Source organism: Camellia sinensis, chromosome 11 (assembly GCF_055761805.1).
Source record: "Camellia sinensis isolate YWXY chromosome 11, ASM5576180v1, whole genome shotgun sequence".
In the NCBI taxonomy this organism is placed as follows: Eukaryota; Viridiplantae; Streptophyta; class Magnoliopsida; order Ericales; family Theaceae; genus Camellia; species Camellia sinensis.
Genome location: NC_138971.1, coordinates 136,633,559 through 136,921,916, shown reverse-complemented (window position 1 = coordinate 136,921,916; position 288,358 = coordinate 136,633,559). Strand labels below are relative to the sequence as shown.

The following is a 288,358-nucleotide window of genomic DNA, read 5'->3' as shown; positions in this document are numbered from 1 at the left end:
TTTTTATAGACATATAGTATTCAACGAAAGGGACTCATGAAGAACTCCCATGAACCTAACAATACCCTCTAATCCGTGGACGGGAGAAAAGCCAACTCCAATATGAAAATTATTCAGTGTGTTTAGTTTCAGTTTTCTGTATTCAGTTTTTTAAAAGCTGAATTTTTTATTTTTTGTGTTTTTTTTTTTTGTTTTGAGTGAATATTTTTAAAATTTTAAATATTTTTTTAAAAAACTTAAAATATTTGTGAAAAAATATTTTAAAAAATTAATAAATATACAAAAAATAAAAAATATACTGAATTTTTCTATTTTTTTATTTTTGATATTTAGTGAATTTTTTAATAATTTTTCTTACGAAAATTATAGGGTATGTTTGGTTTGTGTTTGAAAGATGTGTTTTAGAAATAAAAGTACGAAAAGTTGTTTGGTTTGGTTTTTTTCAAAAGATGTTTTGGAAAATTATTTTGAGAGAGAGTTTTGGAAAAAGTGATTGATTTGATGTGTGTGAGAGAGAGATTTGTTTGGAAAACTTGTTTGGTTTATAAGTTTTGACAAATTTTTTTGGAAAAATTTGTTTGGTTTGATTATTTTTAAAAACTTATTTGTAGAGAAAATTTCCCAAAAATTTTTCAGAAATACAAACCAAACGAACCCATACTTTTTAAGTGTGTATATATTAGGTATGTTTAAAAATTAAAAAAATTACTTAAAATATTTAAAAAATTCAATAAAAATACAAAAATATAAAAAATAAGAAAATAAAATTTTCTAAAAAATATTTTTAAAAAATTTAAAATAAACATGGTGATTGGGACCAATACCAATTCAGCACAAGGGTTGAAATTTGTACGAATCAAACCAACTTTACCTAATCTAACTTATTTCCCCATAGTGTCGACATCCCTCGCCATAAAGGAGAAATCGAACGATTTTGGACGGTTGTCAATGATGACTCAATCATTACATTATTAATAAATTTTTAAAAAATATATAATTGTCAAAAGTTTTAAGGGACATGTTACATAAATACATTTTTTTGATTTTTTAATTAGAGAAAAAAAATATATATTTGAAATAATTTTTTAATTTTTTACGAAAAGATTGTAGTAAAATCAAAATGACTATTCTACCCGTGTTGATTTTTTAACTTTTGAATAGTTGAATTCAAATGATTTTGCCCTATAAACTCCCCCTCTCAAGCTTCTCTCAAATAATATGACTCTTTTTTAACTTTTTTAATTTTTTTTTGACTTTTGTAAGTTATTCCAAACCAAGAATGTTTTCTCTTAAGTACTTGCATTCTAATTAATTAATAAATATGATTATATTTTAATAAATTTTATTATTTTAAATATTTGATTTATCAAATCTTAATTTTTATATTTAAGATATTTTATGGACAATATCATTATAAATATTTTTTAAATCTTTACCAACTCGGTAATGTAAATATTCATATTAAATAAATTTGACAATGTGAATGTTAACGTTGACAGTGTGATGTGAATGTTCACATTAGAGAACATTCATACTATCAATGTGAACATTAATACGTGCTTCACCCTATTATTATTAAGGGTATTTTGTTAATTATGTCACCCATTGAAGTTATTAGAATATAAAAAAATTATTTAAACTAACTGAAATATAAGTAAGGGAAGAAAAATTTATAAATTAATATCCCACATTTTAACTTAATTAAATAAAATCTCAATTTATTGTTTAATCTGAAACCTTTAAAACATCTTGACCCGCTATTGAAGATAGTGATCATGCAACAAGCCCCTTTTGCCTCATCACACTAAAATTTTAGGTAGCTCTGTCACTTTTCTATTGGAAAGTTACATGTTAGTGTTTTTCCAGCTTACATGGAGCAAATTGCTAGCAAGAGTATTTCTAAGAGCATCTTTTAAAAGTTTGTTATAGTTATAATTTGACATATGACAACGTTAAAATATTAAAATTTGATAATATTGTTTATTGATACAAATGCTATGTTGACACATTTAGAGAATTGGGTGTTTCGTTTCGTTGAAAGTCTGATATTCAAACTGTTACATCAAAACTCTCTTTTAGATGTACATTTGTTATTTTATTATTAGGAATTTGGTCAAAAAGGCTATCAACAGTTTTTCAAAGAAAAAAAGAACCAATTCAATAATTTTTAATGTATAAAGACTTTCAAAATAGATCTTCATTCCATCGGCACACATATACCATGCGCCTGTAATTTTAGATCCGATTTTTCCCTTGACCTTTTTTTTTTAAGTTTTTCATAATTATAATTACATCCCTAAATTTTTTTAAAATGATGCTAATCTCTCGTATGATTTATTTACACACCACATATTCTCTAATTTTACACATCGCATATTCCCTCATTTTTTCGTCTACATTACTAGCATTATTGGAAAATGTTGAGCTAGTCAACTTATTTATAATAAAAAAAATAATTTACAAAGGTAGTCCCTGCATTTTAGTTTTTATATTATTTTAATCTTTATAATTTTAATTAGTTCGATTTTAACCTTGAATTTATAGCCTTGTCTCAATTTGGTCTAATTGGTTACAATTCTTAGCATTTTTTTTTATAAAAAAATATGTACATAAGTGTCGTGTGTCATATTTTTAAGAACAAAATTATAAACTTACCCAACTCACTTAGTTAATCTCAACCAGTTTAATAATAATTTTTCTTAAAAAACATTAATGATATTATTAATTGGGCCAAATTGATACAAAATCTAAAATTAATAGTCAAAATCGAGTCAATTAAAAGTATATGAATCAAAATAACACAATAAGTAAAATGTAAGAACTACTGGTATAATTTGTCTCAAAAAAAAAAAAAAAAAAAGAAGAGCATTTTCATGGTTTAGAAGTTTTATAAACATTTTATAGAAAATTTCATTATCCACTCTTTAGGTTTATAACAAGTGCATTAACCTCTCCAAAGTTTCTAAAATGATAATAACACTTCGAAAAATTAAAGAGATTTTCCACCGAAGTTTGTCTCATAATTTGGAGCTTCTATTTTATTTTAAGGATAAATTATAAATGTACCTTTTGAGATTTGTTTAAAATATAGATTACTCCTTGTGATTTAAAATTTTTTAAATACCCCATTGTTATAATTTTTTATTTAACAAAATTAACTAAAAGAATGAAATTCATAATTATTATCATATACGATAATAAAATTACCTAAATTATTAATTGAAATATATTTCTAGAATCATTAAAAATTGTTAATTGACTTCATGATTTAGTAATAAAATGAGTGATTTGTTATGAAATTAGAAATCTCAGGGGGTGAAATGTAATTATAAAATCACAAGAAATGATTCGTATTTTAATTAAATCTTAAGAGATTTTTTGTAATTTACCCTTATTCTAAAATAAAATTTATTTATTATAATTTTATCCCCTAAAATTTTAGAATCTGAATTGCTCAACCCACCAATTCTCTTCCCCCCTCCCCCGGCACCCCGGCACCCAGGATGAAATTAGGAGAAGATTATGGGTTGTCATAACCTTTTGTTTCTGTAAAAAAATTTATTTGCCATTTTTCAAAATATATATTTTATTTTATAAATAAAATGATTTTTTATTATAAAAGGCATATATCCCATTATTTTCTCAACTTGTATTCTCTTTTTATTTTCTATCAAAAAAATTTATTTATCTTATTAGATATTGTTTCTATGGTATTTAAATTTTTTTATGGAGCAGTTACCAATAAGTCTCATACACAAAGTTTAAAATCTATTTAATTCCAAAACAAAATACTTGCACCAATTAGTTCTACATATTTTTAATTGTTACCAAAAACTTTTTTTTTATAACTTTAAAAATGTTGCTACATCCAATGACTTCTGTCAGACTCACCGAAGACTCGCTGGAATATTCAACATCACCAGGAAGTCGCTAAAGCATCACCTGAAGTTCGCCGGAGTGTTTTGAGTATCGCCGAAGTGTTCTGAACATCACTGGATAATGTCAAGAATATCATCGGAGACTCACTAGAATATTCAGAATATTGCCCAAAAAAAAAGAATAAATGAAGAAATTATAGTTAAAAAACATAACAACAACAAACAACAGTGGAAAAAAATATATGTTATTTTTCAATTTTTATAGGGTTTAAGCAAATAATCAATAATATTGATCAAATTGAAAAGCAAGTTTTGAAACTGTAAAATGTTATAGTTTCAAAGTATTATTCTATTAAGCTGAAAAACATGTTATGAAATTATAAAATTTTACAATTCTAAACAATGTTATGAAACTACAAAATTTTACAATTTTAAAGCATGATTCATTTCAACACCGAAAAAGCTGAAACTGTAAAATTTTACAGTTTTCACGGCCTATAACTAAAACTTAAAAATAACTTATTCAGAATTTGAAATTTTTCTCAATTAAAATAGAAAAATAGACGTGTGTAACAGAGAAAAGATAGAAACATTGAGAAATCGAAGGAAAGAACAGATATAAAAAGAATATTGTACTCCGACGACTATTTTTTATTTAGATTTAGTCAGATCTCATGTAGATCTACATCAGATTTGAGTAGATCTACTCATCTTCTTCACCGTCGGTGAGGATGAAGTAACGAGTTGATGTCGGTGGTTGGTGGTTGCCGGTGAACCCTAATCAATGGTGGTCATCGATCATTGGTGACACTATATTAGCAAGAGAAAGAGAATAAGAAATGTGTAATCACCGGTCGTCGGACATGACAAAAAAAAAAGAAGAGGAAAACGCAAAAAAAAAAAGAGAGAGAAATGTGTAGGACTTTTGGGTCCACTCAAAAAATTGTTGGATTAAATAGTGTACACATATTTCAAACAGGACCTACGGGTAATTTTTTCTTTTTTTATTTGTTTATATATAATTTACATATTGTATTGTACATATATATGTGTTTCAACTCCTCCGATAATGAAATCTTAATTCCCCCCTTATCACCACCCATTCCTTAAATCCTTTTCTCTTACCAAACTCTTCCCTATCATCTCCTTTTTCGTAATACTTGCCACCATTTTTCCCAATTGCAACCCAATTCGCCTTGCCTCCACTATCAATAACCCTTCATCTTCTTGAAGAGCACCATTCACTCCGTCTCATACCCTGCAACCCCACTCTTGTCTTCCACCAATTACAAAAATCGTACTTGCCACCACCTCCCACCACCTTTAAAACCCTAATCGCTCCCTTCAAAATTTGAGACACATGAAACATATATAAGAAGAAAAAAAAAAACAAAAACAAAAAGAAGAAGAGAGGAGAAAAGTGAGAGAAAATAAAAGAGTGAATATAGAGAAAATGTGAGAAGTTAAGGATGGTGATAAATTTGTAATGGAATAATAGTAGAGAGTCATACATTTTATTAGGGGTGGGCGCAGGTCGGTTGCAACCACGGAACCTCTAATCCGCCATCCGTCCGCCAGATTGGCGGATTAGAGAAAATCAATCCGCATCCGTCTGCTAATCCGGCGGATGTGGATTGAGCGGTTTGGCGGTTTGGCGGATGGATGCGAATCGGATTGGCGATTTAAAATTTTATAAATTTTTAACATAATTCAACTTGTATACTTCCTCAAAAAAATAAAAAATTAAAGTATTACAGTCAATAACTTAAAAAAGTATTACAATCACTCTATGCCTCATCCAAAGAAAGAAAATTTGAAACTTTAGAATATCACAATCACTACATGCCTCATCCACATATTACAATCACAGTATGACTCATCCACAAAAAGTATTACAATCTGTGGTTCTTAAAATATAAAAACGATTCAAACTACCAAAACCATGAACAGAGTAGTAGTAGAGATTGTATGTCCTGTATTATTATATCTATATGTGTTTTTGAAAACAAAAACCAACCAGCATATATCATATTTTCTATTTATTATTTTTAGAGTTAGATTTAAAAACAAAAAAATATAGATAAATAATACGTTTATTTTTTTCAATTCAAAAAATATATTCAAGTTGAAAACTTTTTTTCAACGGAATATTTAAACTCTTTTTCAATTGAAAACATAAACAAAATATATAAACAAATTGAAAACACAAAATCTTATAAATTACTAGGGGTGTTCGCGGTTTGGCGGTTCGGTTGCGGCCAAAGGAATCTCAAATCCGCCATCCGTTCGTCAAATTGGAAGACTGGAGAAAATCAATCCGCAACCGTGCGCTCGTCATTACACATCCGTCCAAAATGCGACAGATCGGTTCAGTTCGGTCGGTTTTGGTGGAATGATATATCCACTGCTCACCCCTACATTTTATGTTTATAAATTCATTTATAATGATGTGGCACGAGAATTGAGCTCACTATCATTAGGTATGTAATAAATCAAAAAATGATACATATGTAGGCACTTTTTGAGGGTCTCAAATATTTTTCATTTGTGATATCGGCACCGTTACGTAACTCGAAAATCAAATGACTCGATGGCTCGAAATCCCAAAACGACGTCGTTTTAGGGTATTTTTTGATTCTCTTACCGGTAAGATAATATTTTCGAGCCATTCGAGCTCTACACATTCGAGCTCTCACGCCTTTTCTTTGTGATATTGAAGGTTTTATTAAAAAATAAAATATAAATATAAATAGGTGTAGTGAGATAAAATAGTGTTGTAAATAAAAGCTTCCCTTATAGGATTAATGAAAAATATTAATCACTTTGTTTGATTTTGATTGCTTTTTTAAAAATTAAATTTTTTATTTTTTGTATTTTTAGTTTTTTTTAATATGTTAAATTAAATTTTTATTTTCTAAATGCACATAACTTAGATACACATAAAAAGTAAAATATTTGTGAAAAAATATTTTAAAAATTCAATAAATATACAATAATATGAAAATATATTGAATTTTTATATATTTTTTGTATTTGATAAATTTTGTAAAGATTTTTTTCATAAATATTATATTTTTTAAATATATCTAAATTAGGTGTATCTAATTTTTTTTTAAAAAAATCTTCAAATATTAAATTTTTTGACTAAAAAAATAAAAAATAAAAAATTAATTTTTTTAAAAGGACAACTCAATTTTTTAAAATCAAACAAGATTTTTTGTGTGTTTTTTTTTTTTTTTTTTTTTTGGTTACAAGAAAATCCTCCCTACCCTTCCGTAGGTCCAAAGCAGCGCCCCTTGTAGAGATCACCAGGATGTCCTGTTAGCCGTTCTGAGCGAGGAGACTATAACCTGGGAACTTGCCCCGACCTCCCAAGACGAGTTTCGCTTAAGTCAGGACTCGCAGAGTAGGGGAGCATTGAACCCACATGACCTCCCAAGACAAGCTCCGTTTAAGTCAGGACTCACACAGCGGGGGAGTATTGAACCCACACCAAGTGCTGATTAGACGACTTGAGGTCCAACCTCCTAACCAACTGTGCTTCACCCAAAAGATTAGTCCAGAAGAAAGGGAATTAAACCTGTGACTTTAGGACTTAAACCCCAAATTTTAACCACAATCTCACTCATCCCTGAGTTATTTTTTGTGTTTTTATATAAAGATAATATACTATTAATTTTATCCAAGCGTTTAGCCGACAGTTTTAACAGAGAATGTCTTTGTCATTTCATAAACTTTATTTGGAATTATTATTATTATTATTATTGGTAATTTTCGTAACAACAATGCAGAGTTATAATTTTTGTGGTCACAATGGCTTAAAACTGTCAAAACGACGTCGTTTTTTGTGCAAACCATGCCAAAACAATTTTGAACCATTATAACCACAAAAATTGTGACCCTCAAACATTTTCCTTTTCGTAAGGCAGTAGCTTCTTTCCCATGTCAAATCCAACTTATTGTTGAATTTTTGTGGTCTCACTACAAAACACAATATTAATGGCTAGTTTGGCATGTACTAAATAAGTCAAAAAGTCACTATGTTATTTAAGTCACATCATCTTATTTAAATCACATCATCTTATTTAAATCACACCACCTCTGTAACATATCACATCAAACCCAACCCAAACCCACCAATATGTCAAAAAGTACACTTTTTTAGGACATCCCAAACCAACCCTAATAATTTGAATATTTTAATATGTAACATTCGTTAAAATTTTTATTAATGTAAAAAATTATGTTAATTGAATTTTGACAATTATTTGAGTAAATTAAATATGTATCAATTGTAAGTAAAATTTTAAAAATAAATTATTAACACAAATGTGTTATGATCAAGTAATTATTAATATCTAATTAACATAATTTTTTATAAAAATAAAATACTTAATAAATTTTACATATTAAATAATTTAAATTATCAAAATAAGCTCAAAATGAGTCGGACTAAACTGTTTAATTAAAATACCAACTAGAAACATCCAGTCCCTTTTTTTAAATCTCAAAGGATGTGATAATTAAGAAGAAAAAACGAAGAATCAAATTTACACTCTGTTTAACTGCAGGGAATTGGTGAGGGAAAAAAAATGGCGAAAATTAAAAAACTTTTTACTGGTTTAGATGGAAAAATAAGATAAGAAATGATAAGAGATGGTAGGAAATAAATTCCCACTAAACCGATGTTTTGTTTCACATTAAAAATTGTGAAATTTGGTGAGAAAAAAGGTCAAGTTTAAAAAAACTTGTTTAAAATATCAAAATTATTCTTATGACAAAAATATAACTTATTAATATAGAAGGTTATTTTAGTAAAATGAAATAAAACACTTATCTACTCTATCTAAACAAGATAGGTAAGAAATTACAATCTCTCTTCTTTTATTCATCAAAATATAATTACTATTTTCATTTTTAATTTTTCTTTTCTCATCTCCTCTCACTATTCAAACGGAACATTAATTATTTGGGGGGGGGTATTAGGCTCATTTTTGCAACATATTAAAAAAGTCAATTTTTTTGGTTTTTAGAGCTTTTTCACCCAAAACAAGCTAACTTTTTATCAAAAAAGTCACCAAAAAAATAAAAAGTCAAAAAGTTAACTTTTTACCACCTTCCGAAGACACTCCTTAATAAGGCTTTGTTTGGTTATCTAAGTGAGGCCTAAAAAAGCACAAAAGATAAAATAGATTAAATAAATTAATAAGACAAAATATTATATTCAAACTATAGTTATTTTAATTTTTTTCCCATAAAATTAAAAAAATTTAAAAAAATTGTCAAACAAACTTTTTAACTCGAAACTAAAAAAAAGTTTCAATTCCAAAAAATCAATTAATTTTTAATTTTTAATTTTTAATTTTTATTTTTTATTATCAAACGGAGGCTAACACTGGATCACAAGGAATAGATATGTCAATTAAAAAAATAAAATAATTAGTATGCTTGGTTTCAGTTTTTTAAATTTAATTTTTTGAAAATTGAGTTTTTTATTTTTCATATATTTTTTGTTTTTAGTGCATATTTTTTAAATTTTAAGCAATTTTTTTATTTTTATTTTTTGGATTCACCTTATTTAGATATATCTAAAGAGTAAAATATTTGTGAAAAAATATTTTAAAAAATTAATAAATACACAAAACTAAGAAAAATATATTGAATTTTTATATTTTTGGTATTTAGTAGATTTTTTAAATATTTTTTTTATAAAGATTATATTTCTTAAATGTATTTATGTTAGATATATTTAAAAATTAAAAAATTATTTAAAATATTAAAAAAATTAAATAAAAATAAAAATACAAAAAATAAAAAATAAAAAAAAAATTTAAAAAAAATCTGAAAATTAAAACATGGTCTAACTTGTCTTATATTGAGATCAAAACTGGACCCGTCTAGTCTAACTTATGGGTCGATTTTTGAGCCGCGATTCGATAGTTTAGATCGTTTAATTTGTAAAACTCGTCGAATACTATATCCATGTAAAAAATCACGTTGATCAAATGTCGATAGCTATTTGATCGGATCAGATTTGTATTAAAAAAATAAACGATGAAAAATAAATTATTGACAAAATTCTGATCCAATCAAATACCTATCGATATCCAATAAATTTGATTTTTTATAGAGATAATACTCGATGAGTTTTACACATTAAACAATTCAAATTATCAAAATAAAACCTAAAAATAAACTCATGAGTTGAACTTGGAGGAATCCAATCTTAGAAATATTTTGAAAAATTAGTAAAACATTAATTTTTTAATTTTTGTAATTTATTTTATATTTTTATAAATAAAAATATAAAAAATAATATGACTCAAAATAGATAAAAAAAAGTTAAAAACTAACTCTTCACCTCCGGAAGCTGAGCCCAATAAATAATAAAGTACAGCCACAATGTATATAAACAATTCTAGAGAGAGAGAGAGAGAGAGAGAGAGAGAGAAAATGTCGACACAATATCACTCATCCTCTTTGCAAAACGTCATCACCTGTTTCGAGTTTCAACGATCTAACCCACCGATGCCACTCCAAAGTTATCAAATATGTCGACATTTTCCCTCCCTTTCTCTCTCTTCATCAGCTCGAATCAAACCCCTTTCTTTGGCGTATTTCTTTGGGCATTCTACGATCACCATCGTCATCCCCAATCGACCCATCTCATCGTGTCGCTCTCGCTCTCGCCCAAACCAACCGAGTCTATACACCACTATATAGAGATTCGTGTTGCGTTCTCTCTCAAATTGATTAACCCCGCAAAACCCAAAATCTTGTTTTCTTTTTAATTCCTCAACCATGTTATTGATTGAGGTTTGCTTTTCGATACCCACTACGTCATTCATCACCATCTCTTCTTTCTATATATATATATATAGATATGTGTGTTGTGTTTTGTGATTAACGAGTTTTGTCTTGTTTAGGATATCTTGCCTTTCCTGGGTCTCGGCGAAATTGGTGAGAAGGCTCTGATTTTCTCAGGTAAGACGAAATTTTCCCACTTTTTTTGAATTTCCCAGAAAATTTGAGGAGAATCTGAAGTCAATTTGTGTTTGAATTAGGGAGGAATGTTGTTCTCTGAATTCGATTTTTTTGTTTAATCTAGTAAAGATCACATGAGCTCTCATTTTAAAATGAGGTTTGCGAGTAATTTCAAACATTTCTTTTTAGCCAAATTGGTTAGAGAGAGAGTTTTACATTCATATCGATTTAATGTTATTGGCTGTTTAAGGAAATTTAGGCTTTACCCTCTGCATGTATTTTCTTTTGCCGATTACGTTTTCTCGGTAACCAACAAGGGGATTTGGAAACTAACTTCCAATTGTATTTAGGGTTTATTCCACAAGAAAGTTTGTCACTTTCCTAGAAAACGTCCATTTTCTTTTCCTACATTTTCTCAGCACACATGCAGAGCAGTAATCACCAAAATTTTCATGGGTTCTAAAACTTGGGATTGTCTTGTTTTGTGGGGGCCCAAAAAAGACTCCTTTTTGCAGAATCTCTCCCAATCCATGTCCAACTCCGGTTGCCGCGGTGGCGATGGCGGCACTGCCGCCTTAGAAACCTGCCGGGACGAGTCCGTTGCTTTTGTCCTCAAAATGGTGGCGATCGCCGCCATCCTCACTGCCGGCGTCGGCGGCGTCACCATACCCTTGGTGGGCAAGAACCGCCGCTTTCTCCGCACTGACTCCAACATTTTTTTCGCTGCGAAAGCCTTCGCCGCTGGTGTAATTCTCGCCACCGGCTTCGTCCACATGTTACCGGACGCCACAGCAGCGCTCACTGACTCGTGCCTCCCCATATACCCCTGGTTGAAGTTCCCGTTCTCCGGGTTCTTTGCTATGATGTCTGCACTGGCGACTTTGCTGGTGGACTTTGTCGGAACCCAGTACTACGAGCGGAAACAGGAGAAGCAGAAAGCAGGTCAACTTGCCCGGGTTGACTCGGTCGACTCAGCGGCCCAGGCCGAGTCGGGGATTGTGGATGTGGAGAGGAATGGGAAGGTGTTTGGAGAAGAGGAAGGCGGTGGTATTCACATTGTGGGGATACATGCGCACGCAGCGCACCATAGACACAACCATCCACATGGGCAGGATGCGTGTGAAGGGAATGTGAGGGAGCATTCGCACGACTCACACGTGCACTCACACTCGCACGGGTTTGGAGATGGGGACGAGGAGGGCGGTGCGAGGCATGTTGTTGTTTCGCAGGTAATTTTACATTTGCTCTCTGAATTGTCAACACTTTATAATATTACTATAGTATATGCTTGGTGGAGATGTGGCATTTTGGTCTAATAATTTTGCATTCAATCTATTATGTGTCAATACTAATATACTATATGCTTGATGGAGTCTTTTTCACTAAATTAATACGAATTTTGAGTAGGAAGGACAAACTTGCTTAGTGGGTATCACATTAGTTTAATCACTTTGACCAAAGTTGATATTGCCCCTTCACTAAGTTTGTATTAACTAGGTGCCAAACAAAGACGGGCCATTTTCGTGCCTTGATAGCGAAAAGTAGCAATTTCATAAAAATATTCAGCTTAGTTTATTTGCATCTATATTTGGACTTTTCTTAGTTTAGACTTGCAAAATGTTGTTTATTAGTTTCAAATGAAGTGAATAGAATTACGACTCTTTCTTTCGATTCTTGGAAGTGTCATGCAGAGAACTATAGTTATTTTGCCAAGACACACCACAACCAATTAACGTTCAGAATTGTCAATTTGAGCTAAGTTTTTGGCTACATTTACCCTTGAAGTATAAGAATAGATAGCCAGAGAGGCATGTGGTTGTAGATGGTATCCGGAATTTTGTTGCCTGCTCCAAGCTAGGATTCAAACCTCGCCTAGTGAGTTGCCTATAAGTAGGCTTTAGGTAATATACGTGTAGAGTTAAATGCAATTGATAGGGACACTCTTCATGTTGATTCAACAAATTTTGGTGCTTGGTTTTGCAGTTTTGACTATTGTGATTCAAAAATGCCTATGCACTCAAAATACTTCACAGAAATTTACACAAGTTCCACAAACAATTTTGTTCATGACCGTGTAACTTTTGTGAAAAATTGTGTGCAGGTAGAATTACCCCTTGTGATTTATCCTATGACATGACATTTTTAAGTGTCAACTTTACGATAGGCATTGCAAGGCTTTTGCTGACATTGACTTGCATTTAGTTACTTGCTTCCCATCGCTTGTTATGGTTGGTTTGGTTGGAGTGTAATCGACGCATTTTTCAAGATTTGTGTCGCTCACTTCTTTGGTTGGAAAGTAGGCTTCTTATGGTGTTGCATAGTTGGGTTACTAGGTCGGTAGATCCTGATGTTTTGACTTTTGTATATCTTGTGGAGGATTTGATTAGTTAGCTTTTGCGGCCAGCGTGGGCTGCTGTTTTCCTTGTATTTTTTGTGTTGCCTTAATGCTTTTTTAATAAAGTTTGCTTATCTGTCAAAAAAAAAAAAATGTTCTGAGTTCATCGAAACAATGACTTGTATGTATATATAGACCCTACAATTTGCATTGTAAGGGACTGGATTTTTTTATTCAGTACCTTCGAGTGGAAATTGGTTTGAATTTTATCTTAGATGGATGAGTTCCACTCTCAATGGCTGGTTAAAAGAAATGCCCGAAAAAATAAATGACAAGAAATAGTAGTAGTTAGATGCTCGGTTGACGATCACTTGACATTTGTCAAACGGGACTTGGTCCAATGCAAATAAACTCAATTCATCTTTCTTGCTTTCTTTATTTGGGGCATCCGGTATTGGTGGTTCATAAACTCACTTGACATCTGTTTTATTGTATTCAACGTTGTTTTGTGATTTGTCTTCGACACAGTTATAGTGCTGGTGTGTTTTCTAAGTATTGATCTTCATTGCTGCTCAACCAATGTTCATTTGAATTTTTCCACACATCTAGGATCAATTTTTTGTGGAGTCAATTGAAAACCTGGCTTTTATAAACTTGTGTTGAGCATTGTCCTCTTCTTTTTTGCAGGTTCTTGAACTTGGGATTGTATCACATTCAATCATTATCGGGCTTTCACTCGGAGTTTCACAAAGCCCTTGTACCATAAGACCCCTGATAGCAGCACTATCATTCCATCAGTTCTTTGAAGGATTTGCGCTCGGAGGATGCATATCCCAAGCACAGTTTCGGACCCTCCATACAACACTAATGGCCTGTTTCTTTGCCTTCACAACCCCGATGGGGATTGCGATTGGAACCGGGATTTCATCATTTTATAACCCTGATAGCCCCCGAGCTCTGATCATTGAAGGCACATTGGATTCCATATCTGCCGGAATTCTAGTCTACATGGCTTTGGTGGACTTAATTGCAGCTGATTTCTTGAGCAAGAGGATGAGCTGCAATGTGAGGCTGCAAGTCGTATCATATTTTGCACTCTTCCTTGGGGCTGGATTGATGTCTTTACTTGCAATCTGGGCTTGATTGTATTATTAATTTCATGCACTTATTTTTATTTATTTATTTCCATCTTTTAGGAGCAAAAAATTATAGGAAATGACAATTTTTATTTTTATTTTATATTTTGGTTTTTAGTGAGGGCTAGGTGGGGGAGGGTGTTGTAGAGGAATACAATGTTGAAGTTGTAGTTTCTCATAGAAAAATTTTCATTTAAGTTTAGAGTAGCTTCCTTTTTTAATAATTTCGTTACCCACAAGGACATGTCTGAAGTTGAGGGTTGACCCTCCAATGATATCAAATGCAATTTTTTTTTTTTATCATTTATCATTATTTTACCTTTTGAAAAATATCGATTTTTTTAGCTGAATTTTCTTGATAGATTGCAATTTTGGTTCTTGGAAAATTGTTCTTGTATTATGTAGTTTTTGTTTGGGATGTGGGTTGATTTTTTAGATATTTTAATCTGAGATTAAAAAGTTGTTTGAGATGAGTTTTTTGGTTTTTCAATTTTTTGAGCTGAATTTTCTTGTTAGATTGCAATTTTGGTTCTTGAAAAATTAATTTTGTATATATAGCCTTCGTTTGAGATGTGAGTTGGTTTTTTGGATATTTTAATTTGGGATTAAAAAGTTGTTTGAGATTTTTTTGATTTTTTTTGACTTTTATAAGAGAAGAAAATAAAATAATTACGATTTAAATGTGATATTTTATTTTATTAAGTTAAAAAGTTTGTTTTATATTTTTATGGCTAAAATAATTGTAATCCAACTCAAAGTTTCATGCCAAACGAACTCATAAATACTGGGATATGGGAATATTGCTGTGCTTACTGGCCCTTTAAACGGCCACGCTCTGGCTGAGGCCTTGGCTATTTGTCTTGCTGTCTTTTTGTGCAAACCAAAATGCTTTCCATGGTTTGAGTAACCATTTCATGATGGTTTTGTGCAGTCATGCACAATCAACAACCTTGCATTTGTATAATATTTATACAATCTAGTATACTCTAGTATACTAGCTATGTTTGAATCAGAAGATTAATAGTGAATGCATTAATAATTTCATTAAATTAGTGTAATATTTACTATCAATTAGATTAGTAAGATAAATTATCCCTTTATTCATTGTTTGATTTGTATTGAATTAGTAAGTAAAAGAGTTTTTTTATTTTATTTCCTAACTCAGAATATATAATCTTAACCCTACTCCGTTACTAATAATATTAGATTAATAATTCTGAAACAAAATTTTAAAATAAACACAGGATTATTAGGCTTACGAATTAATAATTTCAATCTCATACTCTAATCTTGCTAACCAAATATGCCCTAACTACATAAAATAAGAATTACGGGTATAATTTACTCTTGCAAAGTTTAGAGGACCGATGTGTGTGCATAAAAAAATTTAACTTGGTTTTGGTACATGATTTGTCGAATTGAAGATAATTTTTTATATAAAATATTGTAAAAATAATATTTCATAAAAATAAATATACAAATAAGCTTAACAAGTCCTTTTTTTTTTTATACTATTATTCTTTTTTAAAATTTTAAATTGAACACATCACAATATGAATTAAATAAAAGGTAATACTATCATATGCAAGTTATGTTATTTATGAATTTAGGGTCATTTTGGGAACAATGATAAAAAGTCAATTTTTTAACTTTTTAATTTTTTTAGCCAAAAAAATCAACTGTTTTACCCAAAACTACCTAGTTTTTTGTCAAAAAAGTTACCAAAAAAGTTAAAAAGTCAACTTTTTACTAACTTTTCAAAACACCACTTAATTATCACAAATGACATAACTCAATATTATATAAGTGATAATTAAAAAAAATTTGAGTTATAATCAAATACCATATAAAATGTAATAAAGAATTTTTGAATTATAATTAATATTATAATAAATTATAATTAATAACATACTGTAATAAATTATAATTAAAGACACAAAAATTATAACTAGAATTGTGTAAAAAAATTTATTTGTTATATGGTCAAGTCCACTCGAGTGAATAAATTGCTCAAACACTCCCCAAGTAAATCAATCAAATCTTGAAAAGTAGTGGCCCTAGAGGCAATTCTGTTGCATATGTTGTCTCTATCATATCATGATCATGACACATATGTAGCTCCAACTATGCACAAGAGTGGCTCACAAATTGCATATGTACAAAATTTGTGCTCAATTGTGTGGCCAACCAATATCATCGAATGATGTGATGAAATGAAATGACATGGTCTGTGATTTATTTACTTATTTTGAGTGGTGCAAAATTAGTCAATGTGTTTAATTACTTACCGACAAAATAAAAAATAAAAAAATCAAGGAGTTTTTGATTTATTCATAGCTTGGCTTAGCTTTCTCACACTAATGGGCTCCATTGGTAAACAAACGTTTAATAGCACTAATGAATGATAAATCATTTTTAAAAGTAATGAAAAATAATATCATCAAGAAAAAAAAAGTGCTCAATTGCAAATTTAAAAATAATATTATAGTGATGGTAATAACAGTGATGTTAAGGTGAGGTGGTGGCTGGTAAGATAGTAGTAGTGACAGTAGGATAGTGGTTATGATAACAATAGTAACAAATCCAGGATGGGTGGCATTGTGGTTAAGGCTTGAGATTTAAGCTCTAAGGTTATAGGTTCAATTCCCTCCTCATTGCGCCAATCTCCCGGGCGAAGCACAGTTGGTTAGGAGGTTGGACATCAAATTGTCTAATTAGCACTTGGTGTGGGTTCAATGTGGAAGTTGGACCTCAAATTGTCTAATTAGCACTTGGTGTGGGTTCAATGTTTCCCCGCTGTGTGAGTCCTAACTTAAGTAGAGCTTGTCTTGGGAGGTCAGGGCAAATTCCCAGATTATAGTCTCCTCGCTCGGAACGGCTAACAGAACACCCTGTTGATCTCTGTAAGGGGCGCTGTCTTGGACCTACGGGAGGGTATGGAGGATTTTCCTGTAACCAAAAAAAAAAAAAAAAAAACAATAACATTTTAAAACTTTCATTGAAATGTATCATAACTGAATTATTTTAAAGCATTAATAATTATTATTATTGTTTTATCAAATCATGCCAAATTAAACTTTATGTGCTAAACCAATCTATGTCAAAATCTTATCTAATATTGTCCCCCCAAATAAAATTCTAAGTCCGCCACCAGTATTAAGTAGGATTGTGGAGGAACTCTACTGTTAGCATGTTAATATTTGGGAGTTGGCGGCCTGACACTTAGTGACACCTTGCACCTATGTCAGGCCTGGACCACAGCATGAGAGAGGCATGTCAAGACAATAAGGTGGGCAATCAGTTGTGTCATTCAGCGGCGGCATTTAGGGGTGCAACTTGGGTGGGCTCAATTGGAGCAACCTGAACTTAGCCCGAATTCTTTTAGGGCTTGAACAAGATATTTTCAAATTTGGTACGAGTTTGGACAAAAATTCAAAAGTTCAAATTAAATTTGGGCGGGCTTAGGCAAAGACGTCAAATAATCCAAGCAACCCAAAACCTGAATTATACATATATAGATATATAAAAATATTAAATATATATAAATTATTAGCCATTACATGATATTAAAATAATTTAAATTATTAAATCATATTGAATATATATTATATATAAATAACATAAAATCTTAGTCTGCGTTTGGTAGAGTTTTCTAAATATGATTTGAAAATAGAGTTGTATTTTGAGTTTGTGAGTTTTGAAATTATGATTTGAGTGTGAAAAATTTGTTTAGTGAATGAGTTTTGAATTGAGTGAGAAATTTTTGATATGACATATGATATTTGATACAAAAACTTACAACTCATAACTAAACACACAACTCAAAATTCTATTCAAAACTCATAAAGAAATTTAAAAATTTTCATTTTTTTTATTTAAAATATAAAAAATAAAAGGTGGCAAAAAAAAAAATGCACTATTTTGGTCAACCGCCCGGATGTCAGGGAGGACGACTGGTTAGTCCAATTTTTTCCACATTGGACACAGTTTTCAAAAGTGAGTGTGAAATTAATTTTTAAAAACCATAAACAAACATCACGTGTAAACCAAAGGGTGGAACTAAAGTTCCAAAGCTCTACCAAACAAAGCCTTACTTTTTTTTTTACTCATAAATTGTAAAGACTACTATAGCAGCATCTCTTACATTATATAAATTATTTGTTTTGATAGTATTAATGATTTTCTATTAAATATATATATATATAGTCAAATTTTAATAGTTTAATAATGTAAAAAAAAATTGAAATTCATTTACAATTCAGGCAATTTGGGTTTAATTGGGGTCGGGCTTGGACAGGCAATCTCGCGTTACAATTCAGGTTTGGGTGGGCCTAGACAAGTCTTAGCATAACTTGGGCTGGGCTTGGACAACCTTCCAATCTGACCGAACCCACCGGAGTTGCACCTCTAGTGGCATTCGACCTTTGGCCAAAGTATGGACAACATGGCACGTGCGAGGCATTAATATGACCTTAATGCTAATCTGCAGCATACTTGGGGGTTTCAAACTTGACTTGGCTAGATAGCAAGGCGTAGTGCACAACTTGGCTGGGTAGCAAGGCGGTTAGACTTAACTAAGGCCAACAGATGGTACTTCAGGCTCTGTTTGGCTAGTGTCTTGAGAAATTCAAAATTGTTTAAGCCAAGACAAAAGCTTCCTAAGATATATGTACAGTTATGGATGGTTATGCATAGAATCAGACATACTGGCAAAGAACAAGGAATGTTAAAATAAAAGAGCAGTTGGTGACAGTTATTTCTGTAGGCCTGTTTCATATCTGTCTTAATCCCTTGGCAGTTGAAAGTGTCAACTACCATGACAGATGGCATGTGTCCCTTATATTTTGTAGCCTGTATGAACTTCAAATGTTCTGATTATAGCCTATATATAGGTATAGCCATGCAAACTCGAAATCATCAAATGTTTGAGAGTTTAATATTTGACTTTCCTTTGTAAATTGTTGATGCAATAATAAAGGTTGGATTTTTCCGTAATTGCTATGTTGCTTAATTCGTATGTTTGACGAAATTTAACTTGTGTGTGTGAGTTGCATATATTAGCTGAGACTAAATGTTGAGATTTAGTGTCAGAAATTTTTATAAATTAAAAATTAGCCATATATTACTAGATATATGGCGTGTGTGTGTGTGTTGGATTTTTTTTTTTTTTTTTGGGTGTGTGTGTGTGTCTATAGTAAACTTCTTTTATATTTTAGTTAATTTTTTTTTTTTAAAACTTATTAGATGCACCTAATTTATATTCATATAAAAATTATTAGTTTTTACTAAATTATAAAAAAAAATTAATTGAACACAAAAAAAGGTATGAACATATACTCTCTCTTTTATTTTTTTATTTTTTTATGTTATTTATTTTATTTTTTTATCTTTAGTAAATTTATTCAGATTTCTTCATAAATGCTTATTTTTAGGAGCATCTAAAAAGAATTTTTTGATGAATATATAAAAAAATAAACAGTCCAGCTACGTAGCTCAAAAAATTAGAGGCTCGAGCGGTCTGAAATCCCAAAATGACGTCATTTTTTTTTTCTTCTTTTCTTCTTCCTTTTCATAACTCGCAGAAAAAGAAGAAAGAAGAGAAGAGGAGAGGAGGAGGAGGAGGAGAGAGAGAGAGCAAAGAAAAACAAAGGGTGGTAAAAATTTATTTAAAAAAAAAAAGAAAAGAAAAAAAAGAGAAAAGAAAAATGGAAGGGTTGATGGGAAAAGGTGTGGGGACTAAAAGAGCTGTCATTGTGCCCTCTGGCTGCTCAAGCATTTGATGCATTTTGGCGCGATACTAGCAAGAGAAAGATGCTCCCGTGCAAATTTCTCTTAAAATTCCTCTTCATTGCTCCCAAACATCATTTATTTTTTAACCAACTAGGTTAGTTGGTTACCATGGCTATTATAACGACGTCCTGAAGATGGAATTAAATTAGTAGACAAACACTTAGTGCTTTGCCAGGGTGAGAGAGCTAATTCTGTCATATGTGTTAATTTAATTATTGATAACTGATTTCACCGATAAAAAAAAAATTCATTTGAGAAAATTTGTTGTAATGACTAGAATTGAGGGGTTTGTTTTACTTTATACATGGATGCAAATTGGCATAAATAAAAAGGCATTGAGGGACTTCAATGGTACAACCCAAAAGTCTTACAAGGTTCTTGTGTTGTCTTACAAGGTTCTTGTGTTCAATTCCACCGATCAAATTTACCTTATTGAAAAAGTCATCGGCCCATTGTCGTGAATCAAATATACCTCAATGCTACGTTATATTTTGGAGCTATTATATATATTCTGCCATTAGTGATAGTGATATATGGTATTCTTGCGATCTTTTGTCATCTTATGTTATCCGTGTTGCTTTATCATCAAGGATCACCTCAACTCTTTGAAGTTTTGAATTGTTATATGCATTTCTACTAAATTGGTTTATAAAATAAAATTATTTATATATGAGTTTAGGTGTAATTGATAATATATTAATGTTTGTCTTGTTTATTTTCTTTGCAGATTGGTTTTGATGATGTTCGGAAGTATACTTGCAAATGAAGATCAACTGTTGAATTTTTTTCCCTAAACTGATGCTTAGTTGTAGTTGCAAATCAAGATTGAGTGTTGATTTTTTTTTTTTTTTTTTGGACTCCACGCTAATTTATTTTGGGATTTGCTTTGATGGTTTTTTTGTGATACTAATGGATTATTATTAAAGTTGTTTGATGGTTATATTTTGATTTATAATATAAATTGTTTAGTGATTTTTTTTGTGGAGTGATGTATAATAGTTAGTGGATTTCTTAGTACAATTAAAAGGCTATTGAGATATGAGCAGGGATATTTGTAAAATAATAATTTAAATTGAATATAAAATATAGGACAAGTTTAGTAACGAATTTATTTCGTCATTTGTACTTGTTATTATGACAAAGTGATTATTCGTCACTAATAAACTTTTTTTGTGACAAAATTTACTGCAGTTTATATATGAAAGTTTCTATTTATTTTGTTGTTTGGTGACTAAAAATTTCGTCACGTATATATATATATATTTGTGACGAAATATATTTCGTCATCCATGTATGACTTTTGAAGACGAAAAATTTCGTCACCTTTACATCTTATTGTGACGAAATTATTTCCTCATCAATGATCAACATGCGTGACAAATTTATTCGTCAACTAAAGTTATAAATATGGTACTGAATAACTATTTGGTGACGAAAATGATAATTTTTGGCGACAAAATGTTGTTTTATTGGTGACAAAAAATTATGACTTTTGAAGATGAAAAATTTCGTCATCTTTACATCTTATTGTGACGAAATTATTTCCTCATCAATAATCAACATGTGTGACAAATTTATTCGTCAACTAAAGTTATAAATATGGTACTAAATAACTATTTGGTGACGAAAATGAAATTTTTGGCGACAAAATGTTGTTTTATTGGTGACAAAAAATTTCGTCGCTAAAGTAATTTCATTGGTGACGAAATTATTTTTTTGTCATGTTGATTTTTAGTGACAAACATTCAATGACGAAACCGGTGACGAAAATATTTCCTTACAAATATTTATAATGACAAAATTAGCTCTTTAAAGACAAAAAAAATTCGTCATTTAAAATCCAACTTGGTATAGTTAATCATATAATGCTACATGGGTATACATATAACAACACTACTCACTGAATCAGCTCAGCAACCATCAATTCATTTATTCTTATTTCCCCCAAGCCCTAGATCCATCTATGGCTATGGATTCTCTACTTAATCTCAATACACTTATCCAATGCATTTTTCGCCATAGGATCTCAAAACATAGTAATATTGAGAAATAATCTAGTATGGTTAGATTGCAATGAGATAAAAGAGATTTGGAATGAAAAGATCTTGTACCCTCAGGTATAGAAGAAAATAATTTTAAATATCTGGACATTGCATAGTCGATTTTTGACCTCCGATAAATATATCCCTAGAAGTAAAAATACATGGGTATCATATGTTTCCCAATATATATATTGGGAATAATCTGTGCTTGAAGGCACTATCAATAATTTTTTTTTGTATCACGTGCTACAAAACTCAATGGTAATAAATCAATTTAAAATGGTAATATCACTCCGATTTAAAACTTTACATATAAGAAACTGAAATTGTTTCTACACATTGAATTAACGAAAATATTTAAAAATTTCAAATAGCAAATTTCAAAATTAAAGTCAAAAAAATGAATTATATATTTGAATGTAGCATAAGCAAAGAATCTAGAAATATTTGCTAAACTTAAAGTCCAAATAGCAAATTTTAGATTTTTATCCGTGTCAAAATGATACATCTATACACTATAGCAAATCAGAATGGGATAACGTTCAATAAAAGAATGTTATTGAATTAGTATCATAACTGGTAACCCTTTCGCTTTATCAGGTTTCAATGACTTAAAATAAAGATAAGTTTTCGAAAATCAGTATATGAAAATTGATTTTAGAAACCCATTTCAATAATTGTGCTGGTTCATTTATCATTTTAATATTTTTGGAATCAAAACTATTTAGAAACACATTTAAATCTAACCTATTTAAAAAAATCATTACATAAAGATGGGTTTTTAAAATCTAAACCATTTCAAAAAATCATTACATGAAATGCATGGCTTTTTCTCACCTCATACCCTACACCACCTTTGCCTCAAACCAATCAATTGACCTGCCTACTAAAAAACAGAAAAAGAAAAAGGGATTAGTTGGTTTGTATGCTTTCTAGGTGATTGATAACATTTTGTATACTCCAAATCAATCACCAAGAATTTGCCCACAACATTTAAGAGGACACTTCAACAACATTAAGGGTTGAAAGTGAAACCACCTTCTTCTTCACTTATGAGGTACCATCATGCATAATCATCCAATTAAAAGTATAAAGCAGGTTTAAACTACTTCAGTTTATGCCATCACTCATTACTCTAGGATGACTAACTAATAACATAGATGGTCTACTGAATTAATTTAGTTCCAAAACCAAATATTTGAAGAAAAAAAGAAACAGCCAATTGGCTTAAAACTGGCTTTTGTTATTCTAGACCTCTTCACTATTTTTCTTTTACAAATTCTTTCTAGACCTTATTGAGTCAATCTCAGCATTGTTTATAGAGTCTTACAAAATAATTGGCAAAGCTCAAAGTATTATTATTATTATTATTATTATTATTATTATTATTATTATTATTATTTCTTACACAGCTTACGATCCTCACTATGAAAGTAAAATAAAAAAATGAGAGGAGAAAAAGAAGAAGAAAGAAAGAAAGAAAGAAAGAATAAAAGAAAGAAAAGAAGAAGGAAATAATAGGCTTAGCTCTTGTACAAAATAACAGATGATTTTCACCCAATGAAACTAAAATATATTGAGTTAAGAGTCACAGGGGTAAAGGAAAGGAAAAAAAAGAATTGACTATAACCCATCCAATCAAAATTTTATTTTATTATAATCATATTTGTTTGCACTAACTATTTGAAAATGAATATACAATTGTGCCTATAGTGTCTAAATTTTAAAATGAAAATTTTAATTGATTATAAGCACTGGTAGAGTTATAGGGAGTGGAAAAAGAAATAGGCAAAGTTATTCTATTGAATCAACCTAATCTAAATTTCTTTTCCACCCCCAAAATCACCTATATCAAGAAGAAAAATTCCAATAAAAAGAAACTCAATAAATAAACTTCTAGTTGCCCAAACAAAGATATAAAATTGTGAAGAAAAAAAAAAGGGCCCACTTGTTTAATGGGCCGTTGTGCCATTGCTCTTTATTTCTTGAAACATTCACTAATAGACCCACACAATACTTTCATTCATTGTATAACCTGAATTTTTCAAGTCTAAAACATATTGTTTTTGAAAAACAATAAAATCAAACATATAGACATTCTAAACAAAGCTAATTTTTAAAATTATAGTAAAAATTATCACAATGATTATCATCAAAATTGTATGAAATTTAAAAATTAAAATAGAAGACCCAAATTATTACCATAAAAAAAAAAATCAAGTATTTGCTCTTCCTGGTTCTGAACCTAGCTAATAATCCAGAAGATAGCCAACATATAAATGAAGCCTAACTAATAAAAATTTAAGATTCTTAATTTCCACAATATGTAAAATGAAGCCAAGGATATTTTTTTTTTTTATCAGCAAAACAAAAACTTTATTGATAAAAAAGGCATAATACATGCAAAATTACATCAACAAAGCATGGAAGTGCATAAAGCATCATAGCTAACCTTAATAATCCCAACTAGGTTGGCACCGCAAAGGAAGCACAATCATATGATAGCACTTGACCCAAGATTGGTGAGAAACCAATCAAAAACACCCAACGAAGAACAGAACAACTATACAATCACAACAACAAAAAAGCTTCATCAGTCAGCAATAGCAGGAGATCAGTGAGGCCTATGCAGGCATCAATAGTGCATCACACAATCATCAAACCAATTAGCACAACATCAGCACAATCATCAAACCAATCAGTATAACATCAGCATTACAGCATGAAAGCACACATGAAAAACAAACCAGTAACTCTGCTGCCATGGACTCTATTCAAATCAACAACCATTGCTAAACAACAAACAACCCTCCATTCAGTGACCCTGTTATCAAGCAACAAACACCAACTAGTCAAAAACAGAAAGCTAACCTAAGCAGAGCATCTGTTTTAGGTCCTAGAAGTGAGTCACTCCATTTATAGACCGATGAACTAGTACAAACTCTTATGGGAAAGCAGAGTACTAACAACAAACAATACACCTAACCAAGCAGCTGTTGTAGACCACCAGACTTGATCTAGATCAGTTAACCTCTATTTTTGATACAATATTTCACCTGTTGCAAGTTAAAAACCAAGTCATTTATAGATAACTCCACCTGAATTGGCAAGGCTTTAAGCCACATAGCTACTCTAACCTTCACTATTTCACACAGATCTTCCAAATTTGGTTGAGAGCCATTAAAAACACAATCATTTCTATGCTTTTATGTAGACCAGAGAATAGCCAAAGGTAAAACCATCCAAATTTTCTTCTCCAGTTTCTTCATTCTACAGCCAGACCACCAGTGCAACAGTCCATTCACTGAACCTGGTAATACCCACTGCAAACCCCACCATCGTACAATGTTAGACCAAAGCAACCAAACAAAATGACAGTGAAGTAGAATGTGGTCCACAGTTTCAACCTTATTATGACTGAACACACAATCCAGATTTGCACTCCCTGCTAGTATTCCAATTCTATAGAGGAAACTAGAAGTTTTGATCTTAACAAGCCAAGCTAGCTACCCAAAGAATTGCACTTTGGAAGGAGAAAAATTGTTCCAAATTGAGGCAGCCATTGGTACTACAGGTACTAGCAATGATTCACTTTAATTGTAGATTGAGGAAACAGTAAAAAGAGCAGATGGTTTTGTACCCCACTTGAGCTCATCAGTTCCGGTATTACACAGTATTGGTGTAGTGCTCAGCAGATTGAAAAGTTTATTAGCTTCTTCCTCCTCCCAGACCGGCAAAAGTCTTCGAAAGCCCATGTTCTAGCCACCATCCTCTGCCCTTCTTTCAAAGAAGGCACTAACCACACCATTTTTATCATTAGATAAGGAAAAGAGCCTTGGGAATTCATCCATTAGGCATACATTACCCACCCACTTGTCCCTCCAGAATTGAACTTTCCTCCCATTCCCCAGAACTATCTGAGAATTATTGATATAAAAGTTATGCAGCTTTGGATTTGACAAAACGACTTGAATTATATCAGACCAGATCTTGGATCCTCTACCTATTAGTTTTGGAATCCATCTTCTATCCATTGGCACATACTTTGCATTCCAAAGGGACTGATTCTCAACTCCAAATCTCCACCACCATTTTAGGAAGAGACATTGATTAAAACTTTGAATCCTCCTCAATTCTTATTCTTAGTAACCACCTCCTACCAAACCATATGTACCTTTTTTCTGCGGTCGGAGCCAGCCCAAAGGAAAGCTGATTGCATTCTCTCAATTTCATTTGCCACTCCAACAGGGATTCTAAATAGTGAAAGATAATAGATGGGCTAATTAGACATTACAAATTTGATTAGAGTTAAGCGCCTAGAAAAAGATAGTAACCTTCTCTTCCATGTGGACAATTTCTATTTGAGCTTATCGAGAACAGGTTTCCAAGTACTCCTCCTGTTGGGGTTAGCCCCCAAAAGAAGCCCCAAGTATTTGAAAGGCAACTTTTGATAGAGACAATTTAAACAAGAAGCAAACTCCTACAACAATCCCTCATCTACCCCAACCCCGCAGATGATGCTCTTATGATAATTAATTTTTAGGCCTAATGAAATCTCAAAGCATCTTAAAATTCTTTTAATGTTGCTCACCTCCACCCTATCTGCATTACAGAACAAAATCATATCATCCGCAAATTGCAAGTGTGTGACTCTTAATCTATTAGAACCCACCTCTACCCCTTGAATTAGGCCCAACTCTTTAGCTCTGCTTAGCAAAATATTGAGTCCCTCTGCTACAATGTTGAATAAGAATGGTGACAACAGATCTCCTTGTCTAAAGCCTCTTTGTGGACAAAACTCAGATGTTTGTGACCCATCCACCAAAACAGAGATCTTAGCAGAGAAAATACAAGATTTCATCCATCTTACCCATCTAGCTCCAAAACCAAACTTTGATAGCATATCAAATAAAAACTCCCAATTGATAAAGTCATAGGCCTTTTCAAAGTCCAATTTAAGCACCAAGCCTTTTCTGTTAGATCTTTTCCACCCATCCACTATTTCATTGGCTATCAGAATGCCATCTAGTATATTCTTTCCCCCCAAAAAAACTGACTGAACCTCACCAATAATCTTAGGCATCGCCTGTTTCATTTTGTTAGCTAGCACCTTAGCTTAAATTTTATACAAGGAGCCAATCAAACTGATGGGCCTATATTCATTCAAGCAAGAAGGGCTTAAAACTTTTGGATTCAGAGCTATAAAAGAACTATTTAACCCACCAACAAGCCTTGTATTCTAATGGAAATATCTCATAAACTGTAACATATCAACCCTCATAATTTTCCAACATTTCTTGAAAAATGACATGTTAAAACCATCAGGCCCAGGGGCCTTATTACCATCACAGCACTTGACAACAAACTTAATTTCCTGCTCTGTAAATTCTACCTCCAATTGTGCCACAACTTGAGCTCTACCTATGTTCTTGAAAGGGCCAAACAGTTTGGGTCTAGCTTTCCAATCTTCATAAAATAGCCTCATAAAATAAGCCTTTTACTGCATCCCTAATTTCCAAAGGCTCCTCAATCATTAACCCATTCACTGCAATTGAACACAGAGAATTCCTACTATTTCTGCTACATGCCATAATGTGAAAGAACCTTGTATTTTTATTCCTTTTAGATGCCCAATTCACTCGAGATTTTTGTAGCCAAATCCAATAGATAAGCAACAAATTATTGACAAATCTATCAATGGACGGCAGACCAATTACCTAATCAACCACTGTAGCAAACAAAGCCACAACAACTTTTTATGAGCTAATCAAACACTCCTTCAAGTCAAGGCATATGTACCTGAAACAAAAGGAAGAATAGAAAGATAGCCAACATGTAAATGAAGCCTAACTAATAAAAATTTAAGATTCTTTATTTTCACAACATGTAAAATGAAGCCAAGTTGAACAATAGATAAGCAACAAATTATTGACAAATCCATTAATGGAAGGTAGACCAATTAACTAATCAACTATTGCAGCAAACAAAGCCACAACAACTTTTTATGAGCTAATCAAACACTCCTCCAAGCAAAGGCATATGTACCTGAAACAAAAGGAAGAATAGAAAATATAAGTAATCTCCATTATCCATTATCCAAAATCAACCCCCAAAAAATTGCCCATTATTTGTTATTAAAAATAAGATCCAACTCCCATTGTTTAATTCACCAATTTGAATATACATGTTTTATAGAGGGGCCAATTTGAGAGAGAATAGACAAATGCATACTCTTTAGTAGCCAAATAAGTGTGACATTTCAATTTACAAATGTGAGTGCCAAAAAGCATGAAAAATCATTTCTATGAACATATGAAGAAGCAAACCAAGCTAAAGGTAGAAAAAGCGCAATCACTGTTTCAATCTTCCATACTGAGCGACAACTTTTGAACATAAAAGATCCATTCAAAGAAAAAGACCTATTGTTGGAAAATTTGTTTTTTATAGGCTTATTTTAGGCCAACTTTGAGCCCAAAATAGAGAGGGTCCCACACGTCTTTTGAGGTGGGTCCAAAGACGTAACCTGTTTCTTGCCGTATGGCAAGTCACATGGTGAAGACGGTTCGTCAAAACCATTTATGAGTGAATGGGAACTTGACGTCGTTTTCGGGTTCGTGGAATAAGAAATTAAAGAAAGTAAAATGTGAGTTTCCTTGAAATGGTTATCCCACATTGGAAACTTAAGAGAACTTATGTGTGTATATAAGTTCTAGGTGCCAACACTTGGGTTGGGCTCCAAGGGGCACCCTAAGTTTGTAAAAGGAAGGAGTTATAGACAAAGTGAACCTTAGCCCAAACCACCACACATACACGCCGCCGCCGGATGCGGGCATGGGTCGGGTCGATTCTAACATTAATTTTTTGGGAAAAATTTATTTGTATTTTTTCAAAATTCTTGGAGGAAATTATTTGAATTTCAAAATGAAATTTAATTCGAATTTGAAATCATTTTTTTTTGTCCAATAATTGTGCCTCTTTTCAGATCCGAATTCCACAAACAAATTAATCAGTTCAAAAGTTTTTCAATCTGTTGAATTTTGGACAGATTCATAACTGCCCAGACAGATTCAAAATCTGGACAATTTTATAACTGCAGCAGCTGCTGATCTGTCCAGTTTTCAAACAGAATTTGTTCAAGGGTTTTGCACCTGTTCAAGTTCAAAAACATACCTGTTCGGACAACCTTTGTATGTCTATAAATACCAGCCATTTCAGCAGTCTTTGGCATCCGAAAAATAGATTGGAAAAAAAAAAATCATTTTCTTGCTATCTAATTTTTGTTCTGTTGCATATATTCTTCATATAATTTTAGGAAAAAATGTAGAGAGTATAGAACCTAGGTTCTAGTTTGCTGTACAAATTGTTTAGAGTGCTATTACAATTTGTGAAAATCATTGTATCCTGGGAGATAGGCGCCTTTTATTCGTAAACACCGTAGCGGGGCGAATTTGTCTTAAGGACAGAGTATCACACACTCGACTTGATCTGTTTGTGCTTTTACATTTTAGTAAAATAAATTATGTAAGTAATTTATTTTTATGTGTTTGATTTATTTCAAGTTATTTATTTTACACAGAAGATTGTTCCAACAATCTTAAGATAGATTCAAATTATTTTGTTTACAAAATTTTTTGTTTCCTTTCTTCTTTTCTTCTTCTTACAAAGATTATTTTCTGTGGTTTTACAAATAATATTTTGGTTAGAAAAAAAAAGTAGTAATATACTATTTAACAGATAGTAATAGCATACTGGTGTCATTAACAATTCATAATATTTATTTGTGAAGTTTGTCAGAAATTAATTTTGGTTTTCAGAAATAATTTCTGAGTATTCATTAATTAAAATTTTGTTTTCAGTATTTTAATTTTTGAAGTGTCATAGAAATATTTTTCTGTGTGGAATTAATTTGTTTAAATAAAATTTTGTTTTATTTTCAAATTAATTGGAAATAAAAGTTACAATTCTTGTTTCTTTTATTTTTACAAAATTTAATTCTGTGGTTTTGGTTTAAATTTTCTGTGTAATATAAAATTTTAATTATAATTTTGTTTTATAATTTAGAATTCATGGCTACTGAAACTGGTCAAACTAATGCTCAAACAAGTACTAGTATGGTGGTTGCAATTACGCCTACCCCACCTCCTGTTGTGACTGTGCCAGTCAATCGCGGTGAGAAGCCAGAGAAGTTCTCAAGATCTGATTTTAAAAGATGACAGCAGAAAATGCTGTTTTATCTTACTACTCTCAACATGGCATGTTTTCTCCGTGAGGATGCTCCTATTCTGAAAGAGAATGAAACCAACTGGCAAATGATTGCTGCAGTCGATACCTGGAAACATGCTGATTTCCTTTGTCGGAACTACATCTTAAACGGACTTGACAACACATTATATAACGTCTACAGCCCTATCAAGACAGCAAATGAACTTTGGGAGTTTTTGGAGAAAAAATACAAAACAGAAGATGCTGGCTCAAAGAAATTTGTGGTTGGCAAATTCTTGGATTTTGTGATAGTTGATTCTAAGAATGTGATCAGCCAAGTTCAAGATCTCCAACTCATTCCGCATGACATTCACGCAAAAGGCATGTCTCTCAGTGAATTCTTCAAAGTTGCAGCCTTAATTGAGAAATTACCACAAGGCTGGAAGGAATTGAAGAACTACCTCAAACACAAGCACAAACAAATGACTTTAGAATAATTGATTGTGCGTTTGAGGATTGAGGATGACAACCGCAAATCAGAAAAGTGAGCTGCTAAGCATCCAATAGAGTCAAAGGCAAATATGGTGGAACATGCTCCAAAAGCAAAGAAACGAAAGTTTTCTGGAGAAAGTTCCTCACAAGGCTCTAAATGAGGGGAAACTAAGAAGTACAAGTTTAATTGCAAATGTTACATCTATGACAAAGAGGGACATCGGGCCAAAGATTGCCGTAGCAAGCGCAAAGGCAAAGGAAGAACAAGTAAGAAGCTTGCTCAAGCCCATATGACCGAAGTGGACAATATTTCTAATGGTGTAGATGACATAAATCTTTCTGCAGTTGTTTCCGAGGTAAACCTTGTTAGAAATCCTAAAGAATGGTGGGTGGACACTGGTGCTACTCACCACATTTGTGTTGACAAAAAAATGTTCACATCTTATTCTGTAGTGGACAACGGTGAACAACTTTTTATGGGTAACTCCTCAACTTCTAAAGTTGAAGGACAAGGAAAGATTATTCTGAAGATGACATCTGGAAAGGAACTTACTCTCAACAATGTGCTGCGTGTACCAGACATTCACAAGAACCTTGTTTCTGGATCTTTGTTGAGTAAAAATGGGTTTAGGCAAAATTTTGAAAGTGACAAGTTTGTACTTACCAAAAACGGGATGTATGTAGGAAAAGGTTACATGTCTAATGTCCTTTTCAAAATAAATGTAATGACTGTTGTACCCTCTATTATTAATAAAGATACATCTTCTTTTTACCTGCTTGAGTCTTCAAATTTATGACGTGGTAGACTTGGACATGTTAATTATGGATCTTTGCGTAGATTAATTAATATAGAATGTTTACCTAAATTTGACATTGATTTAAATCATAAATGTGAAATTTGTGTTGAGGCAAAATTAACTAAAACTCCTTTCCATTCAATTGAAAGAAGCACGGAACCATTTTAATTAATTCATAGTGACATTTGTGATTTTAAATCAATTCAAACTAGAGGTGGGAAAAAATATTTTATCACTTTCATAGATGACTATACTAGATATAGTTATGTTTATTTAATTCAAACTAAGGATGAAGCTTTGGAAACTTTCATTCAATATAAGAATGAAGTTGAAAATCAACTTGGTAAGAAAATTAAGAAATTTAGGAGTGATAGAGGTGGTGAATTTGAATCACTTTTTGGTGAATTTTGTAAAGAACATGGAATAATTCATCAAACCACCGCTCCTTACTCACCTCAGCAAAATGGAATTGCTGAAAGGAAAAATAGGACTTTAAAAGAAATGATGAATGCCATGTTAATAAGTTCTGGATCACCTCAGAACTTGTGGGAGGAAGCAATACTTTCTGCTAATTATATTTTAAATAAAGTACCCCGAAAGAAAGTGAATCAAACACCTTATGAAATGTGGCATGAGAGAGTACCATCCTACAAATACTTAAAAGTGTAGGGGTGTTTGGCTAAAGTGGCTATTCCTGGTCCTAAAAATACTAAGATAGGTCCTAAAATTGTTGGTTGCATTTTTATTGGTTATGCCATGAATAGTAGTGCATATCGATTTTTGATTTATAAGTCAGAGCATTCCGAAATGCATGTAAATACTATTATTGAATCTCGAAATGTGTCATTTTTTGAACATGTATTTCCAAATAAGACTGGACATGAGACTAATAATAATAAAAGATCTTATGATGCTATAACTAGTCATGGTCAAGAACAAGAGCAAGAGATAGATTAAAATGAGGAAGAGGAACCTAGCGTAGTAAACGTGCTAGAACCTCAAAATCTTTTGGTCCAGATTTCGTAACTTTTTTGTTAGAAAATGAGCCTTTAACTTTTAAAGAGGCTATGTTCAGTGCTAAAGCTTCTTTATGGAAAGAGGCTGTAAACAATGAAGTTAAATCCGTCCTGCAAAATCACACTTGGGAATTGGTGGATTTACCACAAGGGTGTAAACCTCTTGGATATAAGTGGATTTTTAAAAGAAAAATGAAGCGGATGAATCAATTGACAAATACAAGGAAAGACTTGTGGTCAAAGGTTTTAGAAAAAAAGAAAGTTTTGATTACTTTGACACATACTCACCAATTACTAAAATAACATCCATTAGAATGCTAATTGCTATTGCATCGTTGTACAATCTAGAAATTCATCAAATGGTTGTAAAAACCACTTTCTTAAATGGTGAGTTAGATGAAGAAATTTACATGGAACAATCAGAAGGATTTTCTGTTCCAGGAAAAGAAAAGAAAGTGTATAAATTGGTTAAATCATTATAGGGTTTAAAACAAACGCTAAAGCAATGGGATGAAAAATTTGACAAAGTAATGATGTCAAATGGATTCAAAATTAATGAATGTGACAAATGTGTTTATATTAAAAACACAAACAACGGTTATGTTATAGTATGTCTTTTTGTGGATGATATGCTCATCATAGGTAGTGATAATGATATGATTAAAACTACCAAGAAAATGTTGAATAAACATTTTGACATGAAGGACATGGGGATTGCTGATGTAATACTTAGTATGAAAATTATCAAAACATTAGAAGGTTATGCTTTGTCACAATCTCATTACATTGAGACAATACTTGACAAATTCAACAAAGATGATGATCATCTTGCTAGAGCATCTGTGGATGTTAATTTGTTTCCTTCTAAGAATGTACGGGAAAGTTTTTCTCAATTAGAGTATGCTCAAATTATTGGAAGCTTAATGTACTTGATGAACTGCACTCGCCCGGATATAGCTTATGCAGTAAGTAAATTAAGTAGATATACAAGTAATCCAAGAGCAAAACACTGGAAAGAAATTATAAGGGTTCTAAGATATCTCTGATTTACTTGTAACCTTGGGCTAAATTATACTAGATATCCAGCAGTACTTGAAGGGAACTATGATGCAAACTGGATATCAGATACTAGAGACTCGAAATCCACCAATGGGTATGTTTTTACTCTTGGTGGGGCGGCTGTATCGTGGAAATCTTCCAAACAGACTTGCATTGCTAGGTCTACTATGGAATCAGAATTTATAGCTTTAGATAAAGTTGGAGAAGAAGCAGAGTGGCTTCCCCACTTCCTTGAAGATATTCCATGGTGGCCAAAACCGGTGCTTGCTATATGTATACATTGTGAGAGTCAATCAGCAATTGGTAGAACACAGAGTCATATATATAACGGTCAGTCACGATACATTCGTCGACGACATAACACTGTGAGACAACTACTCTCTAATGGAATTATTTCCATTGAATATGTGAAATCTAAAGACAACATAGCGGATCTACTAACCAAAGGGTTAGCAAGAGAGTTAGTTGAGAATTCATTGAGGGGAATGAGACTTAAGCCTATTAAATAAGAGTTACCACAACGGCAATCCAACCTAGTTGACTAGAGATCCCAAGATCTGGGTTCAAAGGGACAACTGAGTTGTGTATGACTCATAAGGATCACCGGGGAGTTAAACTCCTACCCATTTCTATGATGAAATAGTGGTGTCTGCAGCGTTTTAGGTTAAGTAATATTTTTAATGATTCTTATATCTAGGTATACCTAGTGGAGTATAGCAGGATACTCTTTATAAGAATCACCTATATGAGTGTGACCTGGACCGGTTCTATGAGATTTGTGAAGGGCTACAAGTCTTTAGAGTACTCATGAAAGACCAGACTGTTCAGGGCCAAAATGAACACAATAGTGAGAACTAAACTATGTCTGGTAATATACTGTATCAGTTCTATTGTCTTGGTTTACACAAATGGCTGAACACTTCAAGACATCATGTTCATTGGTTAGCTAGTAAATCCGATAGTGTCTGACAAGGGAAGGTTCAAAGTCAAAAGCTACCTATCCTTTACAAAATATTCTCAATATCTATACTCTCTGTCATTAGATCATGTTGTTACATTTTTTCTCCGTCAAATTCCATTCATGTGGGGGATTGTTGGAAAATTGGTTTTTTATAGGCTTATTTTGGGCCAACTTTGAGCCCAAAATAGAGAGGGTCCCGCACGTCTTTTGAGGTGGGTCCAAAGAGGTGATGTGTTCCTTGCCGCATGGCAAGTCACACGGTGAAGACAGTTCACCAAAACCATTTGTGAGTGAATGGGAACTTGACGTTGTTTTCAGGTTTGTGAAATAGAAAATTGAAGAAAGTAAAATATGGGTTTCCTTGAAATGGTTATCCCAGATTGGAAACTTAAGATAACTTATGTGTGTATATAAGTTCTAGGTGACAACATTTGGGTTGGGCCCCAAAGAGCACCCCAAGTTTGTAGAAGGAAGGAGTTAAGGATAAAATGAACCTTAGCCCAAACCACCACACACACGCGCGCGTTGCCGCCGTCCGTCCGGCCGAGCCATGCCTGGCGCGGGTGTGGGTTGTGGGTCAGGTCAGTTCTAACATTAATTTTTTGAACAAAATTTATTTGAATTTTTTGAAAATTTTGGAGGAAATTGTTTGAATTTCAAAATGAAATTTAATTCAAATTTGAAATCATTTTTTTTTTGTCCAATAATTGTGCCACTTTTCGAATTCGAATTCCACAAACAGATTAATCAGTCCAAACAGTTTTTCAATATATTGAATTTCAGACAGATTCATAACTGCACAGACAGATTCAAAATCTGGACAATTTTATAACTACAGTAGTTGCAGATCTGTCCAGTTTTCAAACTGAATTTGTTCAAGGGTTTTGCACATGTTCAAGTTCAAAAACATACTTGTTCGGACAGTCTTTGTATGCCTATAAATACAACCATTTCAGCAATCTTTGGCATCCGAAAAATAGACTGGAAAAAAAAAAAAATCATTTTCTTGCTATCCAATTTTTGCTCTGTTGCATATATTCTTCATATAATTTTAGGAAAAAATTTAGAGAGTATAGAACCCAAGTTCTAGTTTGCCGTACAAATTATTTGGAGTGCTATTACAGTTTGTGAAGATCATCGTATCTTAGGAGATAGACGCCTTTTATTCGTAAACACCGTAGCGGAGCGAATCTGTCTTAAGAACAGAGTGTCACACACTCGACTTGATCTTTTTGTACTTTTACATTTCAGTAAAATAAATTTTGTAAATAATTTATTTTTATGTGTTTGATTTATTTCAAGTTATTTATTTTATACAGAAGATTGTTCCAACACCTATCTCATCTTAGAGCAGGAAAACAAATAGAAGTCACCCATTCATAGAAACTTATTTCATTGAAAAAGACTTATGTCGTCTCATAGTAACCTATTTCATATTCATATAAATGAAATGAAAACCATAAGGAAACACAAACAATTATGCTTAACTTCTCTGCACTCCTCTTTCAGTTATCCATAAAGAAATTGAAGGGAACAAAATTCAATCAACACTACATAAACAAACCTGCTATAAGAAATAAGTATAGTAACTTAGAAATAACAATATTAAATTTAAAATTTTTTTGTAAACTGAAAACTGATTGAACAATTTAATTCCCAATGGAAGCCAAGCATCCTATTAAAGAATTAGGATACCTTTAATGGGTTAACATGGTGCAGCTGCAAAAAGAATAAATAAATAAATAAAACAATCAAATAGCTCAAACTATTCAAATCCACCCATAAGCAAAATATGAAACCAATCTTTTGAATTCATTTAATTTGCTCATGGAAAACATCCAACCAATTTATATAAATGAAATCAAAACCATAAAGAAACACAAACAATTATGTCCAACTTCTCTGTACTCCTCTTTTAGTTATCCATAAAGAAATTGAAGGGGGGGGGGGGAAATTCAATTAACACTACATAAACAAACCTACTTAAGTTTGAAACGTAGCTATTAGATTGCAGCAAAGCCATTTTAATCCTCGTTCATACCTACAGTCTTAAGGCTAATGAATTACCCATAAAAATAAAAAGGCATTTTAGAAGTTCTTTTAGTTTTATCATAATTTTATACATGCATTGTTTCCCCTCCAAAATTCCAAGTCCCTTTCACACAATTCCATCCAGCCTTCCACCATTGATCAAAATATATTAAGGTTTCTAGAACAGGCTTTGTTTTTAGGAAAAAATCGTGGAATATTTCAACAACAACAAAGGTCAATGCAACAAAAAGGCTATCTGCTAAATTTAGATGCACAAAGACCCTTACCAGTAAAAGCATTTTTTGAAAGAAACTGTTCTACCACATCTTCATTCTGGGCAACTGTTAAACTATTCCACCAGAAGGTAAAAGCAAGTCAAAATAAACATTAGTTGTTTTAACCAAGGGAAGGAGGCAGAAGAAAAGAATATAAAAGAAAAAGAAAAAAAATAAAAGAACAGCCAACCTTTTGAATCCATTTAATTTTCTCATGGGAAGCAGCCAACTCATAGCAAAATAGGTTTAATAGTTAGCAATCAAACAGAGAGAGAAGGGGAGAGGCAAAACAAACAGACACAACCCAAGAAATTCCAAACAAACCCCAAGAATTCCACGACTAAACCTATTTTTCATAAACTATAAACTACCTCAAGATGCATTATGGTCGAAAATGAATTAAAATCAATCAAATTTTTTTGTTTTTTGTTTTTTTTTCCTCAAAGAGTAAGGAGTGAATTCACAGGAAGAAAAAAAATTCCTGGATGAAGACATGAAACTCAAATAAAACTCCAATTTATTAGGGCCTGTTTGGTAACCATTTCGTTTTCAGTTTATATTTACAAAATTTAAACAACTATCATAAAAATTTGTTTGATAATTTTTTTGGTTTATAAATGGTTGTCTCAGTTTATAAATTTGAGGAAAAAACATAAACTCAAAAAATGAGTTTACGTTTTCAATTTTTAATTTTTTTTTTCAATTAAATTTTTTTTTTCAAAAAAATTATTTTCAATTATTTTGTTTTCAAACAATTTTTTTTCAATTAATTTTTTTCCCAATTAAATTTTTTTTAATTATTTTTTTAATTAATTTTTTTTTCAAATAAATTTTTTTCAATTAATTTTTTTTCAAATATTTTTTTTCCAAATTAAATTTTTTCAATTAATTTTTTTTCTTTTTTTTTCAAATATTTTTTTTCCAATTAATTTTTTTTTCAATTATTATTTTTATTTTTTTTTCAATTATAATGTGTGTGATCCCATTGTCATAAATAATAAAAATAAATATAAATATTTTAGGCCTAAACAAACATATTTTTTATTTTATGTTTTTAATTTTTTTTTTAAACATTTTATTCAAACCAAACACGTTTGTAATTTATGTTTTTCTAAAAATAAACAAAAACCAGTTTATAAAATTTTTGTAAACATAAATAAAAAACGTAAACGTTACCAAACGCTATCTTAGTAACCCAAATAAACTCCAAATTCAAAAAATTTATTAACGATAGAAAAAGTTGTTTATAGAAACAGAGCATTGGTTTCCCAAGGAAACACCAGCTTTGTCAGAACTTCAACTAAACCCTCAATTTTGGCAATAGCCCCACCCAAAAACATCATAGTAAAACAATCCAATTCCAACCCCAAAATAGAACATTTCACATCACCAACACTTGAACATTCCCCCCCCAAAAAAAAAAAAAAAATGAATTTGAACAAAGAAAATCAGACACATACAAATAAAATATACCTGGAAGAAATAAATAAAATATGCTTGAAAGAAGTCGGCAAACTTCATACTCAATTACCCAATTACTCTTCTTTTTTTACTCAATTACTTAATTACTTCAATTCCTCAATTACTCTTCATACTCTTCATTCTTTTTCTTTTCTTTTCTTTTCTTTTTTTTTTGTGTGCAGAAAACGTGAACATAACTATTCCAGAAAGTAGAGCTAAAAAGAAATAGAGATAGAGAGAAAGGGAGAGAAAGAGAAATCAAATTACTTGGTGGTCATGTTGATTGAACGGTGGTGGTGACTTCCAGCCGTACAGTGACGATGTGATTGTGGCTGGAATACATAGGTAGGCTTTAGAAAGGGATAAAGGGAAATAGAAATAGAGAGTAAGGGAGAGAAAGAGAAATCAAATTACCTGGTTAACAGGGGTTAGCGGTAGCGAATTGGTTAAGTTCGAAGGGAGTCGAGTTCGAGAGCAGCATCGAAACGGTCTACACAAAAATTTTCCTAACAATATTAAAACTAATGACCCATAATAATAGTATGGAGAATGGAAACAATATGGATTCGATAATATTAAAACAAAGAGCTGAAGAACTGACCCACAAAACAGTCGAGAGAGAGAGAGAGAGAGAGAGAAAATATAGGATTATACAGGTTTTTTTTGCAATCGGAGGAGTATCGGATCATAGGTGATCGACGTGAAGGATGAAGAAGGGGAAATGTAAGAACAGTGGCTTAAAATCGCCATCGTTTGCTAATGTCGTGTCTTAAAGGAGTATCGAGTGATCATTGAGACTCTATCTACTAATGCTAGCACCGTCGTTCACTCCGCCGGTGCTTTCGTTGCCGCTTCTATTTCTTCTGCTTTCGCCGATGATCGCAGATATTAGGTTTTTTTGATTTTGAAGAGAGAATGTGAGAGAGAAAGTGTACGTGTAGAGAAGGAGTTGAAGAGATGTGTTTGGGCAGACATATGAGAGAAAGAGCAAAGAGTATTTGGGTAGGAAACAAACTGATCTCAACCGTTAGATATTGATTAGGAATCATCTTAGCCATTCAAATGAAATGTATATTTGATACATTTTGACATAGTTTCAAAAACTGTTCTGTCTTATTTTATATATATATATATATCAGTTTATATTTGATTCACAATTAATACGATCAATTCTAAAAGAAAATCCATATTCCCAACCGTATAAGTCATTGAGGATACGGGGTGGTTCTTTTGGGGACATAAGGACCAATTTATTAAATTTGTTGGTCAAAAGTCCATGTACAAAGATTTCACAGAGTTAGTTCCATAAATAGCACCTATCTATCCAAATTTTTATTTATCTGTGCAAATTATATTTTTAACCTATTTCTCCAAATTGAATCTATATGTCTAGTATTTTTTACTATCTATGTTACTATTTTAATCTATCTGTGCAAATTATATTTTTAACCAATGCAAATTATATTCTGACTTATTTGTCCAAATTGAATCTATATATGTAGTATTTTTTGGCTATTTGTGTTATTATTTTTTCCTTATCTGTCTAAATTGAATCTATCAATCCAAATTTGAAGGAGATAGAGATAAAGAGAGGGAGAGAGATGGCAAGTGAAGGGAATAAGAGAGAGATGGGTTCTGGTTTTGTGAGGGAGAGAGAGAGAGAGAGAGAGATATGGGTTTTGAAGGTAACAAGATGAGTGACAGCACGAGCCAAAGCTTTATACCAACTGGTGTAGCTTCTTCAGCACAGTTGTAGACGCGCCTGTGGGCCTCACTACAGTTCGGACTCAATTTGTGTCACGGTCCTTAATCTGAACCAAAGAGTCCAAATCCGGCAAATCGTTTTGAGAAAACAGATTTTTAGAAAAGAAGTGCCAAACATGAATTGCTTTGCCAGATACAGAGTCGCCACCCAAATATTTTTTATGGGGGAATTTAGGAAACCCTGACTCGGTGCCAAAGGCCACATGTCCGTCATCACCAAAGTTGCCTCGGCTCGGGAGCTTGGGTACGATTGGGGAAAGTCAGCTATGAGCACCCCCTCTCGCCCGATCCGAAGATCGGCCTCTACTAACCATGATATCCGCTTTTGAAAACGTTATGTGTTCTTATTTCGGTTATTAGCCTAGAATTACTATGTTGTGCGCACAGCAAACAAGTATAGACCAAATCCCCTAAATTGGAGCAAAACATTTCATGCTTGTTTTGAAGATGGTTTGCTACTGGCAAGTAGGCTAAAATGCAGGTTTTGCCACCCTTGAGTGGGCTTTTAGAAAAGATAGTTTTGCCACTATCTAGTGGGCTTAAAACTCACAATTTTAATGCATTTTTCCAATTTAGGTAATTCAACCTCTATCCACAGGCATTCAAGCAATTATATCACATAAGCAGCTAGCCTCATGGTAATCATGCTGTTATGGCAACACTTACATGCATGCGGTATGCTAAAGCATAAATGCTTACCGAGTACTCCGAGCCAAAACAAAAACTAATTAGTAATCATATGCATGATCCTAGTTCATGTTAAGATGGCTAATGCAACACATGCAAAATGCAACTAAGATAGGCTCGACTAATCTACAATGACATGTGAAATGCTACAACTAGCACGTATTCAATTTGGAATTGAAATACAAATGCAGTTAGAATGATGCGCCGAGCCCGGTGCATGCAAGACAAATGTATGAATGCACGCATGCATAGCATAAGGTATGCTAATTTAAATATGCCCTAGTCTACCATCATAAGCGGGTAAATAAAAATGAAGAAAGATGTGGGGTTGGAAGACATACACACACTCACGCACACTTATTACACAATTGCCCTCGCTCGGAGGGTCCAAATAAATATTACAGTCCGAATAAATAACACTAAATTAATTATTACAGAATTTCTAATTAATTAACAAATTAAACATAGAATTAAAGTGGCCACAGCCCCTGCCTCGAAATGCGTGGATGATGCATGCTTGACTCGCCTTGCTTGGAAACCCGTGCCATGCCATTATTGCCTTTGTTTACACTGCTCTGCTCCTCTGAAAATTACGCAACTCCCGAGGTGCACTCTCTGGACACTGGGTAGCATCACCGACCAAATGAGATCACCACCGGCCATGTCCGGATGGTTATCGGCCATTTATAAGTCCATCGGCAAATAATGAATGGCCGGTCGGCAGTATAGGTGGCCGGCTGGCCAAATATTCCTACAGAACCTGTTTTTGACAGCAACAGAGGGGAGACAGTGCATGGCAAGGAAATTCAGAGCAATGTATGCATGGCCACTCTCCCTATCATGCAATGGACTCAAGGGAGCATGGCCCTCGACCCTCGGGCCATCAATTGTGCACTTTTGATGCAAGATGGCCTAAGAGGCCAAGTTAGCAACTTTGATGTAAATGCATGCAACAAACAAATGAGTGCCAATACCCTATCATATTGAGATCAAGGACATCGGCGACCGAGGATTGAGACGTGTTACGTCACCTTGAGTACGAACACTCCTCAATCTTCGTGCTTGGTTTGACACCCCAAACCAAGCAATGTAATGCATGTATACAAACATGGCTCAAGTGTACAAAAGACTAAGTTACAAAACATGCCAAATGCAATGTAAGCTACTTTGCAAGTGTGCAATATGCCAAGCATGCAATGCTATAATACAACCTAGTTAGGCAACTAGGCAAAGTGGTAAACATGCAACAATGCATTGACTACAAGGATGCAACAAACATGCAATGTAATGAGTATACTACAAGATACAAATGCACGAACTTACACTAGGATGGAGGAACCTCAGCCGCCTCCCCAAAACAGTGGCCAAAGTGCACTAAAATGATGATGCCAATCATGCAAAAGAAGCATGCAAAGTAATGAGCCTAAGACTAAGGCATGAAAGGCAGCTTTCAAGGGCACTCACAAGATGACAAACATGGATGCTAGGCTAACATATTAAGCTCTGAAAATGTATAGAGGAAGATGCCAAATCAACCATGTCATGCAAACAAGGCATGCAACAATGATCCAAACTTGAAGCCAACCAAGAAGGGTCGAACCATGGCCATGTTAATCAAACCCCGATGGATCAAAATGACCTAAAACAGTCCTAGAGGACACTAAAACGGGGCTGGAACATGCATAGATCATGGTCAAAACACGCCAAGGAATGAGTCCAAAACATGGGCATTCAAGGCCAAAAATGGGAGCATTGCTCAACACCCCCCCATGCAAACACGACATAAATTTTTCAATACAAAACAGAGTTTTAGCATGCAAAAAGGGCCCTCAAAACCCACTGATATGGCAGCCTAATGTCTAAACACATAGGCATGCACAATGACCATTTTCCAAGGCACAAAAGAACAACCTTTCAAGGCAAGAAAGTGATGATGAATGTGGGCATACAAGCATGGATTAGGGACTGAAATGACATATGAAATGACTCCAAATCATTGAAACAACCCAACTAAAGTATGCTAGTGACTCATACACCCAAGGCTCACAAGCCAAAATACAAAGAGGCTACACCAAACATGGAAAATACGACCAAACCAGCACCCAACATACCTTAATCATGATAAATTATGACCAAAAGCTTCACAAAGCCAAGCAAGAATATGCAAGCACGGTGGTCTAATGGCTAGATGCATTTCTAGGCAAAATGGGAGAATACAAAGCGAGTGTATTAAGCATGTAAGGGACCACAAATCCGACCAAAAACAGAGTTAAGATATGCCCAAATAACACCCAAAAATCTCTGAAATAGGGCCAAATACAACCAAGCATACATGCTACCCTTATGAGCCAAAACATGAGCAAAATGAGAGACCAAGGGAGAGGGGTGTCCCTCCCCTATGAAAGACCTCAAAACCCCTTCTTCACCACTGAAAATCCACTGGATTTCAGTGGTGAGAAGGCCAAGACTCAAGAGTAACCAAAGCTTAGGAAAGAAAGCACCAAAAGGGCCAAACAAGGCCTAAGAGGGGGAGGTCGACCCCAAACCACAAATGGACCTTAATGAAAGATCTCAAGCATGCAAATACAAGACTTTTTCATGTTATACACAAAGCTTAAATCAGCATGCAAGGCAGGTCAAAAACTAATGCAAGATTGGAGAAAATAAAGCAAAAGTCTTACCCTTGAAGAACACTTCAAGAACAGCTGGTCTAGCCGCTCTCTTCTGACCAAAATCAGTCCAAAACTTCAAAAACAAACCCTCAAAGCCCCTCAAGGTCGAAGCAAGGTGTAATGGTGTGTGTCTTAGTGCAAAACTAAGGTCAAAACACACCTTCTAGGCCTCCAAACACACACTAAGTATGAGAGAGAGGGAAATATAGAGAGAGAGAGAGATTATATGACAGATGTATGTAACAAGCCCGCGGGGGACCTCGCTACAGCTCGGACTCGACTTTTGTGTAGTCACGGTTCCTAATCTGAACCAAAGAGTCCAAATCCGGCAAATCGTTTTGAGAAACAGATTTTTTGAAAAAGTAGTGCCAAACATGGACTGCTTTGCCAGATACAGAGTCGCCACCTAAATATTTTATTTTGGGAAATTTAGGAAACCCTGACTCGGTGCCGAAAGGCCACGTGTCCGTCATCACCAAAGTTGCCTCGGCTCGGGAACTTGGGTACGATTGGGGAAGGTCACTTCGTGAGCACCCCCGCTCGCCCGGTCATAGACCGGCCTCTACTAACCATGATATCAATTTTTGAAAACATTGTGAGTTCTTATTCCGATTATTAGCCTAGGTTACTATGTGATGCGCGCAGCATACAAATATAGACCGAGTCGCCTGAATTGGAACGAAACATTTCATGCTTGCTTTTGAAAATGGTTTGCTATCCGCAGGTAGGCTTTAAAACATTTGATGATTTATTCCAATTCAGATAACCCAACCTTCACCCACAGGCATTCAGGCAGATATATCAGATAAGCACATAGCCTCATGGTAAGCATGCTATCATGGCATTCACTCACACGCATGCAAGGATGCTAAAGCATAAAGCTTACCGAGTACTCCAAGCCAAAACAAAAACTGTATTAGAAATCATGCATGATCCTAAGTATACAGAAATGCCGAATGCAACACATGCAAAATGCAACTATAGCAGGCTCGGCTATTCTAAGATGGTAAATGAAATATTACAACTATCATGTATTCAACTTTGAATTTGAAAGTACAATGCAGTTAGTATGATGCGCCGAGCCCGGTGCATGCAATACAGATGAATGAATGCAAACATGCTGTCATACTGTATGCTAATTTAAACATGCCCTAATCTAACCATCATAAGCGGATAAATAAAAGGGAGAAAGACGTGGGGTTGGAAGACATACAACACACTCACGCACACTTATTACAGTTGTGCCCTCACTCGGAGGGTCCGAATAAATATACAGTCCAAATATTACAGTCCCCAAATAAAAGAATATTACAGTCCAAAAATATTACAAAGTTCTAATTAATTAAAGAATTAACTAAGAAAACAAGTAAAACTGGTATGCAAGCCAGGGACTGCCTTGCTTCTAGTGGATGATGCATGTCCGGATTGTCTTGCGCGGAAATCCACCGGAATGCCCCAATTAGCCTCTGTTTACACCTGTTTCTTGAAATGCGTGCCAAGCCCCAAAAAGTTGCTGATTCTCGATTTTGTTGCAACAGAGAGCAGGAAAGGGGCATAGCAATGTATTTGCACAGATATATGCATGTCTCGACCCTCGTGCCACCAATCACGTATACCGAGGCATGATGGCCGAGGAGTCGAAATGCACAACTCAATATAAGATGAATGCACATGAAACTACAGCTAAAACCTAACCCCATCATGGATAATCCGGAGTGTCGGTGACTGGGGATTTGAGACACATTCCGTCACTTGGAGTACGAAATGTACCTCGTTTCCCGTGCCCGGGATAACTCCTATTCCGGACACGATGCAATATGCATGATATGCATGAAATGCAACTAAGATGCAATCCTAACATACACAATGCTATGAAAATGAGATGCCTCGAAATGCGTGCACACGGGCACGCAAATCGAGAAAATGGCATGTCTCGAAATGCGTGCACGCGGGCACGCAAATCGAGAAAAATGATATGTCTCGAAATACGTGCACGCGGGCACGCAAACCGAGGCGATGATATGTGTCTCAAAATGCGTGCACACGGGCACGCAAACCGAGGCGATGATATGTGTCTCAAAATGTGTGCACAAGGGCACGCAAACCGAGGCGATGATATGTGTCTCGAAATGCGTACACACGGGCACGCAAACCGAGGCGATGACGGAATGCAATGTAATGACATGAAAACATGATATGGGCTTATACCAACATGAGTGAGCCTCAGCCACACTCACATAGGATGCCGGTGGATAAAAACAGGGTGCCTCGAAATGCGTGCACACGGGCACGCAAACCGAGGCAATGATGGAATGCTGTGAAATGACATGGAAATGACAAGTGGGCTTATACCAACAGGAGTGAGCCTCAGCCACACTCACATCGGATGCAGGCGGATAAAAATGAGGTGCCTCGAAATGCGTGCACACGGGCACGTAAACCGAGGCGATGACAGAATATGATGAAATGACATGGAAATGACAAATGGGCTTATACCAACATGAGAGAGCCTCAGCCACACTCACATCGGATGCCGACAGATAAAAATGAGGTGCCTCGAAATGCGTGCACACGGGCACGCAAACCGAGGCGATGACAGAATGATATGAAAATGACATGGAAATGACAAATGGGCTTATACCAACATGAGAGAGCCTCAGCCACACTCACATCGGATGCCGACAGATAAAAATGAGGTGCCTCGAAATGCGTGCACACGGGCACGCAAACCGAGGCAATGCTAAAATGGGATGAAATATGGCAAAAATGATATGCAAGCATACTAATGGAATTTCAGCACTAAAATATGGGAGAAAACAGTCCCGAAATGAAGCGAAATGACATGAAATGCAAGGAAACGTCCCGAAATGCAACATTAGGCATCGGAAATGGCCTATAGCCATGCCAAACATGCACAATATGGACATGCAATGCAAAGACAGAAGCTAGACAGTCCCAAAAGATGCACTTTTACAGTTATAAACAAGGCCAAACAGCAAGCATAGGTGAAGGAAAAAATAGCATGCAAGAATAGGGGCCAAAAGAGGGGTAATGAAGCAAGTGGTATAAGCTAAACCCAAACTGAAAAATTTCCTTCTACAACACTGAAGATGGACCAAAAATATGAACATTTACAGTATATGGCAGACCTCAAATCAGTATACAAACATGCTAAAAATGTGATGCAAAACAAGGCTCAAAAGGTGCTATAACATGAAGTATATAAAATAATCACCAAACAGAAAAAAAGTGTGAATGAAACATGAAGTATAGGCCAAAACAAGGCCACTTTCAGTTCGGACCAAGGTCCAAAAACAGAAGCAAAGAGGGCTACTAATTTATGCAAAAATGGGGCCAAATAGGGGATATAACTACAAGTGACACATGGAAACACCAAACCATGTTGAGCCCTTCTCCAATGTTGAAGAGGGGCTCAAAATAAGCCTTATATCAGTTTATAACATGCTCAAAAACAGATTTCTCATGGGCCAAAGATAGCATGCAAAACTATGACATACAAGATGATCAATGAAGCAAGTGTATTATGGAGGGCTCAAACAGGATTGAGCCCTTAATTAGAAGTGAAGATGAGCTCAAAATATGGCCTTTTTCAGTTAGGGCCGGAGCTTGAAACCAAAAAGAAGTGGGGCTTAGAAATAGATCAAGAAAAAGGTTCAAAAGGGTAAAATTGTTACTTACCCTTGAAGATTCAAGCTTTTGTTGCTTCTTGGATGGATTTGCAGCTTCTTTAGCCTTCAAGAATCCCTCCTTGTTGCTGGAAATGAGATGGTGGTGGTAGAGCTTGGTGGTGTAGAAGGAATGATGGTTAGGGAGTTAGGGTTTTTTGAAGAATTGAGATGGAAGAAGATGGAGTTGGCTATGGAGCTTTGAAGGAGAGTTTTTCTAACCCTTACAAAGAAGGCCACCAGCTGGTTATAAGGGTTCAAAATGGGGTGTAAAGGTGGGGGAGAAGGAGGGCAAAACTCCCCCACAAAATATCCCCCGGATACAGAAAATATCTGGAGGACATTGCCCCACAGCTGTAAAGTGCACAGTGCAAAGAACACGGCCGGCCCATTACTTTTACTGGAGGTGGCCGGCCGGCCACACCCCCTAGCCGGCCGGCTAGGGGTCAAAAGGGTCAAGGTGATTTTCTGGCCGGCCAGCTATTGGAGAGGTACCCCTATATGTGTACAACACAACCATGTAGTTGAAATTCCAAGAAAGTGGGCCCAAGGGGTTCAACAATGGCTCAGAAAGAGGGGGTCAAAAGGGTCAAGTTGACTTACTGGCCGGCCATGAACTTTTAGGGGCCTCTCAGGTGTGTACATCACAGATATGTGGTTCAAAGTTCAAGAAAAATGGTCCAAGGGGTTCAACATTAGCCCGGAAGAAAGGGGTCAAAAGGGTCAGGTGACCTTAATGGCCGGCCATGAACTTTTAGGGGCCTCCCAAGTGTGTAGATCACAGATATGTGGTTGAAAGTTGGCAACACTAGCTCCAAGGTATTCAACATTAGCCCGGAAGTGCGAAAAACGGGCGCCGGGAGGCTCCGGAAGAGAAATAACTGGTTGCTGCAACAATTGCTGGCCTCCCACCCTTCAGTGACTTTCCCTGTGATAAAACAGAGGTACCTGCCAAAAATGAACGAAAACCGTTGCAAAACGAATGTTCCAGGGCCAAAACACGTAGTTCGGGGTCCCGAAAATGGGCTGTTAAGCACCGAAAATGGTATTCGACCTCGAAGTGGGTTTCTCAGCCCCAGTGTCCCTCAAAAGGGATGAAATAAGATGTATGCCAAAAATCAGAGCAATAGGAGATGGTTAAGCGGTCCCGAACCGAGGCACACGGCCTGACGGCTCCGAAAACCGGGAACCGGACTCCGAAATGGGCAAAATGGCCTACGGCCACCAAATGTAGCCTACGGACATTTGAGAGACGGTCTACAGGACCTCTCCCTTCCCTCGGGAAAAGAAACAGAGAAAACTGAGTCTGGCTCGCAAACCGAGACAAGGCACAGAAAAGGGTTCGGAAGTCCGGAGGCAGGGCTCACGGCCGCGACTCTGAAACTTCTGAACGAGCACATTATGCAACATCACCTAGCGCTCAATCGGTGACGTCTGAGTCTTAAGGTCGGTCAAAAATGGGGTGTCTACAGTTGCCCCTCTTTGACAGAACTCAGAAGTCACAAGTGACGGGAGTGAATGTCAAAGCAAAGAGACGACCCATTTTTGACAAGGTCGAAGACTTAGACAAACATATTGGATAAACAGAGATGCGCCCGCAGGCAGGGGGCGAAATGCAAATGATATGCAAGAAGCCGAAGGTAACCCAATGATCATGCAAATGCAGCAAGCTGTAATGAAGCAAGTATTCGCAAATAGATGCAACAGTTTTAAGCAAGAATGCAAAGCAACAACTACATTTCATGCAGTTAAGAATTGCGGAGGATTATTCAATCCCCGCCACGTCTCACACGAAGGAAATACGATACCTGCGCGATTCGTCTGGTCGCACCAGTCTCAATTGAACCATACATACAATATCGTGCCTGCAAAAGAGAGAAATTGCAACAAGCACAATATGCTAACAACATGGATTCAATGTGATTTCGAAAATTCGACACACGCAGTGTCGGTGAGTGAATGCATCGCAATGCAAAAGTAGAACATGCGTGACAACGCATTTTTAAACATAGAAGTATGATTAACATCAAGAAACGTGCATGTTAATGCAGGTATGTTCATGAAAATGCAAGATGATGTAACACGAGCAGGAATCAGGGCGCTCGTTTGTCATGAAACAACGAGTACGGAAAAACGTGTTTCGGCGAAGGTAACTCAATTGCGGCCTCCGATCCGCTTCTTTGAAATGTTACCACTCATTCAAAAAGGATACACTTTGATTTCGATGAATGAAGATAAGACACATGTCAGAATTTGAAACCGAAGTCCCGACGGAGCAATTTCGCGACCGGAAGTGTACTTTTCTTGAACTTTTTCAGGTCCCGGGAACTCCGATCTTCCTCAAAATTTGCAGAGAGCTAGGTGAGCATGTGAGGATGATGGCCGGCCGTTTATCTTCCCAAGGGGAGGTGGCCAACCGGTTTCCACAAAAGTAGATGGCTGGCCGGCCATTTTTGCAAAAAGCAGATGGCTGGCCAGCTAGAAATAGGGGCCGGCCGGCCATGCCCTTTTTCCGGGGGCATTTTGGTCTTTTTCTCTCCTTTTGCATGCCTTTTCACCTAAGGCTTGAGGCCTATAAATGGCAGCCGAACCTTACTTCATTTCTTGCCTCTTTCAACACTTTTCTCTCCAGATTTGAGTTTCACGCGCGTTTTCCAACGCCCCGCGCAAATTGTCTTCGTAAAAACACTCAGTTTTAAGCACTTTGGAGCGATTAAATTCCGGCTTCGGAGCTTCTTTTTGCATTTTCACCACTTGAGGTAAGTTTGTTTTAATATTTGGAATATTTTCTCGGGAGTTGACTTTTGTTGACTTTTTATTTCCCGAGAGTTGACTTTTGTTGACTTTTTCCAATTTTTGCTCATTTTTGCTCATTTTTGCTCCCCTTTTGCAGATTCTTGAAAATGGCGGGTACTTCTTCCCATGGTGGAGGTTTTCCGGGTGCCGGAGATGATTCCGATCCCATGACTCTACCTCCGAGGACTGGCCCTTTTATTCCCGAGAGGTACCGTCCGGCAGCGCACGTCCTCCCGCGCACTGTTTTCCGTCACTTCACCAGTTTTGACGAGCGGGCACCCGTGGATCTGCTTCTCAGAGAGCCGGAGCAGCATCTCTCTCACGAGGCCCGAGAGGTATTTACCTTATCTTCTGTATTTTACATTTCGCCCCTTTGCCATGCTTTGAACACGCAGTTTAGCTTATGACATAGTACTTTGCTTACATTTTGAACATGTAGTTTCAACATTTGAATTTCTGAACACTCGGCTCATTGATTAATTGCGAACACATAGCCCACATTAGAGCACACGGCTCAAACACTGATTTGTCGAACACACAGCCCGAATTCGAAAGTGAACACACAGCCCACACTTTAACTGAAAGTTGAACACGCAGCCCAAATCTCAAATTCTCTGAACACGCAGCCCAGATAGATAGTGAACACGCAGCCCACAAATTAACTGAAAGTTGAACACGCAGCTCAAATTTCAAACTCTCTGAACACGCAGCCCAGGTAGATAGTGAACACGCAGCCCACAAATTAACTGAAAGTTGAACACGCAGCTCAAATTTCAAATTTTCTGAACACGCAGCCCAGGTAGATAGTGAACACGCAGCCCACAAATTAACTGAAAGTTGAACACGCAGCTCAAATTTCAAATTCTCTGAACACGCAGCCCAGGTAGATAGTGAACACGCAGCCCACAAATTAACTGAAAGTTGAACACGCAGCTCAAATTTCAAATTCTCTGAACACGCAGCCCAGGTAGATAATGAACACGCAGCCCACAAATTAACTGAAAGTTGAACACACAGCCCAAATCTCAAATTCTCTGAACACGCAGCCCAGGTAGATAGTGAACACGCAGCCCACAAATTAACTGAAAGTTGAACACGCAGCCCAAATCTCAAATTCTCTGAACACGCAGCCCAGGTAGATAGTGAACACGCAGCCCACAAATTAACTGAAAGTTGAACTCGCAGCTCAAATCTCAAATTCTCTGAACACGCAGCCCAGGTAGATAGTGAACACGCAGCCCACAAATTAACTGAAAGTTGAACACGCAGCTCAAATTTCAAATTCTCTGAACACGCAGCCCAGGTAGATAGTGAACACGCAGCCCACAAATTAACTGAAAGTTGAACACGCAGCTCAAATTTCAAATTCTCTGAACACGCAGCCCAGGTAGATAGTGAACACGCAGCCCACAAATTAACTGAAAGTTGAACACGCAGCCCAAATCTCAAATTCTCTGAACACGCAGCCCAGGTAGATAGTGAACACGCAGCCCACAAATTAACTGAAAGTTGAACACGCAGCTCAAATTTCAAATTCTCTGAACACGCAGCCCAGGTAGATAGTGAACACGCAGCCCACAAATTAACTGAAAGTTGAACACGCAGCCCAAATCTCAAATTCTCTGAACACGCAGCCCAGGTAGATAGTGAACACGCAGCCCACAAATTAACTGAAAGTTGAACACGCAGCTCAAATTTCAAATTCTCTGAACACGCAGCCCAGGTAGATAGTGAACACGCAGCCCACAAATTAACTGAAAGTTGAACACGCAGCTCAAATCTCAAATTTTCTGAACACGCAGCCCAGGTAGATTTTGCAAGTAGCTTATTTCACTTCATCGGCACACAGCCCAAACTTCATTCCATTGGCACACAGCCCTTTTTCATTTCATTGGCACACAGCCCATTTCATTTCATTATTGACACATGTATTCATTCTGAATGCAGGGTAGTTCCCGCAGTGTACGGGGGTATGGTTCCACTGCCGCGAGGGATTGGTACGCTGAGCTCCCGGAGGGCGTCAGAGACTTGGTAGATTTGGCGGGGTTCGGCCCCTTCTGTGTCGGGTTGTCACGTTGTCCTGCCAGGAGGACGCTGATGGCAGCCTTGGTAGAGAGATGGTGGGACACCACCAATTCTTTCCATTTCTCTGCTACCAGGGACATGACCATGACCCCTTTTGATTTCGCTGTATTGACCGGCCTTGACGTCGGAGGTTGGTCCATCCCCTACGACGAGGACATGGGCGAGTGGGAGGCCGCCTGGATGTATTTATTGGGGGCTCACCCACCTGTTGACAGGGTCTCTGGGAGAGTCCGATACACTTGGTTCTCTTCCCATTTTCGGCGGGCGGAGATGGTGCCCGAGACTCCCGAGGAGACAGAGCAGTATGCTCGTGGCTTCCTGATGTTCCTCTTCGGGACTACCCTGTTCGCCGACAGAGGGAACACCATTGGGCTATACCTGCTGAGCGCTCTGGTTGACCTATCACAGGTCAGTAGATATGATTGGGGTGGCGCTGGCCTGGCTACCCTTTACTTTTACATGAGCACGACCTCCCGCGGGCGGGGCGACTTACTTGGCGGCTACTGGAGAGCCTGGGAGGTACTTTCTGTCCCCTTGATTTACATTTCTGTTCTCATCACTTGTACATCGCATACACAGCGCACTTTTACAGTCTGTATTTTGCTCTCAGCATTTCGTACTTACATTCTGCACTGCTTCTCTCAGCTATGGGTTTATGTATACTTCCCATCATTAGCCCCAGAGCTGGAGGTGGTAGGGATTCCCGTGACTCCATATTCATTGATATTTGAGGGCCCGCACCGGCCGAGGCCTCGAGAGACCCTCCTTCGCCTGCGACAGTATTTCGACACGGTGCGACATTCAGAGGTATCTCAGAACTTTCAGTTCTTTTCATTTTCATCTTTGATTTGCACTGTATATTCTTGATTTCTGATTGGTTTATGCATTCATCTTTGGCAGATTACATGGCAGCCTTGGGCGCCCCTGGGTGATGATCTCCGACTTCAGTATACTGGAGCATCAGGTATCTCCCAGTACAGGGTCCTGCTTGAAGGGCCGGTTGGCAGGGCATGGTTCCTGGGGGAGCGCTTTCTGCGCCAGGTATGGGGGTATCTTTCTCAGGATATTCCCTCAGCACCCCCAGCTAGTATGCGGACCGCTGACAGACTCTCTTACTCAGAGGTAGTCGGCGCCATGCTGGGTACTGAAGCCTTACTATATACTGAGGAGGGGGACTACGCCACCTACCGTCACATATATTTGATGCCCCCATTGACGGAAGCTCATATCCCGATGATGAGGCCTGCCGGTATGTCATCCTCGGGTCAGGCTCAGGCTCGAGCTACAGACATCCCTTCTTCTAGCAGGGCTGGCGCATCTAGAGGTGGGAGTAGACCGTTTCCTCCGACTCCGTCGATTCATCCTCATGTCGGATGGCCAGATATGCCTACTGAGTTGATGGCGTGGCAGTATGGGGCTAGCTCTCCGACTCTGATTCCACTAGAGCCTCCGATGTCCAGTGATCAATACGCCATTGATCCGGACTCACCGCCGGTATGCTCCACTTTTCATTCATCATTCAGATGTTTAGACACTCTTCTGTTCACTGATGATTACGAGCTCATTTTTGCAGCCATCGCGAGGATACATGGAGGAGGTGGTTGGACTGGTGGCCACACTCGAGGGCATGGTCCTGCGTAGGGAGGCACAGTTGTCTGTCGCGGGCATCCAGGTACCCTTCAGTTTTCTGGCATTTATCATACTTCTGATGACATGCTGATTTCTACTGCATCGATAGACTATTTGTGTAGAGCACATCTGACACACACCCCTCTTGTACACTGTACTTACATACACTCACTTCATGTAGCCTCTGCTTGTATCTGCATCTGATGTATATATTTGGACTGATGTATTTGAATTGAATTCTTTGTTTTCAGATGCCTTCCTGGTCCGGTCAGCCGCAGGCCAGGCCACCTGGGCCTCCTTGGGGAGCTGGGCCATCTGAGCCTTTTCAGGGGGCGGGGTCATCTCGGCCTTCCCGAGGAGCCGGGCCATCTAGGCCTTTTCGAGGAGCTCAAGGAGGGCCTGTCCGCAGACGCAGGGCTCACGTTGTGGAGGTGGAGCCTGATGAGGAGGAGGAGGAGGCTACCAACCGTCAGTTCGAGACATCTGTTGAGGAGGGAGGCTCCGGTTTTGGCTCGGGGAACAGAGGCGAGGCTGAGGAGGATCCTGAGGATGACGGCTCCGACTCAGATGATGGTGTGGAGGTCGTCCCGCAAAAGAGGACGAGGCGTGCTTCTCGTTCCCGCTCCCGAGGACTTTGATGTTGTTATTTCCTGCTTTTATTTTTCTTTTTGCTAGTAGTTTGTAGCACTTTGCACATTGTTAGGCAGTTTTATTTTTTGTAAAACGTGTACCTTTGTATGTTGTAAAGCATGATGAAATGAAATAGCTTTTGAAAAGGTGTTTGTATTTTTAACATCGTATCGCATCAATTTATTTTGCACAAAAATAAAATTGAATGGAAATGCGCATTGTGTAATCACCCAGTCAGGTAGTGAACCGACGCAACAAACTAAGCAACTCAACTTACTAAGATATAACAGAATCTTTAGCAAGTTTACAACTCGATAAGCAAAATGCAATAACATAAATAAACAAGACTTTAACAAAAATTGCTTAAACAGAGAGCAATGACTCAAAAACACAAAACACGTCCGCTCGACAAACAACTCGATAAGCAAAACGACAACTCGATAAACAAAACTCAACAAAAACAAAGTGTACTTCTGACGATCTGGGCATCGGAACGCATCCGAAACGGAGGGAGATGAAGGCCTTTGACTCCCCCGTTGCATGGAAATGCTGGAAACTTTCCTCAAAGGGGAAAACAGGGTCAGGGAGATACACTACAGCATTGCCAGCCATCCCTGGGAGCCGGCCGGCCATTTTTGGTGGAGAGAGACAGCTGGCCGGCCATTTCTGAAAAAGTAAATGGCTGGCCAGCCAGAAAAAGTAGCTGGCCGGCTATTCAGTCCTGCAGCCACCAGATTTTTGACACGTGTCCCCGTGAATAGTGTTTTTCCTTCTATAAAAGCCTCAACTTCGGGAACATTCATTTCATCTTAGTTTTAGGCAAAGATGGAGGCGTTTCTCGCGGAAAATATCATATCTTGGATCTCTTCTCTAGATGGCTCGGAAAAGCTGAATTTCCGGGGTTTCGGCTTGAATGCACTATTCACGCTGAGCCGTACTCCGCTACATCTTCCTTTTCTCCATGCCGCGGCAAGATTTTGGAATCCAGTGACGCATGTTTTTAGCTTTGGCGGCCAAGAGATGTGTCCCACTTTCGAAGATTTTCAGGTTTTGATGGAATCTGAATGCTTTGAAGTGATCTTGCCCCAGCTCCGTTTTGGCCATGCTCAGGCTTTAGGGCGGATGTGTGGGCTCACGGCGCATGACGCTCGATCCCTGATCTGTAGTGGGGAACTGGACATCCTCGGCTTGATCCATCGTTTTTCCGACGCTGGCGATCGCAGCAACCATTATTGGCAGAGTTTCCGGCAACACGCCCTCTGCTTATGTTTGTTGTCTTACTTTCTGCTTTCCTCGGGCTTGGGCGGGGCTAGCATTCGCCTGATTGAAGTCGCCCAAGTTTTGAGAGAAGGAAAGAGCTGTATTGCCATGACCTTGGCCGAGACATTGATGGGTTTAGATTCTGTCTATCGCCGAGAGGCGACTAGGTTCGCCGGGAGTCCACTGCTGCTGCAGGTAATGTTTCCCACCCGACCTCACATATATATATTTGCTCACATCACTCGGCCCTCAGGCTCGGTTTTTCTCACAAAACCCTTGTCTTACTTTTCTCTCATCGTACATCTCTCTATTCTTTATTCTCTCATTTTCCATCCCTCCCCTAGGTATGGTTAATGGATAAGTTGCAGGTTGTGGACTCTTGCCCCGCTTATTCAGCTCGAGGCTACTTCTTTCGGCAGCGCCTAGTCAATGCTCTTGACGAAAGGTGGTGGTTCGATTGGATGTGCAATTTGTCCGCAGACGGCATTGCTTGGCGTTGTCCTTGGCTCAACCTCCCGGCAATGAGCTACAGTATGTCTCGGCTGATCGGGATCCAACTGATTGGTCTAACCCATTGTGTATTCTATTTTCCGTTCCGGTTCCTGCGTCAGTTTGGCCATGATCAGACCTGTCCACCGGAGGGGATTGAGTACCCAGCCGCTTTCCCGATCCGGGGCGCACAGCTCGCCCGATATGCCACGGCATGGAGGACTAGAGAGCTCCTGGCCCCTGCTTCCACTTTCAGTTGTACTTTGTCCGATGAGTGCGTGGATTGGCTCAATGAGGAGGCACAGGTTGGGCCCAGCATGGCATCAGATGCTCCATCCAGCTCCGGGAGGGGACACAGAGATACTTGATTCAACTATGCCTCGAATTTATTGCCTATTTAGCATTTTCAAGTTTTCTTTATGAATGTACTAAAATAAGCAACCTCGATTGTAATGCAAGAGCAGGAGAACTCTATTTTGAAATCAATGAAATTGAAAGTTATGGTACTGAAAATTTTCCACTTTTGGTCCAAAAATGGTCTTAGTCGTAAAAAGATTGATTTGAACAAAGTCAACTTTTATTAAAACTTTTCAAAACTATTTTCGATGTGGATCAGAATTGGACACGTCGGAGATCTGTCACTGAGATGCACAACCCCAGATCCCTGTAACTGGAAAGTTGCCCCTAGTCTGAAGAACAATGCGGCACTTCATAGCAACGGAAAGTTGCCCCTAGTCTGAGTAACCTTGTACCGTCGCGGCAACGGAAAGTTGCCCCTAGTCTGAACAGCACTGTGCCGGAGATTGCGGTAAACGCTGATGGATAAAGATGACTGAGATGATCAAAATGGACAGAGTTGATCGGGGAAAAGTTTATGGCTGAACTTCGATGTGAAGTTGCCTACGTATCCCAAAGATGGGAATCAAGCCTTACGTAGTTCAGGCTAAGGTTCGCTCGAGTATTTTCACTCTCCTTTTGCGCTCTAACTTTTGCCAAGGCCGCCCTTTGCGGGTTTTCAACCTTGCGAGCTCAGTTTTTATATTTTCTAATTTTTTGTGCTCTGAATTTTGCCTAGGTCGCCCTTTGCGGGTTTTCGGCCTAGCGAGCCTCTCAAGGATAGTATTTCTTCAACTTGTCCATATTGATCGGTTGTGAGAACTCCAAGCCATCTAGATCCATCAGAACCACAGCCCCACCTGACCAGATAGCTTTGATGATGTAAGGACCAGTCCAATTGGGTTTGAACTTGCCCCTTGGGTCGTGGATGGGAGCTCGGTTGTCTTTGAGCACCAAATCTCCTTCTTTCAGATTCCTGGACTTAACTTTCTTGTTGAAAGCCCGGGCAATTCTGCGTTGATAGCCTTGGATGTGGTACAGTGCTTTCAGTCTTCTTTCATCAAAGAGCATGAGTTCTTCGAATCTGCTTTGCTGCCAATCTGCTTCGGCTATTTGGCATTCAGCCAATACTCGTAACGACGGAACCTCAATCTCAATGGGTAGAACAGCCTCCATTCCATAGACTAATGAATATGGAGTTGCTCCAGTAGAAGTTCTGATTGAAGTCCTATAGCCCCACAGAGCAAATGGCAGCTTGTCTGGCCAATCTCGATAGGTTTCCACCATCTTCTGTAGTATATGCTTGATATTCTTGTTGGCGGCTTCAACCGCTCCGTTGGTCTGCGGCCTGTATGTAGATGACTTATGAAAAGTCACATTGTATTTCTCCAACAAGTCTATCACTTCTTTCTTGAAGTGGGAACCATTATCTGAAATTATCTCGTTTGGCACCCCGTAGCGACAGATGATATTGTTCCTGATGAACTTTGCGACGTGCGACGCCTTCAACACCGCGTATGATTGGGCCTCGACCCACTTTGTGAAATAATCTATCGCTACCAGGATAAACTCATGCCCGTTTGACCCCTTTGGGGTAACAGCTCCGATCACATCAATTCCCCAGACTGAAAAAGGCCATGGTGAAGTCATGTTGTACAGTTTTGACGGCGGGATGTTCATGCGGTTTGCATGGATTTGACACTTGTGGCATCGCCGAACAAAGCTAATACAATCCTCCTCCATAGTTGACCAGTAGTAGCCCTGTCTGAGGATCTTTCTGGCCAACATCACTCCATTCATGTGTGCACCGCACTCCCCCCCATGGATGGCTTCCATCAGGCGTTTTGATTCTTCAGCTTCTACATAGAGCTTATGCATTCCCAGATGACCCCTTTTGTACAAATTTCCCCCGCAGATAACGAATTGAGCAGCCATTCTTCTGACAGCCCTCTTATCTTTGGCATTTGCCCCTAGTGGATATGCCTCCTTCTCCAAGAAGTTCCAGATGTCGTAGTACCAGGGGTTGCCGTCTTGAACCTCATCTATGGCAGAAATCGACTCGTATGCCGGCACGAACTTCTGATCAATAATGACTGGACGCATCCGGACTCCGGACGGGATGTCTATCATAGAAGATAGAGTTGCTAGTGAATCTGCAAACCTGTTGTTCTCTCTTACGAGGTGGGTGAATTTTAGCTTTTCAAAATGAGGAATTAGCAAATCTAAGGTTTGGTGGTAGATTATCATCATTTCCTCTTTGACTTTCCAATCTCCTTTTGCTTGAGACACAACGAGGTTCGAGTCCCCAATGACGTCCACTCGTCTTGCCCCTAGTTCCAGGGCTGCTTCTAGGCCAGCAATACATGCTTCATACTCTGCTTCATTGTTGGAAACCTTGAACCGGAGCTTGAATGCTAAAGGGATACGGGAATCGTCAGGCGCTATCAGCAACACCCCTATCCCATACCCATACTGGTTTGACGCTCCATCAAAGTACATCGTCCAAGTTTCATCTTCGACGTGCAGAATAGCTTCATCTGGGAATAGATACTCAATCGCTTCATCCCCCTCAACCGGATGGTCGGCAAGGAACTCCGCTACCGCTCTGCCTTTTACTGACTTGCGCGTTATATACTTCAAATCAAATTCGGAGAGCAACAGCAGCCATCGAGCTAGCCTACCCGTAAGTGCTGGTTTCTCGAAGAGATATTTGATGGGATCCAAACGCGAAACCAACATTACTGAGTGGGCTAACAGGTAGTGCCGCAGCTTCCTGGTTGCCCATACCAAGGCCAAACAAGCCTTCTCCAGCGGTGTATAGCGGGTTTCGTAATCCAGCATCTTTTTGCTCAGATAGTAGATGGCTCTTTCCACTTTGTCTTCTGACTCCTGCGCGAGCATGCAGCCCATGGTGGTCTCAGTTACCGAAAGGTACAGTATCAACGGTCTCCCCGGCTCTGGTGGTGACAACACGGGTGGGTTCTGTAGATACTCTTTGATCTGCTCAAAAGCTGCTTGACATCGGCCGTCCCATTGGAATTTCTTTCCTTTCTTCAGGAGACCAAAAAGTGGTTCACAAGTCAAGGTTAATTTAGAAATAAACCGTCTTATGAATTGCACTTTACCCAGAAAGCCTCGCACCTCCTTTTCAGTCCTTGGTGGTGGCATTTCTAAGATGGCCTTGATTTTGGAAGGGTCGACCTCGATGCCCCTTTGTGTGATCAGAAACCCTAGCATCTTCCCTGCTGTAACACCAAACGTGCATTTCTGGGGATTCAGTCGCAGTCGAAACTCTTTGATCCTTTGAAAGAATTTTTGTAAGGCGGTGTAGTGGCCCTCTCTATCTTTGGACTTGACAATCATGTCGTCCACATACACCTCGACCTCTTTATGGATCATATCATGCAATATTGTAGTTGCTGCCCGTTGATACGTAGCTCCAGCATTTTTCAACCCGAATGGCATCACTCTATAACAATATGTCCCCCACGGGGTAGTGAACGCAGTCTTCTCCCGGTCTTCGGGTGCCATCACTATCTGGTTATAGCCTGAGAAACCATCCATAAACGAAAGCAAGGCATGTCCTGCCGTGAAATCCACCAATTCATCAATGTGTGGCAAGGGAAAGTCATCCTTCGGACTGGCCCTGTTCAAATCTCTGAAGTCTACACAGACCCGAATTCTGCCGTCCTTCTTTGGCACCGGAACTATGTTGGCCAACCAAGTTGGATATTCAGATACCAGCAGGAACCCTGCGTCAATTTGCTTGGTGACCTCTTCCTTAATTTTGAGGGCCCAGTCCGGGGGAATCCTTCTGAGTTTCTGTTTGACAGGGCGGGCCTCTGGATCAAGAGGGATCCGGTGCTGTACAATCTCAGGATCGATTCCAGGCATGTCTTCATAGGACCACGCGAAAACATCTTTGAAATCTTTTAATAAAGCGACTAAGCGCTCGCGCTCCTCTGAAGACAACCTGGACCCGATCTGGACCAGCCGCGGGTCCTTCTCAGTACCAACATTCACAGTAGTGATTTCATCCATTAAAGGTTTAACAAATCTCTCCTGCTCTTGATCAATTAATCGTTGTAAAACTGGGGGAATTTCTCCTTCGCTGTTTTCATCAAAATTTTGAAAATCCTGATTTAAGCAATAAATCAAAGGCACAGAAAAATACTCGGAAACCACATCCACATCATTCTCATTAAATACTTCCAAGCCGTCAGATTCCTCTGTTACAACAGACTCAAAAGAAAATGAAAAAGACGACCTAGACAGGACTGTGGTATCCGGGTTATCACCCCCAGGAATACCGGACTCAGACTCAGTCGAGCTGGAATCTGATTCCGACGCAGAAGATTCGGCAGAATCAGATTCCGGCTCACTACCTGACCCGGAACTACTAGATAAAAAGCCTTCTTCATATTGCCAGATGAGAGAAGGTGCGATAGATGCATCCAAGATCGGCGCTGGAAAGCCCGCAGCTATTTCATCTCCAATCACAGAAACCGAAGAGTTATCCCCCAAGCACTCTTGGCCGATCGGAGGATCTGATAGTAGACTCGCCAGTGCTACCCCCATTTCCAGCTCTGTACTCTCAGGATCCACTGCTTCACATTGCTCAACCTCAGTTGGTGGGTCTGTCTGCACTTCGGCAACATCATCCCCAGATAATTTGTATGTCGAAGAAGATTTCAAAACCAGGCACGCGCTCCCCCTCCGCGTTTAGCCATGGCTCCGGGAAGCCGCAGAATGGAAAATCTTCCCCCTCCCGGATGAAACGTCCGTTTAGGGTACCCCAGATGGGCCTGTGCATTAAATCAAATGGCTTCCCGGCCTTCTTTGCTCTGGCCCTTCCGGCCATTTCTTTTCCTTTCCTCACCCAATCCTCCTTGGTGGGCAGATAACCCAGTCCAAAGGTGTGGGGGTTGTGTGGCACTTCGGCCAATACTGAGACGCCCTTCCGGCCACTTCTCCCTAATCCCATTCCAGGGGTATGCTTTAGCTTGTTCATGAGGTATATAGATTGAGCACTAACATACATGCCCTCATTCACAGCCATGACATTCTGCACCACTTGAGCCTCGGCCAAAGTGAACCCCGATAAAAATACATCCTCCGTGCCGTGCTCAATCTCCAAGACAGGTGTAGACACCTCCGGCGGCGGATGGATTGATGAATTCCCAAAAACGATCGCTACCCCTTTCCCGTGAGGGTACTTTAGCATTTGATGTAGAGTGGAAGAGACTGCTTTGACCTGGTGCAACCACGGTCGCCCCAAAAGTAGGTTAAAGGTTGCGGGAACGTCCAAGATATGAAATTCAATGTTGTGTTGTCCTAGACCAACCTTGGTTTGAATTTTAACAGTCCCCATCACCTCTCTACTGGTATTATCGTATGCTCTGATCACTTGGGTGGTTGGGACGAAATCTACGGGCTTCAACCCGATTGCATATGCCGTTCTGGTCGGGCAGACATTAATCGCAGACCCGGTATCAACAAGTACCACCGGTATCCACTTATCTCTACATTCAACAGAGATATAGAGAGGTTTGTTATGACTTGTGCCCTCAGGCGGTAGCTCCTTGTCCGAAAAGGTTAATGCCGGGGAACCTCCTCCCGGAAAAACCAGCCCAACCAGCTGTTCAGGCATGGTGTCTATGGAGAGTTTGGACTTGTCCATGGCAGATAGGACAGCTTCTCTGTGTACTCGTGATGCCATTAGCAGTCCCCAGATGGAGATGTCTGCTTGTATCTTCTTTAATTGTTTCAGCACAGCTTCATCCTCAATCTGCTTCTCCTTCTGTCTCTCCGCTTCTCTGTCCTTCCCGGATGCCTCGGGTTGGTCCAGATGTGGGGGCTTGAAGTACCGCCCACTTCTTGTCATATGGTCAACCTCATCGAGGTACCAAGTATCATCCGGCTGGCCATTTCCCCAGTCTTCATCAGTGTGGGCAAGACACAAGTCGTCATCTTCCCACCACATTCCGCTGGCAGCCAACAGACACCTGTCTGGCTCCGGTCCACTCGCACTCTCAGTGCTCTCTGTCCATATGCTCGCAGCATTGTCTGTCTTTGTGCACACAACACTTTCGGTCCCCTCAGGGCCTTTAGCTTTTCTGATTCTCTCAGCCTCCTCAAACTTTTCTTGTTCTAGCTACGTCAGTACAGTCGTTTGCTCAACAGTTCCTACATCCGTAATGCCCATGTCCTGAGCAGAATTCTCTACACCGGCGCTCTCCGGCGATACAACTTGATTTTCGGCCGTTCCGGCCACAACTGATATTTCTGCCCCTGCCGGGCTCTGTTCTGATTGGGCTTCCCCCACTGCATCCGGTTGATCTTCGAGCCATCCCGTGGCCTCCTCTGATTCCTCATAATCATACCAATTAATTGACGCCTCCCCCAGTTCCTGGTCATCAAGAAGTTGCAGGTTGGCAAAGTCCTCCCCTGCAGCTGTCAGCTCATCTGCCCATAGCCCAGATCTATCCCCCCGGATCATGCATAGCTCTCCTGTCTCTGGCAATTCTACACTTAGCCCAATTCGGCTCGTTGATAGGATGTGCTTGCTTGGATCATAGGATCCCCCGACAAAATTCTGTCCAGTTTCAGATTCAACAATCTCATTTCCTCCCAAAATCTGCCCTGCCCCGTCTTCGCCGGTCACCACCATCGGTTCTGGTTGGGTTTTGGAGATGTCTACCATGCACAAGAAATCAGTGCAATCGGGGAGGCGCACCTCCGGCTTGGTTAGGTGGGTGGGCGTAATAAAGATGCTAGGATCGTAAGATGCGACCCCAGTCTGGATAAAGTTAATTCTTTTGGGAGGAGGAGCTTGGTTATGTGATGGGAGAGGGTTGGTTGTGACATTGGGTTGATCAGGAGGTGCGATCACTTGTTTGTCAATAAGATCTTGGATCTCATGACGCAATCTGTAACAGCGGTCAGTGTCATGACCGTGTTGTTGGTGGTATGCACAGTATTTTGATGGGTCGTAAGAGGAGGGGAGTGGATTCGGTAATGGCTTTGGTTCTAGGGGTTTCAAATGATTCTTTCTGATCAGTATTCCTAGAACTTTGGTCAGAGGCATATATAGTGGGGTAAAGGTTCTTTGGCCTCGTGGTTGGAATCGGTTGTTGGCTTGTGTGTTGCTTCCGGACGCGCCGGAAAAGGGTGTGGCAGTCATAGGTCTTGGAGGGGGAGGGGGAGTGGTGGTGACCATACCAACTTCCGAGGCTCTCGTATTTGCAGCGCCGCTCGGGCCTGCATTGTTATTGCGATTGAAGGTCCTCCTCGGTTGTTCTCTGTCCTGGTCAAACAGACCTTGCCTCATAGCATCTTCTATTTGCACCCCCATATCATGTAAATCTGCGAAAGTAGGAAAGGGGACTACAATCATTCTCTGCATTAATTTCGGGTGGAGATTGCGCACAATCATCTGAATTTGATCTTTGTCAGTAGGCCTTAAAGTCATCGTTGACGCCTTTGCCCTCCATCGGATCACAAAGTCCGAGAAAGATTCCTTGGGCTCTTGTCTCGTCGTCTCAAGATCACGGGTCGTGATCTCGATCTGAGTGTTGTATGAATATTGTGTGACAAAGGCCTCAGCCATCTCATCCCAATTCTTCTTCACTTCATTTGGTAATCTTGCGTACCAATGGGAGGCCACACCTGACAGGGTTCGGGCGAATAGTGAGAGCTTCTGTGGTCGTGTAAGGCCCATTGGCCGCAAGACATCTGCAAACAATCGGATATGGACCATGGGGTCGCCAGTCCCGTCAAAACGGTCGATTTGTGGCATTTTGAACCTATCGGGGAGTGTTACGGCCTCCTCGGTATATCCATCCCCGATATCCGGCATAGCCTTGGCCCCTTGGGATTTCTTAAAGAGTTTCTCCAATTTGCTCAATTTCAGAGCCGTATGATCAACCTCGACCTCGGATGGAGAGTCCGGGTGATTGGATGTATGGACCTTGGACAGTTGTGGTGGAAGCGGGGGCGGAGCCGGCCCCGTTGGAAGACTCGTGTCCTCTTGTAAAATTTGGACAGTTGGTACAGTATTCTGGGTATACGGAGGAATATTCTGAACAACAGGTGCCTGCTCAGGTATTGGGGCTCCTGCCGGAGGAGGGATTGTTTGTGAAGGAGACGCCGTATTCTGTTGTTGCAGTCTGGCGATCAGCTCAGCCTGCTGGGCCATGACTGTGGCCTGCTGTTTGGAGAATTCCGCTTGACGGGCGGCATCATCGTGCATTTGCTTCATACTCTCCTGCATCTGGCGCATCAAAGCCTCCATCCCTGATGTATTCGGTTGATCCATCTGTCTAACCGGTATGTTTATTTCTACAGCAGTAATTGAGACCTCAGTCCTGTAGTCCTCTGATAAAGTAACCCACTGTTCTGACAATCTCTGTTCTGACGTACTGCGCCTTTTCGGCTTCCTTCTGGTAACAGGGGGTAGAGAACGGAACACTGGCTGTCCGTCGATTAGATCCTCAGATCGGTGGAGTCGACGACCTCGTGTCCAAGGTGCTTGGGGAATGCCTGTTGGGTTGGAAGCAATCGTGCTAAAACTGACCTAGCAAAAGATAAATAAAGCGAAAAGGAAATAAATAAACAGATAAACGGACAGCATAACAGCTTAAAATAAAATGCAAGACACACAGTCGGGCATAATCAACACACAGTCAATAAGGTGAAATACACATTGGCCTCGAACACTGATTATTATCCCTGTATCATTGTTCCCTGAAACAGAATCTGATATCCGCAGATAATTTAATCCTCAAATACTGGCTGATGCCCGCAGGCTTGATACCCGTAATACAAAACTGATGCCCGCAGGCCTGATGTTGACAATACTGAACTGATGCCCGCAGGCCTGATACTGTCAATACTGAACCGTAGCCCGCAGGCTTGATACTCAAACTCATATACTGATCTGATGCCCGCAGGCCTGATATTGACAATTCTGAACTGAAGCCCGCAGGCTTGATGCCCAAACTCATATACTGATACATGCATTCCTGTAGAGACGCACTCTAAAGCACATAACAGATAAGTGAGAGCCAAAACACCCCTATGTTGGGGTAGGGTTTCCCTGTCCTAATTTGGAATGGTCACTATGGATCCGAATATGCACTAGGTCGAATGGTCAAAGAGGGTGCCCCGGTAAAGACCGGGGTTTGTGTTCCCATACTGGCAGAGCCCACAACCGGTCAGCCTTATGGTCATGCCTTGACAAGACAAGCCTCCGACAAACCGTTCAGGAATAGCAGATGGCAAACACGGTGTCCTAGGCGCACCAATGCAAATGCAATGCAAAGAAACACACAAAACTATAACAAGCCCGCGGGGGACCTCGCTACAGCTCGGACTCGACTTTTGTGTAGTCACGGTTCCTAATCTGAACCAAAGAGTCCAAATCCGGCAAATCGTTTTGAGAAACAGATTTTTTGAAAAAGAAGTGCCAAACATGGACTGCTTTGCCAGATACAGAGTCGCCACCTAAATATTTTATTTTGGGAAATTTAGGAAACCCTGACTCGGTGCCGAAAGGCCACGTGTCCGTCATCACCAAAGTTGCCTCGGCTCGGGAACTTGGGTACTGTACGGGGAGCATATATTCCGGCGTGCCCGTATTCCTTTCTTCCGAGTTCCGTCGATATCCGATCACCTGCGAGTCAATAGGGGTGAGCTACCCGGCGGTGTGTGGCCGGAAAAACCCTCCGACGATCAAGTTAGCACACACCTTAGAAGGAATATAGAGAAGGGGGAGAGTGTTTGAGTGTAAGAATTTCTTACAGAGATGTTCGTGTGTCGCGTATGGGGGGCGCAGACATGCTTATATACCTTCTGTGCCCCATATCCACTCCCTGTCATCTCCTGACACGTGGCTCTGCTATCCCATCTGTCAGCATAAACCATGCCGTTCATCACCTGCTCTCAACTGCCTGCCAGCATAGCTGGAGCTCGGCAGTCGAGCTGCCCTACCTCGGTCATACCATGCATCATACCTTAAGCACCTGACCGGATAACAGAATGAAGGACCGGGCTAGGCGGCATCTCGGCAAAGCTTAGCCCGGGCTCCTCCTTTGGTCGGTCTTCTCGCCGGTCAGTCAACTACCTCGGCTGACCGCGCCTTTCCGAGCGCCTGCCTCTCGGTCTGTCTGGTCTCGACAATCCTCGGACCGAGCATCCCGGTCTGACCGGTCACTTCCTGGCCGAGCATCTTCTGCACGGTTCGGGGCAGCACACAGTCCAAACTCTGCCCGGCCCAAGTTCTGGTAGCCCATCTCCGGGTGAACAGTCGATCATCTCGGCCCAATGCTCTGCTGGGCCCTCAACCTGTTCGGTTTATACCTCGGCCCAACGCCGGAGCATAAATCACCCTCTCAGGTACGATTGGGGAAGGTCACTTCGTGAGCACCCCCGCTCGCCCGGTCATAGACCGGCCTCTACTAACCATGATATCAATTTTTGAAAACATTGTGAGTTCTTATTCCGGTTATTAGCCTAGGTTACTATGTGATGCGCGCAGCATACAAATATAGACCGAGTCGCCTGAATTGGAACGAAACATTTCATGCTTGCTTTTGAAAATGGTTTGCTATCCGCAGGTAGGCTTTAAAACATTTGATGATTTATTCCAATTCAGATAACCCAACCTTCACCCACAGGCATTCAGGCAGATATATCAGATAAGCACATAGCCTCATGGTAAGCATGCTATCATGGCATTCACTCACACGCATGCAAGGATGCTAAAGCATAAAGCTTACCGAGTACTCCAAGCCAAAACAAAAACTGTATTAGAAATCATGCATGATCCTAAGTATACAGAAATGCCGAATGCAACACATGCAAAATGCAACTATAGCAGGCTCGGCTATTCTAAGATGGTATATGAAATATTACAACTATCATGTATTCAACTTTGAATTTGAAAGTACAATGCAGTTAGTATGATGCGCCGAGCCCGGTGCATGCAATACAGATGAATGAATGCAAACATGCTGTCATACTGTATGCTAATTTAAACATGCCCTAATCTAACCATCATAAGCGGATAAATAAAAGGGAGAAAGACGTGGGGTTGGAAGACATACAACACACTCACGCACACTTATTACAGTTGTGCCCTCACTCGGAGGGTCCGAATAAATATACAGTCCAAATATTACAGTCCCCAAATAAAAGAATATTACAGTCCAAAAATATTACAAAGTTCTAATTAATAAAAGAATTAACTAAGAAAACAAGTAAAACTGGCATGCAAGCCAGGGACTGCCTTGCTTCTAGTGGATGATGCATGTCCGGATTGTCTTGCGCGGAAATCCACCGGAATGCCCCAATTAGCCTCTGTTTACACCTGTTTCTTGAAATGCGTGCCAAGCCCCAAAAAGTTGCTGATTCTCGATTTTGCTGCAACAGAGAGCAGGAAAGGGGCATAGCAATGTATTTGCACAGATATATGCATGTCTCGACCCTCGTGCCACCAATCACGTATACCGAGGCATGATGGCCGAGGAGTCGAAATGCACAACTCAATATAAGATGAATGCACATGAAACTACAGCTAAAACCTAACCCCATCATGGATAATCCGGAGTGTCGGTGACTGGGGATTTGAAACACATTCCGTCACTTGGAGTACGAAATGTACCTCGTTTCCCGTGCCCGGGCTAACTCCTATTCCGGACACGATGCAATATGCATGATATGCATGAAATGCAACTAAGATGCAATCCTAACATACACAATGCTATGAAAATGAGATGTCTCGAAATGTGTGCACGCGGGCACGTAAACCGAGAAAAATGATATGTCTCGAAATACGTGCACGCGGGCACGCAAACCGAGGCGATGATATGTGTCTCAAAATGCGTGCACGCGGGCACGCAAACCGAGGCGATGATATGTGTCTCGAAATGCGTGCACACGGGCACGCAAACCGAGGCGATGATATGTGTCTCGAAATGCGTGCACACGGGCACGCAAACCGAGGCGATGACGGAATGCAATGTAATGACATGAAAACATGATATGGGCTTATACCAACATGAGTGAGCCTCAGCCACACTCACATAGGATGCCGGTGGATAAAAACAGGGTGCCTCGAAATGCGTGCACACGGGCACGCAAACTGAGGCAATGATGGAATGCTGTGAAATGACATGGAAATGACAAGTGGGCTTATACCAACAGGAGTGAGCCTCAGCCACACTCACATCGGATGCCGGCGGATAAAAATGAGGTGCCTCGAAATGCGTGCACACGGGCACGTAAACCGAGGCAATGACAGAATATGATGAAATGACATGGAAATGACAAATGGGCTTATACCAACATGAGAGAGCCTCAGCCACACTCACATCGGATGCCGACAGATAAAAATGAGGTGCCTCGAAATACGTGCACACGGCACGCAAACCGAGGCGATGACAGAATGATATGAAAATGACATGGAAATGACAAATGGGCTTATACCAACATGAGAGAGCCTCAGCCACACTCACATCGGATGCCGACAGATAAAAATGAGGTGCCTCGAAATGCGTGCACACGGGCACGCAAACCGAGGCAATGCTAAAATGGGATGAAATATGGAAAAAATGATATGCAAGCATACTAATGGAATTTCAGCACTAAAATATGGGAGAAAACAGTCCCGAAATGAAGCGAAATGACATGAAATGCAAGGAAACGTCCCGAAATGCAACATTAGGCATCGGAAATGGCCTATAGCCATGCCAAACATGCACAATATGGACATGCAATGCAAAGACAGAAGCTAGACAGTCCCAAAAGATGCACTTTTACAGTTATAAACAAGGCCAAACAGCAAGCATAGGTGAAGGAAAAAATAGCATGCAAGAATAGGGGCCAAAAGAGGGGTAATGAAGCAAGTGGTATAAGCTAAACCCAAACTGAAAAATTTCCTTCTACAACACTGAAGATGGACCAAAAATATGAACATTTACAGTATATGGCAGACCTCAAATCAGTATACAAACATGCTAAAAATGTGATGCAAAACAAGGCTCAAAAGGTGCTATAACATGAAGTATATAAAATAATCACCAAACAGAAAAAAAGTGTGAATGAAACATGACGTATAGGCCAAAACAAGGCCACTTTCAGTTCGGACCAAGGTCCAAAAACAGAAGCAAAGAGGGCTACTAATTTATGCAAAAATGGGGCCAAATAGGGGATATAACTACAAGTGACACATGGAAACACCAAACCATGTTGAGCCCTTCTCCAATGTTGAAGAGGGGCTCAAAATAAGCCTTATATCAGTTTATAACATGCTCAAAAACAGATTTCTCATGGGCCAAAGATAGCATGCAAAACTATGACATACAAGATGATCAATGAAGCAAGTGTATTATGGAGGGCTCAAACAGGATTGAGCCCTTAATTAGAAGTGAAGATGAGCTCAAAATATGGCCTTTTTCAGTTAGGGCCGGAGCTTGAAACCAAAAAGAAGTGGGGCTTAGAAATAGATCAAGAAAAAGGTTCAAAAGGGTAAAATTGTTACTTACCCTTGAAGATTCAAGCTTTTGTTGCTTCTTGGATGGATTTGCAGCTTCTTTAGCCTTCAAGAATCCCTCCTTGTTGCTGGAAATGAGATGGTGGTGGTAGAGCTTGGTGGTGTAGAAGGAATGATGGTTAGGGAGTTAGGGTTTTTTGAAGAATTGAGATGGAAGAAGATGGAGTTGGCTATGGAGCTTTGAAGGAGAGTTTTTCTAACCCTTACAAAGAAGGCCACCAGCTGGTTATAAGGGTTCAAAATGGGGTGTAAAGGTGGGGGAGAAGGAGGGCAAAACTCCCCCACAAAATATCCCCCGGATACAGAAAATATCTGGGGGACATTGCCCCACAGCTGTAAAGTGCACAGTGCAAAGAACACGGCCGGCCCATTACTTTTACTGGAGGTGGCCGGCTGGCCACACCCCCTAGCCGGCCGGCTAGGGGTCAAAAGGGTCAAGGTGATTTTCTGGCCGGCCAGCTATTGGAGAGGTACCCCTATATGTGTACAACACAACCATGTAGTTGAAATTCCAAGAAAGTGGGCCCAAGGGGTTCAACAATGGCTCGGAAAGAGGGGGTCAAAAGGGTCAAGTTGACTTACTGGCCGGCCATGAACTTTTAGGGGCCTCTCAGGTGTGTACATCACAGATATGTGGTTCAAAGTTCAAGAAAAAGGGTCCAAGGGGTTCAACATTAGCCCGGAAGAAAGGGGTCAAAAGGGTCAGGTGACCTTAATGGCCGGCCATGAACTTTTAGGGGCCTCCCAAGTGTGTAGATCACAGATATGTGGTTGAAAGTTGGCAACACTAGCTCCAAGGTATTCAATATTAGCCCGGAAGTGCGAAAAACGGGCGCCGGGAGGCTCCGGAAGAGAAATAACTGGTTGCTGCAACAATTGCTGGCCTCCCACCCTTCAGTGACTTTCCCTGTGATAAAACAGAGGTACCTGCCAAAAAGGAACGAAAACCGTTGCAAAACGAATGTTCCAGGGCCAAAACACGCAGTTCGGGGTCCCGAAAATGGGCTGTTAAGCACCAAAAATGGTATTCGACCTCGAAGTGGGTTTCTCAGCCCCCAGTGTCCCTCAAAAGGGATGAAATAAGATGTATGCCAAAAATCAGAGCAATAGGAGATGGTTAAGCGGTCCCGAACCGAGGCACACGGCCTGACGGCTCCGAAAACCGGGAACCGGACTCCGAAATGGGCAAAATGGCCTACGGCCACCAAATGTAGCCTACGGACATTTGAGAGACGGTCTACGGGACCTCTCCCTTCCCTCGGGAAAAGAAACAGAGAAAACCGAGTCTGGCTCGCAAACCGAGACAAGGCACAGAAAAGGGTTCGGAAGTCCGGAGGCAGGGCTCACGGCCGCGACTCTGAAACTTCTGAACGAGCACATTATGCAACATCACCTAGTGCTCAATCGGTGACGTCTGAGTCTTAAGGTCGGTCAAAAATGGGGTGTCTACAATGTATATATGTATAATCTCTGGTTTTTTGTTCAAAATCTCTAACCCTCTATAATGGAAGAAGAGAGGTGCTTATATAGGCAAAAGAAATGGTTCTAAGCTTCTCAAAGAAGCTAAGTAAAAAGGGGGCAAAGGGGGCAAGGAGGTCAAGGCTTCTTGAGGAAGCTAAGATAGCTGGCCAAGCTTCTTGAGGAAGCTTTGACAAAGGGTCAAGCTTCCTCAAGAAGCTTTGACCAAAAGGGGGCAAAAGGGGCAAAACAGCCACATGTTAGCCCCGGGGTAGGTTTGGTGTATTCCAGCTGGCACAGCTGGCATGCACCATGCCTGAAGAAGGCAAAAAGGGGTTACCGGCCAAAAAAGGAGGTTGCCGGCCAAACAGATAGCCGGCCAGCCATATGGAGTGTCGACCGGCCATTGGTATTAAGAAACCATGGCTGGTGTCAGCAATTAATGGCCTGTGATGCAAAGGGAGGGCCGATGGGGTGTGGGGATGGTCAACAAGCCATTCCCTACCCCTCAAAGCAAAAACACAAGTATTTGGTGCGAAACCAAATGCAAGACGAACAAGTTGAGAGATCCTGAGGCAAGGCGCGCAACCAAGGTCTCCGGGAACTCAAAACGAACACGAACATGGATGATCACCGAGTGTCCCCACTAGTGATGTCCAAGTCTTGAGGACGGTCAAAAATGGGGTGTCTACAACAGTGATGACCATGAACCTATGCTCCAAGTGCTGTAGAGACCTCCTAATCACAGAAGAGCAAGCTGCCTCGGCCAAAGCTGCCATAGACCAGTTGGTTAATGTGTTTTGTGTGAAGGCGTCCTTCAACTCTTCCAGACCGTCGTCGTCTTTGGCGACTCTGGTGATAACGATCAGAGAGAATAATCGAGTAAAGCTATTTTTGTGAGATTGTCGACTTTGGCTTCGTCGTCAATGGAAGAACAAGTATGTGATGAGAAATGCGTGGATCTATATGGCCTACGATTGTCCTTATGAACCCAAACAAAAATAGCATGGATCAATTTTTACTTGGATAATGCAAAATTAAAGGTTGGGAATTGGGAAAGAATTCATTTTCTAGACTGATATGTGGTGTAATAATAGCAGGCTTAGTGAGGAGTTTCCAAGACTATTGAGTCTATTAGAAGATAATGAGGGTTCTTTGTTGCAGTACAACCAAAGTAGAGGGAGTTCAGGGTGTGGAGGCCGAATTGAATTAATGAGGAAAGGCCAAGCCATCCAGTTAACATCAGGCCGAAGACAATTCGGCCCTGACCAGGGGCTCATGAAGTTGAGTATACGAATTAGTCATATAAGGAGCCGAACGGGAGCCAACACTTAACTGGAAGGTCGACTAAGTAATTATATCCATGGTCAAGAGTGGGCCCAACCCTTGGGCCTAGACATAATATAAAAAGGGAGGAATGTCAGTCAAGATGAGGTATGTGAAAACAAAAAAGATAACTTGAACTAGAAGTAAATTTGAGAGGATACTAACTTGTCCGTTGCAGTACTAATTCCGGCACCCCCGACCGAAGTGTTCATCCCTTTTTCAAGTAGCAATCAGAGGATCAAGAGCGTCTAACTGGATACAAGAGTATTTCCAAACCACTTTACCACAATTGGCACCGTTTGTGGGAATATTCAAGTGCATCCATGGCCAGCGTGACAGATGATCTTTCGATAATTGCTAACAATGTTACACCAAGAGATAACATTACTCCAAGAAACATGCTTGGACCAGAGAATATCACCGCACGAAGGGCCCTGAACTTCGACCCAATAGCTCAAACCTCACCCTCAACTTTCGTGCAGGAGACTGTGTAGACAATCATGGATCAAGCAAAACGAAACAAGCAGCGTCTGGAAGATATGATGGCTAAGAACGAGCACTTATGTAAGGAATTGGCCTTATAGTTAGCCAAATCCCAACAGGCCGCACGTCATGACTGAGGTTGATCCCTAGAAAAGAAGAAGGATGATCGATGATGTCGACTACGAAAACATGATAGTGGCAGTGATTCTGACTCGCCATCTCAGGAACCCAGAAAGAAAGGGCGAGTTGGTGTATCGAGCTCATCCAGAGGAAGTCCGTATGTACGGCACATGCGAGGAAAATGAAGCAATGGTTCGGATGAAGAGGACAGGTGCGACCCTTTCGTACAACGCATTGCAAGAGTTGTGCTACCTAAAAAGTTCAAAGCACTAACATTCACCCTGTATGACAGATAATCAGATCCCACAAATCATATTCATTACTACAAACAAGCAATGACGTTGCATGCTGATGATAAAGCCCTCATGTGTCGAATGTTTCCAAGTAGCCTGGGACCGTTGGCAGTCAAATGGTACTATAAACTGGAGCCAGCGTCAATAAGAAGCTTTCATCAGCTCCAAAATTCCTTCAGGGCAAGATTCATCACCAACGAAGTTCAGCCAAAGCAAGCCGACTCTTTCTAGGCGATGTAGATTAAACCAGAAGAGACCCTCTGTGAGTATTCGGTGCACTATTAGGAATGTTTCAACTTGGTGGATGATGCCTGTAATGATTCCATATCCATTACCGCATTTAACATGGGGTTACATCCCGATAGTCCTCTCCGCAGTTCGTTGACTAGACGGCCTCCCAAAACAGTCTGGGCACTAATGAAGAAGATTAAGGAGTACTGTAACGTGGAAGATGATGTGCTACGGGTCAAGGCCGGACAGAAAGTCACTATGGGGAGGTGGTTTGGAAATACTCTTTTGATCTACTGGGACGCTCGAAATCCTCAGCTGAAGACCTGAACGACCTAAAAAGAAACAAACACTCCGGTCGGAGGTGCCGGAATTAGCACTTCGATGGTTAAGTCAGTGTATACTCTCTTAGTTACTTGTATTTTAAGTTAAGCGTACTAATTCTCACATACCTCTTTCTGGATGATGCTTTTCTATTTATATCTTTTCTTTCTTGGGCTCGAGACTGGGCCCACTTCAATTCGCCGTATAACTATTTACTCGGCTCCTTTTGTTGCAAACCGCTTCTCACTCGACCCCTTACTCAATCAGCTATTTGGCCGAATAGGTCAGGATATAAATGTGCAAGACGGGGCCGAATGCGATGTATATATTTTAACTCTCTGGGTCCACTTATTCGGCCTCTTCACGACTCCTAATATTTGGCCCCCATAATTGCCCCCCAAGCACTCCATTAATGATAGTTAGCTAGAGTGTTTGGTTTCGAACTCAAAAAGTCAGAGCCGAAATTCGGCGGCTAACCTCATTCCAACGCGGATGTCAGAGCACATGCCTCTCGGTTATCATTTTAACTTCCCGCCTTTTCGTACGCTTCCATTTATTGTGATTTAAAATCTTGTTGTCTTTTCGAACACACATTTTTGGATGCTTAAAGTTTTTGGACTGCCTTCCGACTTACCTCTGCAACTTCCATTCATCCTTCATTGCTCTCTCTGTCTCTTGTAAGTTCTCTTCCTCTCTGCTTTGAATCTCTTTTCCTAGTTTGCCTTTAGTTTAGTACGCTCCTATAGGCTGACCGAAATGGCAAAATATCTGAAAGACCTCCTCTCTGCGGATTGAATCTCTAGCTTTCGATGCCATTTTTCTATCCCTGATGACGTCCATTTGTCGCTTGTGACAGACGGCACCCTCGATATGGAGAGGGATGATGAAAGCACAATCGTCTTCCCTCTCTTATCAATTACAAAGGGCGGAATCCGTTTCCCGCTTCATCCAATTCTTAGGGCTGTCCTTCACCATTGGGGTCTAATCCCTTCCTAACCCAATGTTAACTTTTTTAGATTCGTAATGGGGATTATAGAGCTAAACCAGCGCCTTAGGATTAACCTCGGCATACTTGCTATTCGGCATTGTTACGCCTTGGCCAAGTCTTTTAGTCGGCATGGACGTTATTTCCTTAGGGCTAAGGACACCGACCATTAACTAGTGACTATGCTTTCCAACTCTGGCAAGCGAGGCGATGATGTTATGGTCGTTGTTCGAGGTAACTGGGAATTCGGCAAAGGCGAGGATCGCCTTGATCCTATTCCTAGATGGAGGGGCAAGCCAGGTGGCCGTATATCTTTTTGCATTTATTTTTCTTATATTTATAAAGTTTCATTTTTGTGATCCCATAGTTTTGCTTGTGCAAAAAACGATTTGAAGAAAGTCTTGACTTCAACCGACGAAGCCGTTCTTTCAGAAATTAAAGTCGCGCTTAAATATTTCGGCCGTCCGAGTCTTCAGAAGCAAGGAAGGGTGACCCACATTCTCCTTCTGTACGAGCCGACATATACGACATTTTCGGCGGCAGAAAACATCCCAATTCCGAGGGGTGAAGAATTTCTTACGGCTCTTATTTTGACTGACTTCAAAAACTTGCTGCAAGTTGGTTTCGAGGGGTCCGATTCGAAGCAGGTGGAAATAGCTGAGGTAGACGAAGCCGAAGCCAAAGTAGACGATGATTTGAAGTTGGCCTTTGAGGAAGCCGGCCTCAATTTAGACAACCCTCCGTCCACTTCGGGCTTCCGTTTGACGACATTTTTACCGGTTTAGAAGACTTTCCCGGCGCATACCCCGAAAAGATGGCTGGGTTAAACCTCACACAACTCGCCAAAAAGAAAAACATGGAAAGAATAGCCGTGCGGCGAAGAGCGGACGCCATTCGATCTGAAGTGCCACCTGCAGCCAAAGCTTAGCCCTCCCAGCCTGTTATCGAGGAGGAAACGACTCAAACCCGAAGTGCCGACTCCGAGGTGGTTGTGTAGGCCGATCAAGAGGCTGAGCAAAGGGCAGAGAAGCGTCCTGCTGAGGTCGAGGCTGGCTTAGAAGAAAACTGTGCTGACAAACGGCCACGTTTAGAGGAGTCAGATGTGATTCTGCCTTTTGTCATTCAGTCAAAGATAAAAAAACACGTCGATCTCCTCTAACACGTCCATTATTAAAGACCCAGCCGTCGCGTTGAGCATGGCTACATCCGTCTCATAACCGGCTGACAAGGCAGTTTTCCGGGCAGAGCCAAATTGCTGGCGATTGCATTAGCCGCTCAATTAGCTCTTCTGGTATATACCTTGACCTTGACTTTCCTTTTTATGTAAATATTGTGTTGGTTTTAATTTCCTATTTTGTAGACGGTCGGGAGAATAGTCGAGATAGGCCATCACCAACATGACGCCGTCGAACGATTTGGCCGTTTACAATCGAAAGTAGAGGGCCAGCGGAGCAGGGCCGATTTCGAAACGGCGAGGGCGAATATGGAAGGCGCGAGGGCTGAGGCCGAGATGGAGAGGGCGAGAAATGTGAACCAGCTAAGATTGGCCGCTGAGAAGAGGGCAGACGCGAGCGAAGATACGCTCAAGTTAGCCCAAGAGGCGATTGCCAGTCTAGAGGCTGAATTGAAAGAATCGAAGAAGGCAAAGGAAACAGCCGCCTTCGAGGCTTCCAAGGCGTACGAGGCCGGACAAAGCGTTGCTCTAGCAAATTATGTAGAAGAAGTCCCCAAATTTGAAAATCGGGGATTCAAACACGGCTGGCTCAAAGCCCTTGCTGCTGCTGATGTGACATTGTCTATGTCGATTCCATACGAGCAAGTGGATGTTAAGCCGCTGGAGTCTGACTTCGAGGATTGATTTGGGCGACACTTTAGTTGTTTTTGCTTAAGGATTTGGAATTTTTCATTTAGTAGTTTTTATTTACGTGTAAAATGACTACAGTTTTTAGGTTTTTGCTAGGCGTTTTTATGCAAACTTGTAGCTTTTTGTTTCATAGTTTTCACATGTAAAATGGCTACAGACTGCCCAGTTTAGTAATGAAAATCTCCTTTATACTTTGCTATTATTTGTGCTTAATTTTTTTATTGATGAATGGTATTGTTTTTTGCTACTTTGGATAAAAACATTCATGTACACTTGCCGATTAGATAACTAGGCAATTTAACAGTTTATCGTCGTCGAATAGCCGATCAGATTAATAAATCTGTCCATACCCCAACCAATGTATGAACTCCAAAAAGCTGAATATTATTAGTTCATGGAGTGGCTGCGGCACAGATCGATCGTCATCGGGCTTAGATATTTGGCCGATTAGATTAATAAATCTGCCCTTGCCCCAGCCAATGCATGAACTCCAAAGGCCGAACATTATTAGTTCATGGAGTGGCTGCGGTATAGATCGATCGGCATCAAGCTTAGATATTTGGCCGATTAGATTAATAAATTTGCCCTTGCCGCAGCCAATGCATGAACTCCAAAGGTCGAATACTATTAGTTCATGGAGTGGCTGCGGCACAGATCGATCGGCATCAAGCTTAGATATTTGGCCGATTAGATTAATACATCTGTCCTTGCCCCAGCCAATTCATGAACTCCAAAGGCCGAATATTATTAGTTTATGGAGTGACTGCGGCACAGATCAATCGGCATCAAGCTTAGATATTTGGCCGATTAGATTAATAAATCTACCATTGCCCCAGCCAATTTATGAACTCCAAAAGCCAAATATTATTAGTTCATGGAGTGGCTGCGGCATAGATCGATCAGCATCAAGCTTAGATATTTGGCCGATTATGTTAATAAATCTTCCCTTGCCCCAGCCAATGTATGAACTCCAAAGGCCGAATATTATTAGTTCATGGACTAGTTGCGGCGCACGTCGATCGGCATCGGGCTTTTGGAGTCTAGCGTTAATGAAATCGCCTCGGGGGCGCTACATGTATTAGAAATAAATGGGGTGGGCTCTTTACGCCAGTGATTCCACTTATTGTGTTCATACTCAATTTAAACCAATTTGTTGCGTAAGGTTAGATAAGTGCGAATGTCAAATAGACTGTTCTTCAACAGCAGAGGAGAAGGGCGAACATTGGCTGAGCTTGACACTGAAATGAATCGTAGCAGTGAGCCCACGCGTATGGGAGGTAGGACGTCCAAGGAACGGGAAAAATGTTGGCCCCCAAGTCGTCGAAGCAGATCACCTCGAAAAGAAAAACAGCAATGGGGAAGCCCCCCGTGACCGCGACCGAGAAATGAGGCTGACGCGACGTCGCGACCATTGAGTTTTACGATTTTTGTGGGAAATAAACCGATGACAGAGGCGGATTCTATTGTCAATGACCCAGGTGTAGCAGTCAAGTTCGCTCGACAGATTTTTCCGCCGAAAGTCCAACGGTCGATGGTTGGTCGACAGGATTTCGAAGTATTTCGAGAGGGCATCCACGGAGCAGTGAGAGGGCTGTACACCACCTATGAAGTCGGCATACCTCTGCGCGCCGCGCGAAGGGAGATAGAGAAGAAGGACAAAAGGATTCGAAACTTGGAGGCTTGTGCGGAGAAGGCCGAGCGCGAGCTAAGGAAGGTCCAAACTGTCGAGTCGCGTGCAGCCGGACAATCTAACCCGATCGTTGATGAAAAAGTGACCCAACGGCTGTTAAGCCATGCGATTGCCGATTGAGATACGGCAAGTACGTTCGCACTAGAGAATGCGAAAGGCTTGGCCTATGAACGAGGCTTCCACGACGGCAGGAAAGTCGGGATTGAGAAGACCAAGGAGAAACTCGCAGATGAGGTATGCCGATGCGAGAATCGGGGCTTTAGGCATGGGTGCATTAAGGCTCTCCAAGCCTCGGAGGCACTCCAAGGAGCAGGAGTTGAATTGGCGTCGCCGTTATATCGACGTCAACACTTTCCTTTTGGTGCTTTCGAAATTGAGAAGAGCGATGATGAGGGCGATGCCAAATAGAATTGAATATATATTGTAAACGCTCCAACACAGATTGGGCGTTAGCTATGTATCTATTGGCTAATTTAATAAAATATTTTATTTTAAATATTTGTGTTTCATTTTGAATGTTTACATGCTTAATTAGGCATCTCATTTCGAATGTTTGCATGTTTTAATTTGTTTATGCAGTTGGGCTGGCCCAACTTAATTAAGCATTCCATTTTGAATGTTTGTATGCTTTAATGTGTAAACGGTTTTTGCCGGCTCAACATAACGAAGCATTCTACTTTGAATATTTGTATGCTTTAACTTTCGTCGTGAAGGGCGCTCCGAATTCGGAGTCTTATTCGGCCCAAACGTGTCATGTACCAATGGGGCTTCGAATTCAGAGGCTTTTTGTCAGCCAATCGTGATATCTACAAAGGGCACTCCGAATCCGGAGTCTTATTCGGCCTATAAGTGTCATGCACGAATGGGGCTCCGAATACGGAGGCTTAATCAACCCAAAGGTGTCGCACTTATGGGGCTCCGAATCTGGAGACGGCCAGTCGTGATATCCACGAAGGGTGCTCTGAATCCGGAGGCTTAATCGGCCCAAAGGTGTCATGCACTGATGGGGCTCCGAATCTGAAGACTTGGCCAATCATGATATCCACAAAGGGCGCTCTGAATTCGGAGGCTTATTCGGCCCAAAGGTGTCATGCACCAATGGGGCTCCGAATCCGGAGACTTGACTTGGCCAATCGTGATATCCACAAAGGGCGCTCCGAATTCGAAGGCTTATTCGGCCCACAGGTGTCATGCACCAATAAGGCTCCGAATTCGGAGACTTGACTTGGCCAATCGTAATATCCACGAAAGGCATTCCGAATTCGGAGGCTTATTCAGCCCAAAGGTGTCATGCACCAATGGGGCTCCAAATCCGGAGACTTGGCCAATCGCGATATCCACGAAGGGCGCTCCGAATTCAGAGGTTTATTCAGCCCAAAGGTGTCATGCACCAATGGGGCTCCGAATCCAGAGACTTAACTTGGCCAATCGTGATATCCACGAAGGGTGCTCCGAATCGGGAGGTTTAACTTGGCCAATCGTGATGTCCACGAAGGGCGCTCCGAATTCGGAGGATTATTCGGCCCAAAGGTGTCATGTACCAATGGGGCTCCGAATCCGGAGACTTGGCCAATCGTGATATCCACGAAGGGCGCTTTGAATTCGGAGACTTATTCAGTCCAAAGGTGTCATGCACCAATGGGGCTCCGAATCCGAAAACTTGACTTGGCCAATCGTGATATCCACGAAACACGCTCCGAATTCAGAGGCTTATTCGGCCCAAAGGTGTCATGCACCAATGGGGGTTCGAATTCGAAGACTTGACTTGGCCAATCGTGATATCCATGAAGGGCGCTCCGAATCCAGAGGCTTTTGAACTAAATTGCGCGATGAAGAAATGGAAAACTTTACATTGCAAAAGTGAAATATGTACACAGTGAACCATTCAAAACTAGTATCATTCCCCACAGGTTGGGTTTAATGATAGAATTTACGCAAGTGTGTTGAATTCCAAGGTCGTGGCAAACTCCTTCCAGACATGTCTTTAAGCCGATATGCCCCTACTCCCACGATCGAATTGACCTGATAGGGGCCGTCCCAGTTAGGACCCAATTTTCCATCAGCCGGTTTCCTGGCAGCTGGAAGTACTTTCTTCAGGACCAACTCTCCTGGTGTGTAGCGGCGCAGCTGAACACGTTGATTATACGACTTAGCAAGCTGCTGCTGATGCTGTGCCATGGATGCAAGGGCACGGTCTCTTTGTTCTTCAATCAGAATCAAATCCAAGGCCAACATCATGTCATTTTGACCTATATCAAAAACTTTCGATTTCAAGGTTGGGAGGCCGACCTCCAGGGGTATGATTGCCTGGGTTCCAAAGCATAAAGCAAACGACATTTCCCCAGTGGATCGCCTCAGCATAGTTCGATGAGCCCACAACACACTCGGCAATTCTTCGACCTATTTTCCTTTAGCTTTCTCCAGCCTCTTCTTGATGCCATCCAAGATGGATTTGTTAGAGGCTTCATCTTGACCATTGCTTAGTGGGTAAGTCGGCGTGGAAAAGTAAGGCCGGATACCATACTTGCTGCATAGCTCTTGGTAGACGCCACAATCAAACTGGGTGCCGCTATCTGAGATAAGTGCTCTTGGGATGCCGATTCGTGTTATGATATTTCTCCAGACAAAGCGCTTAACATCAGCATCTCGAAATGTGCGTTAATACGTCCGTTTTGACCCATTTTATGAAGTAATCTGTCGTGACAATCAAGTATCGCTTGTTCCCCGGGGCCCTCGGCAATGGTTCGATGATATCAAGTCCCCATTGGGCGAACGGCCAGGGACTGGTGATAGAGCTTAACTCTTCAGCAGGCAGATGGGTTAAGGGGGAGAACTTCTGGCATTGTTCACATTTTTTCACATAACATTTCGGCATCTACTTTCATTGTCGGCCAATAATACCCCTGTGTTACAGCTCGATGAGCCAAAGAGCACCCGCCAGAATGCGCGCCACAACTGTCTTCATGTATTTCAGTCAGAAGCTCTCCGACTTTGTCTGGATGCACGCATTCCAGGTACGGACCAGAAAGGGATTTTTTTATAAAGCTTTCCTTGCGATTCCAAGTAGTATCGCAAGGCTTTGTTTCGTAGCTTGTGCGCTTCTTTCTTGTCCACTGGGAGTTGTTCGGAAGACAAGAATGTAGCATTGGGGTCTATCCAACTCAGTCCTGACTCTATGACATTGACCTAGACTTCTTCCGAAGGGCCAATGCTTGGCTCCAGGATGAAACCTACTTCGATGGTCCGTTTAATCTCTGAATTAATGGCGGAGGCTAGGCAAGCCAGGGCATCTGCATGTATGTTCTGATCTCGTGTTATTTGATTCAATTCATGATGGTCAAATTTTTCCAGCAAGGAGTTAGCTGTTTTCATGTAAGCCGCCATACGGTCATTTTTGGCTGCGTACTCCCCCTTTAGCTGATTGATCACCAGTTTTGAATCACAAAATACAAGCAAACGCCGAGCACCCAGAAGATGTGCATCCCGCAAACCGGTTAAAAGGGCTTCGTATTCGGCCTCGTTATTTGATGCTTTGAAGTCAAGTTTGATGGCCTGCTCAATTATTACGCCGTCGGGAGCCATGATAACTACTCTGGCTCCACTGCCCCGTTGATTGGATGATCCATCACAGTACAGCTGCCAAATGTTCCCAACATAAATTCTCCAGTTCGATTAGGTCAAATTTCATTAGACTTGAACTCGGCAAAACTCTCAGTGAATTCAGCCACAAAATCGGCAAACACCTGTCCCTTGATTGAGGTTCAAGGTAGAAACTGAATATCGTACTGGCCGAGTTCAAGAGCCATTTTGAAACGCGCCCTGATGCTTCTGCGCTACAGAGTATCGACCGGAGGGGGAGGTCCGTTAGTACCCCGATGGTATGTCCCTGAAAGTAATGCATCAGCTTTCTCACTGCCATGACAAAGGCCAGAATGAGTTTTTCCAACGGAAGGTAGTGTGTTTCGGCGTCAACCATTGCCTTGCTCACATAATACACTGGTCGCTGCTCCCCCAGCTCTTCCTTTATCAGTACGGCGCTGATGGCCCGGTCGAAAACTGCCAGATACAAAATGAGCGGGTCATCTGCCGAAGGTGTTGTCAAGAGTGGAACTAATCGGAGATAGGTCTTGAGGCCGTTGAAAGCAGCTTCGCACTTGGTGGACCATTCAAAAGCCTTGCCCTGCCATAGTGTATGAAAGAATTGTTGGCAGCGATTTGTGGACCGATTGATGAACCTGTTGAGTGCGGCGACCATCCCCATCAATTTTTGAACCTCTTTCACTGAACGAGGGGAGACGACCTTCAAGATTGCTGTGGTTTACCTCGGGTTGGCTTCAATTCCTCAGTGGTTGACAATGTAACCCAAGAATTTGCCAGAGCCGATCCCAAACGCACATTTGGAAGCGTTTAGTTTCATTTTGTAGTTGCGTAAAATGCCGAATGTCTCTTCCAGATCAGCTAGATGAGTTTGCTTTTCTTTGGACTTGACCACCATATCGTCAATGTACACTTCCATAGTGTGGCTGAGTTGCTCCTTGAATATGACAGTGACCAATCTTTGATAAGTTACCCCTGAATTCTTCAGCCCAAAAGGCATAACCTTATAGCAATAGGTTCCTCTAGGGGTGAGGAATGCATTTTTGTCTTGGTCCTCCGGATGCATGGCAATTTGATGGTAGCCTCTGTAAGCATCGAGGAAGCTCATGCGCTGATGGCGTGCCATCGCATCTATAAGTTGGTCTATTCTGGAGAGGGGAAAATAATCCTTGGGGCAGGCTTTGTTTAGGTCCGTGAAATCAATGCACACTCGCCAAGTCTCATTTTTCTTCTTCACAACCACAGTATTAGAGAGCCATGTAGGGTAGGTCACTTCCCTGATTGCCCCGGCGTCAAACAACCGGTCAACCTCTTCAACAACGGCGGCAGTGTGCTCTGCGGTTGTCCGCTAGCTTTTCTGAATGATCAGCTTGCATTTAGGGTCAACATTTAAATGGTGCTACGAAGCAGACGGATCTACACCCGGCATCTCATATGGAGTCCACGCAAATACATCAAGGTTGCCGAGCAGGAAGGAAATTAGCTGTTGTCTGTCAGCTTGATTCAGGGAAGCGCCGACCATGAAGAACCTGTCTGGGTTTCCGTCGATTTCAACTCGATCTAGGGCTTCCGTGGATTTTTCACTTGGGAGCCACCCAACATTGTCGAGGCTCTCCCAATCCATCACCTCAATAGAGTTCACTTGCAACTTCTTTGGCGTCTTTCCAGCAAGGAGATAACATCCTTGTGCCGATTTTTGAGAACCACAGATTTGCTCAAAGTCGCGTTCTGTCGGGAAGCGTAGCGGCTGATGATAAGTGCTTGGAACGGCCTGCATAGTATGCAACCAAGTTCGCTCCATGATGAGATTATACGGCGATGGCAGCTTGATGACCAAGAATTCCACATCCACTATTCGGGAGCCCGCTCGAACGGGTAGTGTGATTTTCCCCAACGGGTATTCTGGATTGGCGTTGAAGTCGAATAGTGGATAAGAAGCCGGAGAAAGATCTGATTTAGAGAAGCCGAGTTTGGTGAATGTCTTGTAATACATAACTTTCGATGTGCTTCCTGGGTCAATGAGTACACGCTCAACGGTGAATCAGTTTACGTGTAACTAGATTACCAAGGAATCGATGTGGGGAAGTGTCACTCCAGCCAAATCTGAATCATCAAAAGCAATGCTCGCAACTTCATGGGGCCGTTTCGCCGGTGTGAGGTGATTTTGAGGGTCAGGATTCGACTGAATCGTATGCACCGCGGATAACATTGGCAGGCTATATATCATGTGGATCACACCGAGTGGAGGTGAATCCTATCTTAAGGCTATTACTTTTGTTGAGTTGCCTTTTCGGATGTACTATTGTAGCCGACTATGTTGTACCAATTCCTCTAGGTGATCCTTCAATGCATAACAACTCTCAGTATCATGGCCATGATCCTTGTGATACTCGCACCGCCTATCCCGTCTTCGCGTGTTGAGAGGTCCCATCATTTTCGACGGCCATTTGAAGAACGGAAGGTGTTGGATTTTGGACATAACCGCGCTGATCGGCTCTGACATGAGCCAAGTACACAATGTGTTCCATGTCTCTATGCTCCGAGAATACTTACCAGATCCATCTCATATCATAGATTACCACCAAATTATGTTGGATGATAAGCTAAGCTATGAAGAGAAACCACTTCGAATTTTGGATCGACAAGTGAAGCAGTTACGCAATCGAGAAATTCCAATGGTAAAACTGAAGTGGCAAGAACATTACGGGACCGAGGCAACTTGGGAAAAAGAAGAGGAAATGCAACATCAATATCCGCATCTGTTTCCGTTTTGAGGTAAAGCAAGTTTGAGGGACCAAACTTATTTAAAGGGGGGAGAGTATAATAACCCGACCCTCGTATGTGATTGTGTGATATATTTTAGTCTATTATTCTGAGCCTTCAAATACTTAATGTGAAATTTCAGGAGAAATTAAATTTAAGTACACAGATATTATGAATTTAACATGTATCTGTTGGGCAATGAGAGTATTTGTCACACCTAGAATGGGTAAATCAGAAATTGAGAGTCTTAGAGACTTGGTAATCTGAAACAGACTTCACATTTGGAAACGACATAATTTTTAGGTAATAATAAGCATATTTGCAGAAATTTGATTTGGGAATGACTAAACGATTGGATTTTGTCTTATTCATCCTTTATAATATATATATGAGCTCTTGGGCCATTTGATGAAAAAAGCCTTTTAAATTAAAATAGCTTCTAAGGAAAAAGACTAAGGGAGAGAAGAATTAAGAGAGTGGAGCATCAAGAAGGTTAGAGATTTGCAAATTGAAGTGTAAGGTATGTAGATGTCTATTTTGTTCTCATAATCATGTTACTTAAGGGTTGAGATTGTGGTGCTATGTGTGTGTAGGGAGGAGATTGGCAAGATAACCATATGTGTGAATGTTTGATTGAATTTGAGGTAGCTACAAGAAGCTACACTCCTTCCTCCAATTCTTTTGCTTGAATTCAATTATATGACATGGTTTTGTGCATATATGTTTATGTTAGAACCTCATGAGAGTGCATGTATTTATGAATTTATGTTTGTGAGTTATGAACTTAAGAGTAATGATCTAACTTATACTCACTTGAAGCATGTATTTTGATCTTTAATCACATGAATTTGGGACTTTAGACTATCAATTTATAGTTGAATTTTGAGGCTCTAAACATACCTGTAAAAGGATGGAATTTTGAGGAAATTTTCGGACAGAATCGCCGCATGTGCGGGGGTCAAGGCCGCACGTGCGGGAACCCCAGCCGCACGTGCGGGAAAAATGGCAAATTTTGGTGTTCAACATTGCTTTAAAGGCACGTGCGGGGCGTCACTGCTGCACGTGCAGGAGACTTTGCTGCACGTGCGGGGATCCTAGCCGCACGTGCAGCCCAGGCCGGGAAACACGAGGTGCTCTGTTTTGCGTGTTGGCTCCTCTAACGTTGTTGAAACCTGCAATTGATGTTGTTATGATGTTCGTTAATTTAGTTGAAGTAAAATGAATCAAGAAGTGATTTAACAAGAAAGAGGAGAACTAATTTATGTGTTGTGCATGTGTAGGAGACGCTTCAAAAGGATCAAGTGCCCCGCCGCAACACAGTGAGTAATAGTACTAGATGTACCTGAATCACGCTAAGCGTTACTGTTATTAACGTTGTCTTTAACATATATGCTACTTGGAAAGAGATGTAAAGTTATGAAGTTGAGAAACATTGTGAAGTTATAAAATTTAGAGAATGTGAAACTGTGGAAACACCGAAAAAAACTTGTGAAATGTGAACCTATGAGGCCGAGAGCCAACTTGTGAAATATGAAATTAAGGGGCCGAGGGCCAAATTGTGAAACTATGATTCTAAGTTATGGAATTATGAAGCCAAGGGCTAATTGTGAGCATGTGAACCCCTTAGGCCAAGGGCCAATCGATGAGATTGTGAACCGATAAAGTTGTTCGGTAAATGTGTACAGATTCAGACTCGCTACATGATTTCTGCATTACTTACGCTTTTATATGTGTTACAATGTTAATGATGTATTGAAGCATTTTAATACTATTATTCACTGATCTTGGCTCACTCTATGTTATGTCTGTTTCTGTAGGTAACCAAACTGGAGGTCGGTCCTAGCCCTGTCACTGTCACACTTTTGTCAGCCTAAGCATAGCCAGACCTTTAATTGAAGCCGTTCATTTTTGTGGTGTTTCGTTGAACTATGGTGTATACTCTTGTTTTGGCTTAGGAGGAAATGTATATAATGTTTTGTTCTGCGCCCAATCTTGGGGCTAGTTTTGTATATGTATATATATATATATATATATCTAGTTCTCTTGTGTATCCCTCATATCTACTAATTTTATGCGGTATCTGTGATCCTAGCATGAAAGTAATCGCTCAATGGGTGTCATACTTTTTTTTATGTTATCTTTTGATGATAATGCTTCCGTTCAGGCCCTTATGTTATATATATATCAAGTTAAGTGTCTATTTCTGCATAAGGAAAATTTGACCTTTTAGGGGCAGGGTTGAGGCGTGACAGTGGTATCAGAGCACGAGTTGCTATCTCACACACGAATCCATTGAGCCTTAGGATGTCTAGAAAAGACTTAGGCATCATGCATGACATCCTAAAATGTATGAAAGATCGATGGCAACGTTTAGTGTACTTTACTAATGTTAACAATTTGAATTATGTTATTGGATATACTTGAATGTTATGAAGGTTATGGTGAGAACAAGGACAGAAGATCTGGAAGATGCTACTGCAGCGCGGTTGGACCGAATGGAAATGATGATGATGGAAATGACGGAAACTTTAAGGCAACAACAACAACAACCGCAACCGCCATCGCCACCGCCACCGGTACCCCCACCAGTAGTGCAGGATTTTCATGCTGAGGACCGAACTATTACACTCACAAAGGAGTTGAAGAAGATAAAGCCCCCGTCATTCAAGGGAGAGATAGAACCAATGAAAGCTGAGGCGTGGGTGTTGGGAATCAAAAAGTTATTTGAAGTCTTTCCTTGCACCGAAGCCCAAAAGGTGCAATTGGCTGCCTTCACTCTTGAGGATGAGGCGCGGAGATAGTGGATGTTCACAAGGACCATACACCCAGGATTAACATGGGGTAGATTTCTAGAGTTGTTCTATGACAAATATTTTCCCCAAAGCGTGCGGGATAAGAAGGTGACAGAATTTGAAACTCTTAGACAAGGAAGTAAGACCGTGGCAGAATATGAAGCTCAATTTGCAGAATTGGCTCGGTTTGCGCCTCATATGGTAGATACGGATTATAAGAAAGCACGAAAATTTGAAGGGGGATTACGGGTGCTATCCTAGACCGGGTCAATATGTTAAAGCTACCTACTTATGTCGATGTGCTAGAAAGGGCCGTTATAGCAGAAGGAAATCTTGCTGCTCAGAAACGGACTTCCGAGTGGAAAGGGAAGAGGCAAAACAATCAATGGTCAAGGGGATTAGTTACTCCACCAAATAAGAAGCTCAATTCAGGGAACTCCAGCACCACCACCCCTGCTCAAAACTCCAGCCCTGTGTGTCCAGACTGTGGAAGGCAGCATCTTGGACTTGCCACTGGAAGACTAGAGCTTGTTTTAAGTGTGGTAAAATGGGTCATTTGGTAAGGGATTGTCCATAGTGGACTCAACAAAAGGGTACTAGGACTACCACTAGTTCCGCGAGATCTATACCAACCCCCAACGCAAAGGTAGCTGCTAAACCTACTAACAATAAAGACACTACAAGGCAAGGTAGAGTGTTTGCATTGGTTCCAGGAGATGTACAGAATGCGGCAACAGTGGTGTCAGGTACATTTATTGTTCATGGTCATTCTGCTCATGTATTGTTTGATTCTGGCTCCACCCACTCTTTTATGTCAAAACTATTCACTCCTAATTTAGATAAAACTGAAGAAAACTTGTCTTATATGTTATGTGTGTCTTCCCCTTTGGGAGACTCTATGATCTGTACTTCTGTATACTTAGCTTGTGAACTTCAACTTGGGGATATTCGGGTGTATGCTAATTTGCTACCTCTCGACATGACCTACTTTGATGTTATTCTGGGAATGGATTGGCTGAGTGATTATAGTGCGACTATAAACTACTTGACTAAACAAATCAATTTCCACCTTCCAAGACATCCAGAGTCTATTGTTCAGGGACAGGAAGTGACTTCGCCACCTTATTTGATTTCTGCAGTCAAGGCTTGTAAACTACTTCAGAAAGGGTGTCAGGGGTATTTCTGCAGTATTTTGGAGGGACAAGTGATGAATGGGGATATTGATATGATTCCAGTTGTTCGTGAATTCCGGATGTCTTTCCCGAAGAATTGCCAGGGCAACTGACAGAACGCGAAATTGAGTTTATAATTGATGTGGCGCCGGGAACTCAACCTATTTCCACGACTCCATATAGGATGTTGCCAGCTGAAATGAAAGAATTAAAGATTCAATTACAAGATTTACTCGATAAGGGATTCATCTGTCCGATTGTATCTCCTTGGGGTGCACCGGTTTTATTTGTGAAAAAGAAGGATGGCACACTTCGGCTATGCATTGATTATAGGGAACTTAATAAGGTAACAATCAAAAACAAGTACCCCTTATCACGAATTGACGATTTATTTGACCAGTTACAAGGGGCACAAGTTTTCTCAAAAATTGATCTACGGTCTGGGTACCATCAAGTGAAGATTAAAGCTGATGATGTGGAGAAGACATCTTTTCGCACTCAGTACGGTCATTACGAATTTCTAGTTATGCCCTTTGGAGTTACTAATGCACCGGTGGCATTTATGGATCTAATAAATCGTGTCTTTAAGCCGTTCCGGGATGAGTTTGTGGTGGTCTTTATCGACGATATTCTTATTTACTCAAAAAGTGTAGAAGCTCATGAGGATCATCTCCGCCTAATCCTTCAAACACTCCGGGAGAAAAAATTGTATGCAAAGTTTAAGAAATGTGAATTCTGGCTACAGGAGGTGGCATTTCTGGGGCATGTAGTAACAAAGAAAGGAGTCTCCGTTGATCCGCATAAAATTGAGGCGATTGTGAATTGGCCAACTCCTACCAATGTAACCGAGGTGCGTAGTTTCATGGGATTAGTCGGGTATTACAGGAGGTTTGTTCAAAATTTCTCCAAGATTGCCGTGCCGCTTACACAATTGACTCGAAAGGGAGTTGTATTTGAATGGTCAGAAGAGCGGGAATCTGCTTTCCAAGAATTGAAAACAAAGTTGACTACAGCACCAGTTCTGGCCTTACCATCCGGTACCGAAGGGTTTATCATTTACAGTGATGCTTCGCACAAAGGGCTTGGTTGTGTACTTATGCAAAATGGACGAGTTATCGCTTATGCCTCTCGACAATTGAAACCCCACGAGAAGAATTATCCCACACACGACCTTGAGCTAGCGGCAGTGGTTTTTGCTTTGAAGATATGGCGGCACTATCTCTATGGCACGACCTGCGAAGTCTACACTGATCACAAAAGTCTCAAGTACCTCTTTACCCAGAAGGAATTGAATATGGGGCACCGGCGATGGATAGAGTTGATTAAAGATTATGACTTACAGATCCATTACCATCCTGGAAAAGCCAACACAGTTGTGGATGCACTTAGTCGGAAGAATATGGGAGATTTGGCAAACCTATTGACGGGGGAAAAAGAGTTGAGGGTTGAATTAGATAAAATGAATGTGGACTTTGTGGTACGTGGATAGGAGGCAGTACTAGCAGCAGCAATGGCTCAACCAACGTTACTGGAAGAGATCAGGTTACATCAAATAGAGGATGACACTCTAAGAAAGATATGTGATAAATTAGAGACAAAACCAAGACCGGGGTTCAACTTTATGGATACGGTGCTTAAGTTTCAAAACTGAATATGTGTCCCCAATGTGTTGGAGCTTAGATGAAAGTTGATGGAAGAAGCGCATGCCTTGAGATTTTCAATACATCTGGGAAGTACTAAGATGTACCGGGATTTGAAGCAAAATTTTTGGTGGCCAAGTATGAACAAAAGAGATTGTGGAATTCGTTTCTAAGTGTTTGCAATGTCAGCAAGTAAAAGCAGAACATCAAAGACCAGTAGGCTTACTACAACCCCTTCCAATTCCGGAATGGAAGTGGAAACACCTGACCATGGATTTTATTGTGGGGTTACCACGAACTCCTCGAGGCATGAATTCGATATGGGTCATTGTAGACCGGCTAACAAAGTCTGCTCACTTTTTGCCAGTGAAAACTCAATATAATGCAGATAAGCTTACAGTGATTTATGTAAACGAAATTGTAAGGCTTCACGGCGTTCCGGTTTCAATTGTGTCAGATAGGGATCCCAAATTTGTTTCGAGATTTTGGCAAAGTCTGCAGGAAGCTATGGGTACGGAACTTAAGTTCAGCACAGCTTTTCATCCTCAGACTGATGGTCAATCTGAGAGAACGATACAGACTCTAGAAGATATGCTCCGAATGTGTGTGCTAGATTTTCAAGAAAGCTGGGAAACACATCTACCATTGATAGAGTTTGCATACAACAATAGTTACCATTCGAGTATTGAGATGGCACCTTATGAAGCCCTATATGGAAGACCGTGTCATTCCCCCGTATGTTGGGCTGAAGTTGGGGATAGAGCATTACTAGGACCCGAAATTGTACAATTGACAACCGAAAAGGTTAAACTTATCCGGGAAAGATTGAAAACAGCTCAAAGCAGACAAAAGAGTTATGCGGATAACCGACGAAGGAATTTGGAATTTGAAGTGGATAGTTATGTGTTCGTGAAAGTCACCCCATTGAAAGGACATCCGAGATTTGGGAAAAATGGTAAGTTAACACTTCGGTATGTTGGTCCCTTCCAAATTCTGGAAAGAGTGGGCCCGGTAGCTTACCGCGTGGCCCTTCCACCGAACATGAGCCAAGTACACAATGTGTTCCATGTCTCTATGCTCCGAGAATACTTACCAGATCCATCTCATATCATAGATTACCACCAAATTGTGTTGGATGATAAGCTAAGCTATGAAGAGAAACCACTTCGAATTTTGGATCGACAAGTGAAGCAGTTACGCAATCGAGAAATTCCAATGGTAAAAGTGGAGTGGCAAGAACATTACGGGACCGAGGCAACTTGGGAAAAAGAAGAGGAAATGCAATATCAATATCCGCATCTGTTTCCGTTTTGAGGTAAAGCAAGTTTGAGGGACCAAACTTATTTAAGGGGGGGAGAGTGTAATAACCCGACCCTCGTATGTGATTGTGTGATATATTTTAGTCTATTATTCTGAGCCTTCAAATACTTAATGTGAAATTTCAGGAGAAATTAAATTTAAGTACACAGATGTTATGAATTTAACATGTATCTGTTGGGCAATGAGAGTATTTGTCACACCTAGAATGGGTAAATCAGAAATTGAGAGTCTCAGAGACTTGGTAATCTGAAACAGACTTCATATTTGGAAACGGCATAATTTTTAAGTAATAATAAGCATATTTGCAGAAATTTGATTTGGGAATGATTAAACGATTGGATTTTGTCTTATTCCTCCTTAATAATATATATATATGAGCTCTTGGGCCATTTGATCAAAAAAGCCTTTTAAATTAAAATAGCTTCTACGGAAAAAGACTAAGGGAGAGAAGAATTGAGAGAGTGGAGCATCAAGAAGGTTAGAGATTTGCAAATTGAAGTGTAAGGTATGTAGATGTCTATTTTGTTCTCATAATCATGTTACTTAAGGGTTGAGATTGTGGTGCTATGTGTGTGTAGGGAGGAGATTGGCAAGATAACCATATGTGTGAATGTTTGATTGAATTTGAGGTAGCTACAAGAAGCTACACTCCTTCCTCCAATTCTTTTGCTTGAATTCAATTATATGACATGGTTTTGTGCATATATGTTTATGTTAGAACCTCATGAGAGTGCATGTATTTATGAGTTTATGTTTGTGAGTTATGAACTTAAGAGTAATGATCTAACTTATACTCACTTGAAGCATGTATTTTGATCTTTAATCACATGAATTTGGGACTTTAGACTATCAATTTATAGTTGAATTTTGAGGCTCTAAACATACCTGTAAAAGGACGGAATTTTGAGGAAATTTTCAGACTTTTTGTGCAGAATCGCCGCATGTGCGGGGGTCAAGGCCGCACGTGTGGGAACCCCAGCCGCACGTGCGGGAGTCATGGTCGCACGTGCGGGAAAAATGGCAAATTTTGGTGTTCAACACTGCTAAAAAGGCACGTGTCGGGCATCACTGCCGCAAGTGCGGGAGACTTTGTCGCACGTGCGGGGATCCTAGTCGCACGTGCGGCCCAGGCCGGGAAACACGGGTTGCTCTGTTTTGCGTGTTGGCTCCTCTAACGTTGTTGAAACCTGCAATTGATGTTGTTATGATGTTCGTTAATTTAGTCGAAGTAAAATGAATCAAGAAGTGATTTAACAAGAAAGAGGAGAACTAATTTATGTGTTGTGCATGTGTAGGACACGCTTCAAGAGGATCAAGTGCCCCGCCGTAACACAGTGAGTAATAGTACTAGATGCAACTGAATCACGCTAAGTGTTACTGTTATTAACGTTGTCTTTAACATATATGCTACTTGGAAAGAGGTGTAAAGTTATGAAGTTGAGAAACATTGTGAAGTTATAAAATTCAGACAATGTGAAACTATGGAAACACCGAAAAAACTTGTGAAATGTGAACCTATGAGGCCAAGAGCCAACTTGTGAAATATGAAATTAAGGGACCGAGGGCCAAATTGTGAAACTATGATTCTAAGTGAGAGGGAGATTTATGATCTGGAATTGGGCCGAGGTAACGGCCGAGCAGGTCGAGAGCCTAATGGTGCATGGGGCCGAGATGACCGGCGATCCACCCGGAGATGGGCTGCCAAAGCTTGGGCCGGGCAGGAGTTAGGCCAAGTATGTACCGCCCTAGATCGTAAAGAAGCTGCCTGGCAAGGAAGTGCTCAGTTGAACCGAGCTGCTTGATCAGGGGATGGAGGAAGCCAGTCAAGCTAAGTGATCGGTGCCCGGAAAGGCGTGGTCAGCCGAGGTAATCGTTTGATCGGCAGGAAGGCCAACCACAGGAAGTGCCCCGGGCTCGGCTTTGTCGAGATGCCGCATAGCCCGGTCTTCCTTAGACTTAGCCAGTAAAGTGCTTGGGTATGAAGCACAGCAAGGCCGAGGATGGAGCAGCTCGGCTGCCGAGCTCCAGCTGAGAAGGTAGGCAGTTGAGATTAGGTGATGTTCAGTAAGGTTTACGCTGACAGGTAGGATAGCGGAGCCACGTGTTAGGAGATGACTGGGAGTGGATATGGGGCGCAGAGGGTATATAAGCATGTCTGCGCCCCCCATACGCGACAGAGGAACACTTTGTAAGAAAACTCCTACACTCTAACACTGCTCTCTCTCTCTCTATCCTAAGGTGTGTGCTAACTTGATCGTCGAAGGGTTTTTCCGGCCACACACCACCGGGCAGCTCACCGTTATTTGCTTGCAGGTGATCGGACATAAACGGAGCTTGAAAGAAAGGAGTACGGGCTTGCCGAAATATTTGCTCCCCGTACACTAAGTTATGGAATTATGAAGCCAAGGGCTAGTTGTGAACATGTGAACCCCTTAGGCCAAGGGCCAATCGATGAGATTGTGAACCGATAAAGTTGTTCGGTAAATGTGTACAGATTCAAACTCGCTACATGATTTCCGCATTACTTACGCTTTTAGATGTGTTACAATGTTAATGATGTATCGATGCCTTTTAATACTATTATTCACTGAGCTTGGCTCACTCTATGTTATGTCTGTTTCTGTAGGTAACCAAACTGGAGGTCGGTCCTAGCCCTGTCACTGTCACACTTTTGTTAGCCTAAGCATAGCCAGACCTTTAATTGAAGCCGTTCATTTTTGTGGTGTTTCGTTAAACTATGGCGTATACTCTTGTTTTGGCTTAGGAGGAAATGTATATGATGTTTTGTTTTGCGCCCAATCTTGGGGCTGGTATTGTATATGTATATATATATATATATATATTGTCACGACCCAAACCCACCCCAATGGATTTAGTACCGTAACCGGCCAGTAATCCAAGATTACCGAAGGCCTGCTTGACAGTAATACAATAAAACAGAGTACAGGGGCATGGCGGAAACCAAAACAGTAAATAAACAATATCCAATGAGCTGTGGCAGTTTGTATGCCAAAAAGACTTTTCATACACATATACATGAACAGTACAGAACAGTATGTACATATTAACAATCATTCAGTTCAGGGACCTAATCCTTATCAAACAGTACAGTAACAGTCTATACAGTTTACAAAACAGTTACAGAGACAGACGGGGGAAATTAAAGCACCCCTAAGCCATAACTTGACAGGCTCGGAACCTCGCGGTGAGGCACAGTGGTTGGCTTGACAAAACTAGAGCTTACCCCGACGTTTCTAACCACGGTCTGGTGCCTGTACACCTACATATATATATGAGCAGTGAGCTAAAGCCTAGTGAATAACATAATGCATAAAGAGGTTAAGAATTAATGTCCTTACAGTAATGAAAATAGTTCGTTAATTCAGTATATCAGTCATTCAGTCATATGTGGTACATCCATTAGCATAACAGTACAGTAAACAATAGGTCTTAAAAGTCTGAACAGTAAATGATGGCCATCAATCAGTAACAGTAGTGGTTCCAACAAGGGAACCGACAGAGATCTCTGTAACAGTAACAGTAAACAGTAGTTGCTAAGGATGCCATAGTACAGTTCAGAATATAGGACATACATTTATTCAATTAACAGTATCAGTTCAGAAAGCGGTACAGTTCAATTATTCAGAAGATAATCATTTTGAACATATCTTTACACAGTTGTTACTCACAGAGTTCCAGGCTATAGTTAAGCTAGAGCGCGTCCCCAATCGCCAACCCTACACAGTTACAGATTGAACACACACTAAGCTACATAGTTGGGAAAATAATAACTTAATCCCTAATTTGTCTCGGTGTGGTTCTACATCTATATCCTCATTAAGATGCCTTAAACTAGGCCTAATAATGCCTTGGATGAGATGAGGATGCAAAGATGCACTTCAAAAATATTTTCAAAATTTTTAGAAAATAGGGGTCACGCTCGAGCCTAGGTTACTCTGCTCGAGCGGACATGCAGACAAAGGTTTCCGCTCGAGCGTAGACTTACCCGCTCAAGCGTTCTGCAAAATAGTAAAAAGTGCTGGATAGGTGAAAATCACGCTCGATTGAGCGCTCGACACCCACTCGAGCATGAGACACAATGTCCCACTCGAGCGTCAATTATTCCGCTCGAGCGGACATCAAAACAGTGCAAAGTACTGGGAGCACGAATTTCACGCTCGAGCGCCAATCACCCCGCTCGAGCGTGAGTTCAAAATCTGGAATTTCCAAATTTGAACTTCCAAGCTCAACCCAAGTTCAAATGCATTAAAACCAATTCCTTTAGGCCCTTTTCCCTGGAAAACATTTGAAAACACATAGAATAACATGATTTAAAGCTTAATTGTAAAATCAAAGCCCCGAAGGAAGATCAATTCAACTCAATTTGAAACCAATTTCCATGAACATAACTTCAATGCAACATGCATGAATTTAAACCACTTTCAAGCTTTAAACACTTGCTCTAACGAGTCAATATCTTCAAAGACAAGATGAAATCATGGTTTATAATCAAAAGATGAACATGCATGTGGGGAATGATGAACTTACAACCTCAAAACTCTTCAATACAAACATGCATGCATGGAATGAGCTATAATCCAACATGTTAGAACTAAATCAAGACTTGGCTCCTCAATTAGACATGAACCATGCAAGAATCAACTTAAACACAACAATGAGAGGTTGAATTTCCTTACCTAAGTCTTCAATCACAGGACTAGAAGCTTAAGTAGACAATTGTCCTTCAATTCTTCAAGTTCTCTAAACCAACTCTCAAGAACACTCACTTCTCTCCCTCTCTCCCTCTCTCCCTCTTGGTCGGCAATAACAAGGGAAATGGCTGATGAAATGTTTTGATTACATGTATAATAAGGCTCAAGTATGTTGGCTAAGTGGCCCACTCAATGGTGGCAAAATGGTAATTAAGTCAACTCATGCAATTTGGCTTAACTTAACCTAATTTAATCATACCAAATCATATTTTAACTGAATATGCCATAAAATCACATTAATTCTAAGGATCACAAATCATCAATCAATTTCAGATTCGGCCGCCGATAAGGCCTTCAATTCGCAATTTAAACACAAAGACATGAACAACTAATCAAACAATCAACAGATAAACATACAATTAAACAGATATACTTAATCAATTCAGTTCCATATTTCAGTCAATCAGTTCAGTACTTCAATCAATTCAGTTACCAATCATAATCAGTCTTAGTTTAGCAGTAATCAGTGGTTAATCGGTAAACAGTGACGAGGGTTGTTACAGTCTCCCCTCCTTAAAAAACGTTTAGTCCTCTAAACTCGAGTTACCTTCGTTTTGGAAGAAAACAGGATTCAGTGGAAACAGTTCAAGATATCTTTTAGCCATGTCATCTTCCCTCTCCCAAGTGGCATACACACCACCATGGTTTTGCCAGTCAACTTTTACTAACGGGATCTCTTTGTTTCTCAACTTTTTGATCCATCTGTTTACAATCTGAATAGGCCATTCCTCGTAAGTGTAGTTATCACTCAGCACTACACAAGTAGGCTCTATCACATGGAAAGGATCCCGGAGGTAGTCCCTCAACATAGAAATGTGGAAGACGTTGTGCATATGCTCCGTTTCAGGAGGAAGCGCAACTTGATACGCCACCGGATTGATTTTCTCAATAATCTCATATGGTCCGACGTACCTCGGCGCTAACTTGCCTTTGACTCCAAAACGAGTCTGGCCTTTCATCGGTGTCACTTTCACAAATACGTGATCACCCACTTCATATTCTCTATCACGTCTTCTGACATCAGCATAACTTTTTTGTCTGCTCTGTGCGGTTTTCAGTCTCTGTTGTATCAGTTTCACTTTCTTAGTCGTTTCGTATACAATCTTGGGCCCAAGCAAAGGCCCATCTCCAACTTCTGCCCAGCAAATCGGAGATCTACATTTTTTGCCATACAATGCCTCGAAAGGCGCCATAACAATACTTGAATGATAACTGTTGTTGTAGGCGAATTCAGCCAATGGCAAATGACTTTCCTAGTTTCCCTAAAAATCAAGGACACACATTCTCAATAAATCCTCCAGAGTCTGGATGGTCCGTTCTGACTAGCCATCTGTCTGAGGATGATAGGCACTACTCAGTCTCAATTCAGTACCCAATGCAGTCTGTAGGCTTTGCCAAAATCTCGATATAAACTTCGAATCCCTATCAGAAACAATGGACACAGGCACTCCATGCAGTCTAACAATTTCATCAATATAGAGTATAGCCAATTTGTCTGCATTATAAATTGTCTTAACAAGTAAGAAGTGAGCAGATTTAGTCAGTCTATCAACAATAACCCAAATTGAGTCCATACCTTTACTGGAGCGAGGCAATCCCACAATAAAATCCATGGTGATATGTTCTCATTTCCACTCCGGTATGGGTAAAGGCTGCAATAAGCCTGCAGGTCGTTGATGTTCGGCTTTAACTTGTTGGCAATGAAGACATTTTGCCACAAAATCAGCAATCTCTTTCTTTATTCCCGACCACCAGAAATTCAGTTTAAGATCTTGATACATTTTCGTATTCCCTAGATGGATAAAAAATTGTGAATTGTGGCCCTCTTGCAGAACTCTTCTTTTCAATTCAGAATCATTTGGTATACACAGTCTTTCTTGAAATTTCAGTACATTACTTTCAAATTTGAAACCCGGTCTTGTTTAGTTTCCCTTTCTTCGATGATCTTCTTCAAGAAGTCATCCGATTGTTGTTTCTCTTTAATTTCTTCAATTAGTGCCGGTTGAGCAGAAATAGCAGCTATTGTTCCATCTTGTTCTCGCAAAACAATTTCAATTTCAGATTTTTCAAGGTCACAAAGCAATTCTTTCTGCCCGGTGAGCAAACAGGCTAAATTTCCAATCGATTTCCGGCTCAGTGCATCGGCAACGGTGTTGGCTTTTCCCGGATGGTACAAAATCTGTCGGTCATAGTCTTTAATCAGTTCTAGCCATCTCCGCTGTCTCATGTTCAGTTCTTTCTGTGTGAAGAAATATTTCAAACTCTTGTGGTCGGTATATACTTCACATGTCGCCCCATACAGATAGTGACGCCAGATTTTCAGTGCAAATACTATTGCAGCAAGTTCTAGATCATGGGTCGGGTAGTTCTTTTCGTGCGGTTTCAGTTGTCAGGAAGCATAAGCAATAACTCTCCCATTCTGCATTAAAACACACCCCAAACCCTTATGAGAAGCATCACTAAATACAGTATAACCATCCGTACCTGAAGGTAGGGTAAGAACCGGTGCAGTCACAAGTCGAGTTTTCAATTCTTGGAATGTTGATTCCCTTTGGTCAGTCCAGTTAAATGATATCCCCTTCTGAGTTAACTGAGTCAACGGTAAGGAAATTTTGGAAAAATCTTTGACAAATCTTCTGTAATACTCGGCTAGTCCCAAAAAGCTTTGGACTTCTGTCACATTTGTTGGTCTAGGCCAGTTTACTACAGCTTCAATTTTCTGTGGATCAACAGAAATTCCATCTTTGCTAACAACATGCCCCAAAAACATAACATGATCAAGCCAAAATTCACATTTAGACAGTTTAGCATAAAGTTTCTGTTCTCTGAGGGTCTGTAGGGCAAGTCTCAGATGATGTTCATGTTCTTCTATACTTTTGGAGTAAATCAGTATGTCATCAATGAATACTACAATAAAGTCATCAAGGTATGGTTTAAAGATTCTGTTCATGAGGTCCATAAATACAGCAGGTGCATTGGTAACTCCGAAAGGCATAACTAAAAATTCGTAATGTCCATATCTCGTTCGAAAAGCAGTTTTGTCAATGTCTTCTAGTTTAACTTTCAACTGATGGTATCCTGATCTGAGGTCGATCTTAGAGAACACTTGAGCACCCTGTAACTGATCAAATAATTCATCAATACATGGCAATGGGTATTTATTTTTCACAGTTACCTTGTTCAGTTCACGGTAGTCAATACACAGTCTCAGTGAGCCGTCTTTCTTCTTCACAAATAAAACAGGAGTGCCTCATGGTGAAGTGCTAGGCCTGATGAACTTCTTATCTAGCAGTTCTTGTAGTTGCACTTTCAATTCTTTCAGTTCAGTTGGAGCCATTCGGTAAGGAGCTTTAGATACTGGCTGCGTTCCCAGAATCACATCAACGGTAAATTCAATCTCCCTGTCAATCAAATCCCCTGGCAGATTATCTGGAAAAACATCTGGGAATTCTCTGACTATAGGAATACTGTTCACATTAGCATTATCATCAGTAGATACAGTCAATACAGAACACAGATGTCCCTTACACCCCTTTCTAATCAATTTAACAGCTTTCACAGATGAAATCAAATACGGAGGAGGTACTACTCCAACCCCATTAAACACAAATTCAGGTAAACCCGGTGGGCAGAAAACTACTTGTTTCGTTACACAGTCTATGGTAGCATGGTATTTCGTTAACCAATCCATTCCCAATATTACATCAAAATGATCAATGTTCAGGGGCAGTAAGTCAATAAACAAATGTGCATCTCCAACAATAATTTCACAAGTAGGGTACATATATGCACAGGTCATAGATCCCCCAATGGGTAATGATACAGCTAACAGATAATTCATGGGTTCTAATGGTCTATTCAATTTTTGCGAAAAAGCATGCGACACATATGAATGTGTAGACCCCGAATCAATCAGTACATAAGCATTTTGAGTACAAATAGAGAGAATACCTGACACAACGGTCTCGGTATTCTGCACGTCTCCCGGTACTAGGGCGAAAACTCAGCCCTGCCTTATAGGCTCTTTCCCGGTAGCTTTAGGGTTCGGTTTTGGTGCAATAGTTGATGCTGCCACGCTTGGTGCAGCTTTACTATTGGCTTGTGGAGTAGAGGGCCAGTCTTTAACCATGTGGCCCACCTTGCCACACCTATAATAGGCTCCAAATATATTGTAACAGACCCTTTTGTACTTCTTGCCACACTCAGAACAGGGTGGTATGAAACCACTCCCTTGGTTGGGGCTAGTTGTTTACCCCGTATTCTGTTTCTTGTTCAATAGGTTATGCTTCCTTTCTTGAATTTAAAACCCTACCTTTTACCACGCCATTCAGACATTGGTGTTTTAGTTTTCAGTGCTTCGATGTTCGATTCAGCCATCAAGGCTCGGTCAAGAACATTTACATAATTCGGTAATTTCAGAACATTTATTCTGTCGAGTATTGCAACATTAAGGCCGCCTTCAAACTTTCTGGCCTTCTTGTAGTCAGTGTCCACCATGTGTGGTGCATAACGGGCAAGTTCAGTAAATTTTGTCTCATATTCAGCAACGGACATTGTGCCCTGTCTCAGCTGTTCGAATTCAGTTACTTTCCTGTCCCTGACACACGGAGGGAAATACTTTTCAAAGAAGGCTCCTTTGAATTGAGCCCAAGTCATAACAGTATTGTCATCACGGATAAGCATCCACCACCTTCTAGCTTCTTCTTGTAGAGTAAAGGTGGCCAATAGCACTTTATGTGCTTCGGAGCACGGAAAAACCTCAAACAATTTTTCTGTCTCGAGAACCCATGCTTCAGCTTTTAACGGTTCAAGGTCTCCTTCGAAGGATGGCGGTTTCATTTTGCTGAACTTATGGATGAGAGCAATTATGTCCCCATCATTAACATTCACATTCTGCTCCGGCTGTACCGGAGGAGGAGGTGGGGGCTGTTGATTCTGTTGTTGATCTAATCTTTCAGTTATTAGTTCCATCATTCTTTCCAGTCTTGCCATTCTTGCCTCAGAGGATGAGGATTCAGATTCATTTGCAGTTCTTGTATTATCCATTTCACTATAAGCAGTTAAAGCAAATTTAAACATAAGCAGTTGTATACTTAAACAGTTTATCACATTAGCACATATTCAGTCATGTCATAGCCACACACACTTTTCATGCTCATGTAATGCCCTAATCGCTTTTCTAGGACATCCTATAGCTCATTTGGACACGTGTGTGTGGTATAACTCGTGGTAAGTATCGCTCTGATACCACTCTATCACGACCCAAACCCGCCCCTATGGGTTTAGCACCGTAACCGGCCAGTAATCCAAGATTACCGAAGGCCTGCTTGACAGTAATACAGTAAAACAGAGTACAGGGGCATGGCGGAAGCCAAAACAGTAAATAAACAATGTCCAATGAGCTGTGACAGTCTGTATGCCAAAATGACTTTTCATACACATATACATGAACAGTACAGAACAATATGTACATATTAACAATCATTCAGTTCAGGGACCTAATCCCTATCAAACAGTACAGTAACAGTCTATACAGTTTACAAAACAGTTACAGAGATAGACGGGGGAAATTAAAGCACCCCTAAGCCATAACTTGACAAGCTCGGAACCTCGCGGTGAGGCACAGTAGTTGGCTTGACAAAACTGGAGCTTACCCTAACGCTTTTAACCACGGTCTGGTGCCTGTACGCCTACATATATATATGAGCAGTGAGCTAAAGCCCAGTGAATAACATAATGCGTAAAGAGGTTAAGAATGAATGCCCTTACAGTAATGAAAATAGTTTGCTAATTCAGTATATCAGTCATTCAGTCATATGTGGTACATCCATTAGCATAACAGTACAGTAAACAGTAGATCTTAAAAGACCGAACAGTAAATGATGGCCATCAATCAGTAACAGTAGTGGTTCCAACAAGGGAACCGACAGAGATCTCTGTAACAGTAACAGTAAACAGTAGTTGCTAAGGATGTCACAGTACAGTTCAGAATATAGGACATACATTCATTCAATTAACAGTATCAGTTCAGAAAGCGATACAGTTCAATTGTTCAGAAGATAATCATTTTGAACATATCTTTACACAGTTGTTACTCACAGAGTTTTGGGCTACAGTTAAGCTAGAGCGCGTCCCCAATCGCCAACCCTACACAGTTACAGATTGAACACACACTAAGTTACACAATTGGGAAAATAATAACTTAATCCCTAATTTGCCTCGGTGTGGTTCTACATCTATATCCTCATTAAGATGCCTTAAACTAGGCCTAATAATGCCTTGGATGAGATGAGGATGCAAAGATGCACTTTAAAAGCATTTTCAGAATTTTCAAAAAAACAGGGGTCATGCTCGAGCGTAGGTTACTCCGCTCGAGCGGACATGCAGACAAAGGTTTCCGCTAGAGCGTAGACTTATCCGCTCGAGCGTTCTGCAAAACAGTCAAAAGTGCTGGATAGGTGAAAATCGCGCTCGATTGGGCACTCGACACTCGCTCGAGCATGAGACACAATGTCCCGCTCGAGCGTCAATTATTTCGCTCGAGCGGACATCAAAACAGTGCAAAGTACTGGGAGCACGAATTTCACGCTCGAGCGCCAGTCACCCCGCTCGAGCGTGAGTTCAAAATCTGGAATTTTCAGATTTGAACTTCCAAGCTCAACCCAAGTTCAAATGCATTAAAACCAATTCCTATGGGCCCTTTTCCTTGGAAAACATTTGAAAACACATAGAATAACATGATTCAAAACTCAATTGTAAAACCAAAGCCCCGAAGGAAGATCAATTCAACTCAATTTGAAACCAATTTCCATGAACATAACTTCAATGCAACATGCATGAATTTAAACCACTTTCAAGCTTTAAACACTTGCTCTAACGAGTCAATATCTTCAAAGACAAGATGAAATCATGGTTTATGATCAAAAGATGAACATGCATGTGGGGAATGATGAACTTACAACCTCAAAATTCTTCAATACAAACATGCATGCATGGAATGAGCTATAATCCAACATGTTAGAACTAAATCAAGACTTGGCTCCTCAATTAGACATGAACCATGCAAGAATCAACTTAAACACAACAATGAGAGGTTGAATTTCCTTACCTAAGTCTTCAATCACAAGACTAGAAGCTTAAGTAGACAATTGTCCTTCAATTCTTCAAGTTTTCTAAACCAACTCTCAAGAACACTCACTTCTCTCCCTCTCTCCCTCTTGGTCGGCAATAATAAGGGAAATGGCTGATGAAATGTTTTGATTACATGTATAACAAGGCTCAAGTATGTTGGCTAAGTGGCCCACTCAATGGTGGCAAAATGGTAATTAAGTCAACTCATGCAATTTGGCTTAACTTAACCTAATTTAATCATACCAAATCACATTTTAACTGAATATGCCATAAAATCACATTAATTCTAAGGATCACAAATCATCAATCAATTTCAGATTCGGCCGCCGATAAGGCCTTCAATTCGCAATTTAAACACAAAGGCATGAACAGATAATCAAACAGTCAACAGATAGACATACAATTAAACAGATATACTTAATTAATTCAGTTCCAGATTTCAGTCAATCAGTTCAGTACATCAATCAATTCAGTTACCAATCATAATCAGTCTCAGTTTAGCTATCAGTGGTTAATCGGTAAACAGTGACGAGGGTTGTTACATATATCTAGTTCTCTTGTATATCCCTCATATCTACTAATTTTATGTGGTATCTGTGATCCTGGCATGAAAGTAATCGCTCAATAGGTGTCATACTTTTCTTTATGTTATCTTTTGATGATAATGCTTTTTATATACATATATATATATATATATATATATATATATATATGAGGTTAAGTGTCTATTTCTGCATAGGTCATGCCTGACCTTTTAGCGGCAAAGTTGGGGCGTGATATGACAACTCCGTATATTTCTTGTCGGCGCGCCTTGTGTGCCTGCTATCGACTTGCAGTTGTTCATTTGCTAGGTGGGAGCATTGGTCGCTTGATCGGCGAGAATCCCTCTCTTGTCTCGTTTAGCCCGGTGTCGTGGTTCAGGGTTCTGAGGTGGTACAGAATTTAACGACTGAGCAATTTCAGAAAGAGCCGTCTTGTTGGCCATGTTTCCAGCTTTAACCCACAGGGCGTCATCTTTCACTTTGCAGTATTCCTCAACTTTCTTCATCAACAACTAGACTGTTTTGGAGGGCCGTCTGGTCAAAGAGCTGCGGAGGGCACTATCGAGATGTAACCCCATCTTGAAGGTGGTAATGGCCATGGAGTCATTGCAAGCATCATCTACCAGATTAAAACACTCCCAATACCGCGCCGAATACGCACGAAGGGTTTCCCCCAGTTGAATCTGCATTGCCCAGAGGGAATCGGCTTACTTTGGCTGGACCTCATTAGTGATAAACCTTGCCCTGAAGGATTTTTGGAGTTGGTGGAAGCTCTTGATCGAAGTCGACTCCAGTTTATAATACCACCTGACAGCTAGTGGTCCCAAACTGCTCAAAAATATTCTGCACATGAGAGCCTCGTCGTCTGCATGCAACGTCATGGCTTGCTTGTAATGGCGGATGTGATTAGTGGGGTCTAATTTACCATCGTACAAGGTGAATGGCGGTGCTTTGAATTTCTTAGGTAGCACTGCCCTTGCAATCTGTCGTACAAAGGGATCGTGCTAGTCTTCTTCGTCTGAACTGTTTCTTCTTCGCTTATGCTTTGTACGTGGACTCTCTTCAGAGGAACTGGTAGTTTTGGGTCGTCTCTTCTTCTTGGGCTCCAGGGATAATGAGTCGGAGTCGCTATCAGTGTCTGGTTGTCGGGCTCAAGGTCGTCGGCCACCTGCCCTTAGAGGTTGCATTGCCTCATGTGCTGAAGTCGAGCGTGAGGCGAAGTTCAAGGCGCGTCTTACGGCGATAGTCTCCGGTCTAAGTATGTTTATTGGAGTGAGGTCGTCTCTCTGTGTGGTTTTGTCAGTGACTATCGGAGGGTCTTCCGTTACACCCGCCATGGATGTATTTGAGTATTTCCACAAATGGCGCCAATTGTGGGGAGGTGGTTTGGAAATACTCTTTTGATCCACTGGGACACTCGAGATCCTCAGCTAAAGACCTGGACAACCTGAAAAGAAACAAACACTCCAGTCGGGGGTGCCGAAATTAGCACTCCAATGGTTAAGTCAGTGTATACTCTCTTGGTTACTTGTATTTTAAGGTAAGCGTACTAATTCTCACATATCTCTTTCTGGCTCATGCTTTTCTATTTATATCTTTTCTTTCTTGGGCCTCGAGACTGGGCCCACTTTCAATTCGCCGTATAACTATTTACTCGGCCCCTTTTGTTATAAACCGCTTCTCACTCGGCCCCTTACTCAACCGGCTATTTGGCCGAATAGGTCAGGATATAAATGTGCAAGACGGGGCCGAATGCGATGTATATATTTTGACTCTCCGGGTCCACTTATTCGGCCTCTTTACGACTCCTAATATTCGGCCCCCATAGTCACTAAATCGGCTTTGTCTGGCCTGGTTCAGCCAATCAGCGCCATGCCACCAAGGAGCCTTGAACCTAGGACTTGGGTTAAACGAGACAACTGACCTAACTCTTGCTAATCAAGCGGGCAGTGTTTGCACCGTTTTGATGAATAGTATCAAGTGGATAGCAGGCACACCAGACATTTGGACAAGAAATATACGGAATTGGCGGAGCCGATCCATAAGATCCTACCCAAAATTCAGCATCTTTTATTCTTTAAGTGGTTGCCCAAGATGATGGGGCCCCTTGACACTAGCAGAAAGGATAGGCGGTGCGAATATCACAAGGACCATGGCCACTACATTGACAGCTGTTATGCACTGAAGGACCGCCTGGAAGAATTAGTACAAGACGGCTGGCTAGCGCAACATGTCCGAAAGAACAATCCACTGAACACAGTAGCTTTACAGCCTGATTCACCTCCACTCGATGTAATTCACATGATATACAACCTACCGTCGTCAGCCCAAGTAAATACAATTCAGTTACAACCTAGCCTATCCAAGCCGATCACACTAACCAAACGACCCCATGAAACTGGCAAGATCAGCTTTGACGACACTGACCTAGATGGACTAACTGTCCCTTATGTTGATCCCATCGTCATCGAGTTACGCGTGAACCGATTCACAGTCGAGCATGTTCTCATCAATCAGGGAAGCACCTCAGAAATAATGTATTATAAGATGTTCGTTAAACTCGGCTTCACTGATTCGGATCTATTACCAGCCGATTACCCATTGTTTGGCTTCAACGCCAACCCTGAGTATCCCTTGGACAGGATCATACTACCAGTACAGGTGGGTACCAAATCAGTCAATGTGGAATTTCTGGTTGTCAAACTTCCGTCACCATACAATCTCATCATGGGAAGGACCTGGTTGCATGCTATGCAAGCTGTGCCAAGCACCTACCATCAACTACTCCACTTTCCAACTAAATATGGCATTGAGAAAATTTGAAGCTCTTAAAAATTGGCACATGCATGCTATCTTATTGTTGTTGCAAAAAGGCCAAAGGAACTAGAAGTGAACTCGATTGAAGTACTAGATCGAGAGAGTCTTGAGGACATTGGGAAAATCCCCAGTGAGAAGGCAACTGAAGACCTTAATCAGATTGAAATCAATGGGGGCCCTGACAAATTCTTCATGATTGGCACTTCTTTGAACGAAGTTAACAGACGTTAGTTGGTTTCCTTCTCACTCGGCAATCTCGATGTGTTTGCATGGACACCATACTGTAGACACCCTATTTTTTACCGCCCTTATGACTTGGGCACCACTGATTGATCACTCGATGATAAAAGTTATACTGTTTAAACGTTCAATTTCTTTAGCAATGAGAGCTCTAAATCCCAACCTTATACCCTATTTTTGGGCCAAAACTTTTTGGACCAAAATTATTTTAGACCTCAAAGCCCTCTTTTTCAAAATATTTTTCCCATAAGTGGAAATAAATGAAAGGGAGGTGAAATCTTTGAAAAAATCTTTAAGACATCTTATTTCAAGGTATAGAGTTAAAGAAAATAAGAGGCGAGGGAAGAAACTAGTTAAGGAAACAGTTAGGCATCAATCCGTTAGGACAAAAACTGAGAAATCTTCACTAAAATAGGCATATCTCTTTTCACACTTAGAATCTAGATGTAAGGCTGCCACCATTGGAAATTAGATTTCTAGGGCTTCAATTTGGACTCAAGAATGGCCTAAAATGGAGTCTGGATGAAGAAGATATGCCCATTTGAAGTCGGGTACAAAAACAGATTTTTGTGGCCGGCCACTGGTGTAACTTTTGCCCCTTTTGAGTGTTTTCCAGCCACCAGTGATGGCCGGCCGACCATTGGTGTCAAAAAGCAGATTTTTTTGCAGATATTTTCCTCTAGCTATTTCCACATTGCACCATCTGTTTGTATATAGATATTTTCGACCTGAGGCTCATTTTTTCTATATATACTTGACCTTCTCTATTGGTTTTAAGGTTGGAAAATTTTTAGGAGCAAAAATGTCCTCTCTCTATAATTTTCTCTCTCTACAATTCTCTCTCTCTCTTACAACTTGCATAGCCTTTGCTCAAATACTCTAAACCAAACCTAAAGAGCTTGTTGTTGAAGTGATTTGAGCTTGAATTTGAGCTCTTAAAATACTTGAGAGTGTAAAATTGGTGGTTTATGACTTAAGGGTTCATTTCTCTCCAAGAGGTATACCTTCTCTTGCTTTTGCATTATCTCTACACCATTTGTTTTCCATCTTCTCCCAATATTTTTAGGCTGAAGCTTGGGTTTTAAGGCCATTAAAGGTTGAGGGGTGGTTCACTTACCTTTGCACCTTGTTTTGGAGGCCTTTGCCCTTGTGTTTCACACCCTTGAATCATCTTTTTCTGAGGTTTTAAATACTGATTTTTAGAGCTTTTTCAATGGCCAAAATCATGTTTTTAAGTCTAAATTTGGAGAGGTTAGCCTCCTCTCCTTGTGTCTTGCTTACTAGCCTAGTTTGTGCCATGTTTTAGCATATTAATCTAGCTATTGTTAGCTCAATTTCAGCATGTTTTAGGACTTATTTTAGACTATTTTAGCACTGTTTTAGGTTATTGGTTGCATTTGAGCTTTGTTTTGTATGCTTATAGTGTGATAGTCCTCAGGAGTTTGGTGTTCTAGGCCTTAGACACCATCTTGTTTGAGTTGATAGCATTTATTTATGCTTTTCTCACTCATTTTCAGCACTTAATCATCTCTGCAACCTCCCTCCTTTCTTGGCTTTTGTTTTTCTATGAAAGTGGTTCAAACAACTTGTTTATTTAAAGCATGAGATTGAGGTGTCATGCTTAATGGTTTAATCCCTTAGGGGGTTCATTACCAACAGTACGATGCCTTTTTCATGCCTAGAACAACTTTTGGCTTGAGCCCTCTTTCCATTAGAGGACTTAAACTCACCTTTTGGACTTAATGAATTACAGGGTAGATGGTAATTTAAAATGGAGTAACTAAAATTGAGGTTATAAATGATGCAAGATAATAACTTTTTTGTGTTCAATCGGACATTAATTGAACACATGGAAGCTTGAAGCATTTCATACTCACTAGTGATGAAATGATTCAAGTCACCAAGGTCAACTACTTCCCTTGATCTTTCATGAAAGTGAGGGGGTTAGAGTCTCATTTTGTTGCGTTCATTGAACTTGCACACTTTGGTTCATAAGCCATCAGCAATGAAATTACTTGAGTTGGTGGTTTGTGGCTTAAGCTCACTACTCCTTTGATTTGTTCATGAAAATGAGGGGTGAGTGGTGCAAACAAACCCTTGAAATACCCTGTGCATGCTCTGTTTGCTCTTTGTTACAACAAGATAAACTGGGCAGCAGTGGCCAGCAAGCCACTTTCCATGGCCGGCAGGCCACCTTTGATGGCTGGCAGGTCTCATCATTGGCCGGCCGGCCACTGATGCAAAATTTAGCAATGTGTTTCTGAGGCAAAGCAGAGTTATTATGGAAGTGGGCAACAATGTTAGTGTTCTATTGTGCAACAGATGCTCTTCGGAAGCAAAACAGTGGCTTTTCAGGTGAAAACCGAGCCTGTGCATGAGCATTCCTCAAGTGCCGAGCATGTTTTTAGTTTAAATTGTTGTAATTAATTAGTTTTAGCTAGTTAATTTTGTAAGATTTTGTAATTAATTAGTTAGTTAACTAGTTATTCAATTTCATGTAGTAATCATTAGTTAACTAAAATGGTTAGTCGATTCATTTGTTATAATGATTAGCTAAATAGTTTAGCTAAATTTCATTTGTTTTGTAATAATTAGCTTAATTAGCTTAGCTCTAATTAGTTAGTTAGTTAGCTTAGTTCATTCGGACTGTCCTTCTTGAGAGCGCAACGTAATAATGTGTATGTCTTCCAACCCCACGTCTTTCTCTCTTTTATTTACTAGCTTATAATGGTTAGTTTAGGAACATCATGTATTATTTAGCATTCTCCCTATTTGCATCCATTTGTATTGCATGCACTAAGGCTCCATCATTCTAACTGCATTGTTAGTTCAGTACATTCTTTGAATACGTGCTTAGACCGCATGTTATCAAATTGATTCATATGCCATATCAGTAGCCGAGCCTATTAGTTACATTTTTGCATGCGTTGCATTAGTCATATTGCATAGTTAGAAATCATGCATTTTTCTAACTCATATTTATTTTGACTTGGAGTACTAGGTGAGCCTTTACCTGCTTTAGCATAATTGCATGAGTGTTGATGTTGCCATGTTTAGCAAGCTTACCATGAGGCTAAGTGCTTAAGTGATAAATTGCTTGAATGCCTGTCGATGAAGGTTTGTTATTTGAATTGGAATAATTTGAGTAATGTTTATATGCGATCACTTTTTCAAGTGGTTACATATTCGAAACAATTTTGCAAACAAACATGACTCGAAATGTTCCAATTTTTGCAATTTAGTCTGTACTTGTGTGTGTGCGCATCACATAGTAATGCTAGCCTAATAAACCGGAATAAGAGCATATGATGTAAATAAAATTCATATCATGATTAGTAGAGGCCGATCTTTGATCGGGCGACCGGGGGTGCTCAAATGTATTCATGACCTTCCCCTCTCGTATCTAAGTGCCTGAGCTGAGACAATCTTGGTGATGACGAACACGCGACCTTTGGCACGAGTCATGGGTTTTCTCAATTTCCCCAAAATAAAAAATATTAGGTGGCAACTTTGTATCTGGCAAAGCAGTCTATTTTTTTGGCAATTTGATTCAAAATCGATTTTCCAAAAGATTTGCCAGATTTGGACTATTTGGTGTTTATCAATTTCACATTACACTTATGAGATTAGATTCAAAACCGCGAGAGTCTGAACTGTAGGGCTTATTTCGAACTTTTGAAAGAGGGCGTGAAAAAATCAGGCTACACATACAAAATGCCAGGGGTGGATCCAAACGTGGCCTAGCATCGTTTAAACGTCGATCCAAAATTCAAACCAATCATTCAGAAAAGTCGGCGGTCAGCCGCGAAGCATGCATCGGCCGTTGTTGATGAAGTTAACAGGTTGCTTGATGTCGGGGCAATTCATGAAGTAACTTATCCCATATGGCTGTCCAATACCGTGGTTGTAAGGAAGAAGAATGGATCCTAGCGAGTCTGTGTGGATTTCACAGATTTGAACAGGGCTTGTCCTAAGGATTGTTTTCCTCTTCTCAGAATCGACCAACTTGTAAACGCAATGGCACATCATCAACATATGAGCTTCTTGGATGCCTACAGGGGTTATCACCAAATTGCCACGCATCCGAAGGATCAGAAAAAGACCGTATTCCTTACCCCAAGAGGAACCTATTACTACAAGGCCATGCCCTTTGGGCTGAAGAATGCAATGGCAATCTATCAGAGGTTGGTTACCACTATGTTTAAGGAACAACTCAGCCGCACCTTGGAAGTATACATCGATGACATGGTGGTGAATTCCAAGGAAAAGCATGCCCATCTAGCGGATTTATCAAATACCTTCGGCGTCCTCCGAAAGTACAAAATGAAACTGAATGCCTCGAAATGTGCATTCGGCATTAGATCCGACAAGTTTCACAACTATATTGTCAACCATCACGGAATAGAGGCCAACCCCCAAGTGCGAGGCCGCACTGGATGACTTGAAAATTTATCTCCTTTCAGCACCACTCTTGGCAACCCCATCACCAGGCGATCCGCTCATCTTGTATCTAGCGATATCCGACCGGGCGGTCAGCGCCGTGTTACTAAAGGAAGAACTTGGGAAGCAACAACCAATTTTGTGACAACTCTCACTACTGTTTACTGATAACACCACTGATTATTGCTAAACTGAGACTGATCATGATAAGTAATTGAATTGATTGTAATTCTGAGTGAATTGATTGAGTGTGTTAGTTTAAATGCATGTCTATCTGTTTGACTGTTAAATGATCTGTTCATGTTTTATGCTTTAAACTGTAAATTGAAGGCCTTAACAGCGGCCGAACTAGAAATTGATTAGTGTTTTGTGCTAATTAGAATTTATGTGATTTTATGGCATGTTTAATTAAAATGTGATTTGGTATGAGTAAATTAGATTAATTATTGATAAATTACATTAGTTGGCTTATTTACTCTTTTGCCATTAAGTGGCCATTTCCTACAACTGACTTGGACTCAATTATTGCATTACAAACACCATCTCACCCTTTTCCATCTAGAGCTAGCCGACTAGAGAGAGAGAGATAGGAGATAGAGTGATTTCATCTTGTTTTGGCTTGGAGATTAAGAGATTTGAAGGCAAATTGCATAGTTGACACTTGAAATACAAGGTTTAAGGTAGAGAATTCAACCTCTCATTGATGTATTTATGTATTGTCTTGCATGGCTCATGGGAGTTTAGTGATCTAAGTCAAGTTTTGGTCTAAAAATGTTGAATTGAAACTTAATCCATGCATGCATGTACATGCTCTAGCATTTTGAGGTTGTTTTCAAGAGAGATTGTTACATGCATGTTCATATCTTGAGTACAGTTCATGAATTCATCATGTTCTTGAGGAAATTGACACTTTTGAACAAGTATTTAAAGCTTTAAAGTTGTTTAAATTCTTGCATGTTGCATACACTTCATGTTCTTGAAGTTTTGTTTGAAAATGGGTTTAATTGACTCACCTTTGGGTCTTGATTTTACAAATTGAGATTTGAATCATGTTATACTATGAATTTACAAGTGTTTTCCAGAAAATTGGCCCAAAAGGATCGAATTTGATGCATTAAAGTTGAGTTTTGAGCTTGAGGTTCAAATCTAGAAATTCCAGATTTTGGACTCATGCTCGAGCAAGGAACTCCACGCTCAAGCGTACGCCTTGTGTTCATGCAGTCCGCTCGAGCGAAGAAAGTGGCGCTCGAGCGTGAAACGCGTGTATCCAGTACTTTGCATGTGTTTACAATCCGCTCGTGCGAGAGAGTTCACGCTCGAGCGAGGACTTGTGTCTCACGCTCGAGCGAGGGTCAAGCGCCCGTCGAGCGTGATTTTTGTGCATCCAGTATTTTTACTGTAGCTTACAGTCCGCTCAAGCGACGAAAGTCACGCTCGAGCGGAGATCCTTTGTCTGCATGTCCGCTTGAGTGCAGAAAGCCACGCTCGAGCGAGACCCCTGTTTTCTGAAAATTCTGAAAAGTGTTTTAAAGTACATCTTTGCATCCTCATTCCATCCTAAACACTTTTAGGCCTAGTTTAAGGCATTTTAGTGAGGATATTGATGTAGAACCACACTGAGGCAAATTAGGGATTAAGTTATTATTTTTCCAACTGTGTAGCTTAGTGTGTGTTCATTCTGCATCTGTAGAGTTGGCATCCAAGGATGCTCTAGCTGCTTATAGCCCAGTACTCTGTGAGTAACAATGTTGTAAAGATATGTTCAATTAAGATTATTTTCTGAACAAATGATTGTACTGCTTTATGAAATGACACTGTTTACTGAATGAATGTTTGTCCTATTTGTGAACTGTATTCGTGGCATCCATAGCAATTTACTGTTACTGCTACTGTTACAGAGATCTCTGTCGGTTCACATGTTTGGGACCACTACTGTTTACTGATATGATGGCCATCATTGACTGCTCGGTCTGTTAAGACCTACTGTACTTTTTGCTATTGGATGTACCACATATGACTATTATGGTTTCTGAATGACTGTTATGGCTTGAATTATGAGCCATAAACTGAATGACTGATATACTGATAAATGACCGTTTTCAATACCGAAAGGACATTCATTCTTAACCTCTTTGCGCATATGTTATTCACTGGGCTTTAGCTTACTGTTTATATATATATGTAGGTGTTCAGGCACCGGACCGGAGTTAGGAGCGTCAGATTAGCTCTTGTTTTGTCAAGCCAACCATCGTGCCTCACATTGAGGTTCCAAGTGCTGCCAAGCTAAGGCTGCTTTAGGGTGTTTTAGATTCCCCATTTTCTGTCTCTGTTTTGTATCGACTGTATAGACTGTTATTGTACTGTTATGGTAGGGACTTGGTCCCTAACCTGAATGATTGTATATGATATATGTATATACTGTTTTTGTTCTGAATGTGAATATGTTATGAAAAGTCTTTTTGCATACAGACTGTCACAACTCATTGGACATCTTTTAATTACTGTTTTGGCTTCCACCAGCCCCTGTACTCTGTATTTCTGTTTTACTGTTCAGCAGGCCTTTGGTAATCTCGGATTATTGGCCGATTACGGTGCTAAACCCATAGGGGCGGGTTTAGGTCGTGACAAAGTGGTATCAAAGTGATACTAAACCACGAGTTATACCGCACACATGTGTCCAAATGAGCTATAGGATGTCCTAGAAAAGTGAATAGGGCATTGCATGAGCATTGATAAATGTGTGTGGCCATGACATGAATATACGTGCTAATGTGTTAATATGTTAAGTATGCAACTGTCTATGTTTATAATTGTCATAATTGCCTATAGTGAAATGGATAACGCAAGAACTGCTAATGAATCTGAATCATCCAAAGCCAGAATGGCAAGGCTCGAAAGAACAGTTGAAATGTTGACTGCGGCCTTAAGGCTACAACAACAGAACCAACAGCCCACACCTCCTCCAGTACAGCTGGAACAAAATGTGAATGATGACATCATTGCTCTGACACAGAAGTTCAGTAAGATGAAACTGCCATCATTTCAGGGAGGCCTTGAACCATTGAAGACCAAAGCGTGGGTGCTAGAAACTGAAAAGTTATTTGAAGTGTTTCCGTGTTCTGAGGCACACAAGGTGCTATTGGCCACTTTTACTTTACAAGAAAAGGCCAGAATGTGGTGAATGCTGGTCTGCGACACCAATACTGTCATGAATTGGGCTCAGTTTAAGGGAGCCTTCATTGAGAAATACTTCCCACAGTGTGTCAGAGACTGCAAGGTAACCGAGTTTGAACAGTTGAGACAAGGCACCATGTCGGTAGCAGAGTATGAATCTAAATTCACTGAACTCGCCAAATATGCACCGCACATGGTTGACATCGATTACAAAAAGGCCAGGAAGTTTGAAGGCGGCCTTAATGTGGAAATACTTGACAGAATTAATGTTTTGAAACTGCTTAAGAATGTGGATGTTCTTAACCGAGCAATAATGGCTGAATCGAACATCGAAGCATTGAAATAGACTGAAACACCAACGTCTGAATGGCGTGGTAAGAGACGAGGTTTTAAATTTAAGAAAGGCCGGAACAGTTCGTTGAACAAAAAGCAGAATACAGGGTCAACAACCAGTTCTAGTCAAGGAAACTGTTCTATACCGCCCTGCTCTGAATGTGGTAAGAATCATAAGGGGGTTTGTTATAAACTTTCAGGTGCTTGTTACAGGTGTGGCAAGGTGGGCCACATGGTCAAAGATTGCCCTTCCACTCCTCAGGGCAATAGTAAAGCTGCACCAAGTGCCGCAGCATCAACTGCTCCACCGAAACCCAACCCCAAGGCTACTGGAAAAGAGCCAATGAGGCAAGGTCGAGTGTTCGCACTCGTACCGGGAGATGTACAGAATACCGAGACCGTTGTGTCAGGTCTACTCTCAATTTGTGCTCAAAATGCATATGTTTTGATTGATTTGGGGTCTACACATTCATATGTATCGCATGCTTTTTCGCGAAAATTGAATAGACCATTGGAACCCATGAACTATCTATTAGCTATATCTTCACCTGGTGGGGGATTCATGACTTGGGCTTATATGTACCATGCATGTGAAATTATTGTTGAGGATGTTCATCTGTATATTGATTTACTGCCATTGAATATAGATCATTTTGATGTGATATTGGGAATGGACTGGTTAACGAAATATCATGCTACCATGGACTGTGTAACGAAACAAGTTGTTTTCCGTCCACCCGGACTGCCTAAATTTGTGTTTAACGAAGTTGGAGTAGTACCTCCCCCATACCTGATTTCATCCATGAAAGCTTTTAAATTGATTAGAAAAGTGGGTAAAGGGTATCTATGTTCTGTATTGACTGTACCTACTGATGATAAAACTAATGTGGACAATATTCCTATAGTCAGAGAATTCCCAGATGTTTTCCCAGATGATCTGCCAGGGGATTTGATTGATAGGGAGATTGAGTTTACCATTGATGTGATTCCGGGTACACAGCCAGTTTCTAAAGCTCCGTACAGAATGGCACCTACCGAATTGAAAGAGTTGAAAGTTCAGCTGCAAGAACTGTTAGATAAAAAGTTTATCAGGCCCAGTACTTCACCGTGGGGCGCACCAGTTTTATTTGTAAAGAAGAAAGACGGCTCACTGAGAGTCTGCATTGACTACCATGAACTGAACGAGGTAACAGTGAAAAATAAATATCCATTGCCTCGCATTGATGATTTATTTGACCAGCTGCAGGGTGCCCAAGTGTTCTCCAAAATTGACCTTAGATCTGGATACTACCAGTTGAAAGTCAAGACAGGGGACATCAAAAAGACTGCCTTTCGAACGAGGTATGGACATTACAAATTTCTTATTATGCCTTTCAGAGTTACCAATGCACCTGCTGCATTCATGGACCTTATCAACAGAATTTTCAAACCATACCTTGATGACTTTATTGTTGTATTCATAGATGACATTTTGATTTATTCCAAAAGCACGGAAGAACATGAACGTCATTTGAACGTTGCCCTACAGACCCTAAGAGAACAGAAACTTTATGTAAAACTAACTAAATGTGAATTTTGGCTAGACAGTGTGATGTTTTGGGACATGTGATCAGTAAGGATGGTATTACAGTTGACTCACAGAAAATTGAAGCAGTAGTGAGTTGGCCTAGACCGACAAATGTCATCGAAGTCTAAAGTTTTCTAGGCTTAGCCGGGTATTACAGAAGGTTTGTCAAAGATTTCTCCAAAATTGCCCTACCCTGACACAGTTGAGTCAGAAGGGGATATCATTTGACTGGACCGATCAGAGGGAATCATCTTTTCAAGAGTTAAAAACTCGACTAGTGACTGCACCGATTCTCACCTTACCCTTAGGTACGAATGGTTATACTGTATTTAGTGATGCTTCTCATAAGGGTTTGGGGTGTGTTTTAATGCAAAATGGGAAAGTGATTGCGTATGCTTCCCAACAATTGAGACCACATGAAAAGAACTACCCGACCCATGATTTAGAACTTGCTGCAGTAGTGTTTGCACTGAAAATTTGGCGTCACTACCTTTATGGGGCAACATGTGAGGTGCATACAGACTACAAGAGTTTGAAATACTTCTTCACACAGAAAGAACTGAACATGAGGTAGGGGAGATGGTTAGAACTGATAAAAGATTATGACCTGCAAATTTTGTACCATCCAGAAAAAGCTAACATCATTGTTGATGCACTGAGTCAGAAGTCGATTGGAAATTTGGCCTATTTACTCACCGGGCAGAAAGAATTGCTATGTGACCTTGAAAGACTTGAAATTGAGATTGTTTTGCGTGAATAAGGTGGAACAATAGCCGCTATTTCTGCTCAACCGGCACTGATTGAAGAGATTAAAGAGAAACGACAACAAGATGACTTCTTGAGGAAGATCATCGAAGAACGGGAATCTAAACCGAGGCCAGATTTCAAATTTGAGAATAATGTGTTGAAATTTCAGGGAAGATTGTGTGTACCAAGTGATTCTGAACTGAAAAGAAGAATTCTGCAAGAAGGCTACAATTCAAAACTGTCTATTCATCCAGGAAACACGAAAATGTACCAAGATTTGAAACTGAATTTCTGGTGACCGGGAATGAAGAAAGAAATTACTGATTTTGTGTCGAAATGTCTTCATTGCCAACAAGTCAAAGCCAAACATCAACGACCCGTAGGTTTACTGCAACCCTTATCGATACCGAAGTGGAAATGGGAACATATCACTATGGATTTCATTGTTGGTTTACCTCGCTCCAGTAAAGGTATGGATTCAATTTGGGTTATTGTTGATAGACTGACTAAATCTGCTCATTTCTTACCTGTCAAAATAATTTATAATGCGAACAAATTGGCTATACTCTATATTGATGAGATTGTTAGATTGCATGGAGTGCTTGTGTCCATTGTTTCTGATAGGGACTCGAAGTTTGCATCGAGATTTTGGAAAAGTTTGCAGACAGCATTGGGTACTGAACTGAAACTGAGTAGTGCATACCATCCTCAAACAGATGGTCAGTCAGAAAGAACCATCCAGACTCTGGAGGATTTACTGAGAATGTGTGTTCTTAATTTCCAAGGAAATTGGGAAAGCCATTTACCGTTGGCTGAATTCGCCAATAACAATAGTTTTCATTCAAGCATTGGTATGGCGCCTTTCGAGGCTTTGTATCGCAGAAAATGTCGATCTCCGATCTGCTGGACAGAAGTTGGAGATAGGCCTTTGCTTGGACCCGATATTGTACAAGAAACTATCGAGAAAGTGAAACTGATCCAACAGAGACTGAAAACCGCACAAAGCCAATAGAAAAGTTATGTGGATGTTCGAAGGCGAGACAGAGAGTATGAAGTAGGTGATCATGTTTTTGTAAAAGTGACACCGATGAAGGGCCAGACTCATTTTGGAGTTAAAGACAAGTTAGCGCCGAGATATGTCGGACCGCATGAGATTATTGAAAAGATTACTCCGGTGGCGTATCAAGTAACGCTTCCTCCGAAAATGGAGCATATGCATAACGTGTTCCACATTTCAATGTTGAGGGAATACCTTCGGGATCCCTTCCATGTGATTGAACCTACCCGTGTAGTGCTAAGTGATGACTACACCTATAAAGAACGGCCTATTCAGATTGTAAACCGACGGATCAAGAAGTTAAGAAACAAAGAAATTCCGTTAGTGAAAGTTGACTGGCAAAACCACGGTGGCGTGTATGCCACTTGGGAGAGGGAAGATGATATGATGAAGAGATATCCTGAATTGTTCCCACTGAATCTTGTTTTCTTCTAAAATGAAGATAATTCGAGTTTGGAGGACCAAACTCTTTATAAGAAAGGGAGACTGTGACAACCCTCACTACTGTTTACTGATAACACCACTGATTACTGCTAAACTAAGACTGATCATGATAAGTAATTGAATTGATTGAAATTCTGAGCGAATTGATTGAGTGTGTTAGTTTAAATGCATGTCTATCTGTTTGACTGTTAAATGATCTGTTCATGTTTTATGTTTTAAACTGTAAATTGAAGGCCTTATCGGCGGCTGAACCAGAAATTGATTAGTGTTTCGTGCTAATTAGAATTTATGTGATTTTATGGCATGTTTAATTGAAATGTGATTTTGTATGAGTAAATTAGATTAATTATTGATAAATTACATTAGTTGGCTTATTTACCCTTTTGCCATTAAGTGGCCATTTCCTACAACTTTGACTTGGACTCAATTGTTGCATTACAAACACCATCTCACCCTTTTCCATCTAGAGCTAGCCGACTAGAGAGAGAAAGATAGGAGATAGAGTGATTTCATCTTGTTTTGCCTTGGAGATTAAGAGATTTGAAGGCAAATTGCATAGTTGACACTTGAAATACAAGGTTTAAGGTAGAGAATTCAACCTCTCATTGATGTATTTATGTATTGTCTTGCATGGTGCATGGGAGTTTAGTGATCTAAGTCAAGTTTTGGTCTAAAAATGTTGAATTGAAGCTTAATCCATGCATGCATGTACATGCTCTAGCATTTTTAGGTTGTTTTCAAGAGAGATTGTTACATGCATGTTCATATCTTGAGTATAGTTCATGAATTCATCATGTTCTTGAGGAAATTGACACTTTTGAACAAGTATTTAAAGCTTTAAAGTTGTTTAAATTCTTGCATGTTGCATACACTTCATGTTCTTGAAGTTTTGTTTGAAAATGGGTTTAATTGACTCACCTTTGGGTCTTGATTTTACAAATTGAGCTTTGAATCATGTTATACTATGAATTTACAAGTGTTTTCCAGAAAATTGGCCTAAAAGGATCGAATTTGATGCATTAAAGTTGAGTTTTGAGCTTGAGGTTCAAATCTGGAAATTCCAGATTTTGGACTCATGCTCGAGCGAGGAACTCCACACTCAAGCGTACGCCTTGTGTTCATGTAGTCCGCTCGAGCGAAGAAAGTGGCGCTCGAGCGTGAAACGCGTGTATCCAGTACTTTGCATGTGTTTACAGTCCGCTCGAGCGAGAGAGTTCACGCTCGAGCGAGGACTTGTGTCTCACGCTCGAGCGAGGGTCAAGCGCCCGTCGAGCGTGATTTTTGTGCATCCAGTATTTTTACTGTAGCTTACAGTCCGCTCGAGCGACGGAAGTCACGCTCGAGCGGAGATCCTTTGTCTGCATGTCCGCTTGAGTGCAGAAAGCCACGCTCGAGCGAGACCCCTGTTTTCTTAAAATTCTGCAAAGTGTTTTAAAGTACATCTTTGCATCCTCATTCCATCCTAAGCACTTTTAGGCCTAGTTTAAGGCATTTTAGTGAGGATATTGATGTAGAACCACACCGAGGCAAATTAGGGATTAAGTTATTATTTTTCCAACTGTGTAGCTTAGTGTGTGTTCATTCTGCATCTGTAGAGTTGGCATCCGAGGATGCTCTAGCTGCTTATAGCCCAGTACTCTGTGAGTAACAATGTTGTAAAGATATGTTCAATTAAGATTATTTTCTAAACAAATGACTGTACTGCTTTATGAAATGACACTGTTTACTGAATGAATGTTTGTCCTATTTGTGAACTGTATTCGTGGCATCCATACCAATTTACTATTACTGCTACTGTTACAGAGATCTCTGTCGGTTCCCATGTTTGGGACCACTACTGTTTACTGATATGATGGCCATCATTGACTGCTCGGTCTGTTAAGACCTACTGTACTGTTTTGCTATTGGATGTACCACACATGACTATTATAGTTTCTGAATGACTGTTATGGCATGAATTATGAGCCACAAACTGAATGACTGATATACTGATAAATGACTGTTTTCAATACCGAAAGGACATTCATTCTTAACCTCTTTATGCATATGTTATTCACTGGGCTTTAGCTTACTGTTTATATATATATGTAGGTGTTCAGGCACCGGACCGGAGTTAAGAGCGTCGGATTAGCTCTTGTTTTGTCAAGTCAACCATCGTGCCTCACCTTGAGGTTCCAAGTGCTGCCAAGCTAAGGCTGCTTCGGGGTGTTTTAGATTCCCCCTTTTCTGTCTCTATTTTGTATCGACTATATAGACTGTTATTGTACTGTTATGGTAGGGACTTGGTCCCTAACCTGAATGATATTATATGATATATGTATATACTGTTTTTGTTCTGAATGTGAATATGTTATGAAAAGTCTTTTTGTATATAGACTGTCACAGCTCATTGGACATCTTTTAATTACTATTTTGGCTTCCGCTAGCCCCTGTACTCTGTATTACTATTTTACTGTTCAGTAGACCTTCGGTAATCTCGGATTACTGGCCAGTTACGGTGCTAAACCCATAGGGGTGGGTTTTGATCGTGACAAATTTACTATGTAAGAAAGGCAATGGTTGACGCCGAAACGTGTTACTTACCACTGGAAAAGCTCATCCTTGCTCTCGTAGTGGCTGCAAGAAAGTTGATACATTATTTTCAGGCTCATACCATAAGGGTATTAGCGGATTATCCTCTCCGATCAACGCTCCGTTGCGTGGAAGCATTGGGGTGAGTCTCTAAATAGGCTTTGGAACTCGGCCAGTATAATATCCAGTTCTTGCCCAGAACGGCCACTAAGGAGCAGGTGCTCACCGACTTTGTAACCGAGTTCACGAGATGCCATGCCAACTTCAAGTCCGATCAAACCCACCTCTAACCTAAACCTGACTGGCGAATATATGTTGGAGACATTTGGAAAATGTATTATGACAGATCATCCAATCAACGTGGCAGCGAGGCAGGCATAGTAATCATGAATAATCGAGCAGGTAGTCAAACTGGGTTTCGATGCATCAAATAACAAGGCCGAATACGAAGCATTGCTAACTGCCCTTCGTAACACACTTCATCTTGGTGCACGACGGTTACATGTTTTCTATGACTCAAAGTTAGTCATCAACCAGTTGAAAGGAGAATATGCGGCTAAAAATGACCGCATGGCAGCCTACATGAAAATGGCAAATTCCTTGCTCACATAATTCAACCCCCAAGAATTGAATCAGATAACCCGGGATCAAAACACGCATGCGGATGCCCTTGTTTGCCTAGCTTCCGCCATTAGCTCAGAAGTCAAACGAAAAATCAAAGTAGGGTTCATCCCAGAGCCGAGCATCACCTCTTCTGAACCAGTTTGGATTAACGTCATTGAGCTAAGACCGTGTTGGATAGACCCTATCGCTGCATTTATTTCCTCAGAATAGCTCCTAACAGATAAGAAAAAAGTGCACAAATTACGGAATAAAGCCCTGTGATATTATCTGGACCCGCAAGGAAAGCTTTACAAAAAGTCTCTCTTTGGCCCATATCTGGAATCTGTTCATCCAGACAAGGTTGAGAAATTCTTGGCCAAAATACATGAGGGCAGTTGCGGTGCCCACTCTGGAGAATGCTCATTGGCCCACCGAGCCATAACACAGGGGTATTATTGGCCGACCATGCGTGTTGATGTCGAGAACTATGTAAAGAAATGCGAACAATGCCAAAAGTTTTCCCCATTAACTCGTCTGCCTGCTGAAGAATTAAATTCCATTACTAGTCCTTGGCCGTTCACTCAATGGGGACTTGACATCCTCAGACCAGTACCGCAAGCTCCGGGAAACAAACGATTCCGGATCGTCGACTATTTCACAAAGTGGGTTGAAGCAGAGGAATTAACCCATATTCGAGATGTCGATGTTAAACATTTTGTATGGAAAAACATTATAACTCGATTCGACATACCGAGAGCATTTGTATCCGATAACAGCGCCCAATTCTATTATGGCGTCTATCGAGAATTATGCAATACATATGACTTTTCTTCGCCGGTGTACCCGTAAAGCAACGACCAGGCTGAGGCTTCCCACAAAGTGATCCTGAATGGCATCAAGAAATGATTGGAGAAGGCCAAAGGTAAATGGGTTGAAGAGTTGCCCTGCGTATTGTGTGCTCATCGCACCACTCCGAGGCGATTTACTGGAGAAACGCTGCTTTGTGTTTTGGGACACAAGCTATTATCCCTCTTGAAATCGGCTTGCCCACATTAAAATCCAAGGTTTTTGACATAGGGCGTAATGACATGATGTTGGCCTTACATCTGACTTTGATTGAAGAGCGCTGAGATCGTACTCTTACATGCATGGCGCAATATCAGCAACAACTCGCCAAGTCGTATAACCAGTGCGTGCAGTTGCGTTGTTATACAACTGGAGAGCTGGTCCTCAAGAAAGTGCTTCCTGCTACTAAGAATTTGGTAGATGGCAAATTGGGCCCCAACTGGGACGGTTTTTACTAGATTAATTCGATTACTAGAACAGGGGCGTATCGGCTTTCAGACATGGCTGGTAGAAGTTTACTACGCCCCTGGAATTTAACCCACTTGCATAAATTTTATCATTGAGCCAACTTGTACGATATGCCAGTTCATTTTTTATTTTTCTTGTTATACTAACATATACGCATCTACATATTTCGCAATGCAATATGCCTTTTTCATCGTTGTCTCGTCAAAAATGGTTAAATAACAAATAAGACTCTGAATTCGGAGTGCCCTTCGTGCATGTTCACATTTGGGCCAAATAAGCCTTTGAATTCAAAGCATCCTTCATGGATATCACGATTGGCCATAAATAAGCCCCCAAAATTCGGAGCGCCCTCCATGCATGTTCACGTTTGGGCCGAATAAGCCTCCAAATTCGGAGCGTCCTTCGTGCATGTTCACGTGTAGGCTAAATAAGACTCCGAATTCTGAGCGTCTTTCGTGCATGTTCACGTTTGGACTGGATAAGCCTCCGAATTCGGAACGCTCTTCGTGGATATTATGATTGGCCATAAATAAGCCTCGGGATTCGGAGCGCCCTTCGTGCATTTTCACGTTTGGGATGCATAAGCCTCCAAATTTGGAGCACCCTTCGTGCATGTTCACGTTTGGGTCGAATAACCCTCCGAATTTCGAGCGCCCTTCGTGCATGTTCACGTTTATGCCGAATAAGCCTCCAAATTAGGAGGGCCCTTCGTGGATATCACGATTGGCCATAAATAAGCCTCCGAATTCTGATCGCCCTTCATGCATTTTCACGTTTGGGCTGAATAAACCTCCGAATTTGGAGCACCCTTTATGCATGTTCACGTTTGGGCCGAATAAGCCTTCGAATTCGGAGCGCCCTTCGTGTATGTTCACGTTTGGGTCGAACAAGCCTCTGAATTCGAAGTGCCCTTCGTGGATATCATGATTGGCTATAAATAAGACTTCGGATTCGGAGCACCAGTTAAAACGGTTTTTTAAATAAGTACATTGCCTAAACAGAGTAGTCAATTCACGAGAGCTAATAAACACACAGTTCAAAAGATACAAGCTAAGGGCAATAGAATAGCATTGGAACACAAAAATGCACTGATTGATAAGATGCAAGAACAATGAATATTTATTCAACTAATGTGACTTCCTCTTACCAGTACATGAGTCCTACTAGAATGTAAAGTATAATATTTAGGCTTTCTCCGATTCGGCGCCTTCCTCTTCGTCATCCGTCTTCTCAGCATCAAAAGCCTCGAAGGAAAACTTGTACCCTTTGTATAATGGAGACGCCGAGTCGACGCTTGCGGCTTGTAAAGCCCTAACCCATCCGTACTTGAATTTGCGGTTCTCGCATCGACAAACGTCTTCTTCTAATTTTTCTTTAATCTTTTCAATGCTGATTTTTCGGCTGTCAAAAAAGCCTTCTTTATAGGCCAGAGTTCTTATAGCCTCTTTGGCGAACATGTTTGTCATTTCCCTATTAGCCATAGCATGATCCAATAGGCGCTGGTTGACTCTGTCCGTGACAATCGGGTTTATGGCACATGCCGACTGTGTCTCAGCTGCCTTGGCCTATTTTTAGCTCACTCCCTGCCTTCTCTGCGCGGTGCTCCAAATCCCGAATGTGCCCGTCCCTCTGCTCGAGCTCTCTTTTCACTGCGTGTAGGCGCATGCCGACTTCATATGCACTGTAAAGTCCTCGGATCACCCCATGTATACCTTCCCTGAAAACCTCGTAATTACCCTAGCCGACAAGTGACTGTTGCACCTCTGGCGGGAATATTTGCTACGTGAATTCCATCGCCACGTTAGGATCATGAACTATTGAGTCCATTTCGGTCATTGGTTTGTTCCCAATAAAGACCAAAACGCTTAGTGAACCTGCTCAGCTCACTTTGCGCAGCGGCCTGCCCACTCACGGTCTTTGAGCCACCTGGTTGCTGCGCCCCATTTCTAAGGGACTTCGCTACTTCACCTCTTCTAGGGAACCTACTTTGACGTCTGGACGACCAACGTCTCTCTCTCCTCTCTGCTGTCACGTTTCTTGTTCTTTGAGCTTTGCCCCAATAACGTAATGCATTTTAGCGTCCAGCTCCGCTAAACTCCTTCCTTCTCCTTTACTGTTAAAACATAATCTCTGAGATATCTATGGCACCGCTCACGACCACTGCCCACACTCAAGTTTCTGCTCGTTCTCAAATTATCGACTGCCCCTTTCATCGTTTGTGCCAAATCTGTTCCATGACACCTGGGACCTCTTAAATACTAGGTACCTCATTCATTAATTACAGATGCACCATTTCTGATGCGCCCCGTAGCTAACCCCGCGTTTGTAGTTGGCTCTGGAACGACATGTCCAAATGAGGTAAGGGCAAATATATGAATCTATTCGGCATATTATGTTATAGCCGAATCACAATACACTGCCCCACTTGGCCAAGCGAGCTTAGCATTGGGCTATATATTTTATTCGGCTCTGGAACGACATGTCCAAATGGGGCAAGGGTAGATATATGAACCTATTCGACAGATTATGTTATAGCCAAACCACGATACTCTGCCCCACTTGGCCAGATGAGCTTAGCATTGGGCCATATATTTTATTTATCTCTAGAACAACATGTCCAAATGGGGCAAGGGCAGATATATGAATCTATTCGGCAAACTATGTTATAGCCGAATCACGAGACACTGCCCCACCTGGCCAGACAAGCTTAGCATTGGGCCATATATTTTATTCGACTATGGAATGACATGTCCAAATGGGGCAAAGGTAGATTTAGTGCCGAATTACGCTGCATTGTCCTACTTAGCCACTAATTTAAATTAGCAAATAATGAACATAGACAAAAAGACGATTTTCTTTAATAAATTGAATACGAACAACCGTCACTTTATACATGAAAACTGCCCTACGAATGACCTCTAAACAAAATGAGCAAAAACCTACAAAAACTACATACAGAAGATACCTAACAAGAAGCAAAATTACACTAACACAATTTATTCTTCAAGATCAAACTCCAATGGCTAAACCTCCAGCTACTCATATGGAATCGGTTGCTCCAATGTCACATTAGCGGCCGCCAGGGCTTTAAGCCAACTGTGTTTGAAGCCTCGGTTCTCAAACTTCAATACCTTCTCTACGTATTTCTCCATGGTCGCGTTCTCTCCGGCATCGAACTCCTTGGAAATCTCTAAGTTAGCGAGTTCCTTCGCCTTTTTCGATTCTTCCAAATCGGCCTCTAGCTTTGCGATTGCCTCTTTGGCCAACTTAAGCGCATCATCACTCATATTTGCCCTTTCCGATTGGCGCATCTGGCCTTTTGTTCTTCAGCGTTGGCCCTCGCTCGCTCCTTTTTTGCCTTTTTAGCCTCAGACTCAGCTCTAAGTAGGAATGGCAACGAGGAGGGGTGGGACCGGGATCACTCTCCCGGTCCCCGTCTCTGTCTCCGATCCCTGACAGGGAACCCACAATCCTCCCCGCCCCCGCCCCCTAACGGGGATCGGGGATCCCCGACCCCGAAAAATCACCGTACAAAAACAACATCCACAACAAACAACCACAACCCTAACAGATCAACAACCACAACATTACAACAAAAAAAAAATGGACAGATCTGATACACACACACACACACATGTATACATACATGTCAACATATACAACAAATGAACCAAAAAAAAAATGGATACTGATACACACTCACACACACACATACATGTATACATACACACAGATCTGTGTGTATCGCGCACAGATCCATGTCGATCGACTCAGATTTACGCCGAAACATGGCTAAAACTGTGGTGTTACGGCGAGAGAGAAACGAGAGAGGAGGTGCTACGGCGATGCTGCGATGAAGGATGGTATAGGAAGTGTTACGATGGAGGACGGGGGGAGGCGAGTAGCCGTCGTGTGTGAGAGATAGAGAGGGAGGCAAAACTCTAAGTTCTAACTAGCAGCTACGATGAGAGAGGAGGATCTGTGAGGTACAAGTGATGGTGAGGGAGGATCAGCGGTGAAGGAGGATCGGCGCCATCGTTGTGTGAAAGAGAGAGAGCAAGTCGAAACCCTAGACAGAGAGAGAGAGAGAGAGAGAGAGAGAGAAGAGACGGCTTGTGTTGTGTTTGTGTTGAGTGTGTGTGAGTGTTCAAACAAAACCCTACACACACACACACATATGTTATATATAAGCAGGGGCAAAAGAGTAATTTCATGTCGGGGGGCAGCCGGGCCAGGGATCGGGGCCGGGGCCGGGGCCGGGCCGGGTCCGGGGCTGAAACATGTATCTCCGTCCCTGGCCCGAATATCATCGGGGATTTAATTTTTAATACCATCCCCAGCTCGTCGAGCGTATTTTTCAAGGAATAATCGCTTAATTTGGGGTCGGGGTATCGGGTCCCCGTCGGGACGAGTTCCGATTGCCATCTCTAGCTCTAAGAGACGCCACTGCCAACTTAGCTAGCGCCTTTTTAGCTTTCCCCTTTTCGATTTCAATCTCGACATTAAGTACACCGATTTGCTCAACAGCGTCATAGTGACGGCGGTAGATTTTTGCGATTCTATCCTCCGCTTGAAACAAAACATGGGCAAGTTAGTCGGTATACAAAAGAAACTGGAAGTATAAAGTTGGCCAATTACATACCAATATCGCCGACTACACAGCTAATGTTATTGAAACCAGGTCGGTTCTGCACGAAACGTAGCCTTGTCCATCGGTAATGAAATCGATGAAGCCACACTTAGGGCCATGAAGGGATCTTTCATAGCCGACGCATCGGCAGAAATCAACCCATTCTTCATTCTAGGTTGGATGATAAAGGGCGCCATCAAGTCTTGGAACTCTTCTATCCAAGGCCATTTGTCGGTCAGCTCTTCGAAAGACTCGGCCTCTACCTCGGCGGGGCGTTCTCCCCCCTTTGTTCAGTGCCTAAATTGCCCGATTGTTGTTCAATGATTGAGTCAGCCACAACAGTTTCTCGCTCCACTTCCTCAACAGGAACAGATGGTGGGGGTACTAATCTAGTGGTTTCGACCTTCCTTCGGGCTGCCAGCTTTTCGGTATTTTTCCTTCTAGCCATCTGTGCGAGCAATTCTCCAGCCATGTTCTCAGGATCTATGCCGAGTAGGTCTCCTAGATCGGTGAAAATGTCATCTTCTAAAGATGTTTCAATTCGGCCTAAGGTGGATGGGAGGTCGAAGTCGACTTCTTCAAATGCCAAATTAAGAGTTGCGTCAACTTCTTCCCCTAAGCGACCCTCAGACCCGTCCGAGTTCGACTAGCTCGGTTGCTCATCAACCTGATCGCCGACTTCACCGTCTGGGTCTGAATCTGAACCCTCAAGGCCGATGTCCCTAAGGCTCTTGAAATTTGGGAAGATGAGTGCCGTAAGATGCTGTTCACCCTTTGGAATTGGGATATGATCAGCAGCCAAAAAAGTCGAATATGTTGGGTCGTATCGCAGTAACACGTGGGTGGCCCGCCCTTGCTTTTGAAGGTTTGGACGGCTAAAGAATTTGAGTGCATTTTTTACTTGCTCAAGCACAGCGTTGTCGGCCGAAGTGAGTGTTTTCTTCAGATCGTTACCTACACAAATGAAAAAATAAGTACTTGGAATCGAAGCTGAATAAACATACAAGAAATGAGCAAATGAAAGAAAAATAGGTCTATACGGCCACCTAGTTTGCCTTTTTGTCTAGGCACAGGGTCCAGGAGATCTTCGCCTTTGCCTTCACATTCGCCGAATTTCCAGTTGCCTTGGACAAGGACCATGACGTCGTCAACACGCTTACCAGAGCTGGCAAGCATAGTCACCAAATGGTGATTAGTGTCCTTGGCCCTGAGAAAGTAGTGTCCCTGCCAACCAAAAGATTTCACCAAGGCATAGTGCTGAATAGCAAGGATTCCTAGGTTAATCCCAAGTTGGCGATTTAATTCTATTATGTCCATTATAATTTGGTAAAAATTATAATTACGGAAACATGGTCCGCAGAAAAGAGAGCTTTCAAGTGTTTCATCATTCAAATCAGAATAGAAAATGTGCTAACTAAAAACAAACAAGAAAATGGGAGCTGGAATGAGGAAGAAATACAAAAAGGAAAAGAACTTACAAGTCAGAGAGAGAAGGACAGTGGGGAGCAGGCAGAAATCGCAGAGGTCATGAAGAAGGAATGATACTGTGAGACAACCAAAAAGCCTTGCATAGTCAAAAAATATTCGAAAGGATAGCGCGGTTTCATATCGCATTAAATGAGCAACGCGTACGAAGGGGCGAGAAGTTATAATGATTTCTAAATCATGTTCATTCTGACGCTTTAGTATTGGAAGAAATGCGAGCGCCATATTTTTTACTTTCGACATGCAAAACCAAACCATCCGATTAAACTAATGAGGAAAGGCCAAGCCATCCGGTTGACATTAGGCCGAAGACAATTCAGCCCTGACCAGGGGCTCGTGAAGTCAAGTATCCGAATTGGCCATATAAGGAGCCGAACGGGAGCCAACACTGAACTGGAAGGCCGACTAAGTAATTATGTCCAAGGTTAAGAGTGGGCCCGACCCTTGGGCCTAGATGTAATATAAAAAGGAAGGAATGTCAACCAAGAGGAGGTATGTGAAAACAAAAAAGATAACTTAAACTAGAAGTAAATTTGAGAGGATACTGACTTGTCCGTCGAAGTGCTAATTCCGACACCCTGGATTGTTCATCCCTTTTTCAGGTAGCAATCAGAGGATCAAGAGCGTCTAACTGGATACAAGAGTATTTCCAAACCACTTTACCACACAGAGGAATGAAATTTGGTTTTTAGAAGAAGGCTGAGAGCTTGGGAGGAGGAAAATATTAATAGACTGTATGAGTGGTTAAATGTAGTACCTATAATCAGAGGGCAAATGGAAGATTGTTTGAGGTGGGAATTAGATTCAATAGGGCAGTTTTCAGTGGCATCAGTATGGAGGTGGTTTCAAGTAGCGAAGGGGCTGAATCCGTGTATTATTAAATGGCTATGGAAGAACGTGACACCTCCTAAAATTCAGTTCTTTAGTTAGTTAGCTTGGAGGGGAAGAGCGAAAACCTCAAATTTTTTGCATAGAATTGCGGTGTTGGATGATGATGCTAGCACACTGTGTGTCTTTTGCAGAGAGGAAACTAATATAGAGAGTTTGATCTGGAATTCTGAGGTAGTGGGATATGTGTTTGGTGATTCCTGGTTCTATTGAAGCCTTGCTACAATGGTGGGCAAGTGTTACTTTTAAGAAGGAATTGAGTATTTGGAAGATTGTGCCATTATTATTACTGTGGTCAATTTGGAAATTGAGGAATGATATTATGTTCAATGGAGATCATCCGACTTGGAGGACATTGTGAAAAGAAGGATAGCTTTTTCGGCTAAGAGTAGTCTAGTAGGATTGTATTACTCAATGCATGACTTTGTTTTCAATCTTAAACATGTCAGATTTTGTTTGGGAGGGAGTGGCTAGGTGCATGGTTTCTTGAATTAGTTTTGTCTGTTTTTTTTAACTATTTGGTTTGGTTGGTCACTAATTTGGTGGTGTGTTAACATATGATTGTGCTTACTTTGTGGTGTCAACATAGTTGAGATTGTAAAGTTTAGCTATGATGCTATTTGCGTTCACTTTCTTCATCAATAAAATTTCCTTTTATCGATAAAAAAAATCACGTGGATCTATGACATTATAAGTCCGTAAAATGAATTTATGGATTAAGACCCCAATTCTTTGTTATAAAACACTTTTTTTATATGCTGATGACTTAAAAACATTAATGGCCACATCACTTGATTTTTAATACAATTAATATTTATTATTAGTCTCCTGAAACTATTAATTTAAAACCTTTTTTCAAGTGATTTTCACTACAGGAAAAATGAGTTTTGGCGACGTTTATTTAACGGCGTTTTATTAAACGTCACAGTTTATAATATTTAACGACGTTTCTTAAACGTCGCTGTTTTAAAAAATCAAAACGGCACCGTTTCAAGTGTTTAAAAGCGCCTTCGAATGTCCCCTCTCTCTCCCTTAAATGGCAACCCTCTGAAGCCTTAATCTCTTTCAGTCTCCCGTTCGCTCTCTCTCTTTCTCTAAACCCTCTCAATGGATCGATTCATCTCTCGCTGATTCATCTCAGAATGATACAATATCAGTGATTCATCTTGGCGATTTCGATTTTGATTTTGATTTCGAAGTTCTCTCTCGATTTTGATTTCGAAATTTAATGTTTCGGTGATTCTCTCTCTCAATTTCAAAGTCTATTCAAATCTCGTCTCTCTCAACCCTCTCTAAACCGTTATCATTCTCACAGATTCATCTTTGAGATTCAGAGCGATTTCGATTTCGAAGCTCCACTGCCACCACCATCTGCACCGGCTTGATTTCTCTGATTTCAATTTCATCTGAATCTCTGATTTCGATTTTGATTTTGATTTTGAAGCTCCACTGCCACCACTATCTGCATCGCCACTGCCACCGCCACCACCACCACCATTTGCACTAGCAAGGTATCGATTTCTTGAAACTGGCTTCTCTTCAACACAACAGCACATCATGACTTTTAATTCCTGGTTTTAAATTTTTGTCTTCGGGAAATCACATCTTTATCTGTTGGTCAATCTTCAATTGTTGATTAAATTTCTGAACTTATTAAGAGACCTAAGCTTGAGGCAGGTATCTGTTATGACCCAGAAGATTTCTGAATCCACCGTGATCAGACATACTCTGTCCTTTGTAGTTGCTGAAATCTTATCCATGATTCAGATTTACGCGATTGATTCGAATGAGATGATGGACTTGATCTCCAATCAAAAGATTTAGATCTACATGACCTGAAGAATGAAATCCAGATTTAGATATTCTCCACTACAAATTCCCCTTTTAACTCATTTTACCTCTTGGCTGAAGAATGAAATCCAATTTTGACAAACTAGGAAACCGTATGCACATGGTTGTTACAATGTTAAACATCCTATGGTTACTTATTTAGCTTTCTTTTAACACAATAGAGGTTCCTTTCATTTAAAAAAATAATAAGAAGAATCGTGATGATATTTGATTAGGCGGAATATGGTTACCATGATTTTTAAGCAGATTCTTCAAATTATTAAACAATTTGGCAATTAATACTTATGTTTGAACTTGTTATTTTCTCTGACATAATGTACCAATTTTTCACCAATTTAACTTGTTACTCTGGAGTCTTAGGGGTCACAGAAGTATTTAATCAATAAAAGAGTTCCACTGTTATTTCCTACATTAAATTTTCTTACATTCTTACATGTTTGAAGCACATTCCTCATGATTTTTTTATATTTTCTTCATCTATGACTCTGATATTTTTTCCTCTTACTTGTGAGTTTAGCTGCTGGAAGTACTTTGGAGAAAGCTACAGACTCCACTGGCATTGCCAATAGTGCTTCTTCAGGCCTTACTGGCAACTTTTGAATGGAAAATAGTGTGTGAACTGAGATAAATTTGCATATTACGCAAAAGTGCTTAAGTATTAATTCCTTTTCCTATGTCAAAACCTCTTAGGTAGCCGTTGAAGTGGAGCGAGAAGAAGGTGAATGTGGCACGGCCATAGAAACATTTACTGACTATGTGAGTTTTATGTCTCTTTTAGAATGTCTTAATAGATCTACCTTGGGTTTTAGTTTCGGCCTTGATTATTGGTTTGAACTGATGGAAACTATTGCAGATGACTTTTAATTCTTTTAATTTTTCCTTTTCTAATTTGAGTCCAGCGCGCTCCCGAACTTTTTATTGGCCCTTCCCATCCTGATCCTATTTGATTCAATGAATCTTTATGTAGGAATTGATTGTATCCTATCATTAGTGCACTTGTCAAAGTGAATTTTGTAGTTTGGTATCTTCTTTGTCAATCGTAGTTCCCATTAACTATTTTTTATTTTATTTAACATCCTATTGATTTGTAAAGAACTTCAATTTATGGGAACCCTCTACAAACCCCTTCTTTTTTCGTAATTTTTCTTTTATTGAAAAGGTTTTCTGCACTTTGTATTTGGTTGTGATGCAAGCATAGTATACATTTTTATGTTACTGCAGATGATGGGCCAGGATCACTCCATGAAGGCTGTCACAAAAAAGAACCTCTATGGATTGTCTTTGAAGTTTCAGGAACTATTGGTCTGTCATCTTATCTGAAATCTTTGTATTCAGATGTCACTTTTCAAGGCATGACAAGACAATGCTCATTGGAGCAGACCCGTCTCACACTGGTGACAGATGTATTCAAGTGACCATTTACCATTGTTTTTTTGATGGTACTCGACAGCGGCATCTCATGTCAGGTTTGGGAAAGTACATTTATATAATAATTACACCAGAAACTAGGGCATTTATGCTGTATGTGCCAGTGTAGAATCATAGGTAAAGATGCTTTTAGCTACTGCTTTCTTCATCATATGCCTCATCTTTCTTCTTTTTTGTTGGTTTGAATTTTAAGGTGTTAAAAGATATTATACATGGTTGGCCACTTCTTATGAACATGTTTATGGTTTTTTGGCTTCAGATATATTCACAATGCAATATATATAAAGCAGGACAGAAGAAGGTGGCTTTCAAATATCTAACATATAAGGTAATTTGTTTTATCTTGACATTCTACCAGTGATATCTGAAACTTCATAAGAAGACATTAGTGACTTCAAGAAATTGTTTCTTTAATGGCACAAGTTTCTTTATGTTGCTTCAAGAAACAGTTCGAATGCATGCTTTGGATAGTAAAATTTCATCCCATGATAGGGAACTCCTCACTTTAGGCAGGGAATTTCACTTCTCTTGTTGTATTGGTTGATTCTTAATAATTGGTAAAAAAGAATCGACCAATACAACAAGAGAAGTGAAAGACTTGAAAAGAGTTTGAAAAAATTGATCAAACATACAAAATTGAAGGAAACCAATTTAGGCAAGCTTTTATAATTTAAAAAAAAAAATCAGTAGAAACTAAGGCATTGTGCAACCAAAATATTCCATGACATGTTATATTTCATTAAGGTGATGTGGAATTCTATCAGTGTGATTGATGCATTTGAATATTTATACAATATTTCTATAATTTTTGTTATATGAGACATCTTCTTTATCCGCAGTGCAGCCACCTGAATCAACTTATGATCTTATCATCAAAGATGACCTAGAAAGTTCACAAGCGTTGTCATGCTTGCAGATTGAGACATTAGTTTATGCTTGTCAGGTTGTTTTTACAACTGGACTTTGGATACTAATTTTGTACATCATCATTTATGATATAATGTAGTGGTTTCCATGACAGAGACATGTCCAGCACCTTCCAAATGGTGCTAGGGCAGTTTTTTTATCGGAGATGGAGCTGGTGTGGGCAAAGGACAAACAATTGCAGGGTTGATCTTCGAGAACTGGCACCATGGGAGGAGGAAAGCATTGTAAGATTTTGGGTTGATGTAATCTTCTCATGCATACACATCTGACCATGGTCACATTCTTGATTTAATTGCACCAGTGTTTTAACGTTAATATAATGCTATGTTGGGGGTTTTGTTGATACTTGAATTTTTGGCACATGATGTAGTAACGGCTGGATTGGGGGTTTTGTTGAGTGAAGAAAAAAAATTGAGAGAAAATAAATCTCTCATCACTTGTTGAATGATTAAAGAGATGTGAGAACAATTGAGAAAATGATGAGAAAGAGCAATATTTTAAAATTTAGGTTTTATTGGAACCAAAATTGCTCTTTATAAATTTTTTTACAATTATTCTAATACAAAATAAGTAAAATTTTATGACATGTGTCCTTTTTATTTATTTATTTATATGTTGATAATTAGTGCACTATGCCAAAGTTAGGTGTGACCCAATTTTTCCTATCATGAGCACACACTAATGTATACTAATTATGCCTTATTTTTATTTTTATTTTTATGTTGATAAATCACAATCATTTATTTTCTTTTTTCAAACTCATTTATATGTTATTTTTCACTTCACTATCCAAATGGGACCTAAATGGTGTATTGGTAATTTTGTTATACTAGATAATGAATAATTTTTTGTTTTTTGTTTTTTTTTTTGGTGGATTTGCATTATATAAACCCAGTAGCAATGATTTGGTTTTAAATACTTGTCAGAAACAAAGGAATACATTACTTAACATGGACTAAAGTTTTATCATAGTTTTGTGCTGAATTTTCATGTTTTTTCTTTTTCTAGTTGCTTCAAAGTTATTGTACTCAAAGATTTTGAATTTTGAATTAGGTTATGATGCTACTAGTGCAAAACCATTTTAGGTGGTATTTGATCTCATTTTACTGCTAACCATTGGTTTTTTTAGTTTTGGTTCAAATGAGTCACTTTTAAAAGTTGTGATTGGCTATATGAATGCATTTTTTATGTTTTTACTGTATGTGTTCAGCATCTGAGAATGCTTTCAAAGGAATTCTGACCAGTCTTCCCAAGGCAGGAGGTGGTGAGTTTGGAAAGTTCTATAGCCTACCAGCACTGAATGATCCAAGGATTGGTAATTTTCTTACTATCTTTTTAAGGTTTTGATCAATATAATTTTTTTTTGGTTCCTTTGCTGATATTCACTGCATGAATAAATATAAGTTGCTCATAAAAGGAAAAAAAATTGAAAAAGGGGAAAAGAAAGAAAGAAAGAATAAGTAAATTACCTTTTATTTTAAAGTCAGTTCCCAACTTGCCATGTTGCATAAGATTTTATTTTTATTTGAAATAATTTCTTCTTTCCCTGTTTCATTGTAGTTTTATGTATAATTTTGAGCCATTATTGATATTGTTTTCGGATTCCCAACTAAAATTGATTATATTTATATAATAAGTCATAAGATTTATATAGAGCAATGAAATCTTTAATTAAATATACTTTTTAAGACACTTTCTCACAGTTTCTGAAACTTGAAATGTGTGTTAACGTTAATATGATGCTATGTTGCCTTTTAATCATGTCAAAGTCAAGCTTTTCCTTCATCATCTTCCTTCTTCCAAGTTTTTGAAATCCACCCATTGCCATTCACAATCCTGAAAGGAACACACTTGAGCCTTTTGTTTTCATCTGATGCTTTTTAGTTTTTTGGCTATGGTCTCCCTTATACTTGTATGTTCTAATAAAATAATGTAATGTAAGGATTCTGTCAGCCCATTTAACTGCTTAGACCAACTTCTAATTTTTCATGGGTAGGTTTAATCTACTTCACCTTGCTAAGGTTTTTGAGGGGTTCTTTGTGGTTTTATGTGTTCTGATCGCCTTATCACAGGTTATGCATCTTGATGCTGAGAAAGAAATGATGTCTCAATGTGTTGCCTTGCTTGGGAAATTCATTGCTATTCGTGAGCCAAATATTCGATATCTTGGTTTGGTAAGTTACGGGAACACAACAGTTCTTATCTCATTGATGCAACTTATGTTCAAAGCATGCCAAGTTGTAGTATGCAAATGTCAGAATTTGGAAGGTTTGATCTGGTTGTTTTCATCTGGTTGCATGATTTATGGATTGATCTGATGCAGGAGACCCAGATGTTGATGGTCTCAGATGTTCAGGACATTATTAAAAGGCATCAATCACAGATCATCACCTCCTTGAAGGATCCAGATATCAGGTTAGTTTAAGTGCTTTGTAGTTTTTTGGAGATACTTTTTGCTTCTTTACCACGAGGCACAATGATTGGTTACATGGCAAGCAAAAGCAACATTATGCCTATGTTATCTGCATGAACCTGTTGAGAAATTTATTGCTTATCTTAGATGTGTAAAATCAGCTTGACTTGTATCGTAGATACTAAGCCGATTATATCTTTTCCTGGCATTCTAGATTGCACTCTACAGCTCCAACAATCTACAATGCTCACATAAGCAAACAATGATGCATTAATCGGGCTGCTTTTCATTACTGATTATTAATGATATTTGAGCTTGTAGACTTAAGTGTTACCCAGTTGGACTCCCAATCTTTATGTCAGGGGCGCAAGTCCCCTTGATCCTACGTATATAAAAATATATATATATATATATAGTCATTATTCTAAATTCATTCGTAGTGCTAGTATGCTTGTTTATGTACCTATAATTTACTGACAATGATTTAACCCTCATAGTATTCAGAGACGTGCTCTTGATCTGCTCTATGGCATGTGTGATGTTTCAAATGCAAAGGACATAGTTGAAGAATTATTGCAGGTACCATATTGTTGTTCACAAGCAGTTAACTGTCTTTGATTTCAATTGACATTTACTTAAAATATATATACGCAAATGATCTAAAAAAGTTCCTAACCAAAACACAACAAACATGTCACTGACAATTTTTTTAGAAAGAATGGTGTTTGCCGAATTGGAGAGCATCATCAATTTTTTTTTTTTTTTATTGTCAATTAAAGGTCTAGATTTGTTCATCATAGACCTGTTCAACATTGGCCTAGATTTTTGGTTGGATTCAAATTTGAATTTGTATGTGATGGCAAATCTCAATTTGATAAGGTTATACACATTCTAAAGAAAAAATATGTTAAAGACCCTTCAGAAGTCTTGCCTAATTTGATGAGTGCGAGTTAGATCAAATGGCCTCTAAATTTGTTTATGCTACGAGAGCATTAATTTTACATGATTCTCATATGTGTCTGTATTGTCTTTGGGTATGCCCGTTTCTTTATATGTATTTAGTATTTCTTGGTATGTGATAAAATCTTCTTGTTAGTGCTTCGTCAAGTTTTAAGTATTGTTTATAAGTATTGGGTACAAATTCTTTAATTTGTGTTTATTTTGGTGAATTCTGATTGCAGTTTATGTTCTGATGCAGGCATGTAGACCAGTGAAGGCTACAACTTTAATGCTAAGACATGATTTTTGGATGTATATTAGTTTGTGGTTAATGTTAAAACATGATTTTTGGATATGTTAATTTTGTGGGTAATGGTGATTAGATATTAATTGAATGAGAAAGTGAATTAATGCTTCATTACAGCTATTTGAATGAGAGTTATTGTTTTATATTAGTGCTATTACAGGTATTTTTTTAGTTCAATCAAATAAAATTAGTAGAATTTCAAAAAAAAAAAAGGGATATGACGGCGTTTCTACAAACGCCTCTTAAACCCTACTCACTAACGGTCATATTTTAAAAAAAAAGATATGACGACGTTTTTCCAAAACGTCGCTAAATATCGTCAGTGACGTCAGCTTGTGTGTAGTAGGACATTTGGCGGCGTTTTAAAAACGCCGCCTATACCAATATCACGACGTTTTTAAAATGCCACAAAGTTATAGCGACGGCCGCGTCCTCGGCATTTGGAGCTAAGCGTCGCAAAAGGAATTGGCGGCGTTTTTGGCACTTATAGCGGCATTTTTTAAACGCCACTAAAAGTCTGTTTTCCAGCAGTGTATAGAAGGTTGAGTCCAACATTTGAGACCAACCTATATCCTCAATGATACTATTCATGAACCCAAGGGTTTGATTTAGTGGATGGAGAAAATAATTAAAGGGCTTACCACCTAAGTTCGAACTCTATGAAGATCAAATATCTCATATCTTGGGATCATGGAGGTTTACTGACGGTTACCTTCAAAATCTTAAGATTAATCAAGATGAACATAAATTGGACCGGACATCCGAATATCAAAATAACAATAATAACATACTATTCATGGTCCCTGATATTGGAGGGGCAAATGAAAAGCATGTGATATGTAGGCTACATGATGAACCCCACTCAATGCTCTCCCACACCACCACATATATAATATATATTTATTTATTAATCGGATCATTAATTGGATCCGAATGAACTGTGGTATGAGAGGGGGTGTATTTTTTGCAGATAGAATTTTGTCACACTATGGTCTCTGAGTAGTAGCATTCTACACCTTTATTGTTGTCTTTTTAGTGCTCGCACGCTTGGATGTGAAGTGAAGTCACTTGATGGCTTTCTAGCCTCTCCTTCCTCGCACTCTTTATACAGATTTAATATTTTGGAAATATCATGTGTAATCATTATTTTTTTGTTATGTAGTATTTATAATCAATAATGTTGTAAAAAGTTTTACAAATGAGATACTATTATTTCACTTTTGTTAAGTAATTGAGAGACTATTAATAACAAGTAACTATTCATGGGAGCTGTTAAGATGTGCACCTCAATAAGATGTGCACATCATATACACATCTATTTTAAACCATCAGATTTTTATAAATTAATCTCAGCCACCGATTAATTTAATTAGGAATATTCACAACATGTTCAACCGGTGACCTTTTTTCAAATTTCTTCAGTTTTTTTTCCCCCAAAGCCCCTGTTTTTGAGACAGCATGCAGACGTTCTTCTTCGACCTCGAAGACCATCCCTCGAAGACCATCCCTGCGAAGAAGACCTACCCTCGACTTCGCCTGAAGGTATGTCTCTCTCTCTCTCTCTTTGCAACTTTTTTCTCTCCCCCTTTCTCCATATTCATTCTATGAAACCCTAGACCACAATCCCTTTCTTTGAACTGCCCCTTTCACGTTTGTGAACTGATTGGGTTGGTTTATAAAAATAGGACAATACCTAGACCGCAATCCCTGGGTTGGTCTATGAAAACCTAGACCGCAATCCCTTTCTCACATTTTATATTTTCATGATTCATTATCAGTGTTCTGTTGCTCTTTCTCGTATTTCTATTTCTTAGAATACTACATTGCAGCTTCCATCTTTTTTCATTTTCTCATAGGTAATGTGGAAGATTTTAACATTATATGTGCCTTTATCTAACTATATTAATATAGATAGACAATTTATCATACTTGAAGAGAAAACATACAGAGAATTTTTCTGTTGTGGTGTGGGAATTGGGCACATGAGTTAAAAAAACTAATTTTGTAATGATTTCATTACTTGGTTCTTATGGGTACTTAGGCTATTGTGGAGTGGTTTTTAACATTGTCTAATGTCTATCAAAAGTATCATAATACCAGATCTGTTCTGTTTATCACAACCAAACCACTTGTATAGATAAACTCATAAAGCTAATAATTTTTTTAACCGAACTATAAACTAACTAATCAAATGTAAAAAAAATAAGAAAATATTGAGTTAACAATATTTTCTTTTAAATACAAAAAAAAATTGGACAAATTTTAACCCGCCAGAAGAAATTTAGAGTTGGAGACTTATTTTACTTGCTCTTTTATCTATTGGGTTGAAGAAGAAACTCCTGCAAGTGGTTATCTCCTTTATACCTCCATTTTTGTTCTTTTAGATTGACACACAATCCATGCATGGTTCCAATCACTTCAAACAAATGATCAACTTCTTTGAATTGGTTTTAAACTTCTTGTTCTATTTGTTTTTTAAACTTCTTTTCTCCATCTCCACTATATGATCTAGTATGAAGACAGTCGTAGACATTTAATTTAGAGTTTTTTTTTTTTTAAAAAAACTTTCTTAACAACATTGATACCCTCATTTATTATTTATCCAAAAAAAAAAAAAAAATTTTTGATACCCTTGTTTAATATCAAATTTTTCCTCTAGAAACCAAGCGGTAGAGTTTCTTAGGGAGGTAGTTTCAACATTATCACAGGGTACAAATCGTAAGGCATCATCAAGTTTCGACGGCAATTTCGAAATAATGTCACTTTTTTGGGTCTTTTGATTCAAAATGGATGAATATAAATTTGACAAATAATTATGTATAGATGTTGTGAGTAAATTTTTTATTTGTATATCATTACTCTTTAAATAAACATGAATCTAGCAACCTCATCAAAGTCAAACAGTAAAACAAATTCTCAAACATTTGAAAATTAAGGAATGCATATTTATCTTCATTTGGCAAAGTTTTAGACTCTGCCGTAATAACCTCAAGGATTTCAATAGCATTAATTAAGGCATGACCTTTTGTAGGGTGAAAGGTTATTGTCAAAGTTCTCCCATTAACAGCAACAGTCTTGTTCAGTACAAGAGCACTGTAAAGATCCCCGCTCATGTTGACAATGTCAATATCTTGAAAAGCAATATCACCATTTATTAGGATGTCAAATACCCTTTGACCTATACCAGTGACAGAAGTATCAATCTCTGCAAAATGCAACCAAATGGAGTAGTTCCTATTGGGATCCACATCCATTGTATACGCTAAATCTGCTTGTGTGTGGAATCCTATGAAAGAACTTGTAGATTTTGGTGCACTATGTGCTTGTGTGTGGAATCCTATGAAAGAACTAGTACTTGAACCTCATATTTATATTACGGTCTCATTTGGCAACTTAGTGTTTTTCTCTATTTTAAACTATACAGAAACAAAGAAGGGTAGAAGTTAAAAAACAAAAAAGTACATGTACATATATATTGATGCCTCGTATATTTCTATGCCCTAAATTCATATTCATATACATAAACAATAAAAATATTTTAAAATTTTGCCCACCATGTAGGCATCCTATTTTTTTTTAAAATCATTATGTCCTATGTCCACTGTCGTCTCTACTTCGTTGTAGAAGATACTGATCCTATATCATCTTTTCACTCATAAAACTAGTTTATATTACCAAGAACAAGGCTGTCCATGAAAATGAAAGATTTAGAAGAGCTTTCATGGAACTTTCAGGGTGAACACTATGGAGCAATCTCCCAAGTTAATGGAGACAACTTTATTTGTTTTTTTTTTTATTCATAGCAATAGTGGTAGTGACAACACATACTCATCACTTCTGCTACTATGTCCTACATACTAAAAATTTCTTCAAATGTCACTGTTTTCATGATATATTATAATACTAGTGAAAGCAACTATCTTTAAATACTTTGGTAAAGATCCAATGAAGGTACCTGTATAAGATAGTGAGGGGTGGTGGGCTGGCTTCTTTGTCAATTGGCATGAGTGCATTCAATATAAGAATTGTATGTTGCAATCCGAAGCACTAAAATAGACATTAGGTTAACAAATGTGTTACATGAACTCTTTTACTTCTTTCCATTTATACTTGTGTTCACTAAATATGACAAGATTAAGGGTGCAAAAACTCAATTAAATTCACTAATTTTATATAATATTTGAAGAAGAAGACAATTACATTAGCAAGTAAACACATTTCGTCTCAAACGAATAGAGATACAAATTGATGTATATTCCTAAATAATTGACAATATTTTATCAAAAAATATTATGCAATATGCAATATATATGGGTGTTTAAGAGGTGTCCCACACTCTTATTGAACTTTTGAATCTAAAATCTAGATTTAGGAATATGTGGTTACCGAGTTATCAAAAAGATGATCCACTAGTCCATCCAATCAAATAATATATATATATATATTTTGTTTCTTTCTAGATCTTTTATTTTTTATCTTTTAAGTGGTTAATCAGTTGGTGTTGGTACATTTGTTTAACTGTTTATGTAATGGTTATTGATTCTTTGAACAAAAGTAGTACAGTTTCATCTCTATTATTGGTTATGCAGTTTGTTAATGTGAAAAGATGTGCAAAATAATATTTTTCATACATAGATCCTTCCTTTTTCGCCCCATAATCATAAATCTCCTTAAGTATTGTCTTCTTTACTGACTCTGTTTCGATGTTCTGTTGTTGTTTGTCACAGGTCCTCAATTTCTACATCTTAACGTAGAAGTGAAGCTATACCTCCTCCCTCCCTCCCTCCGTAGCAGTTGCATTGGCAGGTGTGCTTTTTAATTTATTTACTTTTAATTAATAGCAAGGCACTGCCAGGTGTGCTTTTTATTTATTTGTTTATTTTAATTGATAATAGGATACTTGCAAGTGTGCATTATTTAGTTATTTTCTTTCAATAAATAACAGGGCACTAGCGGGTGTGCTTATTTATTTGTTTGATTTTAATTTAAAGTAGGGCACTGGCAGGTGTGCTTTTTTGTTAATTTGTTTTATTTTAATTGATAGTAGAGTACTTGCAGGTGTTTTTTTATTATTTCCGTTCAATTGATAGCAAAGCATTAGTGGGTGTGGTTATTTGTTCATTTTCTTTTAAGAATTGATAATTTATAGCAGAGCACTGGTGGGTGTGCTTTTTTCTATTTTCTTTTAACAATTGACAATTGAAAGCAGAGCACTGGCAGGTGTGCTTTTTCTATTTTCTTTTAACAATTGATAATTGAAAGCAGAGCACTGGCGGGTGTGCTTTTTTCTATTTCCTTTTAACAATTGATAATTGAAAGCAGAGCACTGGCGGGTGTGCTTTTTTCTATTTTCTTTTAACAATTGATAATTGAAAGCAGAGCACTGGCAGGTGTGCTTATTTGTTCATTTTGTTTTAATAATTGATAATTGAAAGCAGAGCACTGGCTGGTGTGTTTTTGAATTTATTTCCTTTGAATTGATAGCAAAACATTGGTGGGTGTGCTTATTTATTTGTTTGCTTTTAATTTATAGCAGGGTACTGATGGATGTGCTTTTTTATTTATTTGTTTCATTTTAATTGATAATAGAGTACTTGAAGGTGTGTTTTCTTATTATTTGCGTTGAATTGATAGTAAAGCACTGGTGGATGTGCTTATTTGTTCGTTTTCTTTTAAGAATTGATAATTGAAAGCAGAGCACTGGCGGGTGTGGTTTTTTATGTTTTAATTTATAGTAGGGTACTTGCTAGTGTATTTTTGTATTTATTTGCTTTGAATTGATAGCAGGGCACTGGCAAGTGTGCTTATTTATTTGTTTGATTTTAATTTATAGGAGGGCACTGGCGGGTGTGTTTTTTTGTTGATTTGTTTGATTTTAATTTATATAATGGCATTTACGAGTGTACTTTTTTATTATTTGCATTTAACTGATGCCAAATTTGCACATCTGTTGTCTACGTACACATCTGTTGTCTACGTGCACATTTGTTGTCTATACGATTTGTTATGTAGATATGACGGATGAACCTGAAAGTAGTAGGCAGAAAGAGGTCAACAGTAAAATTGACAATCAAGTTGCTCCGGATGGCAAGGATGATGTTGTCGATGGGAAAGAAGAAGGGTTAGCTTCCCAAACCTATGATGGTTTACGAATGCTTACTGAGGCTGATGTTTTGCAAATGAAATTCAATTCAGAGGAGGATGCTTATTCTTTCTACAATGCATACGCTAGGGTCATCGGTTTTAGCGTACGAAGAAGTAGGAAACGAATTTGTGGAGACAACAAATTTGTAGAGAGTAGGAAATGGGTTTGTTCAAGGGAAGGTGTAAGAGAGAAGAAATACTTACAGCGTGTGGAACGAGTGAGAACTCCCAGGGCAGAAACTAGACTTTTTTGTAGTGCCACATTTCGTGTGCGTTATGACAAGACAATTAAAAAATATGTTGTGACCCACTTTGTAGGGGAACACAACCATCCCTTGGTAGCACCACACTGCGTCCCTTTTTTGTGGTCACATAGGTTTGTAACAAGTGCAGACAAAGCTCAAGCAAAGGCCATGCGCAATGTGGGTATGAGAACGAGTCAAATCATGGATTTTATGGTCCATCAATCAGGGGGTTATGAGAAGGTGGGCTTTATTCACAGAGATTTGCACAACCAGTTCCAAGCTGAGCGCAAAGTACAACTCGCAGAAGGGGATGCAGAGGGTGCCTTAGGATACTTATCAGCTAAACTAGATGCAGATCCATTATTTTTTTTCAAGTACAACGTCGATAAGGATAACCGGTTGGACAAGATTTTCTGGGCAGATAGTAGGTCTCGGATGGACTATGCTGCATTTGGTGATGTATTGGTATTTGATACAACTTATCGTACAAATCAGTATAAGAAGCCATTTGTGATTCTAGCTAGCGTGAGTAACCATTTTATGACAATCATATTTGGATGTGCTTTGTTGCCTGATGAGACAATGGAGACATACACGTGGGTGTTGGAAACGTTAATGGAGGCCATGGATGGACAAAGACCCATCTCTGTTGTAACAGATGGTGATAGGGCAATGTGTCAGGCAATCGAAAGAGTTATTCCAAATTGCAGACATCGTTTATGTTCTTGGCATCTGGAGAAAAATGCCTCAACAAATGTCCACATACCAGAATTTACTAGTGATTTCGCGCAGTTGATGTTAAAGAAATGTCAAATTGTTGAGTTTGACAATGCGTGGGCTCGTATGGTGAAACAATACAAGTTGGAGAACAATAACTGGGTGTTGGAGATTAACCGCAAGCGTGATAAGTGGGCTGAGGCGTATCTTCGTGGTCACATGTTTGCTGGGATGAGGAGCACTCAACGTGTCGAGGGTATGAATGCATATTTCAATATGTTCCTAGAACAAAAGGTAAAGTTGTACGAATTTGTAGCACAATATGATAGGGCTCTTGCTAGGATGCGTGTTAATGAGGCAGAAACAGAATCTAAAACAGAGAATAGTTTCCCGGTTTTGACTACGCCATTGAGAAGTTTGGAAAAACATGCAGCTGAGCTCTTTACTCGGAAGATTTTTTCATTGTTTCGACGTGAAATCAGCAAAGAGGGTAAACTGTTTGTGATGGAAAGAGTTGAGTTGGAGGATCGTCGCACCTATCGTTTTGGTGAGTACAAGGCACCAACAAGCACATGGATGGTTGAGTATTTTCCAGCAGATATCACAATAAAATGTTGTTGCTTGAAGTTTGAATCGTTTGGCATCCCTTGTTGCCACATGGTTGCTGTCATGAAATCTGAACAATTAATGTGTATTCCACCGAGTTGTGTCTTGAAGAGATGGACAAGACGTACTAGGTCAGGATATCAACAACCAAGTCTTACCCAAATTTCTAGCACCCTAACACAGACAGCCCGATTCGGTATACTAAGCTCATGTTTTAGTGAAATGTCATATTATGCCTCACACGTAGACAACGATTTTGAAGAGGCAAGGGAAATGGCTTTCCAGATGACATTGAAGATGAAAAAGCGCTGGGCAATGCGAACAAAATATAATACTGAGGTTGGCGACAAAAATATTGCACCCAAACTATGTGGCGTTGGTGATCCTAATGTAGTGAAGACCAAAGGGAACCCTGGAGGGACATCTTCTATGGGTAAACCTCTAAAACCAAGGCGTTGTGGGTATTGTAGGTATGGTACTTTAATTGCATGTCCTTTTTCCATCCTGTTGCATGTACATGATTATTAAAAATTGTTTATGCGTTATTTGCTATTGTAGGAGCATCGGACACACGAAGCGAACATGTAAAAAATTGGCTTCAACTAGCCGGAGAGAGGGTAGCAACTCAGACATTGAAACATTCTTGAACACAGAGTTGGAGCCCCACATGGAAGATATTGATGAACCGACAAATTCTCAACTGTAGTTTAGTTTTATGATGAGCCTTATAGTGATTAATACGTTGTTTTTGCAAGGAGACATTAGTGCATATTAGTTACGTTTTGTTGATGTCTTAGGTGTTTTTATCTTTCACAATATCCATAAATTCTTAGTTTGGAGAATCATTTAAAAAATAAAGGTAAATAACTCCCAAATATGTTTGCTCGAATATTGTCCTTAAGTTGGATGAGCTGTCCTTACGTTGGATGAGTTTACAATCACTACTAATATTGCAATGTCTCTCTCTCTCTCTTTCTCTCTCTCTCTCTCTCTCTCTCTCTCTCTCTCTTTCAGCTCTATTATTTGTTTTTCTTTTTAATGAATAACAAAGAATGCATAAATATGGCTATGTCACCCCAAACGTGTGGGGCTCCCTTCATATTTCAGTTTTGATTTTTTGAAATTGCCTCGTTTTCTTATCAAAATTGACATTTGTCTACGTTGTTCTACTTGTAAATTTCTTAGTTTGGGGATTCATTTAAAAAATAAAGGTGAATAAATCCCAAATCATTTTGTTGAAATACTTGACCGGTATTTCGGAAGTGTAAGCCTGCTAGACCTTGGAGAATCATTTCCTGATATGTAGTTGTAATATCTTAATCTTAGTTTTGACACTCAAATTTAGTGTGATGGTTCGTTTTTTGGTTTCTTGGCACTTATGATTGGTCTCTTATGCTTAAAATATTGGCATTAAAATTTACAATTGCTATCAATTTTCTCGTACTGTGCTTTGAAACTGGGCACTTATGATTGGTCTCTTTTTGTTGAATGTTTTTATCCAATCAGTCTTTATTTTCTTTCTTGTCTGCCTGTGTCTCAGGCTATTTGTCATTTTTCTAAGCAGACTAGTGTGCAACTCAGTGCCCAGTTTACTTTTTGTTTTTGTTATTTGTGGCCCCACCCCCAGGGAAAGAAGGCAAAAGGATAATCATAGAAGTTTTGGGTAATTGTATAACCTGTTGTTCTTTGCCACCCTTTTGTTTTGGTATATGTCCTTTGCAATTGGTGGTGGTGTGCCATATTATTCCTTATTGTGAGAATTTATGTGGACAATTGATAAAATCTTGTTTAACTTCCTTGACTCTATCTCAGCGGTGGCCCCAGTGGGTAGGCGAAACTAGTTGTCAGAGATGGGGGCACGGAGGGGGGTCTTGGCAGGGGATGGTATGGGCTTGTGAGGAAATTGGTGCTGGAGTCGCTGACGAAGGTGTAGATTAAAGGGGAAATGAGGAGAAGGAAAATGATTGGAGTGTAAAAATTCTAAGGACTGAACATGGTTGCAGCTTGTCGTGTTCTTCTGGACCTCTGGTGGAACCCAACAACTGAAGATCAAGCAATAGATAGAGCCCATCGGATTGGACAGACCCGTCCGGTTACAGTTTTGCGGTTGACAGTAAAAGATACAGTTGAAGATCGCATTTTAGCTCTCCAGGTATTATTTTTTTTGCTCCAATCTTGTGGCCTATTTTTTTCCATTGTCAATGTAAAATTCGTAAGATTTTTTAAGGTAGTGTAGAAATGTTCACCATCTGCTGTCACATTATTATTGGCAATGGATTTGTTATGCTTGCTTTTACTTTTCTTTTCTTTTTTTCTTCTCATTAATTGTTTGCAATGAGTAATTGATTTTATAATATGATGAGACTATGATTGAGAACTTTTGTACTTGATTAACATATGGTAGTAGAGGTATTTTAGATGTTGAACAGGGTCTTTTATAACAGCTGGTGAAGGCATTGGTGAGGATAAAACTGATTTACTTACTAGTAATGGTTGCTTGGTTTCTTGAATGAACACCATCTTTACAAAATTTATCACTCCTTAATTTTATTTGTAGCCCAGTTAAACCTTAGTAGCATTATATCGCAATTTTATGTTCCTGTAAGGACAAAAGAAGCAAAAAGGGTGTGGATAGGTGTTGTGAATTGGTCCCCTTTACTGAAAGGGAGGTTGGTGTATTTATGCCAAACTTGTGAGATTCAATGTAATTTACCCATATAATAATTGTGGATGAAGATCCTCTCACACCTGTTGTAAACAATTTTTTATAGTTAGTGATGGCATTGTTTACAGATTCAAGTGTGTAGAGGGTTATTATTATCTGACAGGTAACCGAATTATTGAAATCTGAATAGGACATTGCTACTTCATATATTTTTCCCTATTCCTGAGAAAAGCTTTTGTTATGTTAAATCAATCACGTACATTTGGCTTATGGTCCAAACTTAGTATCTATATTCTATATCTCCTTTCAATGCTGATGCTGAGTACTCACTTTCTGTTTTGCAGCAAAAAAAAAGAGTGATGGTTGCATCTGCATTTGGCGAGGACGAGACAGGTAGTCGTCAGACTCGGCTTACAGTAGAGGACTTGAAGTACCTGTTCATGGTCTAATTAGGGTATTCTTTATAGTGTAATTCAGTGCTCATATTTCAATAGATTCATTATTATTAGCAGCAGCAGCAGTTACACAGTCGAAGAAGCTTTTTCTAACGATAGATCTTTGGCAGTTTCTAGAAAAGAGCGGGCTTCATTTTACAAAGAGATCATGCGATTTGTGGGAAGAATTGACATGATCCGATTTTTTTAACAATTGATTTGTGTCACATTTTGATTGTATAGGATTTGGAGTTCAATAGCCAAGTACTGAATATAGGAGCCCAGTGGAGATTCTTTTTTTTGGTCTGAATTGTAAATGCTTTTCCATTTCTTCCCATACAGATATACTTATAACATCGCTTTGATCCGGAAATGTGATTATATTTTATTATGGTGGTTCTTTTTTTATTTGTTCTATTCTAGTGGTTATGTTTGATGACATTATGGAAGAACCTTAATAGTCTGAAATTTGTTTTTGTTTGCACCAACTCATGTTTGGGAGTAATGTTAATAGTTTGGTCATTGACATATTTTTGTTTATGCTATCATGTTGATGTTACTATAGTAGCTGGATGCTCTTCTGGATGGATATGATACAATGTTGCACTGGTTTAGTTGATGCTCTGGCACCCTAAGGTGGGTGCTTATTCCATGTATTTATTTTTGTTTTTAGTGATTTACAAAAAAAATATTTTCACAATTTTTGTATCTTTTTAAGTGTATCTACATTAATTTGATTTAAAAAGTTAAAAAAATAAAATAAAATATGAATTTTAAAACAAATTGTAAAACAATCAAGATGAATTTTTCCTTCTTCACTTGTAAAACAACTTGTAAACAATCAAAGCCTTCCTATAAATTTTTTGAGTGATTGTAATTGTAACAACTAAGAGTACTGCTTCACAATTACATATCAGATGTAGTTTCATCACACCAATCTTTAGCACTAAGTAGATATTCCATAGAAATTGGTAAAAAAAATCCAAAACAAATATACTTATTCAAGCATCCACAAAAAATTGCCAAACCAAGTTAGTTACATTTGTCCAAGCTTCTTCAGCCATAAAATATGTTCATAATTGTAAAAAAAACTTAGTGGCAAAAAGGATGTTTGTTATCAATCTTTCTTTTTCCTTTTGGCCTTCCGGAGCCTAACGTACCTGTTCAAAAGGAAATTACGTAAGTAATGAGCTGAGCTTATGAAGGGCATAAGTTGTTCATGGTTTGGGGACGTACCTCTCTTTGTATGTGTCCAACCGATCCATAACATCAATATACTTACTGTTCGACAAATCTTTCACTAGGTCGACTAGCAGCCTAAACCTTTCCATCTTATCAAACTGAGGAAATAGAACAGACAATATACCATCAACAATACCATCATATGACAATGTAATTGTAGTAGTGTAATTATGTGGTTAAACATGAAATAGTCACCTTGTGTATGCTGGTCGGCATGACAAGTATGTTGCTACATTCAATAATGTACAAGTATGCTTTAGTAAGTGTACATCAACACCCAAACATTAACATGACACACTATACTACTCACCGATACATATGTGGGAAAGTACCATGTACTATGACACTTATCCGAAAAAAGCCTTCTTTGGGCATTTGTCAATTTTGCTACAACTAAATTGATAATCTACAATACATGCAACAAATAATAATTTCAGACCTATATCATTGAAAATGACATCACATAGCAATATTGACGTATGAAATGAACACTTACGGAACCACAAATCCAGGTTTTTGGTTGTAATGAGCACAAATCTAAGCGGGTGGCAAGTTCAATCGGCGTGTAAAACAGCTCCATCACCACAATATCCTCACTGAATCATGTGAAAATTGAAGGGTTAAACTTACTGTTAATTGATAGAGGAACATATAAACTCAATAAAATTACCTGTCTTCCAAATCCTTATCGAAACAATATTCCTTCAGAATTTTTTCCTCGGCAGATAAAGGACATGGCCTTACAATTCGTGCAGTGGATGACTTGTGAATGTAACCCAATACATAAATAACAAATTGTCAAACTTCGTACAGTGTGTTATAGGGGATTGGAGATCAAGAACAATAACAGAATGAGTAATAACCTCAATAGCATCGAAATTGGCGCCAAGTAGTTTTCCAAGTAAGTTCAAACTCTACCACAAATTGCAACCAAAACACCATTAAAACCAAAAATCGTGAAATAGAGTATCACAAATGAATAACATCGTATAATACATATATAATCTACATGACTTACTTTATCAAACTTATCATCCTTTGTATCGAGAGACGAATCTGCTGCATTGAAGTCAAGTATTGTTTGGGTTGGCTTTTTTGGAATGGCTTTTCTCTTGTTACTAGCGATGGCTATATAAGGTGACTACACATATTGACTTTCCACCCCCTCATCTGAACGTCGAGTGCACCGACCACCATATGGACCAATTGATGAACTAGATTCATCAACAAGTTGGAGTTTTGGATTTTTTTTCCTTCGCTTATTCTTCAATCCCACTGTCATTTTTTTTTGCTTATTATTCCTCCCTTGTATCTGATGTGTAATGGGAGCACCATTTGTATCAGAAGAACCATCAATGGCATAAAATAATGGTGAATTTGTTACTTGTTTTTGAACCTGGGTGGTTTGATCATGAAGATGGGAATCCAATTTCAAGATTGATGGTGCGAGCAGAATTCTATTTTCATCCGTGTTTTTTGATGCTTCCATAACAGCAGGTTCTGGCAGTAGCACAGGGGTGACATGTTCCACTGTAGGTAGAACCGTAGATTCTACCACAACATCATGTTTTGGCGGGAGCACATTGGTCACATGTTCAACTATAGGTACAACCGTAGATTCTACAACTCCATGTGCAACTATGTCAGCTAATTTATTACATTGGTTGTGATCCACTTCTCGTTGCTTTGGCATTTGTGGTGTCTCCAATCTTTCCATGACCTTGGGAATGGAAGAATTAGCCATTCCACTTTTAACAATGACAACTAGTTCTTCCAAAATACTTTTAATGTCACAAACAGTCGTCTCAATTTTTGAAATCCGACTATCATCAATATTTTTCATTCCCTCGCTTTGTACTGATGGTGGCATTTGCTTTTCAACAACAAAATTAACAGCAACCTATTTAAAGACATGTTATAGAGAATTTAGTTTTCCATTTCAACATGAATAAAAACAAACAAAACCAAACCTAAAAGAAAAGAAACAAAGGATGACCTTCTCATTCTGGTAACCTCCTGAATTTTCGAATAGTTTCAATGTCTCTTTTATTTTTGCATCGCCCCAATCAGCCAAGCAAGGGACCGAGCAAGCACGAGTAACATGACAACCACTCGGAGCAACACGATCAAAGTAAAACAACTGCATCACAAAAATGTATGAATTTAACACATACTATGCAATGAAATAGGCATTAAAATAAAACAATTATTAATTGGTTGCAAGTATACCATTATAAGAAATAAGCATCCATTTGGTTGCGATTGACTTTTTGAACTGTACTTGCGTAAACCACGAACAAGGAATTGAAGAGTGAACTTTGACCAATTATAATCCTTCATGCCATCCACATTCTGAACGAGGTGAATGAAGGATTGCTTAACAACATCCTTTGTGGTTGGGCATAAGAATGCACCTAATATATATAGGGCAAATATCCTCTTAAATTCCTCTCCAGCTCCATCGGTTTTGGTTAAATAATCTCTCAAAGCATTTAATTTGATAGCACCTTGGACAACTCCAAGTTCTTCAAATAGTTTAGGAAATTCTTTTGAAGATTTATTCAATTCTATGGTTTTTCCTTTGGCAGGAATGCCCAATAACTTGTGAACGTCTAGTTCTGTAATGAGGAGTTGTCGGCCATGAACATTCAAGGAACAAGTTTTGGGATCAAATTTTTGAATCAACCATTCACAGAGGTCATGATCAAGCTTTGTACATCTGAGATTCAATAGGCCCCCTAAACCACTGTTACTAATTGCATCATGTTGTTCCAAGCTCAATCTTTTGATCATTTTAACAATTGATCTCAAGGAAATTCGCGTTTGGAAATGCCACTGAAAAAGAATATAGTGGGTGTTAGAATAATTTAAGATAAACAACTTCAATAAATTAACAATAGTGTGTGAATCAATTTATGTGAGTATATGCAAATGCGAACATGTTATTACAATGTGTGAAATAGTTCATATTAAAACAATTCGTTTTTTGCTCTCCCTATATTTCACCTTTCTTGGTTTTGTGGGAAGGGGACCTTTCAGCTTGGCTTGCTTATCAACAACACTACACCTTCCCATCTCTTTGTAATCATTCTTCTCCTCCTTCCGTTGGGTTCTCCGTTGATGTCCTATGTCCTTTGTCATCTACATTGCCTCGAAAGTAAACATAATTGATGCTTGTAGAAAAAAAAACGGATACAGATAACATTAAATATGATAACAATATGTGGTAAGCAATGTGCAAACCGTGTCGGTGACTTTTATTTGTGTTTCTTGCTTGCTTTTGTTTTCATCTTTGCTACAGGTTCAACCAAATGAATAATAAGGATTAATATTTCAACCCAACATAACAAATGCAATTAAAATAAGAAATTGAATAGTGTGAAGAAATAATACTTGTAGAAGAAGAATGCCGGTGTAAATCATTTGTGTATGAAAGGTTTGTTACTTCCTTCGCTCATTGTGTATTGTTATATATTATCTACACAAGCAAATCGTGAAATAATCATATGAGAAAAAATTAACTCAAGTTAGTCAGTGCGAGAAAAGTACACAAAATAAAAGAAAAATAATAACGACAAACTGTTCAATTACACATTGTTTATAAATATAAAAATACAAAATAAAAAATAAAAAATAAAAAAATTAAATGAGGCAAACAAATAAACATTGTTGTTGATTAGATTAACTAGCATCTACTTTATTAACATTTGACACATCAAACACTATTACTATATCGATATTCTCTAGAATTTGCTTCACATTTGCCTATATGCAACCAGCAGTCCTCCACAGCTTATTTTTACCTTTCAATGTCCCAAAGGCTCCATTCCTCTCTCCCTCACCAAAACACCATTCTCCCCATCACCCTAAACACTCAAATTTTTATTACCATAAATCTACACACCACCGGGAAGGGAAAAACAAATCTAACAAAACCTCATACCAACTTCTAATCAATTTATGACTATCAGATGAATATGTATATGTTTTAACAAAAGCTTTATTGTCAATACAACTACAAAAGTTGAAGTTGTAAGTACCAATTTTCTTCTGTTGGACAAACTGTGTCAACAATCACATATTCTTTCATTTAAAAAAAATTTTAAAAAAAAATCTATCTACTATCAAAACAATATCAGAAAAAAGATTTGCTCTATGAATAAAAAAAAATGTAGGGCAGTTCCCTGAAATAAGACATGAGAAAAAACATGTAATACATTGAGGCTGCCCACCAATACAATTTAGGCCGGGTGAAATTGTGTTCCCACACAGTTTACACTGAGAACCCATTTGGATCGGCCTCAGAAAAGAACACCAGCATTTTCAAATTAACAAGGAAAAAAAACAAATCAACAACAATAAATTCACTCCATTTCAATCAACAAACAATGACTTGCCACGATTAAAAGCACGTCTAATCCTCAACCAATTCTTTCAACAGTCAACATTATTACTTGAATTTGATAATTTTTTTATAAAAAAAAAGAGTACGGATTGATTTAATCACAGTTTTACTCAAATTTAAATGAAAAAAAGAAAAAAAAAATTTAAAAAGGATTGAAGATCGGGATTATATTTCTCATTCTCATATACAAACATATATATATATATATACGTATGTATGAACCGAAAGATTGTCGCACCAGGATTGCTAGGTGATTTCACACAGGTTTTTTTTTTTCTCCTCTTGTTGCGGTTGGCCTCTTGGCAACCATTGTTCTGCTTTTAAAACTCATCAAATATATAACTCATATACATTAGGTTTCATATTAGGTACATCATATTACGTTTTAAACACATGAACAACACATATATACAACCGAAAAATTGAATGAACACATAAAAATCCAAACAGACCAAAACAAGTTTAAAACAGGGAACTAAAATCAACTTACATGAGTTTACAATCAAAGAAAACATACCATACGTCTCTACATCATGAAGGTGTTGGCTAGTAATGGTGGTGGCAGCAGCAACTGTGTGGTTTCCAACAAAAGGAGTACACGGCTGTAAGAGAATAGGAGGCTGAGAAAGAGAGAATGGGAGAAAAGAAACGTGAGGGACAAGGGTTATAAAAATTGATCTCAAGGGTTCCGTTTGGGTGGGAGCTTTTGGGTTCCCAAATAGGCATTGGTTGAGTTTTTAGGAAGTTTAAAATTTAATTTTTTTTTTGGAAACAAAATATATGATTATTGTAATGGAGATGGATTGACTTCAGCCCACAATATGGACCGGACCGTGTTGTTTGGGCCTTCTTTCAATACAAAACCCTTTATTTTGTCATGCGTTTTGTGTATTTTATTCAGAAAAAAAATTAGATTGATCTGATAATGAATCCAAAAATTAATGAAAAAAAATTCAGCTTGTTTGGTTCTGGTTTTCGGAAAACATTTTTCATAAAATTCTACTTTTTAATTTTTCGTATTTTAATGTTTTCAATGACATTTTTTAATATTTTAAGCATTTTTTAAAAAAAATTCTAGACACACCTAACATAAATACACTTAAAAAGTATAATATTTGTGAAAAAAAATCTTTACAAAATACACTAAATACCAAAAAAAAAATAAAAATGAAAAGTCAGTACATTTGTCGTATTTTTGCATACTTATTAATTTTTAAAATATTTTTTCACAAATGTTTTACTATTTAGATACATCTAAGTCAGGTGCATCTAAAAAAGAAAAAAAATTACTTAAAATTTCAAAAATATTCACTAAAAACAAAAAAACACAAAAAGCAAAGAACTCAATTTTCAAAAAGGTGAATTCAAAAAATTGAAACCGAACACACTGATTAGATTCTTTTCACTTTGGTCCAGATTGTAACAAATGTTATAGTTCTGTGACGGAAAATGCCCCATGGGTCAAATTCACCTAAATTTGTACCAAATCCTCTGTTGTGGACCACCTCAACATGCAACCCTCCATTATAGAACCCTTCCATTTACTGCCTACCATGAACCATCTATTTTGAAGTGTGAAAACAAAGGTCTCCAAGTGATCAAGGTAGGAAAGTTAATTTTAAAAATTCCAAAGTTTCCCTCAGAAGTTAGCAATTGGACCAAAGTAAGAAAAGACAAATAATGTAGTCATTAGGGTAGGTACAGTGAGAAACAATATATATCTACAAATAAAAATACAATTTATTATTTTTGAAATGGAGTAACAGTAAAAAAGTTGTGACCATCTATGAGATAATAGGCAAGGGCTAATACCAGTACGTGCTAGAGTCGTAAATGTGTCAAACTGATTCATAGGTGACGTCATCATCTCGACATGAAGATAACATGACACTAGTAGCGGTAACAATGCTATTATAGTGGTCTAAGTCGATGATGAAAGTTGTGTTTCAGTGGACCAAAGGACGTGATTAATCAAAGCTTTTATGATTTTTGGGTAGGAAGTCTAAATTCTCCGTAATTTGGCTCAATGTTGTGCCAATTACTGAAATCAACCCAAATCTTCATAATTTTTTTGTGACAAATACATAAATAGTACCTGGAAATGACAGGAGATGCCTCTTTTGGTTGAATATTTGGATTGGAAATCAAAGGCTTACAGATGTGTTCCCTAGATTGTTCTATGTGTCTTGAGATAAAATGGAGTCTCTTACAAGTTTACTAGGCTGAACCCAAAAAAATAGGAATGAACAAGGCTTATTACTATTTTGAATGATGCAACACATCTTAGAGAAGGTGTTGAAGATAAATTAAGATGAAGAGCAGAACCCTCAGGGGAATTTAGTGTTGACTCAATTTGTAAATGGTGTAAATATTGTCAACGCCCAATAATGCTACCTCCTAAGCTGCTCTGGAACAACATTAGTCATCCAAAAGTCCAATTTTTAAGCTGGTTTCCTTGGAAATGGAGAGTAAAAACTAAGGTATTACTTCAAAAAATTGGGGTTGTAAATACTAATGCTAATACTACTTGTGTCTTATGTAATGGTTAGGCTGATGATGTGAATCACTTATTCTTGAGTTGTAAACCTGTACGATGTTTGTGGTCTGCAATGTTAAAGTGGTGGTGACTTCAATGGGCAATGCCAAACTTAGTGGAGGGAGTTCTACAATGGTAGCCAGGGTATAGATGGAAGAAATTTAATAAGAAAATTTAGAGAGCCATTCTAGTCACAATACTTTGGTCCATATGGAAGCAAAGGAATGACTATATGTGTAATACATCTCATTTTGATATGGAGGAGTTATGTCAACTTGTCAAAACAAGGATTGTTTTTCGGGGTAAAAAGCAACTCAGAAGAGATGTACTGTTCCATAATCGACTTCATTTCAAATTTAAATCAGGTAAGATTGTGTTTAGGAGGAAGGGGTGCTGTCCGATTTTCTGCTTGATGCTACTATTGTTCAAGCTTTTATGCGGGGTCATTTTGCATACAATGATCTCATTTGCAAATGGCGTGTAGATTTAGTTATTGTTTGACATCAGTCCATTGTATTGAATGTTGTTTGATGTCAACCTAGACCACACCAATTGCGAATGGCCAACCAATTGAGAATGGAAAAAATTTAAAGCAGCCCCTGATCCACCGTGTGACTCTCATGGATAGCTTCTCCATGACAAATAAGACTTGTCACAACTGACGGAACGTAATTCGGAACCGTAGGTAGAGAGTTAAAGCCGAATACGCCTTAAACTTACTCGAAAAAGAGCTTTTTGGGGAAGAAAATTCAAAACAGCTTCCGAACAACCATGTGACTCTCACGGATAGCTTCCCCATGATAAATAGGACTTGTGACAACTGACGGAATGTAATTCGGACCCGTAGATAGAGAGTTAGAGCCGAATACGTCCTAAACTTAGTCGGAAAAGGGCGTTTCGGGGGGAAAAATTCAAAACAGCCACCGAACCACCATCTAGCTCACACGGACAGTTTCCCAATGACAAATTGGACTTGTGACAACTGGCAGAATGTAATCCGGACCCGTAGGTTAGGTGTTAGAGCAGAATACGTCCTAAACTTAGTCGAAAAAGGGTGTTTCGGGGGGCGAAAATTCAAAACAGCACCCTAACCATCATGTGGCTCACACAAACAGTTTCCTAATGACAAATACGACTTGTGACAACTGATGGAATGTAATCCTGAGCCGTAGGTTGGGAGTTAGAGTGGAATACGCATTAAACTTACTCAAAAAATGGCGTTTCGGGGGCAACAATTCAAAACAGCCCCCGCATGACCGTGTGACTCTCAAGGATAGCTTCCCATGACAAATAGGACTTGTGACAACTGACGGAATGTAATTCGGACCTGTAGGTTGGGTGTTAGAGCTAAATACGCCCTAAACTTAGTCGGAAAAGGGCGTTTTGGGGGCGAAAATTGAAAACAGCCCCCGAACCACCATGTGGCTCACACGGATAGTTTCCCCATGACAAATAAGACTTGCAACAACTGACGGAATGTAATCCGGACCCGTAGGTTGGGAGTTAGAGTCAAATACACCCTAAACTTAGTCGAAAAGGGCGGTTTGGGGGCAAAAATTCAAAACAACCCCCCGAACCACAGGGTGAATCTCACGAAAAGCTTCCTTATGGCAAATAAGACATGTGACAACTGACGGAACATAATTCGGACCCGTAGATAGAGAGTTAGAGCAGAATACACCTTAAACTTACTTGAAAAAGAGCTTTCCGAGGGCGAAAATTCATAATAGTCCCCGAACAACTATGTGACTCTCACGGACACTTTCCCATGAAAAAGAGGGCTTGTGACAACTGACAGAATGTAATCCGGACCCGTAGGTTGGGAGTTAGAGCCGAATACGCCCTAAACTTAGTCGAAAAATGGCATTTCATGGGTGAAAATTCAAAACAGCCCCCAAACCACAGGGTGAATCTCACGAATAGCTTCCTTATGACAAATAAGACATGTGACAACTGACGGAACATAATTCAGACCCGTAGGTAGAGAGTTAGAGCTGAATACACCTTAAACTTACTCGAAAAAGAGCTTTCCGAGGGCGAAAATTCATAACAGCCCCCGAACAGCCGTGTGACTCTCATGGACAGCTTCCCCATGAAAAAGAGGGTTTGTGACAATTGACGGAATGTAATATTTGGTTTGAGACTTTTAAATCCTCTGCTTTCTTAGCCTCGAGACAAAGAAGTATGTCATTCAGACTCTAATGTTATGCCTTTTTAGTTTTCTCGTTTCATTTAGAGTAGGAAATTTAAAGAAAAATAAAAAAATAAATAAAATCAAGATTATGGTTTGCAGTATTGAAACAAAAAGTCCACCGGCCAAATTTTAAACCAAAGTTCCTAAGTAATCTTTCCAGATTAGAACACTTAGGCTTCTCATTTTTCTTTATTTGCCTGCTATTACAGAAGTAATAGCTACAGGAGTTGGAAAAGTGGAGGCTCCAGCACAATGTCATTTGACAGGAACAATGATTTGATGCAGTTAACTTCATGTGACAAGCTCTCGACCTCAAACAGCATTGTGCCTTCGCCTCAACATTCAACTAGCAGAATGATTTCTTCACTGCAACATCCAATGTGCAATCTTGATCTTTGGTTTCGCTCCAAAGGGAGTTCATCCAATCAAGATGCCGATATAGACGTCAGTGATTTTTCAGGACCACCTACTTTTCAATCAACTGAAATGTCCTGTGAAAATTTGGACTATTCCCTCACATCAGATGTTTCCAGGACTTCTGGCTCTTCCCAAACTTCGGTAAGTTCAATACAACAGAAATTCTGTGTACAAGATATAATTATTAATCAATGGGATCATAATTATGGATCATCTATAATGATTATCTGATTATATCTTAATCAACAAATGGAGCACCCTAATTGAATGATCGTGATAAGTAGCCTCATATTATATTTAATTTGTTATGGGTGTGACTTAAATTTGACCCAAGGATGTCTTGTAGTTGGTACGCACATTCAAATGCTACTCCTACCACAGTTTCCAAAACCAAATATAAGACATTCTTCATAATTCTAATGTGTATTTCTTTAAATTAGTTTCAAGGAAAGAAAAATAGGTAGCACAATGGACTGATAAACTCATTGCATATGTATTTAAAACAAAATAGACTGAGGTATGTCCAAGCATACAACAGTTCTGCAGTATTTTCTAGCTTTTAGTGCCTATAAAAGAACTTTGCTGTTACAGGGTGTCATTTCAGTGGCACCGAGCAAGCATCCATCCAATTCATGAGCAAGAAACATTAACTTAAAGCACCGATGAAGGTACTCTGTTCTCTTCATTTGATTGAAGGGATAAAACCCACAATTTTTCGACCCCAGTGGTCAATATGTTTCGAAGTTTGTAAAATACTAACACATATGTTAATTATGAAATTGTCTATGCTCTATGCTTTATTAGCTTTGTTTTCTTTTGCTGGTTGTCAATGAGAAGGCTGAAATTAAACACATTGTTGTGCACAAAAAAGATAAGGTCATGACCTGTAGTCTTGCAAAGTTTTGTTATAGCAGATTGACTTGCATGCCTCCATTTGAATGACTATATTACAGAATGAACTAGAGGCTGAAATGAGGAGATTAAGAGATCAATTTAACCAAATGATGGAGATGTACAATTCAGTTTGCAAAGAAGCAATCTCTTCCAAAGAGAAGGTAAAAATCTTGACTTGAACTAGATTGACGTTTCCTATCTTCTACATGGAAGTAATCTCACAATAAGTCTTTCCAAATGTGACTACAAATCACTTGTGTTTCCCAGGCAAAGGAGATTGATGAATGGAAGCCAATGAATGGAAGCCAGAGGAGGAACGCAAGGTTATGGAAGCAAAGCAAGCCCAAGAGGCTGCGATGGCTTTGGCCGAGATGGAAAAACATAAAACCAAGGTTGCAATTGAAGCAGCACTGATGGCACATTTAATATCAAAATATGAGATCCAGATGCGAAAGAATGCAGAGATGAAGGCCATACAAGAGGTAGGAGAGAGGAAGAAGGCTATGGACGCGTTGACTTGCTCTGAAATTCGGTATAGAAAGTACCCCATTAAAGAGATTGAAGTTGCAACAGACTACTTCTCCAATTCATTGAAGATTGGTGAAGGAGGATATGGACCTGTTTATAAAGCCTTTCTTGACCACACACCCATTGCCATTAAGGTTCTAAGGTCGGAAATGTCACAAGGGAATAAACAATTTCAACGAGAGGTATAATGTATTCCTTGTTTCTGTTGCCAATTTGTAGATGTATACTCGGATCATGTAGAAAACTATCCTGAACAAACACCATATATGAAGGTTGCAGCTTTAAATAAGCTAATTATGTCTGTCTATGTCCAAACACCAACTTAAGCATCGAACTTTCTATTATTGTTCTCACCATGCAGGTTGAGGTACTAAGCTACATAAGACATCCAAACATGGTTCTTCTTCTGGGTGCCTGCCCTGAGTATGGATGCCTTGTTTATGAATACATGGAAAATGGCATCTTAGAAGATAGGCTCTTCCCGAAAAACAACTCTCCTCCATTGCCATGGAAAACACGCTTCAGAATATCTGCTGAGGTCACCACTGCTCTTCTTTTTCTTCACCGAACAAAGCCACAGCCTCTACTGCATTGAGACCTCAAACCTGCAAACATTCTTTTAAACCGAAACTATGTGAGCAAGATCAGCGACGTTGGTTTAGCCAGGTTGGTCCCACCATCTGTCGCTAATGGTGTCACTCAATATCAAATGACCACAGCGGCTGGGACATTTTGTTACATCGATCCCGAGAACCAACAAACGGGGTTGTTGGGTGTGAAATCTGATGTATATTCATTGGGTGTTATGTTGTTACAAATTATTACAGCAAGGCCTTCGATTGGTCTGTCCTACCATGTTGGCAAGGCAATTGAGAGATGAACATTTTCGGAGATCCTTGATCCGATGGTGCCAGATTGGCCTTTTGAAGAGGCGTTGTCATTTGCTAAATTGGCTTTACAATGTTGTGAGCTGAGGAGGAGAGACAGACCAGACCTTGGTTCGATCATATTACCTGAACTTCAGCGACTTAGCAATATTAGTATAAGCTATTTATGTATTTAATTTTTTTTTTTTTTTACGTCTCTCTTTTCATTTCCCTTCACAAATCCAAGATTCAAACACGATTCCTGATCTTGATAGCTGGTTCTTAAAGGATTTGGATCTTTCATACAATATGCTAGGTTTGATTTATGCATAAATGTTGAACGCAAATATTTTTTTCTTCTTTGGATACCCAAAGCCATAATAATTGGATTCTTTCATCCAATCTGAAATCACCATTCCCCTCTTTATACAAATATAACTGCATCATCTATTGGGACATGAAACTCTTAACTAAATTTTGTTGATATGATCCAATCAGAATCTATGGAGGATGAAATCTCCAACTACCCACAAGGCCTTGTTCTGGTCCCCCGTGGAGGTGGTGATACTAGTAGTGTTGTATGCCCTCATATCAGAGGTAGCCGATTGAGGGCTGCATCTGCTACTGGTGATGAGGAAGTTAATGTGGATCTCCTTCTTCCTGGTACAGCAAGGTATGATCATTAAACCAGAATTCTTTTTAACTTTTGCAAAAGCATCCGAAGAAAGCATGCATGATTGATTCTTGAATGCGAAATCCTATTTACATTTAGTGTGTAGGTGAATTCAAATGGAAGACTGAAATAATTTTAGTCGCTAATTACCTTTACCGACAATTCTTTGACGACGACTATTGCGACCAAATAATTTAGTTGCTAAAATCGTTCGGCGACTAAAAATTAACTTTTGGTGACTAAAAATTTAGTCACCAAAAGTGAAAATTCTTGTAGTGTATTGTGGTTATGATTCATTAATAAAAGTTATGACATTTTGTTAATCTTATTATGATTGTGGAGAAAAAAGTTGTGGTTATGATTCATTTTAGTAAAAGTTATGATTTTACTACCAAAAGTTATGATTTGTCATGGTGAATCATAATAAAAAATGTTCCGATTCAAATGTTATGATAATTGATTAGAAATAACTATATTTGTTATGAGTTGTCATTATATTGTTATGATTTATAATGTCTTTGTTATGACACTTTGGTGAATATTATGATATTGTTATGACTCATTGTGATATTGTTATGATATTTGAAAAAAGGTTATGATTCTTTCTGTAACCTGTTACATGACCGGTTTAGCAGGTCATTTTCTATGATGTGGCACGATATGGACCATACAATAAGTGCATATCATATTCCCTTTTATAAGGTGCACATTGTAGACTTTTCCACTATTATTCAATATTTCTGAAACATTATGTGACAACCCAATGTTTTAAAAATCGAATCGGTGAGCGAATCGAAAAAGTGATCGAGTGAACGGAACTATTGGGTTAAACCAGAATTGAACCGCGACATTATAAATATATTAAAATTATATTTAAATAAAAATATAAGTAATAAAATTATAAATTTAAAAAAAATTGAAAATATTAAATTATCTTAAATATTTCTCTTAATAATTTTTTTACTAAAAAATATAATAATATATTTTAAAATATTATTAATTTTAATTTTGAAAGAGGAAACCAATTATTTAATATTCCCTCCATATGATTTTAATTCAAATAATTTCATTGAAAGAAGAGCAAAAATTTTGGAAGGATATCAAAATTTCAAGTCTCCCTCTAATAATAAATTTGATTGAATCCCACATAGATTTTTCGAGTTTTTTTTTTTTGAACAATTTTTTCTTATAAATAGGTAGAGACTTTCACAATAATTTCAAACTTTCAATGGGATTCCTCATAAGAAGAGACCCTTGAAAGAGAGTTTATAATTAAATTTTTCTTATATTATATTATATTATATATATATATATATATATATATATATAAAATAACAAAGAAAGAAAGAATAAAAAATAGTTACAAAATATTAAAAAAAAAATCAAAAATTTTAATTTCTTCAACTCGGCCGGTTTGCTTGACCCGTCCCCGGGTCACCTGGTTCGGCGGTCCAACTACCGATTTTTCCAATTATCTCTAAATAAGACAGTTTTTAGGTTGGAACGGTTTAGGGATATATCTAGACCGAAACCTGACCGATCGATGGTTCAACTGGCCGGTCCAGTCCATTTTTCAAAACTAGAGGACAACCAATCAATTAGGTGAAAAATTTTATGCGCAAATAAGACATGTTAACTCATCATTATTAGTTAATTAGGAGACAAAATATAATTTACATAGCAATTTCACATTGACAATAAATATCACATAATATTTCAGAAATATATCTAATAATTCTTCAAAAACGATATAATTTATATTGCAATTCTTCATTTGTTGTGAACACAATTTTTTTTTTTTAATTAGCAAAAAACTCTTTATTGATGATAACAAAACAAAATACATTATGATATACATCAACAAAGAGGGAAGACAAGAGCCAAAAGTATCAACTCAAGCCTCCCAAAACCCAGCTAGGTTGGAGAGAAACCAACCAAAGAGGGAGCAAACAAAACAAAAACAAAGGAACAAAGGCTTTTACAAAATGAACAGAAAAACAAACCAACCACTAAGGGTGGGCGCGGGTCGGTTGCGGCCACGAAATCTCTAATCCGCCATCCGTCCACCAGATTGGCGGATTGGAGAAAATCAATCCGCATCCATCCGCCAATTCGGCGAATGTGGATTGAGCGGTTTGGCGGTTTGGCGGATGGATGCGAATCGGTTTGGCGGTTTGAAATTTTATAAATTTTCAACATAGTTCAACTTGTGCACTTCCTCAAAAAAAAAAAAAAAAAAAATTACAGTCACTGGCTTAAAAAAGTATTACAATTACTGCATGCCTCATCCAAAGAAAGAAAGTTTGAAACTTTAGAATATCAAAATCACTGCATGCCTCCTCCACATATTACAATCACAGCATGCCTTATCCACATAAAGTATTACAATATGTGGTTCTTAAAATATAAAAACAATTCAAACCGCCAAAACCATTAATAGAGCAGTTGTAGAGATTGTATGTCTCTGTATTGTTACATTTATATATGTTTTTGAAAATAAAAACCAACCAGCATATATCATATTTTCTATTTATTACTTTTAGAATTAGATTTAAAAACTAAAAAATATAAATAAATAATACATTTATTTTTTTCAATTCAAAAAATATATTCAAGTTGAAAACTTTTTTTCAACTGAATATTTAAACTCTTTTTCAATTGAAAACACAAACAAAATATTTAAACAAATTGAAAACACAAAATCTTATAAATTATTAAGGGTGCTTGCGGTTTGGCGGTTCGGTTGCAGCCAAAGGGACCTCAAATCCGCCATCCGTCTGCCAAATTGGTGGATTGCAGAAAATCAATCCGCAACCGTCCGCTTGTCATCACGCATTCGTCCAAAATGCGGCGGATCGGTTCGATTCGATCGGTTTTGGCGGATCGATATATCCGCTACTCACTCTTACCAACCACAGCAACACCCACACAACAAACCAATGCTAAGAAACCAGCAGATCACAGCACTGCCACACTTCAATTTGTAAACCAGATAATCCCACAGATCACTCAAATAAGAGACAGCAAAAAAGAGACTAAGCAGAACAAAAACATAACAATGCTGATGCATAAAACAAGTCAGCACATGCTGTAGAACAGATCTCCAATAACAAGCACAAATATAAGCAGAAGGACAGCACAACAATAGTAGGCCAATATGACACCATTCAAGAACTCAATTCATTGTTAAGCCTATATAAGCATAGAAACAGAATTTGACTCCTTCCCCAGCAAATTCCTGTAGTGACAAACCAGATGGACTACCAACAATCCCTCAATCAGAGGAGCAACACAAAAAATACCCCTTTCATGTCCTTCCAACCAAAACACCAGCAACTGCCCAAATTTACACTTAGTGACAAAACCCACTATTGAAAACCTGGTCTGATTTAAACTGAACCAAAAAAATCATGCACCCCATCTCAACCTAGTGCACATACCTGCTGCCAATAAGATGTTTCTAAGCCCATAGCATATTTTTGATCTACAAATCTCTGATCTACTGGATCCTCACTACAATCTGATTTGGTAAAGATTGGATACTATGTCTTGGACTGAATAATCCACCTTCAAGTGCCATTTGGACCATAAAGCTACCTGCACCTTAACTTTTTCACAAAATACTTGGAGGTCAGGATGAGCACCCTTAAATAAGCATTGATTTCTCAATTTCCATACTGACCATAAGACAACAGAGGGAATAATCTGCCAAACTTTGAATGCCCAAGACTTGAATTTGAACCTGCCATCATTCCACCATTGCAGCAAGCCTTCTACAGAACCTGGAATAGCCCAAACCTAGTCCCGCCACTTTACCATATGAAACCAGCACTTCCACACCAGAGGACAAAGTAGAAGCACATGTACAACAGTTTCTATCTCAGCTTGGCAGGAAACACACAAATTATTAGCACTTATATCAAGAGCCCCAATTCTTTGAAGGAAGGTTAAGGTTTTAACCCTGCCTCGCCAAGCCAACCAACAGAAAAACTGTATCTTTGGAGGGGCCAAACTCACCCACACCCCTACTGGGACTGCCAGACCAGGCCCACTAGCTGCAGCTCTCCATCTCCACACAGAGGCAACTGAAAACTGCCTTGACGTCTCTGCTAACCAAGAGCAAGAGTCCTCAACACCAACTCTGAGACTAAGAGCTAAGAGCAACATGCCTAATAGCCTCTGCAAATCCTCTTCTTCCCAAGCTAAATTGAAGTTGTCATCCTCCTAAGGCACCAAACTTTGCTCTAATCTGCTGCAGAGAATCCTCTTTCTCTGTGGATAAACTGAACAATCTAGGAAATTCAGCCTTCAAACCTCTGCTACCTAACCAGGAATCATACCAGAACTTTATTCTCCTCCCGTTGCCAACTATGATTTTGACTTGGTCTCCAAAAAATTCACCTAGTTGCTGATTAGCCACAGATAACTGTGAGATATCCTTCCAAACTATTGAGACCCTTATTGACTGATTCAATGTAGGTGTCCATCCCCTACCAATTTTGCCATACCTAGAGTAGATCACTGATTTCCACAGAGCTTTATCATCACTGCCATACCTCCACCACCACTTCAGCAGCAACCATTTATTTACCTCACCTAAGTCCCTCACTCTCAAACCTCCTTGATTCTTGCTTTTTGTGACCTCCTTCCATTTGACCATGTGCACTTTCCTGTTGGTATCAAAACCTCCCCACAGAAAATTGGCCTGAATCTTAGAAATAGACTTGACAACCCCCTTTGGCATTTTAAAGATGGAAAGAAAGTAGATAGGCAAATTGGACAAGGCTGATTTGATGAGAGTCAATCTACTAGCAAAAGACAATAGTCTCCTCTTCCAAGAAGAGAGCTTATTCTGAAACTTCACCACTACTAGAGACCAAGTGCTCTTTCTTCTGGGATTGGCCCCTAAAGGCAAGCCTAAAAAATTAAGAGGCAGTTTCTTAGGCAGACAATTCAACACCTTAGCAAATTCCTTAGTTTGGTCTTCATGATAGCCCACCCCACAAACCACACTTTTCTGGAAATTTATTCTTAGACCAGATATCACCTCAAAGCATCTCAAAACTCTCTTAATGTTCAAGACTTCCTCCATGCCACCTTCACAAAAAATGATAGTATCATCTACAAATTGAAGATGTAAAATACCCAACTGATCAGAGCCAACTGATGCACCCTTAATCAGGCCCTTCTCAATAGCCCTTTCCAACAAAAGATTAAGGCCTTCAGCTGCTACAATGAACAAAAATGGAGATAGAGGGTCACCTTGCCTTAACCCCTTCTCTGGTTGAAACTCCTCAGTAGGTGGACCATTAACTAATATAGACACTATAGTTGTTGTAATACAAGTCTTCATCCACCTAATCCACCTAGCACCAAAGCCAAAATTACCCAACATTGATAACAAAAATTCCCAGCTTAATGAGTCATAGGCTTTCTCGAAATCCAACTTCAGGATGATGCCTTTCTTCTTAGCTTTGTGCCACCCATTTACAAATTCATTAGCTATCATCACACCATCTAGAATGTGCCTATGTAATGACCCTCATTCTTGTTGTAATGACCCTCACTCTTGTCTTAGCAATGTTCATGTGCATCTGTATGATTTTGTCTTGTTAAGCTTGTATTTGCAGATTTTGACTTGTTTTGCCTAGGTAAAGGTCCCTGTCTTGTTTTGTGCTTATGTGATTTGCTTGAGTATTGCTTGTATGCTTTTTTCCTTGCTTGGTGTGTTAAGCCTAGGTCACACCCTTGAACCTCTTATACCTAGGACCATCTTGGAACCACTTTGGTTCACCTCCACCTTCACCCTGGCATATTGACCGAGATGTCATCATCTAGGCCGAGATGTTATCATCTAGGCATCCAACATCCTTGATCCTTGCACCTAGTGATCTTGTTCCTGGACTGGTATGACCTAGGCCGAGGTGTGGCACAGCTAGGCCAAGTGTTATCCTTTCTAGCCGAGATCATTGAAACCTTCTCGCCCGAAGCCTGTGTCTTGATACGAGGTCATTGCCTTGTCAGAGTGCCCTTGTCACCTTACTTGTTGTACACCCTTTGTCATGCTCTTGTCTTGTCATTCAGTCACCTTTTGAGGAGACCCAACCAGACGTTGCCACGTGTCCCAGCAGAGAGTTAAGTCAGTAAGCTATTAAGGAAACATATCATTTGCTATATTTTTGCCTAGAAGAGTGAGAGAAGCTCTAAGAAGAAGGAGAAGGTGTTCTTAGAGTGAGAATAGATTTCCAAGCTTGATCCTTAGAGTTTGAACTGTTAGATTCATGTTTTGAGGTTAGATTTTTTATCTACTCTAGTTGTTCTTTATGTTGATCCGATCACATTGCATGGTCTAGCATGATTCATGAGTCATGCATTGATTTAAAGTTTGTTTTAGAAAGAGAAAATGATGTTCATGTGTTCTTAAAGAAAAGCCTTGTTTTGATCCGAAAGTTTATAACAAGTTCCATGTTTTTGTGCTTATTTTCAAGAGATCTTCAACTACAGGTACCCAGGTCCATGTTTTTGAACTCATCTCATGAAATCTCAGATTTTGAATAATGAAGTTATGATTTTGGCATTCACGTTCTTCATGTTTACGTTCTTCATGTTCTTCAAAAGGAAACCCAGATTTTCCAAACTTCATTTCCCTAAGTGTGGTCACTGAGACCCACTCTTGCCTAGATCTCACACCTAGGCCAAGCATCGTATCTCACCTTGGCCTACCTTGCATGATCACTAGCACCTTAGTCTATCTTGCATGCTTGCATGTACACCTAGGCCTAGGAGACCACACCTCGGCCAAGAGGTGTGGAACCTCGGCCAAGACCTAGTTGGTACCCAGCATATTTTCCCGAGATGAAAAACAATGTTTTAACTCCCAGCACATGTTTTGCTTTGTCTTGACTTAGTTTTGAAAAAATGCCGGGATCATTTACACTCATATAAAGCTTGTTTTAGGGATGCATTGTGTAGCCATCTTTTGAGCATTCCTTCTTGTCTTCTTGAAATACATTCAGTGGACCTTGCCATATATTTGTAGGTCTTGGATTCTTGCCTTAATCCTTACACTCGATGAGTTATGCGAGTGGTATTTTTAATAAAGCTATATTCTAATGTTTTGATAAAAGCTTTGCTTGTTTCGTTTTGAAAAAGTATTTGTTCAAGTATGAATGATTATTCCTAGTTTTGTATCAAATACTATCTTGTTTTGATGACATTCTTGGAAAGTCCTTAGTGCTAGGGGACTATAATGCAACTAGTACCCTTGTTTGAGATATCTCCCTTGCCACCGACGGTCTTGTACGGATGGGTTTGTCTGATCAATTTCGGGTCAATTATTCCCTTATTTTGTCAGGAATGTCATCCCTTGTATTATGTTGATGCTAGTAAGCATCCCTTGAAGTTTTGAAAGACTTGATAAATGAACTTGGTTCATCCCTTGATTTTGTACAAGATATGCTATGTATTGTTTTGATAAAGATCTCGAATATCATTCATTCAAACCTTTATTACTAATATCATTCACTGAGTATCTAAGCTCACCCTCTCCTCTATATATATGTAGGTGACGAGCTAGAAGGTGGCGACACCTAAGATATTATTTGCAAGATGTTTTGGATCCATGTTTTGTTAGCATCTTGAAGATCATGCTTCTTAGTTGTAGTTTGTCACTTGTATATATCGGCTTGAGAAGCCTTTTGATCAAGATGTATCATGTACCTTGTTTTATTTGTATTCAAGTTATAAAACCATGTCATGATGTATGTCATTTCATTTGACTTATGCACACCTCTTATGGACTAATTAGATTTAAATTATTGCTTCTGCACATGTAAGCCCCATATGTATACTCTGATTGTGTGAAACTTTCCAAGTTGGCCTTTGGTAATCTCGAATTACTGGCCATCATGGCACCATTCTACTAGGGGCGGAATGGGGTTGTGACAGTCTACCACTGACAAATGCTGACTGCACCTCACTGATCATAGCTGGAAGAACCTGCTTCATTCTTTTGGACAACACCTTGGCCAAGATCTTATAAATGGAGCTGACCAAGCTAATTGGCCTAGTCTCCCAATCCTGAAGAATCATCCCTCTTAGGTATAAGCACAATGAATGAACTATTAATCCCAGTTGATAGTTTAGCATTTGTGTGAAATTCATGAAACATTTGAACAATCTCACTTTTCATAACAGGCCAACACTTTTGAACGCATGCTAGATTAAAACCATCTGGTCCTGGGGTCTTGTTCCCATCACAATCTTTAAGAGCTACCCAAATCTCATCTTCCGAGAACACTGCTTCCAAGTTAACTGCTGTCTCTGAGCTGATAATGTCAGAAGGGCCTGAAATCCTTGGTCTCATGGACCAATTCTCTGAAAATTGTTGCCTAAAATGCCTAACCACAGCTAGTTTAATCTGAGCAGGGTCCTCAAAGCACACCCCCTCCACACAGACTGAATCTAACAAGGTCTTTCTCCGTCTCCTACTAGCCATTATGTGGAAAAACCTAGGTAGCGTTTGGTAGAGTTTTGTAAATGTGATTTGAGAGTATGAGTTGTATTTTGAGTTTGTGTGTTGTGGAATTATGATTTGAGTGTAGAAAATTTGTTTGGTAAAGAGTTTTGAAAATAGTTTTGGAAAAGAGGTTTGATTTGAGTGGGAAATTATTGATGTGACATTTGATATGTGATACAAAAATTTACAACTCATAACTAAATATACAATTCAAAATTATTTTAAAGCACATAAAAAATTTAAAAATTTTCAGAAAATATTTGTCCCGATTATGTAAATCAATTGCAAAAAAAAAAAAAAAATCTGGAAATCAGCCGGACATCCGGGTGGACATCTGGGTGGTCTACCGGGTGGACATCCGGGTGGTCTACCGGGTGGTCTTCCTTTGGACAGAAAACACGCCTGTGTGCACAGAGTTCTCTGCAGAGAGTGTAGAAAATTGATTTGAAAACGTAACCAAACATCATGCTCCAAAACACACGTAGAAAATTGATTTGAGAATACAAACAAATAGAGCCCTAGTGTTTTTATCACCATTTCCAGCCCAAAGCATTCTGGACTTTTGATGTCACAACCTCTCTTTATCTCTACTTAATTTCCACACCAGACTTCTAGCTTCTCTTCTTCTTCTAATATCCTCATCAGCCAGAGACCCAGATTCTGCCTTCAGATCCCAATCATGCAACTCCTTTTCAGCTGACTTTAAAAGAGAATCAATATTACCAAACACCTCCTTGTTCCACACCCTTAAATGAGATCTTAAATATTTCAGTTTCCTCATGAGTCTAAACCCTGCCCATCCTGACACATGATTGTTTTCCCAAAGCTGTTTAACTCCAAGCATAAAGGTAGGATGTGAAAGCCAAGGATTTAAGAACTTGAAGGGTTTGGGGCCCCAATCCCTTTCATCCTCCTTCAACAGAATTAGACAGTGATCTGATATGGTTCTAGGCAAACCCCATTGCTTAAAAGAGAACTTTTCTAGCCACCTAGAATCCAACAAAAATCTATTTATCCTGCTCCATCTTTCCCCATCCAATGCATTACACCAGGTAAATTGTCTACCTAACATAGGCAGATCCGTTAATTCCAATTTGTCAATAAGCTCAATAAAATCCTTCATTTCCCTCTCTCTTCTTGAACACCATTTCCTCTCACTGTTGTGAACACAATGTAAATAATATCAAATGGTCCTGAATTATCTAATAATTTTTCCTTCATAGCATCTCCAAGAGGATAGTTAAAAAAAACTTGTTAAGCATTTTAGCCAATATAACTCTAATTTTGAGCTCCAATGGGCTGGCTATTGGGCTAGCTACTTTACTATCTTACTTTTTTGGTGGCTACAATTGAAGAGCCCCAGAGGCTCTCTAAACAAATATGTATGTATATATCTTGGATTTTTGTATATTTATGTCTTGGATTTGGGATTTTATATATTATATATGTGTGTGTGTGTGTGTGTGTGTGTGTGTGTGTGTGTGTGTGTGTGTGTGTGTGTGTAGTAATTTTATATGTTCTTTCAATTCTGTTTAATGAATTACGAAATAACTTATTTTGTATTTTGTATTTTCTTTTCTCCTCATTCTACAAGTTTATAAGTTTGTATGGGCAAATTTATTATTATTACAAATTTGTATTAGTAAAATACCAGCAATTAGTATTTTTTGTTTTAAAATTAATTAAGTTAGTTTGAATGATTAGCTAAAATAAAGAGTGTGATTGGAGAACACAATAGCTAAAATAATTAGATAAAATAAAGAGTGTACTTTTTTCATACGGCTAGTGAAAAGTAGAGAGTGTGATTAGAGTTACTAATTTGGCCCCCTTTTTCCTTCATAAAAGAGCTCTATTTATCCCCCTATCCAACGGCCCCGTTTGGTGTAGCTGTTAAAACAGCTTCTAGATTATACCTTAACAGATTATAGATTATGACTTTAATTAGAAGTTGTTAATCTGTTTGGTGTAGTTGTTGAATTATAGATTTAAGTTGCTGAGTAGTGCTTGTTAAATAAGCTGTGAAATAGCTTTTTCAATTAATTTTTATTTTTTGTTTGTCTACATTTCTCATAAATAATAATAATAATAATCTATAGTCCATTTGAGTCTTTTTCTATTTTTAAAAAAATAAAAAATAAAAAAATTTAAGAGTATAACCATAAATTAACATGTCCACAGCAGAAGTTGATAATCAGAAGTAAGGGGTGAGCAGCTTCTCAGAATCAGCTTTTTTGAGTTAAAATAAGCTGTTAGAATCAGAAACTGTTTGAAATAAGTTTAACCAAACAGTCCAAAATAACTTTTTCAAAGCTAAAAGTCATAAGTTGGCTCTAAAAAGCTGAAACGAACACCTCCTCTTTTGCTAGCTATAGTAATACTCTCTCTCTCTCTCTCTCTCTCAATGACTCCTGCCTATCTGAACTCACCACCTTCACCTTTTCCTTTCCTAGAGCTGAAAGATGATCAACAAATTTCACTTCTTCATTCCACGACACCAAGCTTTATCTTCTCTCGCATCCTCTATTTTTTTCATTATAACCCAAGATCAGACACCAAGTCAGCCTGGAGAGTGCCAAAAAAATCACCAAAAGGCAAGAACAATTCAGTTTATTTGACTAGATTAGAATCTTCATCTTCTATATATACACTTTTTTTCAAAAAAAAAAAAATCTCATCTAGTGTCTTTAGGATTGCATGTCTCATCCCTTGATGATCTTTTATGATCTTAAGCCTCATTTGGAAATAGATTGTTTTAGGAACTTTTTAGTTTTTTACGAAAATATGGACAGAAAAGTAAAGAGAGTGATATGATAATTTAAAATAACTTTCTAATTTTTTGACTAAAATATATAGTTAACAAATGAGGCCTTAGGCTCTAATAATCACTTCCCATGATGAGTCTTTCCGTAGTTTTAAATCCACAAGTTTTTCATATCATCATGATCTTCACCCAATAATTATCTTATGTGGTCATAGGGTTTATAGTAAGTACTATGATTTTTTATTTATTTATTTATTTATTTATTTATTTTGTAATTTGACCTCTCAATCTCTTTCTTGCTCTTAGGCTGACAAGCACATTTTCAATGCTAGATCAACCGATAATTGAGTAATACAATCTTCTTCAGTTTATCTAACAGTTGATAGTACTGAAGACAACGGTGAATTATCTGTTTCCAAGCTTGATGATGAAGATCAAAATAAAAGAGATAAGGAGTCACCAAAGTGTATCTGCAAAGATGAGGATGATGCAAAAAATGATGAACACGGGTTGCGTTGCGAAGGAACTGATGAGCAAGAGAAAATCGCGCATAATAAGTTTCATGATCAGCAGCATGACAATATTAGCGAAAACAATTCATCAAACAACAGTTGCAACACAATTCATCATTAGAGTTTGTTCTGAATGCAACACAACCAAAACCCCTCTTTGGAGGAGTGATCCTCAAGGTCCCAAGGTTACTTTTCTCTATTCTCTCTTTAATCTAACTATATAAGCAAAACAATACTAACTGTTATATTTATTCAATCTTAAACCTTAAAAATATGCCGCATAGCACATTTTTCAAAAACGTTATATCTATTTATTTCTATAAAAGTACTTAAAAACCTTTTTTGTTTTTCCTTTCCATTTTAAGAAGAAAAATACCTAATTATTGGGGAAGTTTTTTTATGGTACTAAATTTTGGTGCAGTCACTATGCAATTCATGTGGAATTCGACAGAAGGCAAGACCGGCCATGGCAGCTGCAAATAATGGAATGGTCCTTGCCCCAGACGATTCAACAACAAGGACTAAGATGCAAAACAAGGAAAAGAAAACGCGTACAAGCTACAATACATGGCACAGTATAAGAAACCATTCAAACTCCCCAGTTCTTCTCAAAGCGGGGAGAAGATTTCTTTTGAGGATTTTGCCTTGAGTTTGAGTAAGAATTCATCTTTTCGGCGAACATTTCCAAAGGATGAAGAAGAAGCCACGGTCCTACTAATGGCTTTATCTTGTGGCCTCATTCTTAGTTAAATTTCTCAATTTTTGATTTTTTTTTTTTTCTTCTACTTTTTGTCTTTGTATTTTGTTTTTGATGTTGGGGAAGTAGAGGGAGAGAGGGTTGAGATCACAATTATGAGATCTTCAAGGATGTTGCAAACCAAATGTGTTGCTTCATTCTACATAGCCAATAATCTTGAGATCAATAAATAAGATACTAAATTATTTGAGGTTCTCGAGCTTTGTTGAATTTTCTCTTATCTCTTCTATAGTCTCTCTTGAGTTTTGTTATAATATTTTGTGATTTTGTGATTAAAAATGAAGAGTAGGGTTTTTCATTTTAAGAACTTCAAACAATGATGTTGATCTTCCTAGCTACTTAAAACAAATATGCGTGTGCATGTGCCCAAAAATTTTATTTAAAAAACTATTTAGAATTTTAGTGTATAATGTAGGTTGATGTTTGGTGTGGCACAAGTTACACTTGAGTTGAATTTGATTTACACATTTTAAATTATGAACTTTTCTTAGCAAAAATATTTACGTGTACTGAATGAATTGCTTGCAATCCCGGAGCCAAACCTCAAAGTGCAATGTAGTTTTTTCTCAATTCTGACTAAATAACAATAATATCAATAAGACTTCATTTCATGATTCCCATGCCATAATCAGTTGTTCTTTGAGCTTGTTTAGAATATTGCATTTTTTTTATATAAAAAAACTTCCCATACCCAGCTTTCAAAAAGTTAGTTTTTTAGATTTTTTGAACTAAAAAAAATAAAATAAGCGAAAATCTAAAAAGTTGTAGCAAACACACCATTTGAAAGATTTCTTCTACTTATTTGCTATTTACAATAATAGAAAGTCACGTCTTAGAGGAATTCCTTCTGAGAATCGTTACCAAAGCAAGTCCTTCAAAGGCTTTCGGAGCTGCTCTTCATAGGCAAACGTGACATTTGCGATGCTACATAAGATGGGTTCAAGACTATGGGATTTTTTAAAATGCTAAAAATCCTAAATTTTCCATTAAAAGTTCTACCAAACAAAATATAGATTTTATATAAATATGGGTCCACACTCATGCGAGTGTTTAATTAAAATTTTATGTCTCGTTTGGAAATAGACTTTTTTAATAACTTTTTTATTAAAAGATGTGTAAAAAGTAGAGAGAAAATGAAATCTTTAACTATTTTATATAGGTTATTGGCTTTTTAATTTTTTTAATAATATTTTAACTTTTAAAATAAAAAGTAATGTTGTCAAACGACACTTTAGTATAAATTTCATGCTTTAGTTCCATCTGGCCGCGACGGCGTCCGGATGGGCCCTACTGGGCGAATCCAACCCAGTTAAAAATACTTGGCCAGTTCTAAGTTGGTCCAGGCCCAAATACTTAACACACTCATGCTCAAGCCCAACAGTATGTGGATATGAACCCAGCCGAACAACATTATGAAATGATCACAAAAAAATTGTCACAATTCACACATAAAATTTATAATTAATTCACCTTACAATAGTTGTGGAAAGCAAAATGAATAAATTTGGTAGGATAATGTAAAAAAAATTGAGAAGTTAAAATGAAAAAACAAGAAGTGTGAGAAATTATGAGGACTGTGAATATTATTTTCTATTATTTTAATATATATATATATATTAGAACCCATGCATTCTTTTTTTTATCAACAAAATTTTTTTTTTATTAATAGTAATAACATACATCATATATTGATAACATCAATAAAGGAAAGACAAATCTGCTATTAATAACGTCAATATATATCACATATAAGTGTGCCTCAAATCTGCTATTACAACTTACAGATATGCAATTATAATTTAGTGTAATTGAAGACTATTGTAGAAGAAATGATAGTTATGCAATTATAATCTAGTGTAATTGAAGACTATTGATATTGTAGAAGAAATGATAGTTATAAAAAGAAGCCACTTCCCATAAAGAAAAATAAAGGTAGCGTTTGGTAAAATTTTCTATATATGATTTGAGAATAGAAGTTATATTTTGAATTTGTGAGTTTTGAAATTATAATTTGAGTGTGGAAAATTTGTTTGGTAAAAGAGTTTTGAATTGAACGAAAAAATTTTGATGTGACATATGATATTTGATACAAAAACTTACAACTCATAATTAAACATATAACTCAAAATTCTATTCAAAACTCATAAAAAAATTTAAAAAATTCTAAATTTTTTTTATTTAAAATATAAAAAATAACATGTGGCAATTGCAGAAAAAAAAAATTACGCTATTCCGATCATCCGGCCAGACATCTAGGAGGACGACCTGTTAATCTAAATTTTCCCGTCTCAAACAGAATTTTTAAAAGTAAGTGTAAAATTAATTTTTAAAAATCATAGATAAATATTAAACATAAATAAAAAGATAAAAATATATTTAAAAAATATAACCAAACACAGCGAAAAACTTCATAACATCCCGCTTTCACTTTATATATTAGCGTTGATAGATAGATGGATAAATATGACGTTTCACAGTAAATGTGACAATTTGGGGTGACCATTGGTCAAATAGCAAAGATGTGGTGATTGCGAGTATTTTAAAAAACAAAAAATAAAATAAAATAATAATAAAAATAAAAAACAACTTATTTTATATCAATGTGTTAGCCATAAATAAGATAGGTAAAGATGAAATTAATGTTGGTGTAGATTTTATGGTAATGCATTATTAACAATGAGTGGTATTATTAGCACTTCATAAATTATTTTGAACTTCTTAATTTTTAGTGTATTTTTTTATTATAATAATAACCTCAAATAAAATTGTTACAAAGGATATAATTAATTTTGGGACACGCCATCTCACAATTAAATTTACACATCCATTACATCATGAATTAGGGTTTTATAAAAGCACTCACCTTCATTACCACCCATCTATCTTTCTCAAATCCCACCTTCAAACCTACCCACCCTCAAAATCTTGAAAATCCTTTGGCGGCAATATTTTTGCAGTAACGGTGGCAACCATTTGATTACCTACACTAGGGATGAGCAGCGGATATACCGATCCGCTCAAACCGACCAAACCAAGCCGATCTGCCTCATTTTGGACGAATGTGTGATAACTAGCAGATGATTACGGATTAATTTTTTCCAATCCGCCTAGTTTTGGATGGATGGCGGATTTGAGGTTCCTTTGGCCGCAACCGAACTGCCAAACCATAAGCACTCATAATAATTTGTAAGACTTTGTGTTTTCAATTTGTTTAGATATTCTGTTTATGTTTTCAATTGAAAAAAAATTTAAATATTCTATTAAATATATTCTGTTGAGAAAGAGTTGTCAACTTGAATATATTTTTTGAATTGAAAAAAACAAATCTATTATTTATATGTATATTTTGGTTTTTAAATTTAACTCTAAAAATAATAAATAAAAAAGATGATATATGCTGGTTGGTTTTTGTTTTCAAAAATATGTATAAATGTAACAATAAAGAGACATATAATCTCTACTACTACTCTGTTCATGGTTTTGATGGTTTGAATTATTTTTATATTTTAAGAATCACATATTGTAATACTTTATATGGATGAGACATCTTGTAATTGTAATATATAGATGATGCATGCAGTGATTGTAATATTCTAAAGTTTCAAATTTTCTTTTTTTGAATGAGGCATGTAGTGATTATAATATTTTTTTACGTCATTGACTGTAATACTGTCTTTTTTTTTTTTTGGAGGAAGTGCGCAAGTTGAATTATGTTGAAAATTTATAAAATTTTAAACCGCCAAACCGATTCGCGTCCATCCGCTAATCCGTCAATCCATTCAATCCACATCCGCCAGATTAACGGACGGATAACAGATTGGAGATTCCGTGGCCACAACCGACCCGTGTCTACCCCTAACCTACACTTCTTTGGCAATGACAATGAGTTGAAGTTTTCTGGCAATCAAACTCCATAAGACGAAAGGAGTACAATAATAAAAGCTTATAGAAGATTTATAACTTTGATGTTATTCTTAGCTCAAAGAAAATTAGCCTAGTAAGGGTAAGTTTCTTGAAAAAAATGGCAAAAATAAAAAATCTATTTGTCATTTTTTCTGAACTGAACTTCCACACATATGATCAAAATTCAGGAACACAGGCCCAAACATTATTTATTTGTTCGGGAACCGGTAATTGAACATTTATTGTTTATTCGAAAACAAGTAACCGAACATTATTCATAGGTTCAAACTTGTTTTACTGATAAAACTAAACCAATTATTATAGGTAGCATTTGGTATAATTTTCTAAATATGATTTGAAAATAAGAGTTGTATTTTGAGTTTATGAGTTTTGGAATTATGATTTGAGTGTAGAAAATTTGTTTAGTGAATGAGTTTTGAAAAGAGTTTTGAATTGAGTGGAAAATTTTTGATGTAACATATGATATCTGGTACAAAAACTTACAACTCATAACCAAACACACAACTCAAAAACTATAAAAAACTCATAAAAAATTTTAAAAAATTTCAAATTATTGTTTTATTAAAAAAAAAATTGCATTGTCCAGCCGAACGTCCGAGGGGACGACAGATAAGCCAAATTTCAAAATTTAAAAGTTCTCTTGGAACGAGTTTTCAAAAGGGGGGGTGGAATTAATTTTTCAAAACTCAAATCAAACATCATACTAGAATGTAGGGGTAGAATTATGATTCCAAAACCCTTCCAAACACAAATTGTTTTTTGCAAAACAATAAATTATTATGAAAAAATTAAGAAATAATATGTGTGTATATATCTATATAGGAAAATGTCTCGTAACTCAAATTTTGTAGCTCAAAAGTGGCTCAAATGGCCAAAACGACGTCGTTTTGGCCATTTTTATGTTGTTTTGTACTCAAAACGACGTCGTTTTGGCCATTTTGAGCCACTTTTGAGCCACAAAATTTGAGCTACGTAGCATTGTCGATCTATATAATAAGGGAAGAGGATTTTTGAATTTATCCTAGAGACAATTGTCCTACTAGGACATTTTAATGATCATGATTCATTTGTGTATTTAAATGGACGGCTGAGATGACCCCCTTAAGTATATATCAAATTTACTTCCCGCCCAAACAATAAGCTTCCTGCTTACCCAGGTCTCCCTTCCATTCTGTCTTTATCTCTCTCCCTTCTTTGTTTTCACCTTCCCACTTATCCACGTCTCCCCTCCATTCTATTTTTATCTCTCTCCCTTCTCTGTTCTCACCCACCTCATTCCCTCTTTATCTCTCTCTCCCTCCATATTCTTCTTCTTCCCTATCCTTCCTCATCGCTCGCTCCCGAAATTGCTCGCTCCCCTTCTCTTTTTGTCTCAAGTCGATCACTTCGCTCACTCTTCTCAAACTAAAGGAAAAGATCACTCTGTTTACTCAAAACGAATGTCAGAATCACAACGATTTTAATCACTCTGTTTATTATATTTGATTGTTATCACTTTACTTTCAATTGATCTCACAAACAGATCTAATCGACTACTGTTAATTTATCTGATTTGTTTATTATATTTGATTTCTATCACTTTACCTTCAATTGATCTCACAAATAGATCTAATCGACTATTGTTAATTTATCTGATGAATCTCTGAGTTCTTTTATCAGATTTTCTCTCTGACATTATTTGAAAAGAATTTAAAAGCAGAAGAAAGCAGAGGGAAACCACTATTTAGTGCCCAATCAATCCTATTTCCTCCCTTTCAATTCAAACTCTTAATCCACTATTGCCCACCAATCTCTCTCTCTCTCTCTCTCTTTCTCTCTCATTTCTTGGCTAACACGGACTCTTTACATTAAGGTAAAGACTCTTGGCTCCAAATTAAGTGGGTCTTTCCTGTTTGTGTTTTCTGCTTTTAACAAAAAATGGTATTTTTTTTTTCTTTTTCATTGGCTTAATAGTATAGATTAGTTTTTTTTTTTTTTTAATTGGTTATTCTATTGAATGAGTTTTCTGGGTTTCATGAATCCTGATTGATGATGATGTTGGTAATGGATTTTGCAAATCTTTGATATTTTTTTGATGGTTTTCTCTGCAACAATTGGATCTTCTGTGATTCTTGTTTTCCAACTTGGGTTTTGAAACCTTTCTCTATATATATAGATGTATATCTATATAATAAGGGAATAATGGATATCATAAATTTATTCTCTTTTCCACATTGGGATTGTTTGGGTTATTTGATTCAACCTTTCATTGTTTAAAATACTATTATTCAAAATCTAGAAAAAATTTCCTCTCTTTTTTGTTTGTTTGTTTGTTTAATTTCAAATGTGGTGAGGTCAGATTTTCTCTCTGTCGGGTTGTTTTGCGTTGCATCAGAATTCTCTTTATCGGGCTCTACTCTAAGAATTTTTTGTTGATTTCAGATTCTAATTCTGTCAGGCTTTCTAAGAATTTTTTCAAAGTTTAATTTTGGTTCATTATGGTGATTTGCTTGGGAAAAGAAATTGATATTCAATGCTCTGACTTCTTAGTTGAATGTTTATATAAATTTAGCCCAATTTTCTTTTTCTTCTACAAGCACAAGAAGAATTAATGTTGTATTAATGTGTAGAATTGGGCTGAGGAATGAAGTTTTACTGCCACTACAAGATTGCAATTACAAATTTGTATGCTAGGCAGAAAGCTGAACCACTCTGAAAGCCGAGTTTGACGAGTGTATGCTCCTTTTAGGAGTAATTGTAACAGATTAGTAGGCAACGTAGTTTCCTTCCTCTCAATTCTCTTTTCAATTGTCACAACTGCAAGCATGCCTTCAAGTCTTCAATGCCTATTCAACCAACATTTACTTTTATTGCACTTTTCATTAGGTTGATTTAAGAGAATTGGTTACACAGAACACATGATTTTAGTTCCATGATTGGATCCATAGATCCTATATCACATCTCTCATGCCCTTCCTTAAAATGTAATAGTGGATGTAATCCACTGACGTGCATGCATAACATTGGAGTTGATGGAGATAACAATGTTTTTAATAGAACAAAAATTGGCACAAATGATTGATTATCGGGTAAAACAATTCCGCAATTCAATTTGCTTTTAATATTATCATTTGTAAATATTCTACAATAATAAATGAGTATATAATACTTGATCTTAAAATTTAATTTATCCAATTTAAAATGTAATTTATCCAATCTAATCTTAACATTATGTTTCTTAAATGGCTTTAATTCAATGATTTTATTTTGATTTATATTTTAATCTCATTAGTAATTGTATCATGCCTTCAGGCACGGGCATATACTAGTATATATATATATATAGAGAGAGAGTATACCAACTGTGATAATGGTGAATGAGACAGCAGAGACGTTAATCACATTGCTTCTTTTTTTCTTTTTTGTGGGCTTTGTTAGGATTTTTTTGAAAGTGAGATTTTTTTGGGGTGTGTGAAGTGGGGGGGGAGAGTGTACATTCAATGGGTGAAATATTTTTACAAGAATAATTTTGATATTATTTAAAGAAAGAAAAGAAATTTTAAGAATTTTAAAATTTATAAATGAGGTCTAAAGAAATTAAAAATCTAAAATAATTTATAAGGTGCTAAAAACACCACTCTTTTTTTTTTGTTACAGGAAAATCCTCACACTCTGCCGCAGGTCCAAAGCAGCACCCCTTGAAGAGATCACCAACAAAAAAAAAAAAAAAAAAAAAAAAAAAAAAAAAAAACACCACTCTTAACCATACATAACATGATATTCGAAATTTGATACCAAAAAATTGTCGGTGAAGACACATGAGATTGCAACTTTTGTGGATTGTACCATAGTGCAATTCACACTTGATACCCACGAAAATAGAGCATTTGTCCACGACTCCCAAGCTCCTCATATTCCCTCCTTTTTAAAAGGATCCCAACACATTCCAACTTTCCCACTCCCATTAAAGAATTAGTCAAAGAAAACATCCACCCACCGTCGATTTCGCCATTACAAAAGAAATAATAATAATTATTATGAAAAAAGCTTGAAACCGTAAAGTACGATTAATAAAATGTAAAAAGTTATGTGGTCTTTTTATTTTACTACATTTTTATACAAGAAGGTTATATGTAGTCTTGAAATTTACATAATTTTAAAATTTTCATATGATTAACAAATTAAATGTATTAATTAAGACATTTAGTTTAGTAATTGTGTAACAATCTTTGTAGTGTGAGATTTCAATAATTTAACTGTTATAGAGATTAGAGTAATGCTACACATCATGAAATAAATATCATGAAAAATTCCATGAAACTAATCCAAGAATGATTACATAACATACAATAAAACACTACAAACACTACAAATTAATCTAAGGGTAGAGGATCTTCATGAAGACTTTTGATGATATTTCTTTCATGATACCTAGCATTATTGTAGAGATTGTGGGACTAGTAGGCTTGGTAATTAAGTAGTAGTCAAGTGGTAGGTTAGTAGTTTGTTTGATAATGTATTAATTTTTACATTTGTAATTATTGTTTTATTGATTGGAAAAAAGAAAAAAAATCAATAATACAAGGTTTTCGCGGATCGGGTTGGGCTGAGTCCCATCCGTTATCTATTGGAATTGAGGCAAATTAAAAAAAATCAATCCACATTTATCTGCTTAGTTAGTAGATGCAGGTTGAGTGAATCGTGTAAATTGGCATGTGGATACAAACCACCAAACTTTACTGTTCTATGCTTCTTCTTTTTTCTTTTTTTTCTATAAAAAAAAAAAAAACTATTTTAGAGTAGTTTTTTTTATTACTTTGGGCCTTGTTTGAGTCCAAACTTTTTTATTTTTTATAATTAATAAAGGTTAAATTTTCATATTTCATATGTAAGTAATATTATTACTAAATAATTAATTTTTTAATATTCAAATCATAAAAATATAACATTCTTTTTTGAAGGGAGTTGGTAGATCGAATTAGGTCGAATGAACTTTCATCTGTCATCTGTCATCTGTCTGAACGTAAAAAGATTTGAAAAATCTTCATCCGCATTCGTCTGTCCATACTCGCTTAAAAGTGGATGGATTTAGTCTAATTATGTTTGAGAATAAGGTTTTGTGGCTTTTTGGCTAAATTAGTCACAAAAAACAAAATAGACTTTTTAGCTCAATAAGACAAAACATCACATCCAACCCGTAATCATTACATTTTTTCTCTCACAAAAAAAACAAAAAAGTCAAAAGTCCTTCCCAAACTAAACTTTTTAACCCTAAGTTAAAATAGCTTAAAAAGTTAAAAAAAACTAAAAAGTCCACCCACTTCCCAAACGAAACTTGAGTCAATTTTAATAGATTGGTCAAATCCGTAAGCACCTCTAAAAATAACACTTGTTTTTAAGTTAGTTTGGAATAAATCTATAAATAAGTTAACAACCCCGGTTTGTAGCTCGAAATTCGTGGGTCGAATTTGGCTCGACACCAAAACGACGTCGTTTTGGTGTCTGTTTTTTTTTTTTTTTTTTTCTTTTTCCTGTGTTTAATCAGAAACGAAGAAGAGGGGAGAAGAAGAAGAAGAAGAAGAAGAAGAAGAAGAAGAAGAGGAGGAGAAGGGAGAAGAAGAAGGGAAGGGAGGAGGAGGAGGAGGACTAGAGGGGGCCCAATTATTAGGGCTGAAGGCGGAAGCGGGGGGCGGAGGCGACGAGCTACGAAGCTGCGACGAGGACGGCGGGCGGAGGCGACGAGCTCCTCGCGGCGGAGGCACAAGAGGGCTGCGATGAGGATGGCAAGGCGACGAGGCGACGGCGTCGACAGAACCAGCACCCGCCGTCTCCCTCTCTTCTCCTTCTCCTTTCTTCTCTCCCTCTTCGAATTCAACCCACAAATTTCGAACACCCACCCATTATTCGTAAGTTAATTTGTATGACATTTCTTTTTTTACTTTTAACTTTTTACCAAAATAAGTAAATTAGACGTGTACTTAAATTAAAATATATTTTTTTAACAAAATAAACTTATAACCCAACCTAAAATGAAGCCTCATTCACAAATTAAAAACAAATTAAATTTATGACTTTTAGGTAGCGTTTGGTAGAATATTATAAATATGTTTTGAGAATAGAGTTGTACTTTGAGTTTTGTGAGTTTTGAAATTATGATTTGAGTGTGAAAAATTTGTTTGGTTATTATTTTGAAAAGAATTTTGAATTGAGTTTGAAATTTTTGATGTGATATATGATATTTGATTAAGAAACTTACAATTCGTAACTAAACACAAAATTCAAAATTCCATTAAAGGTTCATAAAAAATTTAAAAAATTTTGAAAAATATTTTTTATTTAAAATATAAAAAAAAATAACAAGTGCCAATTGCCACACACACACACAAAAAAAAAAAAAAAACCCGAACGTTGTTCCATTCAATTGGCCGAACGTTCGGATAGGTCAAATTTCAAAATTCAAATCCCACCTGAAAAGTGTTTTCAAATGTAGTGTGAAAATATATTTTAAAAACTCCATCCAAACACACGTAGCTCAAAATATGACACCAAGGATCCTCTAGAGTGAAATTTTCCTAAAGTTTCCTAGAGTGCTATATTGTGTGGTTGAGATTTACTGGCAAGTCACATCAGAAAAATTGATGTGACTTGCCAGTAAATCTCAACCATACACTGTAGCACTTTAGGAAACTTTAGGGAAAAATCACTCTAGAGGATCCTTGCTCCAAATATGATATGGAATCATAATTAAAACTCCAAGCCAAACACAGCTTTAATTTTTAAAATAATTTTCAAGAGAGAGACATACATACATACATACATACATATATATATATATATCCTTCAATCCAGTGAATGAAGATCCGAGAATCCCAAACTTGTGTGACCACTCTCTGATCCAATGAGCCCCCCTATATAATATTCAATTTGACAATATCATAATAAAATTGACAATGATAGTTTATGAGATTTCATTTTCTCTTCTGCCAAACGCTATATCAATATCTGATCTAAGTGAGTTTCATTCATTCAAACCCTAAACCTAGTGATTTCATCCTCAACCATGCACTCCCACGCACATTGATGATGTGAATATATAAATAAATCTATATATATTAGTTTTGTGAGGTGAGACATAGCGATAAGGCTAATGTGAAAGAGAATCTGCCAACAATGAATCTAAATTTTTTCAAATTTCTTGGGGTTTTATTTTTGAATAATAATTCCAAATAGAAATGCATTTTGATCCATTGAAATTCAATCCAATCCAATCTCAATTCAATGCCTTCCATTCAATTTCAGTGATTTTTTCTCTGTACTTCGTACTCACTGTAACGATTGGCTCGCAGGTCTCTCAACCCCAAGATTTCCACGTAAGCCCGATCCTGACTTTTGTCTCTTCAAACGGTGCGCAGTTTATCTTATCCTACGCACCTTACCCACCACCACCACCACCAGATCTTGATATTGATAGATTATAGTTTTTATTGAGTCCTATGAAATGTATGCACAGGATAAGATAAAGACAGTTTATTATCACCATTTCACTACCCTCACAACCACTCATTGATGGTTTTAGTACAAACCCAATAAGAAAAAAGAATGCTTTTTATTGGAATCTTTAGTTGTTGGTTCATTGGAGGTGTGGTGGTTGTGTTTTGAGTTCAACATTGTAGTTGAATATCCAAAAAAATTGTGATTTTTTTTTTTCAAATTTTTTGATTCATGGAACGTGCTCGGCGGCTCGCTAACGGGCCAATTCTCAGACGCCTGGTTTCTGAGACTAAGCACCACCGCCCGAATGAATCAATTACTAGCTCTTCCTCTTCGTCCCCAGTGTTGTATTCGCCTTCAAGGTATGTTTCCTCATTGTCTCCTTGTGTATTCCATGGAAAAAGTAGTAGATCAGATGTGTTACTAGGGAGGAATGTGTCATATAATGTTGGATTCGGTATTGGGTCTCAAGTTAGATCAGTATCAATCGAGGCTTTGAAACCAAGTGATACTTTTCCCCGTCGCCATAACTCTGCAACCCCAGAAGAACAAACAAAAATGGCTGAAACTTGTGGGTTCCCTAGCCTTGATTCGCTAATAGATGCCACGGTGCCTAAATCGATTCGTATTGAAAACATGAAGTTTTCTAAGTTTGATGAAGGTTTAACTGAGAACCAAATGGTTGAGCAAATGAAAAAATTAGCTTCTAAGAATAAGGTTTATAAGTCTTTTATTGGAATGGGTTACTATAACACCTTTGTCCCACCTGTTATTTTGAGGAACATTATGGAAAATCCGGGTTGGTATACCCAGTACACTCCATACCAGGCTGAGATTGCGCAGGGTCGTCTCGAGTCCCTGCTTAATTATCAGACCATGATTTCGGATCTTACCGGTCTCCCCATGTCAAATGCATCGTTACTCGACGAAGGAACTGCTGCAGCAGAGGCGATGGCTATGTGTAATAATATTCACAAGGGGCAGAAGAAAACTTTCATTATTGCTAGCAACTGCCACCCGCAGACCATTGATGTTTGTAAGACTAGAGCTGACGGTTTTGATCTTAAAATAGTTGTTGCTGATCTCAAAGACTTTGACTACAAATCAGGCGATGTTTGTGGGGTACTGGTACAGTATCCGGGAACTGAGGGTGAAGTTTTGGACTATGGGGAGTTCATAAAGAATGCACATGCCAAAGGGGTTAAGGTTATTATGGCAAGTGATCTGTTGGCATTGACGATGTTAAAGCCTCCTGGTGAATTGGGTGCAGATATTGTTGTTGGCTCGGCACAGAGGTTTGGGGTTCCGATGGGGTATGGAGGTCCTCATGCAGCTTTCCTTGCCACTTCGCAAGAGTACAAGAGGATAATGCCTGGAAGAATTATTGGTGTGAGCATTGATTCTTCAGGAAAACCTGCTCTGCGCATGGCAATGCAGACAAGGGAGCAACATATCCGGAGGGCCAAGGCCACCAGCAATATCTGCACTGCACAGGTAGGAGATTTTTATTTATTTATATTTTATAGGCTTTGTAAATTGGCCCAGTCAGAGCTGAACCTGTTTGAATTTATCTTGTTGTTGGGTTGTATTTATAAAAAAATGTCAGAGGATCTTCCACTATTGAAAAAATTAAAGGGAAAAAAAAAAAAGTGTGAAGAACAAATCTTCTTGGTGCTTGATTGGAACATCTACTTCTGTTTGGCTATCCCATGATAGTTGCTTGGTATATAATGAGTTTAGTTGCTTGATTGGATTTGATTGAATTAATATTGTCCTGCTATGTAGGCGTTGCTTGCAAACATGGCTGCTATGTATGCTGTCTACCATGGTCCAGAAGGCCTTAAAACCATTGCCCAAAGGGCACATGCTCTTGCTGGGACATTTGCTGCTGGACTGAAGAAACTCGGGACAGTAGAAGTTCAGGGGCTTTCCTTCTTCGACACTGTGAAAGTTAAATGTGCTGATTCCAAGGCAATTGTGGATGCTGCTTACAAGAGTGAGATGAATCTGCGGATTGTTGACCAAAATACCGTAAGTGTGATTTAAAGTGTTTACTTTGTTTCATAATTGATGAATCTACACTATGAGCAAACTGGAGTACATTTTTATTTTATTTATTTTTTTGCTTTCAGATCACTGTTTCTTTTGATGAAACAGCCACCTTAGAGGATGTGGATAAGCTGTTTAAAGTTTTCGCATGTGGCAAACCAGTAAGTATTGCTTATTTTATCTCCACTCTGTAATATCAGTAATTTTCTTTTTTTTTTCCTGACAGCATCAATATAAAACCTTTTATGTTAATTATCAGGTACCATTTACTGCTGCATCTATCACACCAGAGGTTCATAATATGATCCCTCCAGACCTTGTAAGGCAGAGCCCTTTTCTGACTCACCCAATCTTCAACTCGTATGAGCCTTTCCACTGAACTTTTACTGCCGATAACTTTAAAACAAAAAAAAAAAAAAAAAAAACAATCTGACTTTCATTTGCATTTTTAGGTACCACACAGAGCATGAGCTGCTTAGATACATTCATAAACTACAATCAAAAGATCTTTCACTATGCCATAGCATGATTCCCTTGGGTTCTTGTACGATGAAGTTGAATGCAACAACAGAGATGATGCCTGTGACATGGCCTAGCTTTAGTGATATTCATCCATTCGCTCCTACTGAGCAGGCTGAAGGTTTTCAGGTAATACAAATGTTTTTTTTTTTTTTTTTTTTTTCTTTTTATGTTTTTTCCACCACAAACTTCCAACCGAAGTGGTATGTTATCATGTGTATAAAAAAGTAAAAACCAAATTTACGGTTTCTAACAAATAGACTGTGGTGTTGTATTTATCAGGAAATGTTCAAAGATTTGGGTGAATCATTGTGTACCATCACTGGTTTTGATTCTTTCTCTTTGCAACCCAATGCTGGCGCTGCTGGCGAGTATGCTGGTCTCATGGTCATTCGTGCATATCACAAGGTATGGTGGCATCAAAGAGTCCAAATCCTCTAGAGTGATTTTTTGTAAAGTGATCTTAGAGTGATTTTTTGTATGGTTGAGATTTTTTTAAAGTGATTATTAATACTATTGTACCCTCAACTTAGTACTATTATACCCTAAACTTTTGTAGAATTAAATCTCATCTATTTAAAAAATCACTCTACGAAAAATCACAGTAGAAGATCTGGATTCGGCATCAAATACATTGATAAACTATTTTTTTTCTTTTCTTTCTGGGAGCAATGTATTGGTGGGGTCGTAACGGAATGCTTGTTATGATTCTTCTTGAGGCTCACCTCTAGGCAGAAACCCCAAAGAACACCTCTCAATTGACGTTTTGATGCTAGAATTTTCTGATACCAAGTGCTCATGAGGTACTTGTCAAAATTTCAATTTCACTTGAAATTGACCAGGGCACTTTGTATGCTTTCATAAACAAATAAGATACACAGGCTAAGCATATATGTTAATAAAAATAGGACAAAATATATATTAATTTTAAGGTGTTAAGGAATTTCAACTTCTTCCGAGTCTGTATACTATATGAAGGATTTTTAAAAGTAGAACTTGCTATATTTACCTGACTTCTGTGCAATTTGATAGAGTTTCTCAAGTTATTTGATGATCTGACATGTTTAATGTATTGAAAATGAGCATTTGCTGCTATATGCCTCACATGTCTAGGGGAGATATCACCATATGTCACTGCATTTTTATAAAATAAAAAATAAAATAAAATAAAAGTTTTGAAGATGTAACAAGCTTTTTGGTGAAATGTCTATGCTAATCACCATTTAATTGACGCTGTAGGCGAGAGGAGACCATCATCGCAATGTTTGCATTATACCTGTCTCTGCGCATGGGACAAATCCTGCAAGTGCTGCAATGTGTGGAATGAAAATTGTTTCTGTGGGAACTGATGCCAAGGGAAACATCAACATTGAAGAGTTAAGGAAGGCTGCTGAAGCAAATAAGGAGAACCTGTCTGCCTTTATGGTATTGTAGTTCACATTGGGGTATGGTAGTTTTTAGTGTATTGCTTTTATAGATTGATTATTTGTTGTAATTTTAAATTTCAGGTTACATATCCTTCAACCCATGGAGTTTACGAAGAAGGCATTGATGAGATATGTAAGATAATTCATGACAACGGGGGTCAAGTTTACATGGATGGGGCCAACATGAATGCACAGGTTTGTTTATTTTTCTATTGTCTTGCAGACTCTGTCTCTTTTGATATGTTCATTACAGTTCTCAAAATTCTAAACACAAAATTATGTCAACTATCATTTATGTATGTGTGATTGTTAGTTGCAGGTTCATGTGCTTCCTTTTTATTATCTTTTCATTTATTGTCCATTTGAGTGATGGAAAATGCAGGAAACAGAAGAGAAAACAAATCTGACTTTTTTGTTGTTTGTTGAGCAAGAGAGTCCTAGAAAGTGTTGGACAGTGAAATTTTTTGTAAGACTCTCATAAGCTTCTAAACTTGGATTTTGGTTTCCCACAAAATATGCAGGGAATTGTTTTCCACAAAAGTGGTGAACAATTATCACACTTTCTAGATTTGTCCATGGCTCCATCCATTTGTTTAAAATGGATAAGGGCAACTAGGTAAAATAAGATTTTCTTTTCAACTTTCATGCTTTTTGAACTACAAAGATAACTTTTTCAATCATTTCTTGCCAAAAATAAAAAATAAAAATTCATCCTAATCAATCGCATGAAAGAAAATAAATTGTTGATCTCTGCTGTGAATTTTTTTTTCTTTTTCTTTTTTTGGTGAAAGTTTCTTAGAAATTAGAATTTGAAGTCCCCGCTTGATGAGAAATTATTTGTTTTCTAATTCTTTTCATTTTTTCATCTTTCATGGTTTTTTTTGCAACGCATGGTTGTTTTGCTTCTACTATAATTCATTTTCAGTCTTTCATCTTTACCCCTTTTACAAGGCTTTGTTGCAGTCTGCATATAGTTTTGAATAAATTCTGTTTCCTTACAGGTTGGTTTGACTAGTCCGGGTTGGATTGGTGCTGATGTTTGCCATCTTAATCTCCACAAAACTTTCTGTATTCCCCATGGTGGAGGTGGTCCTGGCATGGGTCCCATTGGTGTGAAAAAACACTTGGCACCTTTTCTGCCATCACATCCTGTGGTATGTGTTATTTAATGTAATTTTTTTTTCTCTGTTAGTATCATATAGAAACTCGATTTACCACTCCCAGTTGAGAAATGCTGCAGATGTCGTATGTTGTTTCTATCAACTGCTATTGATTCTAAGTTGATTTCTGTGTTCTGTTTTTATATTTTTATTGTATCCGTACCAAACACATGCCATATCTTCTTCTTCTTTTCTTCTTTCACTTTTCCTCATAGAAAAAACACACTGTCAACGCATTCTAAAAGAAAATTTTTCTTTTATTTGGTGACTGATTTGTATCTATTAAAATATATTTTTGTTTAGTGTTCAATAATTTTCCAAAATCTGCTGTTTGCTGGGAAGTTTGTCTCACAATTACTTAATATTATGTGTAATTGATATATTTGTTAATACACTAGTTAGTATTTATAGCATTAGTGAACATAAAATTTGACCGACTTTTCTTATCTCTGATAGCCAGTTTAACCGTTTGTTTGGATCGATTGATTTGGTGAGAAATAATAGGAAATGAAGAGAAGTGGAACTATTTTTTCATATTTGATTTATAAGTTAGATGAGTAATGATGTGAAAAATAACTCTTTTATTTTAAAAGTTTAATTTCTTACTAAAAGTTGTGAATTTTGCGAGAAACAAATTGATTGATTGTGTATTTTTTATAATACCAAAATTGTCCATAAAAAGAAAAATAAATGTCACGTGTATCCCTATATCACATATAATAAACACCGAAAGATATGAAAACCATATTATTACCACCATTTGTAATTTGTGTTGTAGGTGGTGATAATAAACCAGAGAATCACTGTTAAGCAAGTGAAAGTTTGAGTGGTTTAATAACTTAAAATGGATGATTCCATGAATTTTTGAACTTTGAATGGGTTGTGTAAATGTGGAATATGTTACTGGAACGTGGATCATTCTGATACATGGAATGGGAACGGGAACGTGATATGCCACATGCTCTAAAATGTGGTTCAATAGGGATAGACTTGCATATATTACACTTGAGAATTTAATAAACTTCTAGAGTAATTTTCTTTCCTAACTATTAGGCATCCAATAAAATGTAGAGTGTTTTTTTTTTTTTTTTTTTTTTTTTTTTCATGTAGCAAAACATTTCTATAAGCATTATAATTTATAACTCATTTTTTATGTTTTGTCTTGTCAAAACTTAACTCACCTTATATTAGTTTATTGCATTTAATTTTTTTTCCTCCTAAAGAAATATTTTGGAAAAACTTTTGGGATCTATTCCGATCACTAAATTTAACATTTTCAAATGGAAATGTACCATGTTTCTGAAAGTGCGTACCAAATTCATAATTCACTGAGGTATTAGTGTTTTTTGGTGACACAATGGAAGCAATAGATTCTATTACATTCTGAATTTTATTCATATTGAACAACTTATATATACTACATTGTCCAGTTAATGATCACTTCATTATCATAAACTACAGGTAACTACAGGAGGTATACCGTTGCCTGACAAGATTCAACCACTTGGTACCATTTCTGCTGCGCCTTGGGGTTCTGCACTTATTTTGCCTATATCATACACCTACATTGCCATGATGGGGTCCAAGGGGTTGACAGAAGCATCAAAGATAGCTATCTTGAATGCAAACTACATGGCAAAACGATTGGAGGTCCTTGCTTCTGCCTTGATTATTTTTGCATTTTAGTCTTTTAAGCACGAGAATCATGAAAATTGAAGCACTAATTGTGCAACACAGGGTGTGTCACATTAGGTGACAGACTGCCCTTTAACTCTCCTCCAATCAAAACTATGACTTGTGCTTTGTGCTCGTATCGGTTTTGTGTTTATCCTTATTCCAAATTTTGTTTGAGCTATTACTCACTCCTCTTTAGCACAAGTTCATAGATCATTTTGCTTAACTGCCTACATGCATTAATTTGTTTTGTTTTGGTTTAACAGAACCATTACCCCATTCTTTTCCGCGGTGTCAATGGAACAGTCGCTCATGAATTCATTGTCGATTTGAGGGGCTTCAAGGTAGCTCTTACTAACATTCACCTTAAACACCACTTTTATTATTTGTTTATTCCTTTGATTGATTACAAGCTGATATCCTTGTAGAATACTGCTGGTATAGAGGCTGAAGATGTTGCTAAACGTCTTATGGACTATGGATTTCATGGACCAACAATGTCATGGCCTGTTCCAGGCACACTCATGATTGAACCTACTGAAAGTGAGAGCAAGGTGTGCTTCATCGAGGAGGAATTTTCTGTTGCCCTATCTTTTTCCATTTTCTTGAGCTCTGAAAATGCTTTTACTTCCTGGTACAGGCGGAGCTAGACAGGTTTTGTGATGCTCTGATTTCCATTAGAGAAGAAATTGCACAGATTGAGAAAGGAAAAGCAGATATTAACAACAATGTCCTCAAGGTAAATCGGATTGTTCTACATCAAGGCTGTTGGATTATTTTCTTTTTGATAACTATGAGACTTCAAAATTGCATTATCATAATTTTTTGGTATATCTTATGTAATGGAGTTCTATGCTTGCTGGCAATTATGTTTTGAATTCGTGAAATTATTCAGAGGAATTTACTGACTAGTGTAAGTGCAGGGAGCTCCTCATCCACCATCACTGCTCATGGCAGATGCATGGACAAAACCTTACTCTCGGGAATATGCTGCCTTCCCTGCTCCTTGGCTCCACTCATCCAAGTTCTGGCCTACCACAGGTGTGTTTCCCTCTCCGGTCGCCCATTTTTTTCCCTTCAAAAAGTAACCCTAGCATCACATAATTCTCTTTTAAAGCCATTTCTGATCATCTCCTACTCTGCATCTTCTGTGTGAAGATTCAATTTGACAAATTCCTCTGAATATGTTTGTAAAGAAAACAAAACCAATTTTTAAATATTACACATATTCTTAAATGACAACAAATTCTCGTTTTATTCTATCATATGCTACTTTTTCTCACTCGATTTAGTTCTTTTTCTGATAACTTTTTTCTTACTATTGGCTTCCCATTTTCATTTCACAGCTTTTTTTTTTTTTTTTTTTTTCAATAAACTATTATGGCCTGAATGGTGTCTAATTTTGTGATGCTGTGGCTGTCACAATCAGGGCGTGTCGACAATGTGTACGGTGACCGCAACCTTATCTGCACCCTTCTCCCGGCATCACAGGTTGTTGAAGAACAAGCTGCTGCTACAGCTTAATCTTCAGTACAACACCGCACTGCAGATCTCAAAATTCCTTCATATTTTATAACCTCATGTATATAAAAAGAAAAAAAAGAAAAAACATGTTCATATGCTTCTTTTATGGAAGCTGACTTTTTATCTTATTTTATATTCATAATCAGCTGCTCCAATAACAATTGTTGCTAACTGCAGCTCAAATGTTGTAATTATCCGTTTTTCTTCCTTTAGCTCTATTTGATTTCTAATTTGAGAAGCTACATATACAATTATTTGTCTAATCAGAATTTGATTATTTTATGAACGTATTCAGTAAATTAGTCGGAATTTAATAGAGTGGTAGGAAACCTGGTCTGTTGGGCTTCTGTTATTCTGGTATCAGAATCTGTTGGGAGGTCTCTGATAATATATATAGTTCTGGTATATGGTTCATCATTATTGTAATTGATATACCATCACATTAGCCTGGCGAAAGAAATGCATTTTTTTACTTGGTTATTTCTTGAGTTGATCGTAAACGAGTTTCAATTTAACCAATCAAAAAATTTATTGTACTTTAAAATATGTTAAAATTTAATTTTTGTTTATGCAACGACTTGATCTCAAAATAACTTTTAGGGTAAAATACTAATAAATCTTGAAATGTGATTTTGTAAATTGTTTAATCCTTCCTTTTTTTCTTATGAATCCAAAGGCCCCATTAAAATAGAAATTACATAAAAATATAGTCACTTTAATTTTTAAGAGATAAAAAGTGGATTTCTAGATGTGAAATTACACATTTGGGCAATTTGTACTTCAGAGTTTTTGGATTTTTCCTCTTTTTGGAACAAATCTCATATTACGAATAAGAACGTAATACTCTAATATAATATACCAATAACGTAATTCTCTTATATAAAATACAAAAAAATTCCTTAATGTATTTTTTTCAAACGCAACACTCTAATGTAACACACAAAAAAACTTCTCAGTATACTTTTTTCAAACATAATATTTCAATGTAACACATAAAAAAACTTATTAATGTTCTTTTCTCAAACGTAGCACTCTAAGCAATATAATCCCAAACGTAACACTTCATTATAACACACAAAAACATTAAGAAACTCCTTAGTGCACTTTTCCCAAATGTAACACTCATAGTTTGAAATTATATATTTATCCAAAGCTTAATAAGGAATTTTGTAGTTTTTTTGGAATGGTTTGAAGAATCTCACATCTTTTTTTGAAGTATTACGTTTGAAAAAAGTACACTGAGAAGTTTTTTTTGTGTGTTACATTGGAGTATTACGTTTACGTGTTACATTAGAGTGTTACAGTTTGAAGTTATACATTTATTCAAAATTTATTAAGGAATTTTTGTACTCTTTTTGAAATATTTGAAGAATTCTATATTTGAAGTCATTTTTATATTCCTTTTAAAATGTTTAAAGAATCTCACATTGAAGTCTTTCCAAATAAAAAAAGTTCACATATAAAAATTAATTCCAAATTTAATTCTCATAAGTTGTATATCTTATATTTCTAATAAAAAAGAAAAGAAAAAGAATGAAACAGAATAAAAATAAAGGTATAACCAAAAATTTAATTTTTAAATAATATATTAAATCTATTTTTTTTAAATCAATAAAATTAATTAATTTATAAAAACATTCTCCAAGATATAAATGAATCACCAGTGGTTTGCTTTACAATTTTACTTGCTGATTTGAAGGTGGGATAACATTAGTTGTACTCGAAATATAGCGGGCTGATTTCGAACTACCCAATAATAGGGAGAGGTATGAAGCCCATAGAGATTGAAATAATAATTTTTTATGTATTGATTCACACACATGAATAAGGCTACAAAATCATACTTTAAAGAGTAATGATACATGTTTTTAATTTTAGAGTTCTAATTGAGTTCTAATAATATGACAGAAAATAAAAAAAATAAAAAAATAAAATCAAAACATCACATTACAGTAGGGTCCATTTCTATTAGAACTCCTTTATTAGAGCTCTCAATCATTTTTCTACTTTAAACTTGTTAATTCATCATGCATACTACGAGTAATTGCATCAAAATTTTTGCTAATATGCCAAAATAAAATGAAATATGGAGAAAAATATCTCTAAAATTTTATTCACTTTGTTTGGTTTTGATTTTCAAAATTCATTTTTCAGAATTTTTTGTATTTCCTTTTTTTTTCACAGAATTTTTAAAATATTTTAAGTAATTTTTAAAATATTTAAACACACCTAACATAAATACACTTAAAAAATATAATATTTGTGAGAAAAATCTACTAAATACGAAAAATATTTTTTTAAAAAAATCAAAATTCAGTATATTTTTTATATTTTTGTGTATTTGTTAATTTTTTAAAATATTTTTCCCAAATATTTTACTTTTTAGATATATCTAAATAAGTTACATCTAAAAAAGTAAAAAAAAAATACTTATAATTTTAAAAATATTCACTAAAAATAAGAAAAAAATATGAAAAATAAAAATTTAATTTTTAAAAAATTAAATTCAAAAAATTGAAACCAAACACACAAATTGATAATCAAAACGCACTAACCAACCTTAGCCTACAACTTTATTTCTAATAAACAAAAGGTAAATTACATTTTTTCTCCCTTAAACTTCTACTTGAATGAAAATTGAAACGTTAAATCGACAATAAGTGTAAATAAAGGTGAAAATTGGAACAGATACAGGACACTAAACCTCTATACTTGATCTTTGATTTTTTGTCACAAGTATTGAGGGTACGTGTGAGATGTGAAAATCTGTTGTTGTGCAGGTGGTTTTTTTTTAATTAATAAGAGAGTAACTACAAATACTAGAGTATTATATAAAATTAGATAATAAAAGTTGAATAATAATTAAAAAGCCCACAATTATTAAGCCCAACAACCATCATTAAAAATAATCAATAAATTAATAACAACATATAGCCTTCATAATGAGAATAACTAAATATCACAAAAGATAGTAAAATTCGCAATCTCTCACTACAAAATAACGTTACATAATCACTCATTGTATAGAACATATGATGGTATGAATTTTGTGAGCTTTATATAGGTCGGATTTGATCAATAGTGAGTCTTGGCCTTCAGGCTAAATACAAATTTCATACAAATTTCTTTTTTCGTTAAACTTGTAAGTAAATTCTTAACAACTTACCTCTTTCTCTATGGTCCTTTGATTGTAAAGTTAAATATCTTTGGAAAATAAAATGAAAATATTAAAACTTTAGATGTTATATAAGCCTTTCATTTGGCAATTTGAGTTAGGTTGGCTTTGGACTATTTTAATCACAAAAAAACAAAATAAATTTTTTAACTTAATAAAAGAAAATGTCACGTTCAATTCATAATCATTACTTTATTTTTCTCACAAAAAATTTAAAAAGCTAAAAAGTTTAACCCCAAGTTAAAATAGCAAAAAAAGTTAAAAAAGTCAACTCACTCTAAGTATTAAATAATTTAAAATTTAAAAAAATTTAATATAATTACATTATATTAAACTAATAAGAATTTTTTTGTATATACATGAGGTTAGTGTAATTACCCTCAGGCGGACTATTTGTAGATAGGATTGTCCTACATGGGTTGTCGGCATTCCACTAAACGACCAAATCAACACAAACCGTCCGATCATCAACAACCACAATACAAAAACATTTGACTATTCGATCAACGGTTAATAACAAACAATGAAGGTCCATCAAAAGCGATGCACCCTCAACGCACTGTAGGCCAATACACCGCACCTTAAATTACAATCTTGACTTTAAATTATAAATACTAGCTTTGATTTTTTATTTCCCAGACTATACAGTCAATTGGAGGGAAGGGTTGAGCAGTTAATTTAATTAAGTCCCAGTGATCGAACCTTGACGACGACGACGAAGGTGCGCACGTTAAGCCAATCACTCTGCGCACGTTAAACCAGTAGAGAGAGAAAGAGAAAGAGAGAGAGAGAGAGAGAGAGAGGAGTTGTGTTGTGCCCTGTATCTGGATGCGACTCGATCGGCGATGCCTAAGATGAAGCATCTGCTACGAAAGCTTCACATCGGCGGTGGCTGCAACAACGACAACCACCACCCGTCGCCGCCGCAGACGGCGGAAGTGACGCCGCCGTCGTCTTCTTCTTCGGCTTCGTTGGAATCGGCATTGACGAGAATCGGAGCGGTTGAGTCGGCGGAGAATTCGGTTGATTTCAATTTCTTTGAAGAGGAGTTTCAGGTGCAACTTGCCCTAGCGATCAGTGTTTCCGATCCCGATGCACGCGAAGATCCTGAAACGGCGCAGATCAAGGCCGCCAAGCAGATTAGCTTGGGGTGTGTGCCTTCTGAAACCCTGGCTGAGTCTCTCTCTCTTCGGTATTGGGTAATGCTTTAATTTTTTTTTTTTTTTCATTGTATTTGGCAATCTTTTATATGTGCTTTCGTTGCATTTATTGACAAATTTGATCGAATTGCTTCAATATTCTCACTCTAGATCTGTGTTTTTTTGTTTATGGATATTAATGAGTCACATTTCAATTTTATATTTGATTCATAGCTTCAAATTGATTAGATTCTACTATAGTTATTTTTGTGTACATATAAAAGGTTTCAAGTAACGGTGGCGTTGATGCCGTTTTGAGGTGTAACGGGCTTAGCATAACTGGTGCAGGAACCAAAGCTATGAAATTACGTTTGTTGAGGTTTGAAATGTTTTTTTTTTGGAGGATTTAGTACTAAATTTTATATGATTTTTAATGGTGTCGTAACGACCAATTATGGGTTTTACATAATGGTAGTAGCCGTTGCACTTGTGAAATTCAGCCATAACAGGTAGCAGCAACTGCCCATATGGTTACATAAGTTAACAATTGCAGCCCATTTTTTTTTTTTTATTTTGATAAATAAGCAAATTTTATTAAGAAAGTATTAAGACGATGCAACCAATACAAGAAAACCTCCAAGAAACGGAACCAAAAAATAAGGACTAACCAATCACCTCATCAAGAAAGTCTAAAAACGTAAATAAATCCGGATCTACCCTATCCTCCAACCAATTATACAAAACTAGAGAAAGACGACTTTGTAACCAAGAAACACTCTGAGAAACCGCTAAGAAGGTACGTTGATTCCGTTCCAACCAAAGCAACCACATCAAGCAGAATGGAGCCAGAAACCAAGCTCGCCGCCGCCGCCGCCGCCGCTGACCAAGACGAACGCCCCGCCAAGCCCAAAGGAAATCAAACACCCCTTGTGGCTGGACCCAAGCAATTCCAAAAAGTGAACAAACAAAGCCCCACAAACCCGAAGCCACCGAGCAATGAAGAAACAAATGATTTACTGACTCCGCATCCGCGCAACACATACAACACCGATTAATGAGGATGTGTCCCCGCGGAATCAAATTGTCCAAAGTAAGGTTCCGACCTAAAGCGACCGTCCACATGAAAAAGGCGACCTTAGTCGGAACCCTAGGAACCCAAACAATTTTTCAAGGGAAGACCCAACCAGCATCTCCCATCAACCCCTGATAAAATGATGCTACTGTGAACTGCCCTTTTGCCCCCAACCTAGTCCAAACCAATACATCAGGGCCCACCCCTACCGTATCCAAACCATATAAAAAACCCTACAACTCCACCAACTGAGCGACTTCCCAATCATGAACCTGTCGGCATAACTGAATATCCCAAACAACCACATTCCCACCATCCAAATAGGAAGCCACCAAAGCATCTTGATCTGATGCAATATTAAAAATCAAAGGGAAATAGGTCTCCAACACCAACTCCCCACACCACAAGTCTTTCTAAAACCGCACCCGACTCCCTTCCCCCCCCTTAAACCCTATCTACTTCCAAAACTCTACCCTTCCCAACATAATCCATTTCCATAAACCACACCCATAAGTGCAGGTCACAGATCCAGAAACCCAACCCCCTCTGCCCAGCCCATATTTAAACGCCACCGCCTGCCGCCACAATCTGTACGGCTCCAAAGCAAAACGCCAGATCCACTTCCCTAATAAAGCTCGGTTAAAAGTCACCGACCATCAAGGTTTTAAAAAGCAGCCGCAACCGTTACGTAACGCCGTTATGTAACGGTTTTGGCGGTTACTGCCACCCGTTACGGCCGCTTTTGCAGTGTGATTGAGATTCACAGGTGTGTCGGCCATAATGGCTGCCGTAGCGGTCGTAACGGTGCCGTAACGGCCTGTTACGCACCGTTACGTAATGGTTCCAAACTGTTTCTTTCGAAAAAACACACAAAAAAAAGTTGAAAATGGGGGAAGAGGGATAGAGAGAAGAGGGAAGATAAAGAGAGAAAACGGAGGAGCAAGAGATAATGAGAGAAGAGGGAAGATGAAGAACATGCTATTGATTTGTTGAAGTTGTAAGACCTATGCTATTCTATTCAGCTGCTATCACTAAACTATTTTGTTTGTGTGTGCCTATCTATATATTGTTTGAAAATAATAATAATAATAAGTGTGGTCATTATCTATTTGGCTTGGTTAAAATATGTATATGTATATATATATATATTTAGGCTTTTATTTATTCTCTTACTTTTGTCATTGTTTATCTTATATATAATAGTTAGTGATTGATTTTTTGTATAATATAAAGTTATTAATTATTAAAATAAAATATAAAAACTCAATTTATAGTGATTTAAAAATATGAAATATATTGGATCATACTTAAAAATTTACAAAAATTGATCAATATTTTTTTTAACCCAATAAATATGATCATGGAAAAAAAATATGCGTACCGGTAAGTTTTTTTCAAATTGTGCGGAAAATAAAAAAATTCACGGTTCCGGTTACCGCAACCGTTACACTACGGCCTTTACACCCCGCAACCGCAACCGCGTCACCGCCACCGTTACGCCGACTGCAACCGCTTTTCAGAACCTTGCCAACCATCGAACCCCCAGCCCTCCAGCTTGCCTGGGTTGACAAACCTTACCCCAATCAACCAAATGATACTTAAAATCATCACCACCAGTTCCCCACAAGAAGTCCCTCTGAAGCTTTTCTAACCAATGTGCCACCGACACTGGAATAACATGGATCGACATGAAATAAGTGGGGATACTACTCAACACACTCTTAAGCAAAGTCAACCGGCCCCTTTTCAAAAGATACTGGGACTTCCAACCTGCCAAACGACGTTAGACCCGTTCCACTACTCCATCCCACACCCTCTTTGCCTTAAAAGAAGCCCCTAAAGGCAAACCCAAATAGGATACTGGCAAAGCCGAGACCTTACACCCCAATACTGCAGCTAGAACAGGTAACCTAGCAACCGCCTCCACTGAAATGAGCTCCGACTTCCGCAAGTTAACACGAAGGCCCGAAACCACCTCAAAACAAAGCAAAACACAACGCAAATAACCAACCTATGCTGCCTCCGCACCACAGAAGATCAAGGCATCATCCGCATACAACAAATGCGAAACCCCCAAAGGAATCCCCTCCAAAGAACCCGCAACGAAACCTTCCAATAAATCTTCACGCACAGCTTTATCCAACAATCTACTCAACGCCACCATCACTAAGATAAATAACAGGGAGGACAAAGGATCCCCCTGCCGAAGACCTCTATGAGTATGAAAGAAACCCGCCGGAGTCCCATTAATCAACACCGACATCCGCACAGTCGAGATACAGAACTTGATCCACTGACACCAAGTCGCCCCGAAGCCCATACGATCCAATACATACAAGAGGAAGTCCCAATTAACATTATCATACGCCTTCTGAATATCCAATTTGCAAATCAAACCAGGACATCCCTGACGAAGCTGAGAATCCACACATTCATTGGCAACCAATACTGCATCTAAAATCTGCCTTCCTCCAACAAACGCATTCTGGGACTCTGACACCACAGTCGATAAAACTCCTCGTAAACGATTAGCCAGCAATTTAGCTAATAACTTATACCAAGGTTTTAAAAAGCAGCCGCAACCGTTACGTAACGCCGTTATGTAACGGTTTTGGCGGTTACTGCCACCCGTTACGGCCGCTTTTGTAGTGTGATTGAGATTCACAGGTGTGTCGGCCATAATGGCTGCCGTAGCGGTCGTAACGGTGCCGTAACGGCCTGTTACGCACCGTTACGTAATGGTTCCAAACTATTTCTTTCGAAAAAACACACAAAAAAAAGTTGAAAATGGGGGAAGAGGGATAGAGAGAAGAGGGAAGATAAAGAGAGAAAACGGAGGAGCAAGAGATAGTGAGAGAAGAGGGAAGATGAAGAACATGCTATTGATTTGTTGAAGTTGTGAGACCTATGCTATTCTATTCAGCTGCTATCACTAAACTATTTTGTTTATGTGTGCCTATCTATATATTGTTTGAAAATAATAATAATAATAAGTGTGGTCATTATCTATTTGGCTTGGTTAAAATATGTATATATATATATATATATATTTAGGCTTTTATTTATTCTCTTACTTTTGTCATTGTTTATCTTATATATAATAGTTAGTGATTGATTTTTTGTATAATATAAAGTTATTAATTATTAAAATAAAATATAAAAACTCAATTTATAGTGATTTAAAAATATGAAATATATTGGATCATACTTAAAAATTTACAAAAATTGATCAATATTTTTTTTTAACCCAATAAATATGATCATGGAAAAAAAATATGCGTACCGGTAAGTTTTTTTCAAATTGTGCGGAAAATAAAAAAATTCACGGTTCCGGTTACCGCAACCGTTACACTACGGCCTTTACACCTCGCAACCGCAACCGCGTCACCGCCACCGTTACGCCGACTGCAACCGCTTTTCAGAACCTTGACATATACACACTTCCTAACAAGCTAATAGGTCGAAAATCCTAAATATCATCTGCCCCTCCTTTCTTAGGAATCAGGGCCAAAAAAGTTGCATTAAAACTTTTCTCAAAATGCCCAGACACCCGGAAATCTTCCAAAGTTGCCATGATATCACCCTTAACTACGCTCCAACAATGTTGGAAAAAAGCCATAGTAAAACCATCCGGACCTGGGGCTTTATCCCCACTCATAGCCCGCAACGCTCCAAACACTTCCTCCTCTGTAAAAGCTCGCTCCAACCTCTCCCGATCCTCTCCCATAATCGTAGCAAACTGAACACCCTCCAAACCCGGCCGCCAAACCCCCTCTTGAGGCCAGAATAAATGCTGATAGTAGCCCACAACCCCCTCCCGAATCTCGCTATCAGTGTCCAGCTCCCGACCATCCACCCTTAACCTACTAATCTGATTAACCCTTCGATTAGCATTAGCCATACGGTGAAAGAATTTTGTATTTCGATCCCCATCCTTTAACCACAAACATCTAGACTTTTGACGAAAACAAATCTCTTCCATACGGGATATACGAACAAAATCCTATCTAGCCGCCTCCTTATGAATAACGGCCTCAGAAGGCAACTCATCTTGCACCTCCAGCTCATCCAAGGATTGAAGTAAAGACACGACTGCAGCTTTTTGGCCCTCTAGCCGACCAAACACCTCCTTATTCCAAATCTTTAAGGTCGCTTTCAGCATCTTCAATTTTTGAGCCACCACACAACTAGGGGAACCACGAACCTCGTAGCTATGCCACCAACCACAAACCAACTCTAGAAAACTCTTTTGTTGCAACCACATATTTTCAAAACGAAATGGCATAGGACCATGTCGGATCCCCCCACTATCCAACAAAATTGGCCAATGATCAGACACAGGTCGAGGTAAACGAAGCTGAACCACCTCAGAAAAGTGCTCCTCCCAGCCCACAGTAACCAAGAACCGATCAATTCAAGACAAGCTCCGACCATTTGACCAAGTGAAGCTACCCCCCTGGATAGGCAGATCAACCAACTGTAAATCATCAATGAAAGAACAAAAAGCCCGCATAGCCCCCGAACTCCTCGCAGGCCCCGCCTTCTCTGATGGCCAACGAACAACATTAAAATCACCCCCTACACACCATGGGACATCCCAGCGAAAAGCTATGTGTTCCATCTCCTCGAAAAACCAACCCCGCTCTGAAACCTGCACAGGCCCATATACCCCAGTGAAACCCCACCGAAAATTATCCTCCACACAGCGGAACAAACAAGAGACAGAAAATCCTCCTATCTCTTCCTCCTCCCTCACCACTACCCTCTTATCCCAACAGAGAAGAACCCCCCCTGCCATGCCTAACGAGGGCAAAAAGGTCCACTCCACAAACCTCCCCCCCCCTTACACCTCGCGAATCAACTCCACTCCCACCTCTTCCATCTTCGTCTCTTGTAAACATACGATGTCCGGTTTGGCACTCCGTAATACCGCCTTCACTGCCACCCTCTTATCCCTATCATTCAACCCCCGCACATTCCACGAAACAATTTTTAACTTCATTTTAACAACAATGGGCCCCTCCGATCTCGCCTTCCACCCCGACCTACAGTCCGCACCCCATGATCATAATTCACAGAACATTCCAAATTCTTGAGCTCCCGATGTCCTTTAGAAGGGGTCACCAAAGATCGAGACACCCCTGAACTGGAAGTCCCTAGCCTCCATGAAGCCTCCACTGCAGCAAAAAGTCGCATTGCCTCATCTTCGTGGCCCTCAAAAGACAAGCCCAAACAACGACTAACTTCACTAATTCGATCCAACACCCAATGGGACACAGCTTCGATCTAACAATTGCAGCCCATTTTTAAAACCATATACTACTAGAGCCACACCACGTGTGTGTGTGTGAAGCCATTAGATCAATCATGGCAGTCACTAAGTTTGAAGCGGTGAGATTTGAAAGGGTATTTTAGGCATAGAAAAACTCCTGACAAAGTTTCAAAGAGTTGTGCGTTTTATATAATAGTATAGATATGTACGGTTTTTTTTTTTGTTTTTTTTTGTGCAATTATAGTTTCAATAGTTTCGTGATTCATACTATTGAATTTTATATATTAGCTGCTCTTGTAAATTGTGGATGTTAAAAGTTATATAGATTACTTGTTTTTATGTGTGCCTATGTTTGTGTTTATCTTGACTTGGAAGTTATTATTAGTTTGTGGGAATTGTACTAATTACTTAGTTGTTTTCTGTGTTTATCATGTTGTTTATATGGGGATTTGGCTAAATGAGGAAAATCATATATTTGCTATTTGGCATATGCAGAGTTATAATTTTGTGAATTATGACGAGAAAGTGATGGATGGGTTTTATGACATGTATGGTTTTAATTCAAATTCAGACATGAGAGAGAAGATCCCACATCTGCTAGATCTCCAAGCAATTTCTGTTTCAGATAATGTTGATTTTGAAGTCATTCTAGTGAACCGGAATGTTGATCCTGCCCTGCACCAGCTTGAGGAAAGAGTGTATGCTGTTTCTGTGGAACACCAGGTTTTGGAACAGGATCCAATTATTAGTGGCTTGATCCAAATGATTGCTGATCTTGTTGTTGATAGGATGGGTGGTCCGGTTAGAGATGCAGACAAATTGTTGAAAAGGTGGTCTTTGAGGAGTCATGAGCTGCGTAGTTCTTTGAACAATATTATTCTTCCCCTTGGTTGTCTTGATGTTGGACTTTCACGCCACCGGGCACTGCTTTTTAAGGTTGTAAGAGCTTTGGCCTACTTCATATTAAATTGATATATATTATTTGCATTTTACGTTGCTGAGATGCGCAATGTCTTTCTTGTATGTCACATAGATGCTATGTGAATTTTATTTGTCTTTTCACAAATTGTATCCGGCAGTGGACAAAGCTGGTGATATAATCAAAATGCAGTTTAGGATTTTTTGTTGAACTTTTTAGACTTTGTTAGCAATTTCATTTGCATGTGAGCATGGGGGACATTTTTCTTTTTAATTTTTTGAATAAATATGATAAGAGACAAAAGGTTGTTGCTATGCATCTCATCTTGACTATCTCATGATATAAAAAAGACTAGTGCACATAACATAATAAGTTCGATGTACTTGTAATTTCATGTTATTTTTTTTATTGAATTTAAGTTTTTCCTTCAAAATTGTTTCATTTTAATTAAGAATTGCAATATGAAGAGAGGCATGAAAAGGCTTTCTTTGCCTCTTGTACAGTTGCTCTACAGTCCTTAAATCTAATGCCATTTATTCATGTACTCTTTCAGTTAAAGTAGCCAAATCATTAAGCTTTGTATGAATTATGAACCTTGTCTTTGGATTTTTACCTTTTGGCAAAAGGAAGAGAAAAGACGAGTTTTTTTTAATTTATATTTCTTTCCTTCTTTGACTTGCCCTTGTTGTTAGAGAGCTTCTTTTTTTTTTTTTTTTTGATGATCGGGTGTCCAAACCAGTTTACATGCACCTCGACTAATCCCGTCCTAAGACCCATGCAAAGTACCCTCTCCATGTGGATCAAGTGAATCTCGGGCAGAGCATGCAGGCGTAGCCCTAAGGAATTGATAGCACTTAGTGGGAGTTGAATCTGAAACCTGGAGGGAGCACACCCACAAGCCCCAAATTGCACCCACTAGCGTAGAGAGAGAGAGAGAGATCGCTTAATCCCTAGGGTTAACTCCTCTAACTATATATGACATAAATACCCTTACCAGTTCTCAAACTGAGTAGAAAAATGAGAGGAAATTAGTGAGAAAATATTTGAAAATTAAATATTAAACAAGTAATATTACGATGACATAAATGCCCCTAACCGCTCTCAAACCAAGGAGAAAATGAGCGGAAATTAGTGGGAAAATATTTGAAATTTCTTCCCTTGTCCACTTATTTTCTTTCTTAATTTTAACCAAACTAGTAAAATTCCTTGCAACTCTCTCTCTTTTATTTTATAAATAAAGAGAAGATTCTGTTAGGAGAACCAAAACCCACCCAAAGGTTGATGCAACCATATACAAAAGCTTCAAAAAAAGCTCAACAGAAAAGTTGAGTTCAAAAATTAAATCTAGATAGAAAATCAAGACACAATATAGCAAACATAGCAACAAATAAATATTTATATTTATATAAGCATGCAAAACATAAACAATTTCTTCATCTTTCATTATGTTACAAAATATTTATATTTTATTATATAAAAATAGTAGGAAATAATTTTTTCACATTCTATTTATTGGTAAAGATTAAAGAAGTATGAACAAAAAAATCCTAAGATTTATTTTAAAATTCTCTATCCATAAACAAAATGAAAGTTTTTTGCTTTAGAATTTTTGAAATTAGAAAGCCTAAAAGAGTTGGGATTAATAGGTTATTACATTCAGCCTCCTAACTTCTGGTTCATGTCACGTCTAAAGTGTGTTCAGTATAATAGGATACATTTGGAAGTTTGTCTGACATGTGTCGAAGGAGTATCTGATTAGTGCCAGTGTCTGACATGTGTTCGACAAGGGCATGACACCTTAAAAGTGTCCATGCTTCCTAGGTGTATACTATATTATTTTTGTATCAAGTCAAATTTGTGTCCCTTTTCTCCATGACTCTACCATGTCTTTCAACCAAATTTTCTCTGAGAAATGCAGTACCCTAATTGATATCAGCACCCAAAGTTATTAGAGTCTTAGAGTTTGTCTAAGTTAAAACGTTCTCTCCAATATTTTTTTTCTTGTTCCTTTATATGTTTGAAGTTTCAATGCACATGACTGAAATAGTTTGGCAGCAGATAGCTGCAGTTAGCAACTCAACAAGTCTTTGTACCGATTACTTGGGTTAAGTTACATGGATGAGGGTTTATTTGAAGTCATATTCTCAATTAAGTGTGAGGCAATCATGTTCTTTTTTTTCACCAGTTCATCCCATGTTGTCCTTGGCCTTCCTTTATTTCTTTTATTACCCCGAATGCTCCAGGTAACCATTATGTAAATGTTCCATACAATAGTTTGCCAATGTAAATGACTGTTGTTTGTTCCCCCATTTGGTTTGATATGCCTTATTGTGTTCAACGCTAAGTCTCATTCCTTCTAGGTTGCTTCACACAGGTACAATATGTGGCCTAAAAGTTCTTATTTGTGTTTAACATCTAAACATGAGGCATTTAATTGGGGGTTGTTAGTACTTATGTCCCAGTATTATGGGTTAATGTTTAAACTTCATTCAGCTTGAATGAATTCCTTGTGCATCAAAACTGAAAGTATTCCTAGAGTTTACCATCTAATGCCTTTTAACTTCTGCTTGATGTTCTACTCTAAATTCCATAAACTTAACTGAATCAAAGGAAAATATCTATTTATTGAAGTTTAAGATTTAATACCTTTCCCAATTTCAAAAGATCCATGTTTATTTTGAGTTGATAGGCTTCAGTCTTTTCGCCTCTTCCGGTCAATATGTTCACTTATGTATTCGTTTTCTACAGATTATTACACTGATTCAAAATTACAGAATGGCTAAAGCTCAAAACATGTTATTGGTGGTTCTAGAATTTCAATTTTGTGTTTATTTATTTATAATTATTGATATTTTCTAGTGGTGAAATCATTGTTGAGGTTTTACCTCATAGGATCCCCTTTCATTTTTATAATATATCTAATTGGGCGTTTTTTTTTTTTTATTCTTAAATATCTAAGAATCTTGGATAAGCATTTAATCATCTCATACTTTGGTGCTAGGTACTTGCTGATAAAATTAACCTTCCATGTATGCTGGTCAAAGGAAGTTACTATACTGGCACTGATGAAGGAGCCGTGAACGTGATCAAATTTGATAATGGGAGGTAGCCACCTCCAGCTCTTTGTTTTAAAGGATTCTGATACAAACTCTTATAAAAATTGGATTAGCAAGTTAAATTTTGGGATATGGGTTGTTTGGTTGGCATATTTTCTCATTCACGCATCTCAAAAATTTTCTTCTTTCATTTACTTAAATAATAAAAGGAAAGAAAATGGCTCTTGATTCATTGACTTTCTTGTCTTATCTTGGTCTTTTGGAGTAATAAATTATTTATTGTTGTTACCATTAGATACTATCAGGACTAGGCCACATTTGTTTTGTGGGATAAAGTGGTGGGGTTGGATTAATAATCCTTGGGGTCCATATTTCTCATGTTTAGGTCTCCAAAAAGGGATGGATGGTGGGACGAGGTTGGCACAAAACCCAATGGTGATTAATTTTGGGGACCTGCTTAATCCCATCCCGTATCCTTTTCCAACCAAACACTAGATAAGATCAGATTGAAGGAGTAAATAGTCATGACACAAATTTGTCTTAGGATATCCAATTCACACTTACCCTATCTGCAAAACAAATGTAGGCTTAGGCCTCGTTTGGCAACTCAATATTTTAGCTTGAAAGTCAAAAAGTCGCTAAAAAAAATTAAAAAGCCACAATCTATACCAAAAAGTCAAAGATTCCTTTTTCTCTCTACTTTTTACACATATTTTCATAAAAAAACACAAAATAATTCCAAATATACTAATTTCCTTACCTCATATTTTAGCTAAAAAATCAAAAAATTGCTAAATTAGCCTGTTTCCAAACAAGGCCTCAGTATTTGGACAAGTATTTTTATTTAAACTTTTTCTACAAGTGAATTTCAGCATAATCCACAACGCCCATTTCTACTCAACAAGCCTTTATTCCAATTACTAGGGCTCGGCTACATGGAACCATTTCCTCTCGATGATTCTATCTAAAATCATATCTTAAGTTTGAGCTAATCATGTCATCTTTATTACCTCAACCTATATTTTCCTTTGTCTTTTTCTAATTAATTTACCACTGCTATGTGGATCAATCACTCTCCTTACAAGTGCATTAATTGCTCTATGATCTACATCACCATACCATCTCAAACAGTTTTCTCTCATTTTATTTTCAATTGGTGCCACTTCTCACTTCTTCCTAATAGAATTATTATACGTCTCAAAATTCTTATTTCAGCTACAATTGTTTTCCAAATATATTTTTTTCTAAACTGTCTAACATTCACTACAAGACATCATAGCAAGTCTTATAGTAGTTCTATACAATTCCGATGAAGTATTTGGGGCTTCCGCTGAGAGGTAACCCAAGGGGTAAAGTGTTTTGGAATCCGGTTGTGGAAAAGATAGGAAAGAGGTTAGAAGGGTGGAGTAGGGCTTTACTATCCCGTGGGAGTAGGCACACTCTGGTTAAGACAGTGCTGAGTGGAATTCCAATTTATTTCATGTCTGTGTTTAAGATTCCAGGCAAGGTAGCAAAATTTATTGAAAAGTTAAGGAGGGATTTTCTATGGGAAGGGAAAGATGAGGGAAGGAAGGATCATTTGGTGAACTAGGAAACGGTGTCCTTATTTAAGGAGAAGGGGGGTTTGGCCATTGGTAATATAGTGGCTAGAAACATGGCTCTATTGGGCAAGTGGTTATGGCGATTTCCCAATGAGTGTGGTTCATTATGGCATGCGGTTATTAAAAGTAAATATGGGATTTAGGTTAATGGTAGGGACTCTCAGGTGGTCTCAAGGGGTAGCGGGCATGCTCCTTGGAAGACCATCTCTCGGATTTATCCAGTTTGGTCCCGATTCATTTCTGTGAGGGTGGGTAATGGGGAAATGGTCAAATTTTGGGAGGATGTTTGGGTGGGCTCGACGTCCTTGGTTGAGTTCTATCCACTTCTGTATGGCGTTTCTCAGTCTCATAATTGTTCTGTTTTGTCTGTGGCCGGTTCTTTAGTGTTTCCTTTATCTTGGAATTTTAATTTCCGACGGAATCTTCATGAGAGGGAAGTTTCGGAATTGATTTCTCTTTTGTCAAGGCTCGAAAATGTTTCTTTGTCTCCAATTTTGAAGGATAGGTTGGTTTGGAATATTCATTCGTCGGATTCTTTTACTTGTAAATCCTTTCTTGATAAAATCATTGATACTTCTCATGTACCTCAATTTCTATTTCATACCAAGATTTGGAAGGCGTGTGCTCATGTGGATCTTGGTTCATGGGGGCACTCTGCCAAATGATTCATTGCAAAAGAGGAGACCTTCGCGGTATCTTAATCCTCAATGGTGCATCATGTGTTGTAAAAGTGGAGAATCTCTGGATCATCTCTTTTTGCATTGCTCGGTGGCTAGGTGGTTATGGCATAGGGTGTTTGGATTGGGTAGTGTGATGTGGGTGGCCCCAAAAGGATGTGCTCAAATGCTATTATTTGATTTTCAAGTTTTTGGAAGGTCGAAGAGGGCTAAAGTGCTTTAGAGTGGTGTTGTCTTTGCAATTTTCTGGGTTGTTTGGTTGGAAAGAAATGCCCGTGTTTTCGAAGGAGTTGCCCAGGAGATAGACTATTTATGAGATAGGGTGAGATACTTGGCGTCTTTTTAGGACTCGGCGAGCTCAGTGTTCCGAGAGATTTCGCTTTTTTTGCTTGCTACTAATTGGGTGTCAGTTTGTTCTGTGTAGTAGTTTTGAGTCTGGAATTTTTGTATTTTTTTTTCTCTCTTTTTGTTTTTTTCATCTCTCTTGTAAGAGGATGCCTTATCCTCTTTTTTCTTGTCCTTGAGCCTTAATATATCTTTGTTTGTTGCTGATCTAAAAAATAAATAAATAGTACTATACAATTCTTCTTTCAACTTAATAGGAATTCTACTGTCACACAACACTTTTATTTTATTGATTGGCAATACACATTATATTAATAAAGATCAAAATAAATTTACAAAAAGATTGAAGGAGAACAAGAGGTCCCGCAAAAAATAAAGAAAACTAAAATAAATTACATATCACACGCACCGCTCTCCCTCACTTGAAATGAAAAATGAAGTAATTCCTTTAAACAAAGTAATTCTCTTCCAGAGCAGGAATTATATTTGAATTGTGAATATAAAGTCACTTCTTGTTTGTAAGTGGTCAGTTCATTTATTGCCAGTCACCTGAAGTTCTTAAGTTCCTCGGTTTGTGTGTTCCTTTCTATTTAGACAAATAGTGTTGATCATCATGGAGCATGCTGTATGTTTTCATCTTGCATTCAATTGTCTTCACTGTCTTACCTGAAAGAATTGTTATGGCTTTAGAAGTTTTTGACAAAGCAGTTTGTAATGATGTAGCTGATTGTTGTTTGATGCAGTGAATACATTATTGATCTCATGGCTGCTCCAGGCACTCTAATTCCTGCTGAGTTACCCAGTGATCTTCAAAATTCTGGGTTAGATATAAGCAGTGCAGTTTCACCTGATCTTGAACAAGTTGCCAAAGGTGTCGGCTCAGATTCAGTAGAAGCATCTTTTTCAGGCATTCAGTCAAAAGGCAATGTAGAGCATGTTGATGAAGAAAATCAAACCAAGAGGTTTGAGAATGATTTTGGTAAGCTTCTTCCATTGCTATCTAGATCACATGAAAGATTGTCTGGCACTGGTGGGACAGCAACAGATGCACAAAAATTGAAAGTCAAAGATGTTTCTAAGTATGTCATCAGTGCTGCAAAAAACCCAGATTTTGCTCAGAAACTTCATGCAGTTTTGGTTGCAAAACAACTAGAATTGCCTTCTACTGATGTTAACGCTGGACGCTCATTACTTTCTGACACTACAGATGAGGGATTTGTGCTTGTTAATTGTGAAACTAATGAAGCGAACCAGACTGATGATGTGGGTGTTGTTCCTGTGAGATTGATTGAAACCAACAGTGGCCTGCCTGTTGCTTGCAGTGCTCACAATGAGAGGATTAACCCAGCGCTGGGTAATGTTTCTGACTGGGAAATTCCATGGGAAGGTCTTCAGATTGGAGAACGCATTGGAATTGGTAAGAATTTATGTTCCTAAATTTGTTCACTCCTTAATTTGACTAACCAAATAGCTTTTGATAGAGTCGTGTGGAGAAGAAGGATTCATGTAGCCGACCTCATTTGATGGGAGGCTTGGTTTGGTTTGATTTGGTTTATCCAAGAACAAAAATTTGTTTCCATATGTTGTTCTAGTGGATGAAACTAAGAGAGGAGTTGATGCGAAATTAAAAATGTGGAGGGAAGCACTTGAATCAAAGGGGTTTAAAATAAGTGGCACTAAAACTGAATATATGAAATGCAACTTACGTAAAATTAGAAGTAGAAGTAGTGAAGTAAGGATTGAAAACCAGTATTAAACAAAGAGTGAACAATATCCCTACCTAGGTTCTATTATTAATAAGAATGGAAAGGTTGGGGGTGATATGACCCATAGAATAAAAGTAAGTTGGGTCAAGTGTGGAGTTCTTCGAACATATCATGTGATTGGCAAATACCAACGAATTGAACTATAAAACAGTTATGAGGGCAATGATATTTTGTGAGATAGAATGATAGGAAACTAAGAAACAACATGTTCATAAATTAAGTGTAGTTAAAATGAGGATAGTTGGATGTGCGGTAAGAATATATTCGTACAATGATAAGATCGGCACCAACTAAGGATAAATTAAAAGAGGATTTACTAAGGTGGTTTGGTCATCTGCAATGAAGACTTGTAGAAACAACAGTAAGGAAAAGTGATATGATCACTGGTAACCTCTGACTATCGATTTCAGCCATTATCAATGTTGCAATTAATGGTGTTTACTTTGACTAAGTAGTGATGGAAATGATCTTGTGATGTAATCAGACCTATGTATTGGTTTCTTCTCATTTACCCAGCATATAATGAAATCTATGCATTGGGAGAGTCTGATATTTGATTTGACATTGAATGGTTGCTATTTTCTACCGTGCAGGTTCATATGGCGAGGTTTACCGTGCAGAGTGGAATGGCACTGTAAGTTGTATTTTAGACATGCTAGTGTATTTGATTTAACCTTTTGTCAATATTTGCTTGCAGTTCTAGATTAACTCCTAACGTTTTATCTATTTTAGGACCCTATATTTTGTTAATGTGATAGAAACGTCATTCCATGGCAGGAAGTTGCTGTGAAGAAATTCATGGACCAAGATATATCAGGCGATGCACTTGCTCAGTTCAAATATGAAGTATCATATTTCACATCTTACATCTGATGCGGTTATAAAATGATCTGAATGGTCAATAAATGTACATCTGCTGATTGATTTGTGCAGGTTGAAATCATGTTGAGGTTGAGACATCCTAATGTCGTTCTTTTCATGGCAGCAGTTACTCATCCACCAAATCTTTCTATACTGACAGAGTATCTTCCAAGGTTGATATCTACTTTTAATTTGCATTAGAATTTATTTTTTCAAGAACTGATGATTTTTTCTCCTTTTCATCAAATGTTTGCCTAAATATTGTTAACTGTATCATGGTTTCAAACTTGCGTTCTATATGGTACATATATATATATATATATATTTGGACAAATAAATAAGATGAAACTGTATTAGAAGGTGCAAGGCACTGTCCAATTACAATCAGACAAAGACCTAAAACTATTCAACAGCTCACAATAGGTAACTCCTTACTCTCTTTACTCTTTTTTGAGACCTTTTGAACTCCCCATCTTTTATTGGCAATGAAGAGCCCCTCTCTGTCTTGCTTCTGGCTTCACTGGCTTCCTGGCAGCATCTTTTCTTAACTATGAACACTGATACAAGTACAAATGTTGGTATGGGTATATAATATGGATACGGCCAGAGTACGTCTATAAAACTAATTAGTGTGTTTGGTTTGAGTTTTTTGAATTAATTTTTTTGAAAATTGAGTTTTTTGGTTTTCGTGTTTTTTTGTTTTTAATGAATATTTTTAAAATTTTAAACATTTTTTTTACTTTTTTAGATGCACCTTACTTAGATGTATCTAAAAAGTAAAAAAATTGTGAAAAAATATTTTTAAAAATTAATAAATACATAAAAATATAAAAAATGTACTGAATTCTCATATTTTTTTTGTATTTTTAGTATTTAGTGAATTTTTAAAAGGTTTTTTTCAAATTTTTTTTACTTTTTAGGTATATGTATGTTAGGTATGTTTAAAAATTAAAAAAATTGCTCAAAATATTTAAAAAATTAAGTAAAAACAAAAAAACATGGAAAATAAAAAAGTAAAATTTTCTAAAAAGTGTTTTTGAAATATGATAACCAAGCATAGTGAATATATTTTTATAATTTTTGGTAGTGTATGATACATATAACAATTAGAAAACCAAATACAAAAAGTGTTCAAAGGTATAAACTAGAGTTTAATGTCAAAATTAGTTACAAATCCAACCTACAAATCAGAGTTCAATATAAAGGTCTATTTAGCTGGTTTAATGCCATTATATTAGAGAAGCTACATACCTTTTTTTTTTGGGCATAGATTTCATCTGACCATGTTTGGTTGACTAGATTATTTAGTAAGATTTCGTTGACTATAAGAATAAAGGAGATGTCCAGAATTGTAACAACTATAGAGGAATCAAGTTAATGTGTCACATGATAAAAGTGTGGGAGAGAGTGATGGATTATCGATTGCGAGATATAACAGAGGTGTCAGAGAATCAATTTGGGTTCATGCCTAGTAGGTCAATAATGGAAGCGATCTATCTTTTGAGGAAAGTAATAGAAAAGTATAGAGAAAAGAGAAGAGACATTCATATGATTTTTGTCGATTTTGAGAAAGCATATGATAAAGTGCCTTAGGATATAGTCTGGTGGGTGTTAGAGAAGAAAGGGATGACAAAAGGTTACATTGATGTGATTAGAGATATGTATGAAGGTGTAGTGACCACTATTAGATCGCTTGCTGGAGAGACGAGTGAATTTTCAATTTCTGTGGGGTTACACTAAGGATCAACATTAAGTTCTTATCTTTTCGCTTTAGCTATAGATGAGTTGACACGCAATATTCAAGATGATGTGCCATGGTGTATGTTTTTTGTAGATGATATCGTGTTAGTGGATAAGACTAGAGAAGGAGTTGACACTAAGTTGGACATTTGGAGAAAGGCACTTGAATGTAAAGGATTTAGAATAAGCAAAAGTAAGACAGAGTATATGGAGTGTAATTTTAGTAACAGTCACAATGAAAACATAAGAGAAATGAAGATTGAGAATCAAGAACTACCTAAGAGTGAACATTTTCGTTATTTAGGATCGATTATCACAATGACTAGAGAAATTGGAGCAAATGTGGTCCACAGAATTAAGACGGGGTGGCTTAAGTGGAGGAATGCCTCTGGAGTACTGTGCGTTAAACGAGTACCCATTGGACTAAAAAATAAGTTCTATAAAATAGCTATTAAACCAACGATATTGTATGAGACGGAATATTGGGCAACTAAGAAACAACATGTAGATAAGATGAGTGTTGCTGAGATGATAATGCTAAGGTGGATGTGTAACAAGATTAGAAAAGACAGAATTATGTATGAGTATATTCGAGAATGGATAGGGGTAGTACCTATAGAAGATAAGTTGAGAGAGAATAAATTGAGATAGTTTGGTCATATACAACAAAGACCAACCGAGGCAATAGGGAAGAGATACGATACAGTGACGGAAGATGGTAGTGTTAGGAGAAATGGTAGATTTAGATTGACGTGGACTAGTATAGTAAATAGAGATATGAATCTTCTTAATTTGACTAATGAAATAGCCATGGATAAAGTGACCTGGAGAAGAAGGATTCATGCAGCCGACTCCATTTGATGGGACTTAAGGCCTGGTTTAGATTCCATCTGACCATGATAAGAGAACCCTAAGTTCTCTATGATTTGGAAATTTGTAGGGATGTCCATCATTTGTTTTATTTAAAAATAACACTATATATTTATTTCAGTACCCTTATATTTGTAAGAAAATTGTGTTTATGCTTCATTGTACTCACATATGTACTCACAATGTTGCTTTGTCACCTGAAAACACAAATGTGAGCTAACCGGCGGGTGTGTGCCGGAAACCCCTCCGATGCCTAAGTCAGCAACTAGACAATAGACAATATGCTCTGTGTATTCTGGAGTAAGAATTGGGATACCTGTCCATAGGTCTGGTCATGAGCTTTTATAGACTTTGTTTTGGCACAATCCTAGTAGGATTCCAACTCTCCCTTTGAGAGTCCTCCTAGGAATCACACACCCTACTCACTACCAACCAAGTGAGATGGTTTTGCACAATCCTAGTAGGACTCTACTCTCCTTAATAGAGTCCTCCTAGGAGTCACACTTCTACTCACTACCAACCAAGTGAGATGGTTTATACAATCCCAGTAGGACTCTAACTCTCCTTAACAAAGTCCTACTAGGAGTCTCATCACTGCAAGCCAAGTGAGATGGCTGAACCTTTTACCTCGGTTATACATTCCTGCCCGAACTGATTTATCTCGGTCCCCTGCCCTTCGGACCGTGTGATCGAAAGCCGATCTAACGGATGCCACCCTACCGAGCTATACACAGCTCGGCCCTCGCCATTGATGCTACCTCCTTTTAATAAGCTGCTGCAACCACACCGAGCTAAGTTACCTCGGTCACACGCTTAAGTAATGATGTAGATGGCGCTCGGCCGAGTTATACCAAGACCAGCGGCCGAGCTATACCAAGCCCGACATCCTTTCTCACCAATACCTCGGCTAACCACCAGGCCCACTTATTTCGGCTGACATCTTTACCTCGGCTAACATTGCGGTCAGCCAAGTTACTTCGGCTCTGTGATACTTTAAGCACTACTATTAGTCTTAACTTCGAGATGACGCCTTGTAGAGCTATTGTTTAGCTCGGTCCTCTTTCTACCGATACCTCGGTCCATAGTTCGGCCCAAACCCAAAATATGAGATGTCTTCTTGGCCTAAGACCGAGCTACACCAGCCCTTATCTCGGCACATTACACGGTCCAACTCCTAAAGAAGACTCTTCCTAGCTCGGCCCAATTTGTTTACAAATTACCCTCTCAATACCCAAGACATACCAAGTTGTAACCCCCCCCACCCCCTGCTCTCCCCCCCCCCCCCCCAAAAAAAAAAAATTGAATATATATTGACGTACTTGGTGCGTATGTAGCGTACCCATAGCAAATACGTATCAGGTACAAGTACAACATCATTTTTTGAGTGCACATACTTCATCATTTATTATCCTCCAACACGTGTAACCTAAGAAGCACGGACACGGATACAAATACGAACGCAAACACGAACACGGATGTGGACATGGGACACAATGATTTCAAAAAAATAGGGATACGGACACGGCGGAAACACAACAATAAAATATTTTTTTCATATATTTTTATTTGCTAACTAGATTAATATTGCATCCACCAACAATCAATATTAACAAAAACTAACTCTAATTCTATTTTTTTTTATCTTAAAAAATACTCTTAAATTAACACTTGCAGTTTATATCTTGTTTTATGGATGATCTATTAATTAATTAAATATAAGAAAAAAATAATAAACATTCAATATTCAACATTCATCAAATGCACTAAATAAAATGGAAAAAAAGATAACTTGACATGTCCCTAGTGTATCCCCAAAGTATCTCCGGCGTGTCCTTGAAAATAAAATAATTAAATAAGGGGACATGTCATGTGGTGTGTCCCATACGTGTTCCCGAAGTGTCTGTGTGTCCGACACAGATACGTCGCTTGTTTTGAAGTGCCGGTGCTTCATAGCGTGTAACCCTTTGGACTTGAAGCCCCCTAACATGACTCCCAAAAGATCAGACAACCCATTCATATTTTGATTCATCCACTCTGTCCATTCCTTATAATTAGCCTAAAAAAATATTTCCTATTGTCCCCCCTAACTACACTCGGGGGTAAAACGACTAACAGGGTACAACTAATAGTCTCTAAGCCCTTGTCATTCGAACACCACCACCCCCAAATCTTTCCCAACCCTGGTTACTGACAATGGTGACCAATATCCATCAAATATAAATTTGTCACAAAACACTTCAAACTTTGATCAGCCTTTGTCACCCACAACCATTACTAAATAACATGTTGCGTTAGCTTTTTTAGAGCTCAAACCTCCACCAAATGTTGTTGTTTACCTCTTGTGCCTCTTAGCTCCGTTTGTTGTTCTACCCATTCCTTTCAATCTACCAGACACGTTGCCCTTTTTATCTTAGGGAACTACCCCATCCATAACCTCATAGTCAATGTAACAACCTCACTTCACTTCTCCCTATGTCTTCCTTCTTGACTTCGGCAAGAGCTGACCATCTGTTTCTTTGCAAGCTTACTAACTCCCCAACGTCCCAAATACCCTTGTTCTGATCAAGGTCTACTACCAAAGAGCACTCCCCTTTGCACTGTCCTAGTCTCAACATAAGAAAGGGCAGTCCAGTGTACAAGGCTCTTGCTAAACCAGTTCTACGAAGGGCTAGATGTACACATCCTCACTCCCAGACTACATATCACCCTGCCATCCAAGCCTTCTCTATGTTTTCCATCCATCTCTATCAACCCAAGGCCTTCTATAAGGCCCAGTCCAAGGCCCCACTTTACAAGAACCAGATCCAACTCAAACCAGCCTATGGGAAAACAACCCTGCTCTAGAATGTCAACCATTAGAGTTGTTAGTGCCAAAACCAAAACTTTTGTCTCCCATAAACTCATGTGCTTCATGTACGTGCAAAAACAACACCTTCCTTTTTCCCTCCTTCTCATTGCTAGCTCCAACGATGCCACTGCCTAACTATGCTTCACAACCGACTCACCACTAGCTCCATTGTTGCTGATGACCAAAGCACAAACCAGAGTCTCCAATCCAGCCATTTCAATACCTATCCCACTTCTACCATCCTTGCACCATCAGTTTGTCTAAAAAACACTCTCCCCATCTCTTCTGTCCCTAGTAGTCACACCGATCTTCTAACCGTGCTTTCCTAGCTGTGAAAGATCAAACAATCTAACCATTCGAAAACCAAGGGACTGGCATGACACATCCGAATGCTTCAGACGATCCACCATACACTTACCCAAAAACTCAATAGATTCTGTCATCAGGAGGGGAGGCTCCCCCCCTCAACCCTTTCACCTTGAATCTCGCATCAACTGCTCATAGGTGTCTTTTGAGGTCCCCCTAAGCAGAAATCAACTGAAAACACATCTCCAAATGGGACATGACTCTCCAGCCACTACCTACCCCAAAAATCCAGCAACACCGATGCTGCTCCTATCCACCCATCACCAAAATCAAACTTTGGTCTGGATATCCTCTCCTTCCTGTAAAGATATTGAGTCCTTACCTTGACAAACCTTCTCTCCTCTCTTATGAAGACCACGACATTCCAGTAATCTTGTACCACCCCTCAAGCTTCCCATGGAACCCTGCCTCTGAAACCTTAGAGACGCTGCCTTTAGTTTGTTACCTAACCAAGCCCACCTCAAATCCCCACAAAGTTGGGACCCTTGCATACCTCTCCATCGTTCCACCACCACCACCTTATTCTCGCCGGAGCCATCACTAAAAGGATCAAAGGACTTTTGACATAGCTGAACCAGTCTCTTCATACCCACCTCGTCATCTTCCCTTAAAAAAAAAAAAATAAAGACGTTTGAAGAGTCCTGTAAAAACTTCTGAATTTTGTATTCTTTGCATATATGATTATTCAGGGTATTCATAGTCCTGGTAGAAAATGTTCAACAAGGAGAAAGGAACTAAACATGTAAAAGTTAAGAACCAATAAACAGATATACAGTAAATGTAGCCTTCCAATATGGCATATAATAAGAACTGTCAACTGGGCAATACATTTCTAAGCTTTTATGTCTAAACTAAAGCACAAAATTACATATTTGAATAAGAGTTTTTCCATGGCGAATTTATTGGAAGAAAAATATTTCAACCTGAATGATATTAGGTTGAATCATTGTCCATGCAGGAAAATGGAATTTGATGCAGACTCAGTAACTAATCTGTTTGTTGCGTTTCTATCTGGTGTTTCTCAATCCTGTTTATTTCTATGCAGGGGAAGTTTATATAAGCTACTGCATCGTTCTAATAATCAACTCGATGAAAAAAAGAGAATGCGAATGGCTGTGGATGTGGTATGAGTTGGAGAATTTGTTTGCTCTTTTATATGTGTTGGTTGGTTCAGTTGCTTTTTAGTTAGTTTACAGATTGTTTAATTGCTTTCAGGCAAAGGGAATGAATTATTTGCACACGAGCCATCCTACTATTGTGCATCGAGATCTGAAGACTCCAAACCTTCTTGTTGATAAAAACTGGCTTGTTAAGGTTTGCTGAAATTGAAACATGGCATTTTAATTCTTCTGTTGCTTCCCTTCTCTGGTTATCCAATTTGTCGCTGTAGTTAGGTTTACATAGACCGGTAGTTTGGTCATGTACGATGAAGATCAGGAGTTTGGTCATGTAAAACTAAAAGATCAGAAAAGGCAGCAGTGAGGAAATGCAATAGAATGACAGTTGATGGAAACGCTAGGGAGAGGGGAAGACCTACATTGACAGGGGATATACTGTAATTAAGAAATATATGATTTTTCTTAATTTTACTGAGCATATGACCCTTGATAGAGCATAATGGAGAAAAGGATTCATGTAGGCGAGCTCAATTGATTGGGACACAAGGGTTGTGGCTTGGTTTAGTTAGTTATATTTACATAGGAAATGCATGGTCAAGCATACCGTCACTTTTTCTAAGATCTGCTGTTTTTCATGCTTGTGGATGACCTTTGAAACTTCTGCAATGTATTGGTGTCTCTACAGGTTTGCGATTTTGGCCTATCACGTGTAAAGCACCATACTTTTCTATCTTCGAATTCTACTGCTGGAACGGTAATGGATTTAAAATAGTGAAGCATTCTATTCGATCCTATGTTGTGAGATCTTTTTTTATTTACCCCACTCCACTGAAAAAAAGAAAGAAAGAAAAGGAAAAGAGAGCTTCGAATGGAATATGAAATATTGCAACTATTGTACTTAAGTTATGTCATTGAACTGCAGCCTGAATGGATGGCACCTGAAGTTCTGAGGAATGAACCATCCAATGAGAAGTAACTGAATTTTTTGTATTTGAATTCAAAACCTTTCTAGAGTGTTTTACCTTTTTTTAAAACGTTCATTCAAGTCTTGCTGATAAATAATGTGGGCTGGTTTGCAGGTCTGATGTGTACAGCTTCGGCGTGATATTGTGGGAGTTGGCAACTTTACAAGTGCCATGGACTGGGATGAACTCAATGCAAGTTGTTGGAGCTGTTGGGTTTCAAGGAAGACACCTTGACATCACAGAGGAGATAGATCCAACAGCTGCTCAGATAATAATTGACTGCTGGCATCCGTAAGTTTTCAACCTTTTAATTGTCTGTTTGGTATCCTTGAGTTTTCAACCTTGTAATTATTTGATATGTTCCTTATCAAGGATGGATTCTTGCTTAGAGGTTGCGAATATATACACTAACAAAAATTTGAAAAGAAACATTTATTTCTATTGGAATAAAAAAAAAAAAGTGAAAAATAACATCAGAACGTACATAAATAAACGTTTTTCTTCTATTCACGTTGGGTTAACTTATAAAATGCATGTTTTCTTATATTAAAGGTATTTATGTATAATGATGGGTTATTATTTTCTTACTGTATCTATACACGCTGTTTAATTGAGAAATTTAAATGATTGTTGCCCTATTGGACCTAATCACCTAAAGAATACCAAAATATGATTATTCTTTTTCTTTCTTCAAGAAAACGTATAATAAGTAAGATGTATAAATTATAATGCATCATAGTATAGATTTAGAGACAAAAAACAAGATGGTGAACATTACAGAAAAATGTATGTAATTATGAGTTAATATGAAATCCTTGAATTTTATATAATTGAGACCTTAACAATAGTCTTATCCATCTTAATGACTTGCAATTTTGTCTCTTCTGCAGCAATCCACAATTACGGCCCTCTTTTGGTCAGCTCATAACCCGTCTCAGGTGTCTCCCGTGTCTTCGGCGTCCAGCTATTCAGAATACTCGTACTCATTCAATTGAAGCTATAAAAGAAGAGTGTTGTATCGATAGCTGAATGCTGCAACTTTGTAGATGCAAAAGAACCATAAGAGAATATCGGATTGGGAAGTGTTGGTTCGTTCAAAGGGGAGGGGGTCAGCACAGCCGGTTCGGTTCAGAACAGAGTTTTTTTTTTTTTTTTTTTTTGGGGGGGGGGGGGGGGGGGAGATACCATTTGGTGGTAGGAGGTATAATCTATTATTATGTAACTAGTTAGAAAGAAATTAAAAGAAAATGAAAAGAAAGGAAAAACAAAAGTGTTTTGTGTTGTGTGTAGTAGTTTCAAGTTGTACATTAGTATATATTATGTAAGAGAGTCCCTATCCTACACCAAAAAAAAGAGAAATCTGGAGTGGAGTCTGTCTGGGGAGGTCTCATTGAGAGGAAGCATTTTGAGCTTCTTAATTGTAAACATTTGATCTTTGCTTAGCTGTTTTGTGCAAAATAGACCAAACAAAAATTGATAAAAAAAAAAGGAAAAAAAAAAAAAAAAAAAAAAAAAAGACTTGTGTTTTGAGCTCTGGTTAAAGAATGCTCTAGTTTGGCAACTGCCTTTAAGTGGCTTTTTAGGTTTTTTAGTTTAAAAGTGCATTAAAACCTCTTCTTTTTTTTTTCCTTTTTCTTTCTTAAATTGATGTTTCTATGACAAATTTGCACAAAAAGATAAACATAGTGGACAATTTTTTATTTTTTTTGGTCAAAAACAATGTCGTTTCTAAAATAGGCATCATGGTTGCCACATGGTTTGGCAACTATTTTCGAGGCGATTTCATTTTGTCTTTTACATTTTCTAGATAACATTTTAAAATTTTTTTAAAAGAAATTTTAGTTCAGGTTAAATTAAAAAAAAATAACTATAAATAAGTGATAAATTTTATAAATATTAATTATTTCAATCATAATTTTGACCGTGAAACTGTAATAACTTTTTAGAAGTGCCATTGCGTGGTAATTTTCTCTTTTTTTTTATTTTTTTATTTTTTTATGGCTTTTATTCATAAAGTAAAAAAATTTGAAGTTAACTAAAATTAAAAAACTATTTGATATTTACCACAAAGTTTTAATATGTATAAAAAGAATATCTTTTTTTAACAATTACTATATGTATTAATTTTTTAAAATTTTAAAAATTAGTAAAAGAAAACTGCATAGAGATTTACAATTTGAATTCGCAAATTCACAAAAGAGATTTGGACAATTTTATTACTCCAATGTTAAAGACTCACCTAGCGTTCATTTGGCATGCTAATTTTTTTAATTTTTTGATTATTTTTGTAACAACCCTCATACTGTTTATCGATTAATGACTGATTAGTTACCGATAAACGCTGATTACCGTGAAACTGAATTGATCATGACTGATAATTGAACTGATTAAAAGTACTGAACTGACTGACCGAAATTGAAACTGAATGGAATGAATACTTCTGTTTGAATTGCATTTTATCTGTTGACTGTATGATTATCTGTTCATGCTTATATGTTTAGACTGCTAATTGAAGGCCCTATCGGCGGCCGAATCCGGAACTGATTAATGTTTTATGACCGTCATAATTAATGTGATTTTATGATGTATTTACCTGAAAACTGATTAGGTATGATTAAATTAGATTAAATTAAGCTAATTAAAGAGTTTGACTTAATTACCATTTTGCCACCCTTAGTGGCCCACTCAATATAACATATTTGAGCCTCAATATACACTTAGGCAACATTTTGCTCAGCCATTTTCTTGCTCTAGCCGACCAAGAGAGGGAGAGAGTGTGAGAACTTGGAATTCATCTTGAAGAATTGTTTGGATTGAAGTGTAGATTTCACATTTGAGCCCCTAAACCTTGAATACAAGACTAAGGTAGGAAACTCACCTTCTTATTGTTGCCATTGAACTAGTTCTTGCATGAGTCATGCTTCATTGTAGGACTAAGTCATATTTTGGTTCATTGTTGTTGATTTGAAGCTCATTTCATGCATGCATGTTTGTATTGTAGATGTTTGAGTTGTTTTCATGGCAAAAGGTTACATGCATGTTCATAATCATGTTTAAGTCCATGAATTCACCATGTTTTGAAAAGAATTGGCTCCTGAGAGCATCAAATTGAAGCTTCAAAATGATTTGAATTCATGCATGTTTGCATGTTCATATTGTTCTTGAAATTGGGTTTGAATTAACCACCCTTGGGCCTTGATTTCTCAAAATTGAGCTTTGAATCATGTTATTCCATGTGTTTATAAGAGTTTTCCAGAAAATGAGCCCAAGAGGATCGGTTTTGATGCATTTAAACTTGAGTTTGAGCTTGGAGGTGCAATCTGGGTTTTCCAGATTTCGCACTTCCGCTCGAGCGGGGGAAGTTCCACTCGAGCGTGGAATTCGAGCATTCAGCATCTCTCTGCACTGTTTTACAGTCCGCTCAAGCGGAGGATCGGGCGCTCGAGCGGAGTCATGTCTCAAGCTCGAGCGGGCGTCGAGCGGAGATTTCACCCATCCAGTACTTTTACAGTACGCTCGAGCGGGAAAGTTTACGCTCGAGCGTGTACCTTTATTGCATGACCGCTCGAGCGGGGAAACCTGCGCTCGAGCGGGAATCTGTTTTTCTGAAAATGCTTTTTAGTGTGCCTCCTTGCATCCTCATCCCATCCTAGGCATTCTTAGGCCTAGTTTAAGACATCTTATTGAGGATATAGAGGTAGAACACACCGAGGCATTAGGGATTAAGTTGTTATATTTCCCAACTGCGTAGCTTAGTGTGTTCAATCTGTTAACTGTGTAGGGTTGGCGACTGGGGAGACACGCTCTAGCTTACTGTAGCCCGAACTCTGTGAGTAACAATTGTGTAAAGATATGTTCAAAATGATTATCTTCTGAATACTGAACTGAACTGTTTACTGAACTGATACTGTTTACTGAATGAATGTATGTCCTATATTCTGAACTGTATTGTGGCATCCTTAGCACCTACTGTTTACTGTTACTGTTACAGAGATCTCTGTCGGTTCCCTCGTGGAACCACTACTGTTTACTGACTGATGGCCATCATTACTGTTCGGTCTTTAAGACCTACTGTTTACTGCTATGCTAATGGATGTACCACATATGACTGAATAACTGTTCTGACTGAAAGACTGAAGTATTGTTTAATGAACTGATTTCATTACTGTAAGGACATTTCATTCATAACCTCTTTACGCATTATGTTATTCACTGGGCTTTAGCTCACTGTTTATATATATATGTAGGTGCTCAGCCACCAGACCGGAGCTAGGAGCGTGGGTTAGACTCCAGTTTTGTCAAGCCAGCCTATGTGCCTCACTGCGAGGTTCCGAGCCTATCGTGTTAAGGCTTAGGGGTGTTTTACAATTCCCCCTTCTGTACCGTCTACTGTTCTGTATAGACTGAATGTTTACCGTACTGCTATCGAGGGATTAGGTCCCTGTACTGTGTGACTGTAAATTTTGTATAGACTGTACTGTTTGTATATGTGAATGCATGAAAAATCTTTTTGGCATGCAGACTGTCACAGCTCAATGGACATTATTCATTTACTGTATTGGCTTCCGCCAGGCCCTGTACTCTGTTTTACTGTACTACTGTTAAGCAGGCCTTCGGTAATCTCGGATTACTGGCCGGTTACGGTGCTAAACCCATAGGGCCGGGTTTGGGTCGTGACAATTTTAGACACAAAAAGATAAAGTAAATTTTTTAACTCAATAAAACAAAATATCACATCAATCAAAATCATTTCATTTTTCTCTTATAAAAGTCAAAAAAATCAAAAAATCTATTTCAAACGAGGCTTTTTAATCTCAGGCTAAAATAGTCAAAAGACTAAAAAGTCAACTCACATCCCTAACGAACCCTTATAATGATGATGCAACAGGAGAAAGAGCCTTTATACATGTTGGGTATAAAAATGTTAGAGATTTCAAAAGTTCTAATAAATGTCTCACATGGGTATGGGTCCGGCCTTAGGTCCTATTATGAGCGGGTTTGAACTTGGGCTTAGGGCTGGGCCTCACTTTTGATCCATGAGCTGGCCTGACCTGGCCTGCTAAAAAAAAAACGAGAACCCACGAGGCCTGCTTGGGCCTGCCTGAGCCCGGGCTCAGACGGGCCTGGCCATTATTACATCACATGATGTGAGACGTTTAATGGAAACCTTGGTAGAATTTTTGGGGTTAAATAATGCTATATGCATCAATTAATATATTAATTAGTGTACTAGTAGATAATGTGACATAATTTTAACGGTTTTGAGTATTTATAATTTGTATAGTAGATAGGGTCAATAATAATGTCATAAGGTATGTTAATATACTAATTAATGTATTAATTGATACATATAATACCACCATTGAAAGTTTATAGCATTCCTCTGTTGGGTAGGTAAGGAATTAAATATTAACATTTATTGTAGCATATCAAATTGAAAAAAAAAAATAGAGATGTGAAATATTTTTCATTAATATATTAGTCCACCATATGCAATGAATGTTATTGTATAAATACATATATACGCAAAAATACTAGGAAGTACATATAGTATGTAGGTAGAGGAGAAGTTATTAGTTAGTGTTAAGGTATATTCACGTGTGCCTCAAGGCTGTTTTGATTGGTCAAAAAGGTAATGCTTATGATTTTATACTTAGATGATTAGAAAATAACAAAAATATGATATATTATAGTTGGTGGGATGTATCATCACGTGACATTTGTTTAGTTTAATTTGGAGAGTTAAAAAAAAAATAAAGAAAGAGGTTAATTTTTTTTTTAATTTGTTTGATTGTATATTTTAAAAATAATTTTAAAATATAAGAATTTGAGATAATTTAATTTTTATTACAATTAAATAAATATATGTAAAAAAAAATTAATTAATATATAAGAGATAAAAAAACGATTTTAGAAATTTTTTTTCAAAATCACTAGATTAAAAAATTTTCTTCAATCAAAATCAAACCCATCCAGGCTTAAATAATTTTTCGTATATAGAGATGGGGTCCACCATTTAAGTAGATTCATAGGGACAGGCTCAGGTTCATGCACCTTGCCATCTCCCTGCCTTTCCCTTGCCATTTTCAAAACAAATGAAATGAAATGAAATAAAATAAAATAAAATCTCTCTCTCTCTCTCTCTCTCTCAAAATAAAAAATAAAAGAGAGAAAACCGTGAAAATGAAGTCTTGTTGTCCCAATAAATCAGACAATTTTGCTATTTATATACATCTTCGTCATTCGTCTTCTTCACATGTCTGAAGCTTCTTCTTCTTTGAATTCTTTGGCACCGACCTTCCTTTCCAACTGTTCATCACTCTGTTTCATCCCCCCAACCTATCCTTACTGGTACGTTTCACTTCATCATTTCTCAGTCCCTCTTTATTTTATTTTTTTGAGTATTGATCCATATGCATTACTGGGTCTCTGTTTGGTTGCCTGGAAAGTTGTGGGAAAAAATAAACCCAATATTTTTTCTGTTTTTTTTATTTTTTATTTTTAATTTGTTAGTCTGATAGTATGTTGTTTTTTGGGTTTTCTTTTATTTTCAACTAGGGAAAAAGGGTTTGTTTTGGAATCTCTGCTTGTTATTCTTTTGCTTTCCTTTGTTTTCTTGGAAGCCAAACGGTGCATTTGGTGTTTAACCAAAACGATCTTCTGATTCAATGTGTTCATTATTGTAATGGGTATTAATAACTTGAAAGATTGCTTGAATGTGGTGTCTTTTGTTCACAACTATGTAGAATGCTAGAAATTAATGTATAAAATTTTTGGAATTGAAAAGATTTTAGATTTTTTTGTTTCTTTTCACTACTTTGCTATTGCCTACTACTACTAGAGAAGATGTTTTCTGTTTTTGTTTTCTAGTGATGTTTTTTAAGTCACATGTGAATTAGGAAGCCTTTTTGTTGGATTTTTAGGCTTTTGTATCATTCATGGGATAGGACTGTTTACCAAACAGTGTTTGGTACTTGCAAAGACTAGAGAGGGAATGAAAATGTGTGAAGATGGTTAAGCTTACCCTTTTCAAGCATTTCCAACAATTTCTTGATTTTTAATTGCTTTACTTTTAGAAGGATCAAATAGAGTTTTAGTGAAAATGTAAGGTAAGGTATGAGAATTGAGGTCCTATTTGGTGTAGTTTTCAGAAACCAGTTATTCATCATATCTTAACATGTGATATAATTTCATATACTAGTAAAAGTGTGTGAGCTTTGGATTTTTGTTTTTTGTTTTTATTTAATGCATATCTTATTGATCATATTAACTTGTTTATCCATTTCTATGTTCTAGGAGTTATTTATGTAATAGACATAAGTATGCATTTTTTCATTGTTGTTCTTATATTTTTTCAGATTTTCATGGCATGAGAATTAGGAGTATATCTATAGATGCCTATTTATATGTTTAAAAGAATATATCAATGTTGGCATATATGTAGTAACAAGCAATCCTTACTAAGTGGGGAAAATACTATTTAGAAAACCAAAATATTAGACTCTCACTATTGCAAAAGAATGGATTATTTGGGTCATCTACTTGGCTGACCTTCATAATTAAATATTGACGGAAGCCATGTTTATAATAAGGGATTAATAAGAGAAAATGTTTACAAGAGTGGTGAGGTTACTTCAAATCTTGGTCAACAGTGATGCTATTTTTTGGTCCCTATTTAACTTTTTCGTATATGTGTGTTTCTTTGCAAATTCTCTGCAATATTTTTTATTGTTCTTACAATTTTTTTGATAGTCTAAACTTGGCAATCTAGGATTTTAGTTGTTACTGTATGAGAATTTAGGTCCCAGGTACTTCTTTTACGTTTTGCTAGTGATATGCTATATGGTTGTTCCTTACAAAAATGACACAAAGTAGGGCATTTTTTTTTTTGGTTAATGATTCCCTATCCTCGGTGATTTGAATGATGCGTTGCAAACCTTTAGCAATATTTTTTATTGTTCTTCCAATCTTTTTGATAGTCTAAATACCAACTTGGCAATCTAGGATTGTAGTATTTTCTATATGAGAATTTAGGTCCTCGGTGATTTGAATGATGCTTTGCTTTTTCCACGTGGTTGGGAGCCCAAACATTCTTTAGTGTGTGTGCTTAACAATACAAAGTGTGCATTGCAAACATTGTTTGGACATGAGTTTTCACATTTGGGAAAAAGTTGCACTGTTTTTTTTTTTTTTTTTTTTTTTGTGTGTGTGTGTGTGTGTGTGTGTGTGTTGTTAATTTTCAATTTTACCCCACTTGTCCTTGTTATATTTCAACCTTGCCGTCCTCCACTGAACAATAAGTGAAGATTAGAGGACACCAAAATTCAAAATCTAGTAAATTATGTGGAATAAAAATCAACAACCTCTACAACCAACATTAGGCTTGTTAATGCTTTGATAAAACTTAGATGCATATTTGTATGTAAGATATCTTATATTCTAATATATATATTTTTTTAATAAATTATCTATGAACAACATATTACATTTTATCTAGTTTTTATTTTGATACTTATATCAAATTATCCATTGCATAAATGCTACAATATACACTCATGCACATGTAGAGCCATTTTTGTGTATGTGTACCTATTTTACACATCAGCATCGAAGTACATAAAGTGAGTATAAACTCTGATGGACACCGACCCTCTAGGGACACGCTGTACACGTGCCAATTTCTTTAATTATTATTTTTTGCATGACACTCATGTCCACTATGTAGTCACGCTTCAGGACACCTTTGTGAGTTTGTTTGTTATCACTTAAAAAAGATAATTTGAGTTTTCTTATTATCACTTTAAAAAGATGATTTTTGGTCAAAGTAAAATATATGAATACCAAGAAGGAAGGAAAGTGAAAAAAATAAAAAATAAAAAAACACACCCACATATATGTTGTTGCATGTTATATCTGTGTCGTAAATTTATATTCATGCACAACAAATAAATATATATATATATATATAAGATATTTATTTTTCTGTATTCTTGCCTTGTGGATACTTTTTTTTTAATTTCACAGTGTCCCGTGTCCGTACCCATATCCTCATCCATGTCCATGCTTCTTAGACTATATGTCATCCCTCTCCTCAATCAACTGTTGAAAAGGAAGCCACCTCCCAGTCTTGTAAGGTCTCTGGAAGACAAGTCTCAAAGAAAAAATGCATCACTGCCACCATATCACCCCACAACCTAAGATTTTATCCAAAGTAGTGCACTAGGTCTTTGTTTTTGTTTCATATTTGTGAATAATTATGAATTACACTAGGCTGATAGTTTAATCTTAGAATCAAAAGTGTAATGTCATTTTTTAAGTAAATTAAATATGGAAAGGAAAAATGTAATGAAAATTTTGTATATAAATTTGAGGAGCATATAAGACATCTATACAAATAGAGTATTTTGGGCATAAAACTTTAAGGTCATGTTTGATTCACAAGACTAATAGTGAAGTATTAATAATCCTATTAGATTAGTATGGTATTCATTATCCAATTGGATTAATATCCATTGGATTAATAATCCCACCCCTACCCCATTACTAATAATCCTATAAATTTTTAGGATTAATTATCCATTGGATTAATAATCCTAAACCAAAATGTTAAAACAAACATAGGATAATTGGGCTCACGGATTAATAATCCCAATCCCATGCTCTAATCCACCCAATCAAACATGCCATAAAGGTGAGAATTTATTGTCCTAACTAACTTTTATGGGATTTATTGGTCCTAGAGACGACAAAGTTGGACTCACCAAAAAAAAAAAGGGCCACAACTTACAAAATTAATATCTGTGTATGATGTTGATTAGCTATTGGATGTTCTTTCCATAAATTCTTTGGAATTTGATGAATGCGAACAAAATTGAACTTGACGAGGGTAAGTTATGTTGTGATGGAATAACTAAAGTTTCAAAGATTCTGAAATATAACATGGGATGGATTGGAAGACTAGGCAAGCATATTATGTATTGGTGCCAGAACAAAGTCGTGCTGAACTCAAACATGGAATTTTCAAAGTCTACAAAAACATGTGCATTTGGAAAGTTTTTGATAGGTTATAACATGGTTTGTATTCTGATCAATCTTTGATAACCACGTGCAAGAAAAGAGCAAATTTTAGGGCATGTGGAGTGTCGGACTTCAACACATCCGACATGTGTACGTCACTTACTCTGAAGAACCATACTCATGGAGTTAGGAGGATAATCTTTGAGTTGAACATGAAATTATGTCAGTTTCACTTTTTGTAGATCAGATTTTACATTGAGTACTACTGGTTATATAAATCATGTTATTGCGATTATGTAATTATGTTGGAGATTAGTTTCTGACACGGGCATGTTTGGCAATGCCAGATTGTATGAAGAGATATGTCTTCAGGAAGACTTCCTATGATGGAGCTCAAACCAGCTCATGACGTTGAAAATTCAAATTCCGAACGACGAATTCAGCATGAACTTTGGCCACTCGGTGAAATTGATCCGAAGAAAGCAAAATTTCCTTGTTGTCTAGTTTGGACACCCCTGCCAGTGGTCTCGTGGTTGACGCCTTTCATCGGACATGTTGGCATATGCAGGGAAGATGGAACGGTAATAGATTTCTCCGGATCCAATTTTGTAAGTGTTGATGATTTCGCATTTGGTGGTGTAGCCAGATACCTTCAACTCGACAGAGAGCAGGTACACACCTCCATAGTTGTTCACTATCACCACCACCTTCACCTTTTGAGGAAACAACAATGCTACACTTAACCAAATTTTTATACCATATTATGATTAACATCTTACTTGTTAACACAACATTGGTGTAATAAGTCCCACTGTTCATGTATATCTCTAATACAGTGTTGACAACTAGACTAACACATCAGATGATAAGATAAAATAATAGAAATTAATGGTCATTGTAGCGTTACTCAAAAGGAAAACCTTGCAAGGCAAATGGAAGGTTAAAGTCCTTATTTTTTTTTTTATTTTATGTTTTATGTAATGACATCTACCTATAAAGCATGGACACTTAGGTCATGTACGGTGTCCGACCCAGACAAACACTAGACACATGTCAGACAAGCTAGAGGAGTGTCTCTTTTTTCTTTACTATCTTATTTGCAGTGTTTATTCTACCACTAATCGGAATTCTGCTAATCGATCCACTGATAAATTTTGTGGGATTTGAAATGTCAAAAATAGTGCTGCTTTCCTCCAAACCTCGCTGGGCACACATGCAAGCATCACTACAGGCATGCCGAGCAGGGGACTGCAATCACATGGGACGATGCACTCGCGCGAAGCACTGGCCACTTTGAGCACAAATCCTATAACCTCTTCACCTGTAACTGCCACTCGTTTGTCACCAATTGTCTGAATCGGCTTTGTTACCGCGGATCGATGGGTTGGAACTTGATCAATGTGGCTGCTCTCATTCTGTTCAAGGGTCATTGGGTTGACACTCTTTCAATCTTGAGATCGTTCTTGCCTTTCACAGCAGTGCTTTGTTTGGGCATTTTCATGGTTGGGTGGCCATTTCTGATTGGACATCTGTCTTTTTCTCTCCTTTTAATTGGATGGTTTGTATTGGGTACTTACTTTGCCAAAAATCTGTTAGAATGCTAGCTTCTTGTGTTGGGCCATTAATGAAGTAGTTTTTTTGGGAATTTGGTTAAAATCTCCTCATAATAAAAGTTCAATGTATTAAAGATAAGCACAAAAAAAATTTCTTAAAAAATTTAACATATGTCACTATTATCAAAATATTAAATTTTAAAATAATATAATTTTTGATATAAATGTCGGTTTTTAATAAAATTAATATTTTTAGAATCTTTTTATCAAGATCTATCAAATAAGATCTATGTTAATTATGAAATTTTTTAAAAAAATAAAATAAAATTTATTACTGTCAAGATTGATGTAAATAGAATAGTAATATGTTACTCTGACAATATTGTTCAAGAAAAAAAAATATAGGTTCTGTTTGGAACAATTCTACTACCACATTTGAATATGATGTTTGGATAGGGTTGTGGAATTAATTTTTCACAACTCTACACAAAATTCTGTTTGAGAGTGCGATTTTCAAAAAAAAAATTGAAATTTGGCCTAACCGGTCGTCCGGCCGGTTGACTGCGTAATTTTTTTTTTTTTCTGTAATTAATATGTTAAATTTTATATATTCGAAAAAAATATTTTTTGAAATTTTTAAAATTTTTTATGTGCTTTAATAGAATTTTGAGTTGCATGTTTGGTTATGAGTTGTAAATTTTTGTATCAAATATCAAATATCACATCAAAAATTTCCTACTCAATTCAAAACTCTTACCAAACAAATTTTTCACACACAAATCATAATTCCAAAATTCACAAATTCAAAATATAATTCGTACTCTCAAATTATAGTTACAAAGCTTTACCAAACGCAACCATATATTTTACTTGTCTTTACTTAATTATGTGTTTTCGTCTTGGGGGGTTTATAAAACAAAATAAATTGAGCTGTCTTTTCCACCAAACAAGGATCCAATGGTGGAGGGGTTTTGGCTAAATCATAATTGAAGATTTTGATTGTACAAGTTTTGTTAATAATAGTTTCTATTTAGTTCACTAGAATGTAATGGAATGAAATAGTCATTTCAGCTAACCAAACAGTACCTAAATGGGATCGTTTAGGTTTTTGCAGAAATGGTTGTGTTGGTCTCAATAGGTGGTGAAAGAAACCTTTGCAATTAGACATGCAGCTTATATAGGTAGAATAGCCAATTAGGGAGAAGCATTTATTCAGTGAACCGGTTGTTGAGTCTCGTGAGACCCACTATTCTGAATGATTTGAATTGCGTATTTTGTTCGGTTATGCATCTAAAAAAGGCAAATTGATAGTGATTTTTTTTTTTTTTTTGATAGTTGATCAGTGTAGGTGTTGTTTTTGTCTGTTGGCTCAATTTGGATGTCTAATTTTTTAAAAGAAAAGGAAATATGATTCTGGATCCCATAATTTCACTTGTTGGAATTAATTAGAATGAAAAATTGATTCTTGATTATTCTTCAGGCTAGAATTATTTTCTCAAATCAAGTGCAAATCTGATCTCCACACCCCATGATACTCTCACATTTTGTGGGAAAATGTGAACCATTTAAAAGAAAAAAAGAAAAGAAAAGAACAGAAGAGAAAAGATCACCGTGTTTAAAATTTTATCATTTTCCTATGAATAATTTTTAACTAAATCAAACATTGTAATACTATTGACACAATGACTTTATTCATAGTTATAAAATTTTCACTCTTTGATTTATGCCATTCAAATAGAGCCATAATAAGATCTTGTAATTACTTGGATTGGAGACCGAGTAAGATCTTGCTACTGTTTTATGACCATCGTAAACAGAGAAGCAAAGAAGGGCTAAATTTGAACTTGAGAGAAATCTAACCCAAATATACATTGGAAACTAACCAGAAGGCTTGAATTCGTAATTTCATAAATAAAAGTTAATTATTAAATGAAAATGAAGAGATAAAGGCCATTACTCCCACGGTGATCCACTCAACACTAACTAATGAAAGTACATATTCATATGATGAAGAACACAGGTGCAGGGTCGTTATTACAATTGCTTTTACAATACCAAATTACCAATTTCAAGCAAAACATTTCAAACAAGCCCAAAATGATTTTGACCATCTGAGTAGCTCCATCATTCCTGCTCATATTTTTAGTTTTAAGTAACAAGTCGGTGATTCATGCATCAAATTTTTTCTTGAAAACTACCTCATGCTCCATATTTGGGGGCCTTCCAGAGCTTAAATGCCACTTCATGTATAAACCTATCTGCCGGTATTGTAAGGATCCCACCGTGCTGCATGGAAAAGGAAAACACTTATTAATATGAATTATGAAGCCACTTTATGAATGTCACATGTAAGTATACAGCCACTATACAGTCATTATCATGCCCAGAAACATAAGAATAGTTTGGAATTGTCTTTGACAACTATCTTACGCACAAAGGGTTTGAAAAACTTTCTAACATAGTCTCCTTTTCATGGAATTTTTACTCTATTATGTTATTAAGAACCCATATGTTAGAAATTAGCAATCAAGATCACCTTGATTCAAAATTTTAATTGTCTCAATGGAAATAAAATTATGCATGTAATTTGAGCTGCCTATGAAAAATTGACAAGGATACAAATGAGCCATGTTAGCATGGGTGTAAAAAATCAATCAATACAAAATGAATAATTATTTTACTACATGTCAAAGAATCAGCATTTTAATGGTCTGGCATATTATGTATCTGTACAATTCAAGTATAAGTGTCTGTTGTACAACAAGCATTACTAAAAGCAAAAGAACAAAAAGTTGAGACACATCACACATACTAAGAGTATGGCAACATCAGTGGTGGGAAACCTAAGGTTCACTATAAATAATCGAAGTTTGTAACAAAAATTCATGCCAATTGTTACCTCTTTAAAATCTTTAAAAGAAAATGTCTCAGCCATATCCTTGCGAGTTACAGCATTCTGCCACTGAGCAATTAACATTGGACAATGGTGCCTGTTAAATAACAAATCAGCTCGAGTAATACTGGACGTCAAGTATTGGAAGAAAACTATCTAGTTTCAAATTACCTAACATTCTTCCGTAGATTCATTCCTTTCACGACATAACTTTGACGAGGGAACAACGATGAAAGATTAGAGTGTTTCTCATCTTTACAAATAACAGACAAATTGGGATCATTATTCTCTGACACAAGCCCATAACTCATCACAAGGGACATGTGCAAACGGGCACTGATTTCAGCTGCTCGTTCCTCTATCTGCATGATTTGACCAACCAAACCATTCACATATTCTGTGTCTTTCTGACCATTCTTTTCACCATCTCCAATGTGGATAAAAACTAAATCAAACGGGCTTGTCTCTAAAATCTTCCCTTCTTGAAATCCAAGCAACTTCAGCAACTCAGAGGCCACGACATCAAGTGGTGACTCTGCGATGGGAAGACTCTTGTCAATTATGTCACTCAATTGCAACATAGTGAAACCTAGTTTGCCTCCAAAAGGTTTCAAACTTGAGTTGTTTGTAATTATAGCAGATCTCATTCCCATGAACCTGAAGTTAAATAAAGAAACATGTTGGTTGGCTTGATCTAAATCGATATCAATAAAAAATTATAATCACCAATCATTAAAAAGTTCACAAAGGACCACAGGAAATAGTAACCTCTCTGAAATGCTAGGCATCACTGTATTGTGACAAGCTTCAGCTGCATCCAGCAGCTGAGCAAACTCTCGAACTATTCTTGCATCCTCACTTTCTGCAATCTAAGATCCAAGTAAATCCCGAATGTGCTATATGAGACATGTAAATGCAATGAAAATGATTTTCAACAATGGATTGGAAAGGAGAGTGATCAATTCTTCTCATATACTTTCGAGCAATTACTTTCCAATGCAAAGAACGCAGAACTAATACAAAAGAGAAATTGGCGTATCAACAGAGACGGCTATATATAATTAAATATACAATTCACTACATGGAAAAAAGTTTCTGAAAAAAAAAAAAAAAGAAGAAGAAGAAGAAGAGAAAAAGAATGCACTTGAGTAAAAGACCCTGAAGTTTGCATGTGGCTGTATGGAATATAAGAATATAAATAAGTTGGTAATGAAGCAAGCAAAACCAAAATGTAGACATTGAAAGACATTAGTAAAAAATAACAAAAAATATTAAAACAAAAATGATTATATATGCACACATACAGACGCAGATAAAAGACACCCAATAGACAAAACTAAGTAAATGTCATTTGAGATAGAGAAGACCAATGATGATGCAGTTAAAAAGGTGGAAAATTAACATGTGGAAAAATATTGCTCAATATTCAAAAAGGGAGAACCATGAACGGAAAATACATCTTTTCTATCTCAATTGGCATAAATCAAAAGCAACACAAAAAGATTCAAAAGGACAAGAAACTAGATTGTACTGCTTCTTGTGTGCATGTATTAACATGGTTGGTATTGAAACTCTATATGCTTAGAAAACTGAAACCAATTGAGAAAATTGAATTTGGACTTGGGCCTTTCTGTCACCACTCTTTACAAGAACTATGGTTGACAAGGCATTCCCTTTTCTTTTCTTTTCTTTTCTTTTTTTTTTTTGTGTTTTTTGTGTTTTTTTTTTTTTGTTTTTTGATAGTGCTGTATGGGAAACTGGGGAGCCCACAAACCCACATCAACAACAACAACAACAACAACAACAACAACAACAACAACAACACAACACAATCTATTGGAAGTAAGTGAAGAACCAACATGTACAACACCAGGGCACACATGTACAATGCTGTTGTCCACAAACTGCCAAGGCTGGTAGACTTTCCATTCCATTCCATCCCATCCCCCTTTTTTTCTACAACTCTCACCCACAGAGAACAGCCTGGCCTTTATCAATTGCCTCAGCCTCACTATTATTATTACAAGCTTTGAATTGAAACATACCCACGATGCCACTGTTGACCTGAATTCTATATACACACTTCAAAAGATTTAAATCAAATAAAAGATGAAATCTTGAAATGCAGTGTCTAGCATAGACCCAATTGGTGCAAATAAATAAAGTAAGTACATATATATGTTATACCCAATAAATCTATCAAAGATTTGAACCAAATATTGAAGCCCAAAATGCAGGATCATGAAATTGAAGAGAAAGAGAGAAAGAAAGGGATCGGATGAAACCTGAAGGAGGGGAGTTGGGGAGGGTCAAGAAACCACAAGAAGCACGAGAAGCGAGAGAGTGGAGATGGGTGTGTGATTCGTTGATGAAACGGGCCAACCCATCTCCGTACACCACCAATCCTCTGCTCGGCTTGTCTGCCATTGCCACAGAGAGAGAGAGAGAGAGGGAGAGAGAGAGAGAGAGAGTCAGATCATTGTAATCCAGGGTAGCGTAGTGCCTCTCTTTGATGGGCAGAATAGCCCTATTCTTGATTTTTTTTATTAAAAAAATTATATCATTGGAATAAAAAATGAAGAAAATAATTATAAAAAATTATTCTTTCCCGATTTTATATTTGACTATTTTCTTATTTTGTCTCATATATATATACTAGCGTATGCCTATGCCTAAAGGTACGGTGTAAATAATTTTAAGATTAAAATACAGTTATAATTTATACATATTATGTTGATATTTATGAAGTTTGTGTCATTTTTTGATAAAGATACTAAAAAGGTGCAAAAATAAATAAATAAATAAAATAAACTCCCTTGCCATATTACACATAAATGTTGAAATGCCAAGAATAAATATATTACACTGCAAATAAAATGTTAAATAATTTTTTTTGAGTGTGAATTTATTTTTTTTGTTGCAGGAAGATTAACTAAATAAGTCACCCTTACTTTCCTTTTAAATAGCTCCAAACAAACAGTTCTTTTCCTATCACACTAATTTTTACAACACAGAGCACTAACCACAAACCAAGTCCCAAATAACCTCTCTCTCTACATTCTTTGAGAAACCCATAATGAAACTCACATTTTCTGAGTTAACCCAGCGTTTAGAATAGATTTTTTTAACAATCACATTAGAATGATAAATTAAAACCGGAGCACAATAATTGTCCAAATTTGAACTTTTCTCTTTCTTAACTGACTTCAATTTTATAGAAATGAAATTAAAAACAAAATCAAGACCCATTATAATCAAAAATATTTTGAAGTTCACCATTTATGACTTGGAAAGTCCAAACATAAATTTATGCCAAAAAAAATAAAAAAACAAAAATTCCCCAGATAACAAAGCTATTTTATCAGCAATAATGAATAATTATTTCATGAAGCAACTAAAATAATACACACATATACATTGACCAGAATTTTTGAAATACAATATAGAATATATACTCCCTTAAAAAGGTGAAAAACATAAATAAATAAATAAAATAAACTCTCTTGCCATATTACACATAAATGCTAAAATGCCAAGTCTTCGAAATTTTTCTTTTAATTAGGAACTCTAGATATTCAAAAAAAATTATATGAAAAATACAATCCCTTTATTTTTAAAATCACACAACAAATATATTACATTTAAATGGTACAATTTTTTTATTAATAAAATGTGAAATATTTTTTTTTTGAGCGTGTGAGTTTAATTTTTTTGTTGTAGAAAGAACAACTAAATTTTTGAGTGTGTTGAGTTTAATACAATCCCTTTAATTTTTTTGAGTGTGATGAGTTTAATATGAAAAATACAGTCCGTTTAATTGTTTTGTTTTTTTACACAAACACATTAAAATGATAAATTAAAACCGGAACAAAATAGTTGTCCAAATTTGAACCATTCTCTTTCTTAACTAACTTCAATTTTATAGAGATAAAATTAAAAACAAAATCAAAACCCATTATAATCATAAATATTTTGAAGTTCACCATTTATTACTTGGAAAGTCCAAACATAAATTTATGCCAAAAAAAAATAAAATAAAAATTCACCAGATAACAAAGCCATTTTATAAACAATAATGAATAATTATTTCATGAAGTAACGAAAGTAATACACACATATACATTGACCAGAATTTTTGAAATACAACCTAGAATATTATACTCCCTTAAAAAGGTGAAAATAAATAAATAAATAAATAAATAAACTCTCTTGCCATATTACACATAAATGTTAAAATGCCAAGTCTTTCAAATTTTTCTTTTCATTAGGAACTCTAAATATTCAAAAAATAAATAAATAAATAAATGAAAAAAACAATCCCTTTCTTTTTAAAATCATACAATAAATATATTACATTTGAATGGTACAATTTTTGTTTACATCAAAAATTAAATACATTTTTTTGGGTTAAGTTCAATACTTTATGAATTTGATTCAAAGCAAAACGGATTATGTTAAATACTTGGGTTAAGTTAAATACTTGCAAGGTCAATATACTCTTTTTTTTCTTGAAGACAACTAAAGTAATACACACATATATACATTGTGCAGAATTTTTTGAAATACAACATAGAATACTATACTCCCTTAAAAAGGTGCCAAAAAAAAAATACAAAAAAACCTCTTGCCATATTACACATAAATGTTAAATGCCAAGTCTTTCAAATTTTTCATTTAAGTTAAATACTTGTAAGTTGAATACATTTTTTTTTTCATGAAGACAAAATAGAATACTATACTCCTTAATTTCACATTGATGTTATACACACATATATACTTTCATGAAGAGTGTTTTATTCCCTTAATTTCACATTGATACTACATGCCCCTATTTGAAATTCATAATCTAGTGCACTTTGTCACCCCAAATGTGTTATTCCCTTAATTTCAACCTTCCCTTTATAATATATGAATCTAAATTCGACTCAACCATTGATACTATTCTTCATCTTCTTGGAGCAAAACATATGAATACTATACCATAGAAACCCATAGAAACCCAAATCCTATATAGAAAAATATAGAGCAATCCAAAACATATCAGTTAAACCAATAGATATGTATAAACTATAAACTATCAGTTAGACCAATACAATTTAGAGCAACATTCGAACTCAAACTGAGATGTTTTGGATTCGAGCAATATAAACTATAAACTAATATCTGCCATGTCCCCATGCCATATCCCCAAACTAATGGATTCGAGCAATTTTCCCTATGTCCATATCAGATGGGGACATAAATTTTGCCCGTGCCTATGTCCATATAATAAGTTTATGTCCATCTGCTATAAATTGTATTGGTCTACTACAAAGTTAGTTCCAACTTAAAACAATTTTGTAGTTGGACATAAATAGTTCCAAGCATTTATGTTAACAGTTTAGAGCTCGAATGTCTGCTATAAACTATAAACATATAATAAGTTGGAATTATTTAGGCATGGACATATAATAAGTTTATAGTTTTGCAATTTTTCCTATGTCCATAGCAATTTTCCCTATGTCCCTATGTCCATGTCATATCTGCTATGTTTTGCAATATCTACAATAGCTGCAATGTCCATATTCCCATCCTCCCCTATGTCCATTTTCAAGCATTTCCAAAAACCTAGCCATACACGACTGATTCAATTTTGTTCCCTCATGGTAACCGGCTACACCGATTGCCGGTTGAGAGTCAAATTATTTAAATAATTCAGTTATGACCTGATTATGAGATAATATGGTATAAATAAATAATTGAATATAATGTTGATCACGGCCACCTTCCAATCATGCTTGATACTATCCAGAAGCCCAGTCTTCCATGATTGACAGTCGAAGCATAGAATACTTGGGTCATTGTTCCACAGCTTGCAATCTGAATTTGTATAAGAAGATATGGCTGAGGTTGTCCAATTGGTTGGGCTAATATACGTGAAATTGCAGTCATTTGAAGGCTTGCAGCAACCCGACTGCAAAGGAACACAACAAATACCAAACAAAACAAAACAACCATATAGAAATACATCAGAAGATGCTTACTACTTTATTTATAATAAATAAAAAACGAAACAAAATAGAACAACACAATATACATTTGTAAGTAAAATTATATATCTATTTGATTTCTTGGAAAGTTAAATGTTGGTATTGAAGAAAAGTCCTGAAGAAGCAAAAGAAAGCTTAAATTAAATTCCGATAGCGTTATACAATTATTCCAACTCAACTGCTGCACAAAACCCATATGAAACCAATTAGTCGAGTTAGAATATGCTGCAGAAATGTTTAGTTGAATATAATGTTTAGTTATGAGTTAATATGAAACTGATTATGATTAATAAGATATTGGTTAATATAAGTTCATAACTAAATGTATGGTACATCTAAATGTACCATAGCATCACCCGATATATAAACTCACAATATCATATGCATGTTGTTCGAACCAATTTTTCGAAGAGGGTAGGGAAGAGAGCAATCCAAAACATATCAGTTTTCGAGCTCGAATGTCCCCATCCCTATCCAAAGCATTTATGTCCATCTGCTATAAACATATAATTGTCTGTGCCTAAATAATTCCAACTTATTATATGTTTATAGTTTTCGAGCTCGAATATCCCCATCCCCATCCAAAGCATTTATGTCCATTTGCTATAAACATATAATTGCCTGTGCCTAAATAATTCCAACTTATTATATGTTTATAGTTTATAGCAGACATTCGAGCTCTAAACTGTTAACATAAATGCTTGTTTTGGATATATATAAACCACATAGCAGATATTAGTTTTGGATTGGATTGCTATACCAATACAGTGTAGAGCAATCCAATACATATCAGTTTAGAGCAATCCTACAAATATAGAAACCCATAGCAGATATTACCAAACACAAACTCATGAATACAAATGAATACAACCCCAGATATTAGATGAATGAATGAAAGAGAGAACTAAATTCTAACTCAAATTAGACCAATAGATATGTATAAACCCAGATATTCTAACTCAAATTAGACCAACATGATTCCAATATATTTTGAGGGCCAAACTAAAATCAAACCCAGATTAGACCAACCTAAAAAAAGCCCCATCCCAACAAAGACATCAAACCCAAATCATAAAACTAAAATCACACCAAACTCATTTTGCAACCGAGCTGCTGGAGTGAAAAGCTTACAGGAGTGGTCGAAGTGATTTCTGATTTTGCAACCGAGCTGCTGGAGTGAACAACGATCGGAGTGAACCGAGCTGCCAGAGAGAACCAAGCTGGGTTTTAGAGCAACACAAATAAATATCTATGGAAAAAAACAAATAAATAAACAGGAAACCCAATAGAAAAACACAAATACTTATGTGTTTTAGAGCAAACATATAGAAAAACATATCAGTTTAGAGCAAAACATATCAGTAGCAGATATTACAATTAGAAAAATATAGACCAAATGTATTCTAATTACAATTATATGGTACGCCCCAAATAAGGCATAGGTAGCACAGAATCATGTAAAAGGATGTGATTACTCCTCAAGGGAAGTCCTCTCCCAAAACTTCAAAAGAAAATGAAAAAATAAATAAATAAATCTGCTACAATGGAATTGCCATTCAGAACAGGCCCAAGATTGGTCACTACAATTCCTCCAGTAGTTTCTATCATGCTGTTATTTACTATTCTTACAGCCAATTCTAGGTTACTCAAACAAATACTAAATATATTGTAATGAGCCCTTAAACATTGTTTTATGTCAAGTTAAGAAAATCTATACATCAAGGATCCCTTAATCACATTTGAGAATTTAGAATCCTAATTGTTAGCATAGTGAGTTCTAATTAGTAGGGTTACCTTCATCAGATATAAATGATGCATAAGAAAGCACTCACAGATAGGGATGTCAGTTTTAAGTGTTCAATGACATTTTATGGTAATCCAAAAGAAAAATAAACACATGACCTGAAAAGGCAAAAAGTAATTACATAATTGGAGTTCCATCAGTAAATCAATCGGAGTTTGAACCATCTTGTAACAACTTCCTCAAGCCCAACTGCTCAAGCAATACAAAAGGATAAAGTCTCCACTATTGTTGTTAGGTTTCTTTTAAAAGTTCTCCAAAAAATTCAAAAAAAGTTTTGTTGGGTTGACTTGAGCTGAATTTCTCATAATTAATGGAACTCCACAGAGATGGATAAAAATCTGAGTTATGACAACCTAGCATGATGTGGGCAATCAACTCTAATTATTCAAACTACTTATTGTGCCTCCACTTGGATCTAATTTTGTTCATTATTTTTGGGGCCTATGGCACTGAACACTTTCTACCTTAACTGGCAAAGAAAATATTTTAGTTCAACTGTTTAAAGCCAGCAAGTTAGTATAACAACTGAACAACCAAAACGACCCTATTTGTGCTAGTCTCCAATAATGCTGCAATTATGTCAGAGTTAGATATTTCAACAGTAACAAAAAAATTCTGAACCTTATAAATCGGTAGAAGGCAATTATTTTAACTGGTAAAAGCAACACCCTGACCTAACTAAAAAAATCAAGGAGAGACATCCATGAGGGATTAGATTGCACAAACATGAAAGGATGACATTGCAGTTAACTCGAATAATAATAAAACAATGTATGTCAGATAAAACAAAACTTACCCAGCATTGAAAAAAATAACACCTGAAAAAAAATTACAAAAATAAAAAATATATATAAACCAAATCATAATCTAAAATTACAAAATCACACCTGGAAAAAAAATATAAAAATTAAAAAATAAATCTAAAATCATAATTAACTATTTATTATCCATGCCAACAACACTTCAAATGTATAAACATTTATGGCCAATCAAACCAAAATGGAATACATAAAAATACTGAAACATTTATGACCTTTCGAATATTAAAAAATACTGGACGATCAAACGACACTAAGTATCTGTTGGGTGCACTCACTGTTTATGCTGAAAAATTGGTCAGCTCAAAGACTACAGCAAAGTTGGAATCTAGGAATATGTACTCAAAAAGTGTATGGACCCGCTAATATCTCTTCCATTCTTTATTTGTGATTACAACAGAGTTGGAATCACTCTTTATTTGATTTTTTTTTTTTTTTTGGTTGTTGGATACTATAAAGAATATTGGATGTATATTGGCACTTCTTGCAGGACCCTTTTCTGGTAATCTCAAAAAGTACACAGTTTCTGTTTGTTTCTTTTTCCTTTTTCTTTAGTTTGTTTTGAATTATTTGGATGTGCTTTTAAGTGATGACTGAACATTTTTTGGATGGGCTTTTGCTGGTGCGTTTAAGATTACAAAGTTAATTACAGTTTGCTTAGGATTGCAAACTTAATTACAGTTTTTTATCAACTCAAATTAACATTCATTTGTGAATTAGGGGGGGGGGGGAAATCTAAATCAACAACCAAGTGTGTGTGCTATTTTGACAACCGAGAAGAAGCAACTTAGAAGTCTCTCATGGCCATGGCAGTATAAGCCAACATATTAGCACTTTTCTTCACCCCCATTGCCATTCTTCCTCTCATATCTAGCTAATGTACTTGAAAAATAAATAAAAAGAAGTCAGCGAACCCTAGATCCCAACTATGTAAAAATTAGATCCCAACAAAAATTAATAAACTATATAACTATTTTAATATAAGCAGCTAGCATGGTGTTCATAAGTTTAAAATTATATAAACTATTTTAATTGAGCCATTTTACCGAACATGGTGTATGCATGAAGACACACAAAATATAGAGGGGTGAAGAGACATATTTTAATTGAGGCAATATAAATGAAAAACAAATCACATAATATAAATGAGAAACACAATCAAACCCGAATGAGAAACAAATCACACAAAAAATTAGACACCCAACGAAAACCCAAATAAAAATCTTGAGGCATTTTGGAGACCCATTTTAGAAAAATATTTCAGAGACCTATGTGAGGCATTTTACAGAACATAGTGAATGCATACAAAGAGACACACATAAAACAAAAAAAGCCGAAAAAGAAAAAAAAAATGTTTTGATGGATTTTCATAAGATTATATGTTCGCAAGTAGAATTATATAAGCAGCTAGCATGGTGTTCATAAGCTTAGAATTATATAAACTATTTTAATTGAGCCATTTTACCGAACATGGTATATGCATGAAGACACGCACAAAATATAGAGGGGTGAAGAGACATATTTTAATTGAGGCAATACAAATGAGAAACAAATCACATAATATAAATGAGAAACACAATCAAACCCGAATGAGAAACAAATCACATAAAAAATTAGACACCTAACGAAAACCCAAATAAAAATTTTGAGGCATTTTGGAGACCCATTTTAGAAAAATATTTCAGAGACCTATGTGAGGCATTTTACAGAACATAGTGAATGCATACAAAGAGACATAAAACAAAAAAAGCCAAAAAAGAAAAATTAAAAAAAAATGTTTTGATGGATTTTCATAAAATAAAAAAAAATGTTTTGAGGGATTTTCATAAGATTATATGTTCTCAAGTAGAATTATATAAGCAGCAAGCATGGTATATAAACTATTTTAATAAACTATATAAACTATTTTAAAATAAGCAGCTAGCATGGTGTTCATAAGTTTAGAATTATATAAACTATTTTAATTGAGCCATTTTACCGAACATGTTGTATGCATGAAGACACACACAAAATATAGAGGGGTGAAGAGACATATTTTAATTGAGGCAATATAAATGAGAAACAAATTGCATAAGAAACATAAGTATTGAAAATTTTAAAATCAAAATAACAAATTGTAATTGAGAGAGACAGTTGAGATGAGATGAAATGAACATAAAGATGAGACTCAAACATATGCTGTAGTTTCAAATTGTCAAACTAAAATCAAAATACATAAGGAAAAAAATGATGAGGTATGGACAGAAACAATATATTCTGTCCACAAAATCACATATTTTTTTCAAAATTACTTGGGATTCTGAACCTATTTGGTATCATTTGCCATGATTATTATATAGATTAATTGTGGAAAAAAAAAAAGCAAAGCCCATTTGATTTCTAAATCAACTCATGACCATTCACATGACGGAAATCAAATCAGCCGAGAAATAACAAACAAATTTTAAGGGGGAGGAGTTGATACATTCTCTTTTTATTAGGAGGTCTACACAATTTCTGTTTAGATTTTTAGTTATTCTTTCCTAATTTTTAATTATTCAGGTAGGTTATCTTATCTCTTGATTTGTAACTCATTTAAGTTTGTCAACTACTTGTAAGGAATTTTCCTATTTTGTTGGGACTTACCATTGTATTGAGGCCTGTTGTATACGCAAGTAAATAATGAGGTAGTGCGTGGAGTAATTCCCTAGCACCTTGGTGTATTTTCATTACAGATTTTGGTTCCCTCAATGTAACCAAATTAACCATTCTACCTACCTTTCCTTTTTTACTATCTTGTTAGCATTTACAACTCTTAAAGATAAGGACTTCATCAACCAGCCAGCCCATACCAGAAAACCAAAACAACACAATGCCACATGTCATTGTGGATAAATTGTGGGACTCTAGCATTTCTCAATAACCCATAGAATCTTCCAACCCATCTTCGGGTTAGAATCATATTGTGCAATCAAAACCTTCAATTGATCAATAACATTATACATTTGATGATCAAGCACTAAAGCATACTACCCTAAACAGCAAAATAATGGAAACCCACAAATTTCCAAATGCAATCAGACAAATGAAAGTTACTATGTAGTTGGAAGACATTACTTGACTCTTCAGTGTCGTCAGTTCGCGAAATCATCACTGGTGGTAATGCAAGATCTGTAACAGTGAAGTAAATGCAATTTCAACAAAATTTTCATTCAAAAAACCATGCAGACAGATTGAAAGACTGTATGCTTGTAATTTGAAAACAGGGAAACGAAAAAATGAAGAATAAAGTTAATAAGAATATCTATAAACCATTTACCATCATCAGAAAGAGTGTCTTGCATCCATTCCTCATCAACAATATCTATAAGAACACCCAGGCTCAGTTCTGCCATGCTCGGTGTACTTCAGATAATCTCCTTTCACAAATACAGAATTAAAGAACAATAAAATTTAATTATAGATAAAATCAAATCCACTCCACAATCACTAAACCCAACGGTATAAAATTTGGAACAACAAAATAATTCACTCCACAATCAAATTTTTTTCAACATTCCTTATTTAATTTACTTGATAATCTGAACCCATTTTGTAAATCAGAAATCACATAATAGGTTCACATAATATAGGTTCACATAAATTTTACCACAAATTTTACCAGAAATCACACAATAGGTTCACATAATATAAATCACATAAAAATCACATAATATAAATCACATAAATCATATAAATCACACAATCAAACCCGAATGAGAAACAAATCACATAAAAAATTAGACACCCAACGAAAACCCAAATAAAAATTTTGAGGCATTTTACAGAACATAAAACAAAGAAACCTTAGATACCAATCTCTAAAGGCACAAAGAGACACACATAAAACAAAGAGAGAAACCTTAGATATGCGTAGAAAAGGGAGGAAAATTTTGAAGAGGATACCGACCTCTTTCTTGTTGGTTGCGTCGACCGATCTACCGATCTACAGTGCAATAAATTACGAACACAAAATTACCGACCTCTTTCTTGTTGGTTAAGTCTAAAAAATTGCAAACATTTGTGATAGTGCAAACAAACAAACAAACAAACCAAAATACGAACACATAATAAATTATACGAAAACATAATAAATTATAAACACAAAAATAGGAACACCGTTTTTTTTTAAACACACACACGCACACAAATTAAGTAAACAAACAAACCAAATTTTTTAAAATTGAATTTATGCACAATTTGTATATACAAAATCTTTTTATATAATACACCTAATATTTTCTTAGTTGATGATTCAAATTATTATTATTATTATTATTATTATTATTATTATTATTATTATTATTATTATTATTATTATTATTATTATTATTATTATTATTATTATTATTTTCAGGATCTTAGAGTTTGCTAGGGATGAGTAATTGAGTTAATACTGTAGGAGTAGACATTCTTATGGTATGATTTTTGAATATTGGAATTATAATTTATCTAGAAATAATCTGGAAAGGTGATTGGTATGTATATAGCTAATTCAGTTGCTTCCTGGAGTATATTAAAAAAGATTAGCCTTGGTAAACTGACCAAAAGATTAGCCTTGCTTCCTGGTGATTGGTATTTATCTAGAAACCTATTTCAAAACCAAAATATAGAGCCGCAAACATACAAACCGAAATCATACAAATCCGAAATCAAAATACATAAATAGAAATACATAAATACCAAAATACAGAGATTCGAAAACTTATTTCAAAATCAAAACTGAAATCATACAAACCCATTTCAAAATCAAAACCGAAATCATTCAAATCCATTTCAAAATCAAAATTAAAACTGAAACCATGTCGAAATCATATGCAGAATTCTATAGAAATCATATGAATTAAGCCTTAGACAATGAATTAAGTGGTCTGGTAGTTAAGCCGCCTTTGTCCCCATTACAATTGCCTCCTAAAAAAAAAAAAGGCTATAATTGCTTTTGTCATTGTATATTCTGACTTGTGTAGAAGAATGATATGGACATTCAAAGTGAGCTTCAGACCAACCAACTTAGATGCATATTATGTAATGAATACAAAATTCAAAGTCAATAACCAACTTGATCGCAGATTATGTAACGAATACAGAGCTTAATGCAATAGATGTGTTTTGACTGAAATTGTTGCTGAAAACACTTGAATTCTATTAGTGAAGACAAAAAAACATAGCAAAACAATATTTGAATTACAACTTGACATAGTTTACAACAACGTTTATACCTTGGGGACAAATAGCCGTTCCACTTGAGACCAAGGGATTGATCAGCCAAAATTCTGCAGAATTCATATGCAGAATTCTTGCCGAAATCATATGCAGAATTCTTCTTTAGTTTTACTCAATAGCAAAGCAATATATCAGTTGGCTCAATATCAAAGCAAAAGCCAAACGTTACCAAAGCAATAACAAAAGAAAAACAATAAGCACCAAAGTAATAAACTAACCAAGCAGCCGAGCAGGATGTCGAGCAGCCGAAGTGAATAGCTGAGCAGCCAAAGTGATGAAGGCAAAAGCTCTGATGAAGGCAAAAGCTGAGAGAGGAAAAAAAAAATTCAAGAAGAAGAAAAATTCAAGAAGAAACTCTTGGTTATCCTCCATGTGAATGAAATGATAATTTGTAATGATAAATGCTGTGAATTGGTTGATTCCTATTCATGAAAATGCTAATCATGAAATGCTAATTTGTAATAACTCTTGGTATTCTTCCATGTGAATGAAATGCTAATCATGAAAATTTCTGATGACTATTCAACTGGATAGCTATTGTAAGTTTTAGGATGTGCAGTTAAGTAGCTTGAACTGAATAAATTTTCTTTTGGCAGCCAATTAAAAGGAAAAAGAAAGGAGAAGAGAAGAGGATGACCCAAGAAGAGATGCTTCTGGAAGCAGCTCAAACAGGTTTTATGCTATAAGTTTGATTTGAAGAGATAGTCTACCAATTTTACTTGTGGGATGATCTCAAATATTCATGATCTCAGATAGTCTACCAAAAATTCAAGAAGAATACTAAAGTCATGTTTTCAATAACTCTATTGAACCCAGCAATTAAAAACTATAGTTAAGAACCCAGCAGTTAAGAACTCAATAACTCAATATATATATATCATTCAAATAACTCAAAATCCAAACCCAAAACCAAAAAAACAGAGCAAGGAAAATGTGAGCCAGACGGTAGACAGAGAGGGAAATGGAACCACTTAAATTGTTATTTCCCTAACTTCTGATCCTTTTGATGCTCAAAAGTATTTCTTATCCATACTTTTTCTAAAAAAACAAATGCAATTGAAAGAACATTTTAGCTCACAGACTGGGTTGCGAAAACATTTGTATCACAACACAAACTTCTATTATTTTCATTTTTTTTCCGCCCGAAGGCAAATGAAATCAAATTATGAATCGGATATATGACATAGTAGTTGATTTCACAAAGGGATAATCTCATTCCTGATCGACATATAATCCAAGTAGCAACAGGAAGTTGCATATTCTTTTCCAACCTTCTCAAATCAATTTCGCATGTTATCATCAAATGCTATAACAATATATACAATACACACCTCACTATCTACTTCTCTCAACTCTGCAGCAGTATTTGTTTGTCCTTCATTCACATTATATTTTCTACAAAATGGTATAGCCAAGCCAAGCTTCTCTTCAGAGAGTAGGAATGGGAAGGTAGATAGAAGGTATGGGAAGATAGATGGTGGACAGAGGGTATGAGGGAGACAGAGGGTATGGGGGAGACACATAAATGTGTTGGGCGGGAAATGTTAGCCATCCAAAGCAAATCTAAACCATTGAAATAAACTTGGGATTAATCTCAGCCATTGGATCAAAATGTATCTCACATACATTTTTGACATAAATTCAAAAACCTTTGTGACTTATTATATAGAAATTTGTATTTCTATAATTATTATAAAGTTTCACAAATTCACAATTGGTAATAGTATTTTTACGTATTTTAATAAACAATGAACTCCATGCACATGGAGCTTACATGCGACGGTGACAACAACGTAGGGGGCAGATGGTATACTCATTTAAATAGGTACTCACTTCTAATCTATTTAAACAGAGTGGTCTTTACCTTTAGTTTGAAAAGAGTGAGCGAAGTGATCGACTCGAGACAAAAAGAGAAGGGGAGCGAGCAGTTCCGACAGAATTAGAATCTGAAACCAACAAAAAATTATTAGAGTAGAGCTCGATAGAGAGAATTTTGGTGCGACGCAGAACAGCCCAACAGAGAGAAAATCTGACCTCACCACATATAATTTTAAACAAACAAACAAAAAAGAGAGGAAATTTTTTATGGATTTTGAATAACAGTATTTTAAACAATGAAAAGTTGAATCAAATAACCCAAACAATCCCAATGTGGCCAACAGCTAACAAAACAACAATAAATAAAAAATAAAAAAAATCAGCAGACAAATCACCAGAAAACAAACACCAAGGATGCGGGGGTAGATGTCAATCCCATGTCCATTATTAGTAGGTTAAGAGAAAACTGTGTAACTATACCTTAGCATCATTCCAACTTGATGTAGATCAATCATAAATGTTGATTGGTCAGCATTCATAAATTTGCTTCCCATGGCACAAAATATCCTATTTGAGAGCCATCAACCCCATTCGATACATATGATCGGCTATGGACTCTGGATTCTCAACATCCCTTCGCACCCATCCCGTTCTCTTCGTCGTCTGATCAAACCCCAAAAAACCCCCAAACCCAAAAAACAAAATCACAAATTTAGGCAATGGTATTCGAGAGAGAATCGATACATATATACATAGAAGGGTTGGATGAGGAATACCTTGAGACGGTGACAGAGAGACAGAAAATCGATGGCAGAAGAAGCGGGGACTGAGGATGAATCGCCATTGGAGGAAGCTGAAGCGGAGTGTGGTGGTGATGATGAGGATGAAGAAGGAGGCTCAGTGGCCATTCGAAAAACCCTAGAAGGGTTGGATGAGGAAGTTCAAGCTCTGAAAAACTTGAATCGAATGAGTTCGGTCGAAGCGAGTGAAGGTACCGAGAAGGATTTACAGAACACTCGACTCCCATTTGAAATCAAGAAGAAGAGAGGGAGAAGGGTTAGGTGGGAGGCAGACCTGTGAGAGACAGAAGAAGAGCAGTGTTTGATACACTTGGTAGAAATGAGAGGAGTGTTTGAGAGACAACCGTTAGATGTTGATCGGGAAAGATCTCAACCATTGATACAAATGTATCTCTCATACATTTTTACACATTTTCAAAAACCTTCCTCCCTTATTATATAGATATATATATATTTTGACTCTTTATGTTTAGTTACTTTTTAATGTTATTTTGTGTGTCATATTTAATTTTTCTAAACAAATTATACAATAGGTTTTATTGCATAATAAACATTGAGCTCTCTTATTTTTAGCGAGAAACCAATTACAATAAAGTATCAAATCCTAATCCTATCTGAAAATTATGTTGGCATTCAGTATCTGCATTACATTCCATCATAAAGAAATTGTCATGGAAAGGGGTATTCTTATTTCTTGGTTAAGTTGTCCTAAAAGATTGTCTATATCTGTATCACTTTCTGAATCACTGTCTGAACTTATGGCTTTTATTTGCTTTCCATAATCACTGACTATGCTATAGACTTCTGAATCATCACTGTTTATGCTAACTATATTTTCTTCTAAATCTTCTATAATATGTAGTCTTTCTATCTGTTTATTAGTATTAGGCCTTTATCTTTTTGGACAAATTTTTGCAAAATGATTGGGTTCTCTACATATAAAATAATTGCATTTTTTACTACTAGGATTTCTAACATATCTTTGTTTTCTTTAATCTTTCTCTTCTTTAGGTAGTCGCTTATAATTTATCCTATTAAAAGTTCTAACATATTTTTTTATATTTTTTCCTATTATATTTATCTTCATATTACTAAGGAGTATGTATTATGCTGCTACAGAAACCATAGTTTTGTTTTTTCAAATCTTTTTGCATTTTAACTTCTATACATTTTTCTCTAAGTCTGCGGAATGTAAAAACTATTCTAGGACCTATTCTTAAAACTCCTCTTATGTTTACTTCTCCTGATGCTATTCTTGCTGATAAATTTGCATAATAAATTGACAATTTATTTTCTATCTCTCTTCCTAATTCTCCGAGTAATTTCCTAAAATATTTATTTCATATTTCTTCATCAAAACTTTTTCCAGTTCTGGCTGCTATGGCTAAATATTCTTTCCTAAAGGGTACAACATATCTTCAACTTCCTAATGTTATTTGCTCTAACTCGGTTAATGCTATGCTTTGAGTATAATAATTTCTTCTAGAAGGGTCATATCCTATAAGCATTTCTTTTATAAAACTAGTAAAATTTCATGGATTATCTCTTAGTCCTTTAAGCTGTCTAATTGTCTCTTCATATTTTCCTTTAAAAATTAAATATATATTAAAAACTGAGGCCTTGTTTGGTTTGTGTTTCTCAAAAAATTTTGAGAAAAATTTTCTACAAATAAGTTTTCAAAAGTAATCAAACCAAACAAATTTTTCCAAATTTTTTTTCCAAAACTTGTTTGGTTTACAAATTTTCCAAACAAATCTCTCTCTCATACACATCAAATCAATCACTTTTTCCAAAACTCTCTCTCAAAATAATTTTTCAAAACATCTTTTGAAAAAAAAAATAAACCAAACAAATTTTCGTACTTTTTATTTCAAAACATGTTTCTCAAATACAAACCAAACAACGCCTGAATCTCCTAAAAGTGTTTCCATATATTCTCATATATCAGGTGATTCAAAGGGATTATTCATCCATGCCTTTACCGCATCTTTTTTCCATTTTTCTATCACTTCTTGCCATATCTGTGGGTCGAATTTAGCTAAGTCTAAAAGAGTTCATTGGTTGGTTGCTGGCTGTAATTGTATACTCATGTCTGGTTGTCTACGCTTTCCATGAAACCTATACCTTTTATTCGGATCTGCTTTACTACATCTTGTATTGGTTAATGGTCTTCTTCCTCCCACTTCATAATGCATTAGTTTTACTGGATCTTCTACCGTATGCTGTGGGTTGCTAGTTCCTGTGCTTTCTGATATTTGAGTGTTCATATAAAAAGTGTCTTCTAAGTTAGACTATTCAGGTATTTTAAATATTTTACTAGGATGTATTTTGTCTTCTAAAATATCATCTACATATTCGGTATGCAATTCTTGATCTAAAAATGGCACTACTTCATCATGGGTATCTCCTCTAGCTATATATTCATAGTATCTGTTATCTAATATTTTATTCATATCACTTAGGGTGAAATTTTCTAAATCTATTTCATCAATATTATATATCTTATTTTGTGATATTATTTTTTCTTCTGTCATTACGTAAAGCTGATTTTTGTCACTATGATTATCTTGATTTCCTTCTCTATCTACATTACTAAATTCATCATCTTCGGATTTTTCTGGTGTTACATATGTGTATTAAGTAAATCTTACTGCATAACTTCCATCTGCTTTTTGATATAATAAGTTATCTTGAGGGGCTAACTTCTTTTGTCCTAGAAAATCTCCTAAATTCCAATCTAATGCTGCATTATCTTTAGAATTATATTTTTTGGCTGGTAATGTCTTTATTCATTTTGCTTCTAGTATCTTAACTATTTGATCATTTGTAAGTCTATAATAGGTATTGCTTTCTGAGACTGCTAAGTCTAGAAATTCTGTGCAAACTAATAAATTCTTTTCTCCCTTTTTCATTTTATATCCTCTACTTTTTATTCCTATTTTTATCTTCTTATAAAAGGTCGAAGTTGGTAAAAGGAAATTTGGTGTAAAATAAACTATTGCTCCCTTTAAATTCATATCTAATTCATAGTTGCATAAAATACTTTGTTCTCCATCATTAAATCTATCATCATAAAGACATACAAAAACTTTAACTCCTAAATTTTCTCTGGTTAAGGCTTTAACTCCTATCACAACTAATCCTAAATGAGTCATTTTAAGGTGTTCATTTATAGCATATTTATAACTTTCTCTATTTATTAAATTTAGCTCTATTTTTTCATCTTCCTGAGTTACACTAATCATTTGTTCACCATAGTGTTTAAATAAATATTATTTTTTATGATTTTTTTCCTAGCTAAATACATATTTAGCTGGAATTAATTCTAGGTTTTCCTTTTTAAATTTCTCTATTTGTTGTTCTACATCTATAAATTGTTCTACCTTAACATCTTCATCCTCACGAAGCTAAACGATTTTCTAAACTGTGTAGTTGATAATTCTTCAATTTTTTCACACAATCGGATAAGAAATAAAATTTATATATTATTTTGTTTTAATGATTTTTTATCTGACTGATTTATTCCTTGATAGCTACTGATTCCCTCTAGGTTATTATGAAAATCTTCTGCTTGTTTGAAAATAATCTGGTAGTCTCTATTAGCTTTTTTATCACTACTCATAAATTAAGATCTTATTAGCTGCTCTAAAATTTCTAATTTCTGTTTTAAATTATCTTGAATTTGGTTGATTTGTTCTATTTGTCTAGCTATTTGATTTATCTGATTATGAATTTTTTTAATTAATTGCTTAAATTCTACCTCTATTTGCTTTGAATTATTAATATTTATAGCTGAAATTAGAGTTTCTATTTCTAGCTTGGTTGGAAATTTTTCTAAATTTAAATCTATTCGTTTTTGTAGGATTGAACTACACTGATCTTTGACATAATCTAATTTTTTGTCTTAATCTTTAATTATACTGCGAGTATTACGAAGATGGTCAATTGATAAAGTGAAAAGATTACTAATTTTATCTATGTCCTTTTTAATATTTTCAACAAAATTAATCTGATGATCTATAATACTATTTAGTTGAGAATTATGTTTGTTATGGAGCTGATGTGTAAAAGTACCTTCAAAATTACAACGAAATTTATTTTTATCTATATTAAGACGATGGTTATGATTGCTGAGTTCTAAATCTAAATATTCTACTCTTTTCATACACAAAATTAAATTCTACTTTAAAATTATTAAAAGTTACTATAATATGAAATTTATAACTAAATTGTCCAAAAATAAAAACTACTCTATTCCGTAAGCAAAATGCATAAACTAACTTAAACTATCCTAAAACCGAACACTGCTCTGATACCAATTTTTGGGAGGGTAAGTTAGTAATTTACCACTATTTTGAAGTTGGGCTATAGAATTATCTAATTAATTCTACAGTTATGCTAATAAATTTTCAAGCTGTTGTATGGCTAGCTGTAAGGATTTTTGTTTTATAGTTATCTGTCTATTTATTTGTGTAATTTTCAAATTATAATATACTAAAGATCTACTGGAAGCTAATGATAACAAAAATTGATATCTTAATTTTTGATCTTCTAATTCTTGTATAAGCTCAGTGCTGGATCTGATTTTAATTCTAAGTTCCTCTTCTAAAAGAATAAAATTTTGATTTTTAAAATTCTTATATGAAAAATATTTCCTTGATATTTCTACTAAGGTTGTTCTCCTTATATTCTAATTTTTTTTTCTTATTTGGTAAAACTATTTTTAAGCAATATTTGCTTTCATTACATGTACTCCTACCTTGAAGCTAAGCCTTGTTTAACATAGTATATTTTTACTTTCTTTTTCTTACTTTTCCCCTTCTGCCTACAATTTGCCCTCAATGCCTAACCACGGCTCACATGGGCTCTTCAGCTAAGGTTACTCAGTAATAAAATAGAAAACAATAGATACTATGAAGGTGCAAAGCATGAAATATTAATGAGCAAGTAAGCATTCCATAAACTTAATTTTTGCGAAAAGAAAATAAATTTTAGAATAGAAGAGTTACTCTTTTGAAATATCTAAGGAAAAAGAGAGACTACTCACACTTCATATTAATAAGTAATATATTTACAAAAATTATGTTACAGACTTTGAGGTTCTGAAAGACTTGAACACTTAGAATTGTTTAGACGAAAGTTAGAGAAAATTTCTAAAAGGAAGAGTAGAGAGAGTTCATTGCTTCATCCGTTGGCATGAATGCCAATTTATACACACATTTGATAAATACAAACAAAATCAAAGACTTATCGTTACATCAAATTTTTGAACAAAAAGTCCAAAAGTCTAGTTAAGCCTAGTTATAGACTTTACAAAATTTCTTTGCAATAAATGCATGGACTTTGACACCAACTTTCTACTACTCTAGATATGGACAATAAAATTTTTATCAATAAAGGGTTAGGATAATGATATCGGGTACTGCTTTGGGCCCCATCGCATATCATTCAATCCTTATATTTTGATAAAATTTTGACACTTTAATTTGTTACAAAACAGGTGTAAGGATTCTCATAGCTTTTATTTAATGAGCAGGGTAGGGGTAGTCTGCTTTATTAAAGTAGTGAGTGCAGGAGAAACCTTATTACTGACAAACACAAATAATTACAGACACAAATAATTACAGTAGTTATAGCGACCCCGGTCTTTTCCCACTTGATTATTGTATCCGGACTTAGGTTCCGTAGATTCTGTCATTGTATAATTGTTGTTGTTGTCCCTTATTTTCTTATTTGGAATTATAGGATGTGTTGGGCAGGTTTGTTTCAGGTTGGTTGGGTTTAGAAACCAAGTGTTGCTGTCCAGGTTTTTGGTTCTTCGCTCGAGCGAGGAGTTGTTCGCTCGAGCGAGTGGTTGCGTTTGATTTGGACCTGTAGCTGTGCATTCTTGGCTCGAGCGAGCTTTTCTTCGCTCGAGCGAGTTAGTTCGTTCTTCGCTCGAGCAATAGTTCCTTCGCTCGAGCGTGTGTCTTGTTGCAGACCTGAGGGTTTGAGTTCTTCGCTCGATCGAGCTTTCTTTCGCTCGAGCGAGCTTTTGAGTTGTTGGCTCGAGCAAGGCTTCCTTGGCTCGAGCGTAGTTTCTCTGTGTCTGGTCGCTCGAGCGACCAAGTCTTCGCTCGAGCGAGCCTGTCCAGTTTATATACGCAGCAGCGGGTTTTGATCAGTCTTTTCTTATTCTTTTTGGTTCTAAACCCTAGGTCCGACTTCTCTCCCTCAAAACTCATCTTCTCTTTAGGTGTTCATCTACTTCTAGTGTGAATCCATCTTAAGTTCTTTGTAAGAAAGATAGAGGGCGGCTTGGGCTTCATTCTAATCTGAACATTTGGTGGTTTGGAGCACATTGGAATTTGGGTATTCATCTCTATCTTCTCCATTCGGGTTATTTCCTTTAAGGTAGGGATTTCCTACTCCATTTTATAGGTTTTGTTCTAAGCTTTGGTAATTTGATATGTTAGGGGTAATTGGGCAAATTTTGGGAAAAACCCTAATTGTATTATTGAATTAATTTGTATAAGTAATTCATGGAAATGGGAAAAGATGGTTAAATCCATGGAATTGGGGATTCATTGGTTAAATAGTGTAATTGGGTAATTGGAATCATTTGTCTATTGAATTGTTGACATAGTTATTTTCAGTTTAGAAATAACTGTTTTGGGCTATCGGTGGAGGATAGTCGTGATTGTTGTAGACATTGCATGTGGATTAGGAATAACTGAAACTAATCACATTGGTTAAGTCATTAATTTTGACTACGACATTGATACAGAAAATACGTGTATTGATTGAGCATTGCATTTGCATACATTGTTTTGTGTGTGGGAGGAGATAGGGGATGTACTCCACGGTTTAGGGGAAGATAGGGGATGGACCTCTAAACCGGATTTTTTGTTTGGGAGGAGATAGGGGATGGACTCCATTAGCATCACTTTTATGTGTGCTTATTTATATAGAAGTGTTTTATTGATACAGCACTAAAATGTGTATCAATCTGGAAGTATGAAGTGTTTGATTTGAGCTTAAGTCTCATTTGTTTGTTGATATTGGAAGGATGTGAATATGATATATGTGATTCACTGTTATAAGTTTGGCCAGGTTCTGAGCCATGTTGATTAAATTGAGAAGTAAAACGTATCTTTGGCAATAGTGTCATGAGACTGTAAAATGAAGTAATTGATTATTTTGGTTAACCATCTGTTGAATGCTATTGCTTTATTCATTGCTTATATGTGGTTTAGTATATTTCTACTGGGCTGTGGCTCACCCTTTATGGGAACATCATTTTCAGGTTCAGGTGATAAACTACCTCCAAGGACTTAGCTTGGGAGGGTTTGGCTTCTGGATTGAAGAAGACTACCTTTAGTTAATAGTTTTTATTTATTAGTACATGTAAACATTCAAGCCTAGGGCTTTTCTTGTATTGAGATAAGAACTCATATTTTTGAATCCAAGTGTTGGCTTGGAAAGATGTAAGCCTGTAGGGCATTTTATTCGATGTTACATGTAATGCTTTATTTAGTAATACTCTGATGAATGAATTAATAAACTGTCTTCTTTAAACAATGCATGTCAATGATATATAATGGGTTAATTTTGAGGGCGTCACAGTAGTTGTTGTCATTTTTTTTTGGCGTGAATTTTGCATATCGTTGAAGAGAGGTCTTATCTTCTACAGATTTTGTCTTTTTCTTCCGAGTATCTTGAAGCTAATAATTGATGTGGACATATGGATACTTGGATGATGGAGTGAATCTTCAAGGCTGATATTCCGTAGAAAAAATTACAAAAATTCAAAGAGTCAAAAAAGAAAAGAAAAAAAAAAGGGTCTAAATCCTAAAAGTCCAAAATAGCGAAAGAATATAAAATATGGACTTTGTGACTGTAATACCTCCAAGATTTTTAAAGAGTCTAATTATGGAGTGCATTTTTTTTTTTTCATCACCCATACATTCTATCTGAAAGATCTTCAAGATCTGCTGCAGAGAGTTGATTGTAAAAATAGTCCCCATTAACTGGTTCATTCTTCCATTGGTTACCTTGGTATTCTTCTTCCATTATTGGTGACTCATGAGAGACGCTATGCTAATAGTTGCGATACCAGGTTTCATCGATGAATGTTTCTTTACTGAAGGGAAAACTTGGAATGGCTAAGTTACAATCTATCTTTTGATTTCTATCTTCGCAAACTAGATGACCATAATTTCCATTATATGGTAATAGAGGATTATTAGCAAATTTCCTTCATTTATTAAGCTGATCTCTGAGCAAAAATTTTCTACATGGCCAAGGTCTTTGATTGAGAAGTCCTGGGTATCTTGAAAATGTCGAAGTTCCTCTAAGGTACATTTTCTGCTTGGCGGGAATGCACCTTATTCCTTTCCATTCTAGTAGCTTGCTATTAATTAATACTTCTACAAATGGGTGATGCTTTTCCATTACACAGAGTACTGAATGGGCAAGTTTATTTCCAAAATTATTTGTCTAATCTAGATCTAAAAAAATTATTCTAGAAACAAAGCTGTAATGTAACAATTGGGCGGCCGTTAGTTGATGAGTTTTGCCTTCAATTTCTATCTCCAGTGGCTCAAAAGTTGCTAAATTTATCTGGCAAAGGCAGATGCTAAAATCTAGATTACACTAACATTTTCCAAAATATTCTGGCCTATCCATACATCTTTCTTCTTGTAAACAGGGTTGTTCTTCATCCTCGTAGAGATAAGTCCACTAATACACCATACCAGGGCACTGAACTCATGCTATAGAGAGGTCCTGAAGAAACTTCTGTATAGTGACTAATTCACTATTTCTGCTATCTTCGGCTAAAGTGTATATATAGGGTTTAAGGTCTTCTATTTCTCGGTTATTCTCACAAAAAGATTGAATGATAGAATGCTTGAAGAAATACATTCTAGCACTCAATTATTCAAATTCCTCACTGGTAAGTTGTTTGATTTCTGGGTCAGGAAATGGAGTAGGTGCTTTTTCTGGAGTTAGCTTTTTAAGTTGGCTGGTTAGGGTTCCAATGGTTGCTCTCAATTATTTTTCTTCGTCTCGGAGTTGGTCTAGCTCTTCATTGACCTTTTTGCCTTTTTTCGTAATTTTCTTGAAATTTCTAGTAAGGCCTTCACAATGTCTACACATTTGGAGAGGATTTTGAGAATCTGGCTGAGGGTTAGTACTACTGCTCCCTGTTATCTGGCTAACTGGAACTCCACTAGTAGCAAGAATGGTTGACTGCATCTTGCACAATGTGTCTAGATAATCTTTAGCTATTTGGCTGATAAAGTAACTGGTTCTTATTTGTCTGCGGGCATAGGTACTGGCTGACTCAAAATCATAAAATCCTTTAAACTGAGGTATGGGAAAAATTTTAACTAAAGGTTCAACTTCTACCCAGACATGGTAAATACCGGGCTTGGTTCCTTTAGCTACTACATAGAAAGAAACGTTTTTAGACAAAGTTTATTCTGGATTTTTGAATAATCTATACTGAGGGAGTTTAAGGCTGATAAACGTTTAGCTAGGTGATTTAGATTGTTCCAAAGGTTATCTAAAAGACACTGTTGAACTGGGTCTAGCTCGATTCTTGTTAATAGTTTGAATTTGTTTCTACCTTCATAAATAGGAAGAGCAAATCCCCAAAAGTTCATTGTTTTGTTGTTCTCCATTATCTGCACAAAAATTAAACTGGTTATTTTCTTTTTCTAAATAAATTTTCCTACTTAGCCAATCTGTTAATTTATTATCACTCCCTTTAATATATTCAAATACTACTTTATATCATTGTCCTACTATACAATCTAAAATTTTTGCCCATCTTCTACTACTAAGTTTACGCTCATTAAGTTTATTATGAAATCTAACTATAGTTTCACAGTCTATTCTAATTGTAAAGGGCTTGTGTAAAAATAATCTAAATTTGTTTATTGTATATACTATTCCTAATATTTCAAAATCTAAGCTAGTCATGGTTGTATTTTTTTCTTTAAATTTTTCAGAACTATATCTACAAATACGCTCTTTGTTTTTACTATTATACTTGCTAGGTTTAGCTAATAATACTGTTCCCTATCCTAATTGGCTTGCATCTGTTTCTACGACTATATATTCTGATTCTAAGAGAAGTTGTAGGTCGGGTAAATTTCTACAAATGTCTTTAATTTTTCTTACTAAAGGTATATATTGTTGGTTAAAATATTTTTGTCCTATGGGTGTGGTCTTGCTATATAGGGGTCCTATTATTTTACAAAGGTTAGGAATATACATTCGTGCATAATTTAAAATTCCTAAAAATGATTGAAGCTGTTTTGTATCTTCTAATTTATCTGGGTAATCTAAAATTTTCTTAACTACGTGGGGTTGTAGCCTGATTTTTCCATCTTCTAACTCCATTCCTAAAAATTCTATATGAGGTTTATTTAATACCTTTTTCTCTTACCAATTATTATTCCATTGTTTATAAATTCTTCTAACACTATATATAAATGATCTATGTGACTGTTTTTATCTGGACTAAATACTAATATGTCATCTATATATACCAGTATAAAACTATATTTATTAAATATACTATCCATCTTACGCTGAAATATGAAATGTGCACTTTTTAGTCCAAAAGGCATGACTAGCCATTCATAATGTCCTTGTGGGTAATAAAAGGTTGTCTAAGGTATGCTTTCCTTTTCCATTTTTATCTGCCCAAATCCTGACTTGCAATCAAATTTGCTAAATATTTTTGCTGTCTGTATTTTGTTTATAAGCTAATCTTTATCTGGTATATTATATTTATCATCTTCTTTGTTGTCATTTAATCTTTTATAATTTATAACTATTCTAGTTTCCCCTCTTTTTATCTCTGCATGGTTTCTAACTATAGCGACCCCGGTTTTTTCCCACTTGATTATTGTATCCGGACTTAGGTTCCGTAGATTCTGTCATTGTATAATTGTTGTTGCTGTCCCTTATTTTCTTATTTGGAATTATAGGATGTGTTGGGCAGGTTTGTTTCAGGTTGGTTGGGTTTAGAAACCAAGTGTTGCTGTCCAGATTTTTGGTTCTTCGCTCGAGCGAGGAGTTGTTCGCTCGAGCGAGTGGTTGCGTTTGATTTGGACCTGTAGCTGTGCATTCTTGGCTCGAGCGAGCTTTTCTTCGCTCGAGCGAGTTAGTTCGTTCTTCGCTCGAGCAATAGTTCCTTCGCTCGAGCGTGTGTCTTGTTGCAGACCTGAGGGTTTGAGTTCTTCGCTCGATCGAGCTTTCTTTCGCTCGAGCGAGCTTTTGAGTTGTTGGCTCGAGCAAGGCTTCCTTGGCTCGAGCGTAGTTTCTCTGTGTCTGGTCGCTCGAGCGACCAAGTCTTCGCTCGAGCGAGCCTGTCCAGTTTATATACGCAGCAGCGGGTTTTGATCAGTCTTTTCTTATTCTTTTTGGTTCTAAACCCTAGGTCCGACTTCTCTCCCTCAAAACTCATCTTCTCTTTAGGTGTTCATCTACTTCTAGTGTGAATCCATCTTAAGTTCTTTGTAAGAAAGATAGAGGGCGGCTTGGGCTTCATTCTAATCTGAACATTTGGTGGTTTGGAGCACATTGGAATTTGGGTATTCATCTCTATCTTCTCCATTCGGGTTATTTCCTTTAAGGTAGGGATTTCCTACTCCATTTTATAGGTTTTGTTCTAAGCTTTGGTAATTTGATATGTTGGGGGTAATTGGGCAAATTTTGGGAAAAACCCTAATTGTATTATTGAATTAATTTGTATAAGTAATTCATGGAAATGGGAAAAGATGGTTAAATCCATGGAATTGGGGATTCATTGGTTAAATAGTGTAATTGGGTAATTGGAATCATTTGTCTATTGAATTGTTGACATAGTTATTTTCAGTTTAGAAATAACTGTTTTGGGCTATCGGTGGAGGATAGTCGTGATTGTTGTAGACATTGCATGTGGATTAGGAATAACTGAAACTAATCACATTGGTTAAGTCATTAATTTTGACTACGACATTGATACAGAAAATACGTGTATTGATTGAGCATTGCATTTGCATACATTGTTTTGTGTGTGGGAGGAGATAGGGGATGTACTCCACGGTTTAGGGGAAGATAGGGGATGGACCTCTAAACCGGATTTTTTGTTTGGGAGGAGATAGGGGATGGACTCCATTAGCATCACTTTTATGTGTGCTTATTTATATAGAAGTGTTTTATTGATACAGCACTAAAATGTGTATCAATCTGGAAGTATGAAGTGTTTGATTTGAGCTTAAGTCTCATTTGTTTGTTGATATTGGAAGGATGTGAATATGATATATGTGATTCACTGTTATAAGTTTGGCCAGGTTCTGAGCCATGTTGATTAAATTGAGAAGTAAAACGTATCTTTGGCAATAGTGTCATGAGACTGTAAAATGAAGTAATTGATTATTTTGGTTAACCATCTGTTGAATGCTATTGCTTTATTCATTGCTTATATGTGGTTTAGTATATTTCTACTGGGCTGTGGCTCACCCTTTATGGGAACATCATTTTCAGGTTCAGGTGATAAACTACCTCCAAGGACTTAGCTTGGGAGGGTTTGGCTTCTGGATTGAAGAAGACTACCTTTAGTTAATAGTTTTTATTTATTAGTACATGTAAACATTCAAGCCTAGGGCTTTTCTTGTATTGAGATTAGAACTCATATTTTTGAATCCAAGTGTTGGCTTGGAAAGATGTAAGCCTGTAGGGCATTTTATTCGATGTTACATGTAATGCTTTATTTAGTAATACTCTGATGAATGAATTAATAAATTGTCTTCTTTAAACAATGCATGTCAATGATATATAATGGGTTAATTTTGAGGGCGTTACACTAACCATAAATGCGGCGCTCTTATGTGGGCTATTACTAGGTCGAATTACTTTTAAATCTAATAACTCCTTAATCTGTGTTCTAAATTCTTCTATATCTGCTGGCGTATGGTCTATTTGTGCTGATGTAATCCTATAATCTTTATTTTTTATATCTAAACTAGCTAAAACTTTATTTTTTTCCCAGTATTTCATGGGTTGTTCTCCAAATTTCTGTTGTTTCAGCTAATTTTATTATTTCATCCAAATCATTTTATATTCTTCTGTATATTGGTTTTCGCTTTAGTTTTCCTATTTTTGCGAAAATTAATTCTAAATTAACAATTTGTTAAAAGTCTTGTAGGTTCCAATAGTCATCTTTTTCTTCGAATTCAAAATCTTCTATGCCTTATTTTAAACTTATTTATTTTGATGATTTATTTAATTATATTTTAATTTATTTGAAAGAGAAAAATATAATCAAAATTTATTTTGATGATTTTATGTTTTAATAAAATCAAAATTTATTTTCTCCCATTATTTCTCACATAAACCTTTATCCTAAATGTTGTTAGAATGTATTTAATATTTGATTAAATCAGGAGTTCAAACAGCCCAAAAATAGAGGTTCAAACAACCCAACACAGTAGCAGTTCCAAAGGTTCAAAAGTTTCAAGTGGAAGATATTCAAATTTGTAATAATGGAGTGGAAGATATTCAAATTGGTAATGATGGAAGTATAACAGCTATAAATGGTTATAATTTTCATTCTATATACCAAAGCCTCTAATGTAAACAAGTTACAAAAACCTGAAAATATTCTTTGATCTATAATCACTCGCATCCATTCTCAGAAATTATACACTGAGCCTTATAGCTTTAAGCCCATCTTTCCTATGTGAGATTTACAGAAAAATCAGAGTTTCATTTTTATATCTGTCTTTGAGAGATAATTCTTGTAGCTTTTTGTGAATGCAAAAGCACCTTCTTTTCAACCTTGTAAGAGTGTAGTACACTCAGTGTTCTTGACTTAGAAAGTCAGTGTAATATCTGTGGAGGATTGCTCCATCTGTGAAAAGGTTGCTAGCACCCTGTGAAGGTAGAGTATAGTGGAAAATCTCAAGTGAAGCTGGAGGAGTGGACATAGGCCGAGTTGAAATCGAACCACTATAAATTTGTTTATCTCTCTCTCCCTTATCTCTTTATTTTATTTTAAATTGCCACAACTACATTTCACATTTTTACTGTGCTAAAACCATTAACTAACATAGTTGTTAAGACACTTGTTTTAATTATTTTTATTTCATTAATTATATTTATCTATTGTGCTAGTCATAATTTTTATTAGGGTATTATTAATTTTAATTATAAAAACCTAATTCACCCCCCTCTCTTAGGTTGTCTTTTGGGTAACAATTAGGAATGGCAACGGGGCGGGGCGGGGCCGGGGATCACCCTCCCCGTCCCCGATCCCCGATGGCAAAACTTTCCCCCGTCCTCGTCCCCGTCCCCGACGGGGAACCCACCCCCACCCCCACCCCCACCCCCGCCCCCTAACGGGGATCGGGTTTCCCCGACCCCGAAAATCCCTGGCTAAAAAACAACATCAACAAATCTCAACATCTCAGATTCTCAGTGAGCTCAAAAAGCAACATTAAGAAGATCAAAAAAAAAAAAAAAGAAAAAAAAAAATCTGTCATAGATATATATATATATATAACAATCATAAAAAAAATTATATATATATAACAATCATCAAAAATCATAGATATATATATACACACAACAATCAGATTTATTCAACAATCAGATCTATTCTTCTTCTTCAGATCTGTTTCTGTTCTTCTTCATGAATCACGATCTTCTTCAGATCTGTTTCTGTTCTTCTTCATGAATCACGATCTGACGGACGGAGGGGCTTCACGGACGGAGCGCTTCACGGACGGAGGGAAAGGGAGAGGGTTCACGATCTGACGGAAAGCTTTACGATCTGATGGATGGAGGGCTTCACCGTGAAGCCTTCACGGACGGAGGGATCTGACGATGGAACGCTTCACGGACGGAGGGAGATGGAGAGGGAGAGGGGGAGAGGGAGAGGAGAGGGAGGGAGAGAGATGAGACTGAGTCTGAGATTTGAGGGAGAGAGAGATGAGGGCCACGGTCGGTGAGAGAGAGAGACACAGGAAATGAGAGGAAATGAGAGAGTTCACATCAAAAGTAATATAATACAACTAATATTTAATAATACAACTAAGCATCAGTGGCGGGGAGGAATCGGGGAAATTCCGGGGCGGGGCCGGGGCCGGGGCTGACGGGCCTATCCCCGTCCCCGGCCCGAAATTGATCGGGGAGTGATTTTTTAATACCATCCCCGTCCCCGTGGGGATATTTTTCGGGAAAAAACCACTTATTTCGGGGTCGGGGGATCGGGTCCCCGTCGGGCCGGGTTTAAATTGCCATCCCTAGTAACAATTGGTGTCAGAGCCTAGACTCTTGCTTTAGATTTAACCATCTAAGAGTTTCGATCCATGGCAACCTTAGCTAGCACTAGCACTACTGAAGGACAAGCCACCAATAGGCCACCATTATTTGACGGAAACAACTATAGTCATTGGAAAGATAAGACGACCGTATACCTACAAGCCACTGATTATGCTATGTGGATTATTGTCACCAAAGGTCCAAAAATTCTTACCAAATTAGTAGACAATATTAGTGTACCTAAAACTGAAGATGAATGTGATGAGAGGGATCACAAATTATTGCAAGCCAATGCTAAAGCCAAACTCACTCTTGTTTGTAGATTAGACTCTAAGGAGTATAATAGAATTTCAAGTTGTGATTCAGCAAAAGAAATTTGGGACAAACTTGAAGTAACTTATGAAGGTACAAACCAAGTAAAAGAATCGCGTATTGATATGCTTGTTCATAGTTATGAATTGTTTAAAATGAACTCTGATGAATCTATTTCAAGTATGTTTACTAGATTTACTGAAATTATAAACTCTTTGAAATCTCTTGGCAAAACTTATATTAACAATGAGTTGGTAAGAAAAATTCTTAGGTGTTTACCAAAGAATTGGGAAGGAAATGTCACCGCCATTATAGAAGCCAAAGATCTCTCCACACTTGGATTAGATGAGCTTATGGTTTCCCTTATGACTCATGAGATCACTATGAAAGGACATGAGGGTGTTGAAAACAAAAAGAAAGTGAAATTGCATTCAAAGCCTCATCAAATGAAGAAGAACATGAAAACTCCAGTGAGGATGAAAGCTATGCCATGTTTAGTAGAAATCTCAAAAAGCACTTCAAGAAAAACAATTATGGAGGAAGAAGACCTTTCAACAAAGACTACAAAAGAAACAAAAAAGCCATGGTAACAGCTTGGGGAGAAAGTGAAGATGAAAGCTCAAGTGATGAAATTAAAAATGAAGTAGCCACCTTATGTCTCATGACTCTTGAAGATGAAGACTCTACTTAAGATGAGGTAACTACTCTTTATGAAGAACTTGAAAGTGCATTCCATGAACTATCAAATGAATTTAGAAAAGTTTGTGCAAAAAATAATGTGTTGAAGAAATCTGTTGCATCTTTATCTATTAATGTAGAAGAATTGAAGAAAGAAAAAATTATTTTGAAAAATAATTTTGATATTATCTCTAATGAGAAAACTACTTTAAAAAATAATGTTGATGATTTAACAAAAATACTTGAAAATTTTGTAAAAGGTAGAGATAATCTCAACATGCTTCATGGAAATCAAAGATGTGTTTTTGATAAAGCGGGTATTGGATATGACCCTATTAAGAAATAAAAGAATTTCAATACAATTTTTGAAAAGGCACCTCTCATAACACATCCTCATATTACTTGTCATTATTGTAGAAAGAAAGGCCATTATATATCTTATTGTCCATTCAAAAAGAATATGAACATGAGAATTAAAAAGATTTAGATTATTAAGGGATCTAACAAAACTAACCAAGAAGGACCCAAGAAACTATGGGTATCAAAAACCAACACTTGATTGTCATCTTGTAGGTTTACTTTAAGTCCAAAGCTAAAGAAGGGAAGTGGTACCTTGATAGTGGATGTTCCAGACACATGACCGAAGATAAATCATTCTTTACTAAACTATCATCAAAAGATGGAGGATTTGTTACTTTTGGAGACAACAAGAAAGGAAAAATCATCGGTATTGGTAGTATCGATATTTCTCCTAACCCTTCTATTGAAAATGTTTTACTTGTTAATGGACTTAAGCATAACCTACTTAGTATTAGTCAATTATGTGATAAAGGTAATCGAGTTATTTTTGATAAATCACATTGCACAATTGAAAGCACAAATGATCATAAAGCTTTATTCGTTGGTAATTGCCGTGATAATGTTTATGTTTTTCATTTTAATGATCTCTATGCCAGTGATGTTAAATGTTTATATGTTAATAATGAAAATAGTTGGTTATGGCATAGAAGATTTGGTCATGCTCATATGGATTTAATTGCTAAACTTTTGAGAAAGAATTTGGTCATGGACTTCCAAAAATTAAATTTGGAAAAGGTCATCTTTGTAGTGCTTGTCAACAAGGAAAACAAATTAAAGCATCATTTAAATCAAAATCTCATATTTCCACAACTAGACCTTTACAACTATTGCATATGGATTTATTTGGTCCCCCAAGGACATCTAGTCTAGGTGGTAAACATTATTGTCTTGTTATTGTTGATGATTATTCAATATTTACACGGGTTATATTTTTAGCACACAAAGATGAAACAATTTCTTCTTTCACAAAACTCTGTCGTAGAATTCAAAATGAAAAAGGCTTTCTTATTTCTAATATTCGAACCGACCATGGTAGAGAACTTGAAAATGAGAAATTTGAATTGTTTTGTGATGAGCATAGTATTGGACATAATTTTTCAGCACCTAGAACCCCTCAACAAAATGGTGTAGTAAAATGGAAGAACAGAATTTTAGAAGAGATGAGTAGAACAATATTTTGCGAAAATAATCTTCCTAAATATTTTTGGGCTGAAGCCTTTCACACCGCATGCTATATTTTAAATCGTGCATTAATTAGACCTATTTTAAAAAAAAAAAACTCCTTATGAACTTTGGCATGATAGAAAACCCAACATTAGTCACTTTCATGTTTTTGGTTGTAAATGTTTTATGCATAATAATGGTAAGGATAACCTAGGTAAATTTAATTCAAAATCTGATGAAGCAATTTTTCTTGGCTATTCCTTAACTAGCAAAGCTTATCGTGTTTTTAATAAAAGAACTCTTGTTATGGAAGAATCTATACATGTGACATTTGATGAAACTAACATCTCTGCTCAAAAGCAAATTGTTAGTGATAATATAGATTTGGAATCAAATGTGGAAGATTCAAGTATCTACAAAGAAGAGAACCAACTATGTAGGTTGAACAAAGAGATTGAACAACCTATTCTCCCACCTCAAGAAGAAGGAGGAAACAATGATGATTTGCCACAAGAATGGAAGTTTGTTCATAATCACCCTAAGGATTTAATCCTAGGTGACCCTACAAAAGGTGTTGAAACTCGCTCTTCACTTAGAAACATTTGTAGTAACTTGGCTTTTCTCTCACAGATTGAGCCTAAAAACTTTCAAGAAGCCGAATTTGATGAACATTGGATGATAGCTATGCATGAAGAGCTTAACCAATTTGAGAGAAACAAAGTGTGGGAATTTGTGCCAAAACCTAAAGATCATACCATTATCAGTACCAAATGGATCTTTCAAAACAAGCTTGATGAATCCGGCACAATTATAAGAAACAAGGCTAGACTTGTTGGACAAGGATACAATCAAGAAGAATGTATTGATTTCGATGAAACCTTTGCTCCGGTTGCTAGATTAGAAGCCATTCGCATGTTACTTGTATTTGCATGTTTTAGAGATTTCAAACTTTATCAAATGGATGTAAAAAGTGCATTTCTTAATGGTTTTATAAATGAGGAAATTTATGTTAAACAACCCCCAGGTTTTAAAAATCATGCTTTTTCAAATCATGTTTTTAAACTATCAAAAGCTTTATATGGTTTGAAACAAACACCTCGTGCATGGTATGAACGATTAAGTAAATTTTTGATTGAAAATAATTTTTCTAGAGGAATGATTGACACAACACTTTTTGTTAAAACAAATAATGATGATTTACTTATTCTGCAAATATATGTGGATGACATTATATTTAGTGCTACTAATGAAACCTTGTGTAAGGAATTTTACTAAGTGTATGCAAGGTGAGTTTGAGATGAGCATGATGGGGAAGCTAAATTATTTCCTTAGACTTCAAATCAAACAATGCAATGAAGGAATTTTTATCAACCAAGCTAAGTACACAAAAGAACTACTCAAAAAGTTTGGTATGTATGACTCAAAAATAGCTTGAACACCTATAAGCACATCCATTAAGCTAGACAATGATGAAAAAGGTAAGTTCATTGATCAAACAAAATATCGAGGTATGATCAGCTCACTTCTTTATTTAACTGTAAGTAGACCCGATATTATGTTTAGTGTTTGTATGTGTGTTAGATATCAATCAAATCCCAAGGAATCACATCTCAGTGCTGTTAAAAGAATTTTTAGATATCTTCTTGGCACTCAAAATTTGGGACTGTTTTATCCTAGAGATGTTGCATTTGATTAATTAGTTACTCGGATGCCGACTTTGCCGGATGCAAACTTGATAGAAAAAGCACCAGTGGCATTTGTCACTTTCTTAGTAACTCATTAGTGTCTTGGTTTAACAAAAAGCAAAATTCTGTTACTTTATCATCGACTGAAGCTGAATATATAGCTTCCGGAAGTTGTTGTGCCCAAATACTTTGGATAAAACAACAATTGGAGGACTTTGATTTGCATTATGATCATATCCCTATTAAATGTGATAATACTAGTGCCATCAATTTAAGCAAAAATCTGGTTCAACACTCACGAACAAAACATATTGAAATTTGACATCATTTTTTAAGAGATCATGTTCAAAAAGGGGATATTGTACTTGAATTTGTAAACACCGACAAGTAATTGGCGGATATTTTCCCAAAACCCCTAAGCAAAGATCGCTTCAATTTTATTCGTGGCGAGTTTAGAATGTCGATTTCTACTTAAAAAGTTTTGTTATGACTATGAAACTTGAATTTTTGTTAAAATGATATATGTGTATTGCTACATTGATATGGAAACATTTATATCAGTTGACTGTTCTCAAGTCCTTCATACATTTATTCTCCTTAACAGTTTGCTATTCTCAACTATGTATTTTTTTTTTTTTGGTTCTGCATTTGGAGGTAAAGTTAACTTTGCATATATTGATTTTTTTTAAACCCTCATGGTATTTTTTTTTTCATTACCATTCCAGCAATACCAACATCCCATTAAGTTTAATTTCTGCTGGTATTATTTTATTTTAATTTTTTTAATTTTTCTATTAGGCTTAATTTCTTTTATTTTTATTTTTTTCTCATTATTATTTTTTGTTTCGACTTAATTTTCTTATTTTTTTTTTCTACTTTTTAATTTCATTTTTCAGTACTTAAACATAAAAACAAAAACAAATCAAAATACAAATATTTACATAAAAAAAAACACCCTTCATTTTTTTTACAGCCACACGCCGATCAAAATAAATATACAAAAAAAAACCCTTCATTTTTTTCCGACCATGCGCCGATCTTACTTACTCGCATCTTCCATCATTTTTTTCCTCTTTTTATCACCTTGGGCAACCCTTGACGCCCTTGCCCCCGTGCTTTCGTCGAGAGCGACGAATCCCCTTTGACTATCAAAGGCCAAGAACGACGTTGCTCCAAATCGAGCCATGGAGGTGGTCTTCCGTTTAAGCTCTTTATTTTCGACCTTCAGTGCTCCTATTTCTGCTCGCGCATCCTTGTACATACGCTGGAGCAAAGAGAGTTGGGCGTTGACCTGATGGAGCTCACTCGTCCTGTTCTGCAATCGGTGAGCCAATTTTGTGACTGCCGTCACCGTCTCCATATAGGATGTCTATGTCAGATTGAGCTGCCATGATTTGCTCAATCGACATCATAAGAAGGTTAGGAAGAGGAATGACAGGAAGAGTATGAGTAGAGGCACTCGGTCCAGCAGAGCTTATGGGATCATTCAGGTCCGGAAAGAGAGTAAGGGGACGGGACGAGGCCACATGTAGTAGGAGAGAGAGATGTAATCAAAAGGAGAGTAGTTTTTGGCAAACTTTATGCTCTGCTTAGCCTCTCTGTTCTATCTCTTTCACGAAGCAAATGAGGAAGAAGAAGGCGAAGAGAGTGATTAAGAAGAAAACGGAGGAGAAGACGACAAGAGGAAGAGAGAGCCGAGGCAACTGATTGACTGATTGACTCGTCTCGCTTTTGTCGGTCGGCTGACGTAAAAGCGAGGACGCGTGTCCGACGCGATTTTCGACGAAAAAAAAAGACGCGGGCGAATCATATATATATATATATATATCTGTTTTGATTATCTATTTTTTATGCCATTTATCACTATCATTTTTCTCCTCCTCCTTCTCCAGATTCTGACCTATGATTTCCTTTTGATAATTTCACAGGGTGAGAAAACATATGATATTTTGATGTTATGTATTATGGTATTATTTTCAAACTAATCTGATGTTATGTATTTATAGTTTGATATCTTAGTCTCATATCATGTCTCTAATTAAAACTTATTTATTACACATGTGCTAACCTATGTATTTAGAAATGAATTCAGGGAGCATGACTTGAGAGAGAGCTTTTCTTACTTCCAAATCAAATCAAAACATCATTGTGTGCCATCATCAAAAAGGGAGAGATTGTTAGACTTATTTATTTTGATGATTTATTTAATTATGTTTTAATTTATTTGGAAGAGAAAAATAGAATCAAAATTTATTTTGATGATTTATTTGAAAGAGAAAAATTGAATCAATGATTTTATGTTTTAATAAAATCAAAATTTATTTTGTCCCATTATTTCTCACATAAACCTTTATCCTAAATGTTGTTAGAATGTCTTTAATATTTGATTAAATCAGGAGTTCAAACAGCCCAAAAATAGAGGTTCAAACAGCCCATCACAGTAGCAGTTCAAAATGTTCAAAAGGTTCAAGTGGAAGATATTCAAATTTGTAATAATGGAGTGGAAGATATTCAAATTGATAATGATGGAAGTACAACGGCTATAAACGGCTATAAATCCAAATGACTACAACGGCTATAAACAGCTATAATTTTCATTATATATACCAAAGCCTCTAATGTAAACAAGTTACAAAAACTTGAAAATATTCTTTGATCTATAATCACTCACATCTATTCTCAGAAATTATATACTGAGCCTTATAGCTTTAAGCCCATATTTTCTATGTAAGATTTACAGAAAAACCAGAGTTTCATTTTTATATCTATCTTTGAGAGATAATTCTTGTAGCTTTCTGTGAAAGCAAAAACACCTTCTTTTCAACCTTGTAAGAGTGTGGTACACATAGCGTTCTTGACTTAGAAAGTCAGTGTAAAATCTGTGGATGATTGCTCCATCTATGAAAAGGTTGCTAGCACCTTTTGAAGCTAGAGTATAGTGGAAAGTCTCAAGTGAAGCTGGAGGAGTGGACGTAAGCCGAGTTGAAATCGAACCACTATAAATTTGTTTGTCTCTTTCTCCCTTATCTCTTTGTTTTATTTTAAATTGCCATAGCTACATTTCACATTTTTACTGTGCTGAAATCATTAACTAACATAGTTGTTAAGACACTTGTTTTAATTATTTTTATTTCATTAATTATATTTATCTATTGTGCTAGTCATAATTTTTATTAGGGTATTATTAATTTTAATTATAAAAACCTAATTCACCCCCCTCTCTTAGGTTGTCTTTTGGGTAACACCTTCTAATTCAAAATCTTCTATGTCTAAATTTTCTAAAGAATCATTTGCTATCTCTTCATTTGGTATATACTTTTGCGCTACTTAAGAAAAAATGTTTCTACAAGGAAATAAAAAACTAGCGGGAACAGAATCTACTCCTATGGTACCACCACGCTTCACTGGCAACTCTGATGAATGGGTAGTAGTACTAAGTGCATATGCTGTAGGTGTATGTACTGTTCGTTTGAAGAAGCTAATACTGCTATGGCTGATAAACATACCACATTGTAGACTAAGTATAAAATTAAGTCCTGATATAAAGGGATGCTTTTGTCAAGTATTCCTAATCCAAACTTGGGATAAAGGGAACCATTCTATATGTTAAGTCTGAGAACCTATGTGATGAAAACTAATTTGTGCCCCATTGATGCAATGCGTATATGTTTGTTTAGTGCCATCGGCTATGTTGACTAAAGCTGGGGTTGTTAAAGCTGTGCTCCATCCTAGTGGAACTATGTGTTGTTCAATATATGATTTACTAGCTCCTATATCTATCATGGCATCTATGCTAAAAGTTTTTTCTGCAAATTTAATTACACAAGAGATCTCAACTAAGTTTGGTTTAGGTATGACAGGGTTATTAAATGGTAAATATGTGTTGTCGGATTGGGCTTGGAAATATTGACTAAAGGGTTGAGAATCAACTAGGTTGACTAATTCTAAAGAGTTCATATGTTCTTCAACAAGTTTATCTTTTAAAGGGTATTTAGTATGAAATTGTTCTATCTGCTGTTTAAGCTGTTTATTTTTTGCTTGTAAACATTCTATGTGAAAATTAGCCTTAGTTTCTATCTTGCGTATTTGTAGTTTAAGTTCTCTTACATGTATTTCTAATTCTCTAATTGTTAGACGTAATTCTTTGCATGCACGCCATAATTAGACTCTTTGAAAATCTTGGAGGTATTATAGTCACAAAGTCCATATTTCATCTTCTTTCACTATTTTGGACTTTTAGGATTTAGACCTTTTTTTTTCCTTTTCTATGAATTTTTGTAATTTTTTCTATGGAAGATCAGCCTTGAAGATTCACTCCATCATCCAAGTATCTATATGTCCACACCAATTATTGGCTTCAAGATACTCGGAAGAAAATGACAAAATCTGTAGAAGATAAGGCCTCTCTTCAACGATCTGCAAAATTCACGCCAAAAAAATGACAACAAGTACTGTAATTATTTGTGTCTGTAATTATTTGCGTCTGTCAGTAGTAAGACTTCTCCTTCACTCATTACTTTAATAAAGCAGACGACCCCTACCCTGCTCATTAAAGAAAAGTTGTGAGAATCTTTACACGTGTTTTGTAACAAATTATAGTGTCAAAATTTTATCAAAATGAGAGGATTGAATGATATGCAATGGGGCCCAAAGCAGTACCCGATATCATTATCCTAACCTTTTATCGATAAAATTTTTATTGTCTGTATCTAGAGTAGTAGAAAGTTGGTGTCAAAGTCTATGCATTTATTGCAAAGAAATTTTGTAAAGTCTATAACTAGACTTAACTAGACTTTTGGACTTTTTGTTCAAAAATTTGACGTAAGGATAAGTCTTTGGTTTTGTTTGTATTTATCAAATGTGTGTACAAATTGACATTCATGCCAATGGATGAAGCAACGAAAAAATTCTCTCCACTCTTCCTTGTAAAAATTTTCTCCAACTTTCGTCTAAAAAATTCTAAGTGTTCAAGTCTTTCAGAACCTCAAAGTCTGTAACATAATCTTTGTAGTATACTACTTATTAATATGAAATGTGAGTAGTCTCTCGTTTTCCTTAGATATTTCAAAAGGGTAACTCTTCTGTTCTAAAATTTATTTTCTTTTTGGAAAAACTAAGTTTATAAAATGCTTACTTGCTCATTAATATTACATGCTTTGCACTTTCATAGTATCTGTTGTTTTCTATTTTATTACTGAGTGACCTTAGCTGAAGAATCCATGTGAGTCGTGGTTAGGCATTGAGGGCAAATTGTAGGCAGAAAGTGAAAAGTAAGAAATAGAAAGTAAAAATATACTACGTTAAATAAGGCTTAGCTTCAAGATGGGAGTACATGTAATGAAAGCAAATATTGCTTAACAATAGTATTACCAAATAAGAAAAAGAATTTAGAATATAAGGAGAGCAACCTTAATAGAAATATCAAGGAAATATTTTTTATATAAGAATTTTAAAAATCAAAATTTTATTCTTTTAGAAGAGGAACTTAGAATTAAAATCAGATCTAGTACTGAGCTTATACAAGAATTAGAAGATCAAAAACTAAGATATCAATTTTTGTTATCATTAGCTTCCAGTAGATCTTTAGTACATTATAATTTGAAAATTACACAAATAAATAGACAGATAATTATAAAACAAAAAGCCTTACAGCTAGCCACACAACAACTTGAAGGTTTATTAGCATAACTGTAGAATTAATTAGATAATTCTCAGCCCAACTTCAAAATAGTGGTAAACCACTAACTCACCCCCCAAAAAATTGGTATCAGAGTATTGTTTGGTTTTAGAACAGTTTTAAGTTAGTTTATGCATTTTGCTTACGAAATAGAGTAGTTTTTATTTTTGGACAATTTAGTTATAAATTTCGTATTATAGTAGTTTTTAATAATTTTAAAGTAGGATTTAATTTTGTGTATGAAAAGAATAGAATATTTAGATTTAAAACTCAGCAATCATAACCATCGTCTTAATATAGATAAAAATAAATTTCGTTGTAATTTTGAAGGTACTTCTACACATCAGCTCTATAGCGAACATAATTCTCAGCTAAATAGCATTATAGATCATCAGATTAATTTTCCTAAAAATATTAAAAAGGACATAGATAAAATTCGTAATCTTTTTACTTTATCCATTGACCATCTTTGTAATACTCACAATATAGTTAAAGATTAAGACAAAAAATTAGATTATATCCAAGATTAGTGTAGTTCAATCTTACAAAAATGAATAGATTTAAATTTAGAAAAATTTCCAACCAAGCTAGAAATAGAAACTCTAATTTCAGTCATAAATATTAATAGTTCAAAGCAAATAGAGGTAGAATTTAAGCAACTAATTGAAAAAATTCATAATCAGATAAATTAAATAGCTAGACAAATAAAACAGATCAACCAAATTCAAGATAATTTAAAACAAAAATTAGAAATTTTGGAGCAGCTAATAAGATTTTAATTTATGAGTAGTGATAAAAAATCTAATAGAGACTACCAGATTATTTTCAAACAAGCAGAAGACTTTCATAATAACCTAGAGGGAATCAGTAGCTATCGAGGAATAAATCAGTCGGATAAAATATCAGTAAAACAAAATAATATAAAAATTTTATTTCTTATCCGATTGCATGAAAAATTTGAAGAATTATCAACTACACAGTTTAAAAAATCGTTTAGCTTCGTTAGAAAGATTAATACTTCAAAAAGAAAAAGGAGTAAAAGGACAAGCAAGTAAACCCCAATCTCGAATAAACGAAGAAGATATAGCTAAATATTTTGAAAAGCTTAAATTACCAAAGAAACCTATTTGTAGAACTTATAGAAAATAAAAATGTTTAAACAGCTAGTAAAAGGAAGTAGCAGTAAAAAGCGTAATGAGGATGAAGATGTTAAAGTAGAAGAATTTATAGATGTAGAACAACAAATAGAGAAATTTAAAAAGGAAAACCTAGAATTAATTGCAGCTAAATATGCATATAAGCTAGGAAAAATTCATAAAAAATAATATTTATTTAAACACTATGGTGAACAAATGATTAGTGTAACTCAAGAAGATGAAAAAATAGAGCTAAATTTAATAAATAGAGAAAGTTATAAATATGCTGTAAATGAACACCTTAAAATGACTCATTTAGGATTAGTTGTGATAGGAGTTAAAGCCTTAACTAGAGAAAATTTAGGAGTTAAAGTTTTTGTATGTCTTTATGATGATAGATTTAATGATGGAGGACAAAATATTTTAGGCAGCTATGAATTAGATATGAATTCAAAGGGAGGAATAGTTTATTTTATACCAAATTTCCTTTTACCAACTTCGACCTTTCATAAGAAGATAAAAATAGGAATAAAAAGTAGAGGATATAAAATGAAAAAGGGATAAAAGAATTTATTAGTTTGCAAAAAATTTCTAGGCTTAGCAGTCTCAGAAAGCAATACCCATTATAGATTTACAAATGATCAAATAGTTAAGATACTAGGAGCGAAAGGAATAAAGGCACTACCAGCCAAAAAATATAATTCTGAAGATAATGCAGCACTAGATTGGAATTTAGGAGATTTTCTAGGACAAAAGAGGTTAGCCCCTCAAGATAACTTATTATATCAAAAAGCAGATGGAAGTTATGCAGTAAGATTTACTCAATACACATATGTGAAAATGATGAATTTAGTAATGTAGATAGAGAAGGAAATCAAGATAATCATAGTGACAAAAATCAGCTTTACATAATGACAGAAGAAAAAACAATATCACAAAATAAGATATATAATATTGATGAAATAGATTTAGAAAATTTCACCCTAAGTGATATGAATAAAATATTAGATAACAGATATTATGAATATATAGCTAGAGGAGATACCCAAGATGAAGTAGTGTCATTTTTAGATCAAGAATTTCATACCGAATATGTAGATGATATTTTAGAAGACAAAATACATCCTAGTAAAATATTTAAAATACCTGAACAGTCTAACTTAGAAGACACTTTTTATATGAACACTCAAATAGCAGAAAGCACAGGAACTAGCAACACATAGAATACGGTAAAAGATCCAGTAGAATGAATGCATTATGAAGTGGGAGGAAGAAGACCATTAACCAATACAGGACGTAGTAAAGCAGATCCAAATAAAAGGTATAGGTTTCATGGAAAGCGTAGACAACCAAACATGAGCATACAATTATAGCCAGCAACCAACCAATGAACTCTTTTAGACTTAGCTAAATTCGACCCACAGATATCGCAAGAAGTGATAGAAAAATGGGAAAAAGATGCGGTAAAGGCATGGATGAATAATCTCTTTGAATCAACTGATATGTGGGAATATATGGAAACACTTTTAGGAGATTCAGTTTTTAATATATATTTAGTTTTTAAAGGAAAATATGAAGAGACAATTAGATAGCTTAAAGGACTAGGAGATAATCCATGAAATTTTAGTAGTTTTATAAAAGGAATGCTTATAGTATACGACCTTTCTGGAAGAAATGATTATACTCAAAGCATAGTATTAACCGAGTTAGATCAAATAACATTAGGAAGTTGGAGATATGTTGTACCATTTAGCAAAGAATATTTAACCATAGCAGCTAGAACTGGAAAAAGTTTTGATGAAGAAATAGGAAATAAATATTTTAGGAAATTACCCGGAGAATTAAGAAGAGAGATAAAAAATGAATGGTCAATTTATTATGCAAATTTACCAGCAAGAATAGCATCAGGAGATGTAAACATAAGAGGAGTTTTAAGAATAGGACCTAGAATAGTTTTACATTCCACAGACTTAGAGAAAAATGTATAGAAGTCCAAATACAGAAAGATTTGAAAAAACAAAACTATGGTTTCTGTAGCAGCATAATATATACTCCTTAGCAATATGAAGATAAATATAATAGGAAAAAATATAAAAAATATAGAAAAGAAAAATATTGGAAGAAAAAATATAGAAAATCATGGAAAAAATAAAAATTCATTAGAAAAAGTTGAACTTTTAATAGGATAAATTATAAGCAATTACCTAAAGAAGAGAAAGATAAAAGAAAACAAAGATATGTTAGAAAACCTAGTAGTAAAAAATGTAATTGTTTTATATGTGGAGAACCCAATCATTTTGCAAAAAGCTGCCCAAAAAGACAAAGGCCTAATTCTAATAAACAAATAGAAAGACTACATATTATAGAAGATTTAGAAGAAGATATAGTTAGCATAAACTGTGATGATTCAGAAGTCTATAGCATAGTCAGTGATTATGGATAGCAAATAGAAGCCATAAGTTCAGACAGTGTTTTAGAAAGTGATACAGACATAGACAATTTTTTAGGACAACTTAACCAAGAAATAGGAATACTCCTTTCCCATGACAATTTCTTTATGATGGAATACAATGCAAATACTAAATGCCAGCATAATTTTCAGATAGGACTAGGATTTGATACTACTAGATGCAATTATTGTAATTGGTTTCCCGCTAAAAGTAAGAGAGCTCAATGTTTATTATGCAGTTAGTTTGTCTAGAAAAATTAAATATGACACACAAGATAACATTAGAAAGTAACGATGAGATGCGAGAAGCTCGTAGAATAGAAAGCAAAGAATTACATTTAACAATTAGAAATACATATAAGATAAGTTAACCTACATATACGCAAGATAGAAACTAAGGCTAATTTTCACATAGAATGTTTAAACGCAGAAAATAAACAGTTTAAATAGCAAATAGAACAATTTCATACTAAGTACCCCTTAAAAGATAAACTTGTTGAAGAACATATGAACCTTTTAGAATTAGTCAACCTAGTTGATTCTCAACTCTTTAGTCAATATTCTCAAGCACAATCAGATAACACATACTTACCATTTAATTACCCTGCCATACCTAAGCCAAATTTAGTTAAGATCACTTGTGTAATCAAACTTGCAGAAATAACTCTTAGATGCCATGATAGATACAAGAGCCAGTAAATCATATATTGAACAACACATAGTTCCACCAGGATGGAGTACAGCTTTAACAACACCAGCTTTAGTCAGTTTAGGCGATGGCACTAAACAAACATATACACATTGTATCAATGGAGCACAAATTAGTTTTCATCATATAGGTTCTCAGACTCAACATATAGAATGGTTCCCTTTACCCCAAGTTTGGATTGGCAATACTTGACAAAACCATCCCTTTATATTAGGACTTAATTTTATACTTAGTCTACAAGGTGGTATGTTTATCAGCCATAGCAATATTAGCTTCTTCAAACGAACAGTACATACGCCCACAGCATATGCCCTTAGCACCATTGTCCATCCATCAGAGTTGCGTACGAAGCGTGGTGGTACCATAGGAGTAGATTCTATTCCCGTTAGTTTTTTTATTTCCTAGTAGAAACATTTTTCCTAAGCTAGCCTAAAAGTATATACCAAATGAAGAGATAGCAAATAGTTCTTTAGAAAATTTAGACATAGAAGATGTTGAATTAGAAGAAAAATATGATTCTTGGAGTATAGAAGAGAGTATAGAAGATTTCCAACAAATTGTTAACCTAGAATTAATTTTTGCAAAAATAAGAAAGCTAAAGCGAAAACCAGTATACAGAAGAACATAAAATGATTTAGATGAAATAATAAGATTAGCTAAAATAACATAAATTTTAGGAGAACAACCCATAAAATAATGGGAAAGAAATAAAGTTCTAGCTAGTTTAGATATAAAAAATAAAGATTATAGGATTACATCAGCACAAATAGATCATACGCCAGCAGATATAGAAGAATTTAGAACACAGATTAGAGAATTATTAGATTTAGGAGTAATTCAACTTAGTAATAGCCCATATAGGAGCGTCACATTTATGGTTAGAAACTACGCAGAGATAAAAATAGGGAAAGCTAGAATGGTTATAAATTATAAAAGATTAAATGACAACACAAAAGATGATAAATATAATATACCAGATAAAGATCAGCTCATAAACAGAATATAGACAACAAAAATATTTAGCAAATTTGATTGCAAGTCAGGATTTGGGTAGATAAAAATGGAAAAAGAAAGCATACCTTGGACAACCTTTTGTTACCTACAAGGATATTATGAATGGCTAGTCATGCCTTTTAGACTAAAAAATACACCTTCTATATTTTAGTGTAAGATGGATAGTATATTTAATAAATATAGTTTTATATTGGTATATATAAATGACATATTAGTATTTAGCCCAGATAAAAATAGTCATATAGATCATTTATATATAATGTTAGAAGAATTTATAAACAATGGAATAATAATTAGTAAGAGAAAAATGATATTAAATAAACCTCATATAGAATTTTTAGGAATGGAATTAGGAGATGGAAAAATCAGGCTACAACCCCATATAGTTAAGAAAATTTTAGATTACCCAGATAAATTAGAAGATACAAAACAGTTTCAATCATTTTTAGGAATTTTAAATTATGCACAAATTTATATTCTTAACCTTAGTAAAATAATAGGACCCCTATATAGCAAGACCACACTCACAGGGCAAAAATATTTTAACCAACAAAATATAACTTTAGTAAGAAAAATTAAAGATATTTGTAGAAGTTTACTCAACCTACAACTTCCTTTAGAATCAGAATATATAGTCGTAGAAACAGATGCAAGCCAATTAGGATGGGGAACAATATTATTAGCCAAACCTAGCAAGTATGATAGTAAAAATAAAGAGCGCATTTGTAAATATAGTTCTGAAAAATTTAAAGAAAAAGATACAACCATGACCAGCTTAGATTTTGAAATATTAGGAATACTATATGCTATAAACAAATTTAGACTATTTTTACATAAGCCCTTTACAATTAGAACAGACTGCGAGGTTATAGTTAGATTTCATAATAAACTTAATGAGCGTAAACTTAGTAGTAGAATATGGGCAAAATTTTTAGATGTATAGTAAGACAAGGATATAAAGTAGAATTTGAACATATAATAAATTAATAGATTGGCTAAGTAGGAAAATTTATTTTGAAAAAGAAAATAGCCAGTTTAATTTCTGTGCAGATAATGGACAACAGCAAAACAATGAACTTTGGGGGATTTGCTCTTCTCATTTATGAAGGTAGAAACAAATTCAAACCATTAACAGGAATCGAGTTAGACCCAGTTCAACAGTGCCTTTTAGATAACCTTTGGAACAATCTCAATCACCCAGCTAAACGTTTGTCAGCCTTAAACTCCGTCAGTATATATTTTTCAAAAATCCAGAATAAACCTTTGTCTAAAAGCTTTTCTTTTTACGTAGTAGCTAAAGGAACCAAGCCTGGTATTTATAATGGCTGGGTAGAAGTTGAACCTTTAGTTAAAAATTTTCTCATACCTCAGTTTAAAGGATTTTATGATTTTAAGTTAGCCCTATGCCTGCAAACAGATAGGAACCAGTTACTTTATCAGCCAAATAGCTAAAGATTATCTGGACACATTGAGCAGGATACAGTCAACTATTCTTACTAGTTGTGGAGTTCCAGTTAGCCAGATAACATGAAGCAGTAGTACTAACCCTCAGCCAGATTCTCAAAATCCTTTCCAAATGTGCAGACATTGTGAAGGCCTTACCAGAAATTTCAAGAAAATTATGGATAAAGGCAAAAAGGTCAGTGAAGAGCTAGACCAGCTCCGAGATGAAGAAAAACAATTGAGAGCAACCATTCGAACTCTAACTAGCCAGCTTAAAGAACTAATTCCAGAAAAAAAAACGTCCACTCCCTTTCATGACCTAGAAATCAAACAACTTACCAGTGAGGAATTTGAACAATTGAGTGCTAGAATGTATTTCTTCAGGCATTCTATCATTCAGTCTTTTTGTGAGAAAAGCCGAGAAATAAAAGACCTTAAACCCTATATATACACCCTAGCCGAAGATAGCAGGAATAGTAAGTTAGTCATTATACAGCAGTTTCTTTAAGACCTCTCCATGGCAGGAGTTTAGTGCCCTGGTATGGCATATCAATGGACTTATCTTTATGAGGATGAAGAACAACCCTGTTTACAAGAAGAAAGATGTATAGATAGGCCATAATATTTTGATAGATGTCAGTGTAATCTAGATTTCAACATCTGTCTTTGCTAGATAAATCTAGCAACTTTTGAGCCACTGGAGATAGAAATTGAAGGCAAAACTCGTCATCTAACCGCTGCCCAATTGTTAGATTACGGCTTTGTTTCTAGAATAATTTTTTTCAGATCCAGATCGGACAGATATTTTGGAAATAAACTTACTTATTCAATACTCTGTGTAATGGAAGAGCATCATCCATTTGTAGAAGCATTAATTAATGGCAAGCTACCAGAATGGAAAGGAATAAGGTGCATTCCCGCCAAGCATAAAATGTACCTTAGAGGAACATCGACATTTCCAAGATACCCAAGACTTCTCAATTGAAGACCCTGGCCATACCGAAAATTTTTGCTCAGAGATCAGCTTAATAAATGGAGAAAATTTGCTAATAATCTTCTATTAGCATATAATGGAAATTATGGTCATCTAGTTTGCGAAGATAGAAATCAGAAGATATATTGTAACTTAGCCATTCCAGATTTTCCCTTCAAGAAAGAAACATTCGTCAATGAAAGTCGGTATACCAACTATCAGCATAGCGTCTCTCATGAGTCACCAATAATGGAAGAAGAATACCAAGGTAACCAATGGGAGAATGAACCAGATAATGGGGACGATTTTTACGGTCAACTCTCTGCAGCAGATCTTGAAGATCTTTCAGATAGAATGTATGGGTGAAAAATATATATATATATATATATTAAAATTAATTTTTATTTAAAATTAGATCAAAAATATTGTGACACAAAAAATATATTATTTTATTGAGATTTGGATTTGTATGGTATGAATTATATATAATAAAATATTTTTATGTCACGTTACTGTTATGTGCTATTTTTTGTCTAATTTTGGATATTAGTTCTCGTTTGGAAACAGACTATTTTAGTAATTTTTTGACTTTTTGGTTAAAATATGAGGAAAAAAACTTGTATGTTTGGAATAACTTTTAAATTTTTTACGAAAAGATGTGCAAAAAATAGAGAGAAAAAGAAATCTTTGAATTTTTTGGTATAGGTTATAGACTTTTTGATTTTTTTAGAAACTTTTGACTTTTAGGCTAAAATTATTACTTCCCAAGCGAGGCCTGATTTTGGAATAAATTGAGAAAAACATGAAACTTGAAGAGCTAAAGTAAGGGGAAAAAAAAATTATAAAATAAAGTGAAAAAATGATCAAACATAAATGAGACAAAGTGTATAATTGACATATGTACATAATACAAATATACCCGTGTTAGGTTTTATTCTTGGCAACCCCATTTGACAAAACTCCTTTCAGTTGTATTTATTTTCGCACTTTTATTTCAGTGAGGCTATGAGTGTTTAGATGCGAATCCAACCCGAATTGTGTCTTTCAGAGAAGTTTGTGATGCTAATACTTTCAAGATTGCCACTTCGCTGATTATGACGGGGATCGAGCTGCC

General features: G+C 36.9%; 10 protein-coding genes, 3 long non-coding RNA genes and 2 pseudogenes across 21 annotated transcripts; 11 read left to right on the top strand and 4 right to left on the bottom strand.

The window, feature by feature from the left end:
• The first annotated feature begins 10,286 nt into the window (after positions 1–10,286).
• LOC114262244 (zinc transporter) lies at positions 10,287–14,630 on the top strand. The gene is made up of 4 exons (XM_028202600.2): positions 10,287–10,694; positions 10,805–10,862; positions 11,364–12,091; positions 13,885–14,630. The coding sequence occupies exons 1-4, from the start codon at positions 10,680–10,682 to the stop codon at positions 14,338–14,340; spliced, it is 1,257 nt and encodes a 418-aa protein (XP_028058401.1). The 5' UTR covers positions 10,287–10,679; the 3' UTR covers positions 14,341–14,630.
• A 73,610-nt stretch (positions 14,631–88,240) lies between these two features.
• Positions 88,241–89,253, top strand: LOC145802657 (uncharacterized). Its single transcript, XM_082895418.1, has 2 exons — positions 88,241–88,510; positions 88,615–89,253. Exons 1-2 carry the CDS (start codon positions 88,241–88,243, stop codon positions 89,251–89,253), a joined length of 909 nt encoding a protein of 302 aa, XP_082751544.1.
• A 17,389-nt stretch (positions 89,254–106,642) lies between these two features.
• LOC145802656 (uncharacterized) lies at positions 106,643–107,593 on the top strand. Its single transcript, XM_082895417.1, has 2 exons — positions 106,643–107,286; positions 107,419–107,593. The coding sequence occupies exons 1-2, from the start codon at positions 106,643–106,645 to the stop codon at positions 107,591–107,593; spliced, it is 819 nt and encodes a 272-aa protein (XP_082751543.1).
• Positions 107,594–135,928: 28,335 nt separating this feature from the next.
• On the top strand, positions 135,929–138,840 carry LOC114322594 (AP-2 complex subunit alpha-1-like). Its single transcript, XM_082896564.1, has 4 exons — positions 135,929–137,235; positions 137,385–137,476; positions 137,972–138,053; positions 138,673–138,840. The coding sequence occupies exons 1-4, from the start codon at positions 137,050–137,052 to the stop codon at positions 138,772–138,774; spliced, it is 462 nt and encodes a 153-aa protein (XP_082752690.1). The 5' UTR covers positions 135,929–137,049; the 3' UTR covers positions 138,775–138,840.
• Positions 138,841–144,734: 5,894 nt separating this feature from the next.
• Positions 144,735–147,138, top strand: LOC114301362 (protein FAR1-RELATED SEQUENCE 5-like). Its single transcript, XM_082895416.1, has 2 exons — positions 144,735–146,902; positions 146,991–147,138. Exons 1-2 carry the CDS (start codon positions 144,735–144,737, stop codon positions 147,136–147,138), a joined length of 2,316 nt encoding a protein of 771 aa, XP_082751542.1.
• A 1,254-nt stretch (positions 147,139–148,392) lies between these two features.
• On the top strand, positions 148,393–149,937 carry LOC145803267 (uncharacterized). Its single transcript, XR_014345382.1, has 2 exons — positions 148,393–148,584; positions 149,442–149,937. It is a non-coding gene; the product is annotated as an uncharacterized LOC145803267 (long non-coding RNA).
• Positions 149,938–160,121: 10,184 nt separating this feature from the next.
• On the top strand, positions 160,122–163,252 carry LOC114263348 (U-box domain-containing protein 34-like; annotated as a pseudogene). Its single transcript, XR_014345381.1, has 4 exons — positions 160,122–160,466; positions 161,279–161,381; positions 161,502–161,929; positions 162,109–163,252. The product of XR_014345381.1 is annotated as a U-box domain-containing protein 34-like (transcript).
• A 9,120-nt stretch (positions 163,253–172,372) lies between these two features.
• On the bottom strand, positions 172,373–172,927 carry LOC114294022 (uncharacterized). Its single transcript, XM_028238123.2, has one exon. It carries the CDS (start codon positions 172,925–172,927, stop codon positions 172,373–172,375), a length of 555 nt encoding a protein of 184 aa, XP_028093924.2.
• Positions 172,928–173,098: 171 nt separating this feature from the next.
• On the top strand, positions 173,099–176,030 carry LOC114322604 (putative GATA transcription factor 22; annotated as a pseudogene). Its single transcript, XR_003650817.2, has 3 exons — positions 173,099–173,114; positions 174,915–175,262; positions 175,499–176,030. The product of XR_003650817.2 is annotated as a putative GATA transcription factor 22 (transcript).
• Positions 176,031–186,582: 10,552 nt separating this feature from the next.
• LOC114322667 (glycine dehydrogenase (decarboxylating), mitochondrial) lies at positions 186,583–195,863 on the top strand. 2 transcript variants are annotated; one of them, XM_082895361.1, is made up of 16 exons: positions 186,594–186,748; positions 187,084–188,722; positions 189,014–189,259; positions 189,361–189,438; positions 189,537–189,637; positions 189,730–189,925; positions 190,079–190,204; positions 191,036–191,221; positions 191,305–191,418; positions 192,225–192,377; positions 193,845–194,033; positions 194,324–194,401; positions 194,486–194,611; positions 194,698–194,796; positions 194,981–195,098; positions 195,487–195,863. In XM_082895361.1, the coding sequence occupies exons 2-16, from the start codon at positions 187,460–187,462 to the stop codon at positions 195,579–195,581; spliced, it is 3,168 nt and encodes a 1,055-aa protein (XP_082751487.1). In that variant the 5' UTR covers positions 186,594–186,748; positions 187,084–187,459; the 3' UTR covers positions 195,582–195,863. The 2 variants fall into 2 exon arrangements, with proteins under 2 accessions (XP_028125833.2, XP_082751487.1); XM_028270032.2 differs by having other exon boundaries at positions 186,583–188,722.
• Positions 195,864–199,367: 3,504 nt separating this feature from the next.
• Positions 199,368–224,813, top strand: LOC114322677 (putative serine/threonine-protein kinase SIS8). Of its 3 annotated transcripts, XM_082895356.1 has the most exons (14): positions 199,368–199,955; positions 206,735–207,175; positions 210,160–210,263; positions 213,581–213,816; positions 214,045–214,254; positions 215,197–215,237; positions 215,381–215,449; positions 215,537–215,637; positions 222,334–222,412; positions 222,504–222,602; positions 223,092–223,160; positions 223,329–223,378; positions 223,486–223,662; positions 224,262–224,813. In XM_082895356.1, the coding sequence occupies exons 1-14, from the start codon at positions 199,602–199,604 to the stop codon at positions 224,398–224,400; spliced, it is 2,169 nt and encodes a 722-aa protein (XP_082751482.1). In that variant the 5' UTR covers positions 199,368–199,601; the 3' UTR covers positions 224,401–224,813. The 3 variants fall into 3 exon arrangements, with proteins under 3 accessions (XP_082751482.1, XP_082751481.1, XP_082751484.1); XM_082895355.1 differs by having other exon boundaries at positions 213,581–214,254; XM_082895358.1 differs by having other exon boundaries at positions 199,394–199,955; positions 206,811–207,175; positions 213,581–214,254.
• Positions 224,814–228,208: 3,395 nt separating this feature from the next.
• Positions 228,209–235,033, top strand: LOC114322684 (protein REVERSION-TO-ETHYLENE SENSITIVITY1-like). 2 transcript variants are annotated; one of them, XM_082895360.1, is made up of 4 exons: positions 228,209–229,722; positions 233,489–233,610; positions 233,736–234,059; positions 234,570–235,033. In XM_082895360.1, exons 3-4 carry the CDS (start codon positions 233,751–233,753, stop codon positions 234,990–234,992), a joined length of 732 nt encoding a protein of 243 aa, XP_082751486.1. In that variant the 5' UTR covers positions 228,209–229,722; positions 233,489–233,610; positions 233,736–233,750; the 3' UTR covers positions 234,993–235,033. The 2 variants fall into 2 exon arrangements, with proteins under 2 accessions (XP_082751486.1, XP_082751485.1); XM_082895359.1 differs by lacking the exon at positions 233,489–233,610 and having other exon boundaries at positions 229,437–229,722.
• A 1,811-nt stretch (positions 235,034–236,844) lies between these two features.
• LOC114322692 (rhomboid family protein) lies at positions 236,845–240,388 on the bottom strand. Of its 2 annotated transcripts, none has more exons than XM_028270058.2 (5): positions 240,120–240,388; positions 238,603–238,696; positions 238,006–238,491; positions 237,841–237,931; positions 236,845–237,227 (listed from the first exon to the last, which is right to left on the bottom strand). In XM_028270058.2, exons 1-5 carry the CDS (start codon positions 240,259–240,261, stop codon positions 237,141–237,143), a joined length of 900 nt encoding a protein of 299 aa, XP_028125859.2. In that variant the 5' UTR covers positions 240,262–240,388; the 3' UTR covers positions 236,845–237,140. The 2 variants fall into 2 exon arrangements, with proteins under 2 accessions (XP_028125859.2, XP_028125868.1); XM_028270067.2 differs by having other exon boundaries at positions 237,841–237,903; positions 240,120–240,345.
• A 2,954-nt stretch (positions 240,389–243,342) lies between these two features.
• LOC145802603 (uncharacterized) lies at positions 243,343–249,636 on the bottom strand. Its single transcript, XR_014344604.1, has 3 exons — positions 249,582–249,636; positions 244,995–245,065; positions 243,343–243,787 (listed from the first exon to the last, which is right to left on the bottom strand). It is a non-coding gene; the product is annotated as an uncharacterized LOC145802603 (long non-coding RNA).
• Positions 249,637–249,869: 233 nt separating this feature from the next.
• On the bottom strand, positions 249,870–254,778 carry LOC114282270 (uncharacterized). 2 transcript variants are annotated; one of them, XR_014344603.1, is made up of 6 exons: positions 254,321–254,778; positions 254,025–254,207; positions 253,591–253,672; positions 251,945–252,031; positions 251,723–251,826; positions 249,870–250,449 (listed from the first exon to the last, which is right to left on the bottom strand). It is a non-coding gene; the product is annotated as an uncharacterized LOC114282270 (long non-coding RNA). The 2 variants fall into 2 exon arrangements; XR_014344602.1 differs by having other exon boundaries at positions 251,723–252,031.
• Positions 254,779–288,358: the final 33,580 nt, after the last annotated feature.

What these genes read in the sequence shown, in the direction of transcription:
- LOC114294022 (XM_028238123.2), bottom strand. Translation starts at nt 172,927, where the DNA reads ATGAAGGATTTTATTGAGCTTATTGACAAATTGGAATTAACGGATCTG.
- LOC114322677 (XM_082895355.1), top strand. Translation starts at nt 199,602, where the DNA reads ATGCCTAAGATGAAGCATCTGCTACGAAAGCTTCACATCGGCGGTGGC. An exon ending in ATCAAATTTGATAATGGGAG is followed by an intron (nt 210,264 to 213,580) that starts GTAGCCACCTCC and finishes TGTTTGATGCAG; the next exon opens with TGAATACATTATTGATCTCA. An exon ending in ATAATTGACTGCTGGCATCC is followed by an intron (nt 223,663 to 224,261) that starts GTAAGTTTTCAA and finishes TCTCTTCTGCAG; the next exon opens with CAATCCACAATTACGGCCCT.
- LOC114262244 (XM_028202600.2), top strand. An exon ending in GAAGGCTCTGATTTTCTCAG is followed by an intron (nt 10,863 to 11,363) that starts GTAAGACGAAAT and finishes GGCCCAAAAAAG; the next exon opens with ACTCCTTTTTGCAGAATCTC. An exon ending in GGCATGTTGTTGTTTCGCAG is followed by an intron (nt 12,092 to 13,884) that starts GTAATTTTACAT and finishes TCTTTTTTGCAG; the next exon opens with GTTCTTGAACTTGGGATTGT.
- LOC145802657 (XM_082895418.1), top strand. Translation starts at nt 88,241, where the DNA reads ATGTTAAAGCTACCTACTTATGTCGATGTGCTAGAAAGGGCCGTTATA. An exon ending in TAGAGCTTGTTTTAAGTGTG is followed by an intron (nt 88,511 to 88,614) that starts GTAAAATGGGTC and finishes CCCAACGCAAAG; the next exon opens with GTAGCTGCTAAACCTACTAA.
- LOC114301362 (XM_082895416.1), top strand. Translation starts at nt 144,735, where the DNA reads ATGACGGATGAACCTGAAAGTAGTAGGCAGAAAGAGGTCAACAGTAAA. An exon ending in AGGCGTTGTGGGTATTGTAG is followed by an intron (nt 146,903 to 146,990) that starts GTATGGTACTTT and finishes TTGCTATTGTAG; the next exon opens with GAGCATCGGACACACGAAGC.
- LOC145802656 (XM_082895417.1), top strand. Translation starts at nt 106,643, where the DNA reads ATGGGGCCCCTTGACACTAGCAGAAAGGATAGGCGGTGCGAATATCAC. An exon ending in CTCATCATGGGAAGGACCTG is followed by an intron (nt 107,287 to 107,418) that starts GTTGCATGCTAT and finishes TGTTGCAAAAAG; the next exon opens with GCCAAAGGAACTAGAAGTGA.
- LOC114322692 (XM_028270058.2), bottom strand. Translation starts at nt 240,261, where the DNA reads ATGGCAGACAAGCCGAGCAGAGGATTGGTGGTGTACGGAGATGGGTTG. An exon ending in CCCCAACTCCCCTCCTTCAG is followed by an intron (nt 238,697 to 240,119) that starts GTTTCATCCGAT and finishes CTTAGATTGCAG; the next exon opens with AAAGTGAGGATGCAAGAATA. An exon ending in CTTTTAAAGATTTTAAAGAG is followed by an intron (nt 237,228 to 237,840) that starts GTAACAATTGGC and finishes TTTTCCATGCAG; the next exon opens with CACGGTGGGATCCTTACAAT.
- LOC114322594 (XM_082896564.1), top strand. Translation starts at nt 137,050, where the DNA reads ATGGGTAGGTTTAATCTACTTCACCTTGCTAAGGTTTTTGAGGGGTTC. An exon ending in TTGAAGGATCCAGATATCAG is followed by an intron (nt 137,477 to 137,971) that starts GTTAGTTTAAGT and finishes TAACCCTCATAG; the next exon opens with TATTCAGAGACGTGCTCTTG. An exon ending in TAGTTGAAGAATTATTGCAG is followed by an intron (nt 138,054 to 138,672) that starts GTACCATATTGT and finishes GTTCTGATGCAG; the next exon opens with GCATGTAGACCAGTGAAGGC.
- LOC114322667 (XM_028270032.2), top strand. Translation starts at nt 187,460, where the DNA reads ATGGAACGTGCTCGGCGGCTCGCTAACGGGCCAATTCTCAGACGCCTG. An exon ending in GGGCCAACATGAATGCACAG is followed by an intron (nt 191,419 to 192,224) that starts GTTTGTTTATTT and finishes GTTTCCTTACAG; the next exon opens with GTTGGTTTGACTAGTCCGGG. An exon ending in TTCTGCCATCACATCCTGTG is followed by an intron (nt 192,378 to 193,844) that starts GTATGTGTTATT and finishes CATAAACTACAG; the next exon opens with GTAACTACAGGAGGTATACC.
- LOC114322684 (XM_082895360.1), top strand. Translation starts at nt 233,751, where the DNA reads ATGTCTTCAGGAAGACTTCCTATGATGGAGCTCAAACCAGCTCATGAC. An exon ending in TTCAACTCGACAGAGAGCAG is followed by an intron (nt 234,060 to 234,569) that starts GTACACACCTCC and finishes TGTCAAAAATAG; the next exon opens with TGCTGCTTTCCTCCAAACCT.